Source organism: Pleurodeles waltl, chromosome 6 (genome assembly GCF_031143425.1).
Source record: "Pleurodeles waltl isolate 20211129_DDA chromosome 6, aPleWal1.hap1.20221129, whole genome shotgun sequence".
In the NCBI taxonomy this organism is placed as follows: domain Eukaryota; kingdom Metazoa; phylum Chordata; class Amphibia; order Caudata; family Salamandridae; genus Pleurodeles; species Pleurodeles waltl.
The window spans coordinates 1,392,184,718-1,392,473,075 of NC_090445.1; the positions used below are offsets into that span (position 1 = coordinate 1,392,184,718).

Genomic DNA, 288,358 nt, shown 5'->3' on the forward strand with positions numbered 1-288,358 from the left:
TTTGAAATGACCCACTTGCAAGGAAATGGAGTACTGACAGCACCTGCACTTGAGGGGGGATTCCTGTGGGATGGCGGATTGGTGATATCAGATCTGTCTCCAACTGGGTACACAGTTCCTGGATTGTGGCACGGTCAAACCTGTAGGTGATGATTAAATGTCGCTCCTCCATTGTCAACAGGTCCACCAGCGGTCGGTACACCGGAGGATTCCGCCATCTCCTCACATGTCCCAGCTGACGGTGCCTAGGAAGGACAACATCGACCACAAAGTCAAGCAACTCAGAGGTAAGTACCCACAGCTACACAGTACACGAAACATAATCCAAAAAGTTGTCTGTAGGTGTGTTGAGTCCAGGCCTAGGTATGTGTGAAGCAGTTGTAAATGAAGCCATGTGGGCCCCTGAAATGGCGGCTGCCTGACCTCTAAACTGGGACAATTGGATGTGAGGTAACTGCGCTGGCGTTGTACACCGTCGCGGTAGGCGGTCGAAGACCGTGGCGCAATGCTGCATTGGTTAACATTGGACCCTATGGGTCCCAGGAGCCAATGACGAAGTGCGCCGGCGGTGATGATACGCACCGCCGCGGACGTGACCGCCATTTTCTATCTGTTCAATCACTCGATACCTGATCTTCGACAGGAGAGGACCTACACTGCAAGTGCTGCTGTGACCTCGGTCTGGAAGAGACAATGGCACGTGCGTCTGGGGAAAGGACCCCTGCCTTCATTGCACAGGAGTTGGAGAAGCTTGTGGACGGGGTCCTCCCCCAGTACACGCTACTCTACGGTCCTCCAGACCAACAGGTGAGTACATAGGGTGTAAGTTGTATGGGCTATGCCTGGGTGGAGAGGGCTGGATGTAAGTAGGAAGGGGGCAGAGTTATGCGAGCATGAAGGAGTGTGAATGCATGCGCCACATGGCAAGGGCAGGGATGTGGGCCACTCACTTCGACGGTGCTGTTGCTAATGACTTCTCTTCTTCCCCTGTACATGTCATGTAGGTCAGCACCCACCAGAAGAAGGATATTTGGCGTGCCATCGCCAAGGAAGTCCGGACCCTGGGGATCCACCAGAGACGGAGCACCCACTGCCGTAAAAGATGGGAGGACATTCGCCGCTGGAGCAAGAAGACGGCGGAGGCTCAGCTGGGGATGGCCTCCCAACGTGGGAGGGGTGCCCGTCGCACCATGACCCCCCTGATGTTCAGGATCCTGGCGGTGGCCTACCCTGAGTTGGATGGGCGCTTGAGGGCATCACAGCAGACACAAGGGGCTGAGTACACTCACATTCTGATGACTTTGCGCACAGTGTAGGGGTCTGGGTGGGGGAGGAGGGCTGTGGGTTTCCCTAGGCCAGGGCGAGTTCCGTAGGCTAGGCCCCTCCATAATGCAGGCTATGTGCCACTCCACCCCACCTCTGTAGAGTGCCAAGTACAGATATACATGCCCCTGTGTCATCTATGTGGACAGATGACACTCATAGCCATGTAGGCCATATCCCAGGAACTGCATCTATAGAGGCCAAGAGCACGGCGTAGTGCAGGGGGCTGCTGTGTCTGTATTGTCCGCCAACGGTAGCGGTAAGCCATGCACTCAACCTGTCTTTCTTCTGTCCCCCCCCCCCTTTTTGTGCTCTCCCTGATCTTTTGTGCATCAGCATCATCAGGCGGAGGTACAGTGGCACCGGAGCACGAGGGAGCTGCATCCCACATGGCCATGGAGGGCCACACCACAGACTCCGAATACACCAGTGGGACGGAGGGTGAGGGGAGCTTCACGTCGGTCACCGGATCAGCAGACAGCGACACGGACTCGTCCTCCGATGGGAGCTCCCTTGTGGTGGCGGCACCATCTGTGCCCCCCACTTCAACAGGTACAGCCGCCACCCCCCCTACCAGCACCGCCCTCCCAGCAGCCCCTCAGCTTTCACTCCGTGCCCGCTTACCCAGGAGGGTGGGCATCACCTTTGCCCCAGGCACCTCAGCCCCTGCTCCTGTCACCCCTGCTGCCCTCAGTGAGGAGGCCATTGACCTCCTCAGGTCAATCACTGTTGGGCAGTCTACCATTGTGAATGCCATCCAGGGTGTAGAAAGGGAGTTGCAACACAGTAATGCATTCCTGGAGGGCATTCATTCTGGTCAGGCTGCCCTTCATCGAACCCTGCAATCTCTGGCCTCAGCACTGATGGCAGCCATTGTCCCTGTGTTTAGCCTCCCCCCTCCAATTTCCTCCACCCAGACACAATCCCCTGTACCCCAGCCTATCCCAAGCACACCATCAGACAAGCCTGCACACACCTCAACACACAAAAGTGGCTCTGGCAAACATAGGCACCACACATCCCACAGGCACTCACACAAACATCACCCACATACAGACACAGCAACATCCACTGCCTCCACTGTGTCCCCCTCCTCGTCATCTCCCTCCTCCCTCCCAGTGTCGTCTACACTCTCACCTGCATGCACTACATCTACAGCCACTAGGACTCGCACCAGAACACCCAGCACCACACCCCGCTCACCTGCACTCACCACCCCCACTACCATTTACACGTCCCCTGTGTCCTCTCCCAGTGTGTCTGTGACGCCCCCTCCCAAAGTACACAAACGCGGGCACCCACACACCCAACATCCATCCACCTCACGACAGCCTCCAGAACATGCACCTGCACCCAAATCATCTAAAGTTACACCTCCTACTACCACCACCTCTTCCTCCACTCCCAGACCCCCTCCAGCTACCCGTCCCAGTGTTCATCAGAAACTTTTCCTGAGCAACGTTGACCTCTTTCCCACCACCTCCCGCCCCCAATTCATAGGTCCCGTACTAGCACCTCAGCCAAAAAAAAGTCCGGTTCCAGTGGTGCGTGTTAGAGGTATATGGAGTGCACCGAGCACCAGGGCAGCCAGTGTGGCACGGAGCCAAAGCACTGCCAGTCCCCCCCCCCCCCCCCCCTGTAAAGCACCAGAAGTTGGACAGTGCCCGACAGGAGAGGTTGAAGACTCCTGCCGGCAAAGCAGCTCACAAGGGTCCCGGGGGGAGTGCCGGGTCAGCTGTGACTCCTCACAAGGTGGTGAAGGGGCAGAAGAGGTCTCCAAAGTCTGGGAAGAGCAGCACGGCGGAGAAGGCCGCCATCCTCCCCGCTGGCCAGGACGCCACCGCCAGCACTATCTTCACTGGTCCGGAGACCACCGCCAGAGTCAGTGCCCAGAAGGGCAGCACATCGTCACTGGTCAGGAGACCACCGCCAGAGTGAGTACCCAGGAGGGCAGCACAATCGTCACTGGTCAGGAGACCACCGCCAGAGTCAGTGCCCAGGAGGGCAGCACAATCGTCACTGGTCAGGAGACCACCGCCAGAGTCAGTGCCCAGGAGGGCAGCACAATTGTCACTGGTCAGGAGACCACCGCCAGCGTCAGTGCCCTGGAGTGCCCCGGCAGCCACAGCCCAGCTGGGCACTGAGGGACCGTCATGCCACACACCGCTGCACAGGTCAGAGACACCAAAGTCAAGCACCGCTAAACAGGGCAAAGACCGCCATGGCAAAGCACCGCTGAACAGGTCAGAGACAGCAAAGTCAAGCACCGCTGAACAGGGCAAAGACCGCCATGGCAAAGCACCGCTGAACAGGTCGGAAACTGCAAAGTCATGCACCGCTGAACAGGGCAAAGACCGCCATGGCAAAGCACCGCTGAACAGGTCAGGGACAGCAAAGTCAAGCACCGCTGAACAGGGCAAAGACAGCCATGGCAAAGCACCACTGAACAGGTCGGAAACTGCAAAGTCATGCACCGCTGAACAGGGCAAAGACCGCCATGGCAAAGCACCGCTGAACAGGTCGGAAACTGCTAAGTCATGCACCGCTGAACAGGGCAAAGACCGCCATGGCAAAGCACCGCTGAACAGGTCAGAGACAGCAAAGTCAAGCACCGCTGAACAGGGCAAAGACCGCCATGGCAAAGCACCGCTGAACACGTCGGAAACTGCAAAGTCATGCACCGCTGAACAGGGCAAAAACCGCCATGGCAAAGCACCGCTGAACAGGTCAGAGACAGCAAAGTCAAGCACCGCTGAACAGGGCAAAGACCGCCATGGCAAAGCACCGCTGAACAGGTCGGAAACTGCAAAGTCACGCACCGCTGAACAGGGCAAAGACCGCCATGGCAAAGCACCGCTGAACAGGTCAGAGACAGCAAAGTCAAGCACAGCTGAACAGGGCAAAGACCGCCATGGCAAAGCACCGCTGAACAGGGCAAAGACCGCCATGGCAAACATCGTTAGCCCATGTGCAGCTGGGACAGTGACAGAACTGGGACCGTCACGGGGAGCGTGATGCACTCTGGGCACCAGTCCCCCTCCAGAACTAGTGGAGAACTGCATCCACTACCTGAATCCTTCACAGGATGAAGCACTCTGGGCACCAGTCCCCCTCCAGAACCAGTGGAGACTGTTATCCACTTGAGAGACTGTGGCTTTGCACTCCCCAGGATGGTACAGTGGGCAAACCAACCACTGTAGAGACTTGAGAGACTGTGGCTTTGCACTCCCCAGGCTGGTACAGTGGGCAAACGAACCACTGTAGAGACTTGAGAGACTGTGGCTTTGCACTCCCCAGGATACATTAATGGGCATGGAGCGCCGTCGTGGATCTGGTGTGGTGCTGTCACCCGGCTGAGGTGCCCCCCTTCCCTTCCCCCTGAGGTGCCTGTTGTATTTCGATCTGATGCCCCTGCAGTGTTCTCTCCGTTTGTGGACAGGTATCTAGTGTGGGCCTCGCCCATGCATTGTGGACCCAGTGGTCCAGGGACACTGAAATGTGCATACCTGCACTACTAATCGTGATGTATATATTTTGAATGTGTATATATTTCTGTATATATGAGCTTACTGAATTTGGATACATTACAATGGTTCAAGTAATTTGGTTTTGTCTTTGCATTCTTCCGGGGGGGGGGGGGGGGTTGTGGGTTGTTCCTGTGATGTTTGGAAATGCATTGGTGTGTGTATTGTAGTGTGCGAGGGTCGGGTGGAGGGTGGGGGTGTTGCGTGTGTGTCCCCCTGACTTTTGCTTCGCCCCCCTCCCCTATGTCGTAGGTGCAGTACTCACCGTTGTCTTTGGCGCCGCCGTTGCTGGTGTCCGTAGAGGAGCAGGAACACAAGCGCAGGGAGTATTTGGAGTTCGGCTCCATGGTGGCCTCATTCCTCGTGGAGTGTGTTCAGGTGAGCGTTTTCCCATTGCAAAAGCTGTTTCCACCATGTTTTTATCCACGGTGAATCCGCCCCGGAAAAGGTGGCGGATTGGTGTGTTGTAATACTGTGGGCGGTACTTTGTCTTCTGCCTGTCTGCTGGCGGTGACCGCTGCGCTGCTTGTCTGTACCGCCGTGGCGGTCGGAGTGTTATAGTGGCTGTCTATATTGGCGGTTTCCGCCACGGTCATAATTCCCTTTTTTTTCCGCCAGCCTGTTTGCGGTATTACCGCAGCTTTAACACCGTCCGCCAGGGTTGTAATGACCCCCTAAGTCTCACTGACTGCTGGATTTGCCGGCACTTGTCTAGACACCCTGAGGACCCTATAGGCCTTTAAGAAGTACCAGTATCACCAGGCGAATATGAAAGAGGGGAAGTGTGTCTTGTACCCAATACCACTTGGGGATGTGACCAACGAGAATATCAGTGGTACTCTAGGTGTGCTTTGCTCCCTAATACCCAGGCAGAATACAAGCTTTCCCCGATTTCTGAAGAGAATGTCACACTTAAAATGTCTCCCATATGTTTTGGTACTTATTCTTACGGGCAAAACCCAGAGGCAAAATACATGGGGAAGGTCCCACCTGGGATCTTGAAGGAGAGGAGAAACTAGACAGAAATTGGACCTCATTAATTAATGGGACTCAGCAAAATTACATTGTAAATTACTGGAACCTGACGGTGGGAGGAGAGGAGGTTCATGTAGATCCAGAAGGATTGTTATATGATCCCTAAAGGGAACGAGATAGCAATGGGAAGAATTCACCTTTAATATTGTCACAAGTTTTTCTTGGCCCCCTCTGGACAGCTAGATGTTCTTATGTTGATCCCTGGGCAATTGTATCATTGCTAAATGAAATTTGGGCGGATTACAATTATTGTAATAGTTCTGAGCATGACACACCTGAGGGTGTGGGTTTACCCCGAGTAAAATACAGCATTATAAATTCACAAATCCAGGGAGGCATGTATTTTGTATGTGGAAGAACTGCATATAAAGTACTCCCTCTAAACTCGGAAGGGATATGCTCACTGGCATACTTAGCAACCAACATTACTGTGATATCAAATATATCATCTTCCCAGCCACTTAACATGGGGAGTTTTGCTCATGGGTACAAACGAGGGATGCTCATATTGGAGGAACTAAAGAACTGGGTATTTCAAGTACTACGTGTTCTTATTCCAGGATTTGGAATTTTCGACTTACAGCTGGCAATGATGAACATGTCTGCTGAATTAGCCATTACATTTAACGCCACCAGGGAGGCCATAGGAAGTGTACAGCTAGAAATAAATTCTGCAGCTCAATTGGCGATACAAAATCGGCTTGCTCTAGATTTGATTACGGTACAACAAGGAGAAGTATGTGTTTTAATCCAACATCAGTACCAGCAAAAATGCTGCTACTTTGTCAAGAAATCATCAGAGATAGAATTGGATACTGGGAAAATAAAAGTAGCAGTACAGGTATTTGAAAAGGGGGGGCAATATGAAGGAGGCAATTTGAGATTATTATGGCTATGGTCTTGGCTCGGCGGGTTATACTTTTTATAATAATAGCTATTATATTAAGCTGTCTGTTAGTAAGGTGCTTACCTGCTTTATGTTCCTGTTTAAAATTCTATAAACTTCCTCCAGTTAAAATACTAGAAACAAATCGAACTATGATGCAGAGAGAAGAGATCATTTCCCTAATGGCTACTGATCCCACTAATCTCACTAAAGATACTGGTTGCTCATACACATCGGTTGTTTATATCCCCATGAATGTCAATTCCAAGGACGTAGGAGTAAAATTCAACATATATCAGGAGATTTAGAACTCCTTTTCAAAAAAACGTTGGTTATGTTCAGGGAGAAAACTCAAAAAGGGCTGATTGTAAGAATCCATTTTGTATTGCTCCTGTTCCTTTAAGACATTTAGTTTGAGTTTTCTCTCTGAACTGCCTGTCGCATATGTTATCTTATATATATTTGTGTAAGTAAAATAAGCCTGGTTCCACACCACGGGCTCGCAGCTGGTTTCTTTCCCTAGCTGGGGCACGTTTCTCATTATATTCATGTGGTAAAAATAACTAGCCGACCTCGGGTGTTGTATTTTGGGGAGGGAAAGGCTGATATCTATACCTTTGAACCACACAATCCTTTGAAGGGTCTCAGAATGTGGGAAATCAGACAGCTGGAGAAGGGAGTCGAGGACAAAGCAGGGAATGGAACCGGTGTGTGGAAACTGATTCCCTCCTTAAAATTCTTGTATGACGTATATCATTATTTACTTACTTTATGTGTCCTTTGATGTACGAGTATAAATATCACTGTTGAATGCACCATGCTAGCACACTTTACTTCGGGCTGGGAATGCCAGATGTAAATCTGTCCTCTTTGCTGCAGCAAAAATAAATAGACCTTTGGTCATTGATTTTTCAGTCCGGCTCTCTGTGTCGGAACTCCTTTGTAAATGCATTTGTAAGTATCATTAAAAAGTGCTTTACACGTGCATGTGAGTGATCTAAAGTAATTCTCTGGCTGATATGACAAAAATGATCAAGCTCTAGAATTAGCATGACTGGAATTTTTGTCAGCATAAGGAAAAAGAGAAGCTCATGACAAGAAAAGAGTATGAAAATTTAAATTAGAATACAATGATAAAAAATATTTGATTTGAATTACCATTCAACCACCATGATCTTATACCAATGACTATTTAATTCATAGGTTTTTTTGACCTTTTAAGTGTGGGCGTCGGCCAATGGCAGACGCTCACACTCCCTCCCTGGTGCGGGTCACGACGGGGATTTTTTTTTCTTCCCCGTAGGAGATGCGGAACAACTTCCGCGTCTCCATCCCGCCCCCCTCCCGCCACTGTTTTTCCCCACCGGAGAAGAAGAGAATCAGGTAAGCATTCTCTTCTTCTCCGGTGGGGAAAAAAAAGCCAAAACGGCCTCCCCAGATGCCAGGGAGGCATCGATGGAAAGGGGAGGCTCTCCCCTTTCCATCGATGCCTCCCTGGCACCGTTTCCTGGCCATGGATCGCAGCGCGGCTGCGATCCATGGCCAGGAAACGCCCATAGGCACCAGGGATCTTCTTTGGGGGGGTCGGCCCCCTTGTAAAAGGGCCACCCCCTCCCCCCGGGGGCATTATTTATTAATCTCAACTGTTTTGGAGGGCGATCGCGCCCCCCACATTTAAAAAAAATAAATAAATGCAAAACAAAATGGCGGGGTTGGCCCTCAGAACACGGGCCGACCCCTGGGGGTAAAAAAAACCATCTAGTTTTACCTGGGGTAGTTATGTAAAATGAGTGTCTTGTTTTCTCTCTCTCTCTCTCTCTCTCTCTCTCTCTCTCTCTCTCTCTCTCTCTCTCTCTCTCTCTCTATATATTATTTTTCTTCAAGGTCGAGCATTGCAGCGCCCATGCGCTGCTTTTCTGACTTGGTGTGTATCTGTATTCTAACAACACCCACCTCACGCCCATTACTACCACTCGTTTGTGGGCTTGCCCTTCAAAAATTCTTTGATTACATTGGTAAATGGTTTACCTTTGTCCCTCCATGGAGAGGTTTTGTTACCGCCTTGGCCATCGCCCCTGGTACATGGCTAATTGCACTTTTGCTGTTACGTTTAACTGCGAGTGAACTTCTTTTCCTTTTGTGCATCTCTTCACCTGATGCTCATGGTGGCTGTGGCGCTGTGAATCGGCTCTCTTATGTGAAAGTGTTTAACTTTCAATTTTCAATTTATGTGGCAAGAAATGTTGGGTTAGGAGTTTGTAACGCTAATAGCTCTAACTCGAGCAGATGTGAGACCCATTGCATTGTAAATGCTTGTTTTTCTTTTGTGTGTTGTTTTCTGGGAGCCACAATTGGCCCCCCAGGGAAACCACACATATACATAAAAGTTATATATAATGGCGAACAATTTCACCGCACTCCACGAGGACCGTGATCAAGACTCCTTGGTGACTCGAAACGCGTTGGTGGTTATTGACTGCAATAAAATACACGTTTATTTGTACTTCGTGGAGTGCGGTGAAATTTTTCGGCATTACATAATTTCGAGATTGGTCTTCCCTGTCACTGGGCACCGGCAGTGGAGTGCGCCGCCCAGCAACCCTTCAACCACTTTGTTTCTAAACATATATGCCGGTGCTCAGTGATGGAGGAGAGCAACCTCGAAAATATTTTGTGAACAAGAATCTCACCGCACTCCACGAGGTTCAAATTGACATGTTTTATTGCAAGTATAAAAAATGAAAGAAAAGAGGGACTCATTTACTGTGATCAAGACTCCTTGAGAGTCGAAACGCGTACGTGGCTGTTGCTTGCAATAAAAGATGCCAATTTGAACCTCGTGGAGTGCGGTGAGATTCTTGTTCACAAAATATATATATATATGCATGCATGCATGTCTTTTCTGTAGTGGCAGTTGCCATAAAGTAGCGCAGATGGTTTATTGTCCTGCTGCAAAGGAGATACATTTATATGTATTTAGCTGAGTGGATTAGTAAAGGCAAGCGTTACCTGCGCTTTAAAACAAATGTTATGCCAGGGGGACTATGGAGATATGAGTGGCACTTTTGCTGGGTAGTACTGAGGGAATTAGAAGAGGAGGTAATGGGAGGCAAAGCACCAAAAATGACTGTTGCACTGGGTGTGTGGTAAGGTGAAGTCATACATTCTTTTTTTGTTTTTTTCAGTGTTTTCAGAGAATCTGCAGAATTGGAGAAGAAGCGAAGGTAAGGTGACGACATTTCCTATTGTACACAACAAACATACCCACAAGCAATTTTGTGACGATCTGCCTTCTATGTAGGCTAGTAATTTAGAGGAACATTTTAGCCAGTAGCAGATATGGCGTCTCGTTGGATGACTGCTGATCAAGCCCTAACTCGGGTTATGGAGGACAGTTCTGATGTAGGCTCAGAGACTGAAACAGCAGACACTGAGACAGCATCTGAGGGATAGGACAATGGGGCAGATTCTGGGAGTGATTTTTCAGTCGGCAGAGTCCCATCCGACGACACCTCTTCCAATGAGTCTGAAGGAGACAATGACGACATCCGTGCTGTCCCTTCGCAAGCACATTCTGGGCAGCGGGACCACATTGGGTTAGCCGAACCCAGAGAGCACGTGCTTGCGGCTGCAAGCACAGAGAGAGTGCTCTCTTGGCAGACCCCCTGTTTAGTTCAGCCCCAAATTCCACCTTTTACTGGTGACGCTGGATGTAAAGTCGATACAGCTAACTTTTTGCCAGTCGACTACATCTATCTATTTTTGGATGTTGACTTCCTTCAGAACATTGTGCAGCAAACAAATTTGCGTGCAGACCAATTTCTGAGGGAGCGAGGAGGCACTCTAGGGCCCCGTTCTAGGGCACGCCAGTGGACTCCCACTTCGCTGGCGGAGTTGAAGATATTTTTGGGCCTTACGCTCAAAATGGGGTTAGTGCAGAAACCCACCTTGCAGTCCTACTGGACGACTCACACGGTTTGGGTAACTCCCATCTTCGCACCATACATGAGCAAAGATCGTTTTTTGCTACTGCAGCGCATGCTGTATTTCAATGACAATTCTGCTGCATTGCCCCGGGACCATCCAGATCATGACAGGTTGTTCAAAATTCGGCCTGTCGTGGAACATTTGTCTGCCAGGTTTCCAGAGATCTATACTCCTGGAAAGAATATAGCAGTCGATGAGTCCTTGATCCTGTACAAAGGACGGCTGCTTTTCAGACAGTACATTGCGAGCAAAAGAGCTCGCTATGGCATAAAGCTGTACATGCTGTGTGAGAGCTCTTCTGGCTATGTGTACAGCTTGAGAGTGTATACAGGGAAGGATTCTACCCTAAACCCTGTAGGTTGCCCTCCCGCATTAGGGGTCACAGGTAAGATTGTATGGGAACTTGTCCAGCCACTTCTTCACAAAGGTTATAACCTTTATGTGGACAATTTCTATACAGGAGTAGAGCTGTTCAGTGAGCTCTACAAAGCTGGCACTGTGGCCTGCGGTACAGTTCGTTGTAACCACAAAGGATTCCCACAGGAGCTTGTTTGCAAGAAGCTCCAGAAATCCCAGAGTACTGCATTGCGTTTCTAACGAACTGCTTGCAGTCAAGTTCCTAGATAGGCGTGATGTATACGTGCTCACTACAATTCATGATGAGAGCACTTCTCCCATCACGGTTTGGGGTCAGATGGCCGAAGTCCACAAGCCCATCTGTGTACTTGATTACAATAAGTACATGGGCGGAGTGGACAAGAACGACCAAGTTCTTCAACCATACAATGCGTGTCGTAAAACTTGCACTTGGTACAAGAAACTGTTTACCCACCTGATTCAGATGGCAACATATAATGCATATGTTGTTTATCGTCAGACAACCACAGGAAGACTCATGACTTTCCTTGACTTCCAGTTGTCTGTAATTGAAAGCCTCACGGCTGTTACAGAAGAAGCAGCAGCCTCCACCTCATATGTTCTGGCGGATGTGGCAAGGCTGCAGGAGCGACACTTTGCTGATCGCATTCCTAAAACACCCAAAAAGGATCGTCCATGTCGTCGCTGTAAAGTGTGCTCGAAGCATGGAAAGCGGCAGGAGAGTCGGTATTACTGTCCCCAGTGCCCATCACAACCAGCCCTCTGTATCCCTACTTGCTTTACGTTGTATCATACTAAAGCAAAGTTCTGGGAAATCGACTGAGGTTGAGCTGCCGTTGGGTAATCCTTTCAGTGGCAGTGCATGGATACCGAACGTCCATGGGCCACTGCTTCGTTAGGCAAGGAGCCACAGAATTTTACTTCATCATGGACTTCCTTTTGGACTGCTTGAGAGCTAAATCCACCGTCAGAGCGTGGTCGGTGTTTTGTTCAATTAACATGCATTATATTCCCCCTACTGCATATACTAGTGGACAGAACATATGCCACATTGCCACGGAGTACCCTTTCTTCACCAGCATGTCTACCTTACTTTCAACTGTAGATATGCTCTCTCAGTTCGAGGAATCACTTTGTACGGCATACTTGGAAACCCCCAACTTGCATCCACAAACTAGTATAGGTTCACTTGGCAATTATACAGGATTAGCCAGGACTCTGATGAGAACAGAGACATGAATGGGTAAGGAAAGCTTATGGTAGGAGTGCCTTCACAGGGTTATTGCACAGGTAGAAGGCAGATAGTAAAGGTAATACAGATGTACATCATCTACACCTATGGATTCTAACCCACTTTTGCCATCCCAGCACTGAAGGAGAATGACTTGTATAGGTCAGTGTTTGACCTGCTTTTCATGTTCATCCTCCATCAGAACTTAGTAGATGTTCAGTTTGATGTATAAGTGCATTATAGTCACATCACTGCACATAATGTTGGCTGGGACATATGCTACGTTCTCATGGACTCCCCTATGTACCAAACACTACCCTTTTTCATAGCCCATGACCTTCTCTTTAGGGAACATCATGAGAAATCCCCAGCATGTCTCCCTTAGTTTCAAAGGTAGATATGCTCTCTCAGTTCGAGGAATCGCTTTGTACGGCATACTCGGACACCCCCAACTTGCATCCACAAACTGGAAGGAGTTGGATTTAGCACAGAGAGTGGGTTAAAGGCGCATGAAAAACATGTCTTCCTGAGCCTCAGGTGGCTGTCACAGGAATCATTAGTAAAGGTTCGTTACGCATGCATTTGGTAATGTTAAGGAAGAAGGAGGCAGTAACTTGACAGGTGGTACAATGTAGTCAAACTTATTCCGTTCTGTGGCGTGTGAATGTGATGGGCCCTTGTCTGGCAGTGGTAAGTTAATGTGAGTGCAGTGATTGGTTGGATTGGGCCCGTGGCTGGCGATATGAAAGGGTTGTTTGTTGTGCATGAATGGCGTGTGAATGGACCATAAAGAGGTTGGTGCCTGGACGCGGCTTTATGGCCCACCTTCAGAAGGCTTGGTTTCAATATTCAGATACTTTGATAAGTAATCATGCTTTGAAACCATAATTTCTGGAGGTGCTAAAACCAACCAGTGTGAGTGGTGGGTTAACTTTAACAAACTAGTACCAAGGGAGTCCAAGGGTGCAGGACTTGCGTGGCTCTCACCAGTTTTCCTTCACCCAGAATCCCCTTGAAATCACAAAATGTGCTTAAAAAACACACTTTCCCTCATTCCAATGAGCAGAAGTCCAGGGATCTGCAGGGACCCATTAAAATTACCTACCACAAAACAGCCTGGTTTTTTAAGACAGTCACCTAACTAAGTATTTGGTCCTGGGCTCGACAGCCATGTAGGGAAACCTACCAAACGCAGACATTTCTGAAAACTAGACACCCAAGGCAGCCCACGTAAATGTGGTGTGTTTGGATTTAACAAAGTTTTCTTACCCAGAATAGCCTGCAAAAGTGAAACGTTGATTAAAACCAAAAATGTTCCTTTCTTTTTTAATCACAGAAACTATAGGAATGTGCAGGGATTCTCAAAATTCCTATCACCCAGTGTTTCCCCACTTGTCCTGATAAAAACACAACTGTGCCTGCGCCTAGTGCCTGCTTCAGGAATGAATCACTCCAGGGTTAACAGTAGCCCTCATGCAAGGACTACCATTGAGCCTTGTGTGAGCTATTCCTGTCGCGGGCACTAGGCCTACCCACACAAGTGAGGTATCATTTTTAACGGGAGACTTGGGGGAACGCTGGGTGGAAGGAAATTTGTGGCTCCTCTCAGATTCCAGAACTTTCTGTCACCGAAATGTGAGGAAAACGTGTTTTTTAGCCACATTTTGAGGTTTGCAAAGGATTCTGGGTAACAGAACCTGGTCATAGCCCCACAAGTCACCCCATCTTGGATTCCCCTAGGTCTCTAGTTTTCAAAAATGCACAGGTTTGGTAGGTTTCCCTAGGTGCAGGCTGAGCTAGAGGCCAAAATCTACAGGCAGGCACTTTGCAAAAAACAGCTCTGTTTTCTGTCAAAAAATGTGATGTGTCCACGTTGTGTTTTGGGGCATTTGCTGTCGCGGGCGCTAGGCCTACCCACACAAGTGAGGTATCATTTTTATCGGGATAATTGGGGGAACGCTGGGTGGAAGGAAATTTGTGGCTCCTCTCAAATTCCAGAACTTTCTGTCACCGAAATGTGAGGAAAACTTGTTTTTTTAGCCACATTTTGAGGTTTGCAAAGGATTCTGGGTAACAAAACCTGGTCAGAGGCCCACAAGTTACCCCATCTTGGATTCCCCTAGGTCTCTAGTTTTCAAAAATGCACAGGTTTGTTAGGTTTCCCTAGGTGCCGGCTGAGCTAGAGGCCAAAATCTACAGGTATGCACTTTGCAAAAAACACCTCTGTTTTCTTTGGGAAAATGTGATGTGTCCACGTTGTGTTTTGGGGCATTTCCTGTCGCAGGCGCTATGCCTACCCACACAAGTGAGGCACCATTTTTATCGGGAGACTTGGGGGAACATAGAATAGCAAAACAAGTGTTATTGCCCCTTATCTTTCTCTACATTTTTTCCTTCCAAATATAAGAAAGTGTGTAAAAAAGACGTCTATTTGAGAAATGCCCTGCAATTCACATGCTAGTATGGGCACCCCGGAATTCAGAGATGTGCAAATAACCACTGCTCCTCAACACCTTATCTTGAGCCCATTTTGGAAATGCAAAGGTTTTCTTGATACCTATTTTTCACTCTTCATATTTCAGCAAATGAATTGCTGTATACCCAGTATAGAATGAAAACCAACTGCAGGGTTCAGCTCATTTATTGGCTCTGGGTACCTAGGGTTCTTGATGAACCTACAAGCCCTATATATCCCGCAACCAGAAGAGTCCAGCAGACATAACGGTATATTGCTTTAAAAAATCTGACATCGCAGGAAAAAGTTACAGAGTAAAACATAAAGAAAAATGGCTGTTGTTTTCAGCTCAATTTCAATATTTTTTTTATTTCAGCTGTTATTTTCTGTAGGAAAACCTTGTAGGATCTACACAAATGACCCCTTGCTGAATTCAGAATTTTGTCTACTTTTCAGAAATGTTTAGCTTTCCGGGATCCAGCATTGGTTTCACACCCATTCCTGTCACTAACTGGAGGGAGGCTGAAAGCACCAAAAATAGTAAAAATGGGGTATGTCCCAGTAAAATGCCAAATTTGTGTTGAAAAATGTGGTTTTCTGATTCAAGTCTGCCCGTTCCTGAAAGGTGGGAAGATGGTGATTTTAGCACCAGAAACCCTTTGTTGATGCCATTTTCAGGGAAAAAACCACAAGTCTTCTTCAGCAGCCCTTTTTTCCCATTTTTTTTTAAAAAAACTAAATTTTCACTGTATTTTGGCTAATTTCTTGGTCTCCTACAGGGGAAACCACAAACTCTGGGTACCATTGGCAGTTCCTCTAATTTGAAGACTATCAAGGAATCAGTAAAGGATACTTAAATATAGATTTAAAAAGTGAGAAATGAAATGTTGATTGTTGGATTATTATTTTTTTAAATGCCCAAAGAGATGACTGGCTAGTCTGGAAGGTGTCTAAGGTCAGGAGTAGCAACACCATGGGAAAGAGAAGCTGGAAAGTAACATTAATTAAGCCTAGGAACTATACAAATTTTGAAAATGTAGGTCACGGAAATGTTCCATATTTGATCCACCATTGTACTAAGATCCCCACTCCCCACGTGGTGTAATGCAAAATGAAGCGCCCCCTCCCATGTAAAGAGGAGCTTGAGTCTCCCATATCTCAGATATTCATTGGAATCTGGATGAATGGGGCCCTCCTGACGGGTTAGGAGGACCATAAAGAGCTGGTGCCCCCCCACTGTCAACCTCTGCCCCTCAATGTTGCAGGGGGTGCAAAACCCTGTGCTACAATCCTCTTCCCACAGGCACCTAATGACCTCTAATGAAATGGTTTTCTTTTTTTCAGACAATGTTTTGTGAGGCATTCTCGTACTTCTTTGTACAACCCACAAGGCAATGGTAGTGCGGAGAGAGACAACAGATTGGTTAAGGGAACTATTCAACTGGCTTTGAATAATCATTGTAATGTAAAAAGAAAATCTCTGAAATAGTTTGGGGTATATCATACCACAGTACATGGTTCCTTTAACAAGTGTCCCTTTCAGTTGATGAGGGGATGTTTTCCAGGTTCTAAGTTAGTTCCTTCCTGGCTTAGGGAGTGGATTGTGGCTGGTGGAGAGAAGGTAGTGGAACCTATAGTAGTCTCTAGGATAAGAGTGGGTGATTGGGTTAAAATAAAACATGGTAGAGTAAGAGGGATTTAAGTACTATGTGGTTGTGGAAGGTGGTGAGAGATGGAGTGTTAGAAATGTAGCTTTGTATCAGAGGGGAGGTGAGTGTGACAAGGAAGATAATGAGTGATGTTCTGGTGCAAGGTTGGTTGCTGATGAGGGGCACAAGGAGGTGATGCATTCTATAAGTTTGGGTGAACATGGGAGTCTTTTGGAGAGTGCTCGTGACATTCCTGGAGAGGGAATGAAGACTAACAGAAGTTCAAGAGTACATCGACCACCTGCCTATTTAAATGATTATGTTAGGTTCTGAGGCTTTATTTTGAGTATGATTTATTGGAAGTCAATCTTACAGGGGTTTTCAATTGTATTTTTTTTTTAGTTCAAGCTACTATTAGATTTTGGAAAATATCTATGTTTATTTTCACATAGTGAAGGGGAAAGGATGTGTTGTGTTTTGATTAAAAGAATGTGCATTTTAGAATGTGATCGGAGAGACATTCTGGAGAGCGAGAGCTGCTGTTCTCTCTCTGGAGTGGATTGACGCCAGGTCGTGTTTTGGTAATAAACTTGAGACTTAACCTTACTACGGTGTCATCTTACCTTCACAACAATCTGCTTGGCTTGCAAAAGTGGAGAAAGCAGCTGAAAAACCCTGCAGTTTGAATCCACCTATAGTGGATTAAACTGCCCTCCACTATTCATCCTAGCGACAGATTAATAGTAAAGGGAAGGTTACGTGAAAGGGACAGTAGGCTGGGTGATGGTGAGAGGGATTTGGGAGAGTTGACAGTTATAGAACGTATTGGTACCAGAGCATATCAAATTATCGGTTACCGGGTCATGTTACACTGTACTACTATGCTTTTGTTTTCTGCTATGATTTTTTATTAGTGGTGGGAATAATATTTTTTCTTTCTCTTATTTTGCCAAGTAAGTGTGACGCTATTAGTGTCTAGCTATTTGTATTTTGGCCTGCCTGAAAGGAAAATGGAAGCTTGATATCCGATGTAGGCATTAGAAAAACCTGAACTGTACATTTTATATGCATTAATTTTTTAAGCAATAAAAGTATTTTTGCAGATAATTTCTTTCAGGTGTGTATTTTACTATCAGCCGCATATGTATTAGAGTACCGCTTAGATAACAAGACACGAGGATAATCTTTTTGTTAGATCGTTTTTTATAAAGAGAAGACTGAATGTTGGGTCTTATGGTGTAACTAATTTTATCGAAATGAATTTCAATTTTAGTAATGAAATTACCATGCATATTGTGTCGTACTTTTTTTAAATTATTTTGACTGTACTTTTGATTTTTTTTCTGGTGCAAAATTTGTATTCATTTTTTCAGCAAAATATCAGACAAACAATTAAGGCGGAGCGGCATACCAGCCTGCGCAAACGCTAGGGAATAAGTGAATGAAGATGAAAGTGAATGATCAAATTAAGTGTTCCACACCTGGCACATACACCGGAATGAAATATGTTTTATTCAGAGCTTATGAACTACAAACTATATTAAAGGGAAAACTGAAAATAACGTATTATATTTAGCGGTTCCTACTGCCCCAGCTGTTTGCAAACGCTGTAAATAACAATAATTAGTATTACGTTGATAATTACCGTGCAGACAAATTTAAACCCAAAAACATTGTACCTGTGCGATTTGAAGAAAAACACAAGATATTTTTCCATACTGCCCATTACAGCGCAACGATAGTAATAACGCGCTGGGCAAATAGAAACGCAACAATGTTTGATCTCCGCGGGAATTATAATTCACAATAACCTATCCTAGCGTTAAACCCACCCCCTGGTTGGCAATCTATTCCGGAGGAGCCGGTGATCACTTCCGGCGTAGGTGGCGTTTGTTAAACCATTGTACTAGATGGTTGGGCTGTCTATTGTGGGCGGGTCGTTTCTTTGTAACCAATCGCAGGATTTTAAGGAGAACTCTAGCTATCAAGCTCCTCCCTGTAACTTCTCTTTTCCTACCCATCAGTTTAAAACCTTCTCTTTACGCTCACCCCCACGATCCCATCTTCCGTTATTGGAGTTGCAGGGAGTCGGGAATAAACAAGACGTGATGGGATTTTTTAGTATTCCGTGCCAGACAGGCCGAGGTAAGCCCCCTTCTGTCCGTTTCTGTAGTTTTGACTATGATTGGCAGTCTGTCTTGGTTTGTTTTTAGTTGCTTACCCGTATCAGCCCCAGAGGATTCCTAAACGTGTCATGATTCCCGTGGTATTTTTTGGGAGCTTCACCTATCCATAATATCTGTGTAATACTGTGCATAAAAAAACGACCTATTTTAATTCAATAAAGTGGCGTAGAAGAGAGTTAAAAAAAATCTTAGTTTTCATTAAGGCACTTGCTTAGATACATTTTGTGTGTCCCTACTTTGTGCTGAATGTCAATGAAAAATGGTAGGCTAAGCTGGCCACTCATACCTCGCTCTCAGTATGGCAGCCTAGAGGAGTTGAGTTTTTGTGTGTTTGGCAGTTCGACATTAATAATTTGTAAATACTTAATTCTCTCCATGGGCATTAGGTTATTGGTGCGGGTCATCTGGATCTAAGGTCTTATGCGTAGCACCAGTTAGGTCAGAAGCTGTGTGTACTATACACAATGCATGGATAAGCCAAAAACATGTTAATGCATTTACTGTGCAATCATGGCTCAAGTGCAATCTTTGCTGCACATCTTAATTATTTCTGTGTAAAATGCATGCTTTCATATGTAGTCGAGTCGATGACTTTGTAATAAAGACTCTTAAGCAATGTAGTTAGGTTCTTTATTAATTCTGTTCTTTAGTAATGCAGCCTCGGACATTGCACAGCAACCGCATCAGCTCTCAACTACTTTGCAACTGCCTCCACTAGAACCACCTTCAATCCATGTCCTTTTATCAAGGAACCATACACGCGCTCTTACTATTCACTGATCTCTAAAGAATGCTTTACACATCATAATATTGTGCATGGAAAATGCACTTGACGTTACACCACATTCCACCTTTGTATACAAAATTAAAAGTTTAAAATATAATCAGTAAATGCAGATAATACACTAGCAACATCTATGTTACACCTGTGGAAACAATATATCATATATGGTAATACTTATAAAAATATGAACATTAGTAACCTAAAAAATACATGAAATGGTAATACATATGAGAACAGGAAAATGAATAATCAAGAAAACAATGCCATACTTATCCGTTTATATTACACTGTACTAACACAAACAAAATCTTCAAAGTTCTTTGATTTGGTTATAATTCTACCAAATCTTTCAGTATTGCTTTGGTTGTTTTTATTTTCTTTACAATGTTCTGATAACTAGCACTAGATGTATCTGGCATGTCACACACTTATTCTGTAAGGGTTTCACCTTCCAGCACATCTAGCCCCTGTCAATATTTACACCCATGTCTATCCAATCATATTTATTGAATTTATCATCTTCAGCTTGGGAGAAAATTCCTGCATTTAGATAACCTGCCCATATGCCACACTTTCCCATTGCTCAGTTTCAAAGAGTTGCAAAACATTTCACGCACCTCAGGTGGTTCTCAAAATTAGCTTTCATCTTTCTGAACCTTTTTTACCTTTCTCACTGTGACCCAATCTCCACAACTCAAATTAGATTCCTTAGTGCCCACTTTGTTGTCATAACATGACTTACATGCTTGTTGAGCCATGGTAATTTTCATCCTCACTTGCTCTGACGACAACTCCACTATTTTGGCTGACTCCATCCAACCCATGTCCTTGCCAATTGGTACTTGTCCCCTTATCAGTGAACATGGACTTTCCTCAGTTATACTACTGTGAGTAATTCTATATGCCCAAACTAATTTTAAAGCTTAATTTTCCCAATTCAATCTCCTAATCCTGGCCAGTTGAATACTACCTTTTAATAACTCTGTTGAAGCTCTCAACTAAACCATTTCCCTCGGGATGGTATAACAAGATGGTTTTATTTGTGATATTATTTCCTTTCAGAAATTGTTGCAATTTTCTGCAGTAAATTGTGGTCTGTTATCTGCAAGAATACACTTAGGCAAACCTTCTCATTAAAAAACTCGGTCTAAAAACAAAATAATGCTTTCACATTCAGCTTTACATACTATCACTGTTTCTGGCCACTTACAGAAATGGCCAACTAAAACTAAGATATACTTGTAATCACCTTCATCACCCTCCACTATCTACTATATCTAGGTCTGTTCTTTCCCAAGACAAACTGGGTCATGCAATAGGTATTAAAGGGGCTTTGGTATTTTTCCAAATTATTACACTCACTACAGTCTCTTATCTTCATCTCAATTTATTTATATAGTCCAGGCCACCAATAATTACTTTTTACTCTTTGCTTTGTCTTAGACACCCCAAGATGTCCTTCATGACACAGATCCAGAACTTTGTTCCTAAGTAAAACTGGTGGTTTTACTCTTCCACCTCTGGAAAAAACCTATTATTTTCCATACACAGCTTGGTACTCACCTCCCAAAACACCCTTCATCCGAGTTTAAGTCTTTCTTGGCCAAGTGTTATTAATTTAACTTGTTATACTTTTTAAGCTGTCATCTTTTCCCCATTTTTCTCTCCATCCATACCTGTTAATGTCTTCCATTCCAGCATCCAATAGTCCAGCCACACAACCTTCTTCATCAACTTGTTTACCTTCTTTTTCCATCGGTAAAGGCACCCTGCTGAGAAAATCAGCTGCTTGCTTCCTGATACCTGGCCAATACTGAACATCATAGGTAAAATCCAACAATTATACAGACATTCTACTCAATCTTGGGGATACATTTTGTAACCCATCAGTTGTTAAAATCTTTGGGAAAAGTTCATGATCTGACCCCCCACACAAATTGACGAAAACGATTCAGTGCCCACATGCAAGCCAATGTCTTTCATGTGATCACTGAATATCTTTCCTCGGCTGGAGACAAAGAACATGATGCGAACACTACTACCCCACTCATTGCGTTCATTATCATGCTGTGACATCACTGCCCCCAACCCCTTATCACTTGCATCTGTTGTCTATATGATTTCACTTTTCGGATCAAACCTCTTTAGAAATGGTGCATTGCAAGTGTCATTTTCAAGTTTACAAAAGTTTCTTGGCACTCATTTGACAAAATAAATGTGGATTTGTTTTTAAACAATTGGCGTTTATGATACGTTTTCTCAGGGACATTTTTTATGAACTTAGAATAACATTCAATTAACTCTAAGAAACTCTTACATTAAACTTTCCCATAGGACTAGAGACCATTTTAATTTCTTCCACTAATTTTTGTTTCGATTTTGTGCCATTGTTGCAGATATGGTGCCCAAAGTATACAACTTTCTCCTGTGCGAATTTGTACCTAATAAATTCGACTGTTAGGCCTTCTTCTTTAAGTATTTATAAAACTTGTTTATGCCTGTTGTCAAGTTCCAATATGTTTTCGCCTTGACCAGGATATAATCCTGGAAAAACATCACCCCAGAGATTCCGCAAAATATGTTGCTCATAACCTTTGGAACATTGGCGCACCTGATGCCAGTCTAAATAGCACACTAGTAAATTGAAAACATCCAGAAGTTGTGAATTTCTTGGTATCCTGGTTAACAGCACTGGACGATAGGCTGATTTAAGATCTAAGGTTAAAATCCACTATGCATCCTTAGTTGCAGCAAGCACCTCAGTTATCCTTGGTAGGGTATACTGGTTGGCCAAAATGTTTTTATTCAGTTCCCTGAGGTCCAGGCACAACCTCGTTTTTCCACTGGGTCACTTTACTACCACTAAGGTAGAAACCCACTCCACTGACTCAACCTGCTCAATAATACCATCACCCACCAATTTCTTCATTTCTTGTTGTACTTCTTACTTCATTCTTAATAGATATCGGTATGTCTGAGCTTGTGAACACATTTCATGTACAAAATTGATCAGCAAACCTGTGTTAATTGTGAATACCTCAGGAAATAAAAATCATTCTATATTTACATCAAGATTTTCCCTAATCATCAATACAGGTTCTGAACTGTTGAGATTTAATATAATTCCCAGTTCTCCCTGATCAACCAACCCTAAAATTAAAGGTCCTTTCTTAGATACATATAATTTGCAATTTGCTTTCCTTTCCTTAAACTGAAATTCTAACTTACAAAAACCCCCTAAATTCAGTCCTGTCACTCAGAGTGAGTAGACGGTGCGCTCCTTTACTCAGGTGAACTTTAAACTGTCAAGTCTTCTTAGAAAGTTAGTTGTGTGCACAAGGATATTGCCCTCTGGCTGTCAATGTAACTCCAAGGCACAAAAATTCAGTGTCTTCTACATGGGGCAGCGTCCCCTCTGTGCACTGCTGAAGGCATCAAACTGAGGTTTATTAAAAGTTTCCAGCTAGTTTAATCCAAATTCTCCCAAGTTAATTATTGTGCTTCATCAATGTTAATTGATTAAGTGGAATTTATTATTCATCAAGAACAAATGTTTTATCTTGTGTATTCTTCCATCATCCTCCTGTGAAGATCATTCCACCTGGTAAAATCATCCATTTCGGGCTATTGCATTTCTTCAGGGGATCTATAGTCTTCTGTGTTTGTAAGCTTACTCCCTGCATTTCCCCAACGCTACTGGAGAAATGTAAGCTTACGAACACAGAGGACTATGCATCCCCTGAAAAAGGGAACTAGACTAAAATGCATAAGGATTATTGAACATGTCTGTGTACATATGGAATGATCTTCACAGGAGAATGATGAAAGAATACACAAGATGAAACGTTTGTTCTCGATGAATAATAAATTCTACTTAATTGATTAACATCAGTGAAGCACAATTATTAGGTTTTTTAATAAGCCACAGTCTGAGGCCTTCAGTAGTGCACAGAGGGGACTTTGCTCTTGTGTAAGAGACAACCCATTTTTGTATCTCTTTGCTATCACATCTGATTTGTAAAGGTGTGCTCCCAAGTTTTCCGTGAACTGACCCTTCCAAACCTCTTCATTCACTGTTGTAAAAGGTTAACCTAAGTCTATGATAACTTTAATCTTCCCACCTCCCATTAGCATTTCACACATTGGTTTCTTCCTTTGTACCTGAGCCACAACCAAGATGTCATAATCAATTCAAAACACCTAATTCACATTAGATTTTTCAGACTCCTCTGAATTTGACTCGCTATCTTCACTAATACATTTAACATTTGTTTTGTTATTACTATTTTTGCCTTCAAACCTTTGCATAGTGACCCACAATGCCACATTGCAAACACTTTTGATTTCTTGCAGGACATTTCTTGAAGAAAGCTAGACGATCTGCACTTGCATATCTGAAACATTTTTTGGAACCTGAACTCAAAGGTTTACTCTTACCCAAATCATCAGGTTTAAAATCCTTCGAATCCTGTAATCCTTTCTTAAATTCTTCCCCTTCTCTGTTTTTTGAACCAGCAATTTTGGTTTGTTCACTTAGTTAACTTCTTGTGCCTCCTCCATGATTACTTTAACACATCTTCTTGTAAGGTGTGTTTTTGTATTTTATTTTTTTATTTTATTTTACTAATGCAACCACCTCCTTCAACAGCGCTTCTCCATTTACCTACAATTTGTCCTATATAGAAGGATAACTTGCATGCATAATATTTGAAAATATGAGTTTGTTGTATAGTTTTTCAAAATGTCACGTTGACGCTAGAGCACATAGTTATCAACACTCTCTGTTTTCCTTGTTTTCTTTGAAAATACTTAAATCTAAACACTTTAGCACACAATTTAAGTGCACCGAGGACCTCCAATGCACAGCACCGCCCTCTCTTGTTTTATTTCAATTTGATTGTAAGTTTTAAGCCCTCCTGGACCTAGCAATATAATATTTATTTTGTTCTCTGGAGTAAATTACTCATCTGCAAATGTAACTATATAATTGCAAAACTACTCTTTACACTCTTTCTGTGGCATAGTATGTTTGCCCTTTTCTGGCAAAAACGCTTGTGGGGCTGTTAAATTCAATGAGTTCAAAGGACACATGACATACAGTATGTAAATACTAATGTTAAATAAAAACGACTTCCACAGTGCACACTGTCCTGAAAAAATGTGCTTACTAATACATGTATAACCAAGCAGGTGATTGATATTATGCAGTAAGCAATAACAAGCGGTTATATCGGGTGCATAAAGAAATCAGCAGCACACAAAATCAATCTCAAGAAGGTAAAACATCTTACGGTACTCCTGGAAATGCTGTATCCTGAAAGTTGCTAACAAATTAGCATGTGCATGAGTGAGGAGCTCAATGCCTATGTCTACCTCATGCACTGTCCTCCATGTTACCACATGAGTTCTGCATCACAGCATGGTGCTAAATACTGCTAGTGCCTGATGCTGTTTAGTCTGCCCAAAAAACTTCCAATATGGCACCACCAGGTTTCAAGGGTGACTTTGCATGTGCGCCGCGCCACTTCACACTGCTCCCATTCGTTGCGGCTGTCACTGAAACTTAAGGTTGCACAATTCAGTGAAACACTGTATGGCGATGGCTGCGTCAATGTCACCAGAGCTAGCCAGCTCTGGTAAGAGCCAACACTGCTTCTTCGAGTATCTCGCAGTTGTCGGGCTTCCAATCATCAGGCTTCGACTCAGTGCAACCAGATTCACTTTACAAGCGCTGCTTCCTAAATCTCGGCTCTCCTTTAAGCCCTCACCTCTACTAGTTTGCTCTCAACCATATCATCTGTCCACCTCCTGCACATCTGGGGCTGCGATCTCTCACTGCCACCTTTTGTAGTGAAGACTCCGAAGCAATGTACGTAGGTTCTTCCTTAATTATGCAGCCCCAGACATTGTACAGTGACCGTATCAACTCTCAACTACTTCCAACAGCCACACGTAGAAATACTTTCAATGCTCTATCATGGAACCATGTACACGCTCTTACTGTTCAGGGATCTTTTTAGAATACTATGTACATCATAATGTTGCGCATGGAAAATACACTTAACGTTACAACTCACTTAGGGCCTAATTTAGATTTCGGTTGTGGGGTTATTCCGTCACAACAGTGATGGATATCCTATCCACTGAAATCTAAATACCATAGGAAACAATAAGCATTTAGATTTTGGTGGACGGGATGTCCGTCACCGTTGTGACCAAGTAACCCACTCTGACAAAAAAAAAACTGAAATAAGGCCCTCATTTGTTAATTCAATGCACAGAATATTTAAGACTGTGTGTGATCTTACGATTGAGAAGTAACATACTCATTGATACTCATTCCATCTTTTCTGCCATACAATGAAATGTGAGCCCTAGAATCTGATCTGCGTTAATCAGATTCCTCCATTTAATACCATTCATTACGTGTCACATCAAATGCACTTTTCTGCAATACATATGGAAAATTATGAGTTGGGACAAGATTTGATTACAGGGACGTTTGTCTTTCTGTTATGTTTTTATTATTGCTATGGAGCAGTCTTCTATGGCTGTGCATTATGCGAAAACAAAAAATAAACCAAATGTTTTGAGTTGAAAATGATAATACTTTGGAATTAATGCTTTACTTTAAATGAAAGATGGCTTTCAATTTCTGCCACATAAGTGTCTTTCACTCCTCAGCAACCATGCTAATCTGGCTAGTTAGCACCTTCACACTTGTTTCTGAAATCAGCTGCTATTGGTAATATGCTGGGATTGACAGGGAGACACATGGAGCTGTTGAACTTCATTAGTCAGAGTACTTTGACCCAGTAGGGGTGGGGGACAGTGTGTCTGCGCTACAAGGCGCACTTACAGCTGGAGCATGGGTTGTACCCAGGCTCTGCTGAGAGAGATAGAACAGGCTGGGACGTAGTTTTGGGTGGGGAGGAAAGTGTTTTGGGTTTTTCAAACCGCTAAGAAATGTATTCTGTTGTAAATAGTTTGGTAGAAGTGATTTCGGTCAGGGATGGTGAGGTGTCTTGTTGGAGTTCATCCTGAATTTTTCCATACCCACACTGACAAAAAATCAATCAAAATATATATATATATATATATATATATATCTATCTCTCTCTTTTTCTCTCTCTCTCTCTCTCTCTCTCTCTACCTCTCTCTCTCTCTCTCACCCTATCTCTCTCTCTGTACCTCTAACAATTCACACTCCTCAGGGGTGTGGAATTTAATAAAATATTTACTTATTCATGGGACAGGTTGCTTATTAAAATCTACTTGTTCTATAAATAAGACTCTGCTTGTCTCTTGGGTATCATGTAGTTCGACAACAAATAAGCGCAGCAATTTTATTCTCTAAGAGCTCTGATAATAGCCTCTCTGATTATGCCAGGGCTACTATGATAGTAGGGCTTGAATACTGGCATTTTCAATCCCTCCTATAGCAATTTTCTTATTTTGCCACCTTTTTGCAGATCTACATTCTGTAGCTGGAGGAAGCAGTAAGCAATAGTTCCAGGTCTGAAATGCCTCTAAGTCTGCAAACCTACTAACTTGCATGTTTAAGGATTTTCATCAGCTCTTCTCTAATCTTTTCCCATACTGAGGAAGGTTGGAAATTTTCCAGTGGGGGGGTGGGGGGTGGGGGGTGGGGGGGGGACCTGGCAGCCTTGTGAGAGGGGCGGTTGCGGGCTCCAGGAACCTTGACCGCGTTTGAGTACGCTTTCTGCGATCTGCTGTGTGTTTATTCGGTATAACTTGAGTCGGCTTGCAGTTTTGTCTCACCTTTCATGAATGGCGGGACCGCAGTGGGAGATTGCTGGAGTTCGCGGTGTGGACGCGCTGCTTCCCGCGGTACCGGGTTATGGGCTGGAGTACCTTGGAATGTGGCACAGGGACGCCACTTCCTGATCCTTGGTTTCAGTGGGAAGGTCGGCGTTCTCAGCTGCGTGTCCTCAGCCCTTCTCTCTCTGTTGAGGTGGAGCTCCAGAGAGGGAACATCAGCAGAAGCTACAGCAGGGCACCTGGGCTTGGAAAAAACAATGACACACAGCTGAGCGCGCCATGGGAAGGTACTGCTTTCTTTGTAAAAAAAAAAAAAAAAAAGGTAAGGGGGGGGGGGGGGGGGGTAAGTACTAAACCCCAAACTACTCCTGGGGGCGGGGGGGGAGGACCGCTTGGAGAAATAGGAAAGTCATATACATTTGATTGCTCTGAAGCGGGAGGACCCTACTAAGGGTATTTTTAAGCAGTTAAATAAAAGAGGTAGTCTGGGCCCCCCAAAGGGAAAGGTCCCCCACACGGAGACGCCTTTATTTTCACTTTTTAATGTGGGGGTCAGAAATTTGGACATGGCACAAGTAGACAAGAATTACTCCGTAGAGGACAAGGAGACTGTTATTGAAAATGATGGAGAGGGGAGTATTGAAAGAACGTCTGGAACCTTTATAGACACTCCTTCCCCCCCCCCCTGAAGGGTTTAGAGATCCCATACAGACCCCCTTACCAAGATTGCTACCAAGTCCAGTACTTGTAGGTGCAAAAGCGCAGTTTAAGGACCCCGAAATACATAATATAACTGACTTCCTTACCACATTATCGGAAGGGATTAGAGGGAAATTTCAGCTCTTTGAGCAGACCCAAGCACAGATTAGAGCAACCTGTGAAACTATAGAGACCAAAATAAATACACTAACAGACAAAATGGCATTCCAGGGGGGACTGAGGGGCAGGGCACTAAAGCATTTGTAATAGCGTTATTCAAGTTTATTTTTTTTTCCATATCTGCAGCATGTAAATTTGGAGGAGGATATTCAATGAGTGCATCAAGATCCATATAGGAAAGATCCAAATAGGAAGAACCCCAGGAAAATCTTGATTAATTTCAGAACATATTCTATAAAGGAAGGAATTTTGACGGCAGCTTAAAAAAATAAAATAAGGTTTATTTAAGAGGACTCCTTCTTTTGTATCCGGTCCGATATTTCAAGGGCAACCCAAGATAGGCAATGGGAGCTGGGGAAATACATGCAGGAGCTTCGAGCAATGGGGGCCACTGTTCAGATGAGGTTTCCTTCAGCCATGAGAATTATGTGAAAGAACAAAATATACAATATGAGAGAGCCGGACGAAGTACGCTCCTTCTTAGAGCAGATGCAGGGGACCGAGTGATTCTTTATACTATATTGTAAGGTCGAGAGTTCCTGGAAGTCTAAATAGGAGTCTTTTACTCCAGTGGATGAAGGGAGGGTTCCTCAGGGTTGAGGGGGAAGGGGGGGTCCAGAGTAAATGAAGTAGCTCACCGGGTGTGGGAGCATTCGAGGGAGAAAATATGCAAAACAATTTTGTCCTCAGGAAATGGAGGTCCTTGATGGAAGGTTACCGTTTAGATTGCTTTGGGCAGTATGAACCCTCATTTTTCCAATGTCAAGTATTAATTCAGGATACTTGAGGGTTTTGTCGTGGAATGTCAATGGCCTCAGAGTAAACGGTCGTAGGTAGAAAATTCTTGGGCTGTTGGGGAGGATAGTTGAAGAAGTAATTATTTTGCAAGAGACTAATTTATTACAAGAAGAATGGAAGGGATTTCTTAGAGTTTAGATGGATAGATCATTGTGTGGTTACTAAACAAACAGCTGTGGTACCGGGCATAGCTATTTTAACAAAAAAAACAATTAAAGCAACCCTGGGGGAAGTGGTTATGGGTCCCAGAGACAGTTGACTGACAATAGAGATTAAGGTTGGTGGGGTTTGGTTCGTGGTTGCAGGCTATTATGGCCCAAATGCGGATGATCCAATACCTTTCCAAGCTCTCTATAACCAATTACTTCTTGCCAGATATCCAGTGGTTTGGGGTGGTGATTTTAATGTTCTGCTAGACCCAATCCTGGATAAATCCACCACTAGAGGCTTGGTGAATTCTCTAAGAACTAGGTGTCGGGTAAAGCAGGCTATGGAAGATCTGGGTTTGGTCGATATTTGTCACACCGAGCTAACGAGGGTCCAAGATTCACGTTTCACAATAAAAAATATGGCCACAGATCTAGGATTGATTTTATATTGATCCATAGTAGTCTTTGCAGGAAGGTGAAATATGTGGCTCATTCACCGAAACCGGACCATTTGGTGGTTAAAATTCATATGAGTTATGATATCCCAACTAGCCTTCCTAGGTGGACCCTAAATCGGGCCTTGTTGGTTGATGAAAATATTATTGAAAGACTAAAACAAGATTCAAAATCTTTTTTTTTTTTTTTTTTTTGCTACAAGTGTTGGGTCCGCCTCTCTGAAAGTAGTTTGGGATACATATAAGGCATTCATCAGAAGAAGATTTAGCATCTCTGCATATAAACTCAGAGAAGAGTCTGCTTCGATGTTCTGAGCCTGCGCTTCAGGAACTGCAAATTAGAAGTGAAACTGGACTGAATGCTCAGACTAGGAATATGAACTTGTCAGCTGAAAGAAGCTAGGGCAGGTCTGGAAAACCTTTTAGAGTGAAAAATCAGGAAATGATGGGAAACTAGCAGACTAGCACATTATGAGTATGGGGAGGGTTGTGGCAAGTTACTAGCTTGGAAAACCTAAGTAGATCAAGCTAGGAATAGAATCAGTGTAGTTCAAGTCTAACGTAATTCTAGTTGTATCGTGGATGACTTAGCAATAAAGCAGGCATTTGTTTCTTATTTTCAAAAACTATATACAGAGGGAACTGAGACCACGGAAGATCAGATTGGAGAATACTTGAGCAGGGTATCGCTGCCGGTTCTGGATGAGACAACAAGACTGGTTCTGGAGGCTAGAATAACTATGCAGGAACTCCAAGAAGCAATCAAATCCTTGAAAGGGGTAAAGCAGCGGGTCCTGATGGTATACCGAATGAGATATATAAGTTGGTTTTAAATGAGGCGGCCCATGTCATGCTAGAATTGATGAGTGAAGTCTTTTTTGGTATTTCTCCAGTGCCTTGGTCATGGAACGAGGCTACGATCACTTTGATTTTGAAGCCAAATAAGGACCCAACACAATGTGAGTCTTATAGACCTATCTCTTTGCTTAACTCCAACTATAAGGTCTATACCCATATTCTAATGAGAAGGTTGGCTGGGTTGGCCAATATATTAATACACCTGGACCAGAAGGGTTTTACAGAGGTAGGCAATTGTTTGAATTAGCACCCAAACTATTTGGTGCAATAGATCTTGCATGGATATCCCTTTGCGATTCTCACTATAGATGCTCCCAAAGCTTTTGATCGGGTTAATTTTTTATTTATTTTTTTGTTATGAAGAGTTATGGAAAAAAATGGGTTTGCCAGCCTTTTTATTAAGGCAATAGAGGCGCTATATAAGGATCCGGTATTGAGGGTCTTGGAGAATGGTAAACTATCAACTCAAGTTAAGATAGACAGAGGTACTCGTCAGGGTTACCCACTGTCTCCTCTTTTGTTCAATTTATACATTTAACCCTTGGTGAGGATGATTAGATCTAATCAAAATATAATTCAGTTTTGCCTGGGAGAGTGGTAGAAAAAGGTGGCATTATATGCAAACGATCTCATGATATATACTAGCGATTTGATAGGTTAATTACCAAGCAGTTGGGGTGTTTTGGAGGAGTTCGGTCGGGTGTATGGGTATTCGGTCAATCAACAGAAAACAGAGATAATGTGTTGGAATACCTGTTATAATTCCCCCCTTGTTAAAAAAGAGATCAGATATTTGGGAGTTCAAGTTTCTGTGGATTTGGGAGAGGTGGCTTGGAAAAACTTTAACAAACTATGGCTATCTGTAAAGAAGTTATTGAGGTCCTGGGCTGTGCTTCCACTCTCCTTGCTCTGTAGATTTAACATACTGAAGATGCTTGTGTTACCGAAATTTACCTTCTTGTTCAATGCTATTCCACTAGAATTTAAAGTATCCTGGTTGAGAAGGGTACGGGGGATTGGACTTCATTTGCGTGGGCATCATGGGGAGTTCGCATTGCGTGGGGGAGGCTGTCCAGGAAAAAGCATCAAGGGGGAATAGCTGCCCCGGATCTGTATAAGAATTACATGGCAGTTCATCGTAAAAATATAAGGAGGCTATTGAATGCATGTTCTAGATATGCCCCGTACCATAGAGTCATGATTGATATCCTGAAGGCTGGAGATCACTTTTTATACAAATATGGTCACCCCAAATACTATAAGAAGGTTAGACTGAAGTGTCTTAATGCAGCATGTAAGATATGGTTTTAGACGCGGTGGCTACTGGGTATACCATACTATACTGATCTTTCACCGATTATGGGACTCACCGGGCACTCCGGAATGCTTGCAAGACATCTTGTTGCTTCCACTACGGAGAAATGGTTTAGTTCACTGGGGACAAATTCTGGTTAAGCAGGAATTGATACCTTGGGACATGTTTGTGAAAAAATTGAGTAATGAATTCATTTCAATGGACATAGGTAAGCTTTGGCAAATTTTGTTTACTACTCTTTGGGAGACAGCCAAACCTGCTGCTCTGAAAAGGAATCATCTTTTTACCTTGTATAGAGTGGTTGGAAAGGGAAAGGAATGTTGTCCACGATATAATGAAGATAGTGCCAATGACATCCATATGTATGGAGGTGTCTGAAGCTTAGTCGATACTGGATGGAAATAGGGGAAATGATTCGAGGGGTGGTGAGCCCAGATATTAACATGACTTTTGTTAGTAATATTTGGAATTAGCCTGAGGTCGGACGATTTTCCAAATCTGGTTAAAGAACAGAGACACATGTTATTTGTGCTAATTATTTCTGCACAACAAGAGATTTCCCGAAAATGGATGCGTCTCCAGGCTCCGAATGTCCATGATTGGGTTGTGTCCGTCAACACAATGTATGATTTGGAAAAAAGTGGCCCCCAGAACAAGAGAAATAGATTTTGGACATCATGGTGGGAGAGGTAAATAGATTCAAGCTAAACATGGAAGGAGCGATTATAGTAAAACAGTCTGATTATACTTTTTGTCGCAGCCCCCCCCCCCCACCTCCACGGTTGCATAGCCTGTGGGGTAAAAGGATCCCCACGTCTCTTTGGAGCAGAGTCTCTTGGTAGAGCGGTTCCTTATTATAAGGCTGATAGACGAATGGATGAGGCCCATAAGTGCTGGTTTGCCCTTTTGGGTGCCGCAATTCAGATGTCTTGGTTGCCTAACCCGATTGGTTACGAAATTGTGAGGACTAAAAAAAAAAAAAAAGAAGAAGAAATTAACTAGTGACAATGGCAGAAGTAGACGTTCTTGCAGGGATGGGGAAAAAAAGGAGTTTGAGGGAAAGTGAACTTACAAATGCTCAATAGATATTCACATGAGCAAATCTACACATGCATATTTGCCTGTGCTAAAATATAACTCAAAAATATTTTCTAGGATTACGATTTCCTGGTCTACTTCTGTAAGTTCTTGTGAATTCATGAAAGCCACTAATTCAAAGACATACCGTGGGTGCACCACTGAGTTTCGTCAAGAATTGGGTCCCTAATTAGGTCTGGCTTTAACCAAGACATCTTGTTTTTATTAAACTTCTATTTCTCTCTCTATCTATGGGTTGGCTTTAATGTGAGTGATCACATTCTACTCTTCCACAAGGAGCATATTGGCACACAAAGTAGTTTTGTTCTCTGTCAGGAATTACTGTGCAATCAGTGGCATAATGAAAGTGGAGGGGCCGTCCCTGCAAAGAACATGGAGGGAGGCCCTCACTCAGGGCAGGTGCTGTGCAGGGGGGGCCCTGGAGGGGTCCACCCACTCCGAAGGTGCTGTGGGGCCTTTGTTACATTACTTGTGGAAATGTGTGCTTTTTGAGACCAAGAAACTTTTTTTGCTTTTTGCCAGTGTTCGTTAAAATGGTAAGGGCCTGGCAGCTCCCACAGTAATAAAGTGTTGCAAAAGCCATGTCATGTCAAAACAAGATACGCATTGACGAAACCAAAAGATTCACAACAAATTTTGGATCGGTTGGCTTTGCCAGTGCTTGCTTATTTTCATGCTTCCCATAATCTTGTTGAAAATGGTTACACTGATTTTACATCAGGAATATTTTTTGGAAATACTAGCATGAATCAACACATTTTTACTAAATGGTGCTTCAAAGAAATAGCACCTAAAATGTCATAGTAGCGAGAAAAGTTTTTTCCTATCTTACTCGCATTTTTTTTTCTGAACATTTTATTTTAAAAGCAAATAATCCTCACTCTTGCTCACAAGCTTCTGCAAACATTGGCATCTAATCAGAAAGCATTATACTTAGCCTCATGTTGGTAAACTTTTCAAACAAGTGTGTATGTACACTTTTTTTTTTTTTTTTAAACTGGAACTACTGTCAGTAGTGCAGTGTGACTTTAAAACGTTTATTTACAGCGTGCACACTAATAATAAAGGCTTTTCATTAATGAACCATAAATACAAGTTCGAACAGCATTAACATTAGAACACACACATTACCTCAACTGCAGACAGTTCCCTTCTCTGTAAACTGGCATCCAAAGGTATGTGCTGCAGGGGGTTGGGCCTACTTGTCCCCAGGACAAAATAAAAATGAAAACTTGTTGCCCCTGACCCCAAACAATATGTCCTGGGCGAGGGCTTTAGGAATTCCACATCCCTGCTCCTCTCTTGTTCCACTGCCTCTTAAACCCCCACTGGTGCCCTGGTTCTCATAATGTATTTTAACAAGAGATGCCAGTGTAATTGTTGGTAAATCTGAAGCTTACACCCCCATTCTTGCTGACCAAGCCACGCCCACGAGAGAGGTCAAAGCCTGAAGGAGACCAGCTGGGCCATCTCTCTGTTTTTTCCAGAAGAACGATGTGTAAGCGCAAGGCAACAGAAACTATGCAGAGAGATGTCAAAAACACCACCAACAATGACTTTTCAGCACAAGCGGTTGAGGTAATTTCAAAGGAAATAGAACTGGCCAATGGTGTCTTTCTATCAGCAGTGACCTGCCTGCTCCTTCTACACCCCATCTCTAGTAACGAGGCCCAAACCCATGGTTTTGCCGTTGACAACGAAAGTGAAATTGTTAATTCCTACACAATCTCTTGTTAAGTAACCTACTTTGTTGAGTTTCTGCACGGTGTTGAGTCCGTACCAAAGTGTAAGAGGAAAAATATAAAATCATTAAGAGTGACACAAAATGCAAAATCGTCTCTGAAGGAGTTGTATAGATTAAGTGATATCAGACCCAACTGATTTGCATGGCCTTGTAGATTGAATGTGTATGAAACTTAAACCACTTTTGGATGAATGTTGTAGCCTGATATGTACATGTAGGAGCAGTTGACCCGAATGGAGGATAGGAGGCGAGGGTTGGTATCCTCTCTCATCCAAAGGTGGTGCTGAAGGAATCGGTTCTGACAAGAGTATTCCATCAGTGCAGCCTGTAGCCTCAAACTTAGAGATGGGCAATGTCACCAGCGAGAGCTCAGTTACCCAACCGAGGGTCAGAGGAGTCATCTCAGCCCAGTGAGACCAGCAGCGTGTTGCCCAGTTTACAGGCCTGAAGCATTAACAGAAGAACAATCGCCCGTAACTTCCATGAACTTGCCACCTGTAGCTTGTCTGTTTGTGGTAGTGCTGGCCAAAGTCCCTGTATCAAAACGAATGTTGAGGAAACCACGACACAACTAAAAAAACATACAGTTACTTGCTAGTTATCTAACAGTTCAAGTTTTAGCCTTAGGAATTCTGATGTACTGATGCTGTGTAGGTCACCATGGTTTGGGCCCTTTGCTAAATTGTTTGAAGGGGGCTGTGTTAGAAATTTTAGATTCCCATTCTTGAAAGGAGGGATCTTGAATGATACCTACATATTGTTTAGCCAGATAAGGGTGTTACTGTTTTGTTGTGTTTTTTGTAAAAAAAAAAAATTAAAGACATCCAAGCCCAGATAAGAGATGACAAAAGCTTACACACACCCATCTGCGGAACCCCGATGTAGAGGTTACTACTTTTAACAGGTTTGCTGTACTCTGAGATCTGTGCTCTAATGACTGATATGGCAAGCTGAATATATGACCCTCATCATTGCGTTGCGAGGCAAAAAGGGGAGGAACAACAGTGAATGCTATTTGTCATACTCTCTTGAACTGTTGTGTATTTTCCTGAGCCCGCAAACCTTTCACCCTCTGGCAAGACAAAGCCCGGCTGATCTGTCGGTTTAGGACCACCCTTCTATGTTCATCTCTGCCTGCCAACTGCCTCCTTATTCAAGCGTTCCTTTTTAAATGGCCTTGTAGCTTTTATTTGGTGGTGATCATTTTTTTTTTTTTTAAATGCTGAGTTTATGTACAAATATAACTTAAAACGTTGCAGTCTCTTTGATTCTTATTGAAAAGTTACCAAGTTTATGTTCAGTTCAGGTAAGGGATTTTGACTATTGTGGGTGGTAATTTTAACAGTAGCTTGAGGGGGGGGGGGGGGGGCGCAGGCTATTGCACCGAATTGGCAATCTTTTACATGCACAGACTCAAAAGTTGATGTGATGTGTGTTCATTAGCCTTAGGGAGTTACGCTGCTTAATTAACTACTTGGAAATGATCTGTTTTTGAATACCGGGCCCTGAACCTCGCACGTTTGTAGGACATAGAGCTAGCACAGTTATAGATTACATCTTTACTGCAAAAGTCTTAGCTGCCATATCATAAAGACGAATGTAATTCCAAGCATTCATAGTGATCAAAATTTGATGACTATTTGAATGATTGTCGCGCAAGGCAAACCATACTGGGGAGATGGAGGTTGTATAAAGCAGGAAACAAAAGAAAAGTGTACTTTGAAATTTGTAATGATGCGCTTTGGTTGGTTTAAAAGTTAATGAGATGATAATTTTAATCAATAATGTAGTTCACCAACCCAGAGAGAACTCTGCAGTCCGACCTCCCCTTCTCCCAGCTCCTTTCACTGTGACTGATATAAAGAAAGCCGGAATGGGTGGTCAATCCCTCTCTTTCCTGATTCTCAATTATGGAACTTTTTGGCATTGAGACTAAAATCCATTGCCTCTCTTCACTTTTTAGTAAGGCTCTGAAGAAATTTCTGATCCGTTCAGCGGTTGCTGTTATGTCCGTGATTCCTAGCTACATAATGCCTTTAGTTTGAACATCACTCTTCACAAATATATTTCCATTCAATAGTAACTGCCATGTCTAGCATGGAGGATCTGCTTCTGTAAGCAGCAGTACCAGGAATATGCGATTTAACCCATGTACAGGGAGTGCAGAATTATTAGGCAAATGAGTATTTTGACCACAACATCCTCTTTATGCATGTTGTCTTACTCCAAGCTGTATAGGCTCGAAAGCCTACTACCAATTAAGCATATTAGGTGATGTGCATCTCTGTAATGAGAAGGGGTGTGGTCTAATGACATCAACACCCTATATCAGGTGTGCATAATTATTAGGCAACTTCCTTTCCTTTGGCAAAATGGGTCAAAAGAAGGACTTGACAGGCTCAGAAAAGTCAAAAATAGTGAGATATCTTGCAGAGGGATGCAGCACTCTTAAAATTGCAAAGCTTCTGAAGTGTGATCATCGAACAATCAAGCGTTTCATTCAAAATAGTCAACAGGGTCGCAAGAAGCGTGTGGAAAAACCAAGGCGCAAAATAACTGCCCATGAACTGAGAAAAGTCAAGCGTGCAGCTGCCACGATGCCACTTGCCACCAGTTTGGCCATATTTCAGAGCTGCAACATCACTGGAGTGCCCAAAAGCACAAGGTGTGCAATACTCAGAGACATGGCCAAGGTAAGAAAGGCTGAAAGACGACCACCACTGAACAAGACACACAAGCTGAAACGTCAAGACTGGGCCAAGAAATATCTCAAGACTGATTTTTCTAAGGTTTTATGGACTGATGAAATGAGAGTGAGTCTTGATGGGCCAGATGGATGGGCCCGTGGCTGGATTGGTAAAGGGCAGAGAGCTCCAGTCCGACTCAGACGCCAGCAAGGTGGAGGTGGAGTACTGGTTTGGGCTGGTATCATCAAAGATGAGCTTGTGGGGCCTTTTCGGGTTGAGGATGGAGTCAAGCTCAACTCCCAGTCCTACTGCCAGTTCCTGGAAGACACCTTCTTCAAGCAGTGGTACAGGAAGAAGTCTGCATCCTTCAAGAAAAACATGATTTTCATGCAGGACAATGCTCCATCACACGCGTCCAAGTACTCCACAGCGTGGCTGGCAAGAAAGGGTATAAAAGAAGGAAATCTAATGACATGGCCTCCTTGTTCACCTGATCTGAACCCCATTGAGAACCTGTGGTCCATCATCAAATGTGAGATTTACAAGGAGGGAAAACAGTACACCTCTCTGAACAGTGTCTGGGAGGGAGGCTGTGGTTGCTGCTGCACGCAATGTTGATGGTGAACAGATCAAAACACTGACAGAATCCATGGATGGCAGGCTTTTGAGTGTCCTTGCAAAGACAGGTTCCTTCTTTTATACCCTTTCTTGCCAGCCACGCTGTGGAGTACTTGGACGCGTGTGATGGAGCATTGTCCTGCATGAAAATCATGTTTTTCTTGAAGGATGCAGACTTCTTCCTGTACCACTGCTTGAAGAAGGTGTCTTCCAGGAACTGGCAGTAGGACTGGGAGTTGAGCTTGACTCCGTCCTCAACCCGAAAAGGCCCCACAAGCTCATCTTTGATGATACCAGCCCAAACCAGTACTCCACCTCCACCTTGCTGGCGTCTGAGTCGGACTGGAGCTCTCTGCCCTTTACCAATCCAGCCACGGGCCCATCCATCTGGCCCATCAAGACTCACTCTCATTTCATCAGTCCATAAAACCTTAGAAAAATCAGTCTTGAGATATTTCTTGGCCCAGTCTTGACGTTTCAGCTTGTGTGTCTTGTTCAGTGGTGGTCGTCTTTCAGCCTTTCTTACCTTGGCCATGCCGGAGTATTGCACACCTTGTGCTTTTGGGCACTCCAGTGATGTTACAGCTCTGAAATATGGCCAAACTGGTGGCAAGTGGCATTGTGGCTGCTGCACGCTTGACTTTTCTCAGTTCATGGGCAGTTATTTTGCGCCTTGGTTTTTCCACACGCTTCTTGCGACCCTGTTGACTATTTTGAATGAAACGCTTGATTGTTCGATGATCACGCTTCAGAAGCTTTGCAATTTTAAGAGTGCTGCATCCCTCTGCAAGATATCTCACTATTTTTGACTTTTCTGAGCCTGTCAAGTCCTTCTTTTGACCCATTTTGCCAAAGGAAAGGAACTTGCCTAATAATTATGCACACCTGATATAGGGTGTTGATGTCATTAGACCACACCCCTTCTCATTACAGAGATGCACATCACCTAATATGCTTAATTGGTAGTAGGCTTTCGAGCCTATACAGCTTGGAGTAAGACAACATGCATAAAGAGGATGATGTGGTCAAAATACTCATTTGCCTAATAATTCTGCACTCCCTGTATATAAATATTTCTTGTATAATTTACTGTGTAACTGAGTAATTCAGCTTCTTCCTAAAACACTCTGCTTTTAAAACCATTTTCTACCAGACGTGAATGTTTTCACTCCCGTGCTCATAATTTGTTGCATTTTAATTAGAATGCTACTGATGCAACATTTCTTTTTTTTAATTGCACCTGCTTCTCCCATCTGTTTTTTCACAGATGAAAAATCAAATCTCAATTTGCTTTCTCTGCAACATGGTAGAAAAAGTTGTGAACTACCAAAAATGTTAACTAACTCTGTCTTGTGTTTTGCTTAGATTCAGGGTACCAGACCCTGTTATCACATGTTTTTTCAAATAATGTGTTGATCATTTTGAAATAACTGTATACTGCAGAGGTCTCAACTTTATGCAGTGTAGACTCTCCTACTGTAGACCTGCCCATCCTTTCCATGTTATGCTGTAAGTAGCCGTCACTTCGAAATTCCTGTGCCCTCACTTCAAACTTCTTATGACTGTTCTGTTTACCCTTCCATGTACTGGAAGGAGATCAGGTCTAGTGGGTATGTCGCTGAAAGGGAAACCCAAAAGCATATTTAAACAATGGTATTCAGTGGTACACTATTTTCTAAACCATGGATTGCTATGATGCCTTGGAAGGTCTTCCCCATTAATATACATTACATACATATGTGGAAATTGCTTCACCTCCCCTTACCACAGTTGCCCTATGTACCAAAATGGTTGAAACTTGGAAACACACTATATATTGACATTTTTCAGTAAATAAATGGGTGTTTATGCAATCACTTCATGGAACAGAATTAAGTGTGAAAATAAGCCATTGCGAGAAATTTGTTGAATCCACAAACATTTGTGAATTTTATAGAGAAGATCTCAAAAGATATATTTTGCTAGGTGTAAACTTGTGGCCACCGATTGTGACTGGAATGAGAGACATGCATACTCCTTTCTGTAAGGTAATGTGCAGTGTATTAAAAGAATTGCCTATCAGACCCATATAAACAACCATTAGTAGTTTCACAAATAGATTAGATTCTTAAGACTATAGGATCAAGAGAAGTGAAACTAAGCCACTATTTTCTCCTTCATTAAGAGCGATTTTTGCTGCGCCAAAATATAATTGGGACAACTAATCCTGCACTATTGCCCAAAGCCACCAAAAAGGAGCAATCCTGGGCTGAATAGTTATCCTTTTTATGGCAAGCTCAGCAGTATCAGAGAAAATAATATGCCATAAAAAAGTTAAATGAGAAGTGTTTACACAAAAAAAAAAAAAACACCCCCTTGATCTGTACTGACCTCAAAGAGCTCAAATCTACCTACAAATTACAGTTACTTTATACTTCATGTCCGGTTTGGAACCGCTTACACATCCTTTACACACTTTCTTTCATGAAAGTGTTATAAATGGTACCTATTTTGTATTACAATGTACTTCTGAGGGTCAATAAAATCATTTTAAGGCTGCCTGTGGACAGGCAACCTATGGCTTATTGTTCTGACTCCCTACAAAAAGGGGATTTAAAAGGGAAAGGTGAATGGCGAAGCAGAACAAAATCCATTTAGAATTCTCCAGTGCTTTGCATTGCGTTCCATTTGATCAGTCAAAATTTAATTTGCATACAAAAAAATCTGACATTTAACATTATTCCTTGATATTTGGATTCATTCTGCTGTTATCAGTGCTTATGGAGTGTTTAATTCATAAAAAAAAAAACACTTGTATCCATCCTTTGGCTTATTGGGACATGCAACTTAGAATAATCCAGAGGATGTTTCTTTGCCTTGCATAAAAACTACTTTGGAAGACCAGTTGCATGTATTGCCCTAAGTGGTATGTGGCAACCAACAACAACATTTTTCCTGAGAGTTCTTTTTTCATGTATCGTCTTCTAGATTGCTCATGCACTGTTTGCAAGATGTATTGTCAGCTTAAGGGGGCTTAGAGCCCACCGATTGCTTACCATTGGTCAGCTTTATTGCACACTTATTTTCTTGCTTCTTATTCATTAGATTGTGTGGACTTCACTAGCTCTTTATGTGTTTGTTCTTACAATGAACCTGGATGCATTCCATTGCTCACTATTCAGTGCCACAGTTTTCTTTTTACATGTCCACAATAGTGCATGCATTTTCCAGTTGTCTCGGATCAGGTTATTTTGTTTGGTTTTGCTAAAGCAGTCTATGTCAAATGTTCTTTGTTGCTGTAATCATCACTAGAATATGTATCATATCTGTATGGAATAATGCACATCCCCCAGACCTGTGGCACTGGGAGGCTAAATATATAGAATTTCTCCAGGTAGAGGCACCTCCGGTTAAAATGAGAGGAAGAGCCACACTATAATTTTACATTGTTTGGGTCTTGGGAACCAATGGACACAACCTGAATAGGTGAAATGCACTGTGAAACTAGTGGAAGGATAAGAAAAGGGCTGTAGGAAGTAAAATGGTGAAGAGAGAGAACAGCACTAGATGTTGATGTTCGTAAAGGGAGTGAGGCTTAGAAAGGGCAAAGAGAGTATAGTGTAGAGGTTATATGTGAGTGAGGTAAGGGATGAAGAGTTGGAGAGGGGGAGAGTGATGTCATGAGACAAAGGCACAGGTGTGGTAGGGAGACTGCTTACAAGTCTTGCTCTTTCTTCTCCAGTAACCCTAACCACTTCTCTAGTCTCTGTTAAAGACAGATGAACATGAGTGGGATTAGGGAAGAGGCGAGATATAGTTGAGGAAATTTGAGCTGAGCGTATGAGGAGCAGAAAAGGAGGACAAAGTGACAGTGGGACTCAGGTGGGTGTTAGATAATTAGTAGTTGCCAGGAAAATTGCACTATTGAGTTTGAGGCTCTGACGGTCAAGATGGAGGAGTTATGAAGGAAGGAATGGGTATGGATGGTATGGATAGCTAAGGGTAGAGGTAAGGGTGAGTGAGAAATGGATAGTATGATCCATCTTTAAAGTGTGACAGCATGCAGGGCAACTTTGTTGAGATGTAGAGCTTTTGTCTAGTGAGGAACTTCATAGAACTGGACCAGGAACCAACAGGAAAATGTAGCACCAGCAGAAGTGGAAGATAATGGTCCAATCCACAGGAATCTCATGTTTAAAGCAGACAGTAATTTGAAGTCTTTGCATTGCCTCCTTGCGCTATTGTGACCCACAGGAAATTTAGGGACTGCCTGTATCATTTAGAATTGGTGTAGAAGTAACCCCCAGGAAGACAGATTCCAGAAATCAAAATGAATGAAATATTTGTAATTCAACCAGAAGCTCGACCAGTGAGGCCCTCCATGAGATGCAGCTTCCAAATCAGCCAAGAAAAACAGTATGACTTGAACACATTTTTGCAGTGTCGGCCATCCAGTTGGAATACTTTTTATATTGTCCAAAAGATATGCATGTATAGATAATAAATGTCAAACTTAAATAAATAAACAAAAAGAAATGTATGCACCTGGTAAAATTGCTTCACATAGCTGGTTTAGACCATATGATGATAATAAGGAAAGCTATAGTTTGTAGGAAGGCTATATCATATTTGTTCCTAAATATTGTATGTTCTTAAATATTGAACTTTATGAACTCATAGGAAGTTAAGGTGATAGAGAATGTTTGCTGATAAGCACACAAGGAACATGGGAAGTGGAAGGAAAAAAGGTGGTGGATAGAAAAGAGCGAATCACAGTGATTGTGGTGTCATTTGCAATTCATAATATATATTGTTCAAGACATTATTTCTACATGTTCTCAAATAAAAAAAAAAATATATATATATATATGTAAACACATCCTCTTTTATTTCAAAGCTTCTCAAACGAAGCTATGGAACATGTCCTTGTTCCATATTTTCAGAATAAATCTCTTTGCAATGTTTATTGCTTTCCATAGGCACTACTTATGAGGCTTCTTTGATAATCACAACCAAAGGTAATCATTGTTTTGAGACTGTTACTTGGATTTCCAAATTTTAGCATGATCCTCAAAGATTAGCCTCCAAAGTTGGTTTACATTTTAAAAAAAATATATTCATAGAACTTTATTTATTAGATAATTTCCAAGGCCATTACCTGCCAAAGTCCTGTTATTATCGAACAGCCCCAATCTGAAAAGATTCAGCGACATCAATTATTATTTTATTTTTTTATTTTTTTATTTTACTATATAAAGGTTAGATCAACTGAAGTTAAAATTGGCATTCAGCATCCTTGACCAGAAAGTATTGTTTTTTTTCTTTTTTTTTTTCGAGGCTGCAGTTAGATGAATGCTTTCAACTTGTGTTGCCTTGTTCGAAAGCTCCATTACTTTTGAAATGTACATGTTCTGTTGATAACTGTTCAAGCTGTAAAACCTTCTGAAATTAATAGTGCAGTACTAAACTAGTTTAACGGAAGAATGTATTCTTGACTGGCTTTTTCAGTAAGGAGGAATAAATCCCTCAGTCTCGCTCCTCTGATGGGACCTCATGGTCCCGAGTTGTTTTGCAGGTGTTAAACATTGCACAATAGCTGTAGAGTCAATGCTCACTTTTGTCGGACATGCTTCAAAATACCTTTGCTGGACCTCAAGGATCTTTGGTAGAATGTTTCTTTCCCACACAGTTTTTTTGGATGTGTAGCACATTGGCCTTGTAGTTTTCTGGTGTTCTTTCTTACTGTAAGGCCCGGTATTCTCCTAAACCCAGCAGAGCAACATTGAGGGACCACCTTCGTTTGGCATGGTTCGGGTCATCCATAGTTCCTCTTGAGTGAAATATTTCCCTTTCCACATTCTACGGATGAGCCCTGGCACATAACACAAGAAGATGCTTGCAACACTAATAACACTAATGTAGGGCCTAGCTGCAGTATCGGCGGTACCTTTCCCTAACCCCTCTTTGGGACTAATGAACACTGGGGTGCTTGAAGCTTGAGACGAATGCCCTATGTTAAAGGGACTAACAATTTTAAACTTGTGATATGGCACCTGCCGGAGTGACCTAACCAAGATACTAATCACAGAGACCCTTGGAAACCGTTGTGTATTTTAATATTTCTTTTGTTCCGTGTATGGTGACCAATGTTTGTGAGAAGACAGTGCTTGACGTAGTCAGCAACTCTACAACTCCTGGATGGCTCTTTTCTCAGAGTGCTTGATGCCAGTCTGGACCATCCAGGGGTCGCTTTCATACATTTATGAATAGATTTTGTACCCGTTTTGTCTCTTTAATCTCCTAGTGTCTCCCACAAGCATGGGCAAAGCTCTTGGACAGCTCTCTAGATCTGGGTAGCCCAATATAGGCACGCCATGGACTGATTTTCTCCGATTCTCACCTACACTTAATCTCTCATTCTCTCCAAAGAATAACTTCATCTTCACTGTTAACAAGTCAGAACTCCCAGAAACAAAGGCACATCATACTGCCTTCCCGTGCATTCTAATCTTCCCTTTCCTGTTGCTGTGGAGAACCTGGCCTACCATGCTTCCAGGAAGGCATCTTGGGAAACACAGGCTTTGTGATGCAGACTCTAGTAAGTGAAGCTCCTTCACTTCTGTGCTTCTATGCACACACGTACCTTCAGCTGCAAATAGGAGTATCCTATTTGCAGCTGAAGGTACGTGTGTGGCCTATATGGCCGTACTCAGACAGATACATATAACAGCTATTCTTATAACATGCACCCTCTACTGCTGTAAGGAAATACCTTATAAAGTGTTGTGAAATTGCCCACAAAGTTGTAAATACCCCCTTCTCAACCCTCCTTTGCTCGGCGAATTCCTACTTGTACCAGAGAAACTCCCAGAGTATAAATATATTCACTGGCTTATCTTGGCAGCATCTCGACTAATGGCAGGACATTTTGGCACAGCTTTACAGGCCATACCTTTTTAAACTTTGATCTAAGACACAACTACAAATGTTGCCTTCTCAAGAATTGTTTAGCAGCCTCTGAGGAACGAATCTGCTCCGTTCCAGGTAGACTGTTTGCTGAGGTAGGGCAGTATGAGCAAAGGTTGCAGTGCTGCTCTCAGTGTTGGAGTCAGTACTGTCTGTTTAATTTTATTTCTGGGCTATTGTTATTTCAGTGTCTAATTCCTGAAAATGGTTTCATATTTACTTGTGGATGAGATATTCTGAGATCTGCAGCTTATAGTGTTACTGCATTGACGCCCCTTTCATGGTGGTTATTTTTGAATGAAGGGGTAATATTATACCCTGTGAATACTGCTCCTAATGGTGTGGGTATTGAATAAGTGCATTATTGCTTTCCAAAATTCTTGGGCATTTTTTATATAAGGGTCTTATGTTTTATAAAAAAAATAATTAGAACATGTTCTTCGATGATCAGATTGAATGTATTTCATATTTCAATTTTGTTTTGATGGTCAAATTATCATTTTTCTTTTAACTTCTGGTTAAGGTATTTTACATTCCTGTTATCTCATCTTCATATAAACTTTTCAAATAGACCTAACATGTTAACGCTTTCTTATAAAGTCCTTTTAAATATTTGGTAAGGTGTACTTCATAGTTTTCTTTATTGCTCTTTCAGAAAGCACATCTGTGAAGACGATGTATACTTCTATGTATTTCTTCATTATGGGCATTGTACTTTGTGCTTCACACTTGCACCATTCACACTCTCCTGATAGCGAGGAGCACTATATGGATGGAGACCATAACACAAAGTATGACCGGGAAGCATTCCTGGGTGGAGAGGTAAGAGTTTTTTTTCCTCTTGTGGTTTTACTGGTCTTTAATGTGGTCATTGAATGCCTAAGAAGATATGGTTGAGGGCAAGATGCAGTGAAGCCAGAAGATCTAAAATCTAATCCAGAGGTACCGTTTCACCAAAATATATGATACTGAGTAAAATATGCATCTCTGTGTAAAATCATTGCAATATAGTTAAAAGAAAAATTAAGCAATAAAAAAAAAAAAAAAAAAAGGTTTTCTGCTGCCTTCCATGTTTTGATCTACTTATTTTGTCACACGGTAGGGGTCCATGGTCTACTCTAAAGGCGTGCTAGTAAGTGTAGTTAGTAGAAAGTACAGTTCACCCCCTACTCTACTGAAAACTATGGAAACATGTTTTTGCAATTCCTGACCCAAAAAGTGAAAAAATCCAAATTGAATAAATTTCTTCAAAAAAGTCGCAAAGTCCCACTCTGAATGGGGACTGATGTTCATTACCAGAATTAAAATAAACATTTAAACAGAAGAATGACCATCGTTTTAGGAGAATACTGCTTTGCCCATTCCCTAATTCCATGTTTAGGGTAGACTTCTTTGCACTGTGCACCAGCTCCACTTATTTTTTAAACCATCTTTATTGGCGTTTCAAGAAATATATTTAATAATCAATTTTGCTATTCATTTTTACCAAGTGTTTTTAGTGAGGTTTTGTCTTGAACAGTAGTAGAAGTATGAGCAGCCCATGCAACATACAGGTTTGCATCAAAACAGAAAGGTGACAGCAGATTAATGTAGGGCATAGGGTCATCCAAGGAGTGGGTGAATAGCATGAGCCGAGGAGCAGGTGAATAGCGTGAGAGGGGTGTTGAGGAGAGCAGTTTGGATTATGTGCCAAGACTAGAAGTAGTGGGGGCGTATTCATAAACAGAGAGAGAGAAAACCGGGAGGGGAGGGATCGGCCAAGGTTAGGACCAGGGTGCTATTAAGTAAAGTACAATGTGTGCAACTGGCAAACTGATGTGGCTGTGTCCAAGTTGTCATTAATTTAGAAGGTATCCCCTGGGGTGATGGGGTGCAGGGGAGGAAGTCAGTGAATATAATGTTCTCTGCAGTGAGTAGAGGGCAAGGAGGAATTAAAGGGACAGCATGGATGATAAGGGGTTCTACCGGTGCCGAGGCAGCAAGCTAGGGTTCGGGGGTTAGGTTCTCATCCCATTTTAATTGGAGAAATTGGTCGAAGAGGGTGTCCCATGCGGGGGGAAATGAGGCGCTTGCGAAGTTGATGGCCTTTCTCAAAGCGCAACCCCCTCTTCCCCCCCCCCCCCCCCCCAGCTCTTCCCCCAAACCCGTAGCACTCCATACCAGGTCTCAGGTGCAGGTGCCTGACTCGATCGCCAGTATAATGTGAGGGCTCGCTTGACGAGAAGGAAAGCGAGGCTGGCAAGCGTGCCCTCACTGCTATGCGCTTCCCATTCTTGAAAATGCCCAGGCTGGAGGCTTTGTAAGTATATATGTCTGGAAGTTATTTTCCTTCACAGAATGTTGTGTTGATCGTGCACCAATATGTGGAGAGGGCGGGACATGATCACAGCATGTTTTGAAGATCTGCTTACATTGTGTGGCAGCGCAGACAACCCAGATAAGCAGGAAAAAATAAGTTATTATGTTATTCAAATGTTAAATAGGCCCTGTGGAGGACCGTGAACTGGATGCCTTTGAAACAGGGACTGCGAAAGACTTGGTGTGGGTATAGGAGTGCCCTGTCCCCATTCGACGTCATGAAGTCCCCTTCGAAAGTCTGCTTTCCATTTGTCCCTGAGCGGGACCCTAATGCGCTTCTATTGGGTCCCCTGTTTGTAGAGTCTGCATAACTGAGTGTGTTACCAACCTTTTGACTTCTGTGGACCCCCACTTTATCAATACTGGAACTCGGGGGACTCCCCCCCCCCCCCCCCCCCCCCCCCCCTGCCGAATCATTATTGGAATGCGGGACCCTCCACTGAGTCATTACTCAAAGCTGGGGACCTAATCTTTTAAAATTATTACATTTTCTAAGCTGTCACGGACCCCCTGAAGAGGCTTTGCGGACCCCCAGGTGTCCCCGGACCACAAGTTGAGAACCACGGCTATAGGCCAAAGGTGTTCAATGTGTGTCGTAAATGGTGATCTATCAGGTATTGACCCCTGGCGAGGGCAAATTCATTTATTAGTTGGTCAACAGAGAGGAGGTGGGCATCTACATAAAGGTCACCAATGATAGATAGGGAGTAAGCGAGAAAAGGCACTGAGTCTGCTGAGGAATGAAACATGGGGATGTGGAAGGCTGTGGAGAGGAAATGCTGGAGGGACGTGGTGGGTATGACAAGTTACTCTCCTGAACACCTGCAAGCGATTGTGCCCTATAGTGACTGCGGAGTCAGAGGAGCTGTCCCAGTCAGGAGGAATTTCTGGAGTACTGAAGGAAGAAGGGGACCCAAGCCTGCACCTGTTTCGACTAAACTGCGTTATGTAAGCCACAGGGAGACCCATTGGAGCTGTGCTGCTAAATAGTAGGCCTCAAACTAGGGCGCACCAAGACCACCCCTGTCCACCTGTAACTGCAGTTTATGCAGTCCCGTGCGACGATGTTTAGTGTCCCAAATAAGATCTCAGAGCTTCGTGTCAAGGTTGTAAAAATAATTGTGGGGAGTGAGGGGCAGATAGGTTGGCAAAGTAATAAAGAATGTGGTGGATCATTTTGGATATGGCTATTTTGCTAGTTGTGGCCAGGGGGAGAACTTTCTAAAATTGTACCTGTGCTTTCAGGGCTGTAAAGGGCATCTTGAGTTTGTCCTTAAAAAATGTCGGTATGAGAATAGTAAAGGTGTACTCTGAGGTATTGGAGTGTCACTTCCCAAGTCTATTAACAGTCCTCCCATTCGCATCTCGACGGGGGGCAGGGTATCGCTCAGGGGAAATGCACACAATGTCACTCACAAGACAGTGATGTGCGCAAACGATTGCATTGTGGAATAGATGGGGGTGAGATCTGTGTGGCTATTGCAGCTGTAAAGGAGTTGGTCATCTGCGTGAAGGGAAACTGCATTGGTCAGGCCATCTAGAAGTATTTCCCCAGGCCGCTCACTCTTGTCGGAGTCTAGGGGCAGGGTGGATCCATTGCTAGAACACAATCAGTAAGGGAGAGAGAGGGAAGCCCTGTCTGGTGCCCCTTTTTACATGCAATGGTTAGGAGATTAGCTAGCCCAGACAAACTTTGGAGCAGGTGTCAGTGCAGAGCAGTTGGGTGTAGACTTGGAGACGTTCACTTATACTTATGGTGGACAACACCTGGAAGAGTTAGTCCCATTCCAGTGTATCAAATGCCTTTTCCACATCAAGAATGAGGCAAGCTGCATAGGGAAACCAATGAGGAGCTTGATCCATCAGATGAAACAGACAACGTATATTGTGTGAGATGCTTCGCTCAGGCACAAAGCCATTTAGGTCACTGTACTAAGGTCCGCAGGAGCTCTGCGTAATGCTCAGCCAGGATTTTCCCCAGGATCTTATAATCACAGCCTAATATGGCAGTAGGTCAGTGAGCTGCTAGGAGGGCATGCTTTCTGTCGGGCTTCAATATTAATATTAAAAGTAACTGACACAGAGATGATGGCACTCTCTTAAATTGTAGAGCCTCTCCATACAGCTCGTCTAGCTGAGGGACTAGAAGTGAACTAAAAGTGTTGTAGTGTTCAACTAGTAGGGTGAGGGTTTTATTCCTAGATTGGGTACGAATGGCATGTTTAATCTTGGGGATGGTGAGGGGCTCATCAAGGTCTTCCCTGCTCATAACCGTAACACACGGAAAAGGAATCCTTGATAGGAACGAACTGACCTCCTCTGCAGGCGGACAAGGGGTAGCTGCCTAGATATTGGAGTAGGTGAAGAAGGCATCAAGGATGTCATTTTGAGTGTAGAGGCTGGCACCAGTGGGTGAGGTAATCTCAAGGATTGACCTGGAGTGGTAATCCTGGTGGACCAGCTATTCGAGGAGTCAGCCGTATTTGTCCTCCTCTCTGTGTGGCCTTAGCTTATAGGTTCTAAAATTGAAACAGCACAGTTGCTCCAGGATGGTCACATAATGGGTTTTGGCCTCCGTGAGTGCAACTCTCCTGGAGCTGTCCAGAGCCACTGCTTTGTCTAGTCTGTTGTTCTGATTTGGCTATCTCCCGTTCGAGTGTGCTCATGGAGGAAGAGAGGGGCCCCAGGATTTGTATAACCGCAAGCCTGACAGTTTATGTTGAGGAGGGGTGCCCTCTCCTCGCCCCTTGCTGCCGATGCATATGCTGGTGTCCTCTGGGGTGGTGAGGATTGGCAGCCCGCCCGCCGTTGTTTCAATAAGCCATTGGGTGAGTCCACTACAGCCGCCTATGTCTGTGACATGGCTCGACTGTGCCTGCTTTTGTCTGCAGATGGCGGCTCCACTCCACTCCTGCCCTTCTTATTGGGATATGTGTAGAGAGTGATGGATGGTTGTACAAGAGTCAGCAGTCTTGTCTGGAGCCCCCATTGTTGTGTGGCTGACCGTCTCAGTGCTAGGCCAAGTAGAGTAGGCCATGCCAGGGAGCGCCATGAGTCAAGGATACCATGGGGCATCCGATGTCTACTGATGCCTGTCCTCACTCCAGTGGCTGCTGAGCAGGACTGTTGCCTGTAAGTCTGCAAGGGGGCCACCCTCCGTAAGGCCACGTGGTCCTAGGACCTATAAATGCGAGGCAGGCGCTAGGCCTCGACTGTCAGGCTAGCCGCCGCCACATTCAGTCTGCGACAGCCACCCCTGAATTCAGCAGGCCGGCGCTCCAAGGTCTGTGCTCCTCTTTCACCAGACAGCAGCTGGGTGAGAGGTGATAGTGGTCCCCGGGGAAAGATTTGGAGGATAAATGTGGCCAATGATGTAGAGCTCTAGGGGAGAGCGACCGCCATGTTGGCAAGCCAAGCCACCAATCAATTTTGCAATGATAATAAATATTTAAATGTACAGTAATGTATTTGAATTATCAATATTGACAGTTGTCATATGCGATTGTTTCGCTACTCATAGTTACAGTGAACAGCATAGGGTTCTTAGAAGATAGAGTTATATATAATTTCAATTTGTATTCAAAGTTGCAGAAGTTCCAGACCAGTCCTTCATGGAAGATAAGCTCATCTTTATTGAGCACTTGCAATACCCCCAAAATTACTTGTGTAAAACAGTCTTTTGTCGACAATTGCCTCCTTAACAGTCAGCACGTGGTAAGGAGGAAATTGTCAACAAATAAAGAAGAACTTATCTTCCATTCAGGACTGGTCTGGAACTGCTGCAACTTCGAATACGCATAATAAATACTTGTTGGGTCCAAGTTTGAGTGCTGTTGTTGATTTTGGTATTTGTATGCCATGTAGCCTGTTGAATACATGTTCATACTTTAGGGTAGTAAGGCATAAGGTCATTCAGCCCCATCATTCGATCAGCATCTATAGTGATTATACCACAAAATATAAAACTTTACTCATATTACTGTTGGACACAGATAGGAAGTGCAGTTAATTTACCATTACTACACGTTTTTGTTATTTAAAATTTCAATTTGCGATAAAACAACATGCTGAATAGCCGTAAACTTTGGGTGTAAACCATTAATCGAGCAGGCTGGGGAAGGGGGGCAGATAGCATATTTGTTTGTGCTATGGAAGAGGAGCAGACTAGGTTTCATTATATGGTGTTCGCAGTGGTGCATTGATTATAATGACCTTTTTAGTTAAAGAAAGAAAAAGGGGATCCGTTTTAAAAAGTGGCATGGATATAGCAGGGTTGCAGTGACTGGGCGAGTGCTTCCTAGTTGTTTTGAGACCTGCAGTGTGCAGGCCTTCATGCAGGCTAGGTTCAGGGAGAACAATAAGCTTGCATGTCTCTATTAAACGCCACGTCATTCCAGTAGACAGCTAGCAGACATTTTCTCTGGCTTCTGGTTTCCTCTCTGTGCAAAGCTTTACTCTCTGCCTCAACCTACTTTAAGTTGGTATGTTAGGTGCCCATATCCCTCCACTTAATTGTTACACTCTTTAAGCAAGGAAGATTTAGGAAGTGAGCACCTTTTTGTTCTTACGCCATCTATTAGACCCACAACAAAGACCTCCCAGTATTTCATATTGACTAGGCAAATGCGTTCATAAGTTAATTTGAGAGGGTGGGCAGTGGCTGGGAAGCAGGGGCAGCTTCTGCTGCATGGTCACACTGTGAAGATGACGTAGCCATATCTGGATATGTCCACCAAGAAAACCAGTATCTTAGGCAGGCAGCTCTGGGTAGGAGAGTTCTCCCTCTTAGTCATCAGATGGCATGTTGCCATAATTGGTGTAGTAGTTGCAAACTGTATTCGCCCCTATCCCTTTCAGGGTTTGCAGGTATTCTAAGGGGATTATGAGAACCCTAGTAACAATGGGGGACGTGTGGGGTTGTGACATTACCCCAAGTCAGTAAGGCCTGGGCACTGGAGCATGGGGTGGCAGAAATCAGCAGCAAATTGGCAATGATTGCGATTGTTGTCAGAAGAACAAAGTAAGCAAAGGCTCTTTCAGTCAGCAAGTCACTTGCAGCCAGAGTACAACACTAATAGTCAGTAAGGTCACCATTACTCAGCAGCACTTGTACATAGAGGGCACCCCCAGTCATAGAATATGTGTACTCATGGCACTTTCATTGAGGAGTAAGAGGACAATGAGAGCCCCTGAGTCAGCAGTGTACATGCAGTGAGGGCATCTCCATTTAGAGAATATGCGCATTGATGGTACCTCCAGTTAGCAGTAAATGGGCAGCCACAGAACCACAAGTCCGCAGGATATGTGCACTAATGGCACCAGTGAACAAGACATGACTACAAGTCAGAAGAATATGGGCATGAGAACACCTAAAGCCGTAATGCACAGCTGGTGAGGCTGCCTCGAATGCTGCATGGTCCTTAGGACACAGATAATGAGATCTCTGGTCAACGGGTCATGGACAGCGAGAGCACCCTGAGTCAAAAAGATATAACTATTATGAAACCTCTAGACAGCAGCACATCTTTAGTCAGAAATGCACAGGCGGTGAAGGTACACCCAGTGCCACTGGATCCCTAGGATGCAGAAATAGACGTCTCCAGGTAGCAACACATAGGCGGGTGGTGGTCTTTTCTGTGAGCAGTGCAAATCTAATCAGACAACGTTCTTTTGCTAGAACATGGGTGGTAAGGATATGTCAAGGTGGCATGACCAATTATTGATGGAAAGGCTATTGCAGTGCTTAGGACGTCAGCAGGGCACAGATAATGGTGCTCTGAATAATTGCATAGTCTGACCTGTTGCCCCCATAATATCATAGTCGTCAGAAACAGGCACGTACTTGTCAGAAACAGGCACGTACTTGTCAGAAACAGGCACGTACTTGTCAGAAACAGGCACGTAGTAGTTTCTTGTTTGTTCTTAGAGTCACACAACATGTTCTGGAGACATTGGGTGAATGTTGGCCTTATTGAGTTACAGCACCCTTAGAGGATGTCATCGTGTTTGTCTCTGCTCGAGACAGCTCCTGATCACTCGAAGAGAGCCTTAATGCCACTGCTGCACATCTGCCACAAGGTGTGCTCTTTCGTCAGCTGCCTGCTTTCTAGAGTGGCCTGCTTGCTAATGCTTATTCATTTGTTTATTTTGGTTTCTGTGATGTTGTCCATTGTTGGTCTGAAGGCATACAACTAAAATGTTTCTATCCAATTCTCCTATCCTCAGCCCATTTCCAAACCTCATCTGGCGCTGTACAAAAATTAATCACATGCTTTTTTCTACCATCCTGACTTTCACAGGGTATATCAGACCACTTTTAAGGCCTAGTTGTCGTAGTGGTTTTTTAACAGTCAGAAAATTACTGCAAAGTTGCAGCACTGTATGCTTATAGTTTGGAAAAATGTGAGTTTTTTTTCTCACTTCGGTCTCCCATTGGCCATGTCTTTTGGCCATCTGCAAGACAATATCTCACTGTCAAAATTTAAAAGTTTCATCACAATCTAGCTGGAAGGCATACCAGGTCTTGATGGATTGTGCTTGTACCCGATTTATAAATTCCATAGTGAGTGAAATGCTTCCTGGAATTACTGTTTCTGTCAGCCCTAGTTCCAAAAATAAATCAATTTAGGAGCCTATAATGTTCTTGTGTACCCCTGCTATACATATGTTATTCCTCCTTAAGCGCCCCTTGATATCTTCTGCTCTGTTGTGCAATATGCATCCAGCTTCAGAGATATCTTTAATTCTCTTTTGCATGTCTGACATTGGCAGATGCAGAGTGGCCAACAAAGATTCTGTTTCCTCAACCTTGTCTGCCAGTTTTTCATAGGCATCTCTCAACAGACTCACATCTATTTAAATTGAATCAAGTTTTGTTTCTAAAGCCATTCTTATCCAAAATGGTTTGTATTATCTGCTCAAATGTATCCTCGTATACGTGTTGCAGGACATTGGACTACAGTGAATGGGCACGATTGGGTTCCACCTTTCCCTTTTGTGAAGTGTTTAATCCTTTCACAGATTTCTGCTTTCCAGGATAAGGCAGTTGTGCAGACTTTACATTTAAAACTGTCAGAGCTGCAGTATGCAATGGCAGGGGTGCTACTTTAGTGAGGTAGCACTACCTCTACAGCCTCACCAGGTGCACCACAGGTCCACTGACCAGTAGCAGCACAGTCGGCTCCTCAACCTCTCTCGCGATACTCTGTAGGCCAAGGGCCAGTGTACAACTCAGTAGCCTTCCCAGTGCCATGTGGAGCATGAACATGCCCAGTGGGAAACATCGATAGAGCATATTATTTTAAGTTAAAATGGTATTGGAGAGGTATAATCAGCCTTGCACAAAGATAATTTTACAATGCTGTCCCCAACTCACAAGGTCAATTTCTCTAGGGATGCAGCACTGCCCAACACTAACTGTTGTTCCTCTCCTATCCAAGAAAAACACGGGGATTACTGAAGGAGGGGGGGGGGGGGGAGTAGGGATGGTTGTTGACCATTCTCCTCTTAGAACACAGCTCATATCTCTAGGCCACAGCGCGCCTCCAAACTGGACAAGCGCAGTGCTCATACATAGTCTGCCAGCGTAATTTTGGTTGCTAACCGTTGCTTCCATAGAGGTCCAATCCGAAAACATCCAACATCCATCAGTGTGCATCTGGGGACTTCATCTAGTCATTCACCTCCACTGCCATTGCTGGTGCACAAACAGGCCAATTATCATAGCATAAATTATTTGGCCGGCTGGCGGCAGGGGGAGCCTTTCCATTAAATTTCTGCTCCATTCTGTGGCTCCAAATGTATTCTCAGTCTGTACTTTTGTGTTCAATGATATAAAAAGTAATGTGGTACAGCACTCCCTTTAGTTTAATTGTCAGAAATTTGTATTTTGAGCATGTGTATTGCTTTGAAAATGTGAGTTTTTGCAATGTTACAACATTTATATGTTACTTTTCAAAAGGAAGATGCAGAGGAATTCACAAAACTTAATCCAGATGAACAGATAAGAAGACTTAAAGGTGTCATCAAAAAAATCGACTTAGATGGAGATGGATTTCTGACTGAAGGTATGATTCTAATGTTCATATATTGTAATTAATAGCGAAGTGCACTGTATTGTTTTGAGGATAATGGCAGGCTTGGGAACTGTCTACGGCTAGTCAGCTCTGCGGTAACACAGTTTCATTGCAGATGCACTCCTTCAAATACTGACATATTTTCAGGTTCTGGTGGAAGGAAAACCCTGAAGGTTACAAGTGGCCAGTAGTACAATGTATAGTCCCTAAAGTGCAAATAGAAATCGGAGGTCTCCAATGACTTTTCTTGTGCCCCTGAAGCAGGCAGTGGATACCGGGCAGCATTCCATCTAGGCACTATTGTTTATCACTGATGTCCAAGGGTCTCAGCACTCATCCACTCCAATTGGATAGCCAGGTTACTCCAGTCTATAGGCATTTCAGTCTCAGGGTCATCCAGGGAACAGACGAGACTTTATCCAGGAGGTGGAAATGGTTAGAAACTCTGATTCAGTGTATAACACTTGACCGCATCAGTGTCCAGGCTGTGCTGTACCTTAGAAAACAAAAAGATAATATGGGGTTCGTAAATCAAACAATTGAACCGAAGATGTACACAAAAAACAGAAGGTGCTATACATTTTGAAGCCAAGATTCAACCCCTGGCTTGGACAAACTGGTGTGTTTTTTGTCTTGTAAATTTCAAGCATATTCCTCAAAAATAATAAGCGCTGGCAAACCCAATAGGTCTTGCCTATGCAAGAGCTATTGGCTTTGCCAATGTGGTTTAGCCATGTAGTACACCAACATGGCTGCTGTTCAGCATGGCTAAAAGGTAGTGGCCTGGAGACGGCCTGGAGTGTCGTAGAGTAGAATGGCGAAATGTGGAGTAGAGCGTGTTTGAGTGGAGTGGCAGAGAGTATTGTGCATTGGAGTGGCATTATGTGGAGTTGAGTAGAATGGCATATACTGAAGTGCTGTATACTGTACTGGTGTAGAGTGGACTGGCTTAGAGTGTTACAGAGTATAGTGGTGTAGAGTGCAGTGGCATTACATTCAGTGGCATTAAATTCAGTGGTGTACAATGCAGCGTCGCAGAGTAGAGTGGCACAGATTAGAATAGATTAGAGTGACATAGAGAGCGATGGCGAAGAGTAGAGTGGCATAGATTGCAGTGGTGTAGAATGGTGCAGAATAAAGTATAGTGCCATTCAGTGAAGTGGCTAGGGTGCAGTAGAGAAGAGTGGTGTAAAGAGCAGTGGAATATTCTGCAGTGATGACGAGGAGGGTGGTACACCTTCCCAAAGCTATGCAGAGGGCTTTGATGCCAACAAGGAGGACCTTTTGAAATAGGTTGCTTGAACTATTGGCAAGTTTCAGTTCAGTGGAAATTACTCCTGCTGTTAGCTCTAAGGGGTTTGTTGGGGAGGAATTATCTTTGTAGGTCGATGTTTGTATATTTTGTTTGTATGCATCATTGTTTTGTTTTCTGGTTGTGTTTTTTATGTTTAATACCTTAAGTGGCTAACGTAACTTGGCCTTGCCTTGAAGTTCACACTTTGCAGATCATAAACAGATAAGCCATACCAGTTCAGTGTCATACTATTGAGCCCGTAGTCTGCCCCTAGAACCTTCTACAAGTGCTTAGCAGGATTAGATACTCCTTTCAGGAATAAATACTGTTTCTTTATCGATACTTGGATTGCTAACCACTAAGCTAAATTACCTTTGCTGAGCTGTGTGTAAAATGTCAAAAATGACCACAGAATTACCCAAAAGATTTCATTTCCAGGAGTCATACAAGACTCTGAAATGCTTTGGAGGAGAGAGTTTATTCATCCTTCAGGTAAAACATCTCTTCAGTGATTTGCTTCAGACAGCAGGAACAATGCAGTCAATAGGTAACACCATGGTTTCTTGAATCCGGAAGATGCCAAGCTCAACAGAAGATTGTTCCACAAATACCTTGATGATCAGTGTCATCAAAGCTATGACTGGAAAGGCATCATTATAATCGCACAAAATCCAAGAATCCTTAAGGTGGAGGAAACAGCATACAATTGAAGTGAAACAAGAAAACCTATGTGGCATTTCAATAGTAATTAACAGAACATAAAGAAAATTTCTACCTATGTATCTCTCCATTTCAGTTTGTCTAAGTTTCAAATGACCCGTACTCCAAGTGTAGAAAGGAACTACATTTTATTTATCTAAATATCCGTCTTAAAAATTGGTTGTCTGGTGCTTTTTCTTTACAGTGGAAGAGTGCCAATGTTTCATCCTCCTTTGAGGGCTTTGTCAAATTATAAAACCACACCTTCTGTTCATTACTTTTAAAAAGCCTACTCACCAAGTTAGTGAAGAGTTGGGGTGTTTGTAGTTAAGTTAATATGAAGAACAATCATTAGCTACAATGTCTTCAAAATAAGGCTTTTTCAGGTATCAAGCTTAAAATTAATTTCTGCATCTCAGGCCAATGAAGCTTATTGGGGCAAAACTACCAGACAGTGATCTTGGTCTCCGGAGAGGAATGTATTCTGATCCACTTTCACTTGAAGTGAAGTCAGTGGCTCCCTATAGTACTTCTGCCTGTAGCCAAATCTGCCGGCAAACATTAATCATTTTCTATAGCAATATTCTTTAACACACCTAGCGTCATAGATTCCTATGAATATTATGTCTCCTTTCTAGAGGTAGATAATTTCAAGCACAAATTCCAAATCCAACGGTTCCTACTAAATTAAAAAAGTGTTGAACAAATCGAGCAGGGACTTTTAAATAAGCTGTGAAGATTCCTAAGATGATTTATAGAGGCATAAAAGTGCTAGTGCATTTAAAGCTAATGATACATATTGTCAATCCACTTAGCTACAGATGACCAAAACCTAGCTTTCCACCCCTTACCCTGGTACAGAATCATTTCCCTCTTGTGGACTGCCAAGAATTGAGACCTCCATTCCATTAAAGCGGGTGGAAATGGGTTTAACCAGCCGGAGGCAATACACAATCGTGCAACAGCCATAGCGACAAATAACAAACGTGCGTCGTTTCCCAAAGGGCCGCTACTCTCCATATTTCCCTTAACACCTAATAGCATCATTACAGGAGAAATCTGAAACTGTTCACCTATGATTGAGCGCATAAAATTCTCGATCTCACAGATGAGTGTTTAATGCAAAGTATGAAACGAACATATGCACAATCTCCGCCTGCTCGGCTCAGCACCCAATGCACTTTTCATCAGGTCTCTTGTCCCATTTCTATAGCCTAGATGGGGTGTAGTACAGATTGAATAATGTTTTAAAGAGCAGACTCCTAACCCAGTCATTAGGAGAACCTTAACCCCCAATGTCTGGTGACTCCTGAAGCAAAAATGTCTCTGCACTGAGCTATTTGCTGTTCATCATCCGAAATCGTTTTAATCCGCAAGTTTAACAAAAACTCCGATCGTAGCCCTCTTTAGACTAGCCTCTATAGAAAGGGATTTGGCTGAACGAAAACTGACTCTTGACCAATGCACATACAAAATCTTTTATCTGTAGAAATGTGAAAAAGTCCCCAACTGACACCATAAATCTCCCGAAGTTCGGAAAAAGAGTACAACTGCTCTTCCTCATAAAGATCCCCTATTACCGTTGTGCCCTTCCATGCCCACCTCCTACCGATTCCATCATGAAATATGGATGGAAGGGCCAGAGGGCTCCACAGAGGTGTTAAACCATTGAATCTAGTAGTAGTTATTGCCCTTGCAATCCCTCACCATACACTGAATGCTCCTTTTTATAGTCTTGAATTTAGTCTTCTTATAATAACTAGGTACTTCAAGAAACAGACCTTGGCATCTGTCCCTAACATTAACTCGTAAATTGGGGGCGCTTTAGCAGTGTTTAATCCATCTGTGCTACCAGTAATAAGAATCGCCATAAGTTGAAGCATGCAAGACCAGTGGTAGAATGTGAGGTTGCCCCATCCCCCTCGATCTTTGAGGATGACCATGACTTTGCCACCCTTCTGGCCTTTTTACATTCCCACAGAAAGCTAAAACATACTCTTTCGAGTCTGGCCAGCCAGAGCCTATTAATCTCCAACGGAACAACCCTAAACAGATATAGCACTTTTGGTAATATTGACATTACACCTCCCCGCCAATGAAAGGTGCAAATGGTTGATCCTCGTAAGTTCCCACCTAATGTTACTTAACAGTGGTGCTAGATCTGCTTCAAATAAGTGGTCCATTTCAATAATTCTAATGCCAAGGTGTACACTGCCTTTTCCACCACGCGCTGTTCCAGAAACCCCATTCCTTTAGAACAAACTAACTGTGTCTTCTCCTTATTAAGCTTGTTCCCGGAAAACATCCCATAGTGCTTGCTGTAACTACCACTATATCATATGCAAATACTTCATATTTTACCTGCTATACTACTGCAGGCCTTATCAGTTTTAATGTTAAAAAGGGTCAATATAAGTGCAAACAATAAGGGTGAGCAAGCACAACCCTGCCTAGTACCCCTAGTAATCACTATAGGATCAGATTCCACCCCCATTATTCGCACACATGCTGTAGGAAGTTGATACAGCTCTCTGACTAATTTAATGAATCCTGGGCCAAAGCCTTTTTGGCACTGAGTAACACTAAGCTTGTGACTTCTGTGATATTAAACAAGGAAATTACCCTTCTAACATGATCCATTGTGCCGCATCCAGGGATAAAGCCATGTTTTTGTCACGGTGAGATGAAGGTGAAGATAACTCTGCCTAACCTTTTTGCCAACACTTTTGCGTAGACTTTAGCATCAGCGTTTATTAATGAGATGAGCCTGTAGGACCCAGGGGTAAGAGGAGACGTGCATTGTTTCTTAAATAGAACAATATTAGTTGCTTTCCATGAGGGAGGGATTACCCCCGACGCCTCCTTTGAAAACACAGAAAGTAGGTCTTTAGAAAGTATGCTATAAAATACTTTAAAGAACTCCAAAGGGAGACTGTCCGGTCCTGTAGCTTTACCTGTCACCAATGAATTGATTGCCCCCACTATTTCATCAGAAGAAGGAGGCAGTTCCAATTCTGTATGAACCCCTCCACTCCGTCTTTAACTTCATTTGAGGCACCCAATATGGCCTCATATCCGTTCACAGGAGAATTAATATCTTCAGTATACAAATTCTCATGTTACTCTCTAAAGACCCTAAAGCTGTCTGCATAGCGGACAATTTTACATCCCTTAGTGTCAAGAATGGCATCTATATCTCTTTGTGTCTGCTCTTGTCAAATGCGTAGCACCAGATACCGACCAGTGCTCTTTTCATATTCATAGCATTCCAATCAATGATTATGAAATTTCAGAGAAACCTCTTTTCTAAAACATTTATTGATCTTAGCCGTCAGAGCAGCAATTTTCCGATTTCCCTATAAGCTGTCTAGCTTTGCGATAATTAGCTTGAACTGGCACTCCTCCAGTAAAGAAAACTCTATATATAGTGCCTGGATCTCAACCCGCCTCTGTTTTTGTTGAGACAAACTGAAGCCTAAAGTGTCACCCTTGATGCAAGTTTTTAGCGGAGCCCACAAAATATCAGATAGAGTGACCCTGTTGAAGCCAAGAAATTCATTGATCCACTTGCACAAATGATCTATATAATTTTGAGCCAACAGTAGCTGCTTATTGAACTACTACCCCTCCACGGGGTTTCTCAAGCCCAACACACAACATTTCCAAAAGCAGCAGGTTATTGTCTGATAATACTCTAGGGCAGTGGTCTCCAAACTTTTTCATGCCGCACCCCCCCCCCCCCCCAGTTGAAAAATAAAAATCATTGGGCCCCCCTCAGAATTTTTCACAAATATTTTCATAAAGATGCCAATGTTAAAATATGTCTAGATGTATTTAAACATTGCAGTTAAGGACTGTTACCTTTTTAAAAATGCAATGTTTGCTTAAAACAAAACACTGTTATCTGTGTAATGCTTCTTTTGGCCAGAGCCTGACGTGGTTTCCTGCCAGAGTAAGATTCGGAGCAGGGCAGAACCCTCTTAAGTCTAAATTAACATTAAAATCTCCACAAAGAAATATGGGGGTAGGCCAAGAGGCGAGCTCAATATTCAAATAATCAAAAACTACTTCCTCATCTAGTTTTAATCCATAGACCGTGCAAAAGGTGAACCTCCCTTCCTCCACACCATAATCAGTCATAATCCATCTGCCAAGTTTATCAGCTGCACATCATGTCGCGGAACGCCTAGCTTTATTAGTCAGGACTGCAACTCCCCCTAGAGGCCTTGGATTGACACACGCAGCCAAAAAGAGGTAGCCCAAGATCTGCAAAATATCACTTCTTACCCCATGGGATATGGGTCTCCTGTACACACATGCACAACGTCAGGTCTCGTTAACCTCAAATCAAGTGCCATCCTGTTCCTCTTGCCTCTATCATTGAGACTGCAGATATTAATCGTACAAACGTGCAATCTCTGTTCGATCATTCCCCAGCTAAGTTAAGGTTGCCACAGAAAAGCCACGCACCGCCGCCCTGGTAACATACCACCCATTTAAACTCATAATATAAGATATATACGGAGAAAAACCTGAAAAGATACTCGCAGTGAAACATTTGAATATGACCATATTTGTCTGCCATAAAGTACTCTGGTGTCCTCCCCCTCTGTTTACTCACAAACCCAGCTCACCAGTCACTCCCTCCCTTCTACCCTCCCCCCCGCAGCTGAACCCCCTCCCCCTCACCAGGTACTGAAGACAATTAGTCCATCCAGGTCTGTAGATGGTGATGTACCTTCCTCTTAGGCCTGTCCCCTGCAAAGACAAAAGAGAAAAAAAGAAAAGCTTCCAAACTCAGCTCAACCCTTCTGCCATCCTTCCCCAATAATAAATAATCTATAGGCTGTGCCCTCTTAAAAGGGGGTCATGAACAGCACCAGAAGAATAATCATGAATTCCCTCTGTATACTATACAGACCAACCACGACTAACCTAGCTCAACCCAAGATCCAAACTTTCCAGCATTTCTTTTGCTTTAATTTCAGAAGTAAAGAAGAAAGGCCTATACCTTATAACCACTTAATTTAGCTGGGTTCATGAAATACACAGGGGCCCCCTTGTTCTGGAATGGTTGCATCAGCTGTCTCAAACACCACCTCTATTCCACAATGGCATGACAAAAATCAGGCCGAACAAAAAAATTAGCAGCCTTCAACCGTCCGTTGCTTGTCTGGGTGGGCGGGTTCCAGAACTGCCTGTCTGAGCAGAAAGTTCCTGAAAAAGACCAAGATTGGCCTTGGTTTTTAGAACCTCTCCTCCTGAGCCTGCCGAGGATTCTGTCCAAGTGAGAACCTATGGGCTTGTTGAATCTTAATATCCCAATTCCAGTTAGGAAGGTCAGGTAAAGTCACTTTAAATTGCTCACCAATGTATTTTTTTGTGTCTGTTCCTTCTAGGCCTTCTGTGACACCCAGCATCCTGAGATTATTACATGTGGATCTATTTTCAAGCTATTCTAGCTTCCAGTTGGTGTCAGTCACATGAGTTTCTGTTGCGTCACACATTGTCTTTTGAACCATAACTTCACTCTGAAACCCGGCTACTCTGTTCTCCACTTCAGTCATCTTTTCTGAGAATTCGGTGCATGTTTTGATCAGTTTACGAATCGTCCCCTGTAATTTCCGACTTGGCAGTCTGGGCTCTACGACTGTCAGCCTGAGTCTCCTTGAAGTGTGCCATGATAGTTTGATATATTGCTTCCAGAGTGGCAGTATCAGGATGACCCAGTCCATCTTTTTTGCTACCTGCAGCATGTCCACTGAGCAGAGGCTAAGCTGTAAAATCCCACTTCAGGTCTTGCCCTGAACTAGGCGCTCCATTAGTCAATTGAGGTGACGACTTCTTCTTAACCATCAAATGAAGATCATTTAAGGCCTCATCGTACAACAGGGCATCAATTGCCTCGGCTGTGCTACTTTGGTTGCTAATAATACAAATTTGCAACATTCTTCTATGAGGTCCCTACATCCCCATCCCCCAGATCTTCCTCTTCCTCTTCAGACCACTCTGACTGATCAGCCATAAAGGAGTGCTCCCCTGCCTCAGGTTCCACTCGAACTCCACTTATAACATGGCTCTCCTTTTTATACACAGGGGATATAGGATTTTCCACAGAAATAGACACTGACACACAATCAGAGGAGTTCTCCCCCACCAACTACCTCATCCAGCCTCTTTCGTGCCCCTTCTGCCACCACTACCTTCTCCATAGTTACTGCCACCCCAGAACTAAGCATTTGGCCCCATCAGGTAGTGAACCATTCCTTTTGGCCTAACAGGCCAAGATTTGTCAGATAATCCATTTGGCCCTGCATCCGATTTGCCCACAAAAAGAGCAAGTTTGACATTATGTTTCAAGCCAGAACACAGTTATGTTGGTGATCTCTGTTGCATCTCTGCCAGAGCTGGCCTCATTCAAACAGGATCCTGCGGGAGAGGAATGCTGCGTTGACTGATCACTCTCGGGTGCACCAAGCCAAGGCAGGCTGCAGTCGAGCAGGTTTAAAATAAAAATAAAAAAAAGCTCACCATCGTTACTACAAGGCCCGCTCTTGCTCCTGTACCTGCTCCAGCAAGGCACCCGCTAACACCTATATCGCAACTGACCTCCTCCTTGCCTTCTTCATGGGGGCTGTGCTGCTTCTTTGTGTCCTGGTCTCACTTTTGAGACCGCCCTCCCTGCACTGAACCACCGCCGCAAGGCTTTGGAGCGCATGTTAGTTTGGGAGCCATCCAGGCTGTAGCAAGGGGCCGGCTTTCCCCACATTTCTACAACCCTGTTGTCCTGAACACACCGAGAGCAGCCTGCTGCACCAGCACCTTGGAGACTCTACCAACTTCTGCCAAAATCACCCGTCCTGCCAGGCTGCAGACAGTCCTCCCGATCGAGCCGCTTCCACATCTGCATTCACGACCGGCAATGGGAAGGATCGCCTGCCTTGTAAAAACTAGGGTGTCATTTTGACATTGCTACTCGGACGCAATCTTGCCATTTCCCATGTGCAGAAAATTGCATTATGTATTATACTTTGTGTTACATTTTATGGCATGAAGCTCAACAAACTTTTTTTTTTTTTTTTTAGATTTTCTGAAAGCGTTCTTCGTGAGGATTATAGGATATACTACAACTCTATTAGACAAAATTAGTTGTGTGCCAATTTTCAGGGAGACATCTTGGAAGTCAGGCCTTGACTTCCTATGTTCCAATAACCCGATAGGCCTCTTGGTGGGTCAGCCTCTTGGTGAAATAGTTCCTGCTCGTTGGTTCTGTATCTACAGTAACCTACCTCCCAACTGAGTTATTTGAGAGTTTCCTTAGTGTGATAATATTTTATTATTAACCATAATTTTGTGTTCAACACATTTTCAAAAAATGAACTGCTGAGGTTTAGAATCCAAATTCCTGGATGGAACAGAGCTAGTACCTTTCAAAACAACTATGTGTTTGTTCATTACAGGACACTGTTTGAAATCTTTCTAAAGAAAAGGTAAATGCTTATTGAATCCCTTGGCTGCTAAGCCTTTTCCCCTTAGAAAACTAAGCCCTTTTTGGCTATTTGGGTTAGTTTGCTCTTAGGCCTCAATAACATTTTCCATATAAGGTAGCCACAACAAAGTTGTGTCCAATAATCCTCCCCCCCCCAACCAACCTGGGAATTCTAAAGGTACCATCAGTTTGTAGATTCCTCTAGCAGTGACTGAGAAAGTAGTCAAAAAATTATCTAAATGTAGTTTTTTGGGGGGGAGACAGGAAAAGGTGCTCTGCAAAAGGCTGTGCTAAAGTCAACATCTTCCCAGCTTTCAGTCACATGCAGATCTGAATCCAAAAACAGTTTGTACCAGAGTTTTGGCCCATTGTCATAGTGGGTAATTTTTAAAAGCAATATATCATTACATCTCCTAGACCCTTATAGTCACAGGGATATAGATAGTTTCGAGGTACCCGTAGCTACCAATTGGGTTGCGTCTTCCAATGGCTGGTCATTCTGTCCAACTAAGCAGCAATTCATATGGTAAAATATAAAGATTAAAAAATGGCTATAAAGGGAACCTGTGTATTTCTGAAATATACCCCAGAAACGAAGTTTAGGAGCAGTGCTCATTTGTACATCTCTGAGTTTGTGTGTATCCATATTAGCAGGTGGTTCAGAGGAAATGTTTCAAAATGTTGTCTTTCTTGTACACTGGCTTACATTTAGAAGGCACAAATGCAAAAATATTCAGTTGGTAAGAACATATTTTCTACTATTCTGTCTCCCAGCAAGAATTGTGCCTCTCTTGTGTGGGTAGGGTAATGCCCTCAACCGAAAAGGGCCCAAAATGCAACCTGGACATCGCATTTTCCACTGAAAACAAACCCTTTTTTTAGCAGTGTGGGATGCTGTGGATTTTTGCCCTTTGCTTTGCCGGCACATATGGAAACCTAGCAAACCTGTACATTTTGGAAAACTAGATAAACTGGGAAATTCATTATGGCACAACCTGTATGGCTTTCACCAGGTTTTCTTACCCAGGAGCTCTTGCTAACTTCAAACTTTGACAAAAAAATGCATTTTCCTCACATTTCTGTGATGGAAGTTTCTAGAATCCTAGTGGAACCACAAATTTCCTTCCACCTAACATTCTGCCAAATCTTCAGATAAAAATGGTACATCCCTTGTGTGGGAAGACCTAGTGCCACTGACAGGAAAGGGCCCAAAATTCAATGTGGAGACATCCGCATTTCCTATCACTTAAATTATCTGATTTGGCAATGGGGATAGCTACGGTTTTTGGGCCAGAACTCAACAGCCACCCAGGGAAAGCTACCAAACCCAGACATTTCTGAATAATAGACACTCGGGGGAGGCCAGGGTGGTGTGCCTCACATTGATCCCACAAAGGTGTCTTACCCACAATGCCTTAGATACCTCAAACTTCACCCAAAAATAACATTTTCCTTTCATTTCTGTGATGTAAAGTTCTGGAATCATCAGGAATCCACAACATTCCACCGCCATGTAGTCCCTCAGTGTTCCCTTTTACGAGGATCCATGGACCTTAGTTTAGTTAGTTTAATCCATTCCTATCGTTGGCACTAGGCCCAGCCACACAAGTGGGGTAACATTTTTATCAGGACAAGTGAGGGATACTGTCAGCCTCCAGTCTATTCACACCACCAGCCAGATGGAAGCCACACACCACCAGCCAGACGCCAGACCACACACACTGCCATTCAAATGTTGGTCCACACACACTGCCAGCCAAACTCCAGATCCCCACACACTGACAGACAAATTCCATTCCCCACACACTGTAAGCCAGATGCCTTTAAGACATCACCAAGAGTTTCCACGTCACTTTCGTTTCTAAGACACTCTCTTAATACACAGTGCACAGACAGGAAAATACATCCAACTAAAAACACCACATTTCCAAATAGAATGAACCAACTACTGGTTGGAGATGAGGTGCCAAGTCTAATCGCATACACAACAGGTGTAACTAAGCACATCAAATTACTGCCAACTGGGTATCTAACAAAAATGGTATAGCAATGCAGACCACAGTCAGTCTCCTATTACTTTAATGGTTGCTCCCAATACTGGAGTTGTGTATGGTACAATTTAAAACATGTGGGCAAACCCAATGCAGGATTAAAAGGACACTTGGGCAGTACATATGACTTCGCTTTCGCACTCCTCTTCAACACAGACTCTACATCTCAGACAAGGGAAGTCTTTTTTTGGGTGGAATGTTTTAAGGAAAGTGGGAATCTTTCCTTCTAGCCACATCATCCTCCACTCTGATTCTAGGAACACTTGCCTGCCTGACTGCAACAAGGCTGGCTGTGACAGACTGCTGAAACTATACAAATGTCATCTTGAATGTAGAGAACAATCTTTGAAAACAACATATGCATTAAAGGATGCCAAGTGAACAGCTAACATCTTGTACCAGCTGAATGACTTTCAAGCAGAATTGTAAAGTGGCAACCTTTGATCTATGGTATCTATACCTCACATGTGCTTGTAATCTAAAATGCACACAAGTTTGCACCCTTCTGCTACCTGATCCCAAACAGACAGTGGTAAAGTGCTTTCATTGTGAATAGTTGGGAGCATATGACCATCTCTTCTGTCTGAAAAATTCAAAGCAAGAAGTTCATTACTACATAAAGTACTTCTCTGCCCCCTTTCAAGTGTTTTTTTTACACACAAGCTCTTTGGGGTAACGTTTACGATTAGAGTAGATTGTGCTACTTGCCACAGTGCCTACTTTGAATAATTCCCTAATTAATTGCACACGTGTAGAAATTGTCCACCCATAAATGGTGGCCTTAATTAAAAAGTCTTCCTGTTATTTCCCTCACAGTTTTTCACTGACTCCAAAAGTGGAAGAGCAACCAAGGGGGTCAAATGGAGAATCCATACCAGTGTACAAACTGAAATTATAGGCATATCTAATGGCACTCTCACACAGCATATACAGCTAAATACCATAATGTGCTCTCTTTCTGGGGATGTATTGCCAGAAAACCAAACTGCCCTTGAACAGGACCAGCGACTCATTCACAGATATCTCACTTCCTAGAACAATGATCTCTTAGAAGTTATCTAGTAAATGGTTAAGGACATGCTGAATCTTAAAGAGATGGTCACAATCAGGGTGATCTTGTGGCAATGCTGTAGCATTATGAAGGAAATGCAGCATCCCCAGCAGAAGCAAATACAGATTTCGACTCATGGATGCCAGATATATAGTTGTTGCCTAGGAGACCAATATATGGACTGTGATGGCTTCCTTATCAATCCCATCAGCAAAGTTAAAACCCAGAACTGCTTAATCTTGTGGAGATTTGTGGTAATCCACTGAGTAGCTATAGAGTGGGACTGAAGTACAGCACTTTTTGGTGTCAAAAACTGCTCTGCATACAAATTAGTCTGCTTAACAATATTGTTCAAAAATACATCATCATTAAACAGTTTGAAGAAATTGATAGGCAAAAAATTCTCTGAATTGATTATTCACCCTGCAACACCACCATTAAAGGCAGACAAAATAGGCTGCACCATGTTAGAGGCAACTTATGGTTCCGAACTTCCAATAGAAATCTTTCAGTCACTGGCGGCAATCTATCTTGGTCTTGCTGTGCTATTGGAATCTCATTGACCTCCTCTAAAAGAGGAGAACTAAAAGTGGAGAAAATTCACTGCCAGAATCATTAACTGGTTCCTCTGCTTCAGATGCGGAGTTGGGTTTAGAGCCAAGTTCAGAGGCAGATTCAAAAATCAAAGTTATAATCTGCTGGGAGGTGAGTCTGCAGGCAGCCCTAATGCTCACTAATGAAACTAACACATTAAACAAAACGGTGTCAAATTATAACTCAACAAACTGTGGCTGTATCAAAAGGTACATTTTGACATACAATGATCTGGAAAAAACTATCCGCTGCACCTACTTTGCACAGGCACAGCAAGCACCAAAGATATCCCACTACAAAGGAAAAAAACAATTAGACATCACAACACAGTTTAGAACTTGCACAGATACATATTATTATTATTATTTTGAAAGACAAAGAAACGAAAGTCAAATATGCTAAAATTATGACAATAAGAAAACATTCAAGCAGTGCAACCATACACATTTGAAGTAAACATTACAAAAAGATTTGCTTATCAAACGCATGCATCTGCACAAACTGCAGATCTGACAATGCCGAAACAGCAGGCAGGATTTGCTTCCAAAAGAAATTAAAGATTTGCACTACAATAAAAAGTAAAATCATAAATTGACACATACAGCTGATAAGAAATAAAACAGTTGTCATTACAAAATAGTGAAGTCTGCTGCGGGGGACAGATCGGAATCGAAGGACACTGATCTGCTCCCAAGGGGATCACAAAATCCTTGGTGTCTACTTGGTTTCCATTCAACGGGATAGTTGGGGAGTGGGACAGGCAGCTAAGTATATTAAACATACACTCCATGGTGTCCAGTGGCTTTCCACTCCCCCGGAGAGGCAGATCGGCTTAAAAAAGGCCAATCTGTCCATAGGATGGTGCGAGAAAATAAAACTAAAAAAATGCCCCAAAAGGCTTCCTCCCCCACCACAACCCCTATGGAGAGCAACCCTTGCCCAAGGGGCCCACTCCCTCAACAACAAAAAAATCACAAGTGGCCTATTTGTGGTATTCCTGCTGCTCGATCTACCTGCAACCTTGCAGCAGAAATACACTAAAGAGAGACACCGGTGGAAAGGAGAAACTTTCCTTACCCTTGTTGTCTCTTTGCCAACCTGGAACAAAAACTTACTTCAAGAAGTCATTCTTCCTGGACACCCTAGAAGCAAATGGCTACCAGCATGTCCACCTAGTCTCTTGATAACGTCCGCAAGCCATTGGCATGCTAACTTCATCAGATCACCACGGCGAGGGTCTTGAGTGGCAGCAGAATGAGTTGGCTACCACCCCCAGAGGGGGCATGTAGCTGAGGGGTCCCACAGGTGGAGCGCCAGCGCTTCTCCTGGGGTGGGTGTGGGGATGTGCTGGAGCCATCTAAAGCACTTGTGCTGTGTACGGCTCCAGCATATCCTTAGCACCCTAGAGTTCAAAGCTTCCAGTACATGGCTGTTTACTTTTGTGCCTTTCATAGAGTGTGGCACTTAGAATCAGTGGGCCAATTGGTGAAAGGTTGGTGCTCAGAGACTGGGTCCTTTTGACTTAAAAGGAGTCCCAAAAGTTGTATTGTTGACTTCACTTTGGGTAGTTGCTCCTTCAGCCTTCCTTCTTAGTCAGGTAGTCACCCCATTTCTGTTGACCTGTGTCCCAGAAGGACAGCATATGTACACACAGGGCTCATATACTATGGCTGCCATGTTGATGGCTATTGGATAGCAGGTGTTTGATTGACAGTGACTTCAACTTCTGTGTCCTTAGAATGCCACAGCATTAGCCAGCAAGCCATGCATCCTCCCTTGGTATAACTCAAGTGCATCACATTTCATGTCCAGCTCCTGCCAATCTGGTATGGTAATCCAGGGCATCCATCCGGGTCTCCATTGCCTGAATACCAGATGGACTTCTAGAACCCCCCCCAGTCTGCTCCACCTCTGGTGCAAGGACGGAGTGTTGCTCCATCCTCAAGTGTGCATGACTCCACAAAATGACTGGCACCCCATCCGAACCATGCAACCTTCCCAGTAACCCCTTGAAACTCCTGCAATACCTGTGCTGTGACACAGAGAGATGTTTAACTGTTTCTTCTTATAAAATCTCTCACGTGTAAAAAACAAAAAAAGCAGGGGAGAGATGATTGGTAATTTGTTTTAAATGTGGTTAAGCAGTTTCTGAGGTTTAGTATTTTTTGGTGTGCCACCGATTCCTGATTCAACCCTATTATATGAGACATTTTTTGCCAAATTAAGTTGAACCAACTGCACTAGATTATGAAACATTTTCCATTTGTATGAAAAAATTTTGATCATTGAAATGTTTATGTTAAAGACTCGAAAACTGATTGTGAGATGCCTAACACACTTTTCAGCGGAAATCAGTTACTGGATCCAAAAGTCTTTCAAGCATTATAAAGATGAAGATGCAAAACAGCAGTTTATCGAATATAATCGAGATGGTGATGGAGTGGTGACTTGGGAAGAGTACAATATTCAAATGTATGATCGCTTTATAGACTTTGATGAAAACATAGCACTGGATGATTACGAAGAAGAATCATTTAGACAGGTAAGGATAAATATATTGGAAATGTTAGTGTACACTGTAGTGTCCACATGGTTTGGAACCTTCTTGCCTACAAAGAGGTTGCTCCTAGATATTCTTCCTCTACAATTTTAAATTGTGCTGCCCTTGAAGTCAATGAAGCTCAACAGCTTTGTCATTAATCCCTAATTTTTCAAAGGATTTAAAAGTTTGTTTTGATTTCCAGTGCTATCATTGTATTACCCATCCCTTTTGTTGTGATTTACTGAACTCCTAGTCAGTGCCGAAAATAATGAAAGCTTGCATACTTATGTGCTCTCCATTATTATTTTGTTATCCCTCAGATTCCTAGCCTATTCAGTGTCATGACAATTCTTGGGATTTGGGAACCATGAGTTTCTCTATAAATGAATCTTTGCAGAGGCAGGCTTTTTTTTTTTGCATGGGAAATGTTTTAAATTGATGTTAGTTTCTAACGGGCCGTAGTACCCTTATTTTGAAAGAAATACTGTATAAGTGGTATACCAGAATTTCATTTTACCGTGTGGTAATGTCCTGGTTGAAAGTGATGCTAGAGATTGGTCAGTCAGGATTGAAAATTGGCTAAGAAGATTGCTGTGCAACCTGTTCCACTGAGCATCGGTGAATGGGTGTGATGTGCCCTTTTCACCCCCATTGGGAGAGGGGCATCATAGGCACTCTCTGCACGGAAGGGTGACCTTGCCTGAGACTCCCTTGCCTCACTATGTTGAAGGTCCTGTGCACACTACCTAGATCTGAACCTGCAAAGTGCACCCTTCGACTGCACCTGTTCAGGTTTATGGCTCACAAAGGAACAGGAATGGCCTAATATGCCTGAAATAATCCTCTAAATGTGGCCCCACCTACTCAGTAGTGATATCTGTAATAGTCCCTGCTAATCTTATTTGTCCAGAGGTAACCCGGCCTAGCCCCAGTAGAAGTTTGCCCATCTGGTGGGGACAGGATAGAGGAAGATGGAGAGCAAGAAACAGAGAAATCTCATTAGCATGTGAATAGATCTGGTCAAAGTTCACAAGAGGTGGTTTAATATCGCACATTTGGTACCTTCGACTTCTCCTGGAGGGTAATTTAGCCAACATGTAAAAGAGCTACTAAATACTATAAAAAAAAAAAAAGTGAAATAAATGCAACAGTAGCCACCCCGACTCTGACTCTTTAGTTCTTTAAATTCCTTTTAATGTTCACTTTATTTGGAAATTAATAGACTTTAAAAACAATGTTTTCTTTAAAGATTCACTTGAAGGACAAGAAGCGTTTTGAACATGCTGATAGAGATGGGGTGCCTGGGCTGAATGTAACGGAATTCACAGATTTTGAACACCCTGAAGAGACTGAGCACATGACGGTAAGGTTTGTTCCTTCTTCAGACCTGCACGTTGCTTGCGCTGTCTCTGTGGGAATAACTATTCTCACATTCAGTTCTGGATGACATGAAGGTATAATAGATATTCTTTTATTTACATTTTATAATTTAAATTATATATTTCCAAAAGGCCCTGCATCATTTGTACAGATGATGAAATTGCTTTCTGAGGTTGAATTGTGAAAGTGTGTCATGTTGTGCAAAAATATCAAAGATCTTAGATTTTCTTTAGCACTTTTCACTGTTGTATAACAGATACTATTTTATTTCAGTTCTGATGGCAGGAGATGTATGCAGAACAATGGAATTTGTGATTGTGAATCATTATCAATCTTAATTTTCCATAAAATAAATTGCATTTTAAAAGTAATTAATTCATTTAAGAATGGTATATGCCAAATATCTAATCGCTATGTATGTATTTTTAATTAACTTTCTACCCCTGAAATTCATAGAAAATGAAGATGGTTATGTCTTTTCAAAAGTCCAGAGATAACACAATGCTTCTGTTAACCCTTTGGCTGCTAATCCCCCCCCCCCCCCCATGCTAAGCCTTTTTTTAGGCTATTTGGGAAAGTTTGCGCTCAGGCCCCTGTAACATTTTGTCCACATAAGCTACCTACACCATATTTCAATGTTTTTTCCAACATCCTCGTGCTTCTAAAGGTACCCAGAGTTTGTGGATTCATCCAGCGATGACTGAGAAATTAGCCTAAATTTAGCTTTTTGGGGCGGGGGGGGATGGGAGTGCTGCAGAAAAAAGGGCCTGTTTTTTTCTCTGAAAATGCCATCAACAAAGGGTTTGTGGTGCTAAAATCACCTTCTTCCCAGCTTTTAGGTACATGCAGACTTGAGTCAGAAACCCATTTTTTTTTTTTTTTCTCAACACAGTTTTGCGATTTTACTGGGGCACAGCCCATTTTTCTGATTTTTGTGCTGTCAACCTCCTTCCAGTTAATGGTAGAAATGGGAGTGAACCCAAAGGTGGATCCCGAACTCTATACATTTCTGAATTCAGCAAGGGGTCATTTATGTAAATCCTTCAAGGTTTTCCTATAGAAAAATATTGAAATTGATTTGGAAAAAAAAACAGCCATATGAGTCTATGATTTCATCTGTAACAACTTTTAATTATGGCAGATTTTTTAAAACAATATAACGTTTAGTCCGCTGGACCCTTCTGCTGCGGAGGTATATAGGGCTTGAGGGTTCACCAAGTACTGTATGTTCCCAGAACCAATAACTGAGCCGCAAATTGCAATGATTATCATTGTGTGCCAGTTATACAGTAATTCATTTGGTAAAATATAAAGAGTGAAAAATAGTTATAAAGAAAACATATGTGTTTTCGAAATGGGCACAACATATAGAGTTAAGAAGCAATGGTTATTTACACATTTCTGAATTTGGGGATACCCATACCAACATGTGAATTAGAGGGCATTTCTCAAAAGGACTTCTTTCTTACACACTGTTTTACATTTGGAAGGCACAAATGCAGAGAAAGACAATTGGTAATAATGCTTGTTCTACTATTCCGTATTTCCCCAAGTCTCCACATACAAATGGTACCTCACTTGAGTGGGTAGGCATAGTGCCTGTGACAGGAAATGGGCCAAAACGCGACATTGACACATAACAATATTCCACCCAAAACCGGGCCCAAGCTCAGCCGATACCTAGGGAAATCTCGCAAGTCTGTACATTTTTTTAAACTAGACACCCAGAGGAATCCAGGAGCGGGTGACTCGCGTGGCTCTCATCAGATTCTGGTAATCAAAGCAGGTTTAAAATGGCAGGTTTTTTTTTTTAATGAGTTTTTAGGCTAACTCTGCTTTGGGCACCCACACAAGTGGGATAGAGTTTTTATTTGTTCAGATGGGCCAATGCTGGGTGGTAGGAATTTTGTGGGTTCCAGAGGTTTCCATCATAGAAATGTAGGGAAAATGCATGAGTTCAGGCAAAGTTGGAGGTTTGTAGGGCATTGTGGGTAAGAAAATGGTGTGGGGTGCCTGTGAAGCACACCACCCTGGACTCCCCCAGATGCTTATCTTTCATAAGTGTCTGAGTCTGGTAGATATTTCCACTTGGCAGCGTACCCAAGTCCAGAAAGTGAAATCGCTCTCTGTTGCAAGTGGGGTGATATTGGGACTTAGCCGAGATCTCCTGGTTCAAATGCAAAGTCAACACTTAAAGGAGTCAAATGTCCTCTTTCTTGCCATTGGGAAGAGCTGTTCTAGTCCGCAGAGGTGGCAGAAAGACTGTCGCCCTCTTCAGTTGGGGTGGGGCCATAACTATGCCCATGGTGGTGGGCAGCCCTCACCCCCCCCTATTTGTTTTATTTTCCCCTGGAGTCTACCGGGATATCTCTGATCTGGGGTAATTGCCCCCATCTGACGCACAGGGGGACAGAAATACTGTGTCCCCATTTATTTGGGGTGGGGGAACGGCTATGTCCATGATGGGCAGCCCCTAACCCTCTTTTATTTATATAAAAAATAATCCTGGTGACTAGTGGGCTTTCTGCCTCCCCTGGGGGTGGGGGGCAGATTGGGGGTAATAAGCCCCATCCGGCCCCAGGAGGGCATAAAGACTGTTCCTATATTTGGGGGGTGAGTGGGGGCATTGCCTTGCCCATTCTGGGTCCCCCCCACTCTTTCCTAAATTAAAAAAAAAGTCCCTGATGGGTAGTGGGTTTTCTGGGCTATTGTATCATTTAAAAGAATTGAGGGGGTAGCAAAAGCGCCTGCCAAAGAGGCCGCTCCCCCCTCTGTGGTGGCTTAGTGGAGTGCAGCCCTGCTTGGACATCGCCCTTCTGAGCAGAGATCCACTAGGAAAAGGTACTTTAGGAAAGGGGAGATTCTTTTGTTTCCAAAGGTACCTCTCCTGTTGAAATCGGTGATCAGGGGGTTGAGATTTGCCTCTGAGCACAAAAGAAAATGAAAGCAAATGAGCCAATCATCTCATTTTACTTTCATTTTCTCTGTAATGACGTCAGCAAGCACAGTGCGCAGATCGTCCTTTCTTTGTGGGGATATTTTTAGCCTTGGTTGCTGGGAAAGCCCTTCCCCACCAAGCAAAAAATATCCAAAAGAAATTCCTCTGGTGCCGCCCAAGAGGGATTTTCTGTACCAGGGGTCCAAAGCCCCAAATGTTTAAGAAGAATGTTTTTATTTACCAAAGCGGCACTATGTAGTCTTCCACCATATCTCATCAACTGTGTTTTCTTGTTTGTAACTTTCAGTTCTTTGATATTGTCACATAGGGTCTGATTTATAGTGCAGAGTATGGTTCGTACTCCGTCAGGGTGATAAAGTGAAATACTGTGTCGCTTTGATGAAGTACCTGCCCTCTGCATTTAGAGATGTCTAAATCCTTCACAGCTTCTGCCAAAGTGTTAAAAGCTTTATGGGTGGTACTATCAAATTGACTGATGTCTAACATGTGTTTTCAAAACTAATCACCACCACCACCATGGGAGTTGTCTCACTGGCCCTTAACTCCGGTTTTACCCAGCAGTGATGGACAGTGAAAAGTGGTAATTGAACAACATCCTATAACTTGGGCAAGTGGTAACATCGCCAAAACTCCGACAACTCCTACTCTGTCTGGGCCATCTGAACTCTATCTCTGTGATAAAACCTGAGTAGACTCTGTAGTGGAGATACTAAGGGTTCACCCGCCTATAAATCAGATGGCAGGCCGAGCGTTTGGCAGAGAGTCCTCCATCGCTGTTGCAACAGAGTACCCTCTCTGGCAAACACTAAATAAGTCCTATAGTTTTCCCCCACCAAGACTTTAAGCCTTCAAGACTCAACACCCCTGTACAATAACAATTAAATAATCAAATGACATCCTCAACATAACCTCAAACACAACTTTCAAAAAGTATGCTAAGAACAGGTGAGACTAATGAAGGCAGTTGGAGTGGATTTTCTGGAGTATAGGAGTGCTCTAGTACAAGTCCTAAAAATGTGGTTAGTTTGTATTGATTTCCTCTTTCCAAGCTGTTTCCTCCAAACTGTTGGTATGATATCCAAGAGTCTAAGTACTTCTTTTAACAGGAGCAAACGATCTGCGCTGTCAGAATGGCTCATTTATACGGTTTTCTGTGTAACTGCTGTTTTTTGTGTTTCCAGTACCGGTTCCCTGAGTGTGCATGGAATTGGATCGGTTGGAGGGCTCTACTGATCAGAATTGGCATTTTAGAATCAGCTGTAGCTCTAATGCTTTCCTGGATATATATTATAGGCGAAGATCTCCCAAGCATTAGGAGTGGGGCGAATTAAATGTGTGGGAAGGCATTATAGTGTATCTGAGGTTTTGTTTTCTCAATGTTTGAAAGTGTGGATGTTAAACTATAATTTCACTTTGGAGAGTGAGATAGGTTTGTTGCTGGTGGAAGTCTAAGATACCATTTTGAGGTTTAACTAGGCTGGGCTGCTCTGACCTGCAGAGCTGTCCATTGCTAGTTGTCTTGACTGTGGGAAGGACCAGAGAATAATAGTGAGAGAATGAAGGTGCAATAGTTAATCTTTAGTGTCTAAACATGATCCCTGGATGGCTCAGGCCCCAAACACCCATCAGAAAAGCTAACATTTGCAGAGCTGCTCCCTAGAGACAGCATGAAACATAAGATGGCTTGTCACTTGTAATAAGTGGGAAATGTGGATCAAACACCACAGAGCTTAAACACCCTGAAAAATCCAGGGCTCTGGGACTTGCTAAGGTCACATAGGCAGGTGTTGGGGCACTATGGGGCTATGGCTAATCACTCCCTGATTTAGTTCATTCAGCATAAGAACCTTCCCACATGTGTGTATCTATCTGTCCTGCACAGCGGCTGTGGATGGTACTGTCCATATTGCAGATGGGATGCACATTGGAGTTTGTAGTATTTTGACCAGACTTTTGTCCATTCAGTGTCCTCTGCCTGGAGGTCGCAGCGGTGTGGAATTCCTACTGCACGACGTACAGGACATATTGTTTGGGGTCATGGACAACAAGTTTTCATGGTTATTTTGTCCTTGGGACAGGCCCATCCCCCAGCTCCAAAAACCCCTGGGCTGCTAGTTTTACAGTGTCAGGGAATGGCACTGTCTGCAGTTTAAAGAGTTTTTGTGTCCAAGTATAAATGTTGTTCCAACTTGTCTTTATGGTTCATATTTTATTATTAGGGTGAGCGCTAAAAGAAATGTTGTAAGCTCAGACTTCACTACCAACAGAGGTTCCAGTGTAAAACTGTGTACACACGTTTACAAAGTTTACCTCTATGAGGCTACATATAATGGCTCTCTGTGAAGATGCCATTAGTTAGACACTTGAAAGCAAGATTGATGGTTCTTTGCTTCCAAAATAAAATGTTTACAAAAAAATACAACCTGGGGAAAACCTGAGGAAATAAGCATTTTTCTAAACAAACTCCTGTCTCCTAATACTATTTATAATGGAATATCCTTTTCAACAAGATTAGGTGAAACATGAAAATAAAAAAGCATTGGCAAAGCCAGTAAGTCTGATCTTGGTGGTCAACCTTTTGGTTTTGTCAATGCAAGTCTTGTTTTGACCTATTTTTGTAAAACTTTATTGTTATAGTAGCTGTTGAGTCCTTACAATTATAACAAACATTGTCAAAAGCAAAAATATTTTTTAGTCTCAAAAAGCCCTGAACAAAACTACTTTGTGTGCTGATATGCTCCTTGTGAAAGAGTAGAATGCTGTCACTCACAGTGAAGCCAGCCGACAGATAGATAGAGGGACAAAATTAAATAAAAACAAAAGGTCTTGGTTAAAACCAGACCTAATTAGGGACCCAGTTCTTAAAGACCGTCACAAAAGTGCACCTATGGTATATGTCTTTGAATTAGCGCAGATTGACAGCTTTCATTAATTCATAAGAATTTACAGAAGTAGGCCAGTAAACCATGCTTCTAGAAAATATTTGGGATCTGGGTTTTGGTATGAGCAAATATGCATACATTGGATTACTTGTGCGTAAATCTATTGTGCATTTACAAGTTCACTTTCCCTCCAACCATTTCCCCCACTAACCCTGAAAGAGGTTTTACTTCTGCCCTTTTCAGGAGTAAGTTTCCAACCTTTCTCAGTATGGGAAAAGATTAGTGAAGAACTAGTGAAAACCCCTATAACATGCAAGTTTGTAGGTTTGTACAGACTCAAAAGGGCATTCCAACCCTAGAGCTAGTGCTTACCACTCCTTCCAGTCCCAGTATGTAGATCTGCAGAAAGGTGGAAAAAAAGGGGCGTATTTATAAAAGAGTTGTCACCCCTGTACCTTTTCAAATCTATCCTGCATCGTAAAGCACTGCCTGTAACCCTTGTAGGCCCCACTCGCTTCAAAATGTGACATGTCAACTGACTGGGTGACAGCGACAACATATGCTCTGATGCACATAAAAATTAATTTGCCTTTTTCCGCAAAGCCCAGTGACAGAATCTAAATAACTTGCCTTATGCCAGTGTCTGATAGTTCGTTTTCTGGCTTCACATAATATCATAATGTTATTCTCTGATGGACTGAGATAACCATAGGCTAGTGCCTCAAGTGTTGAAGATCAGTTACTGAGGGCCACTCATAAGGCTTTACTACCCCTGCAGAGATCAGCAGCATTTGAAGAATGTCTGTAAGGAAATGCCTCCTTGGCATGGTTACCACCTGACTTTTTGCCTTTGCTGATGCCAAGTTATGATTTGAAAGTGTGCTGAGGCCTGCTAACCAGGCCCCAGCACCAGTGTTCTTTCCCTAACCTGTACCTTTGTTTCCACAATTGGCACACCCTGGCATCCAGGTAAGTCCCTTGTAACTGGTACCCCTGGTACCAAGGGCCCTGATGCCAGGGAAGGTCTCTAAGGGCTGCAGCATGTCTTATGCCACCCTGGGGACCCCTCACTCAGCACAGACACACTGCTTGCCAGCTTGTGTGTGCTAGTGGGAATAAAAAGACTAAGTCGACATGGCACTCCCCTCAGGGTGCCATGCCAACCTCACACTGCCTATAGGTAAAGATAAGTCACCCCTCTAGCAGGCCTTACAGCCCTAATGCAGGGTGCACTATACCATAGGTGAGGGCATAATTGCATGAGCACTATGCCCCTACAGTGTCTAAGCAAAACCATAGACATTGTAAGTGCAGGGTAGCCATAAGAGTATATGGTCTGGGAGTCTGTCATGCACGAACTCCCCAGCACCCTAATGGCTACACTGAAAACTGTGAAGTTTGGTATCAAACGTCTCAGCACAATAAATGCACCCTGATGCCAGTGTACATTTTATTGTAACATACACCCCAGAGGGTGCCCCCTGAAACCTTAACCGACTACCAGTGTGGGCTGACTAATTTTAGCAGCCTGCCACACACCAGACATGTTGCTGGCCACATGGGGAGAGTGCCTTTGTCACTCTGTGGCTAGTAACAAAGCCTGTACTGGGTGGAAGTGCTTCTCACCTCCCCCTGCAGGAACTGTAACACCTGGCGGTGAGCCTCAAAGGCTCACCCCCTTTGTTACAGCACCCCAGGGCACTCCAGCTAGTGGAGTTGCCCGCCCCCTCCGGCCACGGCCCCACTTTTGGCGGCAAGGCCGGAGGAGATAATGAGAAAAGAAGGAGGAGTCACTGGCCAGTCAGGACAGCCCCTAAGGTGTCCTGAGCTGAGGTGACTCTGACTTTTAGAAATACTCCATCTTGCAGATGGAGGATTCCCCCAATAGGATTAGGGATGTGCCCCCCTCCCCTCAGGGAGGAGGCACAAAGAGGGTGTAGCCACCCTCAGGGCTAGTAGCCATTGGCTACTGACCCCCCAGACCTAAACACACCCCTAAATCGAGTATTTAGGGGCTCACAGAACACAGCAAGAGAGATTTCTGCAACCTAAGAAGAAGAAGGACTGCTGAGCTGAAAACCTGCAGAGAAGACGGAGACACCAACTGCTTTGGCCCCAGCTCTACCGGCCTGTCTCCCCACTTCTAAAGACACTGCTCCAGCGACGTGTTCCACAGGGTCCAGCGACCTCTGAAGCCTCAGAGGACTACCCTGAATCTTGCAGGACAAAGAACTCCCGAGGACAGCGGCTCTGTTTCACAAAGACTGCAACTTTGCAACAAAGAAGCAACTTTGAAACAACACACGTTTCCTGCCGGAAGCGTGAGACTTTGCACTCTGCACCCGACGCCCCCGGCTCGACTTGTGGAGAACAAACACCACAGGGAGGATTACCCGGCGACTACGAGACCGTGAGTAGCCAGAGTTGATCCCCCTGAGCCCCCACAGCGACGCCTGCAGAGGGAATCCAGAGGCCCCCCCCCTTGACCGCGTCTACCTGCTTCAAAGACCCGACGCCTGGTAAAGACACTGCACCCGCAGCCCCCAGGACCTGAAGGATCCGACCTCCAGTGCAGGAGCGACCCCCAGGTGGCCCTCTCCCTTGCCCAGGTGGTGGCTACCCCGAGGAGCCCCCCTTGCCTGCCTGCATCGCTGAAGAGACCCCTTGGTCTCACATTGGATTACATTGCGAACCCGACGCCTGTTTGCACACTGCACCCGGCCGCCCCCGTGCCGCTGAGGGTGTACTTTTTGTGCTGACTTGTTTCCCCCCCGGTGCCCTACAAAACCCCCCTGGTCTGCCCTCCGATGACGCGGGTACTTACCTGCTGGCAGACTGGAACCGGGGCACCCCCTTCTCCATTGAAGCCTATGCGTTTTGGGCACCACTTTGACCTCTGCACCTGACCGGCCCTGAGCTGCTGGTGTGGTAACTTTGGTGTTGCCCTGAACCCCCAACGGTGGGCTACCTTGGACCCAACTTTGAACCCCGTAGGTGGTTTACTTACCTGAAAAACTAACAAACACTTACCTCCCCCAGGAACTGTTGAAAATTGCACTGTCTAGTTTTAAAACAGCTATATGTCATTTGTGTGAAAACTGTATATGCTATTTTGCTAATTCAAAGTTCCTAAATTTCCTAAGTGAAATACCTTTCATTTAAAGTATTGTTTGTAAATCTTGAACCTGTGGTTCTTAAAATAAACTAAGAAAATATATTTTTCTATACAAAAACCTATTGGCCTGGAATTGTCTGAGTGTGTGTTCCTCATTTATTGCCTGCGTGTGTACAACAAATGCTTAACACTACCCTCTGATAAGTCTACTGCTTGACCACACTACCACAAAATAGAGCATTGGAATTATCTCTTTTTGCCACTATTTTACCTCTAAGGGGAACCCCTGGACTCTGTGCATGCTATTTCTTACTTTGAAATAGTACATACAGAGCCAACTTCCTACATTGGTGGATCAGCGGTGGGGTACAAGACTTTGCATTTGCTGGACTACTCAGACAATACCTGATCACACAACTAAATCCCTAAAACTGTCATTAGAAACTGATTTTAGAAATTTTAGCTATTTTACTAAATTTTTAAAAGTCCTGCTAGGGCCTTGTGTTAGTCCCTGTTAGCATTTCTTTTAGAGTTTAAAAGTTTTGTAAGTTTGAATTAAGTTCTAGAGATAGTTTTAGATTCTTAAAAAGTATTCCAACTTTTAGAAACATAATGTCTAATGCAGAAGAGAATGTGATGGAACTCGAAGTCACCCCTTACCTGAATTTTAGGATGTCAGAGTTAAGGTCTCTCTGCAAAATAAAAAAAGATTAGAACTGGTTCAAACCCTACCAAAGTGCAGCTCCAGGAGCTTTTGGCAGAGTTTGCCAAGAACAACCCCTCTGAGGATGAGGAGAGGGGGAAGCTAGTGATGTGGAGGAAGTCTCCCCTCCAGTCCTAGTTAGGGAGGCCAGGGCTCCTCAAACCCTGACTCCAAATGTGATAGTCAGAGATGCTGCTTCTCTCACAGGAGAGTCCAGCACCTCTGGAATCACTGAGGATAGCCTCAGTGAAGATGACCTACTGTTAGCCAGGATGGTCAAAAGATTGGGTTTAGAGAGACAGCTCCTAGCCATAGAAAGGGAAAGACAAGAGATGGGTTTTGGTCCCATCCATGGTGGCAGCAACATAAATCGGGTCAGAGATTCTCTTGACATGTTGAAAATCCCAAAAGGGATTGTAACTAAATATGAAGATGGTGTTGACATCACCAAATGGTTCACAGCTTTTGAGAGGGCTTGTGCAACCAGAAAAGTAAACAGATCTCACTGGGGTGCTCTCCTTTGGGAAATGTTCACTGGAAAGTGTAGGGATAGACTCCTCACACTGTCTGGAAAAGATGCAGAATCCTATAACCTCATGAAGGCTACCCTGATTGAGGGCTTTGGATTCTCCACTGAGGAGTATAGTATTCGGTTCAGGGGAGCTCAAAAATCCTCGAGCCAGACCTGGGTTGATTTTGTTGACTACTCAGTGAAAACACTGGATGGTTGGATTCAAGGCAGTGGTGTAAATGATTATGATGGGCTGTACAATTTATTTGTGAAAGAACACCTGCTAAGTAATTGTTTCATTGATAAACTGCATCAGCATCTGGTAGACCTAGGACCAATTTCTCCCCAAGAATTGGGAAAGCAGGCGGACCATTGGGTCAAGACTGGGGTGACCAAGACTTCCACAGGGGGTGACCAAAAGAAAGGGGTCACAAAGACTCCCCAGGGGAAGAGTGTTGAGACATCCAAAGGGAAAAATAGTAAAGAGTCTTCTATAGGGCCCCAAAAACCTGCTCAGGAGGAAGGGCCCAGAGCCTCTTCACAATCCAATTTTGGGTACAAGGGTAAAAACTTTGATCCCAAAAAGGCCTGGTGTCGTAGCTGTAATCCGCCAGGACACCAAACTGGAGACAAGGCCTGTCCCAAGAAAGGTTCCACTTCTAATGCTACTCCAGCTAACACTGGAATGGCCAGCCTCCAAGTGGGATCAACAGTGTGCCCAGAGCAAATCAGGGTTCACACTGAAGCTACATTAGTCTCTGAGGGTGGGGTGGATTTAGCCACACTGGCTGCCTGGCCCCCTAACATGCAAAAATACAGACAGCAGCTCTTAATTAATGGGACAAGTGTAGAAGGCTGAGGGATACAGGTGCCAGTGTCACCATGGTGACAGAGAAACTGGTTTCCCCTGGTCAATACCTGGCTGGACAAACTTATCCAGTCACCAACGCTGACAATCAGACTAAAGTACATCCCATGGCTATGGTAACTTTAGAGTGGGGGGGGTCAATGGCCTGAAACATGTGGTGGTCTCCTCAAATATCCCTGTAGACTGTTTGCTTGGAAATGATCTGGAGTCCTCAGCATGGGCTGAGGTAGAACTAAAAACCCATGCAGCCATGCTGGGTATCCCTGAACTGGTGTGTGTCAAGACAAGGGCACAGTGCAAGGCTCAGGGTGAAAAAGTGGTGTTGGAGCCTGGAAAAAGGGCCCAACCCTCCAAGAGAAAAGGAAAGAAAACTGGGGAACCAGTTTCCACACAACAAGAAAAAGAGAACCTCTCTTCTCAGGAAGAAGTTCTGCCCTCTGAGGGAACTGAGCCCCTGGAGTTAGAACCTTATCAGGTTGAGCTCCTAGGCCCATGGGGACCCTCAAGGGAACAGTTGTGTAAGGGGCAAGAAACCTGTCCCTCTCTTGAAGGCCTTAGGCAGCAAGCTGCTGAAGAGTCCAATGGAAAAATAACAGGAACACATAGGGTCTATTGGGAAGATGGACTCCTTTACACTGAGGCAAGAGATCCCAAACCTGGTGCCACTAGGAGAGTGGTAGTGCCTCAGGAGTTTAGGGAGTTCATTCTGACCTTAGCTCATGATATTCCTCTTGCTGGGCATTTGGGACAGGCCAAGACGTGGAAGAGATTAGTCAACCACTTCTATTGGCCCAACATGTCCCAGAAGGTCAAGGAGTTTTTTGTCTCCTGTGCCACCTGTCAAGCCAGTGGTAAGACAGGTGGGCACCCAAAGGCCCCCCTCATTCCACTTCCAGTGGTGGGGGTCCCCTTTGAAAGAGTGGGTGTGGACATAGTGGGTCCACTTGAACCTCCCACAGCCTCAGGGAACCAATACATACTAGTAGTAGTGGATCATGCTACTAGATACCCTGAAGCAATTCCCCTTAGGTCGACTACTGCCCCTGCAGTAGCCAAAGCACTCATCGGTATTTTTACCAGAGTGGGATTTCCTAAGGATGTGGTGTCTGACAGAGGTACCAACTTTATGTCAGCATACCTGAAACACATGTGGAATGAGTGTGGGGTGACTTACAAATTCACCACACCATACCATCCACAAACCAATGGTCTTGTAGAAAGGTTTAACAAGACATTGAAAGGCATGATCATGGGGCTCCCTGAAAAACTCAAAAGGAGATGGGATGTCCTCTTGCCATGCCTGCTTTTCGCCTACAGAGAGGTGCCTCAGAAGGGAGTAGGGTTTTCCCCCTTTGAACTTCTGTTTGGCCATCCTGTAAGGGGACAACTAGCTCTTGTAAAAGAAGGCTGGGAGAGACCTCTTCATGAGCCTAAACAAGATATAGTGGACTATGTACTAGGCCTACGTTCAAGGATGGCAGAGTATATGGAAAAGGCAAGCAAAAACCTTGAGGCCAGCCAACAACTCCAGAAGTTTTGGTATGACAAAAAGGCTGCTATGGTTGAGTTTCAGCCAGGGCAGAAAGCCTGGGTTCTGGAGCCTGTGGCTCCCAGAGGCACTTCAGGACAGATGGAGTGGCCCTTACCCAGTGCTAGAGAAGAAGATTCAGGTCACCTACCTGGTAGACCTAGGCACTAGCAGGACCCCCAAAAGGGTGATCCATGTGAACCGCCTCAAACTCTTCCATGACAGGGCAGATGTGAATCTGTTGATTGTAACAGATGAGGACCAGGAAGCTGAGAGTGAACCTCTCCCTGATCTCCTCTCCACAGACCCAAAAGATGGCTCAGTTGATGGAGTGATCTATTCAGACACCCTCTCTGGCCAACAGCAATCTGACTGTAGGAAGGTCCTGCAACAGTTTGCTGAGCTCTTTTCCCTAACCCCTGGGTCAGACACACCTGTGTACCCATGATGTGGACACAGGAGACAGCATGCCTATCAAAAACTAAATTTTCAGACAGTCTGACCAACTTAAGGAAGGCATCAAAGTGGAAGTCCACAAGATACTGGAATTGGGAGTCATTGAGCACTCGGACAGCCCCTGGGCTAGCCCAGTGGTCTTAGTCCCCAAACCTCACACCAAAGATGGAAAGAGAGAGATGAGGTTTTGTGTGGACTACAGAGGACTTAGGGCCATATGTACGAACACATTTTCCCATTGACACAGAATGGGAAAAATCCTTTGCTACATCTGGCCCTTAATTCTGTCACCAAGACAGATGCCCATCCCATTCCAAGGGCAGATGAATTGATAGACAAACTAGGTGCTGCCAAATACTTAAGTACCTTTGACTTGACAGCAGGGTACTGGCAATTCAAAATGGCACCAGGAGCAAAAGAAAAGACAGCATTCTCCACACCTGATGGGCATTATCAGTTTACTGTTATGCCCGTTGGTTTAAAGAATGCCCCTGCCACCTTCCAAAGGTTGGTGAATCAAGTCCTTGCTGGCTTGGAGTCCTTTAGTGCAGCTTATCTTGACGATATTGCTGTCTTTAGCTCCAGCTGGCAGGATCACCTGGTCCACCTGAAGAAGGTTTTGAAGGCCCTGCAATCATCAGGCCTCTCTATCAAGGCATCCAAATGCCAGATAGGGCAGGGAACTGTGGTGTACTTGGGACACCTTGTAGGTGGAGGCCAAGTTCAGCCACTCCAGCCTAAGATCCAGACTATTCTGGACTGGGCAGCTCCAAAAACCCAGACTCAAGTCAGGGCATTCCTAGGCTTGACTGGGTACTACAGGAGGTTTGTGAAGGGATATGGATCCATAGTGACACCCCTCACAGAACTTACCTCTAAGAAAATGCCCAAGAAGGTAAACTGGACTGTAGAATGGCAACAGGCATTTGACACCCTGAAACAAGCAATGTGCACAGCACCAGTTCTCAAAGTTCCAGATTACTCCAAGCAGTTCATTGTGCAGACTGATGCCTCTGAACATGGGATAGGGGCAGTTTTGTCCCAAACAAATGATGATGGCCTTGACCAGCCTGTTTCTTTCATTAGCAGGAGGTTACTCCCCAGGGAGCAGCGTTGGGGTGCCATTGAGAGGGAGGCCTTTGCTGTGGTTTGGTCCCTGAAGAAGCTGAGACCATACCTCTTTGGTACTCACTTTGTAGTTCAGACTGACCACAGACCTCTCAGATGGCTAATGCAAATGAAAGGAGAAAATCCAAAACTGTTGAGGTGGTCCATCTCCCTACAGGGAATGGACTTTATAGTGGAACACAGACCTGGGACTGCCCATGCCAATACAGATGGCCTTTCCAGGTTCTTCCACTTAGAAAATGAAGACTATCTTGGGAAAGGTTAGTCTCATCCTCTTTCGTTTGGGTTTGTGTAAGGAAATGCCTCCTTGGCATGGTTACCCCCTGACGTTTTGCCTTTGCTGATGCCAAGTTATGATTTGAAAGTGTGCTGAGGCCTGCTAACCAGGCCCCAGCACCAGTGTTCTTTCCCTAACCTGTACCTTTGTTTCCACAATTGGCACACCCTGGCACCCAGGTTAGTCCCTTGTAACTGGTACCCCTGGTACTAAGGGCCCTGATGCCAGGGAAGGTCTCTAAGGGCTGCAGCATGTCTTATGCCACCCTGGGGACCCCTCACTCAGCACAGACACACTGCTTGCCAGCTTGTGTGTGCTAGTGGTAATAAAAAGACGAAGTCGACATGGCATTCCCCTCAGGGTGCCATGCCAACCTCACACTGCCTATAGGTACAGATAAGTCACCCATCTAGCAGGCCTTACAGCCCTAAGGCAGGGTGCACTATACCATAGGTGAGGGCATAAGTGCATGAGCACTATGCCCCTACAGTGTCTAAGCAAAACCTTAGACATTGTAAGTGCAGGGTAGCCATAAGAGTATATGGTCTGGGAGTCTGTCATGCACGAACTCCACAGCACCATAATAGCTACACTGAAAACTGGGAAGTTCGGTATCAAACTTCTCAGCACAATAAATGCACACTGATGCCAGTTTACATTTTATTGTAACATACACCCCAGAGGGCACCTTAGAGATGCCCCCTGAAACCTTAACCGACTACCAGTGTGGGCTGACTAGTTTTAGCAGCCTGCCACACACCAGACATGTTGCTGGCCACATGGGGAGAGTGCCTTTGTCACTCTGTGGCTAGTAACAAAGCCTGTACTGGGTGGAGGTGCTTCTCACCTCCCCCTGCAGGAACTGTAACACCTGGCGGTGAGCCTCAAAGGCTCATCCCCCTTTGTTGCAGCACCCCAGGGCACTCCAGCTAGTGGAGTTGCCCGCCCCCTCCGGCCACGGCCCCACTTATGGCGGCAAGGCCGGAGGAGATAATGAGAAAAACATGGAGTCACTGGCCAGTCAGGACAGCCCCTAAGGTGTCCTGAGCTGAGGTGACTCTGACTTTTAGAAATCCTCCATCTTGCAGATGGAGGATTCCCCCAATAGGATTAGGGATGTGCCCCCCTCCCCTCAGGGAGGAGGCACAAAGAGGGTGTAGCCACCCTCAGGGCTAGTAGCCATTGACTACTAACCCCCCAGACCTAAACACACCCCTAAATCGAGTATTTAGGGGCTCCCAGAACACAGCAAGAGAGATTCCTGCAACCTAAGAAGAAGGACTGCTGAGCTGAAAACCTGCAGAGAAGACGGAGACACCAACTGCTTTGGCCCCAGCTCTACCGGCCTGTCTCCCCACTTCTAAAGACACTGCTGCAGCGACGCGTTCCACAGGGTCCAGCGACCTCTGAAGCCTCAGAGGACTACCCTGCATCTAGAAGGACCAAGAACTCCCGAAGACAGCGGCTCTGTTCCACAAAGACTGCAACTTTGCTACAAAGAAGCAACTTTGAAACAACACACGTTTCCCGCCGGAAGCGTGAGACTTTGCACTCTGCATCCGACGCCCCTGGCTCGACTTGTGGAGAACAAACACCACAGGGAGGACTCCCCGGTGACTACGAGACCGTGAGTAGCCAGAGTTTACCCCCCTGAACCCCCACAGCGACGCCTGCAGAGGGAATCCCGAGGCTCCCCTTGACCGCGACTGCCTGCTTCAAAGACCCGACGCCTGGTAAAGACACTGCACCCGCAGCCCCCAGGACCTGAAGGATTCGACCTCCAGTGCAGGAGCGACCCCCCAGGTGGCCCTCTCCCTTGCCCAGGTGGTGGCTACCCCGAGGAGCCCCACCTTGCCTGCCTGCATCGCTGAAGAGACCCCTTGGTCTCCCATTGGATTACATTGCGAACCCAACGCCTGTTTGCACACTGCACCCGGCCGCCCCCGTGCCGCTGAGGGTGTACTTTTTGCGCTCACTTGTGTCCCCCCCCCCCCAGTGCCCTACAAAACCCCCCTGGTCTGCCCTCCGAAGACGCGGGTACTTACCTGCTTGCAGACTGGAACCGGGGCACCCCCATCTCCATTGAAGCCTATGCGTTTTGGGCACCACTTTGACCTCTGCACCTGACCGGCCCTGAGCTGCTGGTGTGGTAACTTTGGGGTTGCCCTGAACCCCCAACGGTGGGCTACCTTGGACCCAACTTTGAACCCCTTAGGTGGTTTACTTACCTGCAAAACTAACAAACACTTACCTCCCCCAGGAACTGTTGAAAATTGCACTGTCTAGTTTTAAAATAGCTATATGTCATTTGTGTGAAAACTGTATATGCTATTTTGCTAATTCAAAGTTCCTAAGTTAAATACCTTTCATTTAAAGTATTGTTTGTAAATCTTGAACCTGTGGTTCTTAAAATAAACTAAGAAAATATATGTTCGGTGGCATGTGTAGCTGCAGATACACATGCTGTGCATAGTCCGCCGTCTGGTGTTGGGTCGGAGTGTTACAAGTTGTTTTTCTTCGAAGAAGTCTTTTCGAGTCACGAGACCGAGGGACTCCTCCTACTTTGGTTCCATTGCGCATGGGCGTCGACTCCATGTTAGATTGTTTTTTTTCCGCCATCGGGTTCGGACGTGTTCCTTTTCGCTCCGTGTTTCGGGTCGGAAAGTTAGTCAGAATCAACGGAAAATTCGTCGGTATTGTTTAGTTCGGTATCGGGTTAGATTAGAATCGACACCGAATCTTGAAGAGCTCCGGTAGCCCTTCGGGGTAATTTCGATCCGCAGTCGGGGCCTGGTCGGCCCGACCGCGTGCAAGATCGAGACTGATGGAACGGACCCCGTTCCGATTCTGTCCTAAATGCCACAGTAAATATCCCTATACAGACCAGCATTTGGTCTGTAACTTGTGCCTGTCACCCGAGCACAAAGAAGAAACGTGTGAGGCCTGTCGAGAGAGTGAGTAAGACGTCGAAACAAGCATCACACAGAAAAACAGACAAAGCCCAGGGGATGCCACTGCCGACAGGCCATGGCTCAACCCATAAAGTAGGTGACCGTCCATCGGCACCGAAAAAGGGCGAACTGGTGCCGAGATCGTCCGACTCAGGTCGAGACACAGGCACGCAGCAATCTCGGGACCGAGAAACTGCCGCAGAAAAGGGTCGACACCGAGGCAGCGGCACTGAAGCTGCTCGGCACAGAGATAGCTGCACCGAAGATGGTCGACGCCAAGAAGGTACGACACCGAAAAAAAGGAAAGTCTCTTCGGAGCCGAAAACAACAAAAGACACGGTTTTCGGTGCCAAAACGCCCAGCAACCGAACCGAAAGCCAGTTCCTACTCAGAGGAACACTCACTGTCCTCCCAACTTCAAAAACACAGATTTGAGGAGGAATTACAAACAACAGCTGTAGATCACACGCAAAAGCGGATCTTTATACAAAGTGGTACAGGGAAGATCAGCACCCTTCCCCCAATCAGAAGAAAAAGGAAACTAGATTTCCAACAACAAGAAAAAACACCACAAGCAAAAGTGGTGAAGAAGGTAACTCCACCACCCTCTCCACCACCGGCAACTCATATATCACCGGCACAAACTCCGTCACAATCACCAGCTCATACCACCATGAGCCAAGATGACCAGGACGCATGGGATCTTTATGACGCCCCAGTATCGGACAATAGCCCTGAGTCGTACCCCACTAAGCCCTCACCACCTGAGGACAGTACAGCGTATGCTCAGGTGGTAGCTAGGGCAGCAGAGTTTCATAACGTATCGCTACATTCAGAGCCTATCGAGGATGACTTCCTTTTTAACACCCTGTCCTCCACCCATAGCAATTATCAAAGCCTTCCTATGCTCCCTGGAATGCTAAGGCACGCTAAACAAATCTTTAAGGAGCCAGTTAAAAGCAGAGCGATAACCCCAAGGGTGGAGAAGAAATACAAGGCACCACCCACAGACCCTGCTTTTATTAGATCACAACTGACCCCAGATTCAGTTGTCGTAGGAGCAGCTCGTAAAAGAGCCAACTCGCACACATCAGGCGACGCACCACCTCCTGACAAGGAGAGCCGAAAGTTTGATGCAGCCGGGAAAAGGGTTGCAGTACAAGCTGCAAATCAGTGGCGCATCGCCAACTCGCAGGCACTCCTAGCGCGATATGACAGAGCCCATTGGGACGAGATGCAGCATCTCATCGAGCACCTCCCCAAAGAATTCCAACAACGGGCAAAACAAGTGGTTGAAGAGGGACAAAACATATCCAACAACCAAATCCGTTCTTCTATGGATGCAGCAGATACAGCTGCAAGAACTATAACTACTGCTGTAACGATAAGGAGGCACGCATGGCTGCGCACATCCGGTTTCAAACCTGAGATACAACAGGCAGTGCTCAATATGCCGTTCAATGAACAACAATTGTATGGACCAGAAGTGGACACTGCAATTGAAAAATTAAAGAAAGACACTGACACAGCTAAAGCCATGGGCGCACTCTATTCCCCGCAGGGCAGAGGCACATTTCGCAAAACTACTTTCAGAGGAGGGTTTCGAGGTCAAGCCACACAAGCCAGCACCTCACAAACAACACCGTCTACCTACCAGGGACAGTATCAAAGGGGAGGCTTTCGGGGCCAATACAGAGGGGGCCAATTCCCAAAAAAACGGGGAAAATTTCAAGGACCCAAAACCCCTCAAAACAAGCAGTGACTCACAAGTCACTCAACCCCTTCACACAACACCAGTGGGGGGAAGACTAAGCCAGTTCTACAATTCTTGGGAGGAGATAACAACAGACACTTGGGTCTTAGCAATTATCCAACATGGTTATTGCATAGAATTTCTCCAACTCCCTCCAAACGTCCCACCGAAAACACACAAGATGTCCAAACAGCATATAGACCTTCTAGGACTAGAAGTTCAAGCATTACTGCAAAAAGACGCAATAGAATTAGTACCAACAACACAAAAGAACACAGGAGTTTACTCACTGTACTTTCTAATGCCGAAAAAGGACAAAAGTCTGAGACCAATATTGGATCTCAGAACACTAAACACCTACATCAAATCAGACCACTTTCACATAGTCACAGCAAGACTACATGACAACGTTATATCTAAAAGACGCGTATTTCCATATACCGATACATCCCACGCACAGGAAATACCTAAGGTTCGTATTCGAAGGAATACATTACCAATTCAAAGTGTTGCCATTCGGAATAACGACAGCACCAAGAGTCTTTACAAAATGTCTAGCAGTAGTAGCTGCACATATCAGGAGGCAGCAAATACACGTGTTCCCGTACCTAGACGATTGGTTAATCAAAACCAACTCGCTAACAAAGTGTTTACACCACACAGATTATGTTATACAAACCCTTTACAAACTGGGTTTCTCCATCAACTATGCAAAGTCACACCTTTTGCCGTGTCAAACACAGCAATACTTAGGAGCGACAATCTACACAACAAAAGGGATAGCCACTCCAAGTCCACAAAGGGTTAAAAATTTTCACAAGGTGATACAAGCTATGTATCCAACACAAAAGATACACGCAAATATGGTCTTAAAACTTCTAGGCATGATGTCCTCATGCATAGCCATTGTCCCAAACGCAAGATTGCACATGCAGCCCTTACAACAGTGCCTAGCATCACAATGGTCACATGCACAGGGTCACCTTCTAGATCTGGTGTTGATAGACCGCCAAACATACATCTCGCTTCTATGGTGGAACAGTACAAATTTAAACAAAGGGCGGCCTTTCCAAGACCCAGTGCCACAATATGTGATAACAGATGCTTCCATTACAGGGTGGGGAGCACACCTCAATCAACACAGCATCCAAGGACAATGGGACGTACATCAAAGAAACTTTCATATAAATCACCTAGAATTGTTAGCAGTATTTCTAGCGTTGAAAGCATTCCAACCAATGATAACCCACAAATACATTCTTGTCAAAACAGACAACATGACGACAATGTATTATTTAAACAAACAGGGGGGAACACAGTTGTGTCTCCTCACACAAAAAATATGGCATTGGGCAATTCACAACCATATTCGCCTAATAGCACAGTTTATTCCAGGGATCCAGAACCAGCTAGCAGACAATCTCTCCCGGGATCACCAACAGGTCCACGAATGGGAAATTCACCCCCAAATCCTGAACAATTACTTCCAAATGTGGGGAACACCTCAAATAGATCTATTTGCAACAAAAGAAAACGCAAAATGCCAAAACTTCGCATCCAGGTACCCACACCAGCAATCTCAAGGCAATGCTCTATGGATGAATTGGTCAGGGATATTTGCATACGCTTTTCCCCCTCTCCCTCTCCTTCCATATCTAGTAAACAGATTGAGTCAAAACAAACTCAAACTCATTCTAATAGCACCAACGTGGGCAAGACAACCTTGGTATACAACACTACTAGACCTGTCAGTAGTACCTCATGTCAAACTACCCAACAGGCCAGATCTGTTAACACAACACAAGCAACAAATCAGGCATCCAAACCCAGCATCGCTGAATCTAGCAATTTGGCTCCTGAAATCCTAGAATTTGGACACTTAAACCTCACACAGGAATGTATGGAGGTCATAAAACAAGCTAGAAGGCCATCTACTAGACACTGCTATGCAAGTAAATGGAAAAGAGTTGTTTGCTACTGCCATAATAATCAAGTTCAACCATTGCATGCATCTCCAAAAGATGTTGTAGGGTATTTACTACATTTGCAAAAGTCAAATCTAGCTTTCTCTTCCATAAAGATACATCTCGCAGCAATATCTGCATACCTGCAAATTACTCATTCAACTTCCCTATTTAGAATACCTGTCATTAAAGCATTTATGGAAGGCCTAAAAAGAATTATACCACCAAGGACACCACCTGTTCCTTCATGGAACCTCAATATTGTCTTAACAAGACTCATGGGTCCACCTTTCGAACCCATGCATTCTTGCGAAATGCAATATCTAACGTGGAAAGTTGCATTTCTCATTGCCATTACATCTCTAAGAAGAGTAAGTGAAATTCAGGCATTTACTATACAAGAACCATTTATTCAAATACACAAAAATAAGGTAGTTCTAAGAACCAACCCAAAATTCTTACCAAAGGTCATCTCACCGTTCCACTTAAATCAAACAGTAGAATTGCCAGTGTTCTTTTCACAGCCAGACTCAATAGCTGAAAGAGCACTACATACATTAGACATCAAAAGAGCACTAATGTACTACATTGACAGAACAAAACTAATTAGAAAAACAAAACAACTATTTATTGCATTTCAAAAACCTCATACAGGAAATCCAATATCAAAACAAGGTATAGCTAGATGGATAGTTAGGTGCATCCAAACCTGCTATCTTAAAGCAAAGAGACAGCTGCCTATTACACCAAAGGCACACTCAGCCAGAAAGAAAGGTGCTACCATGGCCTTTCTAGGAAATATTCCAATGAACGAAATATGTAAGGCAGCAACATGGTCTACGCCTCACACATTTACTAAGCACTACTGTGTAGGCGTGCTATCTGCACAACAAGCCACAGTAGGCCAAGCTGTACTAAGAACTTTATTTCAAACTACTTCCACTCCTACAGGCTGAACCACCGCTTTTGGGGAGATAACTGCTTACTAGTCTATGCACAGCATGTGTATCTGCAGCTACACATGCCACCGAACGGAAAATGTCACTTACCCAGTGTACATCTGTTCGTGGCATTAGTCGCTGCAGATTCACATGCGCCCACCCGCCTCCCCGGGAGCCTGTAGCCGTTTGGAAGTAATCTTCAACATTTGTACATTTGTAAATATATTACTTTAACCTTAATTTTGTACATACTTATTCATTCCATTGCATGGGCACTATTACTAACATACACAACTCCTACCTCACCCTCTGCGGGGAAAACAATCTAACATGGAGTCGACGCCCATGCGCAATGGAACCAAAGTAGGAGGAGTCCCTCGGTCTCGTGACTCGAAAAGACTTCTTCGAAGAAAAACAACTTGTAACACTCCGACCCAACACCAGACGGCGGACTATGCACAGCATGTGAATCTGCAGCGACTAATGCCACGAACAGATGTACACTGGGTAAGTGACATTTTCCTTTTCTATTCAAAAACCTATTGGCCTGGAATTGTCTCTGAGTGTGTGTTCCTCATTTATTGCCTGTGTGTGTACATCAAATGCTTAACACTACCCTCTGATAAGCCTACTGCTCGACCACACTACCACAAAATAGAGCATTAGAATTATCTCTTTTTGCCACTATTTTACCTCTAAGGGGAACCCCTGGACTCTGTGCATGGTATTTCTTACTTTGAAATAGTACATACAGAGCCAACTTCCTACAATGTCTAATGCAGGGATGTCAGAAACCAAAGGATGTTCATCCACCTGGGATCCAAAAGATTAATCTAGCACTCTTTGCACTGCTGAAATTTGTGGATCGGTTTGTGGGTCAAGAAAAAATTGGGAGACCATCCAGAACTATTCATGATAGTCCCTGTGAGGAAACATTTCAGGAAACTAATAGAGAGTGCCTATTTCCCTCCCCCCGGGCATCTTTGTCACTTTGCCTCAGATTCAGGCTGGTAAGCTTGAGCTCTGTCATACATACCTGGCTGCTGCCCTCACTTACAGGATTCATTGGGCCATAATGGGACACACCTTTTTTGACAATGTTGGATCAGAATGGGAGCATGAAAACCGAACATTAGGCGTTCAGCCAAGCTTCCCAGGTACACTCTTCAGTCACTTTGTGTAATTGTGTCAATTCTTCAAATCTGTTCTCAGATATATACCTTTATCAGGAAATTGATCTCTCAATATTTCAAACAAGACCACTTACTTGTTCGGCTCATTATTTAGGCAATCATCATAAGGCAATGGCTCTCGTATATACCATTGTTGAACATTTTGTCACTTGGTAGCCTAACATTGTAAGAAAAACAGCCTGAGCTAATCTTATCAGAAAGACTTTGTTTTCTTGTAATCAAAGTTGAGTATCTATTCCTGTCAGATATCTTTATCTTTCTAAGTACAGCAGAGTAATGTTGCTTTCTTTAAGCAAGTGTTTATATACAATATCTGTAGCAAAGCCATATTGATTACCTGCCAAGAAAATTGCTCAGATTACCTCTTTAACACTTCCTCTAGTCATTACACTTCTTTTGGCCACCGTTTATTGCATAGATTTAATTTGTGAATACTAGCTACACATTTGCTGCTGCCTCTTCACATTGTCTTTCTCTCCAATATGCTACAACAAATTGTGAAGGTGAACAGCAGGATAAAAACTAAAACAAAGTGAGGTCCATGTTTGTTGAGTTAATTTTATGTCTTACTTATCCTGTCTATGTTTCACCCAATCATTTATGCTGATTTATGCTGCTGTCTGTCAAGATGGAGTTAAAACTAGTGAAACAATTGAAAGCAGTAGTGATGTAGCGAGGCAAGGAAGGAGGAGCTATTGCATCAGCAACCACAAGCCCTTTCGCACTCTTGGAATTTTATTGAAGCATCCTTTTAAAAGGGTACTTTCTACCGGATTTCCTACTGAGCTGTAGTTTCCAAACACTTTGTGAAGTTCACAGAGCATTGACTCACAAGGTTAATGAAACCCTCATCTGTGAACAATTCCTCAAAACAAAGGTTGGAAGGTACTTAAACTCTGTTGCTCCTGTGAGGCCTAATAGCCCAGTGTCGGCTAGATATATATATATATCTGTAACAGGACCTCGGTCATTTCTATATCATGTTTAAGTGACCACTGTTTCTGTCTCTAACATAGCTTCTTATTGACAGCAGTTGTGGTCATGAGTGGAAAGACATTCTGGTGGGTAAGTGAAAGATATCATTGATATACATGAAACAGTCAATTCAAATTCTTTACTTGTCAAATAGGCTGACTGTGAAAGCAGATCTGTTGTGCATACAAAGAAATATGATTTTGACATTCACCTTTAAATTTGATGTTCTTGTCTATTTTCTATATCTTTTCTTGGTTTGCTTACAGTGCAAACTAAACCCTACAAGAAGAATGACAGATTACTTAATAAGAAGATAGTGGTTGATACAGTATTGTTAACCCATGTTATACCGACTATAGTATATCGTGCCAGTTGATTTGCTTGGCTAAAATACAGCGATTACATCAGAGGCTCAGCTAAAATGTAAATTAATCAGATTTACAGAGAAGCAATTGGTCACTGACCTATATATTTATGGAATAAAATATACTTTTAAACCATGTTTTAATGATAGGAAAAAAATAAGCAAGTTTGGTCTGTGGGGTGGGGCATTCCCGACTTTGTAGTATTTCCAAAGAGTTTGTTTGAGAGTGTTTAGTTTTTCTCTACTCCATCCTTTCACCTCACTCTGAGAGGTTGCCTGATTAGTAAACCAGATGATACATCATGTTTTTATTAATTTGTTTTTTTTATTTTAAACATTTTCAGTGGGGTCTCCAAGAGAAAAGTGATATTAGGAATATTTATAACATTCTATATTTATGAATCTTCTTACAGGATTTTGTCATTGATGGAGCATTAGAAGAACATGATAAAGACGGTGATGGATTTGTAAGTTTAGAAGAATTCCTTGGTGATTACAGGAGAGACCCAGGTAAAGAGTCAAATTCAAATAACTTTTGCTGTGGTGCTATATGAAATGAATCCTACTTGTGTAAACCAGAACATTTTTGGTTTGAATCACAACAAAAACATACCATCACAATCGATTATTTTTTTTCAGCGCTGGGGTGGAAGTCCTAAAAATCCCTAGCCGCTTAAGGACATCAAGTAAAATCCAATCCTTATGCCTCACCCTGAGCGTGCAGTTATTCCCTGAGGGACAATCAATGAGGTGAACTACAAATGCACCTTAATGTTTTGTCTTCACATGAAAAGTATTTTCCATGTAGAGAAAAAGCTTTTTCTTAACAGATGATTATTTTTACCTTTTACTCAGAATTTATTTTTAACCCCTGTAATTTTCACTACTGACGTGCTAGACAAATTACATGTGAAAAACCATTTGCTCTTCCCCAGGAACACCCTTGAGCTCTCACCCCAAACTTAACCTCAAGACCGTGAAACATTTGCTAAATCGCTCTATTTATCACCTTCGTAGGTGTGACTTAGGTTCAGAATATTCTTAAAACTTCTGAATTTTAGGATATGGGAACTGTTGAAACTGACTCAGTGCTTTAACAAATTAAACCTTTTGTATTCACTGAAGAGGAAGGTTTAGTGATTCCATGACTAAGGGTCTCATTTAGGGTTTGGAGGGAGCTGGCAATCCTCCAGTAGCTGAAGGAAACCCTAAATTTGAAATAGCATCCTTCTGCTAAATTTCTTCTACAATAACATCCCTATGGTGGAGGAATATTTAGAATTTCGTCCAGAAATTGGAGGAGTTCAAGTTCACTCCAAACTCTAAATGAGGACTGTAGTCACAAATGTTCAAAACTGTCAGTATGATTCATGTACTTTTTCTGCTTGTGCTTTGATTTGCTGTGGGAAACCAGTCAAAATAGAGCAGCAGTTTAATATGGCTTCTGCAGAAGGTCTTGTGCCACCTGTGGATCACAGGTTTTAATCAGAATAGATCCTTTCATCTTTTGGTGGTTGATAAAATAAACCACTGTATGGGGATCACCCTCACATATTTTATCAGCACTTTCAGACTTTCTAGTACAAGCTTAACCATTCTCTGAAATATGTTTTTAAGCCATCACAACTTTCAACCCTATCTCAATATTCACAGATTAGAACTCTCCTGTAGAGAAGGATCTTTAACTTTGCTCCTCATTAGAGGAAGGAGCGGGCGCACTATAGTCCTTAGTAAAATACTGTTTCAAACTAGAATAGAAAATGTGCAGTCAAGCACTTGTTTATGGAAAGAACAAGTTGCTACCAGAAACTGTATTTTCAACCACTAGGGGATCCAACATTGACCCAAAGGCCAGAAATCTTTTCTGTGTTTGATTTGAATATGAATAAGAAAGTACAAATGCCAAAGTCTAAAGAGGGCAAGAATTGCTCTTTGCATACTAGCAGATATATGTCGAGCTGGATCTAGAATTCCTATCCTTAGGGGTTCCCAGTGAACAAAAGACTATCACACGCTGTGTCAAAATCAGTATACCAGGGCTTTCCTGTGCTCTGTAATAAGGCTCACTCGATCATGTTTGTTCTATGCACTGCACCCTCAACATCACCCCGTGCAGTAAAAGTTTTTGAAGATAGATTATGAATGTATATATGTAAATGGAGTCTGATGACTACTTTCCAATGTACTATGTCTTTTGCACAATAATATTAAAACAAGCCCACACATAAAGGCATATCCGGTGGAATGGTTCCTTGAGAACCACTATTCATTTATTTAAGTATAGCAATGTTCCCGTTACACCTAACGGTTAGTCAGCTGCAGTTATTGTTATCAGTCTAGAGCTGCACAAAACAAGATCATGTTCTAACCACTGAACAGTGCAGGAGAAGGTACCCATGGATTCCAGTCCCAAAAATGAAGTTGTTGGCTGAAAGGTGCATTTTTTATGATACTTCTTTATCTTGCAGGCCGGGTCAACAAGCTAAATCTGAGCACAACTCCGAGGCTTGGGCACAACTTGTGAGAGCTCATATCGAAATAACATAGTTCATTATTTAAATCTTTCTTAATATTAAGGGATTTGATTTCAAGCCACTTATTGGCAAAAATCTCAGTTTTGACATTCAAGATTCAGTTACGAATTAATCGACAGGTTCAGGCCAAGCAGTATTCGAAATGAACCTTGGATACAGCTTGTGTGAGCACATGTTGTAAAGACATAATGCACCATTAAAATCTTTCTTGATTTTGAGGGCTTTGATTTTGCGAACAATCTCAACATTCAAAACTGAGTTATGAAGAAACTTGGTTTCAAAAGAGGTGTCAGTACATCAAGCAGACACAGATCATATCAAGGAACCTCCAGAACAAGTTTTTGTATTTTCTGCAGGCAGTGGGATAATGGGTACTAGTGCCATTGGAGAATCAAGCTTATCCTCTATGGCCTAGTTCTAGAAGAAGGCTCTGCTCTAGAACTAGTGACGGAAAACAATGTTGGAATGGTAATCTAAGGGAAAAGAGTTCCCAACCATCAAGGCCACATAGGGATCACATACCTTACAAAAATGACATTGTGCAATCAGTAGAATCCCATATTCTACTGTAGTCGCATGATCCGTTCCAGCTAACATTTTTGATTTTAGGGAGGGGGGAGTTTTGTATGAGAATGCTTTAATTGGTTGGAACCACTGGAACCTACTTTGAGGAGATGGAAATTGAAAAGCATATTTTTTTACCTTGTGTTGGTCATTGCAGAAAGGTGGGAGGACATGCAAAATCATCAGTCTTTATCTTGCTGCAGTATTCTAGAGCTCAGGACTGGCCTTACATCACAGCTAATGTATTATTTTCAGCAAACGGAGGAGGAACAAGTTCCAGACCCTCTTGAAGAAAGCACAAATAATCTGATATTAGATTCTGACACTGGAACCTACTTTGAGGAGATGGAGATTGAAAAGCATATGTTTTCACCTTGTGTTGGTCATTACAGAAGGGAGAGAGGACATGCAAAATCAGTCTTTATCTTGCTGCAGTATTCTAAAGCTCAGGACTGGCCTTACATCACAGCAAATGTATTATTTTCAGCAAACTGAGGAGGAACAAGTTTCAGACCCTCTTGAAGAAAGCACAAATAATCTGATATTAGATTCTGATCTAGTCCTGCAGATCACAGCAGCCCATGTTCTGGAATATGTGAAACAGGTACCTTAAATATATATCTTGATAAAAAACATAAAGAACCCATCATTGATTAAGTTCTCGCACACATCTTTGATCAGTGCTAGACCACACACATTGTCTTCTCCATCATACCATAGAACACATTATACTAGGACTTTGAATTCAGGTATCATAAACCGTTTCCACAGGAGATGTCTTTTTGATCAATGAAACTGGCTTTTTACTCTATGCCTTCCACAAGTTTCTTTATTGCACAGAGGTATTCTCAATCTGTGATCATGGAAAACAAATGGTAATTCTCATCAATCTGGCATTGCATTTGAATGGTGGGCGAATGGGATCTTGTTTCCCGGCAGAGATGATTTATGATATTACTGCGCAGACCAGGTTGCCTTTCTGCAATCAAGGGTAGGATCCCAAACTAACGTTGGCCATCACTGAGCACAATTGCTTGGCTTTCGAGCATCTTCGCATAGAAATTTAATTTTGTATAATAACTGTGTAAACACTCTGAAAGTAACCAAATATCCGACCAGAAGTTATGCCTTTAAGTGGGATTCAGGTTGCATGTAGTGTATAAGCAAGGGAATTTATTCTTAAGCATGGCAATAAAAAAATGCAATTCCTTCTCTCCTGAACCTGACAAGGTTCACTGAATGCCTAAAATGCTTAGAGTAAATGCCCTTCTGAGACTTCCATTTTCATCATTCAGGATCTTTGAGGGAATGTAGTTTCTTTGTTCCCACCATGCTGGTCAGAACGAATAGTGAGAGACATTCACATGACATGATTGACATTATAAAATATTTTATAAGGGTAAAGTTTCTAAGATTTTTTCCTGATACTTAACTTTCAAAAAGAACTGAGGGTTAGCTTCCTTTGTAGTACTTTGGGAGACAATTGGGGCGACATCCTGAGATAATGTCTAATATATCTCTGAGACTTCAAACCTTCCTTGTGTTTCTTCTCTTTTTTCTTCCTTTATGGGGGAGTGAAATAAGAATAAAACTGCCCTATTGTCTCCTTTAACTCACAATTCATTCTAATTGTTGTTTTCATGCAAAGAAAAGTAATTGCATGTGGGACACATTCTCAAAAATTGCTGTCTTTATTTGGGCAGTCATCTTTATAAAAATGCTTTGCAGATAGATTGTGGTAGTAATGAATGAGGGAATGAATAATACATATGATTGGTGCTAGGGTTTCCTGTGAGTAACCACAGAGGTATATTATGTATACAAATAATAACAAGTTACCATCAGTGTGGTTCTTTTCATTCCATTTGCATCCCCAATGCTGGTGTTACTTTAGTCAGACTGATCAAAACTTAGATCAGTCTGATATCTTGCCTCATGGCCCCTTTCCCACCAAGCTGGTTTCCATCATAATTTTCAAACCCAGCACTGTATATGAAGGTGAAGAGAGTGACAGTTGCTACTGGACTATTTCATGTTGCAATAACCCTATACTCCACATCTTACTAGTGTCTGGAATATTTTTCTCATGCTTGGACACTGGTGACAAGAGAGCAGACAGCGACCACACCCTAACATATCGGTAGAGTATAGCCTGGGTTAGTTATGATTTTATTTCCTGCTGATAGCAATTTAGGATTCGCAAAGTGTTTCATAACATAAATCTGAGGGTGCACATAAGTAGAGTGGTGACAGGAAATAAGAAGGCACTCTATGAATGGTATCCCGTGAGAGCAGGTGAAGGCACATTGGGCAATTATCATTGAGAAAAGCAGCAAGTAATCTATGGCTGCAGTGGAACTCACTCTATCTCATGCGTTCCAATGGACCAAAGAGTGAATGAGGAGCAGCCTGTCATTATATTTTGCAGGATGAACACACATTGATATTGCTTGCCTGCTAAGCAAAGCAGCCGTTGGTGACTCATGTAAGGAAGCTGCACCACATTGGAAGGTGATGCTACTCGCAAGGGGGCCGATGACAGTATTGCATGTTGAGATCAATGTATTTCCAAGATTAAGATGGAAGGCAGAGTTTTAAATTTGGGCTGTACCTTTAGGCATGGGATACTATCAGCAGTGACAGGCACACTTAAGAATAATAAGACTTGCTAGTGCGCCAGGTCCTTAATAGGTAAACTTACAAGGGGACGTGTATAGGCCGATGAACCTTTTGGATCGCATGGGGTATCCTAGCTATGTAGTAATCGATGAACATCAATTATCAATGTAATCAATCAATAACCACTAAGAGAATCATTAAACATGAGACAATATATCAACGTTTCATGAATAACCACAACTCAATTATACATTTTATCAATTTTATTTCCCTATTAGTTGCAATACTAAGTCATAACGTTAATTTAAACTTTATGCAATCAGCTCAGAATTAGTTCATTAATGACCACCAATAACATCATCTAATCAGAACTTGAAAAAAAACATATGCTCGAATGCTTCAGCATAAGCCAACAAAGATGAATATAACAGCATTAATAGCAGAGTTCAGCAATCGGTTCGTCAATCATTTGTCACTGTCAGCGTCACCCAAAGAATACCTTACCTAACCCAAATTAGCATTAGCATGTGGGACTTCATGCGAAAACAATTTAGAAACATGATTTTAGAGAACATCTAGCTAAAAGAATAACTTACTCAATCAGTGCAGTTGGTACCCAGAAAGAAAGGCACAAAAAGTTAACAGTCACATTGTCATAGCTACCTATCCACAGAATGGATCAGCAACAAAGTCAGTCTTCGTCTTCAGGTCATCAGTCGATCAGCAAAGCATCAGGCTCTCAAGAGCAATGAGCCCAATGACAGAATCTCGAATCGCATCTAATATCTGCATCAATTCTCCCCTTGTATCTGATCATCGCAACTGAAGTTTTTGACCCTTGTCACGACTTTTTATGAAGGTTTTCCAGTCCATCCCCCAAATTCCTAATTGGTCAGTCAATCACCAGTTATTACTCTGTCCAGTAATATAATTTTTGCAAATCTATGAATTCTAATAATTCACTGTTCTCTGTTCATTGATTGATTGGTTCACTGTATGATGTCCTCATCATCCAGCTCATCTGGTATCGAAAATGTTTCATCTTCTTCTCCAGTCAGTGCTTCTATTGTTCAAGTCCTGGGAAAGTACAACAAGTCTGTCCTACACCAAAATTGTTACATTCTCTAGTCCCTCATCTCCTGTTCGTCTGTACATTGCAGAAAATTCTAGCTAGGCAGATTTTCTTAACATATGCAGCTCATGGTCAGTTCAACGCACCAGCTTCTCTGTAGTGCGCTAGCGATTCAGCTTCTGCATGAGGTCTGGCAACAAGGCCACAACTTGAGCTAAGTTAACTCTACAATATAATGCAAAACAGAGGCTATACATCTTAATATGACATACTACTACATTATTTTTGCACATTTTCATTATTTCAAACATTTTTAATAATTTTAGTACCAGTTCGTATAAACTGGCTGTCACACTCCGTGGGCACATTTTCAAACATGCACATTAATTTCTTTATGTTTAATTTTTTTATCAACGTGTTGTTAATCAAAACACATAAACATTCATTAATAATTTCTAATTAGCATATCTGCTTCAACAGACTGAATGCCTGCAACATATAAACAGCAGTGACAAACACACTTTAACCCCTTCGCTGCCAGGCCTTTTCCCACTCCTCTGCCGAGCCTTTTTTGGGCTGTTTCAGGTTGTTTGCGCTTAGGCCCTCAAAGTTTTGTTCACACAAGCTACCCACGCCAAATTCACGTCTGTTTTTCCAACATCCTAGGGATCCTAAAGGTACCCAGAGTGTGTGGATTCCCCTGGAGGAGACCAAGCAATTAGCCAAAAGACAGCTAAACTCTCTTTTTTTTTTTTTTTTTTTTTTCAGACAAATTGCTGCAGAACAAAGCATGTGTTTTTTTCCCTGTAAGTGGCATCAACAAAGGGTTTGCAGTGCTAAAATCACCATGTTCCCAGCTTTCAGGAACAGGCAAACTTGAATCAGAAAAACACATTTTTCAACACAATTTTGGCATGCTACTGGGATATACCCAGACATACCGACTTTTATTATTTTTTTGTGCTTTCAGTCTCCTTCCAGTTAGTGACAGAAATGGGTGTGAAACCAGTGGTGGATCCCGGACAGCTAAACATTTCTGAAAAGTAGACAAAATTCTGAATTCAGCAAGGGTCCATTTAGGTAGACCCTGCAAGGTTATCCTGCAGAAAGTAACAGCTGAAATAAAAAAAGAAATTGAAATTTCTGTCAACGTTTTCTTCTGTAACTTGTTCCTGCTATGGCAGATTTTTGAGAGCAATATACCGTTACGTCTGCTGGATTCTTCTGGTTGCGGGGATATATAGGGCTTGTATGTTCATAAAGAAACCGTAGGTACCCAGAGGCCAATAAATAAGATGCACCTTGCAATAGGTTATCATTGTAAACCGGGTATACAGCAATTCATTTGGTAAAATGTAAAGAGTGAAAAATAGGTATCACGGAAACCTTTGTATTTCCAAATTGGGCACAAGATAAGGTGTTGAGAAGCAGTGGTTATTTTGCACATCTCTGAATTTGGGGGTCCCCATACTAGCATGTGAATTACACTGCATTTCTCAAATACACTTCTTTCTTACACACTGCCTTACATTTGGGGAAAAAAAGTAGAGAAAGACAAGGGGCAATAACACTTGTTCTTCTATTCTGTGTGTGTGTGTGTCCCCCTCCAAGTCTCCCGTTTAAAAATGGTACCTCACTTGTGTGGGTAGGCCTAGTGCCCGGGACAGGGAATAGTCCAAAACATGGCATGGATACATAACATTTTTCTTATGAAAACTGACCTGTTTTTTTGCAGAGTGCCTAGCTGTGGATTATGGCCTCTAGCTCGTTCGGCACCTAGGGAGACCTAGCATACCTGGGTATTTCTGAAAACTAGGAACCCAGGATGGGGTAACTTGTGTCACTCTCGCCAGGTTCTGTTACCCAGAATCCTTTGCAAACCTCAACATTTGGCAAACAAACACTTTTTCCTCACATTTCAGTGCTGCAAAGTTCTGGAATCTGAGGGGAGCCACAAACTTCCTTCTATTCAGCATTCCCCCACATCTCCCGATAAAATGGTACCTCACTTGTATGGGTAGGTCTAGTGCCCGCGACAGGAAATACCTCAAAACACTACGTGGACACATCAAAATTATCAATGACAAAAAAACTACCTGTTTTTGCGAGGGTTGGGAGGGCTGCGTTTTTGGTCCTGAGCTCAGTAGCCATCTAGGGAAACCTACCAAACCCAGACATTTCTGAAAACTAGACACCTGCGGGAGTCCAGGGAGGTGTGATGTGCATGGATCTCCCAGTGTTTTCTGACCCAGAATCCTCAGCAAACCTCAAATTTAGCTAAAAAATCACATTTCCCCACATTTCTGTGTGGGATCACCGCACCAACACAAATGTCCTACCACCCAATGCTCCCCTCAGTCTCACTAGTGTATGTAGGCCAAGTGCCTGTGACAGGGAAGAGCCAAAAACATGTCAAAATTTAGAAGGAACTAAAGCAGGTCCAAAAGTGCGGTTTTGAAAAAAAATACATTTTTAGGCTAACAAGTAGGGCAGAACTTTTATTGGTATTGATGCAACAATGCTGGGTGGTAGGAATGTTGTGGATTCCTGCATATTCTGGAAGGTTCCATCACAAAAATTTGTGATTTCAAGCAAAGTTGGAGGTTTGCAGGGCATTGCGGGTAAGAAAATGGTGCAGTTGCAGAAATGGCCTAAACAAACTTGCCCCTATGGGGGAACGGCCCCTGCCCAAGGGGCCACTCCCCTTACATAAAATAGTAAAGAAAACAAATCCTTGGTGTCTAGTGGTTTCTGCCCGCTTGGGGCAGAAACCAATAAAAGTAGCCTGATCTGCCCCCAAGTGGGCCAGAAATGGCATAAAATAAAATTGCCCCCCCCAGGTGAGCGACCCTTGCCTAAGGGGTCGCTCCCCTTGCGTGAAATTGGCCCAAAAAAAATGCATGGTGTCTAGTGGTTTCTGCCCCTCTTGGGGGAAGATTAGCCTAATAAAAATAGGCCGATTTGCCCCCAGGGTTAACAGAAATGGCCTGAAATAAAATTGCCCCCCACAGCAACCTCCTTTGCCTAAGGAGGTGCTCCCCATCTGTTAAAAAAAGAAAAATCCCTGGTGCCTAGTGGTTCCTGCCCACCATGGGGGCAGATCAGATCTAAATAAAACAGGCCGAGCCTTTAAAAAAATGACCCCCTCCTGGGAGCGACTCCTGGTGTTTAGTGGTTTCTGCCCCTTTGGGGGTAGATTGGCCTAATAAAAATAGGCCGATCTGCCCCCAAAAGGGGCTGAAATGGTCTAAAAAAAAATCAGAGGACGAGACCGGCTCGTCCACAGCACCGAAAGGGTTAATGATTTGTGTGACGGGAATCCTGACTGCTGTAAACTACTTGGATAGTAGTTTTTGCCTGTATTTCCACATCAAAGGGTGACTAGCACAACATTCAAGGTTTTCAAATCTTCTGACGTTACTTTTAGGTCATTTCATAATAGATTTTCAGCTCTGTGGTATCTTTATTAGGGCTTTTTCAACCCAAACGTGGCCAAAAGGCAGTGTTGGACCCAGACCCTCTATCACCATTGAGGCATTCTTGAGAGATGCGATGGAGATGGGCCCCTAAGGACAAGGCCCTGGAGAGGCTGCCGCTGAAAGAGACTAGGGGAAAGATACTATGAACCAAAAAGAGCACAGCAATGGTAATGGCCTTGAGCAGACGTCCGTATCTGATGGTGGAAAGAAAACAATCTAACAATAGAGTCGATGCCCATGCACGTTGTCACAGGAGGAGAAGTCACTCTACCTCATGACTTGAAAGACTTCTTCGAAAAAAAACTTTCCCACATCCCCCTCAGTCTTTTCCAAATTTTCTGTGTGCAAGGGATGTCCCCTCCCGAAACAGGGTTTAAGCCTTGTAGTCTCCGTTGCCAACAGATGGCTGTGACAGATCCCCACATAATACTGTATGCCTGTGGTGCTTGGGATCCAAACATTATTGCAGGACCTGTGATGAAGGCGCCCAGGTGAACCTGACAGCCATACAGGACTGCAAGACAAAACTTAAATGAATCATACCAGCAGCCTATACCACTGTACCACAGGTAAACGCTCCACTTAGGACATACTCTATACAATACCACAAAAGAGTATTCACTGTTATTATTCCTCCTATTCTCTAAGGATACTAACTCTTGCACTCTGATTGTAGATAATAACCCATGCACTCCGATTGTAGATAATAACCAATGAGTATACCTCCTCAGCTGTTCATGCTTACTAGCCACATCTTGTACTTTATCATTGAACCTTTAGGAGTCGCGCAGTTCACACACACTACTTATCATCCCCTTGGTAGATAACGCCACAGTATCACACATACATGTCACAGGCCATGTGACTATACCTGCCTTTAATACTGTATTCTTTGCGCACAGTACTCCATGTCCTTGATGTCCACCCAGCACTCAGGCCCTCCATGCAATCTCACCCAATATGTAGTCTCCTTTATTTAACTTACTATTTCCAATTCCATTGTGCCTATAGTAACCTCACACACTTTTTTAGCTCTCAAGGTTATTCTCAGTCCTGATGAGACCCTCATATCCTAAACAGGGTCGAAACGCAGTCTACACTATCTAAAGACAGATCTCGCATTGAACCATACACAAGGTACTACCTCTATTGTGGCTAACAGTATTCAGTGCCATTGGCTGTCTTTTGCTTCATACTAGAATATGTTTTATGTTCACACATTTGTCACCTCACCTACTTTGTCTGGTTATGGTTTTTCTAACCTGGTTTCCTATTGAGTAACTCTTTCACTACTCACTCAATTGTATTATTTGTATCTGTTTTGTACATTTCTATTTGATCCTTGGAAATAAACTCCAATTTGGACAAGTTAAATATGATAAATACTGGTTCACTTTAGAATTTTTAGTTTAGATGAATTTGCAACACAATGCTTCTGTCTCACTGAGAACTCTCCTCTCTTGCCTTGACTGAGTCAATACAGGAATCTCCTGTTATATTATACTGTTTTTTAAATGAGTTCCATATGAATGCTTGTTCCAAGTTTACAGTTGATACCCAAGTTCAGATGGGCATTTGGCTTGCTCTTGTTCCCTTAAACTATGGTTAGGATCTTCAGCACTTTATCAATTTCCTCTGGCAAGTCTTCAGGCTTCAAGAAACAGCGGAGGCCTCCACTCAGACTTCTGCCAGTAATCTGCCCTTAATGCCATTTGGCTCTGTTGCTCACTTCAGTCCCTGCACTACTCCCTACACCTGTTGCTTTCCCATCGATGCCTGTGCCACCGGCACTGTTGGAGGAGGCTCAACCCATTGTGTTATCTGATGAGCAAAACTCTTCCACACCTTCACCGAGGTTGTGTAGCAATACTGCTTTGGCCTTGCCATCCGGCTATCCATCTTATTCACATCACATGCCTTTACCTCACAACAGAGCCTAGGAATTGCAAGATATCGGACTCAGACAGTGACAATTTTGAAGACTTTGCCTCCCCCACCCCCTCCACCTTTATAATGAGGACAATCGGTATGAGGAGTTACAGGATACCAGTGGCCTAGACACTTAACTAGATCCTGCAATACCACGAAAGTGCATTCTTTACTGAAGCGATATGCAGGGTGGCAGAAGTACTTGATTTACAGCTACATACCATGGAGTTAAAACTAATGTCCTCACAGCGGTCCTACAACTGGGCCAAACGCCTTCCCCTTCCCATGAAGCTCTCACAGATACCCATTTGGGTGCCTCGGCAAAACCGTGTTCTGGACCTCCAGTGAACAGACAAACCGATCGTCAACATAGTCCAGCACCGATGACCCTAGCTTTCATATAGAGCATCCTGTGCCTGAGAGCTTAGAGACCTCCACATGTAAGATGAATGCTAATGCCATTGTCACCACCCCACTTGGTTGTGATTTAAAGCGCATTGAAGCTTTTGGAAAAGGTATCTTTTTGTGCATGAGCCTTGCTCTTAGAACTTTCAAAGCCAGTTTCCTCTTAGGTTGCTATTCACATGCCCTAGAGGACACGTGGGTCAAATTTAGCCTTTTGTCCCAGACGGCTTTCAGGTGTCCCTCACTCAGGCTGTGCAGGATGAATGTGACTCAACAAAGTTTGTCATCTATTGTGGCTTGGACACAACCGACTGTTAAAGTCGGCCAATGGGAAAAGAGTGTCACTTTGGTGCCACACCTCGATGAGGTCTGGAGGCTCATCAGGGAATGTCCAAGCATCTTTACTTCACATGCCCTTCATTGACTATCTCCTTTTTGGTGAGAGAGTGCACTCAGCACTGGAATTGTTTAAGGGAAGTAGAGCCACTGCATGTTGCTTGGGTCTGTCTGCCCACTTCAGGCAATACCACCAGCAGTTTTGCCTCTCCGTGTCTATGGCAACGGTATTCAGTGTTGGCTAAGCCAAAAACCACTGGCAGTCCAGTAAGCCTCCCAGCCTTTTCAAGGCCACGGTCATGATGCGCAGAGCCAATGCCCAGAGCATCATGGACAGTGTCCAACTCATTCCATCTTCCCTTACAGCAACAACAGACACAAAGCCCTTTAAGTGTGTACTTTTCTTGGCACCACAACCCTACTGCAGGATTAGCATTTCATTCAGGGGTGGCATGCGTTCAGACAAATGGATTCTCCAAGTGTTCAACTGGGGCTATGCCTTCCCATTTCTTTCTACCTCACCACAACTTCCACCAATTCTTTCTACCCCCCACCCTTACACCACCATCAGGGCAGCTGACCATGAACTACCTGTTTGCATTGCAGCTACATATGCAGCTCCTGTTGGCCAAAGGCGCTATATAGAGGGTTCCGGTTTGGAAAGTGAGAGCTGGGTGTTATTTCTGCTACTTCCTGGTGCTGAGGAGGGACAGAGGACTTTGTCCTATTTTAGATCTCAGGCTCAATGCCTTCCTGCGGAAGGACACAAGATGCTCACACTAGCCCAGACCCTGCAGACTAGATGGTAGCATTGGACCTGCAGGACACCTACTTTCTTATCCCTGTCCTGCAGGCTCCCAGGTGCTAACTGTGGTTTGCATTGTGCCAGGAGCTTTTTCAGTTTTCCATACATCCTTTTGGCCTCATTTGTGCCTCTTGGTGGGCACAGCACACACTCAGTTGGGAGTACCTGTCTCCTCCCACCTTGGCCACTGGCCTTTGAAGGTAGGCTTGTCCCAGGCAGTAGTCAACCACATCAAAATATTGGCAAACCTCTTAACATTTTGGGGTTCACTATCAACATGCCAAAGTCACACCTGACTCCACCGCAAACATTCCTGTTCCTTTGAGCTATTCTGGATTTAGTACTGTTTTGTGCCTTTCCACCAGAGCGGTATTTCAGGTCTCCTGAACAGTGCTGTTGAAACATCTCAGATGGCAAATGCTCTCTTGCAGTGTGACCTAAAATCCCAGTGGACACAGCTCCAGAGGGACCTGTCGAATTGTATTCAGATTTTGGAGGAGACTGAAAAAAACCTGCAGTGGTGGCTGCTGGCCCATGATTGAGTCAGTGGCAGCCCCATCACCTTAGCCCATCCATATTTGACAGTAGCGGACATGTATTGATTCTGGATTGGGGAGGCCATCTGGGAGAGCAGGAGAACAGAGGCCTCTGTTTACTGACAGAAGATTGACTTCACATCAGTTTGTTGGAGTAGAGGGCGATTTGCTTTGCGTTAAAGGCTTTCCTGCCCACCATCAGAGGAAGGCTGTTGCAGCACTCTGCCATGCTTTCCAGCAACAAACTGTGTGGGGTCTCGAGTCCTGTGCCAGGAGGCTCTGCGCTGTGAAAGTGGCTGGACTCCCAGGGAATTTTTCTGGTGGTAAATCACGAGCGAGATCTCTAAAAGCCAGATCAAACAAATTCAGCTGCTCACACTTTGCCACCTATGAGTGGCAGAGGTGATGCAGGGCATCTTCCGTAAGTAGAAAGAATCCTTGCTTGATCTTTTTACCACTACCAAGAACATGTATTGTCCGCAGTTTTGGTTCTTGGTGTTCCCAAAAAGGCTCGTTCTCGGAGATGCATTCTGCCAGAGAAGAGCTTGAGACTCCTGTAGGCCTTCCCTCTGCTCCCACTCCTGACCAAGTTCTGAAGAAGATCAGGAACGACTGGGCCCAAGTCATACTGGTGACACCAAAATGGGCCAGGAGAGTGTGGCACCTGTAACTCTTGGGCATAAGCATCTGTCCTCCAAACAAGCTGCACATTAGAGAGGCTCTTCTGTGTCAATAGGAGGGCAGAGTGCTGCACCTATGCCTGTGCAGTCTGCATCTCCATGCTTGGAGACTGAGCGGCGCAGTTGACCTTATTCGACCTTCCTTCTGAGGTAATTGATTTCATCTTGGAATCCTGCTACAAAATCGGTGTAAGCCACTTGTAGGGACACATTTGTTGCTTGGTGGGGCAATCGCCACATTGACCCACTGCAGACCTAGTTGTCTGAAGTTCTATTGTTTCTTTTGTCCCTCCATTAGCAAGGGCTTGCTTTGAGCACTGTGAAAGGTTACTTGTCAGCTCTGTGGGCTTTTTTTATAGCTGCTGAATCAACCTTCACTGATTAAATCACCCTTTGTGATAAGATTTGCAACATTTGTTTTCACCAAAGCCCTTTGGCTTTGTGATGCCACAGTGGGATTTAAAATTGGTTCTCACATTTTTAATGTTTACTCACTTTAAGCCGATATACAGTTGCCCATTGCATCTCCTGACCCGCAAAGCTTTCTTCCTCATTTGTGTTTTTATTTCTATTTGCATTTATTTATAAAGCACATTCCGGCCGTAGCATCGAAGCGCTACCAGAGAAATAAGCAGACGAGTGCAGAAAGAATAAAAAGACAGCTACACATCAAAAGATGGGGCAGATTATAGGGCAAAAAGCCGTGTTTTAGGCTGTTTCCAGAAATGCAGGAAGGCTTCTAGTTTCCTGATATGTAGCAGAAGAGAATTCCACAACTTAGCAGCCGCCACTGAAAAGGCCTTGTCACCCCATTCATTCTTCCTGCAGCAGGGGACCACAGCCAGGTGTAGGCCGGCTGATCGTAAACAGCACCTAGGTGTATACCACGTTAAAGTGGCGCTAAGATATTTGAAGCCCTGGGAATGTAAAACCTTATAAGTGAGACATAGAGCGTTAAAGCCAATACGCTTCCCTGTGGGCAGCCAGTGCAGCTGCCTAAGGCTCTCTCACCTGCAGATGCCTCCAAAGAAGATTCAGCACAAGACGAGCTGCAGTGTTCTGAATGAGTTGCAGCTTATGAAGGGTGCCTTGATTAACATTCAGCAGTAAGGCATTACAGTAGTCAAGTTTGGACATAACCAGGGGAAGTACAACAGGGGCCCCAAAGTGCTTGGGAGAAAGGAAATAATTTTCTGGAGTGTTTTAATCATCCAGAAACTGATTTTAATGGTTTGATTGACCTGCAAGTCAAAAGGCAGGGAGCTGTCAAACAGAATCCCTACATTTTTTAGAACAGGTAATGGGGATTGCAGGTCCCCGCAGAATTGAGGCTGCCACGGCGTACTTCATAATGAGCTGCTTGAGCCAAAAATATAATCTCAGTTTTCTCCCCGTTCATTTTCAGCCAATTATGGCTCATCCACTCATTTACATCATTCATGCTATTATGAAACCCATCAGCAACCTCTTCCCAGTTTTTATTATTTGGAATAATAAGCTGGGTATCGTCTACGTATGGGGAGACCTGGAAGCCAAAGGATCAGACCAGTTTTGCCAGTGGTTCCATATACAGGTTAATGGGGAGGCTCTGAAGTCACCACAGGCAGTAACAAAATTGGGTGAAGGTTTTTTTAGATCATTAGGGGCGCCCCCGGGTTTCTTTTTAAGTGGGATCACAATTGCCCCTTTCCAGGAGTGGGGGGAAACCCTTAGAGTCTAACACATCTCAATATGCCATTTCCAGTGCCTGAGAAATAAGGCCTGGCGCCGACCTTAACACTTTAGGGGGACAGGGATAATCTGGGGACCCTGACCTCACCCATGACAAAAGTGATTATTTTTTGTTGGCTGATAGTGGGGAGAAACAAGTGAGTGAAACTCCGCTGTGTCTCTCTGCCCTGGCCACTGGCTCAAAAGCCAGGTCAGAAGAATCCAGAATAAAATTTGTAAGACCTTGCTTTTGAAAAAATCAGCTACTTTGTGGCAGAAAGCATGGGAGTTCTCCAAGTCGGGTGAGGTGACTGGTGAGGCAAGAGAGCAAACCACCTTAAACAGTTCCCTGAGTACATTGACTGCTCCCTTAATCTTGAGGGCATAGTAGTCAGATTTGGCTTTTCTAATTACCTGCTTATAATCTCCAAGCAGTGTCCTGAGTTTAGCTCTCTTCGAAGCCCTGATCTAATTTCCATCTGTGCTCCTGTCATCTGTATACTCTTTTCTTATTGTACCATGGGGTCAAGCCTCTTTTCCTGGACATCAGACTAGCCTTCTTCAAGGGGGCAGAGAGATCCAATGCTGCCCTTATCCCCCGTTCATACCTCTCAACCATGGAGCTATACTGTCCCCCTTCCTGTCCCCTTATTGCCATAATGTCCGCTTGGCATGTGAGCTGTCTTCCTCCCAGACGAGCTGGATCTAAGGACCAGAGTTTCTTTCTACCAAAGGTGGTAACACCATTTCAAGTCAGGTGGGCTATCACCCTTCAGACGTTCTTTGCTCTCCCTCATCCCTCAACAAGAAAATGAGACTCCATTGTTTGGACCATTCAGTTTTTACATTGATTGCTTCAAAGCACATCAGGTACCCAATCAGCTTTTTGTGGGATTTGCTAGTGCAAAGAAGGGCAAAGCAGTGTAGAAGCGGATCATCTCTCAATGGACTGTGCTCTGCATCACTACACACTGGCCAAACAATAGCCTCCAGAAAGCCTGTGCAGCTAAAGTTGCTGCTACTGTGTTGGCACCCAGAGTGCCTCTTTTGTAGATTTGTCAGTCTCTATGTGGACATCAGTACACACGTTTCTGAAGCACTAATGCCTGAACACGTCTGTCAAGATACATGTTTTACCTGCCCAGTTCTGCAAGACTTTTTGGAATGACCCAGTCCATGAACCCACCACCCGAAGAGGTACTGCTATTCACAAGATGAGGAATCTGTGTTTAGAAGTATTCATCTGAAGAACTAACCTTTAATAATGCTCTTATTTTTTTCTTCCATCTAAAAAGGTCCCAATCTACAGATATGCAAACAATCGTGCAAATTTCCCGATTAGCTCTGCGACTGAGGGCGTGGAGAGCCTAAGAAAGCAACTGACGTCAGTGGGCATGGATAGCGCTTATTTGCATCGTCACTTCTCTCATCCAGTTCATAATGACGTTGATGCGGAGCTGCACAACAGCACTCTGCTGGCACCCATATATACTGCTTGAAGTTTCCAGATCCAGTCTGATGCCTGGGGAATATTCACAAAAGGCAAAATCTGTAATTAGATAGAGTAACCATCATAATGAGCATTACTGAAGTCAAGTAACTTGTTCTTCTAATATAACCCACACTCTGTAGCCAATCAACTGGATTCCTTACTTCAATGTGTGGTTAAATCTTTCTACCATGCCCTTGGTTTCCTTGTGGCACACTGCCCTCTTTTTGTGGACTGTGCCACACTTTCTGAAATAATCTTCAATCCCTCTCCATCAAAAATGTACACATTGTCATTTAGGATTTCCTTCACAAATGCTCTCTTAGAAAGATCTCTTTTAGGAATTTCTCCACACTTCTTGAAATAATATCACTCACCCAACATCTCTCTAGCCAACTTGAGAGCAAATCAACAAGCACCAAACCCTTGTGTAAGATACCTTGCAGTGAATGGGCCTACCACAAGGATATTTCTCCCATGGAACAATTAGTAACTTCCTGCAAAGCACAGGTGGTGAGAACCTTCTCTCTCTTGCAGCATTCTCTCACCATCAGCTCAGTCTGTGTGTAGAACAGGCAACCAAATTCAAGCTCCATTTACTCCTTGCTCTTGACCACCTCAAGTGTCCCTCATGACCCTATTCCATAATATGTTTCCTCTGGGTTTTAGGTGTTATCAATTGTGCACCTCTGAAAAACAAATCATCCTTCTCACCAGGGATACCCTTCACCCACCTATAACTTGTCATAAACTGCACCCATACAAGAATGATGCTTCCACCCCTCTTTTTGTATGCTGACCACTGGCTTCAAAATTCTACAGAATTTGAGTTAGTTATTTTAAATTCTCCATTACAGTCATAGAGAGTTCCATGGGGAGGAGCCTGGGCTTTAACAAATTGGCCAAAGTAAATCTTGTATCTCAGTATCAGGGACATCAGTACGACTGACTGGCATATCTGAAGCTTCTGGTCCAATGGTAAGCAGCAGACAATTTTACATGATGGTTGGTATGGCAGTCATGTAGCTCTTTATGCATTAGGAAAGGTTTTTTTAATATTATTCTTTTACAAGAAGTAAGTAGATGGATTTCTGGAATGGTTTGATGTGATTGTCATTTCCACCCAATTAACAGGCACGCTGCATCATTCTAGATTATATGAAGTGCTGCTAGATATATGCTGAGGAGACCACTGTATAGACCATTGCAATAATCCAAACGGGACATGAGCAGAGCAAGCATTAACCCCTTTGCTGCTCATTTGTGTAGATCCCACAAGGTTTTCCTACAGAAAATAATAGCTGAAATTAAAAAAAAAAAGGGCTTTTCTCAAATAGATGCCTTTTTTACACACTGTCTTACATTTGGAAGGAGCACCCTAGGGAATCCTACCAAACCTGTGCATTTTTGAAAACTAGATACCTAGGGGAATCCAAGATGGGGTGACTTGTGGGGCTCTCACCAAGTTATGTTACCCAGAATCCTTTGCAAACCTCAAACTTTGGCCAAAAAAAACACTTTCCTCACATTTCGATGACAGAAAGTTCTGGAATCTGAGAGGAGCCACAAATTTCCTACCACCCAACGTTCCCCTCAGTCTCCCGGTAAAAATGATACCTCACTTGTGTAGGTGGGCCAAGTGCCTGTGACAGGGAAAAGCCAAAAACATGTAGAAATTGAGGGGGAACCCAAGCGGATCTAAGTTTGAAAAAAAAAAGTGGGGCAGAATTTTTATCGGTATAGATGCAACAATGCTGGGTGGTAGGAATTTTGTGGATTCCTACAGATTCCGGAAGGTTCCATCACTAAAATGTGGGGAAAATGTGTGATTTTCAGCAAAATACGACGTTTGCAGGGCATTGTGGGTAAGTAAATGGTGCGGAGTGCATGTGAAGCACACCACCCTGGCTCACTCAGATGTTTAGTTTTCATATGTGTCTAGGTCTTGTGGCTGTTTCTACATGGAAGCGTCCCAAAGTCCAAAAAGTGCAGCCCTCACCATTCCAAGAGGGATGATTTTGAGAGTTAGCAAAGCTCTCATGGGCCAATTGTAAAACCAAACCTAAAATATTCAAATGTTCAACATGTTTTAGTGTGCAGGGGAGAGCTGTAAGACTGTTTCCCCCTTCAGTTGGCGTTGGGGGGCATAACCATGCCCATACTGGTTGGTAGCCACAGCCCACTATTTTTTTTTTTAATTCGCTGGCATTTAGTAGACTTACTGCCCCCGCGGTGTGGATCCGGGGTAATTGTCCCATCTGCCCACTAGTGGCAGAACAACTTTGGCCCCATTTATTTGGGGTGGGGGTACCCTCTGGGGGGCAGATGAGCCTTACAAAAATAGTCGATCTGCCCCAGCCTTTCCTTTCTTTCGATGTCTCTGCCTGCCCCCTGCTCCCGAGCGGAAGAGAAATGCTCAGCATTTCTCTTCCGCATTCCGCTGGAAGTATGCTTCCAGCACAATGGGAGGTGACCTCTGATGAGGTCAACACGTGATCAGACGTCACGGGAGGGATCAGGGGTTGTGGGTGGGAGGCCCACGGGGGGAGCACTAGCGCTCCCCCCCTGTGCTGGGTGCAGGACGAGCTGGGCTCGCCTCGGCACACAGCAACCGTGACCAAGGGCGAGCCCAGCTCGTCTCAGGCACCTAAGCAGTTAAATAGATGGTCTGAGGACAGTAGAAGCAAGTTATTTAATTCTGTAACCAATCTATGAAATTGCTCATCACTGGAAAAGAAAACCATAGTTAAATCTACAATTAGCACAATCTGTTTTTGTCAGTTCCATGTACCTTCAATAACAGAAAAAAAATATTTTAAAAAGTTTTGATAGGAGGATGTGTGTGAGAAAATCTTTAAACAGAGGATACCAGCTTCCATTTTCTTCTTTTCAGAAGTACGTGCATTGTCAAAAGACGCTGTTGCTGTTTTTTGTTTGGTATTATTTGAGAGAGAATGTTCAAACAAGGATTGCTGAAAAGTGTGCACCTGCATAATTTTGTGTAGCATGCACTTAAATGACCTGCTGCACCATTCATATTCATGAATTGGAAGGACCATGTAATATGATAATGTATTTTAAGCAGAGTCTTTTCAGCATCATTGATAGCCTTATGGAATATAAGACCAGGCTTTCAACACCAATTTGTATTAATCATGGCTGTGCAGAGTAAGCTGACAAGCGGTTCATCAAAATTTGAAGATAACAGGCTTTCTTTGTAACACAACCACCATCATAGACACAGACTTTGTGAGGGAGGAAGATGTCAACAGTGAGTTAGCTCTGTAAGAGCGTTCTGACTGTCATTCTTTACCTGACCTACTGTTGGATTGATTTGGATTATCCAGTCCTTTGCCCCATTATACTTTGCTGTTTTTGTGGTTGATTTTGTTTGAGGCATGAGCCATCTGATGTGATGTGGATTGTGATGTAGTGAAATGTTTTGCATAGCAAGCTTTTTTGACCAACCTGTTCCTCACTCCGTGTTGGGATTCGGAGCGGAGAACAGGCTTCCACAGCTTCCATGGTTTCTGCCATTGCCTGCTACCCTGTTGATCTTGGTGATCACTTTGCTGTTGGGTCCTGACAGCTTCTGTTAGTTGCGGCCTCCTCTTTCCTCCCTACCCCTAAGGCCATGACAGTCATCATTGTGCCACCCTGTCGGTACATGGGAAAACTCCAGCATGAAGAATGTGCCTCTCAGCTTCACCTGTATTTATTATGTTGGAAGAGGCAAGGACACAAATTAAAACAGGTGCTGCAGGTTCTGTGCCTTCCGGACATAGTTCCTGTGGGTGATTTTTCTTCCTGACGTTCTGCTTACAAAGTATGATTTAATTTCCCTTCAGCATTTGTGCAAATGATAGCTCTGTTCTCTAAGTTGCACTCTCAAAGGAGTACTGTTACATAGTACCTTAAAAGCCAATGATATACATTCGCTTTTTGTTTGTTTTTTGAGTGTCCTGCTTTTTCCTAATTTTGGAAGGCACTCTGTAAGATAATCAGTGATGTGACTGGTCATGCGGTTCTACCTAATATAACTACTGTCATCTTTAGTATCCTATATTATTCAGTGTCAACACACTGAAACTATTTTTCTCACTGGGGTTATTAACCCGAGTTCAGCTATGTGTGAAATGTGCTCAGGAAATTCCACACCCCAGTTGGAGACTGGATTTTGTGTGCAAATACATGAAGGCAGATGGATTGTGGTGGTGGTAGTATCCCACAAATAGCTAAATGGTCACCTTTAGATGACATTGGAAATTATTTTTTTATTTACATACTTATTTAAGGGTTGGGTTGACCATGCAATAATTGCCCTTCATATTCAGTGATTAATCCACCTTCTTTGGATTCCAATACAGTACGTTACCTTGGGCAGTTGGTAACATTTTCTTAGAGAGGTTTGAATCGCAGCAAGGTTGGGACAATTTTTCATATTTTTTTTAAATTAAAGAATGCTTTGGTGCGGAAACGAGAGCTTACAGTTTTGATTTTTTTTTTTTTTTCTTATTCCAAGTTAAGTTTTTTTACATCATCATTTGTCAGTGTGTTCCTGCAACAGTTTTTCTGAGGTTCAGTGGATTGAGACATTCTTTTGCTTTTCACATTACATTTACTTCTGACTGTCATATTCTCAAACTTTGGGCACTGCTGCAACCATTGGAGATTACATATTTTGTGCTCTTGCCTTTATTTCAAATTCTTGTTTACATTTTCATAAAGCTGCCTTAAGTATGTACACCACAAGAAACCAGTTTGAAGCCTTTTTTGGTAGCCCGTTTTCTCTAGCTGACCCGCAATAAGACTGTATCACCTCCCTAAATGACAGCTATTACAAGTCAGTTAGTGTTTGATTTATGACAGAATTGCTTCTGCTTCACAGTCCCCTTCACTAAATGTGTAGCAAAAAGAAATAATGGGTCCTGTAAGACTTGAACCAAAAAAGGCCTTGAGGGATTCAGTTTTGAGCGTGGATAGTGTTTGTAAAAACGTTCTTGTTAGAAGAAAGGGTGTATCCCGTTCAAAGGTATTCATAAATTCCCAAGTCCTATTAAGAGCAGTATTTAGCAGTAAAATAAATTTGATGAAAGATTCTCTAATACAAGATGACCTATTCACTCCAGATTCCTTCGATTCCCTTTGTGGAGGGAGTTCACGGGAGAGCACCTGCTCAGAGCCACTATGGTTTTGATCAGGCATTTGATAAATGTAGAAGCAGAGCATAATTTGGAAGGCAGTATAGTCTTGGGATGCGAAGTCCCTTCAGTTATGATAAGTCTTCGTGGGGCCCATATCCACATTGTCTCTAATGACACAAGCATTTTACTTTGAGTGTTTGTCTTAAAATCCAGCAATAAGGTACTTAATTCAGGCTCATCTTTTGTCTTCCCCTTATATTTGTAGACACCAGTTGAGTACTATGTTGAATTGGCTTGAATGATGATTTAGGGCCAATGTTTGGATTGCCTTGACTCCAACCTGTGCATCCCAAAGCCTCAGAATGGAACACAGTGCATGATTCGCTGGCCATTCTCTTCAATTTGAAATTATTTGTGCTTCTAGAGTTTCTTTGTGAATTCACAGAGAAACTTCAGTAATTCCAGCTCTTATTAAAAAAAGGTGAAGCTATTTGCCTGTTGTACGTTTCTTGACTGATCTACTGGTTTTGGAATTTCGGGATTCATTTTTGAATGTATGTACAGCTTCAAAGAAGTGGATCGAGTGTGCAATTGTGGAAATTTTTATAATTTTTCTTAAATCACTGTTTCCTAATTTTTAAAACTGAACTTCTCTTATAAATGGGTACTTGAAAACTAACTCCACTTTTCTTCAGCAAAAACATTTTCCCAGTTTTTTAACTTTATCTGGGCTGTATTCCGTTTTTTCCTTTGTAACTTGTTCACAAATATAGCTGTGTGTTGCACAGCGGGAGAAACCATGCATTGGGGCGTGCACTTCGACTGCGAACGTACACGCCATTGTGTGGCTTGTTGCACTTTGCCTGTTTTTTAGGTTCCAGTTTCAAGAATGTAGTTTTGTCAACTGTTTTTAGACATTTTGCTTTTTTGACTTTTTTCTTTACCTATCATCTGTCTTCTAAGACATCTAATATTTATTTTTCCCTTTTATGATTGTTGTTCTGTCGCAGTTTACAATTGTTTAACCAAATCCATTTCACATTGTAACAGGGCAGTTTCTCCATTAGGGCTCTGGGCTGTGCTCACCTGAGATTCCTACATGTTTAAAATATTAAATAGATCGATTAATTCAAGGATCCGATCTTAGCGCTAAATAAATCAATGTATTTAAGTCTGGGCTGTCTGTCCCCGGTTGCCTGCCCTGTGTCGCTTTGAAGCAGGAGTCGGAAGCCAGGCAGTAAATCAACTGTCTGCAGTGTGACGCATGACATAGGGCTCCCCTTTCTAAAGCCCTTCATTGCCATCGTAGTCTATGGTGGTATCCACTGTATACCAGAGTCTCTGTCAGTGTCATTGTTTCCTGCGTCGTAGTCCTCATCCCTGTGTGAGGCCAAACGTCTGTCATTCACAGGCCTAGATCCTATCCATCGTCACACGGTAGGACTGGATGCAAGCACCTGTGATTTGTCGACTTGTCCTCGGTAATAGTAAGTCTTATAATGCTAATCTTGTATTATGCTTACTGTGCAGAGACCCCCGCCCCCCCACCGGTCATGGTAACCTCCCCCACTGTGACATCTCAGTCCCTGGCTGCAGGTCGCTGGCCACTTTAGAGGTGGAGCTGCTGTATTTGCTCCCCTGCAAAATTGATCCAAAAGACGAGCAGGGTTTTTGTTACCTTGCAAAGTTGATCCAAATATCCAAGTCAAATACAAAGGTATTAGAATGCGCTTAAAGTAAAGACAGTCACATGTAGTATGACATTAAAAAAGGGCCTGTCTTCATGCTTTTAACATTTATGCCAGCAATATTGATTTACGAACAATGAATGTTAAAAACGTTAAGGTAATGCATGTCAGTAATTTAGTTACTCTTTTTTTAATTCATGTTTTACTTAATATTGCATTCTCCAGGAGTGTTAGCTATTTCATCATGATGTATTCCTCTATTTTTTGTGCATCTTATTATCTTATAGTGCATGCTTTAAGTCGTGCCAGGTGTTTAAGAGAAAGTTTGATTGAGATCTCTGGTGCTCAGGATGAAGCAAAGTGAGGGCCTGTCAGTTGGTTGGCCTCTCTGCAGAGCACACATAACCATGGTCATGTGTTCCTGTTGCAACTAAAAATCTTTGGAAATGTGTGTGTGTGAAAGGTGTTCACAAATGTCAAGATGTTTACAAAGCAAAAGAAAATAAAGTGGTTGTATGTGAGTTATTGCGTGTATATTGGAGATGCTGGGAAGTGCATTCGGGAGAGAGTGAAAAGGAAAGGGATGAGGCTGAAGATGTGCAGAATGACATGATGTGCAGAGAAAAAGGACATACCTAACTTAACTGAATGCCAATAACTCCACAGGCCTCCATAATATTTAATTCACAGACTCTCAATTTCAGAATTGAAACATTTTTAATATTAATTATTTATAACAAATCATTATTGTTACTCATTTATCTAAATGGCTAACAGCATAAACAGCTAAAAACCCTTGACAAAGTCAACAGTATTCCCAGGTTTTAGGTGTATGTCAGTTGTTGTGTAATGAATCTGGATGCAATAACATCTCTGAGAGAAATCCAAAGTACTGGTCAGAAGGGACAGTGTGGGAATCACAGAAATGTTATTGTTTCCTTTTAGAGAGCCCCCACTTTTTAAATCCTACATAAAGATCTGTCTTCACATTTTTTCCTATGACTGATTGCAATCAGCAGCTGTGGGCGCTTCCTGAAGCCTAGTTAGAGCATTTTCTTCCAAAGTCTATGCCACATGCAGTGGAAGACACTGGGCAAGGGCACACTTTTAAAGGGCCTGATTTGTCATGCTGTACAGTTTTCACATTACTGTTGAACATATTAATGCTGTAAGATATGAAGCAATTTTTAATGTGTTTAATTTTTCAAGGCTATAATTTCCCACTGCTTTATAATTCTTGCATTCTCACCAAATTAATTTGCTTTAAAATGCTCTGTTTGGCAATCTTTTTTCAATTTTTTCTCAGAAAGAGTATTTCCCCCCCCACCAACCCGACCTCAGGTTTGCCCATTAAGCTTGCTTGCGTCCATCGCTTCAAATGTCTTACCCACCCTTTACCCAACGTCTACGCCCCACTGCATTGCATTCAAATTTCACCAGTAAATGTCACCAGCCGCCACTGCATTGTGACATATTTCTACCCATTTTGATACTAAATTCTGCAATTCCAAAAGTGTTAATACAACACGACTTGATTGCACATGTAAAATGCTTTATTTAAAAGGGTACACAAGCTTTCGCAATTACCAAAAATTGGTTTTGATCCCGTTCATTGTTTTTTTTTATTCAAAGGATCTTGTGTGAGTAAATCTACTCTTGGCGGCATGCAGCAGGTGGTTTAGGCTGTGAATGCCTTGAGAGTTTGTTACCACCCACAAGCCTAGAGGATTACAGATATTGTCCTACTCATTTCTTGGATCCCTTCCATCTCTGAGAATGGGTTAAGGTTTTACTCCTGATAGGGATGGGAAGAAATATATAATCCCCACAAAAATATAGCTCTAAATGGCAAATTTGCTTTTGTGCAATTATGTGTAATTCTTCATAATTTTCCTGAAATTTCACATAACTATGTGAAAGCAAATTAGACAAATTTTGCACTACCCAAGTGACCTAGTAATAGAGTTTTCAGTATCCTCCTCATTACTTAATCTTCGTGCTGTGTAGGTACTTTATGCCCAACCTTCAACTGACAATGTGGAGCTATATTATGTCTCATGCTAGAAATACATAATTTTTCAGAATGGAAGAAGAAATCTGTCAGAGGTTTATTTCATGTTCTTTAATTTCATTGTATTCTTTAAAGTACTTATTCGTAACTGATTTACTGTGCAAAATGACAGGAATACAAGTGAATAATACATGAATTAATTTATGCTTTGGACAAACTAAGCACTGATTGAGGTAGCCTCCTGGAGAAAATGAATTTAAGAGGGTTTTGAAATATGCAAAGAGAAGGAAGGCCATGCAGGCGAGGAGAGGGAGTTCCATGTCCAGGGAGCAAGTAGGGTTAAGAGGTGCCAAGAGACTGGGTGAGGTTGACCTGAACTGCAAAGCATAGTATAGGGAGGAAGGAAATGTAGCACTCCACAAGAGTGGAATAATATGGAAAGGCCATACTAAGGACAAGTTTGGAGACATTGAATAGGAAACAGAACTGAAGACCCATAGAGAATGGTAGCTAGTAAAGCGATATAAGGATGAAGTGAAAGGAGAACTCTAGGGAATACCTTAGATTGAAGATGATTGCAAAATTAAAGATCGGTTTTAGACAGGCAGGAAAACAGCCAACAAAAGCGATCTGCATAGTGGGTCAGTTGTAGAAACTGGACAAAATAAGAGTTCCGAGCAAGGGTTTTAGTGGCCTGAATGTCAGAAAGGGAAGATCTTGTGAAGATTGTCGGATTAAAACCAAAGATAGAGGAAGTGTTGCAAATGTGTAGGGCAGAATAGAAACTAAAGTCAAAAATTTTGCCCACATGATTCCTGGAAAAACAAGAAGCGGAAAGAAAATGGAGGACGTTTTACAGGTGGAATAAGGTGAAAGTGGGGAAGAAGAGTTTCAGTTTTCAGGCTTATTTAAGTCGGGTGCTAGTTATAACTTTCAGATTTAGTAGCCAAAAGACAAGAGGAAACATGTCGCAAGTGGAACTCTGATTCCACTGAGGAAAGGGGTATTCGCAAAAGGAATAGGTTATTCTGGATCAAAAGTCCCTGGTTATTTATCCTTCTTATTTCAGTCACTGTAAGCAGCTTGAATATATACAGGACTGGGGTTGTACTGTGAATCTCAGGATATGTTAATTTCCATTACCTGCCCTATGAGAGAGTCCAAGAATCTCATAATTAGGGTCAAACAGTAAAAATGGCCATGTTTCACAAAGCACATGAATTTCTAAGACCGAAGTTAATAGTTGGAAGGACCCAGGAGGCAAAATCATTTGAGTTCTGAAAGGCAAATGTTACTGTGGTCACAAGGCAGATAATGAGAAGGTCAGTGAGATAAAGAGGCATAATGGCAAGAAATAAATAGCTGGAAAGGCAGTGAAGTTGGTAGCAGTAAAAATATGAAAGTGACAAGGAGCACAGGATGGGCAAGACCTTTGTGTCTTAAGTGTTAAGGGAACTGCATTTGGATCATATGATTGCTATTTGGAAGCCCCAGTGTGATGCCCCCTATGATTTGAATAATGATCTACTAAGCCAGGCTGCAAAAGCAGACGTGGGTACTGATCCACTAACCCAGGATATCTGTGCAATGCGTAAGTGGACACTTGCCCCTGTAATGATCCCCGGAATGGTGTATAGTGGAGGAAAGCTGCTTTCAGTGAAGACCCTTGGGGTGGTGTCAAATCGGGAAAGTGGCCACCCTAAATAGCAAATAGAGAGGTGAGGGCAAGGATCTAAGTGGCAGTTATGGTGGGACCAAAAGAACAATAAGGAATGCAGATGAAACGTGTCTTCCAATGGTGACTTTTGGAAGGAGTCCTGAAGGCAGCCCACCCTTGCATGAGTACTTTAGTTGCATTAGTGGAATTACCGGTGGTGAAGTGCAGGTGTCTGGTTTTAAATGAAGAGGCAGGTGTGGCGGAACTAGGGACTGGAAACCCAGTGATCAGATGAAACACTCAATCCAGATGTGGCACCAGAAAGATGGACCATCAGGCTCAAGTCTAAGATGGTAGTTAAATGTTTTTCTTAATTGAAAGAGGTTTATGTATCAGCTGGCTTAATGGGCACTGTCTGGTTAATGTAAGGAATATTAAGATGTTAATTTAAGAAATGTTAATAAACTTTTATTACAAAATCAAACGTGTCATTCTTTTGTCACCCACATTCGTGTCATTACAATAGTGAATTCTCTGCTAACCATTTTTAAACACTATCTTTCCTGGAAGCCCCTACCCTAATAACCTAAACTCCAACCAACAGGGCTGTCCAGACTTGCCTCATCTTCTCCAGTTTCCGTATCTTTTATGTTTTCTGTGGCCATTTCACTTTTTCTTTAACTCTGACTGTGTAGCAAATCCCAGACTATGTTTTTTGGGGTCACAGCCCACCCCTTAGCAGAGTAACTGGAAATAATTCCCACTTAGATTAATTGTATGAACATGTGTCTAAGAAAGACACCCTGATCATCTGCCATGGATCCTGCCCTCCCTGACTTAAGTTATGTACAGGTAACTGTTGTCCTTAAATGTATTTTTTGGTTTTGCAGGTCATCCTGATTGAGTGATCTCCACCACTGATTTATTATAAGTGTTTTGGAGTTCTGTTGTAATTGTTTTGTAATGTCTCAAAACTCTGACGCTGTGGGTGATTCCATATTACTTTAAAGGAAGAAGAAGGGGGGTCCAAAAAACCACAAGACTCCCTGTATACAAATGCCCCTTAATATTATAATACGTGGGAACTTCACCGGAGGACATTGGGCCCTAGTCCTCCATGGAAAAACATGATTCAGAAAAATAGTGAGGTCCCACTTTATGAATGCAGTTATTATTTCTCAATATCCGAATATCTGAAGATGTCGCGTTCATCAACAAGGCTAGAGAAAATGTCAATATTGCTCCAAATCCAATTTTATTTTAGAAATCATTTGATTCGTAGTGAAAATGTGAACACGCTGAGATCCAAGAGTGTGTATGAATTTAGGCCAGCCAACACGTGTTTCGCCCCGCGGGCACGTAAGCCAGGGCTTTTTTTCAAGGCATTTCAAGTCCTTATTTGTTCAGATAGCCAAATGATCAATCGATAATATAAGTAATAATACAGCAGTTGTCCCGTTTTCTTTAAATATGTAGTCAGCCGCATTCGTCGCCTGAAGAAACATTAAAAATACAGGCCTTTTTGTGTGTCAGAATTTAGGACCTTGGGGTCTTGCTGCGGGCACTTGTTTGAATGCCAGATGTACTTGGTTCTTCCATTATAGTATCTGGTGGTTTTGTTCGTATGTCTTTTAGAGTTCCTAATCGATAGCGCCTTGCCTCCTCGGAAAAATGTACTAGAGGTCTAGTTGATGAGCATCTTTCAGTGTCATCAGAGTATTCAAGGTCTGGGGACGGTAAGGTGTCAGGGCAGCTCTGTGTTTCCAGAGAGGGATTTGAATCTTGGATGTTGTCATATTTCTTGCTAAAGGTGTAAACTCTCCCTTGTTGGTAATCATGACGGTCCCTTCTAAATTTGCGATTTTTTTCTTTGGATAATATCCTCCTCATAACGATCAATGATATTGTTAAGGATGGCATAATTCTTGATGGTGATATCGCCCCAGTTGGCTTCCTCTATGCTTTGGGTTAATTTATCCACATCTGTTTGATGTTTTTCATATTCATCTTGGGATATTTCGATCAATTGTTTGATCATATTGGTAGATGCCAATTTTAAATTTGCTTCCCATTTTTGTAGGTGTTCCTGTGAGGTGGTGTCAATTGGTGGGAAGATCAGAACTCTGAGTCCACGAGGAATTCGATCATTCTCGAGATATTTTTTGAGAGAAGCTACCTCCCACCATTTGGAAGTTTCCTTTTTGAGGGATTTCTCCAGTGCAAGAAAGGTGCTTTTGGCTGATAAGTTAGTAGTTACAGAGCTCGGGATACCAGTGGCTGAAGAGTTGAATACTTGATCTACTTTGGAAATACATGATTCCCTTCTGTTTGTATGAAGTGACATCCTGGTAGTCGTTGAAAAATTCTGGGCTTGACTCCGGGAGTCGGATTATTGTGGTTTTACAAGCGTTACTCCAAAAGAAGAAGAAGTATTTTGAATGTTTTTTCAGGCGACAAATGCGGCTGACTACATATTTAAAGAAAACGGGACAACTGCTGTATTATTACTTATATTATCGATTGATCATTTGGCTATCTGAACAAATAATGACTTGAAATGCCTTGAGAAAGCCCTGGCTTACGCGCCCGCGGGGTGAAACACGTGTTGGCTGGCCTAAATTCATACACCTTCTTGGATCTCAGCGTGTTCACATTTTCACTACGAATCAAATGATTTCTAAAATAAAATTGGATTTGGAGCAATATTTACATTTTCTCTAGCCTTGTTGATGAACGCGACACATCTTCAGATATTCGGATATTGAGAAATAATAACTGCATTCATAAAGTGGGACCTCACTATTTTTCTGATCCATATTACTTTACCCTGTACTTCTTTAGGCTCAAGAAATATGCATTGTGGTGATATTTCAGCTAAATCATTCATACATCTGCAATCAAATGGAATATTTTAGCAGCATTAACTTTTTGAAGGGTAAAACAAAAAGCATGCCAGGTTGTCAGAAATAAAAAAATATTTCTCTTGAGCGGACGTGGAGAAGTTACAAAAATTAAAAACTGTTTTTGGGCTTGAGTTATTAGACATGAAACCACAGAAAATAAATTGACTTTAGTTATGCGAGCTATTCATATCTATAAGTAGAAGGAATAGAAATAATTTTCTCTTTACAACATTTAATCTGTCCTTACTTTTCTGTTTTAGAAGCAAAGGAAGATCCAGAATGGATCCTCGTTGAAAAGGATCGATTTGTAAATGATTATGACAAAGATGGTGATGGCCAACTCAACCCTGAAGAACTACTTTCCTGGATAGTTCCCAATAACGAGGGTATCGCACAAGAAGAGGTACTGTATGAGAGAAAGGAAAGAAGACTGCTTAACCATTAAAACAAGCACTTTATCTGAAATTATGGCATCCTACTAAATTTGTTATCTATAAAAGCCAACAAGATTGTTGGATCAGAAGTATTGGAGTCTTCATTGTGCAATGTGAATTCTGTGTACTCAGATGGCTGGTGTTCGGGGAAGAATAGTAACAGATGCCGGCCAGCCAGGAAGATAAGCTGAAATGATTAAGAATTTCGTTTTTCTCCCCTATGGTTGGATTGTCATTGTGAGAAACTTGGGTGTTGTTTGAGTGGGGTGTTAACCGTGCTCAAGCAGCCGCCACATTCCCTCTCAGGGTAACCCACTAAAGACACTAAATTAATGTGCGCTTTACCCCCTGGTAGCTTGGCACAAAAGCAGTGAGGCTTAACTGAGTAGCAATTTGTAAAGTATTTGTACAGCACACAAACAGTAATATAGTAAAAAAATACATCACAAGAAAAATCTCATCAATTTAGAAAAATAGAGTAAATTGTAATAAATTGTTTGACATCAAAACAACAAAAATCTAATCGCTAGAACCAGAGTTATGAATTTTTAAAGTTTAAGGTAAAAACTAGCTCCTAAGGTATCAAAGCTCCACTGCGAACATCTAGTTGCGTGAGATCGGGTCCAAAAATATGGCTAACCATGATTTAGCGCAAGTCGGATGCAAAAGATGGCTTGGGCCCAGTCAGCACTTACCTTCAGACTTAGTAGAAATTTTGACACAAAGTCTCTGAGTTGGACAACGTTCAGTGGTGCAAGACTGCTGGCGCCATCATCAGGGAGCCACCGGACGAAGTCAAAGTGAAGATTTCTACATTCAAACTTAGTCTCTTTTTTTAGAAGTCATAAATCTCCAGCGGGACAAAGCTGGACATTGTAACCGACAAGAGTTTCACGAGACCGGATACCCCTTTGATGAAGGACAGCTGAACAGATTTTGCTGCTGCTGGAAAAACACAGTGGGAGCTTCTGCTTAGTCAGACCGACTGGCGAGTCACCTTGGGCAGATAGACGAGCAGGTTGGTTCCAGTCTCCTCTTGATTCACAGAGGCATTTTTAGCAAAAACTGGAGAAGCACCACTCAGTGGGTTAGGCCCCCTTCAGACTGGTTGCATATGTGGTTTCAAGATTCTGTACCTGAGGCTCTGATCAGGAGGCCGGCTAGCTGGCCCTCTGAGTCACTCTGGTAGTCCTGGTTTCAAGTTATGAAACAGGCCCCAAGCAGCAGGCCAGACCTTGGAGGGTTCAAGGCCGGCTCGATGCATCAAAACAGTCCTTCCATGTGCAGGAAAGCAGTCTTGTGCGATACAAAGCAGGCCACAGCATCAAGCGGTCATACAAAAGTACTTCCACATGTCCAGAAAGTGAACTGAACAGTGGGTGTGAGAGTCCTATTTTTATACCAGGTGCCTTCTTTGAAGAGACATTTCTAGAGAATAGCATTTGAAGTGCTTGACGTTTCTTCCTTTCCCTGCCTGGGTGGTGGTCGTCTGCATGAACAGTGCAGGTGTGACAAGTCCTCTGTGTGAAGGCAGGGTGGATACTATTCAGTTGTAGGGGGGCTGTGCTTTTCTCTGCCCCCACTCTCCTACCTGTTGATAATCCATCCAGGCACACCTAATCCCTCTATGGTGTGGCTATCTGGTAGGAATAAACAAAGTCCATCTGTCAACTACATCCAGTCATGTGACCTAGGACAGGCTGCAGGCACAAAAATAGGGCAGGGAAATCCCAACTTTCTAAAAGTGGGATTTTTAAAAATTGTAGCACAAAATTTGACTTCACCATTAAAGAGGATTTTTAATTACAATTTTGCAGATACCAAACATGAAATGCTTGCCCCTTTCCAATCAAAGGTTAGCACTTATTAAACGTATTAAATGTAATAAAGCAACCTAATGCTATACTAAGAGAAAGGTCGGCCTCACATTAGTGAGAAATTAATTGTCATTTTTGACTACCAAAATATGCAGAACCTAAACGTTCATGTCCATGCTTTTAATTACAATGCACCCTTCCCTATTGGCCACATAGGGCATACTTCAGGGGTGACCTATATGCAATAAAATGGGGAATTGAAGGATTGCCAAGGGGGTTATAATGCCAGGTTGATTTGGAAATTTAAAACTGCATTTGTGCTGGAATGGAAGGCCTGGGGCGTGTTTTAAGGGGTTACTAAAGTGGGTGGCACAGTAAGTACAGCAGGCCTACTAGTAGCATTTAATTTACAGGTCTTGAGTATATGGTATACTACTCTACAAGAGACTTATAAGTAAATTAAATATGCCAATCGGGGTAAGCCAATTTTTCCATGTTTTAGGGAGTAAGCACAAGCACTTTAGCACTGGTTATCAGTGGTAAAGTGCACAGAGTCCTAAGGCCAACAATAAATGGTTTTCAGCAAACTGTGAGGGGTACAGGCATAAGGTGTAGTGGAAGATCACACTAGGGCTAACAGGTCTAACAGTCAACATTATCAGACTAGTTTTTTTCAGGTAATTATCCATAAGAGAGCACAGTAAATATTAAGCATTACCAAATGAACACAAACCTGGAAGTTGAAAAAGTAAATATATTTGATTGTGGTTAATCAAAGTAATAAGTTAAAGAAACCTAAAGGTTGTACAAAATCTATTTAAAAAAACTAAACATTTATGTTAATAAAATGCCATAGGAAAGTTAAACCGATGTGTAATTCCAGGTTGTACAAAAAAGGCAGGTCTCTCTATTCAAGCACACAATATTTATCACCAAGGAGATAGGAGGAGATTCTATATAAGCTTAGGACCGTGTGTTATCCTCAAATATTGACTAATCATATAATAAAATGGTAAGTGAAGCTAAGCAACTTAAACTATTTAGTGTAACACTGCTTGAACAAAAGACCAACTTGTTAGATGCAACTTTCCCAACTCGATCTATGTTCTCTTTCCAAAATACCGACTGAAATACTCAAACAGAGTAAGGTTCTTTTTTTACTTACTTTGTGCTTGCCAATGTCTACAGGGACCAAGGTATTTAAAGATGAGCAAGTGCCAAAAACCTCTCAAAACTAAGGAGGCTGGTATACTATTTGAAGAAAATATCACTTTTACCCCTTGGGTTATGTAGTGACAAATGTCAGCTATGTCTCACAAAAATCTCTCCTCTTTTTCACACTGACCACCGAATTGAGCTGACATAAGCTATTTTCCTGGCTTTCCTTGACCACTGTATTATCATTTAGTCTGACATCTCCAATAACCACATTGCCAGGCTTCAAAGACTTTGGAACGAAGCAGCCACAATAAACCTTAAGCTTCATAAGCGGGACCACAACTGGCCTGCCCTTTAAGCTCCCCATTGGCGCCCAGTGATTGCCAGGATTAACATTGAGGTCAAGTGCACTGTCGACAACGCGTACTGTTGTAAAGTCCTATTACACCTGCAGCAACTCGCACCTTTCGGTGCAGCAGCAGGAACATTCCACTCAAGGTCCGACCATGTGATTAATCATAAGTTTTGTAAACGAATGATACATGCAGGCAGATCTCTGTGCGTACACGGACCAAGAATTGAATACTTTTAGCGTACACTTGAAATCTGAATCCAGTGACATGTGACTCACGGAAATGTCTGAAAACTGAGCTATTCAAAGTGGCCTTTAATTGAACTTGGCAATGAACATGGGTTGAAAATCGGACGTTTCTATTAGAGCATCCGGTCTGACTCCGGCCTTCCCTTCATCACCTTGCTGTATTTTCTTCTAATTCTGAAATGACCAGAAAGTCACATGCAGCAAGCACATACTTAAATTAACAAATACAAGTCACAAAATCTTAATTTACAAACAGAGATGTACCTGAACGGTTTGTATTTCCAACTTCAAATTAAGCAGCTTTACTTTTAAAAATAATCTGTTGGGTGAGACCTTCTCATTCAATGTACTTTTATTTAACATTTAAATTATTTATATATTTGAATCCAAGGAGATCGGTTACAGAGAATGGAAAGGGGGAAATCAGCTGACATAATGATTGCATTATGGAGCTTGTGTGGGAGTTCAGGCCAAAAGGCTGACAGAAGAGATGCATGATCAGGCACCCTCTGAACTTTAAAAACGTGTCTTGTGCAGAGGGGAAAGTGCGTGACTTTCAGAGGGGCAACTTTGAAACATGAAATGACCTTATTCTGAAACATCTACATTTCACTGGATGTAAGAAGAGTTGGTTTTGGGTGCCTAAACTGAAATGATAATACCTGAGTTAGGGTAAGGGCCTTATGCACAAAACTCTTGGTTGTAAAATGTGTCCTTGTTTTGGATTCATTCAAGAGACACCATTGCAGGACTGTGTTTTCTGTGCCATCTGGCCAACGATTAGTCAAACTACATTGTTTTGCATGCTTTCAGTTTTGGTCTTGGTCCCGGCAGGGAGACCACCATATAATCCTTTACAATAGTTCCATCATTTGTCATTCTTCTGATGATTTCCAAAACTATTACACACTGTGCTAGGGAATTATGTCCCCTCTGAAAACTGCAGTCTTCAAATCTTGCCAAGACTGCAAGAAGCAGATGTCATTGACGGGACCCGCACAAGGTTTCTCTTTAGAGCTTGGGCCCCCGTCACAAGCCTTCCGTCATGTGACTTGTGTGCCCTAATGCATCCAATGATGGCCCAGGACTGTTATTGAACACAAGAAGAAGCGCAGGTGTCACTCACCCCTCAGGTTGTGGGTCAGGTCTAGGTTACAAGGCCATCCCATGAACCATCCACTGTCAAAGTCCAAGCCAAATCACAAAATGGCAGACCCGGACTCAACCCTATCTCACCACTCCAAAATTGCACTCCTTCGACATCCCGAGCTTCAGAACGGATTCATAAGCAGGTCCTGACAAGCTAACATTTTTCTGTAACATTGTTGAACCCGCAGAATATAGAAGCTTTCAAGGAGGCCATGCTGTGTATCTTTAATATGATTATGACTACCTCTGAGGTGCCTTTGAGCCCTAGAGACCTGCATAAGGACCTCTAGTCAGATTACCTCCGATGGCTCCTCCCCGACATTGTATTTTCCCTTGAGACCCATTACCAGGTCCACAACAACTCCAAAGATCCACGCCAGTTCCTGTAATACTGATGACAATACCAACTCGACCGGCACCAGTGAAAGTCCCTGTGACGATGCCTATTTCGTACCCTGAGCCAAAGTTTGCCTCGATCGACCGATGTTGTACTACATGATCACAAAAACTCAACTGGTTATCTTGTATCCTGACTCTAACCTAGTGACTATGTCATAGCACAACTATTAGCGGATGTTCCATTCCCTTTTCTGCTGACTCTGACCTTACACAAGAAACACATAGGGTGCCTCAGAGCAAATTTGATGGTGATAGATTACTCCCCTCTTATTATAATAATGAAGCACTATGCTTACAGTTCCAAATATCCAGTGGACTATAGACCTCACCTGTAACAGAGCTTGACTTGCCACATGGGTCACCAACAAAAGAAAGTGCCTATTTTGCAGCAGTTGTCCGAAAGGCAGCTGAGGTGCTAGATCTGCCCTTGCTCTCCATTGAGACACAAACAGATGTTGGCGGAGCCCTTGCTACGATTTAATGCTGTCCTCATTGATGCCTTCATAGCTTCATGGTCCTAGCCTTGTTCTTGCCCACCTGTCAGCTTTTGGTTTAAGAATGAGGGAGGCAAAATAAGGAGTTCTTATAATCAAACCTCAAAAATAATAGTGCATTCCCTGATACACTAACAAACCAAAAAGCTTAGAAGGACAACATTTGAGGTCCAGAGACAGGGTTTGAGTATGGTGATGGCAACTTCTATAAGATTTCTTTCTTTAACATGATTGATGAAACATAGTGTAAGAAACAACAAAGAAATAGGTCTGTTTCTAAACATTCATGATGTTTTTATTTTTCAAATGGACAGGAATAGGGGACAATTTTTGAAATAAAGAAAAAGGAACAGCTTCCTTGTTGCCAACCACTTGTCATGGTGCTTGAATGGCAGAGTGGATGAAGTGAGTATGTGGCACCCGGCTGTTCATAAATGGTGTGTCTATCCCAAGGTAGTGCAAGGTGTCTTCGAACACAGGGGTAGAGGCCTGTCTAGATATACTTGCCACCACCAGGAACAAGTAGTGTCAGCAAGTTTCCCCCAAGGCACTCCTAAGAAGACGCGTTCCACCTAGAATGGAGCAAGGTGCACCTTTCTACTGATATCTCTCTTGCCTCAGGTTCTAGACAACATCAGAAAATACCAGGCTTGATTGCTTCAGTGTGGCCCAGAAGAGTGAAGTACCCAGAGCTTCTGAAATATAGTGGTGAAAGACAGTTGTTAGTCTGCATATCAAATGTCTACACTCTAATCTAGCAGAAGGGAGAAAAGAAGAACCTGCATTAATATTAAACTAACAAAACAATGAATATCATGCCATGTTACATTAATCATTCAACCATAACTATTCTATGTCTTAGAGATAACGGCTTGGGTAGAAAACCCATACAATCCAATCTCCCATTTGCCTCAATTTTATTCAGACAATTAGTTAATTATTCTGATAATCCTAAATGCCCCTGAGAGTTCGCACATCATTGTTTCGGTACCTAGGGTTATTTTCGGTCTCCTTCATCAGGACCATTTCATTTTTATGGCATCTCAAATGATAAATATACACCTGTTTCCATGTCTAATACAACACAATGATAAAAAGATGCATATTGAAGAGCACTCTGAACTATTCCTTTATAGGCATCTTAATAAGTGAATCAGACATTTCTTCCATATTTAAGCACCTCAATTAGTGAATCATACATTTCACCCCTACAGCATTTCACAACACTACTCGGACCACATTCTCAGTGGACAGTATAATAATTCAATATAAGTGTTTGTTTACAGCAGATTTCTTTAGGCAGGAATTGCTTAAGAAACCCAGAGGGCACTCCATAGATCGGTCTTCACTCTTCTGAACATATAGGGATTAGCAAAACATTGCAACAATCCCTAGCATATAGCATTTCCATGTATAGCTCACTATTATAGTTCATAGCATAGCTCATAGTATTATCCAACTTTGTACTGCTATCAGTAACCATAAAATACAATTCTAAGGAACACAGCCAGCTGGGTAATTCAGTTGTGTATAATTGTTTCTCACCCTAACAATTACTAAAGAAAACATGAAATATTACCTGCTATGTAATAAGAAATAGACCAGCATTTTTCCATCAGGAGAAAACAATCCAACTCTCTCACATTGCTTTTCTTGTCAAGCGCTCCAGATACCCTTTTATATTTCGGGTCTAGCAGAAAATTGTTTGTTTCAGAGTTTCACTCTGTCGAGGACATTGATCACATTTTTCTTCCATCTAAGCAAGGATTTCACCTGTTTAATGATCAAAGGAATGAGGCATGAGTAAGCAAGTTCACATTGGTAATCTTGACGTTTTTGAACCAGGACACAACAGGTTCAATGGTGAAGCTTTATCCTTGGAGTGTTGAGCTACACCAAGATGTAATTTATTTTAAAAGGTGTGTTCTGACCAAGCAAAGGAAGACTAGCATGTTGAGGTATGTGATATAGGAGAAAACGAGTGAGAGGCTATGACATCCTTTTCAGGAGGAAGTGGTGAGCATTTGTGAGAGATGAAGCTCATCTGTGCCATTCTTCACTTGTTTGCCTGTTGGACAGCATAACAGGAGTGAAAGACAATGTGATCAGCTGCCAATTTTACTTCATGATTCAATTTTTATATAGCTTCACATTTAGAGCTACAAACTCCACATAATTCATCAATGTCTTTGCACTACATAGTTCCAGGCCATTTTCCACCTATTCTTGCTATCCCCACAGAGGGCTTGTAAAGCTGGAGTATGAACCATAGGAACCATGCTGTGGAAGGAGATAATTATTTACCCTTCTTCCAGAAGAGTTAAGTTTCTTAAATGGGGACTTCAGTTAATCTCATGAGAATTTCAGTACCCTACAGGTAATGTTTACCTATGTTCCATTATTCCACAAAGAAAGAGATTTGGGAGCCCTCTACTGGCTTGAATTATTAAGAAGCTTTGCTGTAGTATGTTAAAGATGTTTTTATATAATGCTGTCTTGATTTAAAAAATCTTGTGACATCATCAGTCAGTCACTAAAATGTATTTAAATGGTTAAGTAAAAAGGTTTCTAAAACTTTGCAATGGTTAAGATGCGGGAACAGAGAGGTAGAACAAAGTTTGCTGGGAAGTTACAGTGTATTTTATTAGAATAGGCTTGTCAAAATTTCTCTTCTTGCGTTTTCATTTGCGTAAGTGGTATCCAGAGAGGGGGTTCAGTTTCCAGAGCTTCCTTCTTGTTAAGTCTATATTTAATCATTGAGCTATAGAGGGACATTTGGTATCTCATTTAATAAGTGCTTGGTTTTCAGAAAGAGTAGCAGAAGACATTACATCTACCACTGTGATGGACTACAGTTTGCCAGATCTGGAGAGCACTCTTGGCTCAGTGGTGATCTCTCTGCCTTCAGGGAATCCACTGTCACAGGTGGAATGGCTGCCATCTCTTAGGCAGCGGTTCATCAAACCCTTTTGTTTTTCAAAAACAAATGCCAAAAGCGGGGGATTTTGTTTCTGAAGAATTAAAGAAACTATCAGCCACACACCCTGGGAGTTCTCTCCCAATGCGTAGGGGGTCATTATTTTTTTTTCTCCATGGTTATCATGTTTTTCCTGACTGACAGGCTAAAATATATAGAGCAGATGATCTTATTCCAAGGGACACCACCCTGTAAGGCCATCGGAGTATGTTTTCTGATGGGGGAACACCCAGAATAGAGCAAGTGGACCAAAGTTTTGTCTGCCAGGATGCCCTGACCACCAAACTCCAAGTAGACCCTAAGTCTGGAGCTCTGGTGTGTGGCCATCGAGGACCCCACTGTAAGGGTCGAGGAAGGAGGATGGGTTGTTTTCAGTTGTCATTTAGGAGCTCAACAGTACACACTGGGTATTCTCCACATTAAAAGTACAACATGCGGTGCTCTTGGAGAGCGGAGAAATCACCCTAAACTCTGATCCAAGGATTGATTAATCATACAAACTCAAGTCCAAGGCACACTACCAAAGTAATATGCAGTAATTGAACAATTAAAAATGTTTTCTCTGTGATTTATTCCCAGACACATTTCATCTTCTTTGATGATTCACAGTCCCCGCCAAATCTCTGCCGACACATGTTTTGTCATTTGTATCTCCATGACTTCGTCAGGGCTGAAAATAACAGAAAGCAGCAACCATTGTAATCATAAATACTAAATGAATACTTTAATGAAATTAAGACTTTCCGTCATAAATTACTAGGAAAATCTACATTTTATATCCAGACCGGAGGCTCTATTATGCAAGTTTAAAGCATGTCAATAACCAAGGAAGTTGCAGTTCTAACAGGTCTACAGTAAAAAGTCCTAAAAACAGAATCGTTAGACCAATCGGCCGACCTGAGAATGTCCTCCAAGCTGGAACCCAGTGAGAAGGCCTTGGAAGCCATGGCTCCCCTAGTGGAATGGGCTCCGAAAGTGGAAACATCAATACCCACTAGGGACATAACCCATATAACCCAACGGGCCAAGGTGGTTGAAGAAACTGGTTTATGGGGCTTACGAAAGGAGATTAACAATTGGTTGGATGAGGACATTCTCAGGTAATAGGTTCTTTTTTCATACTCCTTTAAACAAAGACCCACACAGAGTTTTGGTTTGTCAGGGAAAAAAGGATAGAAAACAGAATGAAGATTGGTTTTAGTATGTTTGGAAATATGAAATAGCACACCTGTAGGCATGAACTGGTGGGAAGACACGTCCGGAAACTCGTTTTATGGAAATCAAGCACAACAACATAGTGAGTTTGGCAGAAAGCATTTTTAGAGAAAGGACTGAATTGTCCGACCAGTTAAGGAACAAATTCAACACCAAAGAAACATCCCAAGTATGGGAATACTTGGAGGACGGAGGTTTGGACAATTTGACTCCCTTTAAGAGTTGACAGATTAAAGGATGTTCCCCAACCGGTCTACCGTCGAAATAACACTGGTGCATAGAAATGGCAGATCTATAGAGGTTTATGGTTCGGTAAGACTTACCTGCACTAGCTTGCGTGGCTAAAAAAATTAATAATTTGATTTAGATCCGCTGAAAAGGGATCGGCACATTTTCCCACACACCAGCCTGACCAAAGAGCCCATGCTGATCCATAGGCACGTCTTGTGCCAGGAACCCAGGCATTGCAAATGAGTTCTGAAGCCTCTGCCGAAATAGGGGAGATAAGTAGGGGCAACCGGAGATCTTCCAAGCTGAAAGGGTTAATGAATCGCTGAGGACTAGATTGTGGGGAGATCCGAATGGGTCTAGAAGGAGAGAGGGGAACACCGGGAGGAGAATGGGTAAGTCCATAGTTAGTTCGAGGAGGGGAGGAAACCAGACCTGAGATTGCCAGAAAGGGACTACAAGGACCAGAAAAGCCTTTTGACGTCTGACCTGGGCGAGCACCCTATTGATTAAGATGAAAGGAGGGAAGGCGTAATTGAGAGATTGGGACCAATCTTGGAGGAAATCGTCCGTAGCGGTGGCCAAGGGATCGGGGCGCCAGCTGAAGAATAGTGGAAGTTGCGAATTGAGCCATGACGCAAAGAGATCGATGTGAAAGGAACCCCATTTGTCCACAAGCTGTTGGAAAACTGACGGATGCAGCTTCCAATCGCTTGTATCCTTGAGATTACGGGAATGCCAATCTGCTGTGGAATTCAAGGCGCCTGGGAGGTATTCGGCCAGAAGAGAGAATTTGTGGGACAGACAAAATTCCCAAAGGCTCTTGGCTAGAAGAGTAAGGGGTCTGGATCTGGTGCCCCCCAGATGGTTGATGTATCCTACTGCTGATATGTTGTCCTTGTGGAGAAGGATGGAGCACCAGGCCCTGTTTTTTGTAAAACGTTTGATTGCAAAGGAGCCTGCAAGAAGCTCTAAACAGTTTATATGCAATTTTGACTCCTCTATGGACCATATACCGCCAGTCGAGATCGAACCACAACGGGTGCCCCAGCCCGTGAGACTTGCATCTGATTCTAATCCAAGATCGGGCACAGAGGGGAAGATGCCCCTCCCGTTCCAGGCTTCTAAATGGGATATCCACCACTGAATTTCCATCCGAGATTCGTCGTCTGTTGACACGAGGTCGGAAAATGCCAAACCTCTACGAAGGTGCAGGATTTTTAGTCGTTGTAGAGCGCGTTAATGGAGCGGGCCTTGAAAATGGCCTGAATTGAAGAGGAGAGAAGACCTACGCCCCTTGCTAAAGACTTGAGAGAGATTCGGTCTTTTTGAAGCGTGAGAGAAAGTTCTCTTCTGATTGCGGAAACCTTGGCAGGAGGAAGGAGAAGGGTGGCTGAGACCGAGTCTATTTGGAACCCAAGAAATTCTATTTGTTGGGAAGGTACGACCATTGATTTTTCTTGGTTTATAAGGAAACCTAGGTCGGGGAAGAGGGAAGTCGTTGTTTGGAGGTGAGAGAGAAGGGTAGACACATTCTGATGCATAATAAGAATGTCGTCAAGATAAATTGGAGGTCGGATACCTAGGGACCTGAGATACGCAACAACGGGTTTCAATAGTTTCGTGAAACACCAAGGTGCTGAAGAAAGGCCAAATGGAAGAGAGGGAAACTGAAAAGTTTTTGACCTCCATTGGAACTTCAAGAATTTCCTGTGAGCAGGATGAATAGGGATGGTGAGGTAAGCGTCCTGAAGATCTAATCTGACCAGCCAGTCGTATTGAAGAAGAATATCCCTGAGATGGAGAATAGTTTCCATCTTAAAGTGCCGGTACACCAGCACTTTGATTTGATTTGAGATTGATAACCGGTCTGAGTTTTTTGTTCTTCTTGTGAACGAGAAAGAGTGAACTGATGAAACCTGAGGAATCGGGAAGACAAGGCTGAATCGCGTTTTTGTCCAAGAGAAATTGAATCTCTGAAGAAATGAGAGAGGACATTGCAAGAGAGAATCTTGGAGGAGGGGGAAGAAGGGACTGAAAAGGAGGGGAGAAGAGTTTGATGTAATAACCTTGCACTGTGATTAAAACCCACAGGTCTGATGAAATTGGCCTCCATTTTGGAAGGAAATAACGTAGCCGGCAGCCTACGGGAAGGCCAGAAATTAGGCGTACCTTGTGTATTGGCTGGTTTGACGTAACGTTATCCACGGTTACGGAAGCCTCTTGATCGTTGCGGTTAGAACTGTGGCTTAAGCTCCTGTGCATAATAATTGTAGGAATTGAAGGAGCCTATTGCGCCCTGGTTTTGGTACACATGGCCGGTAAAGCGGCTCCTGCCTCTACCGGCCCGTGCAAAAAACACACTGGTTAAAAACCTTTTTTATGGAGTGTTGGGCCTTATCTAAAGATGAAAAGGTGGATACATATCGGCTGAGATCTTCGATAAAAGTATCACTAAATAGCTTGCCGTCCGCCTGGATGCCAGGATCTAAAGTGGCCATATTAGCCAGTTTGGGATCCATTTTCAACAGAAGACCCTTACGTCTCTCGTGGATAATCGCTGAATTGGCGTTACCTTATGGGCAAAAAGCTCTTTGGGTCCAAAGAGAGAGATCCGACTGGTCAATAGGAGTATCCTCCAGTCTAGCTGTTTCCGCTAAATCAAAAATGCGAGCCAGGGGACCCACCACGTCCAGGAGTTTGTCCTGGCAAGTCGTCCAGGCTTTATCGACCCCCTTGCGTGGGTCCTTGGCATATTTTGTAAAAAAGGTAATGAGGGACTGATCGATAGTAGGAGTGGCGGTTATGTTGGATTCCAAGGAGGGCCTAGGGCATTCTGATTTCAATTTTGCACGTGTTTGTTTGTCCAGAGGGAGACGCAGCCGGGATGCAATGTAATCTCCTACGTGGTCAGAGGGAAGCCACTCAGCAGAGTTAGGATGTTGTATCAGAGCGGGGTCAAACATGGGGACGCCCTCTGAATCAACTATGTTGGGCAAAGAATTACTCAGAGAAAGTTTAGGGCGTTTAGAGGGAGGCGAGGATGGAGGAAAAATGTCATCAGGATTATCAGATTGGGACAAATCGTCCAAATCCTAATCATCAGTGTCCAAATATTTTGAAACCATAATCTTTTTTGGCTCATCAATATGTTTTGATTTAAATTTGCGTTTTAACTGCGAAGACGAAAACATTTTTGTAATATTCCCCTCCTTCACAGGAGGCCTGGGAAGAATCAAGTCCTCAGTCTGGTGTGAGGCAACCTCACTGTCCAATTGAGCGCCTTTGGCAGGTTTGACCGAAGCCTGCTTATGTTTTCTGCCTTCCCCCGCAGAATGGGCCAGAGAATTGGACACCACAGATTTTACTGTGTTTTCTATGTTTTTAGACATTTTTTCCATGGATGCCTGTAAGGCATGTTTCACTGAGGATTGGATGAATACATTTAAATCCTGTTTGAAAACTTCCTCATCATCGTTAATATCTGGCATGACTGGGGAATTGTCAGAATCCATTGAAAAAATAAAAGCACTTTTAAAAGTCAATAAGCGTGTAACAGAGTGTTATAATTCCCTGAGAACAAAGCTGTAAAACTCTCAAACAAAAAAACCTGGGTTGGAAAGGGTTAAAGCCTGAAATGCCGTTTCTCCGATGAAAAAGACGCTCCCCGAGGGCAGAGCAGAAGCAGGAAGTGGAGCAGTAGCGAGCCGCGCCCTCAGTTTGAGCTCGGACCACAGTGGAAACCACGCGCCGAGCAGCTGAGTGGAGGCGGCAATGATGGGCTTCGCCTACTGCGAGGGTTGCGCGTTGACAGGCCGGAAGAGTAGCATCGGCTGGAAAGAAAAACTGACCTCCTGCGAAGTCAGACGCGCGATAAAGGGAAGTGTGCTGACTAGAAAGAACGCAACAGCCAAAATTCGAAACGCGCGGCGGTTACCGAACAGTAAGGATGTGCGAGGCGACCTGAAAGGGAGGGGGGGGTCAAGAAAAACAATGAAATGTTGCAAAACTGAGAAATATTAAACTATTAACTTAAAACAATAAAAATTAAACAGCAAAGCAATGAATTAATATATCCATTAACATAGAAACGTAGAGACCATGACAGAGTACTTATCTTGACTGCGAGCAGCAAGAAAAGAGGGCTGCTTGCAGTCAAGGGTAGACCGGTAGACTCTATGGTTCATGGTGTTCCCTTATTGGTCCTATGTTTGACTCCTTTTAACTCCCATTGGCTAGCCTGTTGCTAGTCCACCTGGGAGCTGTAGTTCTTGACTGCTGCTGTTCAAATAATGTAAGAAAAGAATGCATAATAGAGCCTCCGGTCTTGACATAAAATTAACAATCAAAATTACCTATTTCGATCTGAATTGCCAATTACTTTTCAAGTCAAAACTGCCACAATAGCTTGTGCTGCAAATGTAATCTGTGAGTCCATTTGTGAAAGTCTATTGCTCCACCAAATTTCTCACCAGATGACCGAATCAGCCCTCACTCATATCAAAAAGATAAATCCTATTAAAAAATTGTTCGCAATATTAACATATTATTTGATTACAAATACAACATCACATAATCGGGAACAATCAATCATGTAGAAAGTAGTCAGTTTACCTTCCATATGAGTAACTTGAAAAGAAATGGACCAAAAGCAGGGCACAGTAACAAATTGTAGGTATGAAAGATTCCATTACAATAAGATTAATCAACATTGACCAATTCTCAGAATTGTAATTCATCCTAATCGCCCAAAAAGTATTCCAATTCCTGATCGGTGTTAAGACCCTCTTCCACCGCCCAGAGGTACATTATTCATATTGAATCTCTTCTTCTTAAATGTAACTCTCTATTACCCCCTCGGGTCTCTAATAACTTGTTCAATTCCATAAAATTTGAAGTCTTTGTTCAGCCCCTGTGCTACACAGTCCCTCATGTGTGCCGTCACCGGGTATCCTATGTCTTCCTTTCTAAGGGCCCTTATATTTTCACTGATCCTTGCTTTCAGTGCCCTATATAGAGTAGATGATCTTATTCCAAGGGACACTACCTTGTAAATCCATCCGAGAACGTTTTCTGATGGAGGAGCCTGCAGGTGCATACCCAGAATAGAGCAAGTGGGACGAAGTTTTTGCCGCTAGGGTGCCCTGACCGCCGATCTCTAAATAGGCCCTAAGTCTGGAGTGGAGGCCATCCAGGACCCCACTGTAAGGGTCTTGTTCCTTCACAAGTACTTCTCAGTATTATCTTGATAGGCAAAAGTAAAAGAGAGAAACACAATATTTGAGGGATTCACTTTTATTTCTCATTTCTTGTTTACCTTCTTTTAATGCCGGTCCGTCTTTTAAACCAACAGGTTTGGAATGCCCTCTAAATTCTGGCTTTAAAATCAGAGTTTTCTGACTATCTCACCTATAATGGCAGCTTACTGAATGAGATCCAGGCCATCTCCGTTAGCCCCGTCCTCACTATTGCATGCCATCCTGTTTGCAACTGGAAAGAGTGTCTACCAGACCGCACTTTAGGGAGGTCAAATGGATTTCAATATGCAAGTAACAGCTTCTAGATCTTGTGAGAATGCTGTGTGAAACTGCACAGAACCAAGCGAGACTGAGCTGCGCAGGACCACTACTGGAAATCTTCCACTTTGGCACTGGACTGTGGCAGGCCTGCATAGTGGTTTCACTTTTTTTTCACCTCTGTGGAGCCGATCTCCCAAAATCGGTAATGACAGGCGAAGTTGCACCACGATTACCAAGTGACTGTATACCGATGTATTCTGATTGCAGTACTCCTTGACTGACCCCTTGTAGGCGTAATCTAACAATTCAGTTGGAAGACTAAGTACACCTGGATGACATGGCAGACTCCATGGTGCTTGGAAGGAAGGAAAGAAGTAACTGAATGCACAAAGGGAGAAAGACCACCTTCTTAAGTAAGGCATGTAAACAAAGTCTTAGCGAGAATCCAACTCTTTCCTTACTGACTAGTAGCAAACAACCATACTAGAAGTTTGGTGTGCTAAATACTCTCAGCTCTGATCTGCGCATGAGTACAGGTGGACATCTGAGCGGAATACCTACCCATCTGTTAAGATGCTACATGAATCTCTAAAAAGACCAAAACATTGTGCCTAAAGACAATAACATTTAAAATATTCATATTCAGCCACTTGGCATATTGGTGTACCGTGATCACATTATCATAAAAAATCTGGCACTTCCTGCTCTTCTGCCCGGAGGCAACACCTTAGACCCACACTAGGTTACCATGAAATGCAAACCAAATCTCCAGCGCTCTTATTTATGCTTCATGACGGTCGGACAGAAAGATGATATACAACAGAGCAACATTTTTCATGGGTATACTGCACATCCAAAGGACTCAAAATATGTTGGACACACAGAGGAAAAACCTCAATTAGGACAGTTGCAAGGGAAAACCAGATGGGTGCAAACAGAAGTGAGCACTAGAAAACTGGGTGGAAATGGTGCAGTTAAGAATTAATATACACCCCAATCATTCATAACGCTAAACAAGCAGTTACGGAATAGGCTGGCAACACCATATGGTTCAATGTGAAAACAAATGGAGGAAAAAGATTCCAAATAGAAATATAGACTGTGATACTAACCACTTATAAAAACCTTCTTAAAAATATATATTTCTTCCATTCAGTCAGATTTGATTTCTCATGCAATATTGATCTAGGCTGTTTTACTTTCTAGCTCAAACCCTGATTAAGTTGACCAGCAACTGTTTGAGAGTGGGTGCAGATGAGTGTCTAAATTTTGTAAAGAAATTTGTTGTATACGACTTCGATGGGTAGCTATTAACGTGAATAAGTGGATTGGAATCCAGTATTTCCCTACGCTGATGCCTCAACAGGGGTTAATCAGTGTCATCATCCTTATCACTGATCGCAACAATAACCCCTTTGGCGATGATGAAACAGCCTTTCAAACTGCACCCGTATATAAAGTGCCAAAGTGCAGCAATGGTGCCATTGACAACACATTTTGTCTTTCTACCTTCATTGGAGGCTTAACTGGCCTGTTTTATTCACTACTAAAGGTTTCAGCTCGTTTGCTAGTGCAGCTTCTGGATTCTGAGTTAGAGGTTTCACTTACAGCCTTTAACTCCACATAGTTGGAAGTGCGTTGCTTTCTGGAGTATGAGGAACATGATTATGAGGAGGAGTTCCAGAGTTTCATTCACAAGGTTATGAGAAGTGTGATATCTAAGATCTTCCAACAGAAGACCACAAAAGAGGTTATGGATTTCACATGTCTAGACATCCATATGGTGAGCCCTTTGTAATGCAAGTGCTGGTTCCTTTCATGACCATACTACAGAACATGGTGAAGCCTTTCAAAGACTTGTTCCTCAGCTGCAACTGTAATACCTTCTGCAGGGGCCTCCAGCAGAACCACTGCTACACGGGGTTCAACTGTACCACAGCCACAGAACCCTGTGTTGCAGATATCCGGCACGCCAACAGCACTTTGGCCACTACCTTGAACACTAAGAGATATGAGGGATAAAGGCTTCCCTGAGAGGACCAGGACTGGTATCTACACAAAGAGAAAAGGGATTTGAAGGAAAGAGAGCAGGAGGATGATGACGACTGCAAGGATGAGGGCGAATGGAGGGCTTTTAACCTTCTTAGAAAAGGAGAAAAATAAAACACCCTCCTTGTCCACCACCACCGCCCTCACTCTCCACTGGATGCCATGTCCCTGTTTCATGCTTTCATTTTGGTCTTCCTATGTCTTCAATGGAGCAACAGTGCTTTTTGTGCAACTTCAAAGAATAGCTCAGAAAGGTGACAAAATCCATCTCTATCTGGGAGGAAAGGGTTGAAGCTCATTCAAGTATCAGCCATGGTAGTACCATGGGTTCTCCTTCATGGAAAAGAAATACAGAGCACTTGATACCTCACCAGCATGGTTACCCAGCCAGCCAAAGCTGGACTTGAGCATTGCAACTCAGAGGCATTTGAGGAATCCGATCACACCTTGTTGTGCCCTCCTGCCAGAAAAGGATGGGAGGCATATTGGTTCATAAAATGTCACCCCTGATTGACCTGGTCCCTGAGGTTATTAGAAAGAAGGCATAGCCCTTGGGAAGGAAGGGACATATTCCTCAGCTGCTATCATCAGTGCAGCGATGGACATCTCTAATGCAGGTTTTGGTCAGATTACAGAAGCGCATGGGTCTGGTGGCTTAGTGGACTAATGCATCCACTGTAGGGGCCTGTGTTTGACCTCATGGTCACAGGTTCAAATCCCAGGGGGGTCCACTCAGCCTTCCATCCAAGTTCTGTGGTCGATAAAATGAGTACCATTGAGTTGGGTAACAATAAACCTCTGTTATTCAGCGCCAAGAGGCCTACAGGTGAACGTGAGCTTTACAAATACACGTTATGTTATGTTATGTTTTATGTCATGGCTCATGAGATAGTGTTGGCTTAGGTCTGCTTCTTTCCATCCAGAAGTGCACTCAAAAATACTCAACATGCTGTTCGTCGGGCATACCTTGTCGGGCAAGCATGTCGACGAAGCCTTTTAAAGTATGAAAACTGATACTGCTTGTTCACTAGGGGCCCTTATATCCAGACTAAGTCCTTACACTTGATTTTGTGGCTCTAGACGTTTCCAAGTTTGCAGGAAGGTAACAGCCACAACAGCAGACAAGACCTCCAATGTTTTCCTTCCAGAAAATACAGTTATTATCAAGACTATGGCCCTCATTCTGACCCTGGCGGTCGGTGATAAAGCGGCGGCCAACCCGCCAACAGGCCGGCGGTCCAAAATATGCAATTCTGACCCTGGCGGGAACCGCCAACACAGCCCGCCGCATTAACACTCCGCCCGCCACGGCGGAACAAACAAACAGCGCGGCGGTCCCCGCCAACAGCCAGGCGGCAGACAATGTACCGCCCACCCTATCACGACCCACCAATCCGCCACCTTTTCCGGGGCGGGAGCACCGCCGATAAAAACACGGCGGAAACAGACTACGAACGGGAAAACGCTCACCTCCACATACTCCACGCGAGATTCCGGCAGTATGGAACCCGAGTTGCAGGTCATCCCCGCACTCCTATACCTGCTCCTGTACCAGGAGCACGCCCGGCGGCGCGGAAGACATCGGTGAGTACTGCACCTACGACACAGGGGAGGGAAAAGATTACCGGCACACACCCACCCACCCACACCCACTACAACACACACATCAATGCATTCCCACAGATAACTGTCACAACCCACAAACCCCCCCTCCGAAATAATGCAAAGACCAAAAGAAGAGATCTTAAACGGGCAGATATATTGAAATATGGACAGCAGTAATCCCAATAAATAAATAAACTATGTACAAAATATATACAGCTACTAAATGTAGTCCAACCACTGTCCGTGGACCACAGGGGTCCTGAGCAAAGGGGCAAGGCCCAGTCCCACGACAAGAACTCCACGGAGAGAACACTGCAGGGGCATCAGAAAGAAAAAAGGACAGGCACCTCAGGAGGAAGGGAAGGGGGGGCACCTCAGCCACTTGAGTACACGACGCCAGATCCACGAGGGGACTCCATGACCACTGGGCCATCCTGGGGAGAGCAAAGCCACAGTCCATACAGTCCATACAGTGGGTGGCCTGCCCACTGGGCCATCCTGGGGAGAGCAAAGCCACAGTCCATACAGTCCATACAGTGGGTGGCCTGCCCACTGGGCCATCCTGGGGAGAGCAAAGCCACAGTCCATACAGTCCATACAGTGGGTGGCCTGCCCACTGGGCCATCCTGGGGAGAGCAAAGCCACAGTCCATACAGTCCATAACAGACTCCACTGCCACTGGAGGAGGCATGTTGGCCAGAGGACATCCTGCAGCCCTGCCCGAGACAGATCCTGCCCTGCCACGTCTGCCAAAGGGCCAGCGGTTCCTGCCTGGAAGGGACCAGTTCAGCGGTCCTTGCCTTGAAGGGCCCAGTTCAGCGGTTCTTGCCTTGAAGGGCCCAGTTCAGCGGTTCTTGCCTTGAAGGGCCCAGTTCAGCGGTTCTTGAGACGGCGGTCCCCAGCGGAGCGGTGCTGGAGACGGCGGGGCCCAGTTCAGCGGTCCTTGCCTTGAAGGGCCCAGTTCAGCGGTTCTTGCCTTGAAGGGCCCAGTTCAGCGGTTCTTGAGACAGCGGTCCCCAGCGGAGCGGTGCTGGAGACTGCGGGGCCCAGTTCAGCGGTTCTTGCCTTGAAGGGCCCAGTTCAGCGGTTCTTGCCTTGAAGGGCCCAGTTCAGCGGTTCTTGAGACGGCGGTCCCCAGCGGAGCGGTGCTGGAGACGGCGGGGCCCAGTTCAGCGGTTCTTGCCTTGAAGGGCCCAGTTCAGCGGTTCTTGAGACGGCGGTCCCCAGCGGAGCGGTGCTGGAGACGGCGGGGCCCAGTTCAGCGGTTCTTGCCCTGAAGGGCCCAGTTCAGCGGTTCTTGTGACGGCGGTCCCCAGCGGAGCGGTGCTGGAGACGGCGGGGCCCAGTTCAGCGGTTCTTGCCTTGAAGGGCCCAGTTCAGCGGTTCTTGAGACGGCGGTCCCCAGCGGAGCGGTGCTGGAGACGGCGGGGCCCAGTTCAGCGGTTCTTGCCTTGAAGGGCCCAGTTCAGCGGTTCTTGAGACGGCGGTCCCCAGCGGAGCGGTGCTGGAGACGGCGGGGCCCAGTTCAGCGGTTCTTGCCTTGAAGGGCCCAGTTCAGCGGTTCTTGAGACGGTGGTCCCCAGCGGAGCGGTGCTGGAGACGGCGGGGCCCAGTTCAGCGGTTCTTGCCTTGAAGGGCCCAGTTCAGCGGTTCTTGAGACGGCGGTCCCCAGCGGAGCGGTGCTGGAGACGGCGGGGCCCAGTTCAGCGGTTCTTGCCTTGAAGGGCCCAGTTCAGCGGTTCTTGAGACGGCGGTCCCCAGCGGAGCGGTGCTGGAGACGGCGGGGCCCAGTTCAGCGGTTCTTGCCTTGAAGGGCCCAGTTCAGCGGTTCTTGAGACGGCGGTCCCCAGCGGAGCGGTGCTGGAGACGGCGGGGCCCAGTTCAGCGGTTCTTGAGACGGCGGTCCCCAGCGGAGCGGTGCTGGAAACGGCGGACATTCTATGGCCAACTGCTCATTGCCTGGTGGTGCCCTCCTGGGCAGCGGGGATGGTGCTCCTTCAATGCCCACCTGGGCTGTGGGTGGTGGGGCCCTCCTGGCCAGCTGGGCTGGGTCCTCCCTGGGCAGCGGCTATGGGGGTGGTGGGCTCTCCCGGGGCAGCTGTGCCGGTTCCTCCCGGGGCAGCGGCTATGGGGGTTGCGGGCTCCTCCTGGGCAGCTGTGACGGGTCCTCCATGGGCAGCAGGCCTGCTGCCTGACTTCTCCGCCTTGCTGCCCTTGCCCTCCTTAGTCGGGAGTCTGTGGCCCTTTCCTCCCTTTGGAGCTGTGGCTGTTGACGGTGGCTGGCTAGTGTCCTGGGGGGATATCGAATCCGGGCTCCGGCGGCGGCCCTTCCGCCTTCTGCTCCTCTTCCCAGGGGGTGGGCTGGCTGTCCCCTTGCTGCTGGGCGAAGATCCAGACCTGCGGGCTGGTGGGCTCCAATACCCCTGCACCCTTGTCAAGGGGGCTGCAGGGCTGGTGGTGGCTGAGGTGCTCTTTTTACCCCGACGAGAAGGAGGGGGGGGCTCGGGGTCAGGAAAGAAGGTAGCAGTAGAGAGATAGATTTTCTTGGGACAATGGATAGTGGTAGGTACAGTGGGTATGGGAGTGGAGGGAGAGGATGTGGTTGTAGGCGAGACAAGTTTGCTGTCTTTGGGTGCAGGTGCAGGAGCGGGAGGCTGTCGTGAGGTGGATGGCTGTTGGGTGGGTGGGTGGCTGCGTTTGTGTGGTGTGGAAGAGGGGGTGACAGACACAGTGGGAGAGGACACAGGGGACGTGTAAATGGCAGTGGGGGTGGTGACTGCACGTGTGCGGACTGTACTGGAGGGTGTGCTGGTGATGGAAACACTGGCTGATGGTGAGGTGAATGAAGGTGTGAGTGTAGATGTCACAGGGAGGGAGGAGGGAGACGAGGAGGTGGGGGTCACAGAGGTGGAAGTGACTGTTGGCATGTCTGCATCAGAATGTTGCTTGTGTGAATGTCTGCGTGATCTGTGGTGCTTGTGTTTGGATGAGCTGCTCTTGGGTGTTGAGGTGTGTGCAGGCTGGTCTGATGGTGTGGGTGGGACAGGCAGAGGAACAGGAGACTGGGAGGAGGGAGTTAGTAGAGGGAGGCAGGAGACAGGGACAATGGCTGCCGTCAGTGCTGAGGCCAGAGCCTGGAACGATCGCTGATGGGCAGCCTGACCCGAATGAATGCCCTCCAGGTACGCATTGCTGCGATGAACCTCCCTCTCCACCCCCTGGATGGCATTCAAAAGGGTAGTCTGCCCAACAATGAGCGTTCGGAGGAGGTCAATGACCTCCTCACTGAGGGCAGCGGGGTTAACAGGGGCAGGGCCTGAGGTGCCTGGGGCGAAGGAGATGCCCGGCTTCCTGGCAGAGCGGGCACGGGGCGAACGCTGAGGGGCTGCTGGGAGGGCGGAGATGGTGCGCTGGGTGGCGGCTGTACCTGTAATGGCGGGGGGCACGGATGGTGCCACCCCCGCAAGGGAGCTCCCTTCCGAGGACGTGTCCGTGTCGCTGCAGGCTCCAGTCGTCCCCGTTGTGGAGCTCCCCTCGCCCTCCGTCTCACTGGTCCAGTCAGACTCTGTGGCATGGCCCTCCTGGGCCATGTGAGATGCAGCTCCCTCCTGCCCCGATGCCACTTCTCCTCCGCCTGATGATGCTGATGCACACAAGCACAGAAAGACAAACAAAAAGGGGGGGGGAGAGAGAAATAAAGAGATTTTGAGTACATGGATCACCGGTACAGTTAGCGGACATGACAGACACAGATGCCCCCTGCACTAAGTTGCGCACTTGGGGTCCGCTACGCATTCCGTGGAACATGCCCTACACGCCTAGAGTTGACAACTGCACCCATGGATGACACGGCCCAGGGATGGCTGTACTGACACACTACTGAGGGTGGTGGCTGGGGACACAGGGGCTTACGGGGGTGCCCAGCCTACAGATATCGCCCTGGCCTAGGGGGACCCACAGCCCTCCTCCCCCACCCAGACACCTCCACTGCGCGACAACAGAGTAGATAATGCTTGTACTCACCCCCTTGTGTCTGCTGTGCTGTCCTCACGCGCCCATCCAAATCAGGGTAGGCCACCGCCAGGATCCGGAACATCAGGGGGGTCAGTTGACGGCAGGCACCCCGCCTACGTTGGGAGGCCATCCCCAGCAGAGACTCAGCGGTCTTCTTGGTCCCGCGGCGGATGTCCTCCCACCTCTTGCGGCAGTGGGTGCCCCGTCGATGGTGGACCCCCAGGGTCCGGACTTCCTTGGCGATGGCACGCCAAATCCCGATCTTCTCATGGGCGCGGACCTATGTGACACGTACAGGGAGGGAGAAATACCACGTTCAAGTTTGTCTGCATTTTCGTTGCCAGTGGCCCAACGCCCACCATCCCCGCCAGGCCCAACATGCCCCCCATCCCCGCCAGGCCCCCCGCCAGGCCCAACATGCCCCCCATCCCCGCCAGGCCCCCGCCATGCCCCCCGCCAGGCCCAACATGCCCCCCATCCCCGCCAGGCCCCCCGCCATGCCCCCCGCCAGGCCCAACATGCCCCCCTCCCCGCCAGGCCCCCCGCCAGGCCCCCCGCCAGGCCCAACATGCCCCCCATCCCCGCCAGGCCCCCCGCCAGGCCCAACATGCCCCCCATCCCCGCCAGGCCCCCCGCCATGCCCCCGCCAGGCCCAACATGCCCCCCATCCCCGCCAGGCCCCCCGCCATGCCCCCGCCAGGCCCAACATGCCCCCCATCCCCGCCAGGCCCCCCGCCATGCCCCCCGCCAGGCCCAACATTCCCCCCATCCCCGCCAGGCCCCCCGCCATGCCCCCCGCCAGGCCCAACATGCCCCCCATCCCCGCCAGGCCCCCCGCCAGGCCCAACATGCCCCCCATCCCCGCCAGGCCCCCGCCATGCCCAACATGCCCCCCATCCCCGCCAGGCCCCCCGCCATGCCCCCCGCCAGGCCCCCCGCCAGGCCCAACATGCCCCCCATCCCCGCCAGGCCCCCCGCCAGGCCCAACATGCCCCCCATCCCCGCCAGGCCCCCCGCCAGGCCCAACATGCCCCCCATCCCCGCCAGGCCCCCCGCCAGGCCCCCGCCAGGCCCAACATGCCCCCATCCCCGCCAGGCCCCCCGCCATGCCCCCCGCCAGGCCCAACATGCCCCCCATCCCCGCCAGGCCCCCCGCCATGCCCCCCGCCAGGCCCAACATGCCCCCCATCCCCGCCAGGCCCCCCGCCATGCCCCCAAGCCAGCCAGTGGCCCCAAATCCATATTGAATTAAACTCACTTGTTGGTCTGGAGGACCGTAGAGTAGCGCATACTGGGGGAGGACCCCATCCACAAGTTTCTCCAACTCCTCTCCAGTGAAGGCAGGGGCCCTTTCCCCAGTCGCAGCAGCCATTGTCCCTTCCAGACCGAGGTCACAGCAACACTTGCAGTATAGGTCCTCTCCTGTGAAAGTTCAAGTCGCAAGTGGATAAGTAGATAGAAAATGGCGGTCACGCCCGCGGCGGTGCGTACCGCGGCGGTGCGTACCGCCACCGCCGGCGCCCTTCGCCATTGGCTCCTGAAACCCATAGGCTTCAATGTTAACCAATGCGGCTTCGCGCCGCGGTCTTCGACCGCCGACCGCCGCGGTGTGCCACGCCAGCACATTGACCTCACATCCCATTGTCACACTTCACAGGTCAGGCAGCCGCCATTTCGAGGGTCCACATGGCTCAATTTCAACTGCGTCACACAGGCCTAGGCCTTGCATAGCCACTCAGACAGGCCATTCACTGCATAGAGAATCGTTTACTGTGCAAGCTGTGAGTACGTACCTGTGGGTTGCTTGACTGTGTGCTCCATGTTGTCCTTCCTAGGCACCGTCCGCTGGGTTTGGCGAGGAGACAGATGAATCCTCGCGTGTACCGACCGCTGGTGGACCTGTCGACAATGGAAGAACGCCACATTATCCTGACCTACCGGCTTGACCGTGCCACTATTCATGAACTGTGTGCCCAGCTGGAGCCCGACCTGATGTCCCCCATCCGCCAACCCACAGGGATTCCCCCTCTGGTGCAGGTCCTGTCAGTACTCCATTTCTTGGCAAGTGGGTCATTTCAGACAACAGTGGGAATTGCTTCTGGGATGTCTCAGCCCATGTTTTCGAAGGTGTTATCCAGAGTGTTGTCTGCCCTGATGAAATACGTGAGGAGCTACATCATTTTCCCTGAGGTGGGCGAATTGGCTACAGTGAAGGGTGATTTCTACGCCCTTGGACATATTCCCAACGTCATTGGTGCCATTGATGGGACCCATGTGGCTTTGGTTCCCCCAAGAGACAGGGAGCAGGTGTACAGGAACAGAAAAAGTTACCATTCCATGAACATCCAGGTGGTGTGTTTGGCTGACCAGTACATCTCGCATGTAAATGCCAAGTTCCCTGGGTCAGTGCATGACGCCTACATCCTGAGGAATAGCAGCATCCCTTACGTGATGGAACAGCTAGAGAGACACCGTGTATGGCTATTGGGGGACTCTGGGTACCCCAACCTGTTGTGGCTACTGACCCCAGTAAGGAATCCCCGGACCAGGGCAGAGGAACAGTACAATGAGGCCCATGGGCGTACTAGGAGGGTGATCAAACGCACCTTTGGCCTCCTAAAGGCCAGGTTTAGGTGCCTGCATATGACAGGTGGATCCCTAATGTACTCACCTAAGAAGGTGTCACATCATCGTGGCCTGCTGCATGCTTCACAACCTGGCTTTGCGCCGCCAGGTGCCTTTCCTGCAGGAGGATGGTCGAGACGGTGGTGTAGTGGCAGCTGTGGAACCTGTGGAGAGTGACGAGGAGGAAGACGACGGGGCTGAAACAGACAACAGGGACAGAATCATTGAACAGTACTTCCAATAGGACACAGGTAACAATTCAAACATAATTTAGTAAATGTGAACTACTCTCCTGCATCTCTGCTGCCTGTCTATTTGCCCCAGTGTATGATGACTGAGTTGTTGCTTTTCCCTCCCTATTTCAGATCTGGGGTCCCCACTACGAGTCCTGTGCTTCGTTTCCCCATGGACTACAGCTTTGTGGCAGCTGTTTGTTGACTTCACTATGTACAAGGACATATTTGCACTGTCATGTCAATTACAATATTTTGAAATCACAGCCAGACTCCAGATAGTTTTGTGCAAAATGGGTGTTTATTTCAGTGCTCAAAATGGGATGGGTGGTTTCAAGTGGGTGGGGGCTATGGTGAAGGAATGTCCATGGCCGAGTCCAGAGTAACAGTCACACAGGTGCATTGTCCAGAGGCCTGTGGAGAGATGGAGCATGGGCAGTTCAAGGATGGACAGGGTGACAATGTGGGACAGTGGGATGACATCAGGTGGTATCCTTTGCTGGCGGGGGTCTTGACATCCTACTCTGTCTTCTTGCGAGATCTCAGGGCCCTCTTGCGGGGTGGTTCTTCTCCTGCAGGAGGTGGGGGTCTGGTGGGCTGCTTTTGTGCGGGGGCCTCCTGTCCACTAGCGCCGGCGGAGGTGGTTGGCTGTTCTTGGTCCAGGCTAGTGGCAGGGGCCCTTTGTTGTTGTTGAGTGTCCGTCCTGGTGTTGATGAGGTCCTGCAGCAGCCCTACCATGGTAACCAGGGTGGAGGTGAGGGCTCTGATGTCCTCCCTGTACCCCCGATAGTGTTCCTCCTGCAGTACCTGGATCTCCTGGAACCGGGCCAGTACCGTCGCCATCGTCTCCTGGGAGCGGTTGTATGCTCCCATGATGGTGGTGAGGGCCTCGTGGAGAGTGGGTTCCCTGGGCCCGTCCCCCCCCTGTCGCACAGCTGCCCTCCGAGTTGCCCTGTTTCCCTGGGCCTCTGCCCCCTGGCCGGTGTGCCCACTACCACTGCCCCCAGGTCCCTGTTGTTGTTGGGGTGGTGGGTTATCCTGGGTGCCCTGTAGTGGTAGACACACCGCAGATTGACGCGCCCTGGAGACAGAGGCATGGGCCCGCTGGGTGGGAGCTGTGCTGGTGTTCCCAGAGGGGTTTGGGTCTGTAGTGGCCTGTGCCTGTGTGAGGGGAACCGACTGTCCAGAGGTCCCCGATGGTCCGGGCTGGTCATCAGTGTCCAGGTCGACAGAGCTGCTGTCATCGCTGACGGCCTCTTGGGTGGGGGGTGTGGAGAATTCTGGGCCCTCCGTGGCGGTGTGTTGACGGTCGGGTCCTGCAGGGGTATAGAGGTATGGTTATAGTTTCAATGTGTGGCATATGGGTGTATCTGTGGGTTCCTGTGTCCCCAAGTGCTGGCATTCATGTGTGGGGGCTTTGGTGAGGGTGGCTTGTGGGGGGGATGTGTATATGCATTGGGCATGCTTTGGTGATGGGTGTCCATGCTTAGTGGACGCATGCAGGCCTAGGTTTTGGGATGTGTGGGTTGTGATGGTGAGACATTGGCAGGGAATAGGTGTGCTGGGGGTGGGGGTGAGGATGGTGGTGGGGGTGAGGATGGTGGTGGGGGTGAGGGTGGGGGTGAGGATGGGGGTGGGGGTGAGGGTGGGGTTCGAGGATGGGGGTGAGGGTTGGGGTATGATTTGGCATGCAGGTGGGGGGGAAGCAGTAGTGAAGCTTCAACTTACCAGTATCCATTCCTCCGCCGACTCCTGCGAGGCCGTCAGGATGCAGGATGTTCAAGACTTCCTCCTCCCATGTTGTAAATTGTGGGGGTTGAGGTGGGGGTCCTCCGCCAGTCTTCTGCACGGCGATGTTGTGCCTGGATACCATGGAACGCACCTTCCCCCGTAGGTCGTTCCATCGCTTCCTGATGTCTTCCCGATTTCTGGGGTGCTGTCCCACAGCGTTGACCCTGTCGACAATCCTCTGCCATAGCTCCGTCCTCCGGGCAATGCTGGTGTATTGGACCTGTGTGCCGAATAGCTGGGGCTCTACCCGAACGATTTCCTCCACCATGACCCTGAGTTCTTCGTCTGAGAAGCGGGGGTGTCTTTGGGGTGCCATGGAGTGGTGTGTATGATGTGTGGGGTGGAGTATGTGTAGTTAAGTGTGTTGAGTGTGGTGGTGTGTGTTGTTTTGTGTGTGGATATTGTGTGGGTGATGGTGTAGTGTGCCTCTGTGTGATGGTATTCTGTGATCGCTGCTGTGTCTCTCAGTGCTTCTTTCAGAATTTTTGGTCGTAGGGGTTTGTGGGTGATGTGGGTGTGTGTTTTATATTGTATTGTGTGTGTGGGAGTGGTGTGTGTATGTGTATCAGGTGTGTGGAATTCAAATCGGCCAATGTGGCTGAGTTTTGTTCGTTTGTGTGTATTCTGACCGCGGCGGTGTGTACCGCCAATGGAAAACCGCGTTTGAAAGACCGCCGCGTGGATTCGTGGGTCGTAATGGCATGGGCGTATTTCTGTTGGCGTGACGGTGGAGGTTTGGTCACCTCCACTTTTCCGCCGACCGCTGGTCTGGCGGTCTGTTGTGGCTGTCGGATTTTCGGAGGTTTGGCTGCTGCGGGTCAGAATGACTGTGGCGAGTTACCGCGACCGCGGCGGAATTATGGAGGATTTCTGACCGGCGGTAGGCGCCTTTTACCGCCGAGGTCAGAATGACCACCTATGTGTCAGTCACAGGCCATAGCTGTTGAGGTTACTATAAATCGTCAAACAAGAAAACAATTGTGCCTTTCAATCCACTCCCAAGTTTCCACAGAACGAGCCTAATTTGTCAGTGCCATGCACCCCCACCCCAAGCTAACCCCATGCTGGGCTTAGGCAAGAGTTTTCTGTTTTGTTGCTGCATGAGCCCAGATTACTACCAGTTGCTAGGCACTTCACGTCTTGCAGTTTGGGCAAAGGAGTGATGGTGAATATACTGAAGTCCAAAGAGATCTGGGCTTCGATTCCAGGTTCTACTTGGTGAGGAAGAAAACCAAAAAGTAGAGGCCTTTTCTGGATCACTGAGAATCAACACGTTTCTGAAGAAGCAATCCTTTCACATGATCACCTTACAGCAAGTAATTTTATTGCTTCAGGCAGTGAAGAAACTATTGTATGCCTTCTTCCAAGTCGCTTTTCATTGACCCACAAACAACGCAGGTGCTGTCTACAAAAGGTCTCTGGTCAGACAAATACAAGTTACTCTATATAAACATCTTAGAACTACCAGCTGTCTGCTTTTGTCTACAAACATTCCTGCAATGACTGATGGGCCAAGCCATCTTGATAAAGACATACAGCATGTCCTTGATGTTTACTATATTGCCAAACAGGCAGGCACAAGGTTGTTCTTTATTGGAGGAGTCGCAGATATTATGGGACTGGGCCATAGTGAAAATTGTAGACATTTCTGTTGAACAACTACCAGGGATCCAAAACAACCAGAATCCCTTTCAGACTGCCACAAGTGGATCTTCCACCAGGATCAGGTGCAGCGTGTCTTCATACATTGTGGTCATCTGATTTTACAACTGTTTGCCACCATGCAGATCAAGGAAAGCTTGTATTATGCAAGCAGGTACTGGCACCCAAGTTCCAAGTGCATTGTCTTTTTGATGACATGGTGAAACGTCTTGACATCTACATTTCAAATGTTTCCCCCATTACCATTGCGCTGAGGAAGTATAAGGAGCCTATGTTTCTGATGGATACAACTACCTGTGGATTCCTCACCTGATGAATACTCCCATGGCGCCAGCATTTGACGGAAATCTTCTTACTAGTCTCTGCACGTCGACGAGGACGTCACTCTAGCCCACGCGACGCCGTCTGACGTCATACAGGCAATAAGAAGTCCTCGCCGACGTGCCGATGACAGTTCCCTTTTTTCCGTGCATTCGAAACGGTTATCTTCGAGGGAGTTACTGTTACCTTCGTGGTTACAGTGTATTGTCTGCTGCGTAGTCTTCTCTGCGGTAACAATGTCTCAGAGGAAGTCGGGTTTCAAGCCCTGTCGAGAGTGTGGGGGCAAGATGTCAGTTACAGATCCTCACTCCGACTGTCTATGGTGTTTGAGCTCCGACCACGACGTCTCGACTTGCGATTCATGTCAACACATGAATCCGAAGGCCCTCAAAGAGCGCGAGGCCAAGTTATTCATGGCAAAGTCAAAGAAGAAGGAGAAACATCATAAGAAGTCTTCTTCGCCAAGGTCTCACCGGCGTCATCGAGACTCCCGGCGCCGTAGAGACTCACGACGTCACTCCAGCAAGGAGTCTCGTTCGAGGTCACCTTCGGCTCGGCGTCGGAGGACTTGGGAGGTCAGCCCCACGGTCACGCCGCATCCATCGACGCCGTTGCCCTCTCCGGCGTCACCGACTTCACCTGGTCAGGCGTCAGTGATTGAGGTGGTGCAGCCTCTTGTGTTTTCTCCGGCGTCGCAGACGTCGAGGCCGGCGTCGGGGTCGCCCTCGATCCAGGCACCCCAGTATCCGGCTTTTCCCACTCCTGGAGCCGATAGTACCGCGTTTCTTAATGCGATGTATACCATCTTTCAGCAGATGGCTCCAGGAGCTGCTCCGGCTGGTCCTTCGGGGCCCTTGGCCTTTTCGTTGGGTGATCCTGCGCCTCTTCAGCCGGCACCCTTTATGCCCTTTCTCCCTTTTGGGAATGTGGGCTCGGCGCCGGTGCCGGCGTCGGTGGCCGCTCCGGTGGCTTCGGATGTTTCGGCCCCGGAGGTTGCCCCTCCGTCGAAGTCAGGATTTTGCCCTGTGACTCCGGTTGGTCCATCGGCTCCAAGACCTCGTCCTCCGGCTCCTGCCTCGGCGCCGAAGCTGCCTGTGGCGCCGGACGCGGCGTCAGATGCTTCTGGAGATCGGCGCCGTTCTTCGACGTCGGCGGAGGCCATGTCGACTCCGCGTATCGAGGAGAGACTTCATTCGAGGAGGCGTGCTCTCCGTCTTTTAGAAGAGCAAGAGTACCAGCGAGTCCTAGAGGAGGGAGAGATTGAGGACTCTGGAGACGGACTGCATGGTCTGGATACAGCCAGTGGGCTGGACACTTCCCCTGAGTGGGACCTTTCATCTCCAGGGGAATATACGGAGGAGGCTGCTTCCTTTCATGCTGTGGTGAGGAAGGCAGCGAGCTTTTTGGACCTGCCTTTGCCGGTGGCAGAGGCAAAGCAGAATTTGCTGACAGAGGTATTGCATCCGGCCTCTGCTGCAGCTGAGCCTCTCTTGCCATTTAATGAGGCTTTGCTGGATCCGGTGTTGGAGGTGTGGAAGAAGCCGGTGTCTTCCTCGGCCGTTCATAGGGCTGTGGCCAGGAGGTATCGAGCTGCACCATCTGACCCTGGCTTTCTCTCTAGACACCCTACGCCGGAGAGCTTGGTGGTGCAAGCCTCCTGTTCCTCAAAGTCAGCGCCTGGTTCCTTCCCGACGGTGCCTGGAGACAGAGACTCCAAGAAACTGGATGCGCAGTCCAAGAAAATATTTTCGTCATGCAGTTTGGCGTTGAAGGCCACCAACGCCACGTGCATTCTGGGGAGGTACATCCATGCGCTGATGGATGATATTTCGTCTTCATTCACGGAGCTTCCCCAGGGTCTTTTGGATGTGGTCTCGGACGCCCAGGCTGCCGCGACCCAGATTATCCAGTCTGGGCTGGACACGACCGACTCGGTGGCCAGGGCGATGGGCACGGCTGTGGTGGCAAGAAGACAGGCCTGGCTCCGAAACTCAGGGTTCTCTGCGGATGTGCAGTCGACCCTGCTGGACCTCCCGTTTGATGGGGACAGACTGTTTGGAGCCAAGGCAGATTCAGCCTTGGAACGATTTAAGGAGAGCAGAGCCACAGCCAAATCGTTAGGACTGCAAGCTCCTTCTTCCTCTGCCTCTTCTAGAATTTTCAGGAGGTTTCGGGGATTTGGGCGTGGCTCTTATTCCTCTTCCTTTCGGGGGAGGTTCCAGCAACCCGCCTCTTCCCTCCCCTATAGGTCATTTAGAGGGAGGGGGAGGGGTGGGGTCCGTACCAGAGGAGCCTCTCAACAGCACTCTGCCTCTTCCTCGTCCTCTGGAGGGGTGCAGCAGGGGAAGCAGCCTTAGGCTTCCACCGTTTCCCACTCACTCCTCTCCTGTAGGGGGAAGATTACAGCGTTTTCTCCACAAGTGGAAGTCTATCACAACGGACACTTGGGTTCTCGGCATTGTGGGAAAAGGCTACGCCCTTCCCTTTCGGGAGTTCCCGCCCCTCATCCCGCCCCGCCCATCTTATTGTTCAGAAGAACACCTCCTGTTGCTAGAACAGGAGGTTCAAGTCCTCCTTTCAAAGGGCGCGGTAGAGTTGGTCCCAGAGCAGGAAAAGGGTCGAGGTTGTTACTCAAGATACTTCCTGATTCCCAAAAAGGATGGTCAGTTGAGACCAATCCTGGATCTGAGGATCTTGAATTGGTTCCTCAAACAGGAAAAGTTCAAGATGCTGACCCTAGCACAGGTGCTTTTGGCGTTGAACAAGGAAGATTGGATGGTGTCTGTCGACTTGCAGGATGCTTACTTTCATGTCCCGATACTCAAGTCGCACAGGAAGTAGGTTTGTGGTAGGGTCGCAGCACTATCAGTTTGCGGTCCTCCCGTTTGGTCTTACCTCAGCACCTCGAGTCTTCACAAAGGTGATGTCAGTGGTTGCGGCGGAGCTCAGAAGGAAGGGGATAGCAGTATTCCCTTACTTGGACGACTGGTTGATCAAAGCCAAGTCCCCGGAGCTTGTGTCGCATCATCTGCAGTCAACAACCCAGTTGTTGTTCGACCTGGGCTTTTCGGTGAACGTGCCCAAATCTCACCTGGAGCCCTCTCAGCGCCTCCTGTTCATAGGGGCAGTACTGGATACAACATTGAGTCGAGCCTTTCCTCCGCCTCAGCGGATTCAAGATATTCAGGAATTGGTTCCAATGTTTCGAAATGGAGCGGTAGTTCCAGTCCTCAAGGTCCTTCGTCTGCTCGGTCTGTTCGCCTCCTGCATTCTGTTGGTCACGCATGCTCGCTGGCACATGAGGGCTCTTCAGTGGTGCCTCCGAAGGCAGTGGTCTCAACACAAGGGAGATTTAGAAGGTACTGTCAAGATCTCCAGAGATGCTGCTGTGGAATTGAAGTGGTGGATTGCGGGCAACAATCTTTCACAGGGGAAGCCGTTCGCGCAGTCGCCACCAGTGGCCACGGTAATAACGGATGCCTCCACCCTAGGATGGGGAGCTCATCTGGGGGATCTGGAGATCAAAGGGCTTTGGTCTCCAGAGGAACAGGTGTTTCATATCAATCTGTTGGAGTTACGGGCTGTACGTTTGGCTCTCAAGGCCTTCCTCCCATCCCTTCGTGGTCAGTCGGTACAGGTCCTGACGGACAATACTACCACGATGTGGTACATAAACAAACAGGGAGGAGTAGGGTCGTACCTTCTCTGCAGAGAAGCTCTTCGGCTATGGTCCTGGGCAAAGGACCATCAGATTTGCTTGGTGGCAAATCATCTGGCCGGGGTCTTGAATGTACGTGCGGACAGTCTCAGTCGCCAATTCTCGGCAGACCACGAGTGGCGTCTCCATCCAGATCAAGTCTGTTTAATCTTCCAGATGTGGGGGTTTCCTCGGATAGATCTGTTTGCCACTCGGGAGAACGCGCATTGCCCGTTATTCTGCAGCCTCCAGTATCCGATGCAGGGAGCGTTGGGGGACGCGTTTCAGATAACCTGGTGCGACCAGTTGCTTTACGCGTTTCCCCCCATACCCTTGATTCCTCGAGTGTTGAGGAAAATTCGCCAAGACCGGGCCCAAGTCATCTTAATAGCTCCGGATTGGCCAAGGAGGGTATGGTACTCCGACCTTCTCCAACTCTCACTGTGCCCTCCGCTCCGTCTCCCTCTCAGGGCAGACCTCCTCTCGCAGTCGCAGGGGCAGGTTTTACACCCCAACCTCCAGAGTCTGCACCTACATGCTTGGAGATTGAACGGGGCAACCTGAGTTCCTTCTCTCTCCCGCCTGATGTAGTGGATGTTATCTTAGCGGCCAGGCGACACTCCACTAAATCTATCTACGCTAATAGGTGGTCTAAATTTGTTATGTGGTGTGGAGAGAGACAGATTGATCCCTTACATGCTCATCTGTCACATGTTTTGTCTTTTGCACTGTCTCTAGCGCAGAAAGGTTGTGCAGTAGCTACCATTAAGGGTTATTTGTCGGCCTTGTCAGCCTTCATTTGTCTTCCAGACCAACCATCGTTATTTAAATCCCCTATTGTTCTCAGATTCTTGAAAGGTCTTCTGAATCAATATCCTCCAAAACCATTCGTTATGCCTCAATGGGATTTGTCCTTGGTCCTGACTTTCCTTATGGGGTCCCCTTTTGAGCCTATGCATTCTTGCCCCTTAAGATATTTGGTTATTAAAACAGTATTCCTGGTAGCTATAACATCTGCAAGGAGAGTGAGTGAGTTGCAGGCCTTATCGGTTAAACCCCCTTATATAACGTTTTATGGGGATAAGGTGGTGTTGAGGACCAAGGCTGCTTTCCTTCCGAAGGTTGTTTCACCCTTCCATTTGGCTCAGACAATCACTTTGTCCACGTTTTATCCTCCGCCTCATCCTTCAAAGGAGGAAGAAAGACTACATCGCCTGGACCCAAAAAGGGCGTTGAGCTTCTATATCGACAGAATGAAGGATATCAGGCTGGAGGATCAGCTGTTTGTCGGATACGTGGGCAAGAGGAGAGGAAAGGCAGTCCACAAGAGAACACTCTCCAGGTGGGTTGTTCTTTGCATTAAAATCAGTTATTCTTTGGCAAAGAAGGATCCGCCTGAGGGCATTAGAGCTCACTCCACCAGAGCTAAGTCGGCCTCTTCGGCCTTGGCCAGGGGTGTTCCTGTGGTTGACATCTGCAAGGCCGCAACTTGGTCGTCCCTTCACACTTTTGTGAAACATTACTGTTTGGACTCTGAGGTCAGAAGGGACGGTCATTTTGCACGGTCAGTGCTGCAGGATTTCTTGGTTTGACCATTTAGGCACCCACCGCCGGGCGTGGTACTGCTTTGGGACTCTATTCATCAGGTGAGGAATCCACAGGTAGTTGTATCCATCAGAAGAACGAGTTACTTACCTTCGGTAACGACTTTTCTGGTGGATACATTAGCTACCTGTGGATTCCTCACGGTCCCACCCGCCTCCCCGTTGCCTTTTTGGTCTCTCCAAGCAATCCTTGAGTGTGCTCCTTTTGGTCTTCAAAGTTGCAATACATTTTGCATGTATGATATTTGTATATATGTGTATATTTATATATAAATCTATATATATATTGGGTATATACATGATTCGTATGTATAAATATATTTATTTGTTTAAAAAAAAAAAAAAAAAAAGGTTATATTAAATCTACAGCTATTTTATTGCAATGTTGTGTGATTTACAATATTAAGAGATGTTGCTTTGCTCTTTCATTGCATTGGGTTATTATTATTATTCTCATGCACGTAAAAAATGTTGGTACTGTCATCGGCACGTCGGCGAGGACTTCTTATTGCCTGTATGACGTCAGACGGCGTCGCGTGGGCTAGAGTGACGTCCTCGTCGACGTGCAGAGACTAGTAAGAAGATTTCCGTCAAATGCTGGCGCCATGGGAGTATTCATCAGGTGAGGAATCCACAGGTAGCTAATGTATCCACCAGAAAAGTCGTTACCGAAGGTAAGTAACTCGTTCTTTACTGCCACTATTTGCCCCAGAGTGGCTGTTTCAGTTTTCTTATAGTGACCTACTGTGACTGTCATGATACCAACTGAAGAAATTCAAGAACCATCTCAGATTCCTCTGGAGACACAATGTTTGGGTCCTCAACCACACACCTGAAATCACTTAATCTGGCAACCTGTTTTGTGACTTCTGATTCGGCCATCTCAATATCCCTGCAGACTGCAAAGAAATCCTAGTTCAAGCATGATCATTTGTCATGATGAGAACTTAAATTCATGAAAAGCCCCTTTCAGGCTTTCTTGATCATAAGATGCCCTCTGTCTCCATGGGAAATGAATGCAGTACTTGGACAACTGATGCTGCTGCCTTTTCAGCAGACACGGAGGATGCATCCCAAGTACCTCTCTTGGAAAACTGCATTACTCCTGTCTCCCACTTCATACAGGAGAGCTGGAGAACTGCAGGTGTTCAAAACAAGACGAAGAGAAAAAAGCACCTTGCATGCCAACCCTAGGTTAATTACCAAGATCCCCTCAGCCTTTTATTTAAGGAAGCCTGTCATCCTCCCCAACGTATTCCTGAAATTCATCCACGTTGGCAGGAAGATCGTCCATTTGTTGGATGTACACAGATGCATAGGGTTTAATATGAACTTCAGACCAACTTTTTGTTTTGTCTCTTGGATGGGACCCACTCCGGTCACAAGAGGGCATTGCCCATTGGCTGGCAGTCTTCATCACATTTTACCACAGCAAAGCTAAGCCTCTGCTGTCAGCCAGTGAGTGGGCACATTCCACAGAAAGCATGATAATGAGAGCTGCGCTGTACACAGGAGTGTATATCTGGATAGCTGCTGCACAGCCACACAAGTAAGCTCTACTAGCTGGATGCCTATGCAGCTGCTGATACGTCAAACTATTCTACACCCCCTGTTTTAGTAAAGGTGGCGCTGCTTCCTGTTTTTTCTCTAATGTATTGTTCTGCTTCTTATTCAAACAAGTGAATCTGTGAAAGATTCCGTGCTCTTGAAGAAACCTGTTACCAGTACTTCCAGTTCTCCAGACTTGGTATCTTTCATATCATTCCTAGTCAAAGGTTCACTACGTAACCTGTGTATCCTTCATACTGGTGTTATGAAATCTGAGTTATGGTAGTCTTTGTGGGGAGTAGCAGGCTTTGCTCTTCCACCTCATTAGCTGAAGATTGGGTTGTTCCTAAAGAGATGGATGCGCTAATATACAAACTGTTGTTAGACCTGTGGCCATTTTAACACTATTTACTGGGATTTAAAGTTACCAGGAATTCCTAGCTTGACAACGGGGAATGAATCGAACATATGAATCTATGACACATACCTACGTTGTCAAACTGTGGTTACAGGTAAATAGTAAATTTATGTCTCTGCTAGGGTATGACTGTTTTCTGAGACAGCTAGGTTGTCAGTCCACTACATTTGGATGTTTTTATATATTTCAGTCTTGTTTCCAGGTGGGAATATCAGCATAGAGCTTTCCTTCCATCCTGGTCTAAGGTTGGGGAAAGTTGCCACCAAAGTCTGTATGTCTGGAACTACAGGCGTTCCAAAGACAATATGTGGTAAGTATTTAATATAACAGACCGTAAAATGTCAGCTTGCTATATCTCCAGTGAGGCAGACCTCTCTCAGTTGCTAGTCTTTGAGGATGCTATGCTCTTTAAATGGGTGATCTTCTACAATCATGTCAGTTCTTCAATCCTTCAGTTAGAATCTTGAGTCAGGGTCCAGAAATCACAGCACTCATAATGCCTTAAATGTCTTTAATTAATGCATAAAGTGCTCCACTTTTCAGACTTGCAGTTTGAAATGAATTGTTTTGATTTAGGCATTTATTCCTGTTTTAAAATCCTGGCAGTTGCCATCACTTTGCAGTTGGCTTTTCAGTTTAACAAGGACACATTCTTTGCTGATAATGTTCAGGGCTACATCCTAAGCACAATTGAATTCAATTCCAAGACATTACTGTGCAAACAATTTACCTATGGCTAATACCAAATTTAGAGAGACTTCTCTGCAAGTATAATCATTTTCAGATCTTTGCAGCTTCCCAGATCCAAAGCTGACACTGCATTGGGAGTGAATTAAGAGTGAAAACTTGCATATTCAATGTGATGAGAGTATACAAATGATCTGTAACTATGGACACCAAGCAAGGCATCCCACTACGACTTTCCTGCCTTCCTGGGACAGCTTCGAAATATCTTCTCTAACTTGCAGTGGCTATTATTTTTTTCCATTGAAAGAAACATTGTGATCTGTCTTAAAATACTTTGAACAATGGACAGGGAATTGGTACTTATTACAGTACCTATAGACAATAAATCATTGTATTACCTTTTTATGATGGAGAGACAGACAGTAACATATACAACATATACAATACTGGAACCCAAATTTGTGAGTAAGTAATTGGTCATTTCCATCTTAGAAAATTATAGACAATTATCCAACTTAATGGTACATGTAAATATGGTTATGTACGGTTTCTTTATATGAGCATTTCTAAATTTTTCAAAGGTTCACAGTGGTGTAAAATGTCACAATATATAAAATAAGCATTTCTTAACTGTTTAACTGCTATTTCTGATTCTCTTGTAATACTTTTAATAATTAATATTCCTTAAAACGTTTTAAGTGGGAAGTTTTCTGGTTGATGCAAGTGAACAATTATGCTTTATATGTCAGTGCGACCTATTTGTATTTTATTTTTCCTAAGTTCAATGAAACAAAAAAAGAAACTTTTATTTATTTAGATTTGTTTAATGCCATGTAAAGCCATTTGGAAGGCGGCTGAGTTCTCTTGAGCTAAAATTGCATGCAAAACCTTTCTAATGAGTTGGAACAGTAAAGATGCTGCATACACTCATCCTTACAAGTTTCTTTTTCATTTTAAAGGCTGTTCACGTAATTGAAGAGATAGACATGGATGAAGATAACCGGCTGACCGAAGCAGAAATTATTGAAAATCTGGATCTCTTTCTTACAAGTGAAGCAACAGATTTTGGCAGGCAGCTGCATGATGAACATTTTTACCATGATGAACTTTAACAGAGGCTTAATGAGTTTTTCTCAAATCCTCTTACCTTACTAATATTTTTACTGCATTTGCAGTACTTCCAAACCTTTTTATAGGTTCTGTAGCTATTTAAAAGTACTATTGTTATGGTTAATTTAAATTATTGAATTTGATGCTTTAACCCATTTGTGTCAAATTTATTTAGGGTTCGCTCTAATTTTTAGACTTTTTTAAAATAATTGACTACATTCTAAAATAATGCTCTCAACAGCCTCGTAAACCTTTCCCAAATTGTTGGCCCTCAACTTACGTTGGGAGTATTGCAAGTATTTTAAAATGTAAATGCATTGCAAGGTAAACAAAATACATTGAAATTGGTAGGTGGTAAGCTTTTGTCCTTAGAACCTTTTTCATTTGCTAGTTTTCTGTATGGGTCTATGTGGCTATGCTAATGAAAGCAGTCTGCTAATTGTAATCCTCTTCTTCATTCTGGAGTATTTTATTTCATCTTACACTGTAGGATTGCCTTAAGAATTGGACCTACCACCAATACCATTGGTTGCCCCTTGTCTGAGATTTAGTGTCCACGACATGCAGTGTTACCATTGTGGTAGAACCCAGTTATGCAAAGACTTTTATGTAAGAAAAACAATCAGTTTAGTTTCAAGTGAAAAGTCCATCCCATTACCAAAATTTCATATGTGTAAAATGTCTACTTCACACTAATATTTTTACCAAAGAGATTTTCTTGTCTGTTTAGCCCAGAACAATATTCCATTTGTTCTCTTTTTATGAAATGTGTACTCATATTAAGGTTCTGTTACACGTTCTTAATTATTTGAAGAATATCATATGAATTCTTCTTGTTTGTTTTTGTGTTTTCTCTATTTTTGTTTAAAAAAAGGTTCTATCAAAATAGGTGTTACATGTACTCCAAGTAGGAAATAAATGAAGATCGATCTGAGCTTAGTGAAGTAATTGAAGAAGACTACCAAAAGTGTTAGATTTCCAGACAGTTTAGAGCTCTTTCTCTGTATAAATGTGAATTCTTCATTGTGTTTATGGAATACAATGGAGTGATATATTGTGATGTTGAGATCTGATTCAATTCTGCTTCACATTTTGTAGTAACTACTCTATATGTGAATGTCATTCCCCATGGTGTATATGCATTCATAGTACATGTTTTAACTAATTAAACAAATGAACCCCCACCACCACTCTACAGTTGTACTTTCAAACATCTCCGTGTACAGGTTTTGAATATTTATGTTTTCAAAATATATTCACACTTTCTATATACCTGGTTCCTAAAATTATTACAGGTCGTCAAACACACCGAAAAAGACAGTTATGAAAAGAAACAAGTTACTTACTTGTAACCACAGTTCTCTAGGATCAATATGATTTATTTATTTTCTGACATCAGACTGTGAACCCTCCGTAAGCAATGTTAACCTAGCAGAGAGTTTATCTTTCAACAACATTAAATTCAGTTACAGACCACAAGTATACTATCCACTTAGTTTTACGACTCAAATTTTGTCACTCTTACTTTACTCCCAAATATCAATAGTGAAGAACTGTAGTTAGAGATAAAAAGCCTTTTTTCTTCTTCAGCGATGGGGCTTTCACAAATTCATGTGCTTGAATTATGACTATGAAAGTAATGTACAACAAAAGAGGATGGTAGGAAGAGGCTTGCTTAAATAAAAGTGACTGCATTGCCGCCTGTCCAATGGCGGTCTCTGATCTGGACTGCCCAACTCAGCAGCACAGCAGTGCTTGGTATAAATTTACATATATCTGTAATTAGCATGCCAGCAAATAGCCCCACAGTGACTTCCACTTTGTGTAGTAGTTGCCTGTCAGTCTTTGAATGGTAGATAGGATCCATGAAAACAACTCTTGAACAGATAACTTTTTTAGAAATAGTGACATCGCTATTCTCGTTGGTAAACGATACGAAAGTTAGCCTATATAAAAATTCAAGCATTGCTTACACCCACGGTATCCAGTGGAAGGTTTGATGAAAAATATCGGCAACTGGATAATCTTATTCAAGTGGAATGATACTTCTGGAATAAAGTGTGGATAAGTGGCTGATATAACTTTGTCCTTAAACTATAATTTGTACTTAAAAGAATGGAAATTCTTGAAGAATAGGGGTGGTTTAGATAGAGATCGTAAATATCTGGCTATGGATGCCAAATAAACTCTTATTAAAGACCAAGAACTACTTGATTTGGCAGGAAATGCTGAGGACCCATCTGGAGCGGATTTAAATTGCAAATATTTACCCAAATGCAAAATCCCTTCCCAATCAAAAGGTAGGTTTTATTAGCAGAATCAGCCCTTGCTGCTTGGAAGATCTTGAGACAATTCTCTGAGGTATATTTAAAGATCACAACTCAGAGTAGCTAAGTGGATAAAGGCTTGCTTGTGATGCAACACCTCACAGTGGTCCTTCGTCCAGATATATGGATTGATTGTTAATTGGATCGACTTCTCCATCAGTAGGTCCATAGATCTCCCTGTGACAACTGTCTGGCTCACACTGAAATAATCAGGATGATGCGGACATTTGTTTGTCTCAGAAATCACGAGAGCCAATTGACTTGGTAGAAAGATGTAGTTAAACATTTCTGGTCATGAGATTATAAGGGTTTCTCCAAGAGCAGGTACTTTGGATTCTCTAGAGTTGGAAAGAGATCTGAGTGTAGCGGTCCGTATTTCTGGGATGTGTAAATCTCATTTGAGAGAAAAACCCTTTCATAGAATACCATTACTGAGAACAATTTCAACAAAACTGTTTAATGGAAATTGTCTAAAAAAAGACTTTTACAATTTCATAGAAATGGGCGCAGGGTACAATCAGAGGCTATAACTAAAATATCACGAGTTTTGTCATCAGTGATGTCACTAGCAATTTAATAAGTGAGGTCATCTTTAGCAGTGCATGATGGTGCTGAAAGTTGCAGTTAGTTCATTTAATTATAACTGCGATACAGCAATGTCTTTTTTTTGTTTGTTTTGTTTTGTGTTAGCTCATGTCTCATTCCATCACCTAACGTGTGTGTCTACACACACACACACACTCATTGAAAAACAAAGTTTTAATGGAGTTACATGTGAGGAAGATAGTAAGATTTTACGTCAACTTACAAAAAAAAGTTGGAAATCCCCTGAAAAGGAAAGCAATACCGTTACAAAAATACATGGAAATTCAACAGTTACACTTGCCCGACATAAGTATACATTGCACCGCCATAGATATCAGATGTCATCATTGAAGTGAGGTGATAAACAGTGCATCACAGCAATGCAAGATATACTTTTGTCAATTGTCTAACTTGAATTACCCTGTGTTTTTGTTTTTTAAACTGCAGTGCTTTTTCAATGAACTTCTAATGTCTTTGTAAGACAAGTTAAACCTTACTACCTTCCTCACGTATAACTCTGCTTTAACCTTTGTGTTAAGAAACACAGAAATTCACTGAAAAAACAAAGCAATATTGTATTATGATGCGGTGTGGCCAATCCCTTGCTGCACACAATCTGGTGTGTGCGGCAAGGCGACATAGTTGGCTGCAGGGCCTCGCCACAGTCCATTGGCATGTCCAGCCATTGACCTTGCCCAACAAGAGGAGGTGGCCTTTGGCCTTGCGCAGCAGGGGGATGTGGTTGGCCTCCGGGCCTGAACTACAGCCAAGCCCATCAGCAAGCATGGCCTTCAGCCATACACAGGGTAGGAATAAGGGTGTTCCGCACAAGGCCTGGCCTGTGTCCAAGCCCTATGCCCACCTCCACATATATCTGTCTGTCAATGTCTATCTTATCTATCTATATACACCCTGAAAATAAAAAGTTAAAGTAATGGTTTAGTTAGGTGAATTTCTCACTGACAATGTTAATGTTTTGAACTATAAAAAAAAAAAAAAAAAAAAAAAAAAAAAAACAGACATTCAGCAGCTATAGTTAGCAGCACTAACAATAGCGTACCCTAACGCCATGCACTGCTTATGTATGACCTCACATATGGAATCGCCCAGGACATATTCTAGGACATCATTTATGACATCACTGTTGACATCTCAAATTACATAATCGATGACATCAGTAATGACCTCATCCAACAAGTGTGTTAGTTTGTTTTTTAGTTTACATAGTGGTTGGTAACTACCATAATACTTTTCTACCTACTTTTGTACAGCCTTTGTCCTGCTACCTGGTATAAATGTTTACAAAACGCACGTGCTACTGTTGCCTCACAGATGTGTGGAAGTATTAAACACGTTAAACAGCATTGTATTAAACCTGGACCTGGAACATCGGAACACATCAAAAGGTACTTCACCTAATCCTGCAAGTGATTAGTGGTGGAGGTTACGACCACATTGTAAGGGGTGGGTGCTGAGCTACATGACTTATTGGGTGCTTACATAGCCCTCTAAGCACGTCCCCCAAACACAAAAGTTGTGTCCAAAGTTGAACAGTTGATAACTGTGTTTATTACGTGCATTACAGTGCCATTGGCCGGTCGCCTGCTGGAGCAACAGCCTGGAATGGGGATTTTGTTGCTGTACCTTGAGTGTAGCATGTGGGTTGTTCTTGTTACTAAAAGTATTTTTGTGTACCATGTACTCAAATGGATATGTGACCGATGGGGAACTGACAGGAGAAGGGCTTGGGGCGGGCAATGGCTCCATGCAGTACTAGTGATAAATCTGGTGTTAATTGTGGTTGTACTGTTCAAATATGCAAAGGACTCAATATTCTTTTTTGGCCTGGAACATCAGGGGGTTGACGGGGTTTGTTAAGAGGTACCGGGTGCACCAATTTTGACGTAGATGTAAAATCCATGTGATGTTGCTTCAGGAGAACCACTTTACCGCTCCAGACCTGGAGAAGGTACACAGACGCTGGCAGGTCACATTAGTGGGGACCACATACTCCAGATACACTAGGGGGGTTGTTATATGGGTGGCTCCAGGGGTGCAGTTGGTAACACACACCTAGACTGACCCTGAAGGGAGATATGCAGTGCTAGAGGGTAATTTAGATGGTGCCCCAAACTCAATAATCTCCCTTTACCCCTCAATCCAACCAGGCTACGTTTATGCAAACACTCACCCCAGCACTCTTGCGCAATATATTTGCACCTTGCTGCTGGGAGAGGACTTCAATTGTGTCCCAGATCTAGAACAAGATCACTCATGCCCACTGATAACTGGGGCCTTATCCACAGTCCGCACGCAACACCTGCGACGATGGGCGAGACACGCTCAGCATTCAGAAGCTTGGCGGAGCCTACACCCCAATATCCATAAATATTCGTTTTCAACTGGGCTGCATGACCTACACACAAGAATAGACATCTTCTGCTGTACCTCTGAGGCCCTAACAAAGGTTGGCAATGCGGAATACCTTGGTCTCACCATGTCAGACCACTCCCTCTTGCAACTCTGGATGACGTGGGGCTGCAGGCTCTCGTGTATACCCACGTGGAGACTTCCTACGCCAGCTCTACAAGATCAGGCATTCCGAGACTCCATTCGGGACCATATTATAACATATTTTGAGACAAACGCTGGTTCTCCCGCTGATGCAGGGATTGAATGGGATGCATTTAGGATAGCCCTTAGGACCCATGCGATTGAGTCAGCTGATGGCACCTGGTTAACGTTACACAGAGAGCTTCAATTATTGGAGTCTGAAATGAGACGATATGATCAGCTCTTACTTACAGACAGGACGGTGGCCGCCCCACTATCAAAAGTCTGTATAGATAATAAAGTGGCTCTTGACCGGCCTGCTAACTTAGACTACAAGGAATGCCAAGCGAGGAAACACATGGAGGGAGATAAACTCGGCAAGCTTTTAGCTTGGCTCCTGAGAGCTGACTCTTCGCGAGTCCCAATCACCACTATTTGAGACGGGCTGGACAGTTGCTCAAGACACAGGAGTCTACCATTTCCACCTTTCCGCCTTGTATTATTCCAAATTATACTCTGCCCCGGGAAAATGCTGAGAGAGATCATATTGGGACATTCTTGGATAACATTACCATCCCACGTTTGCAATCATCAGCGCGTGATACCCTGGAGGCTCCTTTGCAAGCCTCGGAAATAGAAGAGGCAATTAAAAACATGGGGCAAGGTCAAATGCCTGGAGCAGATGGGTGTCCGATTGAATTTTATGCCACGTACCAAACACTACTTGGCCCCCAATTGATAACCGCATATAATACAGCGTACCTTAGAGGGGATGCTACCTGTGTCCCTGCGTGAAGCAACACTGGTGGTGATACCTAAACCTAATGATGGGGTCTTACCGCCCTCTCTCCCTGCTCAATGCAGACTATAAAAAAACTCTGCAGGGTACTGGCAAACATATTGACACCTATAATTAAGATTATGATTAATTCTGACCAAAATGGGTTTATTCCGGGTAGGAACATGTTTATGAACCTTAGACGCCTATTCATGCTCATCAGCTGGGCGAGAAGTAAGAAGGATACCACTTGGGTTACTTTACTCGATATGGAGACAGCGTTTGACACCCTGGGCTGGGAGTACCTGATTTCGGCATTAAAGAAAATGGGCATTGGCCTCTGCTTCCTTAAATGAAACGGGTGAAGACAGGTACCCTGATATCAGACTCTTTTGCTAAAGGATGAAGGACCCGCCAGGGATGCCCTCTGTCACCACTGATTTCTCCACTGGCGATGGAGCCCCTGGCTTGCACCCTTTGGGTGCATGTGCCTGAATGGGGTATTTGTGTCAGGGATAGATGGCATAATTGTGTTTGTTTCTCCTTACATCTCTCTCGGAGGAGCAGCGACAACTACTCCCAACTATTCCTCTGACATGGGCCCTCAACACCGTTAAGTACTTGGGTGTTACAATTTACCATTCAGCGAGGGATCTTATAGATGCAAATATTGGCAGAGCCTTAACGGACATGCGGTCCTCCCTCCAGTTTTGGATGTCACTCCCCCTTTTCCCAATGGGCAGAGTCACCATCTCCAAAATGCTAGTACTTCTTAGGCTATCATCCTTTTTTGTAGCTATCCCAGCCCTGCAACTGCACAAAATGTTCACCAACATGTGTTCTATGCTGATAGCTTTGATATGGGGAAGGGTTAGAAAACAGGTGGAACTGGACAAATTATATGCACCAATGGAAAGAGGGAACTAAGCGCACCAAATTATGAGCATTATTACGTCGATATCCAACTTCAATGACCTATACACTGGCTTGCCTCACACAACCAGAACAAACTGGTGGATGGGTTCAGGGATTGCTCCCCCAACCAGATGTTGAGGAAGATGCTGAGAACTGGCCCGGAATTACCAGGAGAGGACATTAATATTTTAATGAGTCACCAAGAAATGCTAGTATACTTATACACCACAGAAACACTCCTGTCACCCATATGCACTGGGGCTGTCCTAGTCGGTAGTGCCGGGATGTACAGACATGCACACTCGTCCAGATGCAGCCGCCTGGCACAGGATCGGCATCAGGGAATGGAGGGGGGTCGGGGGGGGGGCTCTTTTCAGACCACATATTGGCCACATTTTATAGCCTGGTGGACTATTAAGGCATATCGGGCACCTTTCTGATACGCTGCACTTATGAGCAATTTGAAGCAGTGCTGGGATAAAACACATGGGGAACTGGCAACATTTGCATTGTTACAGGTGCTGTTGACTCTGGGAGGCACACGACGAACTGTTACTAACAGAGCACAACCCCTTCTCGCACTCAGAACTTACTGGGACTCTGCCCTCCATATAACACTAACAGATAAACAATGGTCTCAGTGCTGAAAATCATATCTATTAATGCCAGACTTAAATACTCACAATTCAATTACCTGCACCATGCCTACCTCACTCTCAAAAGACTGGTGAGTAAATATCTGGGGGAAGTGGACACATGTCTGAAGTGCCAGTCCAGTGAAGCTGATTTCATACGCATAGTCTAGACATGCCCTCACATCATCCGCTACTGGGAGACCATTAACGGAATCCTTACTACGATAGTGGGAGATCAACTACACATGGAAGGATTACATTATATATTGGGGGTTACATCCCACACAGCACAACATAAACCTTTTAACAAATTCATTGACCTGGCATTGATCCCGGCAAAACACCGACTGGCAATGTGCTGGAAATTTGCCACAGCTCTGCCCATCACTACTGTATGGTTATCTGACTTGGGCGCAGGGATACTCGCAGAGCAACAGGCAGCGCATACAGCCAGAACTTGTGGCAGCCCCCCAACCAGGCCACCAGACTGGCAGAGATTCTTGGAAGGGGTCGAAACACACTCTGCTTCACAGGTAAAGTGAGTAGGGTCGCTGTACCGAAAGCTGTATGGGTTCATATAGACGAGGTGCATCTCATACTTACCATTTGGTAGTCCGTCCCCCCGACCCAACAACAACATGTAGTGTAAACTGAACTACTGAAGCCCCGCCCATCCTCACGTCTACCGGGGCGCATGCAGGTACCGGGGCTCAGAATAACAGGACGCAATACTCTTCTCTACACCCTCGCACCGCATCATAACCTACAATCTATCACACACAAGCCCTGACGCTCACACTTCATAGTTCAATGTTGTAATTGTTTAATGTGAAAGCTGGGTAATATATCTCAAACCAAGGCCCTTTCAGGGTTAGAGTGACGCATAAATTATGCAAAAAACAAAGGAGAACTCTGGGAAGTTCCCAATTTTAGGTGGAGAGCCGCTCTAGTAAGGAGCACCCTGCAACACCAGCGACACTCTAGATTTGCTCACCTCAAATGTCTGCTTATCTAGCAAAGATTTAAGCATAGGATCAGCACAGTGCTATCCTCGCCGAGCTAGATAGTGACAAAGTCTTTTGCCATTTGTACAGCAAAATCTTTAAGCATAGGATTGACACAGTGTCATCCTCGCCGAGCTGTAAAATGACAAAAGCCATTTATATATATATATATATATATACGCACACACATTAGAGTGTAGGATATAGTTCCTTTAGAAATGTCATAACTCTGAGAATATACAACATATGTGCCTAAAAAGAGATGTGTAACATCATCCTACGGATTAGCAGCAACGGAAATGTAAATCAGACTGAATTGTTTGTACTTATATCTGCAGCAAGTATTATGTACTGTATTGTTTACTCCTCTTTTTTCTTAACTCAGTAAAAATAGTTTTGAATTTTTTTTATCTTTGTATTGAAAAGTAACTCAGTGTCAGGGGCGTGGCCAAATGCGCAACAAAGATGGTGGCTCGTCTTTGAGCTCCGGGGCGATATCAGGCTGGAGGTTTCCTACGTTCCTGTAATGCATCAAAATAGGGGAGGCTACTACTGATCCACCTCTGAGAGGGCCCCCAACTACTCATCACACTTCTTTGTACACCCCACCACATTCAAAAGCTGCATGGCCACAAACCATGCCTGTCTCTAAGATGGGAGAGACTTTCTAATCTAAAGGCCTACATCTGTGGTGCTAGGGGAGAAAGCAACACACCCTGAACCAGTCTGGGAGGCCCTAAAGGTGAGGTTCCACTGAGCGCACAAAGGCAGTAAGAGGACTGCAGCCACTCACTCTGCATCTATCCCCGCAAACATTACCAGCAAGGCCCAGCCGTGGTCAACAGACTAAGGTCATATATCCATGGCCGACAACACCTGCCTCACTTCTCAGTACACTCATGGCCCCTTTATCCGGAGACCTTCAACTATCTCAGACTTCACATCACGATCGCTGGTGAAATTACATAGGCCTGATATCAACAGGCTGCTGCATCTCCTTTCCTTCCATTCAACCAACAGATGAGCAGGTGGGGCAGCCCTAATCCAGTGACTTGACAGACCCTCAACTCGTTAGACAGAAGAAGCGCATTTCCATTCCCCTAGTGCTGTAACAGCAATGACTCTTATACATGCTGTCTTTTATCCCCATCAGTACCGCTTCGACTGAGATCTTCAACACCCCCCACAGTTCTGATCATTCAGCCAGCGAACACCAGGCACATAGGCTGAATGTGAGATTTGAGTCAAATTTGCTGCCAGAGGTGAGCTTATGTTGTCAGTACTGGTGATTGCTCATTACATTATTCCCTGGCCGTGGGTTAAATAGGAGAACACAATCACATCCATAGATCTTTTTTATCTGTTGCTGCTTAAACAGAGTCCATTTCCTTTAGGGGTCCCTCCTGTTGGGATCCTTACAATCACTACGAGCATGATTCCCCTTGATGGTAGTGACAAATTCTGTATCTCTCTGATCTATTCTTGGACATAATGACTGTCCACAGTGTCCTTCCTCTTCTTTACCTACGGCCTTACTTTTCTCTCGAGTCTGATAGTGAAGCGAATATGTCAGAAACTAAACAGTCAGTCATGAAAGAGAGAGAATGTAAAGGCAACTCAAAACGCTCAAAAGACTTTCCTTGTATTCTGACACCCTGTTAAAAAAAAAAAAAAAAAATGTGATTCTGCCTTGACTTGGATACATCCTATACAGGTTAACCACGGTGCACGACATTGCACAAACCACCAAAACAAATACTGACTTACTTCAAGTCGAAACTGCAGGAATACGCAAATATATCAAGGACTTAACAATAAGGGTAACCAATGATGAGGCAAGGATCAGCTTGATTGAAGACTACAATAACGTTCAATCAAAACGACTGCTTGGTATGGAATGGTCTATCTCTATTATAAAACCACTAACATAGCAAGAGGACTGAAACCGTAGAAGCAATTTCCGCATTTTTGGTCTTCCAGAAATATTGAAAGCACATAGAGTACTGTTGCTGAATTTCGAATTGTCTAGTTCCCAGAAGCAGCAACAAAAACTTTGAAATCAAACAGGCCCATAGGGTCCCGACCTTCAAAACAAGGAACTCAACCACACCAAGACCACTGATTTTTAAACTGGTATGTCATCAACACATTAAACAAATTCTAGCCCGTATAAGGAAAATCAGAGTGGTCATGTGGTAGATCTTCATGCTGTCCTTAAAACTCACAACCAAAGCGAATATTAGGAAAATCATAGAACTATCCTCATCCTTAGAATTATATCAAGACACCAGACAGGGATGTCTCCTCTCCCTACTCCTTTTCTAGCTTCCCATCAACCCACTACTTACTCTAATAAATGCCTCCCCAGGTATTAAAGGGTTCAAGTTTGGCTCAAAAACATATAAAGCTGCTGGAAATGTGATGACATTCTCATATTTACTGAGGATGCTGTCTCCTCACCATCATAAATGACTTTTCCAGAGTTTCCAGTTATACTATAAACAAAGATAAAACTGAGGTATTCATGCTAAACCCATTATGCTTGGGGTACACCTCGGTAACTGGGTTTAAATGGCAACTGAGACAGCTTAAATATCTGGGGATTTGGTTTTCCAAGGATCTAACTGAAACAATTCAACTTAATGAATCCAAAACCATTAGTAGGTCAAACATCCGCTCACCTCTTGGGCACCTAAACACATTTCATGGTGGGGCAGACTCCAAATATTAAAGATGATGATTATCCCCATCCTAAATTTTACTTTTTCCATGCTCCTGATAAGATGCTCTCCTTCCTTTTTCCATAGAATACATTAAATGACAGACTTCCTGTGGAATGGTTAGAAGGTTAGAATCTCCTACAGATTTCTGAGACTCAGGGGCCTTCTGGTTATTACCAGACCCAGCGGTCCCCCCCCCCCCACTCTGTTGTCTTGAGATTGAACACACCCTCTGCTCCCCCTTCACTATTACCTCCTACATCACTATGTCAAAATTCAAACAATCGCATTCTCAACTAATCCCCTTGGACATCTTGAATGCATTAAAACTCCTTTATAAGCACATGCTGATTCCTATACATAATGCCACATTGGTATCATTATGGCATAACTCCAAAACTAAATTGTACATCTCGGAGACACTGGCCCAATCATGGGCCTCTAAAGGCATCAATTTGATCTCTGACATGTAAGATAGCAATAAGGATCCATGTCCCTTTGCAGATCTTCCAACCTCCCTGACCTTGACTTTTATAGTTTTCTAAAAACCAAAGTGAAATTATCTAAGCTTTCCTACACCAAAGAAGCATCTATCCCCACACACTTGAAGTTGTGGGTCTCTTCTGGACACTTGGCCTCAAATATTTACAATACCATAGCCTACCTAAAAAATTATGTCTAAATTAACTCGGTTAAATGGAGGAAACACCTAAATTCTGCTCACATTACCTGCCTATCAGAGGAAGACTGGCAAAAATGTCCTCCAAAACAAAATCACTCCTTCCCTAACTCAATCACAATTTTTCCCATAAAATTTCCTACACTGGACTACCTTCAGATCACACAAGATAAATCTAAGTGATAATGATACTTACTGGAACTGTTATATGCACCTGATATTTTAATGCTTTTGTGGTAAATCCATTTTAGTTCTTATTGGCACTCAGGAGTTTAGCTTAGCCTTTGGCTTACAGGTCTGTGCTCTTGTCACCTAGTGTCTTTTTACCTACTAAGCTTGCTCTGTTTTATTTCATTTATTTGATTATTTCTTCTAAGATGGCTGTCATTGTTTATATTTAATAAAAATGTTTTGATTTGCTTTGTCAGTTCCACTCTGAGAAGGTGTCATTATCAGCGTCATGATCAGTGATGTATGTAGGTACTGTGATCATGTCCCTTTCTCATCAGTCTGCCTCCTCATCAGTTGTTTTGGAACATACCTGCATCAGAAATCCTACATGATCTGTATAAATACATCTCACACGGACAAGATCAATAGAGGGGTTCCTTCCTGATGCCATCTACGATGCACATCACCTTGCTGCAGGACTCAAACTTTGTGTCACCAAGGAGTATGACCTAGAGACCTCATTCCAAGATAACAAGGGTTGGGGGGCACTTCTCATGGACATGGTAGTGGCAGATTAGGTTTATTATACCTAATAGAGGTTAATTCTCTTTGCAAGGGATTTTACATCTCATGTTAATTGTAAGATGGTGAGAGTTTTTATATTCACAACTCTCATCTTCACAGTTTTGTTTTTATCCTAATCATTGCAGCACATGCAGTCTTGATGCTAACGTAAGAAAAGGATAACTTCCGTTCCACCACAACTTCTCTTGAGAGCTCACATAAAGACCATGCATAAGGTTGCCAGAACTTACCTTTGCTGTCTAAGTTTTGGTGAGGTACTGCTTGTAAGTCAGGAGGGTTGGGCTGACAGTTGCGACTCGTTGTAGGAGTGACTCAGTCACCTACAAACAAAAGTGCTGTCACCCTTAAACCAGCAGTCTCGCCTAGGAGCGAGAGTCCAACTACGACATGGCACCACCAACGATTGTGTTTTGGCACTAATTTACAGGTATCCCGAGTATCTCTGTCTAACACACAGTACGTACCCTAAGCACCATTATACGGAAACATCCCTGGTCTTAAGGGTAATCCTCAGCTGAATAAAAAGCGCCTAACTAGGATGTAGGCTGTTCAAGCTTGAACTCTCTAAAATGATTTCCCCCCATTTGTTGTTGCTTCTCTGCACCCATTTATTCAACATGGCTAAAGCCATAGACATTTCAGAAAATGTCAGACACACATTAAAACAACATTACTGCAGCGGTACAAAGCTTACTGGTATTTAGAGATACCGCTTTCCTATCAATAACATCAAAATGAGTTCAGTGGCACCCTACCACGTGTAATCCCTTAAGCAATGACTGGCTGATGTTGTCCATGTTTGCCACATACACATCACATTCTGCTGTACAGGCAATAGCTGATGTATGTACGCTTGTAAAACTTCACAGATGTTTGTACAATTTGCTATGTGGATTTTGAATACTGCCCCAGCACCAACTGGTCACTAATTGGCTGTTACTGGGATTAACCCACCAACAGTACATTCCTTCATGGGCAAAACTGCAACAGAACGTGGGAAGATTCCATTCTAGATAGCACAAAAACTAACCAGCTGGAAGCAGTGCCTCCCCATCGGAGAGCCTAAGATAAACAGAGAATTCTCACACTGTGCTTTCCATTCGGAATGGTTTCTCAGTGGACGACTGCACCGCATGGGGTACATTCTTCACTGCAATTTGTACTTCCACGCATGATACCCCGACACTTCCCAACTTACTGGAACACAGTCTCCTCAATAATACCAAGTAACATTAAAAGGAAGGCAGTAGCGTTGGCTATACGCCAGGAGCTCCAGGAGATTCCACAGTTGGAACAGGAGTGTCAGCTACTGAAAATTATTTCCGAAACCTATACCAGTATAGGACGGGATAGTTTGGGAGTCAACCCGAAGAAGCCTGAAATTCAGAGTACTACCTCAAAGGACAGTACTAAACAAGCACAAGGAGGTTCTAAAAAACGCTGGGATAAACAAAATAAAGACAGGAGTTAGAGAGCAGACTCTTCACATCCAGAGAGCTCCGAATGGAGAGATAATCTCAGAAGTAGAGAAACTTTATAGACTCCTGCCAGATATACTGATTCACGTCCCTCGTGTTCCATTCAGGACACCCTGGATAGACAGAGTGAGAGAGTGTGCCGGTGTTGGACCTGGCTTTTTGACGGGGACATCCCCAAACCTTTTGCCTCCTTCCTCCTATTTTTTCTGACCTGTTGTTGTTGGCTTTTGACCTCTGGGCACTTTACCACTGCTAACCAGTGCTAAAGTGCATATGCTCTCTGGGTAAATTGTACTACTGATTGGTTTATCCATGATTGACTATTTAATTTACTTGTAAGTCCCTGGTAGAGTGCACTACATGTGCCTAGGGCAGGTAGATTAAATGCTACTAGTGGGCCTGCAGCACTGGTTGTGCCACCCACCTCAGTAGCCCCTTAAACCTGTCTCAGGCCTGCCATTGCAAGGCCTGTGTGTGCAGTTTCACTGCCACTTCGACTTGGCATTTAAAAGTACTTGCCAAGCCTAGAACTCCCCTTTTACTACATATAAGTCATCCCTAATGTGTGCCCTAGGTAACCCCTAGAGCAGGGTGCTGTGTAGGTAAAAGGCAGGACATGTACCTGTGTAGTTAAATGTCCTGGTAGTGTGAAACTCCTAAATTCGTTTTTACACTACTGTGAGGCCTGCTCCTTTCATAGGCTAACATTGGGGCTGCCCTCATACACTGTTGAAGTGGCAGCTGCTGATCTGAAAGGAGCAGGAAGGTCATATTTAGTATGGCCAGAATGGTAATACAAAATCCTGCTGACTGGCGAAGTCGGATTTAATATTACTATTCTAGAAATGCCACTTTTAGAAAGTGAGCATTTCTTTGCACTAAAAACTTGTTGTGCCCTTCAATCCACGTCTGGCTAGGTTTAGTTGACAGCTCCTTGTGCATTCACTCAGACACACCCCAAACACAGGGTACTCAGCCTCACTTGCATACATCTGCATTTTGAATGGGTCTTCCTGGGCTGGGAGGGTGGAGGGCCTGCCCTCACACAAAGGACTGCCACACCCCCTACTGGGACTCTGGCAGACAGGATTGAGCTGAAAGGGAACTTGGTGCATTTCTTAGAGACTCTTTGAAGTCAACCCCACTTCAAAGGCCCAACTTAGTATAAAACAGGGCCTCTGCCCTACCTCATCAGACACTTGCTGGAGAAGAAACCTGAACCAGAAACTATATCCTGCCAAGAAGAACTGCCTGGCTGCTCAAAGGACTCACCTGTCTGCTTTTCTACAAAGGACTGCTGCCTTGCTGTTGGCCTGCTGCCCTGCTGAACTCTTGCCTGGCTGTAAAAGTGCTCTCCAAGGGCTTGGATAGAGCTTGCCTCCTGTTCCCTGAAGTCTCAGGACCAAAAAGACTTCACTCTTCCTCTTGGACGCTCCGTGCGCCGAACTTTTCGACGCACAGCTTGTTCCGCGGCAAGAAAAACGCCGCACACCGATGCTGATCAACACGATGCCTTCGGGACGACCGAAACTTCGACGCACGGCCTCGCAAGGACAACGCCGCCCGACTTCCCGGGAGAAATCGACGCGACGCCTACCGTGAGATCAAAACTTTGATGCACGGCCTCGCAAGGACAACGCCGCCCGACTCCGCAGGAGAAATCGACGCAACGCCTGCCGTGAGATCAAAACTTTGACGCACGGCCTCGCAAGGACAACGCCGCCCGACTCCGCAGGAGAAATCGACGCGACGCCTGCTGTGAGATCGAAACTTCGACGTGCAGCCCCGCAGAACGACGCGCAGCCGGAAAACAAGCAGGAAAATCCACGCACAGACCCGGGACATCTGGTAATCCCCGCGACCCACAGAAAGAGACTGTCCGCGCGCCGGAAAACGACGCCCGACTTCCCCGCGTGGAAAATAACGACGCAAGTCCGTGTGTGCTGGGGAGAAATCGACGCACACACCCTTTTTCCACGCACCTCTTCCTTTGTGGCCCTCTGAGGAGATTTTCCACCAGAAACCAGGTACTTTGTGTTTTGAAAGAGACTCTGTTTACTTTCTAAAGACTTAAGACACTTTATATCACTTTTCAGTGATATCTTTACAAACTCATATTGCAACTTTGATCGTTTTGACCTGAAGATACCCAGATAAATATTATATATTTTTCTAAATACTGTGTGGTGTATTTTTGTGGTGTTATGCTATGGTGTTGTATGATTTATTGCACAAATGCTTTACACATTGCCTTCTAAGTTAAGCCTGACTGCTCGTGCCAAGCTACCGGAGGGTGAGCACAGGCTGATTTTGGATTGTGTGTGACTTACCCTGACTAGAGTGAGGGTTCTTGCTTGGACAGAGGGCAACCTAACTACCAACCAAAAACCCCATTTCTAACAGCCGGTCAGACCAATGTCTTCAGACAAGAAAGAAGACATATTCCAACAACAAAAGCCACAATTTAAAAAGAAAAAGGTGCCAGCAATTTCAATAAAACATGCCAGCAAAATTGAGAACATTGCTGAGAAACAAGACTTGGGCAGTGACCCTACTGGACAGCGCAGCAGAAGTCACAATATGTCGACAGGGTCTGCAAGAACATCTGGATGTGACAGCAACTAACGACTTTCTCGTAATTGATACTGCGGATGGGTGCGTTCTTCCACCCGGCAGTGTTTGCAATTTAAATATTCAAATTGAGGGAGACATAGAGCGCACTATTAGTATTATTTTTTGGGAAGAACTTATTTGTGATATCCTATTGGCAAAACGAGACTGGCCACCTGATTATGTCCGCAAGCTCCCACATGGGATAGATGTTATTTTACCTTCTTTCTCAGATCTTGTTCTGGATGTGGGAAAAGAAGCCTATGCTGTTGGCTGGGCTTTGATGCAGGCACCTGTGCTATATCGCAATCATGTATGGTGGGATAAGGATCCCCTCTGCCATATAAAACCCATCAGGTCTACACCCCCTACCTCAGCCCCAGTATCCTGTTAAACATGAGGCTAAAGCTCCAGTGCAAGAGATTCTCACAACTTGAGTACCAGGGAGTACTAGAGCCCTGTCTCTCTGCAATGAATAACCCATGATTCCCTGTTGCAACACCAGACCATTTAAATGGAAAAGTCTTAGATTTCAGATACTTAAACAATTACACAAACACATTCGCAATACAAAATGCAGACAGCACCGCACTAATTAACAACATAGTGCATACAAAATATAAAACAACCTTGGATATTTCCAACGTTTTTTTTCTGCCAAAACTTTGCACATGAAAGTCGGGACCTGAGTGCATTCTCATTTGGCTCACAAAAACACTTATGTCGTTTGACCCATGACAATAAAAACAGCCCAGGGCTGTTTTCAGCCCGTGTAACATCAATATTGATTGAAATTGATCCTCAGGTGTTGTCCTATGTAGATGACATGTATCTCACACACTTTAACATTCCTCTTGCCAGGGTCGATGGGATAGTTCTAGGATTCTCAGATCTTGGCTACAAATTCAGTTTTAAGAAAACCAAAATGGCCTTTCTCAGTGTATTGTTCCTGGGATACGAGCTTTTGGAGGAGTGTAAGAGCCTAGCCCTGCACTTTTTAGGAAAATATGGTCAACTTCAACCACCAAACAATTAAGAAACTGCATTCTTTACTTGTTTATTTTTATTTATTTTGGCAGATTTTACATTCCAGATTAAATACAATGCATAAAACCACTCTATGATTTAAGTCGCCCACGCATCCTTAGAGGGTTGCGGCAAGATATGCTAGACGTGAAACACTAACACACATGACAACAAAACTAATTTGGTCATCAGAATAATTGCTGGTGCCATCAGGTTCACTTATGTCACCTGTAATGAGGGCGACACGGTGCCCATAGCATACAGATCACATTTATACTCGAACACAGAACGCTTTGCACCCAAAGAAAAACATCTGACTGCTGTACAGATGTTCTGTCATTAAGGAGAGGCCACATAACTAAAGGAAACTCATTATTGTTGTTACTCTGGTGCCAGCCTTAGATGCTCTCACCAAAGTAGGCGTTCTTAACGCTAAAGCATCCACGTTGGAGTCAATGGGCACCCTCCCTGACTGCCACTGATGTTGACTACATTTTTTACTCAAAACTTCAAACACAAGAATTTCTCCAATATGACAGGAGTACCCCCGCACATACTAACATCTTGCTACTTGATAGATATCAAACTGTCATTTACACTGACTGTTCAGAACAACCAGCTGTAGGTTCAAAACATCAATACTCAGCTGCTTTCACACCTGTGAGTGGAATGATGAAGGATGGTGTATTCTACTTCAACATACCTACATGCAGACCCTGGGGGACCGCTCAGTTGGCTAAACTTAAACCTTTTATCTTGGCACTGGAACATAGGATCCAGAACAGCTCACATTGATTGAGTGTCATTCATACTACTGTGTTCAGTCCTACAATGATTAGCTCAATCATTGGTGGTTGAACGGGTTCAGAGCTTCAAAGGGGAACACCAGAAAATACAGAACTCTGTGGTGGAGGGTGGCTGATCTTCAGGATAAGCTACCAGATGCTCATGTAGTACATACATGGGCCACCAACGTGTAGTAGTACACGTTATTGGAAATATGTTAGCTGATGAAGCAGCCAAATACGCAGTAGCTACAGTTTCCTTTGCTGCACTGACTTGTTCTCATACAAGATTGGATAATGAAATTCAGGCTGTTGTGAAAGGTTTGGATGATGGCAAGCCTCTTCCAAGAGCACACCCTACAAAATATTGCTACCATATCAGTGCACAGAATGTTGCCTTTGGGACAATTCCCGGGGTGAGAGATTGAGTGATCCCCAACCAAGGCCAGAGATTAGATCTCATTAAAGCAGTGCATGAGGGTGTCACATTTGCTCATGCTGGTGTCGCAGCCACAATATTACTTCTACAGAAAGGCTTCTGGTGGCCGGGTCTATACAAACAGCCCAAGCACTATGTCCTCTGCTGTGACATTTGCCAGCAAATAATGGGCTCCAACATCAAATGCCTACCACAGACATCTCTCTTAGTGTCCAATAGGCCACTACAGTGTGTGTACATGGACCATTGTGGTCCCTTACAACCTGATGGTGAATACAAGTACATCTTAGCAACTGTTGATTATTGTTCTAGATTCCTATGGTCATGGCCACAGCCTTTGGCTGACGCACGAATTGTTAAACACTTGCTGGTCTTTATCAGTACATATGTGGTTGCATCATTCCACTCAGACCAGGCTCTGCTTTTACCCATAGGGCATTCAGGGACACCATGAGGATGATGGGTGTTGAACTCCATTACTCTTCCCCATATCATCCAGAGGACAATTATGTCGTGGAGATGAGGAATCATGTCATAAAGCAGTCCTTAACAGCTAGAGTATTAGATTCAGGCCGCAGTTGGCTTCATCACCTATATGAAGTCCAGAGAGCACTGAATAATCTGCCAAGACAGTCCTTGGGGGGGGGGACGCACTCCTTATGATACCTATGTGTGTCCCAGATTTAAATGGCCCTGGTATGGTGGTGGCACACCTTTTGACCTAAATGAATGTCTCACTGTCTTAGAGGAGCTTCAACAATTTTGTGATGATAATTCATCCGACAATGCTGCCACCGTAGGAATAAGGGATTTGCCAACTACTTCCACAGGCTGGATTCCTAAAGTATGGGATCTGGTTTGTGAGAAGATTGCTGTGAAGAAGGAATTCGACCCTCTTACAGAGCACCGGTTCCAGTCCTGGGAATTCAAGGCACCAAAACAACCACCACTGGCAGGTTCCAGACGAAACAGATTTGTCTTCATTGACAACATAAAGTTGCACGATTTGGACGATCCTGCACAGTAGACCCCAAGGCCCCTTGAGTAGATCCCGGCCACCTCTCACTTCCCAACAGGACATACCTCGTCAAAGAAGAAACACTTTTGAATATGCCAGTATGTACAACAATGCTACAAATGCCTCCTCGAGAATGGGGTGGGTAGAGAATGAGCTTCTTCTGATTCCTCTTACCACTTCACTGACAAGAACTGTCAAAGATGTGGCTGGTTTTTACTTCAAACAACACAAACTGACAACATTATCTACTATGAACCTCCATGTGAAGTGGATCCAACCACCAACTTATCACCGGCTCCTGTGTTTGCACAGACTGCTTCTGGTTACTTCGTTGATTAAGATGACTTTTCTGCAACTTTATCTACATCTGGAACTGAAATTGTTTCAAAGACATGTAAGCTGTACATATTGCTCAGAAATAACTATTTGGTTTATCCTTGGCTGGCCTGGCTTGTAGTGGGTACCAAGGGGTACTTACACTGTACCAGGTCCAGTTATCCCTTATTAGTGTAGAAGAGGTGTTTCTAGCAGCTTAAGCTGATAGAAGGTAGCGATAGCAGAGCAGCTTAGGCTGAACTAGGAGACATGCAAAGCTCCTACTATACCACTGGTGTCATATGCACAATATCATAAGAAAACACAATACACAGATATACTACAAATAAAGGGACTTTATTTTTTATGACAATATGCCAAAAGTATCTCAGTGAGTACCCTCAGTATGAGGATGCCAAATATACACAAGATATATGTACACAATACCAAAAATATGCAGTAATAGCAAAAGGAAGTAATGCAAGCAATGTAAAGTTACAGTAGATTGCAATAGGAGCACATAGGTGTAGGGGCAACACAAACCATATACTCCAAACCTATGTGAGCTTGTAGAGGGTCGCTGGGACTGTAAGAAAACAGTGAGGGTTAGAAAAATAGCCCACCCCAAGACCCTGAAAGGTAGGTGTAAAGTGCACCTACAACCCCCAGAGAGCACAGAAGTCGTGATAGGGGGATTCTGCAAGAAAGACCAACACCAGCAAAGCAACAACAGTGGATTTCCGGACCTGAGTACCTGTAAGATAAGGGGACCAAGTCCAAGAGTCGCGACAGTGTCGAGAGTGGGCAGATGCCCAGGAAATGCCAGCTGAGGATGCAAGGAAGCTGCCACCGGGTGGAAGAAGCTTGGTGTTCTGCAAGAACGAAGAGGACTAGGAACTTTCCCTTTGGAGGATGGATGTCCCACGTCGTGAAGAAGCTTGCAGAGGTGTTCCCACGCAGAAAGACCGCAAACAAGCCTTGCTAGCTGCAAGGGTCGCAGTTAGGGTTTTTGGATGCTGCTGTGGCCCAGGAGGGCCCAGGATGTCGCCGCTTGGATGAGGAGACAGAGGGGGTGCCCAGCAAGTCAGGGAGCCCTCACAGAAGCAGGCAGCACCCGCAGAAGTACCAGAACAGGCACTTAGAAGAGGAGTGAACCGGAGTCCACCCAAAGTCAGAAAAGGGAGTCCCACGACGCCGGAGGACAACTCAGAAGGTTGTGCACTGCAGGTTAGAGTGTCGGGGACCCAGGCTTGGCTGTGCATGAAGGAAATCCTGGAAGAGTGCACAGGAGCCGGAGCAGCTGCAAATCACGTGGTACCCAGCAATGCAGTCTAGCGTGGGGAGGCAAGGACTTACCTCCACCAAACTTGGACTGAAGAGTCACTGGACTGTGGGAGTCACTTGGACAGAGTTGCTGAGTTCCACGGACCACGCTCGTCGTGCTGATTGGGGACCCAGAGGACTGGTGATGCAGTCTTTTGTTGCCTGCGGTTGCAGGTGGAAGATTCCGTCGACCCACAGGAGATTTCTTCAGAGCTCCTGGTGCAAGAAGGAGGCAGGCTACCCCCAGAGCATGCACCACCAGGAAACAGGCGAGAAATCCGGCAGGATGAAGCAATACAAAGTTGCAGTAGTCGTCTTTGCTGCTTTGTTGCGGTTTTGCAGGCGTCCTGAGCAGTCAGCGGTCGATCCTTTGGCAGAAGGTGAAGAGAGAAATGCAGAGGAACTCTGGTGAGCTCTTGCATTCGGTATCTGAAGAATTCCCCAAAGCAGAGACCCTAAATAGCCAGAAAAGGAGGTTTGGCTACCTAGGAAGGAGGATAGGCTAGTAAGAAAGGTAAGAGCCTATCAGAAGGACTCTCTGACGTCACCTGATGGCACTGGCCACTCAGAGCAGTCCAATGTGCCAGCAACACCTCTGTTTCCAAGATGGCAGAGGTCTGGGGCACACTGGAGGAGCTCTGGGCGCCTCCCCTAGGAGGTGCAGGTCAGGGGAGTGGTCACTCCCCTTTCCTTTGTCCAGTTTCGCGCCAGAGCAGGGCTGGGGGATCCCTGAACCGGTGTAGGCTGGCTTATGCAGAGATGGGTAGCATCTGTGCCCATCAAAGCATTTCCAGAGGCTGGGGGAGGCTACTCCTCCCTAGTCTTCACACCTACTTCCAAAGGGATAGGGTGTCACACCCTCTCTCAGAGGAAATCCTTTGTTCTGCCTTCCTGGGCCAGGGCTGTCTGGACCCCAGGGGGCAGAAACCTGTCTGAGGGGTTGGCAGCAGCTGCAGTGCAAACCCTAAAAAGGCAGTTTGGCAGTACCCGGGTTCTGTGCTAGAGACCCGGGGGATCATGGAATTGTCTCCCCAATGCCAGAATGGCATTGGGGTGACAATTCCATGATCTTAGTCATGTTACATGGCCATGTTCGGAGTTACCATTGTGACGCTATACATAGGTAGTGACCTATGTATAGTGCACGCGTGTAATGGTGTCCCCGCACTCACAAAGTCCGGGGAATTTGCCCTGAACAATGTGGGGGCACCTTGGCTAGTTCCAGGGTGCCCACACACTAAGTAACTTTGCACCAAACCTTCACCAGGTGAAGGTTAGACATATAGGTGACTTATAAGTTACTTAAGTGCAGTGGTAAATGGCTGTGAAATAACGTGGACGTTATTTCACTCAGGCTGCACTGGCAGGCCTGTTTAATAATTGTCAGATCTCCCTATGGGTGGCAGAAGAAATGCTGCAGCCCATAGGGATCTCCTGGAACCCCAATACCCTGGGTACCTCAGTACCATATACTAGGGAATTATATGGGTGTACCAGTATGCCAATTTGAATTGGTGAAATTGGTCACTAGCCTGTTAGTGACAATTTGGAAAGCAGGAAGAGCATAACCACTGAGGTTCTGGTTTGCAGAGCCTCAGTGAGACAGTTAGGCATCACACAGGGAACACATACATATAGGCCACAAACTTATGAGCACTGGGGTCCTGGCTAGCAGGATACCAGTGACACATAACAACCACACTTACAACATAGGGTTTTCACTATGAGCACTGGGCCCTGGCTAGCAGGATCCCAGTGAGACAGTGAAAACACCCTGACATACACTCACAAACAGGCCAAAAGTAGGGGTAACAAGGCTAGAAAGAGGCTACTTTCTCACACCTTGGTATTATCTGTGAATGCTACTGACATTGCCTGCCTTTCTGGTATGGATTGGTTTTGTGACTGATTTCTTTCTCTTGATAGATGGCCATTATCTTCCTGAAAGCTCTTCTGTCGAGCCAGTGGATGTAGTTCTAACACCATATCTTTCCTCACATAAGGTCTGAAGAGATTTGCCCCTTGTGAACATTTTAGCAGTGCCAATTTTGGATGGGATTGTTTGGGATAAAGTACCATATGATATATATGGGCCTTCTGAGGTTATCCAAATTCCATATGTATTTAAAATTTCAATGATCGATGTAATTACACCTGGTGTTGTTTCTGATGATTGGGATGTTAAAATAGTTGATTGTATGCTGTCTGAATTGCAGGATTACACTGTATTTAAAAGTGAAGATGTGTGTATGAACACAGCGAATTATGAGGAAATCTTCTGTTATAATCGTTGGAGACATTACCTTCTGCAGCAATTAGACATAGAGGAATATTCAATTACACACAATGGGAACATTGTTCAACTCCACCTGGATATATCTAGCTACATTTGCAGATTGCTCTGGGCATGACACTACAAATGCACAGTCATACTATTTCAACGTACCACCTTCTAGAACGCTGAAGATTTTGCTAACCAACACCAAATTAATCCATTTAGATTCCTTTGTTTCCCGGCTTGCCATTAAAGGTTATGAAGATTGACAAATCCAGGTTGGGGAAGCTTTGTTTAGAGCATGCCTTATTCCTGTTCAAATGATGTTTTAAAATGACACAGTTCAACAAACATCCTGCCTAGGGTTAGCAAAAAATAAAGACATGAATATGCACAGTATCCCCACACCAGCCAAATACACCAATTGGCAAACATTCTTAAATGTCACAGAGCAAGAATTAAATGCTTGGGTTCAGAATGGTGCTTTTAAATCCACACTTTCAAGTACCAGCAGTTGGTTTTTGTGGCCAATATACACAAATGGGTGTCAGGCACGTTTTGTTAATTCCTTATGGGGTTTCAAGATTAGCCGTCCAGACCATTGCTATGTCTCCGGCCAACACTCTGGTATCTTTATTACATACAGTGTGGGTAAACTGTGCCACAATGGTTACGCACTAACACCTTAGCAGCAGGTAAAGAACATATAAGTCTCCTATCAGAGGAAGTAGACTTTCAGGATTTCTTGCTCGGTCCAAGAAAGCCCCGCTCTAAACTATTCCTATATGCCCTACACAATGAGATATGGAATCTTTCTCAAATGAATACTTTGTCCAGCAGAATATACACACTTAAAACTATTGTGTCTACTGCAATTGAACGTCCCTTGGCAATACATCAACAGTAGTGCTGCATTTAATTTGTCCAGGGAGCAACAGATAATAGCTACAAAGGAAGCAAGTTACACAATGCTTAACAGAAAAGTTAGAAAAGCTGCCTTTGACGGTAGCAGAAACACCATCAACAGTATGGTTAGTACATGGTTTTATAAATCTGTCAATTTCTAATTTTTGTTTCGCAAAATATTTGAAACATTTTGAGGTGGGCAGATATGAGCGGCTAAGAGATACCTGAATAAAAGAAGAGTGAACGTTGCCTTTGGAGTTCAAATGCCTGAACAGTAAAACAGAGCTCTTTCTGAGCGGAAGCGAATGTGAGACTACTGTTTGTCATGCAATGATCTTCAAACAGGTTTTACTTCACGGTCTCTGCAATGCAGGGGTAGCGCACTTGGCATGCTTTCTGAAGGGTACTCCCGTCCCTTTGATTCGTCCAGCATTTCATATACTTTCAAATGGAAGTTATGTGGTCCTGAACAATCAGAGCTCCTAGACCAGGAAATGCCTACACATTTCGGTTTCACAAATTGTAACTTGTTGTGGACATGTTTTATTCCCCCTACCCAAGCGATAAGAGTAGCAGAAATGTGGCCTGACATTGATAATACTAGTGTACATTTTGACAAGCTGAGCAGACTAAAGGCGATACTGTTCCAAAAACAAGTGACGTTGACATCAGCCAAGGAGAAATATGCTCTCCAGATAGTGAGATCATCAGCCAAGATACAATCCTTATACCAACTTCCTCAAGCACTTTGAAGAGCTGACCTGCATAATTTTCAATGTCTTGAATGCTGCAGGGATTGTACGTTTCTTTAAGGCGGTTGGATTTGGATTTGTTTCTACCTTCCAGGCCGTCTTCAGAGTCATTTCTTCAACTATCCATTCACTTTTATTTAGTGTATTTGGTGGATTTCCCATCACTTTGGTGGTAGAATATTGTTGCTGCTATCCCTAATAAGCAGTGGTTGTGCTTTCTCAGCTACGTGGATTGATCGAGCTACTACCAGCCCAGCTGTGTCGTGATTGCATGGTACAATTCTTTGGTGCTCCGTTGCTGGAAGAACTGGAGCATTTCTGTCACCCAAAGTCTGACCTACAGACTTTATACCAAGGTAACAAGGGTGGGGGGTGCTTCTCATGGACATAATACTGGAAGATTAGCTTTATAAACCTAGCTCTCGTTAGGGTAGAGATTAGGTTCTCTTTTCTAGGGATTTTACATCTCATGTTTATTGTAAAATGGTGGGGGTTTATAATCACAACTCTCATCTTCACAATTTTGCTTTTATTCCTGTTTAGTATCCTAATCACTGCAGCACATGCATTTTATCAGAGATTGCAGTCTTTTCAATAATTATATTGAAAACTCTCCTGCCTCTCCTTCATTGCCTGTGAGTGACTGAGACTTGTTACTAATGTGAGCAAAGGATAACTTCCGCTCCACCATGACTTCCCTGAGAGGTCTAATCTAGAGTCCGTGTGTGAGGCTTCCCAAAAGCACCTTTGGTGTCTGAGCGTTGGTGAGATACTGCTTGTGAGCCAGGAGGGTTAGGCTGACGGTTGTGACGTGTGGGAGTGACTCAGTTACCTACAAACAAAAGTGCTGTCACCCCTAAACTTATGACACTATCTTCTAGAGACATACTGGACCTCAATTTAGAAACAGCTGATATCTATATTTGGTATTTCAATCACCCTAAATGTCCCACTCATGACACTTGGCCCCTGGTCCACACAAGGCATGTTGAATCTCTCATACATACACATGACGCTGCTAGACCCCCTCTTAACAATTGCAGTTAAGGTCATTCTTGCTGAATGGAAGCCTTCAACCATATCTCATACCATACATGGTGGGTCTCTTATCTCAGGGGAGTGCCCATCCTTCACAATACAAACCCACTCACTCCTAAGATATATAACAAACTATAGTGATTGCTACATCTATTCATAGCATGAAATGGAGTAGGCTTAACCTGAAGACTCCTGAAGATTACCCAGCCTTTCTATCTCCCCAGCTGTTACACCTCCCACTGCCCCTACCCCAGATCCCCTCTCCTCCACACCCTCCATCATCAGGTTTGCATTAATCTGTGATATATCCAGACACCTCTACAAGGCTTACTCACTTCCACACATTGCAGATCATAAGTGTACAGGGTCACCATCATTACAGTCCATTATACGCTTCCTTAGCCTCACTTATTAGTAGGTCAACATGTTACTCGTTCTCTCACTGTCTATATTGCGGACCTACAGCTCATCTATGTATGGCAGATGTGGTCTGCATCTACCTTTGCTATTTGTACCTTTTTCCTTGTTTTTAAAATCCAATAAAATACTCTGAACAAAAAAGTAACTCTGTGTGCAGATGACAGTTGACTTGGGTTCATTATGTTCCACACAAGTGTTTTGGTACTGCAGAAAGTTTCTGGCAGGACAAAGGTTCTATGTACTACATATTAAATATTGCAGGGAGCCTTGAGTTATTAGACAGAATCGACCCAGCATGACAATTATTATTCATCATTGAAGACTGTGTGCATCAGATACTAACCCATGTACACCGGCTTGTTTTGCTTCAGAAGATGGGCTATCTTTATAAAAACTGCAGGTATGATGATCTTTAGCACCTTCAGACCTTGGTTATTTTAAGTGAATAGTTGCTCTTTAGACAGGTTTTGCATAGAGTGTACACTGTGATTAATAGATACTTTTTAATACTCTGTGGGGATTTTATCACAAGAGTTTCACCGTCTGCAAACAGTGTGGTACAGAGTAAAATCACTCCATAGAGTAAACACTGTTAACGGTACCCACATTTCTACTCATATCCACTTAATTTCTCTCTGTAGATTCAGTGACTGCCAGAGGTTTGATAGAGATAACGAGTGCTCATAGTAGTGCATTAGTTATGTAACAAGGCTTGAGTATATGGAGGAACTTGGTTTTCCATGAACAGCTGTATACAGATTGACCTCTGTGTGCAGGATAGGTTACCCTTTCATTTGTGGTTCATAATCCACATGAACTTAACAACCTATCAAGTGTATGGTATAGGGTAAGTTTTGCAAGTAAGAAAATCTTGCTTTACCTATGGGGGTTGTATGTACGATAGCAGAAAAGGCGCTTCATATTTTTCTGATCTATTTTGCACTTATTTTCATAGCTCTAATGGTATACCCATTTAAAGAGGAATGTGTACAAAAGAAGTTTGGATGTTGCCATAAGTGATGTCATAGAACATGTCATATGTGAGGTCATAAGCAGTGCATTTTTTTTTTTAACGTTGTCAGTGAGAAATTCACCTAACTATAAAGTTAATTTGATCTTTGTTTTGTTTTAGTGAATTTCGAAAGTTTTTTTTTTTAAACTAAAATATTTTTATCACACCAGCTATAACATTACCTAACCTAATGTATTATTTAAAGCTAATCGATTTTAGAGTAGTGAATAAAAAATTGTTGGATATTTATTAGTTTCTTTTATAAAGTGATTGGTCTTGCGAGACGCTTGGGGTCCTGGATGCACAATCCCCTGCGTGGATTCTGAGGGGGCTGTTCTTACTATTCGGCTCTCACAAACCACTCGCAAGATCGTACAGTTAGAATTACAATTAGAATTAAATTAAATATAGAGTTTTACTGTCAGTTTGAACAAAATAGAACAGTACACATTGTTTAAGGTAGAGCAATGAATTGTGTACTGTTCTATAAATATATAAAGGAAATGAGAGAGGGGACTGCACTTTTCTCTCAGACCTCTCTCTGAGATGACGTTTGTACATAGTAGTGAGTGGAGATAAACTGCCCTTGGTTATAGGAGGTTGGCCCTGTGGACAATCCTCGCCAAAGGCAATGCATGGCACAGGGTTGGTGAATTATAGGATGTTGCCACTAGGTAGTTATAGTCCCCACAAACCCTTCAGATTTTGTGCTGAGATCTGGTTGGCTGCCAACACTTCAACAAGGAAGTGTTGGGAGCCATCTTGAAAAAAAAGATTAAAAGAAAGAAAAGGGGCCAGGGTAGGGTCATCCCGAAACCTTAGTTCTAGTGCTGGGGTCACAGAGGGACCCCCTCAGAGCAAAAAAGCTTTTTTTGAAAGAGTTGTGTTATATCCGCAGATCGGGCAAAAAAGAAAAAAAAAGTGCGGGCTCCTGCGCTTGTTTAAATCAAGCCCCTGGGTGGGTCTGGTCCCGGGAACATGTTAAAAATAAGGAAGGGGGTGCATAGGGCCCCCTCCTAGGCTTACTGGAGCCTCAGGGACCACCACCTTCCTGGGGCAAAATGAGGACCCCATTGCCCTGAGGAATGCCACCTCTCTGATGGAAACATACAACAAAAAAATGTGGGGTTGGGCCCAGCCTCCCCCCCCCACCACAGCCCAGTGACCGCCACCTCCCCGGCGGAAACATAGAATTAAATAGCCTCCCCCACAGCCTCGGGGACCGGCACCTCCCCAAGATAAACATGCAAAGAAATGTGACCCCAGCCCCCACAGACTTGCTAACCACCACCTCCCCGGGGCCTCACAATGAAATAACTATTCAATTCAATTAAATGCAGGGGACTGTCACTTGCCTTGGGCCATACATAGATTTAAATATTCAATTAAAAGCTCAAGTTATAGTTACCTTAGGGCATGAGTTATATTTACTTGAGATAACTCTAACTATAACAGCAGGTGAATGTCTATGGTTTTGATGTTGGCTGGCAATCTTGGCGGTGCGCATTCTGTCGCTCTCATGGGCACGTGGAACTGCTGGGCCCCTTACAAAAACAGAGTTGTGGGGGTGATCTTCTTGCAGCGGTCAGCTGACTGCGGTTGCCCGCCACAGTACACATTCAGCAAAGCAACAGACAAGTGCTCATTTAATGGATTAAAAAACAATACAGCTGACACATATTGGCCCAATGGATACACCTGCAAAACACACTATAAAACATACCCATTCCCAGCCCATGATCCTTTGCCTCTCCACTGCAAGAAACCAGAGCCTACATCCTTGACAGATAAGACACCCTTTTTTCACCATCCCATTCAACACCTTTCACACACTTTTGTCCATTCACTCCCTATATCACTCTTTTTTTAATTCCCTGCCACCCACTCCATTGTACTCCCATGTCACATTCTAAAAGTCCCCCTTTTTCCTGAGGATGAGTTGAGAGTCATGGTGGATGAAATCATAAGAGTAGAGCCACAATTGTTTGGAGCCCAAGTCCAGCATAATCCTCTCAAAAAGAAAATGGAAATATGTCAAAGGATAGGCGACAGAGTGAATGTTGTGGGCACCACCTTGCGCACAAAGGAGGTCATTAGGAAGAGGTGTAATGACCTGAGGGGGAGAGGTGCATTTCCGGCTTCCAGGCAACACATGGAGGCCTATAAGACTGGAGGTGGTCCTCCTAGTGCCCCATTACAACCCTTTCCTTGGGAGGAGAAGGTCATGGCCACCCTGAATACTGAGGGCTTGACAGGAATAGTTTGGGGGGTGGAGTCTGATAAGTTACAAGACAAAAACTGTCACAAATCTTCAGTGTTCTGCATGCTCACATTTCACGTTTTACTACTGTGTTGATCTACTTTCCCAACATGCAATACCCAGAGTGGCAGAGATGTAAGCTTGTCAGTGTGCATTATCGTACATAACATCACATGTATCAATCCCCATCACATGCATTTGTTGGAATGGGGCCTGTAAGTATTCCAATATCAAAAGATTATTCCAGGACCCATAGTTGGTGTCAACATGTAAATGTATGGGCCAACCTAACTGCAGCGTGGCAACAGATATGTAAGACTAAACATTTGTCAAGTGTTGGGAAGTACAGACAGTGACATGACTATAACTACCAGGAGTCGCAGTTTGTGTACCTCTAAGCAACTGCCCTTCCTGCACTTGTCCAAATATATCTGTGTGCCATCTCTCAAATGATGTACCCTCCCCTGGGATTTACCAATCTTCATATCATGCTCAACTCAGAGACATGTCTGTCTACCTAGCTTGCTCTTGTCCTAGTATCCCAAAATGAAACTAATGAGGACAGGAGTGACACCTTTCTAAGTGTGTACAGCAAGTATTCCTAAGGCATTAAGCAGGTTCATCAGATTGGTAGTGGCAGTTAACACATTGAAGCAGCACTGCTCATTTTATGGCTACAGCCTGAAATACCACAAAGCTGTGTGTTCGCCTGTATCTCGTACAACTAGGCCTTGGAATGGTCAAATACACGTCTCCTCTCCACTGTGTTGGTTTAACTGTTTCTAAAATGTCATGTTCATTCCCTCATCTAAAGTGCAACTGATCACCACATCTAATGAGCTGCTTGAGTCTAATAGTTTCTGCAAGCTACACACGTCATGTAAAAAACTTCAGTACCATGGTAACATAGCACACTCATCAAACCTACTCCTTAAGAGATCTCTACTTAAAGTCACACTCTTGGATGTAGTTTCCACACTTCAACCAATAACATTCTACTCTACTTCTCAACACGTTGAGCTGGCACAGCACCTGGAAAGACATTGTCCACCAACCAGGCTCCCAAACCACCTCTGGATGAAGCCCTGAATGTTGACAACACTCCTGGACATGTGGACAGACTGAGGGCACTAGTACCACTCAGGACCAGGATACCATCTGCCAAGTCTTGAGGGTCCATCATGAGTACCAAGGCATGATGAGCCAGGTACTCAAACTCTGGGAAATCAAGCAGCTGTTTAGGGACATGAACCAACATGTGGAGGCCCATAACGCCAACATGGGCACCCTAACAGGGGGGCTGAGGGAGATCCATACAACCCTGAGTAGGGCTTTTCCACCAACATCTACCCCTTCCTGTAGGCCAAGTACATCTGCGGCAGACACAGGAAGGGAGGCCCTGCCAGAGGACCAACACCCTCAGACACCCCTGCCTCTGCAACAGCTGACACCCCCCCCTTGTCCCCGCAAGTGGGGATGTTCATATAAAAATCCAGGAGGTGCAGATGGCAAGAGACCCTCTTTAGGTCCTCCTTTGTGTGTCACACATTCACGCTGTGGACTGATCCTGAACCCCATCCCATATCTGATGAAAGGAGTACTCCGGACTTCTGATGGCGTGGCATCTACTCCTATAATTTCATTAACTATGACTGACTCCTTCACGTTTCATTTACGTTGCTTTTTGCCACAAGTTTGTTTTCATAAAGTCACAACCTCATTGTCTGCTGTCTTAAATTTCACACTTAGCAATTTAGATATGTAAGAACATGTGAACCATACTTTGAAAAAACAAGCTACTTGTGGAAGCAGAGATAAGTTGCATGCACACAGTGTGATTACAACCATTCCACACAAACACATGCATACACGTTCCTTTCAAAGAGGAACTTTTATTACATTGTTCAGCTAATAGGCTGTCAATATGCCTGAAACTTAGCAAATCATACGTAATTGTATCATATTGGATAAATGGTCAAATTTACAGGTACAGACCTCCAGACTGCAGAAGGAAGGGATATAGCAGACGTTGTCCTGTAGCATAGACAAACATGAAATTGGTTGAGGTCATCAGTTGGAGCAACATCACCTACCTCTCAAAAGGAATCCAACATCATATAATGCAAGACTCAGACAGATGGCAGTACAACAGTTTCTGATCACAGGGTCATTACAATCCAGTGCTTCGGCATCTGGTGGTATGACACAAGCAAATGTCAGTGATGTACCACAGACACTTTGGCTTATACTGATGAAACACATAAACAGCTACACACAGTTCATACAAAAATAGTGTTTAGCCAATGTGAAGGGAAATGAACATGAATTCGGTCTAGGGCTACATATTTTAATACCACATGATTACACACATGATACATAAGGGCCACCACACAATAAGAAACAAGTCCAATAGAGTCTTCCAAACTTCCATCCTTTCACTGTGCAAGCTGTCTTGGCATAGGTCTTGAACATCCAAAGTCTGTGACCTACATTCCCAGGAGCAATCCACGTCCACTTCGTATGTCTGAAGAGCATCAGATACCTACCAAGGTCACAACTTGGAAATGTCCCAGTGAAGAGGTCATGGTGAAGGTACCTCAACAAATGCAAAAACAAGCAGCATAATAAACCATACAGATGACACAATTCATATAGCTAACATCTGGAGAATACAGTCCATTTTACAAATCTCATGCAAACGAAGCAACTATCTAAATGTTACTGTGTTAAAGAGCTTCCTCATCAGACAGACTTTGCCAGTATTTGCCAGAGCTTCAGCTTCCGAACTGTTAAAAAATATATACTTCTCACATTATCACAACAAAAGTTAATTGTACAAAGTCATGAGATCTCATGACATACACTGGTGAGAAGAAGCTGTTGTTGAGATCTCATCACATCAGCTCCTTCCTCTTCACCACTATCATATTTATTTGGTATTTCCATATTCTCACCCAATGGCACCGCAGGCTCCCCCTCCTCTGGGATATAAAGGATGTTTCTTCACAGGGCGATGTTATGGAGCATGCAGCACACCACAGTAATTTGACACACCTTCCCGGGTAAGTAGAGTAGGGCAGCCCACTTTTGTCCAGACAGCAAAATCTGGCCTTCAGGAGCCCAAAGGGTCTTTTAACTGGCCGTTGTGTTCTCCCATGGGCTGCATTGAAGCAGACTTCCCCTGGTGTAGTTGGATTCCTAGGCGGTGTTAACAACCAAGGACAGTTAGGATATGCTGAGTCTCCTGTTTTGTAATGAGACATAAGTGACACACTTCCTCATTGGAGCACACAAGATCACGACAGATGTAACTTACAAACATGCCAGTCCCTTTCTGGTTGCAGTTGTGGCATCAGCCGGGGTATGGTGCTGTTTCACATTACAAAAGAATCATGGGCTGAACCTGGGAACCTTCACATTGGCTAAATCCTCACGCCTGGGAAACCTGATATAGCTGTCAATGTGTTTCATCACTGCTGACAGCACATCAGGTGCCACGCTCGCTCTGAACATACTGTGGTATGAGACCCATGTAAACCTCACTGAGCCTTTCAGAGTGCCACACAACCCTGAACTCAAATATAGGAAGGCCACAGGATGTACTGTCATGCATGAAAGGGATGGTAATGTGCTGTTCACGTAGGTTCTGTATGCTCAGCCTGCAGTATGGGACATAGGCCAGGCTGGTGCACAGTAACTGTGGCTATGCAACTGAGGCACAGGGCCCACTCCCTTCTGATCCCTGGATGTGGCCAAAATTAGTCTTCTGAAGCAAGATCTGGCCTGAATGCTTTTATATTGACTACATTAGGAATGGGTACTGAGGTAACCACCTTACCTGGTATTTATTTCCATTGACACTCATTGTCAATTTGTGTCATTTCCTAATGACAGACCCCCTACTCCCACACATCTGTTGACATATTTCCCCAAAGTCATGTTTGTACAGTACAGGCTTTTTGCACATGTAAAAATCCAACAGTGCAGATAGTTGGTTGATGCAGGGGAGATCCTGGCATGTGAATCACTAGCTTTGTTACATAGAGCCAATCAGACCAAAGATACCTTGGTATGTTGAATGTCATCTCTGTAGGAATGCCACATATGGGAAGAGGTGTTTCTTGTGATATCAGTACATATCATGCAAGCCCACTCAGAACTCGGATGAGATTCCATTATGTAGACCACATTCCCACACATCCACAGAGAAGACACTTATAGTGACATCCATACTACCCTTTCATTGTCACCTAAGTCTTATGGTGTAGTATGTACCATGGTAGTTGCCTGTGTGGACTGTATGCAGCGAGTCAAGGTGCCTGGATGTAAATGGTTCAGTACAGTCATGCGCAAGTAGTTGACCCTTCACCAGGTCAGAATGTTGTGTTGTGTTTCCTAGTGGCTCACATCACAGTATATATTGCTTGGCCCTGGGCTACATTATGTTAGTGGGCTTGCTTTGTCAGTGTAGGCCATAACCAAGTTTGTGGATAGTCAGAAGATGACACCAAAAGTGTGCATTTATGTCCCTGTACTTATCACCATGTGTATTTTACACATGTTGTGTGTTGACAGTTACAAACTGTTCATGCAAGGTGTTTCAAGAATGTGTGTTACACAACCAGTTACCCTAAAAAGTGCAACTTTGAGCTTTTAATTTGTCTCTTGCATCCATGCAGGTCAACGCCCATCAGAAGGAAAGGATTTGGAGAGCCATCGCCTAGAAGGTGCGGGCCCTGGGGCTCTATCACCAGTGGACCGTCTAACTGTTGAAAAAGGTGGGAGGACCTGAGACCCTGGGCCTGAAAGATTATGGAAGTTCAGCTGGGGCTGTCCTCCCAACATGGGAGGGGGGCATGGCGGATGCTGACCCACCTGATGGCCCACATACTGGCAGTGGCTTACCCAGAGCTTGATGGGCATTTGAGGGGAGCCCACAGTTACTACGGGGTGAGTCCTGAGTAGTTTAATACCTGTTACATTGCCAGGTTGATGTGTTAGAGGCAGCCATTTTCCATGAATATTGGAGATGGCCAATGTGCAATACACATGATGAGTTATTGTTTGTGTGGGTATGGTAGTTGGTGCATGGTGATGTGCCTTCACTCTTGTCCTAGTGAGCAGGGAAACAACTGAGTACAGTCCACTAACAATATACTCTCTTGAGCAGACACATGATGGAGTGCAGTGGTCAATCATCTCATGTTGTTTCATGTTGTCATTGTCCCCTGTACCCAACAGTCCATTTGTCTTCATTGTGTCAGCCCCAACATCAAAGAACATGAGGTAATGGATCACTCTACTCAGGCATGTGTCGGATCAAGGGAGTATATTGGCATCTATACCCAACAGGCCACTTGTCTTCAGTGTTTTGAGTGCTGGTACCTCAGTACTGTCTCTCATGTGGTGGTGGCCATCATACATGTGACATAGCATACATTGCCCTTTGTGTACAGTCACTGAGCAATACGTTCCCCTGGTAAGTAGGGAATGTAAAGTTAAAGGGTTTGTGTTACATCACTGTTGGCATCAGCGATTGTGCCTACATGTTAGCATGTGTACCTTGCACATTTGTTTGTATCATTTCCACTACTGTTTCATACATGATCTACCTGTCTTCATGAGATGATGTCTGATTCCATCACATATGTGTGTGTGCCAAAATCTCTTGTTAAATAGTTTCATATGATGGGTATACAGCTCATGTGGTACCAAATACAGGAGTGTGTCTACATTGTTTTTTGGGTCACACATACCCTAACCCATTACTCCACGTCATTTATCATGAACAATTGCAGAAGCAATAAAAGACATGATAGGTAGACCTACCCTCCTTACTTGGTTACAATGTGCATTTCCATGCCATTGATGTTGAATTATTTGGCTAAGTGCTTTGCACATGTCAATTGTTAAAGGTTCATTACTTAATTGCTGACATGCATCAGGGAGAGACATGCAGAAATGTTGGAATCATATGTGTGTGTGTGCACTAATTAATCCAATGGAATCTGTGTTTGCATGACCTAAAGGTACAGAGATGTGCCTTCCCATTAAAATATGTTAAAGGCCATCTTCAGATTTTGGAGATTCCATGAGTCAATGCAACATTCAATAGACTATTGCCTTTTAGTAATGCAATATTAGAAAGGTGTTCTCAGCAGTACCAAATTAATCCGGTGATTTCCCTATGCTTAGCTGATTCATTGTGCTGTGGATATTTGTGGACAAATCTCCCAGACATTTTGACCAGATTGTCTCCAGTGTACTTTTCTGTGCAAGATGTTTTATCTAGCAAAGCACCATTAGTACAACTTCCATTACACTATTTTGACAATGTACAGATTGTGAAATTACCATTGGTGACTTCTTACAATGTGACATTGGTGTTTCCATTTCACCTTCTTTGGGCTACTGTACTTCTTACTGCAACATGGCTGGATTATTTGCCCATCATTTCATCCTGATATGACATTGTGTATATGAACCTTTGCTGACTGCAGGACCTTGTGTGGAATCTGTGAGAATGTCCTTGGTATTGCCAGTATATTTGATGTCAACAGGTTAGTGAAGGGTGCTACAAGAGTCAAACCATTCAAGGCGACATTGTCCCCTACTTGATCCATGGTTATTGCTTGGACAACTTCACTAATGCAACTGAAGTTGTCTGTGATTTTGATTTTCCTATGTGCAAATGTTTACAGTTCATGTAGCATGCATGCGTGTAGTTTTGCAAATATTGGAGGCACTCTGGAGGACCTTGTGGATGTGGGCTACTGTATATTATGGTAATGGTTTGTAATCAAAGCTGTTGTTCAAGTGTGTTCCAGCACATGGACTGACCCTATTTGTCCTTGTCATTTCAGCACCATCACGGGCAAGCAGAGGAGACAGGGCCAACAATAGTGGCGAAGCAGCTGGCCATGGTTCCTCCAGTCATGAGACATCTGACACGGAGGGACCCAGTGACCCAGAGTGAGAGGGGAGTGCCACGGAGGAAACCGGCTCCACATCTTTCTCTGAGTCGACCTCCAGTAGACACTCCCTAGTAGTGGCTGAACGCTCAGGACTTTCACCTGCTCCATTCTTGTCCATCAACCCCAGTTCCATCCCCACCCTCCCTGGGTCTCTCCACCTTGTTGGCCAGGCCTGCTCCCCCAAGATGGTAGCCATCTTCTTCACGCCAGGCACCTCACCCCTGTTACCCCTGCTGCCCTAAATGAGGAGGCTATTGCTCTCCTGAGGAGCATCTCTGTGGGTCAGATTGCCATTCTGAATGCCATCCAGGTGCAGGGCACCCAGCTCCAAAAGATAGTTGGGTACCTGGAAGGCATTCACAGTGCCGTGTCTGCTCTACAGAGATATTTTAAGGCTGTGGCCTCCTCCCTCACAGCTTCATTCCACCACCCCACCATCCTCATCCAATTTCTATATTCCCATACCTGCCCAGAGTACACTCACACATATGCACGCACACATCTCAACAGCCACAAGCAGCACACATAAACACAAGCACCACAAGACACACAAGCACACAAGCACTCAAGTCACTCAATCCCTCACAACCACTACCACATCTACCATACCCCCAGACACCACCCCTACACCCACAGACACTACCACCACATCCACCATACCCCCACACACCAGCCACCACATCCACCATTCCTCCAGACACCACCTCCACCCACACAGACACATCCATCACTCCAACCATACCCATCACGTCCAAATCATAGCCGACCAAGAGACGCAAAAACCCACACTCACACATGCAACAGACACCAACTAAACACAAACATACTTCAGACACACACACACCAGCAGCACTTTCAACACCCAAAGCTACATCTGACACAGGCACTTTGTCAGCCTCCCAGCCCCAATCCTTCCTGTTCACCTAACCCATTTTCCCCAAAAAAGTTTTATGTTTGCCATTGCCCTAACCCCTGCGGAACGCACCCCCTCCCAGAGAAAAAAGGACCCCAATCAACCCCTACCTATCCCTTCCACATACAAGTCCTTCCCTGTAGCATCTGCTCCCCTGCCGAATCCCGCAATAACCCACCCAAACCCAAGAAGAAACCGACCCCACCCAAAGTGAAGCCCACCCCTCCCAAGACTGAACCCACCCACCCAAAACCCATCTCACCCCACCCAAGGGTGATCATTGAGGTCCCCGGAATGCCTACTAAATGTCTCTTCCTGTGGAGGTTTCTGTGGCAGTGATCTGTGAGGCACATTGTGGGGCACAGCAGTGTGCTCAGCACACCTTTTACCAAGGATAGGCAATTGTCTTCTTCTCCATTTTTAGAGGCTTGCAAATGACGTTCAGTTATTTGCTTTGCTGTACATTGGTCCTGCCATTACTTTTCTACCTTGTTGATGTTCATGAATAATATGTGAGGTATGACTACAGTTGTGTTTGTTTCATCCTGATTGATGATCCGTTTGCTGGGGTTGGTAAAATCTGACTTTGAAACCAGTGCTAGAATCACCCAGGACAAGATGAAATGTTCTATGGATGGATATGTGGGATGTGATACAATGGGGTTGGCATTGCATTTGGTGTTGTTTCATATTGGAAGTATTTTTTATTGGCTTGCCCACTGTCAACATCTATTGGGTTACAATTACCCACCTGAAGTAGATTGGACATTTGTTTAATGTGTGCAAGCTAGAGGTTTATTTGCCCACACATGGAGTGTGTTCATTTGTGCTACCTTCCTATACAATTGAATGGACATGTGTCCATTTTAATGTGTGTACCTTACACCTACTTTATCTAAATGTGTGACCTATACTGTTACTGTTGTATTTGCTTTCTAGACTTGAACTTATCCATTTGCCATATGGTTATGCCACTGGGTTATGCTATTGGTTGGCTCTGATATTCATCAGGCCACAGTTCCTGTACAAATAGTGTTTTTGAGGCATGTGCAAAGTGAAAAGTGTCCTAGGGCAGCAGCCTTCCTGGGGCCCCACTGATGCCACCATACTTATTCTGCACGGACTTTTTACATTGTGTGCTTTGGATGTTTGTCACACAAATTATTCCGCATCCCATTTACCTTACATTCTCTTGCAAAGTGGGTGATATGTGTGAGTCCATTACAAGGATTTTGCAGGGAAGGTGTGTTTGGGTTCCACTGTTTTAAGTATTCATTTCTACAGTTGATTGTTCCTTTAGCATAAAACAACAATCTCTGTTAGGCATGGCAGATCATCTCTTACCCATCATATCTTACGTTCTGGTGAAGGTTAAGGCCCACGGTTTACTTGAAAGTTGCTCTTGACATTCCTGGGTGTGTGCCATTGTGGGACCACAGCTGCAGCCTTTCTGGATGGTGTTGCAAAATGAATTTGGATAGGCTGGACTTTTTTATCTGCCCCTGGCTTAGCAATGTAAGCTTACTTGGTTGGCTCTGGGCAGGCAATCAGCAGAGGTAGATGTAGTCTCCAGGAGTAAAGAGAGGTTATTTGGAACCATTTTCATAATATTTTCCAGACTGGGAGTGTGGATTCAATGTATCCAAGCTTCAGAACTGGTTCGGGTTAGTTCTCTTTCAGCTGTGGTGCTCTCCAGACACACCATTTGTGTACATCTGTGCTTCTCAGAGCAGGTACTGCTGGGGGTGGATCCCAGTAAGAACACATTCAACCCCTTACCTTGAACAACAGAAATTGCAGTCCCACCTCTCACCTCTACAACTTCCAAATAGCAATGTTCAGTAAGAACTAATTAATAGCCCCTTCCTGAGGGGCAGTCAACCACCAGCAGGAATGGAACACCTACTACTGGCAGTAACACTAATGCTGCCTTGATTTTACCTGCTGGCCTATGATTCAGCTTTCAAGTAGGCTAGAAGTAGGCCTGAACCTCTTTTTTTCTGAGCAATCCTGACCAATAGAGCAAAGAGGGCAACCTGTCCTGGTACTTTTTTATGCTGAGATATCTTGCTGATGGCACTTCATGGGTCAGTGACAATAGAAAGTTCCTCTGCACTATGGAAACAACTATCCTCTTGCAAGCCCCTTTTCAGGATTCACAGGCTCACTGTAAAATAGCCCGTGCTAGCCTTCATCATAATATCTTCCAGCTACTTTTTTGTCCACGTTTTCCTGAGCCTGAGCTTTCTTCTAAGTACCACAAGTGTTCGGCACCCAACTTATGTCTAGCGGAGTTCCTCTTAGTTCCATCCTCCAGCAGCTAACCAACTTTGTATCTCTGGCTGTTACCCATAGTTCAACACCTGGTCTGTTTCAGGTGTCCTTTCCTTCTTTCCCTCTGTAGCAAGGTTGATGGATAGCACTGCTAGTGCCTTCTTAGAGTCCCCGATCAGGTAACTAATTTTCTCTGTTCCTTGAAAATGTGGGGTGGTCCCAGTCTCTTCCTGCAACTGACATAGTGCCTGTGCTATAGTCAATACAGCTCATGTGATCCAAGCCCTGTAGGATTTTGATCCTGGTACTTAACCTACGGGAAATCAAATCAGTGCCCAAGAGACATCCAACACTTTGCATCCCTCTCACCTGTGCCTGTACCTTGACCATGCTCATTGTATATTTGTACCTCTACTCAGGCAATTAGGTACTTCATATTAAGTTCATAGTATTGTTACCAACACCAATGAGTTTGCTGCTTCTGAATAGTGCCTAAAGAAAGAGCGATGTCAGCTTTAATGGCTAATAGAGCCTCATCTATATTTCTCTCAAAAAGGCCTATCCAAGACCTTGCAATGCACATCAAAGTTAGCTGAATTTCTTTGTAGCCATCCATACCGCCTTAGAAGTGCCCCAGTTGACATATGATAGAAGGCAATGTTAAGTGGATTTAACAATGCATTGAGGAGGGCTGAGTATACAAGCAATTCCTCCTTCAGAGCAGCCAGTAGCCATCTGATGAAATTCCAAAAAGTAGATATTTTGTGGCAGAAATATTTACCATTGTGTTCTAAAATGGCCGAGGTGTTGACAGTCTTTAATGAGGTTCTTCATAAATCATCCAGAGTCTTGCCCATCATATCCAGATGCTGACAGTCCTAACCAGGAGGTGCAGTATAAGGAGCTGAAGGATGGTCAAAAGCTCTGCCTCCTGCCATGGCGATGTCAATGATATGTTTCTTCTGGCCCAGAATTGTCATCATGAGTAAATTATCTATCCAGGTCCTGACAAGTGCTTGTTAAGCTCAAGTCCATTGGCTCTGATTGTCATCAGAGGAGACATGCACCAGTTCTTCCTGCAATTTAGCTTCATCATTCAGCTTCTCATCACTGTAATGGTCATCAACAAGTAGTTTTTCTGGCAGCTCTGGTGTAGCTTGAATCTGTGACATAACTGTTTTTAAAGAAATGGTCAACATCAATGGGTTAATGGACACCAGCGTAATAAGAGTAGTCATCAGTGCCAATGCGGTCATCTTTCCGAAGTCTAATCTATGAACATGTTATTGACGTGGCTGTTCTTATCAGTGACTATACAATCATTGAGGTCTTCTTCGTTGTTGATAGGGTATTAGTCATCATTGACGTGGTGCTGATGGTGGCTTAATTGAAAAAAAATGTATTTTTCTGCTCATCAACAGGATTGTTATAGAAGATGTTGTCACTGAAGAAAGTTTGTAACACTTTTTCAGAGTAGGTGTGGAAGATCCATTGCTGATTTTGCATATCTGGGCCATGACAAAAAACTTGCCACCTGCTGCAAAAGACTGATGGTTAGTGACAAAAACAGAGAGCGCTTTACTGCTGGAGGACAAAGGTGCAACAAGATCTTCAATGGTGGTAGGATCCAATTTTCCCTTGGAATTTGATGCAGCTTCTTGGGAGTGCTTTTTGACAGACTTCAGACCCGAAGAAGATGACTTCAGTGCAAAGAATACCTAGCCCTCTCCATTTTGAAGGGTCCTGGACCTGAAGTTATTACATATGAAACTCTTCTTTACAGAATGTCTGTCTTTGTGATGATAGAATAAACACTTTGTATAGGTTTCAACCACATATACTTTCCTAGCCCACATAGGAATTACAAATATTAGATACATTTATCTCTTTTTGGGAGTCTCTAGAACCGGGAGAAAATTGAAACATATCAGACAAAATTTGAATTCAGCTGTAGAAGAATAGAGAGGGTTACTATCCATTCACAAAATGGAAAGCAGCTCTGTGACTCTCTACCTGATTGGCCTAAGTATGGGTTATAAGATGAGGTGGAGAGCCTACATGTAGCCTATGGGTGTTTTCAATATTGAGTGTATATGTAAATTGATATTTTAACATTGATGACTGGGCCAGTCGTCAGGGACTGTCTGTCTGTCTGGAAGAACTCATATCTGCAGTTTTTCAAAAATGGCTCTGAAACTCAGGGAGCATGGGCTTTGAGGAAGCCCCTGTCAGTCCGTGGCTTTCACATATTTTGATGATTTGTCATAGTTTTCAAAGTTAGTCCTGTGATTTGATTTTGTTTTCTTTTTGTCAGCACAAAAATACCCCCAAATGCAAAGGGGTATTGGATTACTGCCTTAGAACAGTACAAGATTAGTAGGTAAATATTTTGGTTTTAATATGTTTTCAAAAGGATATGAGCTAGTTAGAGATGTGATTATAAGCAGGAAGGGATTTTCAGAATTTGGCTGCTAGATAAGAGATTGATTGCCCACCTTTGCAGATTCTCTGATTTTGAGTTTGACCAGAAAAAAGGCAGCTGTAGAACCGAGCACATGAGTGGAACAGTATAAGGCAAAAAGGGATTTGATAAACTCCAGACTTTGCCCACAGAGCACACCGTGGCATAAGTAGAGCGATTTAAAAAGAGAGCTCTCAGGGACTAAATGCTATATCTGATGGTGATGGTGGAGTGCAAGGGTAGCATGGTGGGGAAGGTCACGAAGTAGCTGAGCTGCCATATTTTGAAACAGCTAAATGTGATGGATTGGAAGTTTTGGAAGACCCAAGTAGTATTTCCATAGTACAGACAGGATCCAATTAGGACTTGAATGACACAGAAGTGATGGTGATGCTAAGGATGTAGAAAAGGAAGAATTTTCCTCAATTGTGTGCAGCCTTACAAACAGTTAGAGAGGATTTCGAAAAATTGGGCTGAGCAGTTCTGGGTTTCAATAAAGATGAAACTTCGAAGGATTTTGAGGAACTGGAGTTGGATAGAAACCTAGTTCAGAGAACCAACAAAAATTAGCCCAAATGAAGTTGGAGCTACCCACAATCATGACCTCCATTTTGTTTGTGTTTAATTTTGTGGAGGAGCTGCTCATCCTCGTGGCAAACACCGACTTGCAGGTTTGAAAGCTATTTTTTGTTGTGGCTGAATTGTCATCATTATGCAGGAGCCTGTAGACCCTAATAGGTGCTGTGCTGGGCTACACTCTTGACAAAGGTGTGACACTGAGTGTAACCTCTTATTTGCTTCCTATGGAGTCTCTAGGAACCCCTTTAATTTATAGCTGTGCATTGTATGCGTGGATTTCACTGACCACTTATAATATAGATGATCAAACTTTGCAGGACTCCAATGCTTCTGATGAAACCTGGATGACCTGATAGGCTGTACTTTAACCAGCTGAAACATGTTGACCTGGAGGCGTGAAAGACAGTAAGCTTTCCAGATACACCAAGCTCCTGATTTTATTGGTAACACGGGTGCTGTCGCTGATTTTAATTTAAAAAAAGACTAGCACTGCATAGCACTTTTAATGTTCCATGTCTCCTACAACTAAAATTACTGGTAATATCCTAGTGCTCCCCCCCACAAGAGGGCAAGAGGTGTTGAGCCCTCCCTGTGCCGTAAAAAGGTATTAGGACTGAATGATGCAACAAGCCACATAGAAATGTGTGAGTGAGGGTTCGCAGATAAAAGACAGGAAACCTGCCCCTACAATAATAAAAATAATAAAAATTGGGTTCTGTTAAATGAAGATTACCTCTCCTTTTGTTTCTTGGGGTGGGTGGGGGTGCTGATGTATCTCTCTCCCTTCCTCTGTCCTGTTAGTTAGTTCCTGAATTGCCCTCAAGCCTGATCGTAATTTAAGTGTTATCAACAAAGGCTTTAAACTCCAGTTTGTAGGAGGTCATACATTTTGCAAGCTAGGCCGTATATAGGTTGAACTTTCTGGGCTCAGGGAGGAGTCTTGCTAAATGGCACATATAAGGGGTGTGAACAAGAATTGATAAGTACTCATGGTGACCGCCTGAGAACTGGATTCTAGGAAGGAAGTCTACCAAACTAATGCTCTATATTTGATACTCGCCTCTTACAATCTAAATAAGAGAACTCCATGGGGCACAGGATCTAAAGCCACGATCCGGTCAAGCAAGATGAGAGCGGCGCTGCCGTTGGCATGTTGGATCTATCTTAGCTGATTCAGATTCATAAGCAATGATATCGTCATCTCTGTTCCATGGTAGGTGCGAAACCTTGCTTGGTAAGAATACAGTTCTTATTAATGTTGTTGTTTATTTGATGGTTTGCTATACTATGCAGAACCTCAGCCTTATCAATGAAGGGGAAAACTAGGCCTGTAATTGGTGAAAGGAGTAGGATTGTTGGATGCCGCCTTTAGAAAGGCAACTACTATGACTTGTTTCCAGGCTAGTGAAATAGTGGCAGAACGGAAAGATTTGTTAATAGCCTCATGGAACCTAGAAGCATAAGTATCTAAAGCTAAATGGAAAAAACAAGTGGGACAAAGGTCAGAAGAGGAGGCAGACTTAGTAGCTAGAATGGTTAGAGGAGAAGAAGGGGGCCTCAATAATCTGAATTTTGGAGGTGAAAGAATCCACAAGAGATTCACAGAATTCTGGATATATAAATACAGTGTTGTCACACGAATAATGTTCAGAGAATTATTCGACAATCCTAAATAAATAATGAGTAAACTTTAAAGACAGAGAAATGCAAGATGAATAATAAGTCATATATGCAGAAATTAGCTCTTTTTTTGTAAGTCTTATCCATTCAAATCATGCAATGCTGAGGATGGTTATAGTTTCCCATTTGTATCCTCATTTGGTTTAGTAATGGGGCAACAACTACTCCTTTTTTAGACAGAAGAAGCGAATCAGTGTATAGCTTGTGATATATTTACTTTGCATAAATTGCTGATTATGGCATTTTTGTTTAGAAAATGTTTGCTGTTGGTATGCACGTAAGCTTTCTTTAAGATTCAATAAAGTGCAGAGCACCTCCATTAAGTCTCCTAATAAAATTAAAAGAATGCCAGCATGTAACACCCTTAAATATGCCTCCATGAGTGTCCAAAATATACTCTAAATTGCCATGGAGCTATATATTACCTGACAAATGTACCTTTTGCCTGATTTACTTGTCTTGAGAGAAAGTGTTTTTTGAACACTTAAAAAGCTGCCATCTTAGTAGTTTTGAATACAACATGGAAGTTCCAGTCTTCCTTTGAATTCCTATTTACTACCGAGGGTCTAGTTGGGAGTGTAATTTTGCTTTTGAATGTAAGTTTAATGTGCTCTGGATGTAGACTTTCCTGGCTACTTGGTCAACCGAAATTTTCAATCTTCCTACTAAGGCATATAAATGTAATATGGGATACTTCTTCACTGTTCTGAATAATTGTATATGATTATAAGGGTATTGTTGTTTGCTGAAGGTTGTTGACTGGAAGTCTATTCAAGGATCCACCTATCGCTCATTCCTTTCATTTGAAGTGATGTTTCTCATGTGGAACTTGATATCTTAAAATCCTTCATCACCATTTCCAATGTGTGTCATTGCTTTCCCGCTTGGTTTGGCAACATAAAAGTATATCCCTGCCGGCATTACTACTAACAACCCAGTAAAACAAGTTTTTTTGGCTTGTTTTACTTTCACCGCATCAGTGCTCTGGGGCATGATTCAGCCTTTAAATACTAAGGCCCATATTTATACTTTTTTAGCACTGCATTTGCCGCCTTTTTAAAAGCAAAAGCAGCGCAAACTTACAAAATACAATTGTATTTTGTAAGTTTGCTCCGCCTTTGTGTAAAGAAATGACGCAAATACGGCACTAAAAAAGCATAAATATGGGCCTTACTGAGTTGAAGAAGGTATCCTTAGAAATAAGAAAATCCCTGTTCCATTGATTTCTTTACACAGTGGATCCCTGCTTGGATTTGCCACCAAAGAGTAAACCCAAGCAGTGATCCAACCACTATACAACAGGAATTTGTGACAGGGGGAGCAGCTCCTTTGGCAAAGGCTTTTGCTCCTTCAGCCTCTCCCAAAGTTTTATCTTTCTGCCCCTCCAGCGGGTGGATGAGGATGGTTGCACTCAATCTGCCCTCTGCAGGGACAGAAAGCCCATTAGACTACAGTTTTTATCAGAAGATGTGGAAACACAGGATTTGTTATTACCAATTGGACTTCTCTAAATCTGTGGCTTCGAAATTAAAGCCAGGTTGCAAGAAGAAAGACATTTTGCAAAATGCCCTCTGAATCGTGTGATAGTATGGGTCTTCCCAAATTCAGTGGTGTACAAACAACCAATGTTCCTAAACTCAGTATCTTGTGTACATTTCAGAAATATATAGGTTTCCTTTATACCTATTTTTCATTTTTTTATATTTTACCATATGAATTGTTGAATAGCATATATAGAGTAACAAATTAAATTTAAGGTCCAGCTCAGTTGTTGGTTCCAGGTATCGTGTGATGTTTTTGAAATCCACAAACCCTTTATAGTGGAGAGGTCTAAACAGAAAGGTCTGTCAGATGTAATGATGTATTGCTTATGTAATTTGGCCATTGTGACAAGAAGTTACAGATGAAAAGGTTCTCACAAATGACAATTATTTTCCTATTAATTTTCAATATTTATTTCAACGATTTGTGTCTTTGGGAAAGCTTTGTGAAGTCTACACAAATGTACCCTATGTATAATCAGAATGTTGTCTACTTTTCAGATATGTATAGCTTCCTGAAATCACCCAAGAGTTTCACACCTGTTTCCACCACAAACTGGAAGTAGGTTGATAGCAGAAACATTAGGAAAAATGGGCTGCCTCGTGGGGAAATGTCAAAACTGTGATTTTTTTTTGTTCATATCTGCTCATTTCTGAAAGCTGGAAAAATTGTGATTTTAGCAGACCAAGCCTTTGTTGATGACATATTTTTGGTAAAGAAACACTTTCCTGTGTAGCATTGTTGTCCTGTTCTCCCACCTCCCCAAAAAAAACAAATGCATCTATATTTTGGCTATTTTCTCAGTCCCCTCAAAGAAAACCCTCAAACACTGGGTACCCATTTGAATCCCCACAATGTTGGGGGTAAGAAAGGACTCAAATGTGGTGTGGGTACCTACGCAGAAATACAACTTTGGAGGCTTAAGTGCGAGTAGCCAAAGAAAGCTCAACACTGGGGTGGAAAAGCCTCAGCAGTTAAAGGGTTAATATGTAAAGTGACATTAAACAAATGAATACAAAACAGTTCGAAAATAATTTATAATAAATAATTACATTTAATTAAACGTAAGTCTACTTTCTAAAATATATATGTATGTATATAAGTATTTATATATTACCTAGTGGTGGTCGCCACAAGGTATAGTTATGTCTGCTATTCCATAGGAAAAGCTTCTTTGTGTAGCTAATAACTTTGTCACGTTTGAGGAATCTCCACTAAACTTTCTAAAAAGGTGCTTCTTTTTTACTAGTCTTTGCATGGAAGGTTTTGGGGTAATCTGTCAAGTGAGGGCTGAGACAAAAGGAGGAGTTCCAAAATGCAAAATCCCCATGCATTTTACACAGATTTATTTAAGATGGGTTACAGCAAAAACCGTGTAACGGAATTACACAAAATTCAGAAGAAAGCTAGATCTTGGTCCGCAGATTGTGCTTTTTGTGATTTGATGTAAGTCCATTTAGTAGTTTTTTGAGAAAATAAGGTTGAAAAATAATTATATAACTGAACGGTTGGGTCTGGGAGAGTCTAGAGATAATCTCTCGGGAGCTGCAATTTTGAAATAGAGCATTCTGATTGGCCCAGGGAGGTTTATCTTCCTTATGCCATCTCGCTCCTGCTGAAGACAGACTCCCGCAAGTGCTCTGATTGGCTGCTAGCAACATGACAAAAATGTTGGTGCCAGCTGTTACAGGACTCAAGAACTTGGAGGGTCATTACGAGGCTGGTGGTCTGGAGACCAGCCCCGCAGTGATGGTCAGACTTCTGCAGTCCAGACGGTCCGATCGCCACATTACAACACTGGCGGTTGGACCGCCAGGGTACCTCTGTCCCCGCCGGGAACAAGGTTCCCAATGGGCTGACGGCAGTCGGACTCGTAGTCAACAACAGCGGAGCTGAACTCAGAGCACTGTGCTGATCACGACTCCTGTTTCTGTCAGCCTTTGAAATGGCTCCCAGAGACAGTGCTGGGGGCATGGGTGCACAGGAGGCATGGGCAGTGCAGGGCTCACCTTCCCAGGACCCTCAGAATGCCCACTATGTATTTTCAGACAATGTGCATTCTGAGGGTGCTGGAGTCCTAAAATATTGGCCTTGGCTCCCTAAAGGGAGCAGAGACAAATATCGTAGCACTGTTCTCGTCAGTCAGTCTGGCAGGAAATCGTAATACAATGTTCCCACGGGTCAGCCCTGTGGAAACATTGTAATACGACGGGGGGACGCTGCCGGCATGACAGCAGCATCCTCCCCACAGCTTTGGCAGTCCTGTAATCGGATTGCCAAAGTTATAATGAGACCCTTAGTAAATATCTATCTATCTATCTATCTATCTATCTATCTATCTATCTATCTATCTATCTATCTATCTATCTATCTATCTATCTATCTATCTATCTATCTATCTATAATGTGTATGACTAACTCATGAATACTAGTTACCATCCCCTGAATAATGAGTAAACTGATAAAACTAATTGAAACACTACCAAAAACAGCTAGTAAAATTAAACTTTAAACAAGGTGACCAATAGAATGAGTTTGCTTCTCATTCCATTACCACTATAAAAAGGGCACAAGATGGGCTTTATTTTACGGCAAAAAATGCCAACACTTCACAAAACCAACAGTCTGCCAGATTCAAGAAAGAAAAAGTGAACAATGTCAGTGCAACAAGAATGCATTGAACTTTACAAGTAATTTAAACAAACTTGTTAGCAAGTAAATAATCAACTCTCTAACGTAGGAAACAACATAAAAGCAAAAGTAAATATGATTAGGTATTGAACAGCCCAAAATACATAAATGTTAAAAACCAAACTTATATAAATGTGATCCTAAAGCTAAACAAACCTTTTTTTTAACCTTTAATTATAAAGAATGTTTTACTTTGAACTGGCAAAAATCTATCAGCCGTCCCTCACCTGTGCAAAAAATACAGAAACCTGACATAACAATTAATGTTCTTGACTACACTACTGGACAACTGCCAGATATCCCAAATGCAATAGGTCTTATAGCATGCACCAGAAAGACTAAAACTGAAAATCCTCCTGCTCCTAAAAATTCCATGACATAAATATTCCACATATTCTAACGACTAAACATAGTGAACAATCCTTCCTCATGAGTGATAGCACTAACAAGGACAGTAGAATAATAATATAGGCTTATAGCCTGCCATAGCGGGCTATACAGGCCATTGAAGACCGCTGTGAAAGACACACATTGGAATGTTGCAGCTCCAGGCTTCTACCAGCCATTAGAAGCCCAGAGCACTCCATTGGCGTTAATGGAGCACTCAACATTCCAATGTTCTAATATAGCCTTAGAACCCGCTGCAGTGGGCTCTACCGGTCATTAAAGGCCCGCTCCCACGTTAAAGGCCCGAGCCGAAGGCCTTTTACAAGGAAGGGCCTTTAATGGCTGGTAAAGCCCACTCCGGTGGGTTCTAAGGCTATTAGAACATTCTGCCACTAGAGGGCAGAATGCTATATCAAATAAAACAAATTCCTCACAAAGCCCGAGAGGATTAAAATCCCCTCAGGCTCTGTGAGGCTTTGTTCACAGCTTATGCTGTGAACAAAGGGAACATTGGAATGTTAGTATTTGTAGGTTATTTTCTGTAATATGAATTAGAACATTGGAACGTTGGCAGCTCCATTGAAAACAATGGAGTGCTGCGGACTTTTACTGGCCGGTAAAAGCCTGCAGCGCCAACATTCCAATGCTCGCTTTGTTCACAGCAACAGCAGTGAACAAAGCCTCATGGAGCCCGAGGGGATTTTAATCCCCTCGGGCTCCGTGAGGAATTTGTTTTATTTAATAGAACCTTCTGCCCTGAGTGGCAGAATGTTCTAATAGTCTTAGAACCCGTCGTAGCGGGCTCTACCAGCTATTAAAGGCCCTCTTCCTTGTTAAAGGCCCGAGCCGAGGCCTTTAATATACGGTAGAGCCTACAAATACTAACATAAAGCCAAACGTAGATGATGGTTGGCGCATTTAAATTGTGACCAACATAATTTTCACAGATTTATACCATACATGATGAATCAACAATACCTTTAGTATATACACTTCTTTATAATGAGTAAAGTGGTACAGGATATAAACTACTAACTCTAATCAAATCCCAAACTAATAACTGCTACCCCCAAAATATTATTATTGATTTCAAACAAGCAAAAATAAGAACAGAATTAAAACTCTCCCCACACAGAGCCATACAAGGCTGTTACTACCCTTTTAACCAGAATGTTTGGGCACACCATCAAACATTTTCACTACATATTCAGCAAATGGATGGTTTTCCTATATAATAAAAATATAATAGCCCTAACATATGTGCCAGTTACAGATGTAGCTCAACACTATAACATTCTCATAGACTTCCCCTACTACTGAATACAAGAAGACAAAGGACGCCCCCTAATGGATTATTTTGAAGATGCTTGGTTTGGCAGAATGCTAAGCTCTGGCCACAAATGAAAGCCCAAATATCAAATACCATGCTGGCACATATATGACAGCACCATGGCGCAAAAAGTCAAAACAAACAACACATTGCTTGCCACAATAGGCCAAAGCCTATGTTGTCAATTCTTAGAAATCCTAAAAAACAAATAGCAAAGCTACCATCAACTTAGAATAGAACAACTTAGGCTAGAGGAGCCTATTACCCAAGTAAGACCTAAAATATCCAAACAAAAGAAATGTACAAAATTCTACAAAGCAAAGTACAAATGTTCTCTAGCTGGAATTCATCGCTAGAACACTACTTTAAAAAATCCTACTATTTCAACTACAACTAAAATCAACTTGAATAGAAATATATGTCAAACACATTTACTTATAAATATAATTTCAATTATTTTTACTATTCAGTCTGACTTATATATATTATTATGAACAAAATACATTGAGACTGATAAAAATAATTTGAAATTACATTAATAAATGTATTATTAAAAAACAAAATATGGTATCACATAAAAAGCACCTACTAGTAGTTCCAAATAAATATACAAAATATGTAACAGCTATTTAATCCCCAGGGGGCCTGGGGCGAGCTGGCCTCGTCCAGGCAGACGGTTCTCGTGTGCCTGGGACGAGACCATCTCGTCCTGCACCCAGCCCACGGGGGGAGCGCTAGCGCTCCCCACGTCGGCCTCCCTCCCACACACCCCAGTCGGGAATGGAAGGGGAATCGCTTCCCCTTCCAACCCAACCCCCCCCCCCTCGGCAATCTGATGATGTTGCCGCACTGCCGAGGACTCGCTGGAAGCTATTTGCTTCCAGTGCGTCAACAAGAGAGGACTTCAATTGGTAATTCCCTCTCTTTTTGGGGGTTTTGGGGGGGACAACAGACACAGGGGGAAAGGAAAGAGTTTTTCCTTTCCCCCTGTGCCTGTTTTCAGTGGATTCCTGCTCCATGATTGTGGGCGGGGCCCGCGATCCTGGAGCAGGAATCCCTACTAGGCACCAGGGATTTCTTTTCAATGTTATTTAGGGGAGCGACCCCTTGGGCAATGGTCGCTCCCCTGGGGGGCAATTATAAATCCTGTTTCGGCCCTCCCTGGGGGGAGATCACCCATTTTTTGGGCCGATCTGCCCCTGGGGGGGGGGGGGGGGGAAGGTTGAAACCGTCTAGATAACCAGGGATTTATTTTGTTGAAGTATTTGGGCAGTGACCCCTTAGGCAAGGGTCACTGTCCCGGGGCAATATTTTTGAATATGTTTCAACCCCCCTGGGGCTAGTTCAGCCATGTTTTTGCCCGTTCTCGCCCCGAGGGGGGTCGAAACCCACTAGGCCCCAGGGATTGTGTGGTGTGTGTGTTTTGTGTGTTTGGGGGCACCCAAAGGGGCGGAAATTAGTTTTGGCCATTTCTGCCCCCCTTGGGGGCAGATGGGCCTATTTATTTTAGGGGGGCAGAAACCACCAATATGCCAGGGATTTATTTTTTTGTTCCCCTTTTTTTGTTTTGTGCTGGGGGTGCCCTCTTTTGCCCCCTTTGGCAAGGGTGCCCCCCCTAAAAGGGACACAGAGCTGTTGGCCATTTCTGCCCCCCTTGGGGTCAGATCGGCTTTTTTTTTTTTATGCCCATCTGCTTCCATGCGGGACAGAATCTACTTAGGCACCAGTGATCCTGTGTGTGTGTGTGTTTTGTGTGGGGGGTGGCACCTTTGGCAAGGGTCGCCCCCCAAAGGGGGCACGTTACTGATGGCCCCAAGGGGGGCAGGTGGCACCGAGATGTCAGAGATTTGTTTTTTGGTTCTCTTTACTTTTTGTGTGCTGGGGGCGCCCCCTTTGACAAGGGTCGCTCCTTGAACGGGGCACAGAGCTGTTGCCCATTTCTGCCCCCCTTGGGGGCAGATTGGCCTATTTGTTTTAGGCCCATCCACTTAGGCACCAGGGATCCTGTATGTGTGTATGTGTGTGTATTCCCAAAGGGGGGCACATTACTGATGGCCATATCTGCTCTCCTTGGGGACTGATCGGTCTATTTTTTTAGGCTTATCTGCCCCGAAGGGGGCAGATGCCACCAAGACGTGAGGGAATTTCTTTTTTTTTTTGTTCCCCTTAGTTTTTTGGTGCTGGGGGTGCCCCCTTTCGCCCCCTTTGGCAAGGATTGCCCCCCAAACAGGGTACAGAGCTGTTGGCCATTTCCACCCCCTTTGGGGGCAGATCGGCCTATTTTTTCTTTAGGCCCATCTGCCCCCAAGTGGGGCAGAAGCCACCTAGGCACCAGGGACAATTTTTAAGTTCTTGGTGGCGGGGTGTTTGTCAACTGGCGAAGTATTTGTATTTGTGATTATAACAGTTTATTTCTTCTTTTTGTTCTGGTTCAAAGCTTTTGCTTCCTTTGCTGTGGATCCTTGCGGTTTTGGCAGTAGTTGTCCTGCGGTTTGCATAGTTGCATGTTTTAGGTAAGTAAAAGCAATTTACTCCAAAGGAGTATTGTTGACATGCATGAATGACATGTTTGTAGGTGATGTACTAAATGCAGGATTGTGTGTGAAATTGTCCTTAGATTTGAGCACAATGATATTTGTGTCGTCATATCTCTAATTTGCCTTTTTCTTTTTTCTTTTTAGTGAGATATCGTTGTTGATTACTGTGTCTGTGCAGAGTAGTTTCTGGTGAGTAGCTTTTTCAGGCAAGTGAGTGGTATAGGTTTTTAGTACATAACTCTTTGTGATAAAGCTGCACTTTGTTTATTACTTATTTTAGTGCTGGTTGTTGTTGGCAATCCATTTGTTGTTTGAAAAGATCGTGGCTAGCCGCAGAGTGACCGCTCAGCAGGTTGTTGGCATGCTTTTTGAGTCGTCTTCTGACCATGATTATGAGACTGGCTCTGCATCTGAGGCAGAGGAGGAAGTGAGAGATTCTGGCAGTGAGTTTTCTGTCTGAGAGGATTCTTCTGATGAGGAAGCCACACTCAGTGCAGATGAAGGGCCTGTTTTAGAGGAGGACATTGATGTGCCAAGAGTGCAGCAGCCTGTGGCTAAAGGGTTTCCCATTAGAAGACCTGACACCTGGATTGCCCCAAACATGGAGCAACCACAGTTACCTGCATTTACTGGTCTCACAGGGTGTAGAGTCAATACTGAAAACTTTTTGCCTGTCAATTTCTTTCACTTGTTTATGGACAATGTATTTTTGGAAGAGATTGTGAAGCAGACTAATTTGTATGCAGAGCAATATTTGAGAGACAACGCTGCCAGACTTAGGCCTCAGTCTAGAGCTACTCAGTGGGTTCCCACATATCTGGAAGAGGTGAAAAAGTTTTTAGGTTTGACTTTTTTTGATGGGGTTGATAAGGAAGCAGTCACTGGCTTCTTATTGGTCTACTAGTCCCTTGATGGCAATGGCCATATTTCCTGCAACTATGACTCGGAATCGCTATTTGCTTCTTCTTCGTATGCTGCATTTTGTAGACAATGCTTTAGCCTTGCCACGAGATCACCCTGATTGTGACCGTCTTTTTAAGATTAGGCCTGTCCCTGATCATTTTGTAGATTGGTTTTCAGAGGTCTATGTTCCAGGCAAAGAGATAAGTGTGGACAAGTCTTTGGTCCTTTTCAAGGGGTGTTTAGTTTTTAAGCAGTACATTCCTAGTAAGAGGGCACGGTATCGAATTAAATTGTATATGCTGTCAGAAAGTAGTACAGGATACGTGTATAATTTCCGGGTCTTCACTGGTAGGGATTCCAGTATTGACCCTCCTGGTTGTCCGCCTACTTTTGGCATTAGCGAGAAAATTTGTGCGGGAACTTGGTAGACGACTGTTTAACAAAGGTCACCATTTGTACGTAGATAATTTCTACACTGGAGTGCCGTTGTTCAAGGAGTTGTTTAGACTGGGCATTGTTGCTTGTGGCACAATCCATTCTAACCGGAAAGGCTATTCAAATGAGCTTGTCACAGTGCAGTGCCTTGCGGAATAATGAGCTGCTAGCTCTGAAATTTTCAGACAAGAGGGATGTGTACATGCTATCTACCATCCATGATGAGAGTACTTCCCCTGTGACTGTTTGGGGTCAGGTTGCCGAAGTGCACAAACCTGCGTGCATTTTGGACTACAATAGGCACATGGGTGGTGTTGATACAGTAGATCAGAGGTTGGAACGTTACACTGCTCTTCGTAAGTCTTACGTGTGGTATGAAAAGTTGGCCCTACATTTCCTGAGTCAAGGATGAAATTTGTTAAATTTCAGGAGTCAGTGATAGAGAGCCTTATTGTGGTGGAACAGGCAAGAGTTCCTAGAGTAGCAGTGGTGGAGGATGTGGCTAGATTGAAAGATCGCCACTTTCCAGATCACATTCCTCCCACTCCCAAAAAAGACTTGCCCACTAAGAAATGTTGATTATGTGCCCGAAGAGGTATCCGGAGGGAGAGCCGGATGTACTGTCCCGATTGCCCTTCAAAGCCTGGGCTGTGTGTGGCTAGCTGTTTCAGGAGTTACCACACAAAACATTTTTTGGGGCAAATACCGTGAGCGTAAACTGCCTATTTGATATTTTCATATGTTCAGTTTCACGGTTGGCATTACTGTCATGTATTTGGTTAGAGCTTTTGTGTTTGTAGTTTTGTACTTATTTTATAATTAGTTAGTGGTTTCTTTGTTGCTTATAAACAAAAAAAGTGCTGGCGGTGTGCGTGGGGTGGCGCTTGGCTGGCAGTGTGCGTGGGGTGGCGCTTGGCTGGCGGTGCCAGCCAAACATCAGTCCACACACTCCCATCAGATAGTGTGATTGCTGTATCAGGCATGTGGGAGTATGTAAGTGATGGGCCCTTGAGTGGCGCTGTCTGCTGATGCAAGTGTTGTTATGTGCTGGGCCCATGGCTGGCGGCGTGAATGGTCTTGTGCATGTCATGTATGAAAGGTGTGTGAATGGACTGTAAAACGGTTGGTGCCTTGATGCGGCGTTACAGCTCGCGAGCTGTGAGTCATTGGCTCAGTTTTTTGGCCTTTCAGTTATTAACAGTGCATTTCACTTTTGTGAAATCTCTTGTTAATAAAATTTGATCTACTGAACCATCACTCACCCTTGTGCCAAATCCACCCAGTATGTGTGATAAAAATGACAAAACTTGCCCTGCTGTAATCAGGCGTTGCAGCACACTTGTGACATGCTAGGTGTCTCAGGTGGGACCCCGACGATGAAGCATGCCACCAACTTGGTTGGTGGGTGAGGGGTCTTTTTCACATAACCTAAGTGCGTTTCGTTTCACAATTTTAGTGTTTGGCACATCACAGACGTATGTGGACACATCAAAATTATATATTACAAAACTACCTGTGTTTGGGGGGAGGGGGCACCTATGTTTTTGGTCCTGGGTGCGGCCTTCATCTAGGAAAACCTACGAAACCCAGACATTTTTTAAAACTAGACACCCCAAGGAGTCCAGGGAGGTGTGGCTTGCGTGGATCCCCCAACATTTTCTTACCCAGACTCCTCTGCAAACCTCAAAATCTGCTTAAAAAAGCATATTTTCCTGACTTTTCTTTGTAGGATCACCACTCCGGCACAAAATTACTCCCCAGCGTTCCCCTCAGTCTCCTAAGTAAAATGACACTTGTGTGGGTCCCCAAAGCAGAGTTAGCCTAAAGATGTATAAAATAAAAATATGTGCTTATCAACTCGCTGTGCTATCCCCTCAATCTCTACAGGTTTTTGGACTTTTTCTGTTGCAGGCACCTGGCCCACCCACACAAGTGAGGTATCGTTTTTATTGGCGACTTGGGGGAACACTGGGTGGGAGGAAATTTGTGGCTTCTCTCAGATTCCAGAACTTTCTGCCACCGAAATGTGAGGAAAATGTGTTTTTTTAGCCTAATTTTGAGGTTTGCAAAGGATTCTGGGTAACAGAACCTGGTGAGAGCCCCACAAGTCACCCCATCTTGGATTCCGCTACGTCTCTAGTTTTAAAAAATGCACGGGTTTTGGTAGGTTTCCCTAGGTGCCGGCTGAGCTAGAGGCCAAAATCCACAAGTAGGCACTTTGCAAAAAACACCTCTGTTTTCTGTGGAAAAATGTGTTGTGTCCACGTTTTGCTTTGGGGCATTTCCTGTCACGGGCACTGGGCCTACCCACACAAGTGAGGTATCATTTTTTCGGGAGACTTGGGGGAATGCTTGGTGGAAGGAAATTTGTGGTTCCTCTCAGATTCCAGAACTTTCTGTTACTGAAATGTGAGGAAAATGTGTTTTTTTAGCCTAAATTTGAGGTTTGCAAAGGATTCTGGGTAACAGAACCTGGTGAGAGCCCCACAAGTCACCCCATCTTGGATTCCGCTACGTCTCTAGTTTTAAAAAATGCACAGGTTTTGGTAGGTTTCCCTAGGTGCCGGCTGAGCTAGAGGCCAAAATCCACAAGTAGGCACTTTGCAAAAAACACCTCTGTTTTCTGTGGAAAAATGTGTTGTGTCCACGTTTTGTTTCACATGATCGCGCTGGAAGCTGAGCTTCCAGTGCAATGGGGGAGGATCTGTGACAATCAGTAGGCTTACTTCAAAGGAAGGTCTCTCTAGTTTGTGATATCCTGCCTTGCCCAGGCCAGGCCCCAGACACACACCAGAGGGTTGGAGACTGCATTGTGTGAGGGCAGGCACAGCCCTTTCAGGTGTGAGTGACCACTCCTCCCCTCCCTCCTAGCACAGATGACTCATCAGGAAATGCAGACTACACCCCAGCTCCCTTTGTGTCACTGTCTAGTGAGAGGTGCAACCAGCCTAACTAACAAACTGACCCAGACAAGGAATCCACAAACAGGCAGAGTCACAGAAATGGTTTAAGCAAGAAAATGCTCACTTTCTAAAAGTGGCATTTTCAAACACACAATCTTAAAAATCAACTTTACTAAAATATGTATCATTAGATTGTGAGCTCAGAGACTCCAAACTCCACATGTCTATCCGCTCCCAAAGGGAATCTACACTTTAATCATATTTAAAGGTAGCCCCCATGGTAACCTTTGAGAGGGACAGGCCTTGCAACAGTGAAAAACGAATTTAGCAGGATTCCACTGTCAGGACATACACAACACATTACTATATGTCCTACCTTAATCATACACTGCACCCTGCCCTTGTGGCTACCTAGGGCCTACCTTAGGGGTGCCTTACATGTAAGATAGGGAAGGTTTAGGCCTGGTGTAGGAAGTTGGCTCTGTATGTGCTATTTCAAAGTAAGGAATAGCATGCACAGAGTCCAAGGGTTCCCCTTAGAGGTAAAATAGTGGTAAAAAGAGATAATACTAATGCTCTATTTTGTGGTAGTGTGGTCGAGCAGTAGGCTTATCCAAGGAGTAGTGTTAAGCATTTGTTGTACATACACATAGACAATAAATGAGGTACACACACTCAGAGACAAATCCAGCCAATAGGTTTTTATATAGAAAAATATCTTTTCTTAGTTTATTTTAAGAACCACAGGTTCAAATTCTACATGTAATAGCTCATTCGAAAGGTATTGCAGGTAAGTACTTTAGGAACTTCAAATCATCAAAATTGCATGTATACTTTTCAAGTTATTGACAAATAGCTGTTTTAAAAGTGGACACTTAGTGCAATTTTCACAGTTCCTAGGGGAGGTAAGTTTTGATTAGTTTTTCCAGGTAAGTAAGACACTTACAGGGTTCAGTTCTTGGTCCAAGGTAGCCCACCGTTGGGGGTTCAGAGCAACCCCAAAGTCACCACACCAGCAGCTCAGGGCCGGTCAGGTGCAGAGTTCAAAGTGGTGCCCAAAACACATAGGCTAGAATGGAGAGAAGGGGGTGCCCCGGTTCCGGTCTGCTTGCAGGTAAGTACCCGCGTCTTCGGAGGGCAGACCAGGGGGGTTTTGTAGGGCACCGGGGGGGACACAAGTCCACACAGAAATTTCACCCTCAGCGGCGCGGGGGCGGCCGGGTGCAGTGTAGAAACAAGCGTCGGGTTTGTAATGGAAGTCAATGGGAGATCTAGGGATCTCTTCAGCGCTGCAGGCAGGCAAGGGGGGGGTTCCTCGGGGAAACCTCCACTTGGTCAAGGGAGAGGGACTCCTGGGGGTCACTCCTCCAGTGAAAGTCCGGTCCTTCAGGTCCTGGGGGCTGCGGGTGCAGGGTCTCTCCCAGGTGTCGGGACTTTGGATTCAAGGAGTCGCGGTCAGGGGAAGCCTCGGGATTCCCTCTGCAGGCGGCGCTGTGGGGGCTCAGGGGGGACAGGTTTTGGTACTCACAGTATCAGAGTAGTCCTGGGGTCCCTCCTGAGGCGTCGGATCTCCACCAGCCGAGTCGGGGTCGTCGGGTGCAGTGTTGCAAGTCTCACGCTTCTTGCGGGGAGCTTGCAGGGATCTTTAAAGTTGCTGGAAACAAAGTTGCAGCTTTTCTTGGAGCAGGTCCGCTGTCCTCGGGAGTTTCTTGTCTTTTCGAAGCAGGGGCAGTCCTCAGAGGATGTCGAGGTCGCTGGTCCCTTCGGAAGGCGTCGCTGGAGCAGGATCTTTGGAAGGCAGGAGACAGGCCGGTGAGTTTCTGGAGCCAAGGCAGTTGTCGTCTTCTGGTCTTCCGCTGCAGGGGTTTTCAGCTGGGCAGTCCTTCTTCTTGTTGCAGGAATCTAATTTTCTAGGGTTCAGGGTAGCCCTTAAATACTAAATTTAAGGGCGTGTTTAGGTCTGGGGGGTTAGTAGCCAATGGCTACTAGCCCTGAGGGTGGGTACACCCTCTTTGTGCCTCCTCCCAAGGGGAGGGGGTCACAATCCTAACCCTATTGGGGGAATCCTCCATCTGCAAGATGGAGGATTTCTAAAAGTCAGAGTCACCTCAGCTCAGGACACCTTAGGGGCTGTCCTGACTGGCCAGTGACTCCTCCTTGTTGCTTGCTTTGTTCCCTCCAGCCTTGCCGCCAAAAGTGGGGGCCGTGGCCGGAGGGGGCGGGCAACTCCACTAAGCTGGAGTGCCCTGCTGGGCTGTGACAAAGGGGTGAGCCTTTGAGGCTCACCGCCAGGTGTCACAGCTCCTGCCTGGGGGAGGTGTTAGCATCTCCACCCAGTGCAGGCTTTGTTACTGGCCTCAGAGTGACAAAGGCACTCTCCCCATGGGGCCAGCAACATGTCTCTGGTGTGGCAGGCTGCTGGAACTAGTCAGCCTACACAGACAGTCGGTTAAGTTTCAGGGGGCACCTCTAAGGTGCCCTCTGTGGTGTATTTTACAATAAAATGTACACTGGCATCAGTGTGCATTTATTGTGCTGAGAAGTTTGATACCAAACTTCCCAGTTTTCAGTGTAGCCATTATGGTGCTGTGGAGTTCGTGTAAAACAGACTCCCAGACCATATACTCTTATGGCTACCCTGCACTTACAATGTCTAAGGTTTTGCTTAGACACTGTAGGGGCACAGTGCTCATGCACTGGTACCCTCACCTATGGTATAGTGCACCCTGCCTTAGGGCTGTAAGGCCTGCTAGAGGGGTGTCTTACCTATACTGCATAGGCAGTGAGAGGCTGGCATGGCACCCTGAGGGGAGTGCCATGTCGACTTGCTCGTTTTGTTCTCACTAGCACACACAGGCTTGTAAGCAGTGTGTCTGTGCTGAGTGAGGGGTCTCTAGGGTGGCATAATACATGCTACAGCCCTTAGAGACCTTCCCTGGCATCAGGGCCCTTGGTACCAGAGGTACCAGTTACCAGGGACTTATCTGGATGCCAGGGTGTGCCAATTGTGGAAACAATGGTACATTTTAGGTGAAAGAACACTGGTGCTGGGGCCTGGTTAGCAGGGTCCCAGCACACTTCTCAGTCAAGTCAGCATCAGTATCAGGCAAAAAGTGGGGGGTAACTGCAACAGGGAGCCATTTCTTTACACAAGCCCCCCCCAGCCCACAGGCCAGGAGACTCAGCCAACGCTGGAAGAGTCTTCCTAGTCTGTCAGGCGAGGAAGAGTAGAGGAAATGGCTGGTTTGTTGCAGGGCCTACTCTGCCTTACATCCTCCTGTTCAGGTCATTCCCTCTGGGGAACTGACCCACTTCCACAGTGATAGGACCTAGTCTGAACTGCCTCTTGTCTGTGCTTTTTATGTCTTCACCCATTCTCTCTATTTTGAGGTCAGAGGTATCCACCTCTGCTAATCTTATCTTAGCCAGGGTCACCCCTAGCTTACCCAAAGAGGTTACCCAGAGCTGGAGTAACCCCACCATGACCAACAGGGTCAGGGGGCCTAACTTGTTATTTGGCATGGGGTCAGACCACCATGCCAAGGATAGTGCAGCCATAAAGGCTAACACCCAGCAGAGGCCACTGACAGCTGTCAGTGCCCAGAACCACACCTTTAGCTCTTCACCTACAAGGGAAGGGGCTAAGTTACAGGCTTCTTTGGGTTCAGGGTGCCTGTCTGCTGTATTAGAGTGGGGGGTTACCACATCTTGTAGTAAACACCCTTCTTCCACTCTTTCTTCTGTTAGCTGAGGAGCCACCCACTCAGGCTTAACAGTTGCCTGACTAGCCAGGACTTCTTGTGGGTCAGGTTGGACTTTATCAGAGCCATTTTTGGAGTTCTCCCCTACTGGAGCAGAATCTCCTTGGCTTGCTGGAACCTTGGCTAAAGGTTGTCCACCTTTCCTACTCGGTTTCCTTTTCTTTTTCCTCTGGGGCCTACTTGCATTTACTGCAGAGGCAGGCACTCCAGAATCCTTGGGAGAGGACTGGCCCTGGACCAGTTCTTCTCTTGAGCTCTGACTAACCTCTGGGTAGTCATTTCCAAGGAGACAATCAAGGGGGAGGTCTGTACTGACTACTACCCTTCTCCAGCTAAGAGTGCCACCCACTTCTATGGGCACTAAAGCCACAGGCCTCTTAGTGACCCTGTCTAGGCTAACTCTTACCCTGGCAGTCTCACCTGGGATGTACTGGTTTGAGAGCACCAGCCTGTCATGCACAATAGTGTGACTGGCACAAGTGTCTCTCAGGGCAGTGGTTGGGATTCCATTCACCAGTAGGTGGTGGAAGTGTCTACTTCCCTCTGGAATCTCCAACTCACCTGTTGGGCCCTGTTTCCAGTTGAAGGCTAGGAAGACCTCCTCATCTGAGGAGTCATCTCCCATGGCTACACTGGTTACCCCAGGAATTTTGTTCTGGGGTTTGTTTTTGGGACAAGAAGTGTCCTTGGTGTGGTGCCCAGACTGTTTACAGTTGTGGCACCATGCCTTAGTGGCATCCCAGTTCTTACCCTGGTACCCACCTTTGTTTTGGGTTGTGTCTTGGGGCCCACCCACCTGTTCTGGTTTTTGGGGGCCTACAGAGGACTCTTTTTCTTTGTTTCTAGTGTCACCCACTTTCTCCTGGGGAGTTTTTGTAACCCCTTTCTTTTGGTCACCCCCAGTGGAAGTTTTGGTTACCCTAGTCTTGACCCAGTGGTCTGCCTTCTTTCCCAATTCTTGGGGAGAAATTGGACCTAGGTCTACCAGATACTGATGCAACTTTTCATTGAAGCAGTTACTTAAAATGTGTTCTTTCATAAACAAATTATAAAGCCCAACATAGTCACACACTTCATTTCCAGTTAACCAACCATCTAGTGTTTTTACTGAGTAGTCTACAAAATCAACCCAGGTCTGACTCGAGGATTTTTGAGCCCCCCTGAATCTAATTCTATACTCCTCAGTGGAGAATCCAAAGCCCTCAATCAGGGTACCCTTCATGAGGTCATAAGATTCTGCATCTTTTCCAGAGAGTGTGAGGAGTCTATCCCTACACTTTCCAGTGAACATTTCCCAAAGGAGAGCACCCCAGTGAGATCTGTTTACTTTTCTGGTTACACAAGCCCTCTCAAAAGCTGTGAACCATTTGGTGATGTCATCACCATCTTCATATTTTGTTACAATCCCTTTGGGGATTTTTAGGATGTCAGGAGAATCTCTGACCCTATTTAAGTTGCTGCCACCATCGATGGGACCTAGGCCCATCTCTTTTCTTTCCCTTTCTATGGCTAGGAGCTGCTTTTCCAAAGCCAATCTTTTGACCATCCTGGCTAACAGGGGGTCATCTTCACTGGAGTTATCCTCCGTGATTTCAGAGGTGTTGGTCTCTCCTGTGAGGGAACCAGCATCTCTGACTATTATTTTTGGAGTCAGGGTTTGAGGGACCCTGTTCTCCCTAGATAGGACTGGTAGGGGGGAATTTTCCTCCTGGTCACTATCCTCTTCCTCTGAGTTGCCACCCTCAGAGGGGTTGGCCTTTTCAAACTCTGCCAAAAGCTCCTGGAGCTGTATTTTGGTAGGTTTGGGGCCCATTGTTATTTTCTTTATTTTACAGAGTGACCTTAGCTCCCTCATCTTAAGATGGAGGTAAGGTGTGGTGTCGAGTTCCACCACAGTCACATCTGTGCTAGACATTTTGCTTCTAAAAGTTGGAATACTTTTTAAGAATCTACAACTGGTTCTAGAATCTAATTCAAACTTTTACAAACTTTTAAACTCTAAAAGAAATGCTAAACAGGATCTAACACAAGGCCCTAGCAGGTCTTTTAAGAATTTAGAAAACTTTTCAAATTGCAAAAATCAATTTCTAATGACAATTTTGGAATTTGTCGTGTGATCAGGTATTGGCTGAGTAGTCCAGCAAATGCAAAGTCTTGTACCCCACCGCTGATCCACCAATGTAGGAAGTTGGCTCTGTATGTGCTATTTCAAAGTAAGGAATAGCATGCACAGAGTCCAAGGGTTCCCCTTAGAGGTAAAATAGTGGTAAAAAGAGATAATACTAATGCTCTATTTTGTGGTAGTGTGGTCGAGCAGTAGGCTTATCCAAGGAGTAGTGTTAAGCATTTGTTGTACATACACATAGACAATAAATGAGGTACACACACTCAGAGACAAATCCAGCCAATAGGTTTTTATATAGAAAAATATCTTTTCTTAGTTTATTTTAAGAACCACAGGTTCAAATTCTACATGTAATAGCTCATTCGAAAGGTATTGCAGGTAAGTACTTTAGGAACTTCAAATCATCAAAATTGCATGTATACTTTTCAAGTTATTGACAAATAGCTGTTTTAAAAGTGGACACTTAGTGCAATTTTCACAGTTCCTAGGGGAGGTAAGTTTTGATTAGTTTTTCCAGGTAAGTAAGACACTTACAGGGTTCAGTTCTTGGTCCAAGGTAGCCCACCGTTGGGGGTTCAGAGCAACCCCAAAGTCACCACACCAGCAGCTCAGGGCCGGTCAGGTGCAGAGTTCAAAGTGGTGCCCAAAACACATAGGCTAGAATGGAGAGAAGGGGGTGCCCCGGTTCCGGTCTGCTTGCAGGTAAGTACCCGCGTCTTCGGAGGGCAGACCAGGGGGGTTTTGTAGGGCACCGGGGGGGACACAAGTCCACACAGAAATTTCACCCTCAGCGGCGCGGGGGCGGCCGGGTGCAGTGTAGAAACAAGCGTCGGGTTTGTAATGGAAGTCAATGGGAGATCTAGGGATCTCTTCAGCGCTGCAGGCAGGCAAGGGGGGGGTTCCTCGGGGAAACCTCCACTTGGTCAAGGGAGAGGGACTCCTGGGGGTCACTCCTCCAGTGAAAGTCCGGTCCTTCAGGTCCTGGGGGCTGCGGGTGCAGGGTCTCTCCCAGGTGTCGGGACTTTGGATTCAAGGAGTCGCGGTCAGGGGAAGCCTCGGGATTCCCTCTGCAGGCGGCGCTGTGGGGGCTCAGGGGGGACAGGTTTTGGTACTCACAGTATCAGAGTAGTCCTGGGGTCCCTCCTGAGGCGTCGGATCTCCACCAGCCGAGTCGGGGTCGTCGGGTGCAGTGTTGCAAGTCTCACGCTTCTTGCGGGGAGCTTGCAGGGATCTTTAAAGTTGCTGGAAACAAAGTTGCAGCTTTTCTTGGAGCAGGTCCGCTGTCCTCGGGAGTTTCTTGTCTTTTCGAAGCAGGGGCAGTCCTCAGAGGATGTCGAGGTCGCTGGTCCCTTCGGAAGGCGTCGCTGGAGCAGGATCTTTGGAAGGCAGGAGACAGGCCGGTGAGTTTCTGGAGCCAAGGCAGTTGTCGTCTTCTGGTCTTCCGCTGCAGGGGTTTTCAGCTGGGCAGTCCTTCTTCTTGTTGCAGGAATCTAATTTTCTAGGGTTCAGGGTAGCCCTTAAATACTAAATTTAAGGGCGTGTTTAGGTCTGGGGGGTTAGTAGCCAATGGCTACTAGCCCTGAGGGTGGGTACACCCTCTTTGTGCCTCCTCCCAAGGGGAGGGGGTCACAATCCTAACCCTATTGGGGGAATCCTCCATCTGCAAGATGGAGGATTTCTAAAAGTCAGAGTCACCTCAGCTCAGGACACCTTAGGGGCTGTCCTGACTGGCCAGTGACTCCTCCTTGTTGCTTGCTTTGTTCCCTCCAGCCTTGCCGCCAAAAGTGGGGGCCGTGGCCGGAGGGGGCGGGCAACTCCACTAAGCTGGAGTGCCCTGCTGGGCTGTGACAAAGGGGTGAGCCTTTGAGGCTCACCGCCAGGTGTCACAGCTCCTGCCTGGGGGAGGTGTTAGCATCTCCACCCAGTGCAGGCTTTGTTACTGGCCTCAGAGTGACAAAGGCACTCTCCCCATGGGGCCAGCAACATGTCTCTGGTGTGGCAGGCTGCTGGAACTAGTCAGCCTACACAGACAGTCGGTTAAGTTTCAGGGGGCACCTCTAAGGTGCCCTCTGTGGTGTATTTTACAATAAAATGTACACTGGCATCAGTGTGCATTTATTGTGCTGAGAAGTTTGATACCAAACTTCCCAGTTTTCAGTGTAGCCATTATGGTGCTGTGGAGTTCGTGTAAAACAGACTCCCAGACCATATACTCTTATGGCTACCCTGCACTTACAATGTCTAAGGTTTTGCTTAGACACTGTAGGGGCACAGTGCTCATGCACTGGTACCCTCACCTATGGTATAGTGCACCCTGCCTTAGGGCTGTAAGGCCTGCTAGAGGGGTGTCTTACCTATACTGCATAGGCAGTGAGAGGCTGGCATGGCACCCTGAGGGGAGTGCCATGTCGACTTGCTCGTTTTGTTCTCACTAGCACACACAGGCTTGTAAGCAGTGTGTCTGTGCTGAGTGAGGGGTCTCTAGGGTGGCATAATACATGCTACAGCCCTTAGAGACCTTCCCTGGCATCAGGGCCCTTGGTACCAGAGGTACCAGTTACCAGGGACTTATCTGGATGCCAGGGTGTGCCAATTGTGGAAACAATGGTACATTTTAGGTGAAAGAACACTGGTGCTGGGGCCTGGTTAGCAGGGTCCCAGCACACTTCTCAGTCAAGTCAGCATCAGTATCAGGCAAAAAGTGGGGGGTAACTGCAACAGGGAGCCATTTCTTTACACCTGGCAAGTGGGTACACTTGCCAAGCCAAATTTACAGTTCAAAACAGCACACACAGGCACTGCAGTGGCAGGTCTGAGCCATGTTTACAGAGCTACTAATGTGGGTGGCACAACCAGTGCTGCAGGCCTACTAGTAGCCTTTGATTTACAGGACCTGGGGACTTCTAGTGCACTTTACTAGGGACTTACTAGTAAATCAATTATGCCAATCATGGATGAACCAATTACATTCACATTTTGGATAGGAACACTTGCACATTAGCACTGGTTAGCAGTGGTAAAGTGCCCAGAGTAACAAAAACAGCAAAAACAGAGTCCAGCACACATCAACAACCTGGGAAACAGAGGTAAAAAGTTAAGGGAGACCACACCAAGGATGAAAAGTCTAACAACTCTTCAAAACAAGACTGAACATGGGCTGTGACATCCCTGCTGCCAAGCCCACTGTATTCTGAAAGGAGCCTGTGGCAAGAAAGTGTAGCACTGACAGGACGTGGACTGTGGGAGGGATGGCATAAGGATTACGTATGGCAGGAAATATTTATGGCTCAAACTGGGTACAAAGATCCATGATGGTGTGACGATTCAGAAGATAGGTCTGGATGATATGCTTCTCCTCCAGGGTTGCAAGGTCGACTAGTGGACGGTACACTGGTGCATGTCTCCAAGGAGCATATCTGTCATGCCAGATCATTCTTAACTATAACCATGCAGGGGCATTTCTCCTTCTTGGACTTATTCAATTCTAGAATAAACTGCAGTATTGCCCCCTCTATGTGAGTCCTCATTGTATCCCAGATAACTTTAGGTGAATCTGAGGTGGAATTCAGCTTTATAAATTTCCTCCGCAGGCTGGTCACAGAGGTGCTATAATGAGCGTTAGAGGGGATTTTTTAAACACATTTTATTTATTTTGCATGGCATACATCGGAAATGAGGCCGCATGGACCAAAACATAATCAAACAATGATCAATGACATCATATGGAAAAAGAAGGTAAGAACCTGCACGTAAACACCCTGTACCACCACACCCTCCATCGTCAATACTGATACACAGCAAATTCCTGACATAAACCAACTGCACACCGCCCCCTCCAGCCCACTCCTATCCTTAAAAGTCTGGATTTCATCCTGGACGAAATCCAGACTTCAGGTCTGGGGAGCTCCAAACACTATACCACTCTAGTCTTCCCACCTCTGCCACACTTTATGGTGTTTCTGAGGGCAACACCTAGCCTTGTATAACGCTATCCCCAATCCCATACAATGATCCACTCCCTTCTTCCAAACTGCCAGGGATGGGGAGTCCGCAGACCGCCACTCTTGTGCAATTGTAACACTTGGCCAAAGTTAGGCCACAAAATAGTAAAGATTGTCAATACTTGTTACGCCCAGTCGGTCAGTGAGAAGAAGAAGCATCAATTTAGGGTCCTTTGGGATTGACCAGGAGAGAACTTCACCTAGGTAGGCTGTTACTCCGTGCCAGAATCCCCACAACTCGGGACTGTTACACACTGTTTGAATAAAGGTGCCCTCATCCACACCACATCAGAGACAGGTCTGGGAGGCAATCAGCTCCATATGCCAGATCCTGTGATGGGTAAAATAAACTCTATGGAGGTACTTAAATTGGATCAACCTGAGTCGGACTGCAGTAGCAGCTGCTCATGGTGTCGCTAGCGCCTCAGTCCAATCTTCATTCTCCATAGTCTGCACGTCTGCCTCTCATGCTATTCAAGGGTTAAGAATGTGTCTGGCTGGTTTGAAAGAAGTTTTTGGGAGATCTTAGTGACATTATGATCTCCCAGATCACCCATAAGATATTTGTCCTCCAAGGAATAAAACTCAAGGAGGTCGGTCAAGGCGGTAGTGTACGGGGTCAGAGCATGGCAAAGCTAAAGGTATATATTATATTGGCTGTGGTGTAGCTGATACTCCACCTGCAGGGCCTGGAATGATTTCAATACTGTATTCTGCATAACATCTCCCAGGGTAGAGATCCTGATCAGATCCCATTTATGAAAGCCCTCCAATGCCACCACTTTGGTGAGTATGTGGCCCTTCTACAACGCTGTCCACTCTGTCAATCTGCCCCACCTCCCCATCTGCCACAGAGAGGAATGGCAGAGAGGGACTATGACCTTTGTTGCCAGGGGGAGAGAACCTCAATCACTGTCTCCACAGAGAGAGGGGAGAACCGGGCGGCCCCCCATTGCCCACAAATCCAACACGTAAGTGGGGCCATCCTGGAGACCATACCCCAGCCAGAGATGAGCAGTGCAGTAATATGATTTAATATCCATAGCAGCCATTCCTCCACAGTATGTGGACTGAAAGCATTTGCTGAGAGCTATACGAGGAGTTCCCACACAACAAAGAAATGTGGTGAGGATGAAGTTCAGTTTGCGGATCCACAGACGAGCGACCTTGTACGGAAAATTCTGTAGCTGATAAAGGAGCTGAGGCACAGATACCATTTTAAAGATGGCAGACCGTCCGGTCAGAGACAGTGGCAGGACTGATCAGACTTTGATATCCTCCTGTATGTGAGTTAGGACAGGATCTAGATTGTGAGACCATGCCAAGTTTGCATCTGGAGTTACAAACATGCCCAGATACTTGAATCCAGACGAACCTAGCTGCAGGCCCGTAGCGGAGATCATGTGGACTGGCACTGGCCCCAAAGACAGTAGACTTGGATATGTTGACACAGAGGCCTAAGGTCTCTCTGAAAATATACAGGATTTGCCACACCCAAGGTTCATATTCATTAAGGGAGGTGAGGGAAAAAAGAACGTCATCCACGTAATTTGGGCGGTAAGAAGTGTGTTTGTCTGCTGGCCGACCGGGCTTGGGGAAGACTAGAAATTTCAGCCTGGCGCCAATCGGGAGGCAGGGAGGAGGCACTGATCGTCTCATGAACCACCCCTAACTTATCGTCTCTACGTTTGGGCATGAATACCTTATAAAACTCAGACTGAAGCCCATTAGGGCCTGGAATCCCAGCGTTTAATCCCCCGGTGCTGATGACAGTTCCTTCTTGGTGTGGGCTGGTGCGGGCCTCATCCAGGGACTAATGCTTGGTTTCAGTGAGCTTCTTAAGGTGCACTGCCTGCACAAAGTCGACAATCTGCTCCTAGGATAAAGCTTTGCTCCTCAGATAAAACTTCTGAACATGGGCTGCGAAGCTGCTGGCAATTTCCTGTGGATCCATAAATAGTGTACCACTGGGGCCCCAAACCAATGGGGGCGGGGAGGAGTAGAAGCCACCCTGACACAGCCTAGGGAGCATTTTACTTGATTTGTCCCCCCCCATTCATAAATGCAACTCTGAGTCACCCACCAGTTGGAGAGGATTGATTGGGGAAATGTTAAACAACAACTCTTAGTATGAGGTATCTGCATTGACAACAATACAAAGTTATAGCTTGAAATGATCTTGGAAAACACCTCCATATTAGCTTATTGACTCAGTCTCTGTCCGATAAGAACCATATCAATTCCAGAGTATTGTTGATGTGGGGAGGAAAAAAGGTATATACAGGACTCTTAAGATTCAAGGTCCTTCAAACATCAACTAGACCATGCATCTGAGCCATCTCAGAAATGGATGCCCTTGTTTTGAACATACGGGGGTGGGTGGCTCGTTTGGTAGTATCAATTTTATAATTCATAATGCAGTTAAACTCACTCACAAGTAATAGGTCCCCTGACCACTCCAAAAGGTCAAAATTCAACCAATCAAATAAACCTGTGTCATCTGCATTCGGACCGTACATCGTGTAGATTGTTAATTTCTAACTGAGGACCGTAATCTTAGTAGCCCCCCCGCCCTTAGAGTCAGAGGCAGTTTTCAGCACTTTATAGTCAAAGTGTCATATGCGAGTCGATTGGCTGGTACTAACAGTGCTGGCATTCCCAAGCTGTATTAACAGTGACCGTTCCTTATACACAAGATACGTCTCTGTTAAACACAGGATCTGTAGCTTATATACAGATATTTCCTCATTGACCAAAACAGCGTTTTAAAGGGTGGTTAAGGCCAACGATCTTCCAACACATCAACTTAAGCTGAAATATAGTATACATGTCTTGGAAGTAAGGATCACCTATGCAACATTCTGATAAGGTTCACTGACAGAGCTAAGACCACTAACCAAAAGAATATGTGATCATACCAATTCATTTTTTCTTGCTCCCTTCCGAGACCCCAAAGATCCCACCCGAGTGCAAAATACAGGAGAAATACTACCCAGATCACATGACAAACCCCCCCCCCCCCAACTAGAACTGCACTCCAACCAATGGGGAGAAAAAACATCCCATCCTGTTAGCTGTCAGAACTTAAAGACAGCCCTTAGTGCACCTCTTTCCTCATGCCCCGTCCCTGTTGCCCATAAAATAGAAATATTTGGAAATATTAGTAGCCCTGAGCATCTGAAGAACAGGGAAGCCTAAAGAAATAATCTGGTTCCTCCCATCTTCAAACAAGTGATAATACAAAAAAAAGAAAACTAACTGTAGGAAAGTACCATCTTGCCTGGCATGTTACCCCCATTTTTCACTGTATATATGTTGTTTTAGTTGTATGTGTCACTGGGACCCTGCTAGTCAGGGCCCCAGTGCTCATAAATGTGCCTGAATGTGTTACCTGTGTTATGACTAACTGTCTCACTGAGGCTCTGCTAATCAGAACCTCAGTGGTCTCTCATTTCTTTCAAATTGTCACTAACAGGCTAGTGACCAATTTTACCAATTTACATTGGCTTACTGGAACAGCCTTATAATTCCCTAGTATATGGTACTGTGTTACCCAGGGTATTGGGGTTCCAGGAGATCCCTATGGGCTGCAGCATTTCTTTTGCCACCCATAGGGAGCTCTGACAATTCTTACACAGGCCTGCCACTGCAGCCTGAGTGAAATAACGTCCACATTATTTCACAGCCATTTTACACTGCACTTAAGTAACTTATAAGTCACCTATATGTCTAACCTTTACCTGGTAAAGGTTGGGTGCTAAGTTACTTAGTGTGAGGGCACCCTGGCACTAGCCAAGGTGTCCCCACATTGTTCAGGGCCAATTCCCCGGACTTTGTGAGTGCGGGGACACCATTACACGTGTGCACTACATATAGGTCACTACCTATATGTAGCTTCACAATGGTAACTCCGAATATGGCCATGTAACATGTCTATGATCATGGAATTGCCCCCTCTATACCATCCTGGCATAGTTGGCACAATCCCATGATCCCAGTGGTCTGTAGCACAGACCCTGGTACTGCCAAACTGCCTTTCCCGGGGTTTCACTGCAGCTGCTGCTGCTGCTAACCCCTCAGACAGGCTTCTGCCCTCCTGGGGTCCAGCTAGGCCTGGCCCAGGATGGCAGAACAAAGGACTTCCTCTGAGAGAGGGTGTTACACCCTCTCCCTTTGGAAAATGGTGTGAAGGCAGGGGAGGAGTAGCCTCCCCCAGCCTCTGGAAATGCTTTCATGGGCACAGATGATGCCCATTTCTGCATAAGCCAGTCTACACCGGTTCAGGGACCCCTTATCCCTGCTCTGGCGCGAAACTGGACAAAGGGAAGGGGAGTGACCACTCCCCTGACCTGTACCTCCCCTGGGAGGTGCCCAGAGCTCCTCCAGTGTGCTCCAGACCTCTGCCATCTTGGAAACAGAGGTGCTGCTGGCACACTGGACTGCTCTGAGTGGCCAGTGCCATCAGGTGACGTCAGAGACTCCTTCTGATAGGCTCCTTCAGGTGTTGCTAGCCTATCCTCTCTCCTAGGTAGCCAAACCCTCTTTTCTGGCTATTTAGGGTCTCTGTCTCTTGGGATTCCTTAGATAACGAATGCAAGAGCTCATCCGAGTTCCTCTGCATCTCTCTCTTCACTTTCTGCCAAGGAATCGACTGCTGACCGCGCTGGAAGCCTGCAAAACTGCAACAAAGTAGCGAAGACGACTACTGCAACTCTGTAACGCTGATCCTGCCGCCTTCTCGACTGTTTTCCTGGTGGTGCATGCTGTGGGGGTAGTCTGCCTCCTCTCTGCACTAGAAGCTCCGAAGAAATCTCCTGTGGGTCGACGGAATCGTCTCCCTGCAACCGCATGCACCAAAGAACTGCATCACCAGTACCCTGGGTCTCCTCTCAGCACAACGAGCGAGGTCCCTTGAATCCAGCAACTCTGTCCAAGTGACTCACACAGTCCAGTGACTCTTCAGTCTAAGTTTGGTGGAGGTAAGTCCTTGCCTCCCCACTCCAGACTGCATTGCTGGGAACCGCGACTTTTGCACCTACTCCGGCCTCCGTGCACTTCCGGCAGAAATCCTTTGTGCACAGTCCAGCCTGGGTCCACGGCACTCTAACCTGCATTGCACGACCTCCTAAGTTGTTCTCCGGCGACGTGGGACTCCTTTGTGCGACTTTGGGTGAGCACCGTTTCACACATCATTGTAGTGCCTGTTTCTGGCACTTCTGCGGGTGCTGCCTGCTGCTGAGAGGGCTCCTTTTCTTGCTCGACGCCCCCTCTGTTCCCAGACGCAATTGGCGACATCCTGGTCCTTCCTGGGCCACAGCAGCATCCAAAAACACTTACCGCACGATTTGCAGCTAGCAAGGCTTGTTGGCGGTCTTTTGGCGGGAAAACACTTCTGCACGACTCTCCACAGCGTGTGGGATCCATCCTCCAAAGGAGAAGTCTCTAGCCCTTGTTGTTCTTGCAGAAACCTAAGCTTCTACTGTCCAGTAGCAGCTTCTTTGCACCCACAGCTGGCATTTCCTGGGCATCTGCCCATCTCCGACTTGCTTGTGACTTTTGGACTTGGTCCCCTTGTTCCACAGGTACCCTCGACTGGAAATCCATTGTTGTTGCATTGTTGGTTTGTGTCTTTCCTGCAGAATTCCCCTATCACGACTTCTATGTCCTTTGGTGAACTTTAGTGCACTTTGCACTCACTTTTCAGGGTCTTGGGGTGGGCTATTTTTCTAACCCTTACTATTTTCTAATAGTCCCAGCGACCCTCTACAAGGTCACATGGGTTTGGGGTCCATTCGTGGTTCGCATTCCACTTTTGGAGTATATGGTTTGTGTTGCCCCTATCCCTATGTGTCCCCATTGCATCCTATTGTAACTATACATTGTTGCACTGTTTTCTAATACTATTACTGCATATTTTGGTATTGTGTACATATATCTTGTGTATATTTGCTATCCTCATACTGAGGGTACTCACTGAGATACTTTTGGCATATTGTCATAAAAATAAAGTACCTTTATTTTTAGTATATCTGTGTATTGTGTTTTCTTATGATATTGTGCATATGACACTAGTGGTACTGTAGGAGCTTCACTCGTCTCCTAGTTCAGCCTGCTAAGCTACCATTATCTATCAGCCTATGCTGCTAGACGCCCTATACACTAATAAGGGATAACTGGGCCTGGTGCAAGGTGTAAGTACCCCAAGGTACTCACTACAAGCCAGTCCAGCCTCCTACATTGGTTGTGCAGCGGTGGGATAAGTGCTTTGAGACTACTTACCACTTTTGTCATTGTACTTTTCATAAGAGAAAAATATACAAAACAAGTTCAGTGTATGTACACCTAACCAAAAAGTTTTGCATTTCTTTTCTCACCTCTTTTCTAAAGTGCTGAAAAGTACCTCTAAACTTTCAAAAAGTTCTTAAAAAGTTTTTAAAGTTTTTTTTCTGTCTTTTCTAAAGAGTTCTGACAAACTTTTTATCCTTTTTCTATCACTTTAACTCTTTCTAAAATGTCTGGCACAGGCCAAAATGTTGATCTGTCCAAACTTGCATATGATCACCTTAGCTGGAAAGGAGCAAGGAGTCTCTGCATAGAAAGAGGTTTGAGTGTAGGGAAGAATCCTTCTTTGGAATTATTGCTTAACATGCTTAGAGAACAAGATAAGGCCAGAAGGGCCCCATCTGTTGAAAAAGTAGCCAATGGTTCCCAATCTGATCCAGGGACTCCCCTAGGAAAAGATTCAGGAAAGAAACTTCCTAGCCTGCCCATAACTAGACAGTCTAGCATAGTTGGTAGTGATGTAGAGGTACACCATACAAATAGTGTTATCTCACATAATAGCAAGAGTATTGTTTCTCACCACAGTAGAAGTGATGTTTCTGTTAACCAAGCTGTTAGGGTGCCTTCTGTAAGGGATAGGTCTCCTTCTGTCCATTCTCACCACACTTCTGTTTCAAGGAATGTCCCTCCCACCCACCCTGATGACAGATTGTTAGAAAGGGAGCTCAATAGATTGAGAGTGGAACAAACCAGACTGAAGCTCAAGAAGCAACAGCTGGATTTGGATAGACAGTCTTTAAAAGTAGAGAAGGAAAGACAGAAACTGGGTTTAGAAACCCATGGTGGCAGCAGCAGTATTCCCAATAGTCATCCTGCAAAAGAGCATGATTCTAGGAATCTGTACAAGATAGTTCCCCCTTATAAGGAGGGGGATGACATTAACAAGTGGTTTGCTGCACTTGAGAGGGCCTGTGTTGTACAGGATGTCCCTCAAATGCAGTGGGCTGCTATCCTATGGCTATCATTTAGTGGAAAGGGTAGGGATAGGCTCCTTACTGTGAAAGAAAGTGATGCCAATGATTTTACAGTTCTTAAGAATGCACTCCTGGATGGTTATGGCTTAACCACTGAACAGTACAGGATAAAGTTCAGAGAGACCAAAAAGGAGTCTTCACAAGACTGGGTTAATTTCATTGACCATTCAGTGAAGGCCTTGGAGGGGTGGTTACATGGCAGTAAAGTTACTGATTATGACAGCCTGTATAACTTGATCCTGAGTGTGCATATTCTTAATAATTGTGTGTCTGATTTGTTGCACCAGTACTTGGTGGACTCTGATCTGACCTCTCCCCAAGAATTGGGAAAGAAGGCAGACAAATGGGTCAGAACAAGGGTGAACAGAAAAGTTCATACAGGGGGTGACAAAGATGGCAACAAGAAGAAGGATGGTAAGTCTTCTGACAAGGGTGGGGACAAATCTAAAAATGAGTCTTCATCAGGCCAACAAAAACACTCTGGTGGGGGTGGTGGGCCCAAATACTCTTCTAATCAAAACAAAGAAAAGAAACCATGGTGCTATTTATGTAAAATAAAAGGCCATTGGACAACAGATCCCAGTTGTCCAAAGAAAAGCACCAAGCCTCCTACCACTACAACCCCTACTGCTACACCTAGTGTCCCTACTAATAGCAGTGGTGGTGGGAGCAAACCTACTAATAGCCAATCCAAGGGAGTAGCTGGGTTCACTTTTGGTAACTTAGTTGGGGTTGGTCTGATTAGGGAGACCACAGAGGCTGTATTAGTCTCTGAGGGGGCTATTGATTTAGCCACCTTGGTTGCTTGTCCCCTTAACATGGATAAGTACAAGCAACTACCCCTAATAAATGGTGTTGAGGTTCAGGCCTACAGGGACACTGGTGCCAGTGTGACTATGGTCATAGAGAAACTGGTCCACCCTGAACAACACCTACTTGGTCACCAGTACCAAGTAACCGATGCTCACAACAACACACTTAGCCACCCCATGGCTGTTGTAAATCTCAACTGGGGGGGGGGGTTACTGGTCCAAAGAAAGTTGTGGTAGCCTCAGATTTACCTGTAGACTGTCTACTAGGAAATGATTTGGAGACATCAGCTTGGTCAGATGTGGAGTTGGAGGCCCATGCAGCAATGCTGGGCATCCCAGGGCATATTATTGCTTTAACCAGGGCTCAGGCCAAAAAGCAAAAAGGACAGGGTGACTCGGATCCTGGAACAATGGACCAAGTGCTCCCTAAAGCTAGGGCTAGTAGAAGTAAAGCACTTCCTACTATCCCTCCCTCTACAGTGGATTCTACTTCTGAGGAAGAAGAATTTCCACCCTGTGCAGAACCTAGACCAGAGGAGCTGGAAGCAGACACTGCTGAGCTTTTGGGTGAAGGGGGGCCTGCCAGGGAGGAGCTGAGTGTGGCACAGCATACCTGTCCCACACTAGAGGGTCTAAGACAGCAAGCTGTCAAACAAGCTAATGGGGATGTCAGTGACTCTCACAGAGTTTACTGGGAGGACAACCTCTTGTACACTGAAGCAAGGGATCCTAAGCCTGGAACTGCCAGGAGGTTAGTGATTCCTCAGGAGTACAGAAAGTTCCTCCTAACTCTAGCCCACGACATTCCCCTAGCTGGACATCTGGGACAAATGAAAACTTGGGACAGGCTTATTCCCTTGTTTCATTGGCCTAGAATGTCTGAGGACACAAAAGAATTTTGTAAGTCCTGTGAAACCTGTCAAGCCAGTGGCATGACAGGTGGCACCCCAAAGGCACCCCTTATTCCACTGCCTGTGGTTGGGGTTCCCTTTGAAAGGGTAGGGGTTGACATAGTTGGCCCCCTTGACCCTCCTACTGCTTCAGGCAATAGGTTTATCTTGGTGGTAGTGGACCATGCCACAAGATATCCTGAAGCAATTCCTTTAAGGACCACTACAGCACCTGCAGTGGCAAAGGCCCTCCTGGGAATATTTTCCAGGGTGGGCTTCCCAAAGGAAGTAGTATCAGACAGGGGAAGCAATTTCATGTCTGCTTACTTAAAGGCCATGTGGAAGGAGTGTGGTGTGACTTACAAGTTCACTACACCCTATCATCCACAAACAAATGGACTGGTGGAGAGATTTAACAAAACTCTCAAAGGCATGATTATGGGACTCCCTGAAAAACTCCGCTGGAGATGGAATATCCTATTACCATGCCTCCTTTTTGCCTACAGGGAGGTACCCCAGAAAGGAGTGGGCTTCAGCCCCTTTGAACTCCTCTTTGGACACCCTGTTAGGGGTCCACTAACACTTGTCAAGGAGGGTTGGGAACAACCTTTAAAAGCTCCAAAGCAAGATATTGTGGATTATGTACTTGGCCTCAGATCAAGGATGGCTGAGTATATGAAAAAGGCCAGTAAAAACCTTCAGGCCAGCCAAGAGCTCCAAAAGCAATGGCATGACTAGAAGGCTGTTTTGGTTCAGTACCAACCAGGGCAGAAAGTGTGGGTCTTGGAGCCTGTGGCCCCAAGAGCACTCCAAGATAAATGGAGTGGACCACACATAATTGTTGAAAAGAAGGGTGAAGTCACCTACTTAGTTGACTTAGGCACTGCCAGGAGTCCCCTTAGGGTGCTCCATGTCAATCGCCTGAAACCCTACTATGACAGGGCTGATCTCACCATGCTCATGGCAACTGATGAGGGACAGGAAGAAGACAGTGATCCTCTACCTGATCTCTTCTCTTCCACAGAACAAGATGCTCTGGTGGAAGGTGTAGTTTTGGCTGATTGTCTTACTGCTGAGCAGAAAGACCATTGCATAAATCTCCTGGGTCAGTTTTCTGAACTCTTCTCTACTGTGCCAGGTACCACTTCTTGGTGTGAGCACACGATAGATACTGGAGACAGCTTGCCTGTCAAAAGTAAGATCTATAGGCAGCCTGACCATGTCAGAGACTGCATAAAGCAAGAGGTGCAGAAAATGTTAGAACTAGGAGTGGTTGAGCACTCTGAAAGTCCATGGGCTTCTCCTGTGGTACTTGTACCAAAACCTCATTCCAAGGATGGAAAGAAGGAAATGCGGTTTTGTGTAGACTACAGAGGTCTCAACCAGGTAACCAAAACTGATGCTCACCCTATACCCAGGGCAGATGAGCTCATAGATACACTGGCATCTGCCAAGTATCTAAGCACTTTTGACTTGACTGCAGGGTATTGGCAGATCAAATTATCAGAAGATGCTAAACCTAAAACTGCATTTTCAACCATTGGAGGCCATTACCAATTCACAGTAATGCCTTTTGGATTGAAAAATGCACCTGCCACTTTTCAAAGGTTGGTGAACACAGTCCTGCAAGGGCTGGAAGCGTTTAGTGCAGCATATCTGGACGATATAGCTGTCTTTAGCTCCAGTTGGGATGATCACCTGGTCCACCTATGGAAAGTTTTAGAGGCCCTGCAAAAGGCAGGCCTCACTATCAAGGCTTCAAAGTGCCAGATAGGGCAGGGGAAGGTGGTTTATCTGGGACACCTTGTTGGTGGGGAACAGATTGCACCACTTCAGGGGAAAATCCAAACTATTATAGATTGGGTTCCCCCTACTACTCAGACTCAGGTGAGAGCCTTCCTAGGCCTCACTGGGTATTACAGGAGGTTCATTAAGAACTATGGCTCCATTGCAGCCCCTCTTAATGACCTCACATCCAAAAAGATGCCTAAAAAGGTATTATGGACAGCAAACTGTCAGAAAGCTTTTGAGGAGCTGAAGCAGGCCATGTGCTCTGCACCTGTCCTGAAAAGCCCTTGTTACTCTAAAAAATTCTATGTCCAAACTGATGCATCTGAATTAGGAGTAGGGGCAGTCCTATCACAACTTAATTCTGAGGGCCAGGATCAACCTGTTGCTTTTATTAGTAGGAGGTTGACCCCTAGAGAAAAGCGTTGGTCTGCCATTGAGAGGGAGGCCTTTGCTGTGGTCTGGGCACTGAAGAAGTTGAGGCCATACTTGTTTGGCACTCACTTCATTGTTCAGACAGACCACAAACCTCTACTTTGGCTAAAACAAATGAAAGGTGAAAATCCTAAATTGTTGAGGTGGTCCATATCCCTACAGGGAATGGACTATACAGTGGAACATAGACCTGGGAGTAGCCACTCCAATGCAGATGGACTCTCCAGATATTTCCACTTAGACAATGAAGACTCATCAGGTCATGGCTAGTCTTATTGTCCTTCGTTTGGGGGGGGGGGTTGTGTAGGAAAGTACCATCTTGCCTGGCATGTTACCCCCATTTTTCACTGTATATATGTTGTTTTAGTTGTATGTGTCACTGGGACCCTGCTAGTCAGGGCCCCAGTGCTCATAAGTGTGTCTGAATGTGTTACCTGTGTTATGACTAACTGTCTCACTGAGGCTCTGCTAATCAGAACCTCAGTGGTTATGCTCTCTCATTTCTTTCAAATTGTCACTAACAGGCTAGTGACCAGTTTTACCAATTTACATTGGCTTACTGGAACACCCTTATAATTCCCTAGTATATGGTACTGTGGTACCCAGGGTATTGGGGTTCCAGGAGATCCCTATGGGCTGCAGCATTTCTTTTGCCACCCATAGGGAGCTCTGACAATTCTTACACAGGCCTGCCACTGCAGCCTGAGTGAAATAACGTCCATGTTATTTCACAGCCATTTTACACTGCACTTAAGTAACTTATAAGTCACCTATATGTCTAACCTTTATCTGGTAAAGGTTGGGTGCTAAGTTACTTAGTGTGAGGGCACCCTGGCACTAGCCAAGGTGCCCCCACATTGTTCAGGGCCAATTCCCCGGACTTTGTGAGTGCGGGGACACCATTACACGTGTGCACAACATATAGGTGACTACCTATATGTAGCTTCTCAATGGTAACTCCAAATATGGCCATGTAACATGTCTATGATCATGGAATTGCCCCCTCTATACCATCCTGGCATAGTTGGCACAATCCCATGATCCCAGTGGTCTGTAGCACAGACCCTGGTACTGCCAAACTGCCTTTCCCGGGGTTTCACTGCAGCTGCTGCTGCTGCCAACCCCTCAGATAGGCTTCTGCCCTCCTGGGGTCCAGCCAGGCCTGGCCCAGGATGGCAGAACAAAGGACTTCCTCTGAGAGAGGGTGTTACACCCTCTCCCTTTGGAAAATGGTGTGAAGGCAGGGGAGGAGTAGCCTCCCCCAGCCTCTGGAAATGCTTTCATGGGCACAGATGGTGCCCATTTCTGCATAAGCCAGTCTACACCAGTTCAGGGACCCCTTAGCCCTGCTCTGGCGCGAAACTGGACAAAGGGAAGGGGAGTGACCACTCCCCTGACCTGTACCTCCCCTGGGAGGTGCCCAGAGCTCCTCCAGTGTGCTCCAGACCTCTGCCATCTTGGAAACAGAGGTGCTGCTGGCACACTGGACTGCTCTGAGTGGCCAGTGCCATCAGGTGATGTCAGAGACTCCTTCTGATAGGCTCCTTCAGGTGTTGCTAGCCTATCCTCTCTCCTAGGTAGCCAAACCCTCTTTTCTGGCTATTTAGGGTCTCTGTCTCTTGGGATACCTTAGATAACGAATGCAAGAGCTCATCCGAGTTCCTCTGCATCTCTCTCTTCACCTTCTGCCAAGGAATCGACTGCTGACCGCGCTGGAAGCCTGCAAAACTGCAACAAAGTAGCGAAGACGACTACTGCAACTCTGTAACGCTGATCCTGCCGCCTTCTCGACTGTTTTCCTGGTGGTGCATGCTGTGGGGGTAGTCTGCCTCCTCTCTGCACTAGAAGCTCCGAAGAAATCTCCCGTGGGTCGACGGAATCGTCCCCCTGCAACCGTAGGCACCAAAGAACTGCATCACCGGTACCCTGGGTCTCCTCTCAGCACGACGAGAGAGGTCCCTTGAATCCAGCAACTCTGTCCAAGTGACTCCCACAGTCCAGTGACTCTTCAGTCCAAGTTTGGTGGAGGTAAGTCCTTGCCTTCCCACGCCAGACTGCATTGCTGGGAACCGTGACTTTTGCAGCTACTCCGGCCTCCGTGCACTTCCGGCGGAAATCCTTTGTGCACAGTCCAGCCTGGTTCCACGGCACTCTAACCTGCATTGCACGACCTCCTAAGTTGTTCTCCGGCGATGTGGGACTCCTTTGTGCAACTTCGGGTGAGCACCATTTCACGCATCCTTGTATTGCCTGTTTCTGGCACTTCTGCGGGTGCTGCCTGCTGCTAAGAGGGCTCCTTGTCTTGCTCGACGCCCCCTCTGTCCCCAGACGCAATTGGCGACATCCTGGTCCCTCCTGGGCCACAGCAGCATCCAAAAACACTAACTGCACAATTTGCAGCTAGCAAGGCTTGTTGGCGGTCTTTCAGCGGGAAAACACTTCTGCACGACTCTCCACGGCGTGTGGGATCCATCCTCCAAAGACAAAGTCTCTAGCCCTTGTTGTTCCTGCAGAAACCTAAGCTTCTACTGTCCAGTAGCAGCTTCTTTGCACCCACAGCTGGCATTTCCTGGGCATCTGCCCATCTCCGACTTGCTTGTGACTTTTGGACTTGGTCCCCTTGTTCCACAGGTACCCTCGACTGGAAATCCATCATTGTTGCATTGTTGGTTTGTGTCTTTCCTGCAGAATTCCCCTATCACGACTTCTATGTCCTTTGGGGAACTTTAGTGCACTTTGCACTCACTTTTCAGGGTCTTGGGGTGGGCTATTTTTCCAACCCTTACTATTTTCTAATAGTCCCAGCGACCCTCTACAAGGTCACATAGGTTTGGGGTCCATTCGTGGTTCGCATTCCACTTTTGGAGTATATGGTTTGTGTTGCCCCTATCCCTATGTGTCCCCATTGCATCCTATTGTAACTATACATTGTTGCACTGTTTTCTAATACTATTACTGCATATTTTGGTATTGTGTACATATATCTTGTGTATATTTGCTATCCTCATACTGAGGGTACTCACTGAGATACTTTTGGCATATTGTCATAAAAATAAAGTACCTTTATTTTTAGTATATCTGTGTATTGTGTTTTCTTATGATATTGTGCATATGACACTGGTGGTACTGTAGGAGCTTCACTCGTCTCCTAGTTCAGCCTAAGCTGCTCTGCTAAGCTACCATTATCTATCAGCCTATGCTGCTAGACATCCTATACACTAATAAGGGATAACTGGGCCTGGTGCAAGGTGTAAGTACCCCTAGGTACTCACTACAAGCCAGTCCAGCCTCCTACACTAACTTAGCAGACATGATTATGCATCACTGAGGCTAAACTCTAGTCTTGCCTCTGCCTAAGAACCCTAGCAGTATCATTTTCAGTATAGCAGATCTGGGTTTGACTGTCTCTAACATTTTCAACCAAGCAGATTCCTGCCGAAAGACTTGAGCTCTCACTGCTGTCAATGGATCGATCATTTGCCGTAGCTTCAATTTCTCTCCATAGTTAACTTACAAAAGTCCGATTGTGCAGAGAGACATTAAATTGGCTGAAACTGGTGCTAATGGCCGAGCCTTCAGACAGATATATTGCCTGTCCCAATAGGAAATTACCAACATATATCAGAATGGGCCTGGGACTGGTTCTATTAGCTTTAGATGTATTACAATAGTGCAGAAGCCAGTGTGCCTGTTGAATTTGACAGTCCAAATCCCAGTCCAATAGATAGGGAAATGCTCTCTAAAACAATTGTGTGATATGTTTTCATGGATCATCCCCTTCCTTTCCGTCAGGGACCTGGAAGACCCTGAGATGATTGAGGCATTGGCAAGTTTCCAAGTCTGTAATCTTGGATTGTGCAAGAAGTTGACCCTTATGCTCTCTGTCTTTGTGGAATCCACTCCCAATCAAAGATGTAAATGCTCAGACCTTCCCTGTTATCTCAGATAGTTAATGGTGCATCTGATTATTATCTAATCTAACCTGGGCATAGTGTTGGAGTGCCGAACCTGCAAGAGTTAGATGATGGTTGCCATTGAAGGTTCAGAGGTAGCAATGTCAAGATTCAGAGCAATCAATTCCCCTACTATGATGATGTTAGTCTGAAAGAGTTACAGGGTATTTTTTAGCTCTTTAGCAGCCGACAACCCAGTACCATTGTAGTAAATGGGTGTCATGACCCCTAGGTTTTAGTGAATTGGGATAATACCCTAAAAACATGAGAGTTGAACTATGTGCGCAATGGCCCCGTTCTAAAGCACTTTAATGCACACAGCCATACTGTTCACATGCTTGGCTATGCACAAGAGACTATCCGTTTATTCTTTGCAATGAAGACCAGGTTATCACGCCAATGTACAAGAGATTATTACAAGCTGTATTACAACTATGTCAAATATGAACGTAAGGCATGAGTTCCAATAACCGGGTTATGATATACAAGATGCTCTCCTGTTCAAGGGCTTGCAAGGATACCCACATCCTCACCACTATCTTTTTTGTTGCTGCTATATAAACAGCCATGCCCAAATGCTGAAAGTGGATTATTGAGAGCCAGAGATCTGGAGCGCAGCTCCAGCGTCCAGTTCTGAGGACAGTTTGAGTCGGCCTCGGAGAACTAATATTGAGGACTTGGTGTGAACCCATGTGCCATGTCGTGATGAAGACTTGTGCAACAATCCAAATGTAGTTGAACCTGTTTTGTAAAGGTGCATTTAGAGTTAATTAAACTCTCTTTGGTGCAAGTAGATAAGAGAGTACTATTGAAGCGCATTGTGACAGTGCTTATTTATGGACATAATACAGTGGCACTGTTCAGTGGAAAACAGAACATATTGCAAGTGAATTGAGACAGTGTTTTATTCTGGGCATATAACGGAACATTGATGATATGTTGTGATCGCATTGTGACCAGTGACTAAGGGCCCGATGTATGAAAAAGGCCTTTTGCGATTCGGAAATAGCGATTTTTAAGAAATCGCTATTTCTGATTCGCAAAATGCAATGTATCATATTTGCGATTCGGTAATATTGATTTCTTAAAAATCGCGAATGCTATTACTGAATCGCAAATTGCGATACAGCCCCCATTCGCATCTATGGGCCTGTCGGCCAATATTTGTGAATATTTAGCATGTCCCAAATTGTGAATTCCTAACTGGAATTCGCAATTTTGGGAAATGCAAAGTCCAGGGTGATGGGGGCCTAAGGCCCCCTCTGCTGCACCCCAAAACATTTTTTAACAACATGTAAGGTGCACACATGCCAATAGGGCATGTGTGCTTTACATGTAAATTTTTAAAATGCATTTTAAATGCATTTTTAAAATTTGCACTTGGTTACCACCAAGTTCAGCTTGGTGGTAATAGCGATTCCTTAATGCCCAATTCACATTAAGGAATTGCTTCAGACATGTACTTTAGAAATCGCAAATAAGGATTCTTATTTGCGATTTCTTCTTTAGAAAGTCGCAATTTGCGACTCTCTAAACAGGGTCGCAATTTTAAGGAATCGCTATTTTAGCGATTCCTTAAAATTGCATTCAGAATGCCTTTGATACATTCTGAAAGGTCTTTTTGCATTCGCACCGTTTGCGAATGCAAAAAGCTTTGATACATCTGGCCCTAAACTTATAAACAATTTGAACATTGATGGTATATTGTGTGAGATTATAGAGATCAGAGATAAAACTGATAAACATTGCGATTTGTGGAGAACCTTCCTAAGTACCAGAAACCAGTGTGCTTTCACAAGAAACCCATAGTATAAATTGTACACAGGTTAGATGCCTAGAAGTCATTGATGATCCAAGACCATAGAAGAATAGTATCTTCCTTTCACAGGTAAAAACAGCATATAAAGTATTGCATGTTATGCTATTGAGTTTATGTATGCAGATAATGATTCACAGATCTCTATAGTAACTGCTTCCTTTCACAGGTAAAAACAGCATATAAAGTATTGCTCCTGATGAACCAGCTAAGCCTGTCACCGGGATATCTAAGCTATTAGTTTGTGAGTCAAGAGTAGTGCTGAGTGAAGTCGAGTTACTGCTGTGAGAAACATCCTGATTCCTCTTTAAACTGTCACAGATACCCGTCTGCAGAGCATGCCGACCACTTCCCCAGCTGCCAATATCACATGTGAGGCAGCAGCTTTCTTCCTTTTTCTGAGGTGGCCCGCTGCCACATTGGGCTGCCTGTGGGTTGGGCTGCAAGGGGCTCATTAGATTTGTCACTCTCCTGCCTGCGCTGGCCATCAAACTCGCTAAGCACAGAGTTATTCGGTTTTCCGTCCGCTGCACCTGTGAGCTCATTGCAGTAATCCTCCATAGGCCCTTAGCTCGTATCAGCTATTCCCGTCCAGTTTATCTGCTTTATGACTACACAAGGGGCAACAAATTGCAATTCTTTTTCAATATCAGCGTGGTTAAAATTGGGGGCCGCGGCTCTAATTGGTGAATCCAGGAAGGGAGAGGCAGCTGTCATCAATACAATACTCTCAGTTCCCTCCAAGTTAAAAGCCTAATTTTTCTGAGGTACATAGCTACTGGCAGGAGCAGTGGCAGGAAAGTAATCAAAAGCAGAAACAATGTTACCTTGTGCAGCACTTGTTGAAGTATCAGACACTGATACACTGTAGTTCAACTGGGCATTACTTACTAATTTATTGAGGCTGACTCATTGCCTTTAACCGCCTCTAGCTGTGTCTCAGCAAACGGCAAAATCATGCCTCAGCAATCATCAAAATCAGAATGAGGAAGATCCGAGCCCCGGACCATCCTAAGAAAGTAAACGGGCTCCAGCATCCATGGACAACAATTAAATTATTGGCCGCCCAATCTGAAAGAAGTGGCGCCTCTCTACCTTCATCCAGGAGCTGGGACCACCTTCGAGAAGCCCTGGCCGTTACAAGACACGCTCCTTGTCCTCCTCGGGACGCATTTGGTTTCGTCAGAGCCATGTCTGCCCATCGAGTGAGCCGGGGAGACCAATCCTTTTGAGGCTGATAAAACAACAGATGAAAGATCATAGACAAGGCAGCCTCATTGGCCAACAAAACTGCTGCACACCCTCCTAGTGCAACAGGAGGCACACAAGAAAATGATGCACAACAGCCAGCAGCAAGGCACATTGGAAGGACGCAGTCATGACGGGATCAGAGCTCTGCCATCTTTTGGATTGTCTCAGCTGCTACTTACCTTGGAGTTAAGATTTGAACCACATCCTCAATTGAAACACGAGCCTCTCCTACAGTTAGCCAAGATGCGGTTGTGGAATCGTCTTCCAATATCTATAATAGGATGGTGTAATATTGTTAAAATGAATATTCAGGCAAAGTTACTTTACCTTTTTCATGCAATCCCACTTCGTGTTCCTGATTAGTTCTTTAAATGACTGGAGGGGCTATTAATAGCTTTATCTAGAGATATAGGAGAGCCAGGTGAGATATATGCTTTATGAAACTTTTCTACAATCGGGGTAGATTCCAACTTCCAGAATTTAAACTTTTATTTCTGGGCTGCCTTCAGTACCCACATTAGGACCTTGCTAACTGATCAAAATCCAAACTCACTTGCATTGGGATATCAAATGGTCATGGGGCCTGATTTCAGGTTTCCTCTTTGTAGATGCTCAGATCCCAACTATATTAAACAAGTCCAGTTCAAGATTATCAATGTTATCACTCAGATGTGGGGGGGGGGGAGATGTGTGCCAAATATTCAGAATGCTTCTACTCACTTATATACACCGCTATGGGGGTAATCCCAATGTTGCATCTTTTTTTCATGATTCAGCGGCTAAGTCATGGTATAATTGGGTTTAAAAACTGTTGGCCAGATTTCGATATAAATGGGCTTTGTACTTTTTCCACTGAATAATACTATGTGATCTCTCTCAACAGTCTTTTTTCCAAATATTTACAGATTCATGTTTTTCATAATTCCCTACATAACACTGCCGTGAAGGACTCCGATATATTGACTTATCACTATATTACTGCGGACAAGCTAGCAGTACTATACAAGATTATGTGTGCCTCTAGAGGTGATGACCGGCCTATGTTAGTTGCTAAATGGAGTGATAGGCTCGAACACGTCACTCTTCCAGAAGAGGTTACTGAAGTTTTTGATAATATCAATCCATTGGTTCTCTCAGCCAGTCTTAAGCTTCAGAGATTGAAAACTATTCTCATGCTATATAACACACCCCAGAAAGAATCTGTAAATGGTCCACAAACAATGTCAATAATAAGACCTGTTGTCCAAAGTGCCTTCGTGCTGCAGACATTGTCCATATATTTGCAGGATACTCTCGACTGAAAGCTTTCTGGTCAGTTCCACTCTTTCCGTCTGGGTTATGATCTCCGGTTACCTGTGAAAAACATTATTCCGACATAAAAAATGTAACATTAGTTCCAGACTATCTGCAGTGATTTCAATTGCAAACATTACTACCCATCTCAGCATCGCTAGATCTTGGACTAATCCTACTCCCCCATGGTATCCCAATGGTGGGCACACTTTTGCCAGATTTTTCACCTCAATTCAGCTGTTCTCAGAGCTGAAGGCATTAAGAGCGATACACGTCTTAAATACATCTGGGCTATAATGTTTGATTGGTGAAATTAGGCAGATTTTATTTTCTTCTGCACACATAACTTGTATCACCTGTAATGTTTTCTTTGATGCCTCTTTTTATTCTTCTTTTGTTATGCTTTTCCAATCAAATGTGTTTTGATAAGTACCATTGTATAATTTTATAGTGATTTCTGTGATTATATTCAATTCAAATAAGAAATTATATAAAAAAGAAAAAGTTTACTTTAAGATCACATACACTGGGTGCACCAGAGAAGAGGCAGCATCATGAGAACTACTGGTGGTGCCAATGATAGTCTGTGATTGTAATATGTTTTTTTTTACAAACTCTGACCACTAACCATTAGGCACAGAATAAATGTGATAGTAAAATATTTTGTTTTACTCATTTGGTCCCAAACAGGCTGCATTTCAAGATAATTGAGGGAATTGGGCGATGCATAAACAGGGCAGACCAAGAATCTGGTCCTTGAAGGGGTGGTAACTCAATCATAGTGAAGAAGAAGAATTTGTAAGAGATGTGGCGTATGTAACCCAGGTTTTGTCCTTTATACAAATGGCCTAGAATAATACTAGTCTTCCTTTCCTTCACTCCGGCAAGTCTTCATCCTCCTCTTCCCCCGATTGACCATCTCCTTGTCATTCTCCTCCTGGTTCTCTTTCTCAGTCTAATGGCTAGTCCTCGCTGTCTTCCCCTTAGTGATTCTTCTAGTCATAATCTTCACTCACCTGGTCTTCCTTCTTTTACTTCTCCTCAGCTTCCTTCCTCTCCTCTTACGCTTCCTCCACATACTGTTCCTCCTGGCTGAGGTTCTCCTCTTCTTTCTCATCCTTCGCTTATGCCTTTTGGTCCTTCTTCTCTAAGCCCTGGTCCTCAGCCCACTGGTACTCCTTCTTTTGGCCCTTATACTGGTTCTCCTCCTCGTTCTGGCCCAAACAGGCCATTGTGATCTTGTTGCTCCTCCCCTTTTGTTCATTCCTCTTCTCATCATCATCCTACTACTCTTCCTGGTCCTTCTCCTCCTTGTTCTTTCCTCCTCTCCCTCCCAGTCCTCCTCCTTCTGACATTGATCATACTTTTCAGCAACCTGGTCTTCCATCTCTCTTATTGATCATCCTCTTAGCATGCCTCAGTCTATCTCCTGGTCCTCCTCCTCCTCCTACGTTTGGTTCTCTTCCTAGTTGCAGTCCTATTCCTCAGTCTCCTAGTCTCCCTTCTCCTGATTCTCCTTTGGTTATGGATATCAAACTGGGCCTCATGCTGCTCCTCTCGGTTTTCCTCCTGGTGCTCCTCTGAACCCTGGTCCTTACCCCTGATCCTTATCTTCCTCCTCCTGTACCACCTTCTCATCCTCATGACCTGCCTGCTAGTCATTGTCGTCTTCCTTTTGGTTCTCCTGCTCCTTGTCCTGTTCCTCAGCCTTCACGTTTCAAAAGGTCCTTCTGTTCTCCTGATCCATCAAGTACCTCTTGATCCTGGTCCTTTGATTTTTGGTCTTGGTCCTATTAGTCTTTTTGGTCCTGTTCCTTTTGATCCTGGTCTTCACCCAGGCCCTGAGCCTTTCTGTGTTCCTGATACTTCTCATCCAGGCCCTCCTGGTGCTTGTCCTTAAGGACATGGTCCCCATTCTCCTGTTACTACTCAACCCGTTCTTTAGATCATCTTGTCTGTCTGGTCTTTGCCCTCGGGGACCTGGAGATTTTTGACCTGGGCCCCAGTCTTCCTGCTCCCTCTGGGTTAGGCCCTCCGTTTCGTTCTTCAGGTCTACTACTTGGTGCCGCTTGACCTTGTGGTCCTCATCTTGGGTATACGCCTCCTGGTCCTAGTACTATTCGTCAGTCTTCTGGTCCTCCACTAGTCTTGGTACTCCTCCATCACCTGAGCCTTCTACTCATTATTTTGATTTTTTTTGCTTCCTCCCGGTCCTTCACCAGTTCTCTCTCCACAGCCTTGTGGTTGTCCTCCTACTTCACCTTTAGAGCTGCTTTTTATGGCGCAGGACCTCCTGCTGAATGTCCTGGGCTGCTTCCTTGTGCTGCTTCTCAACCCACTGGTCTTCCTCCACCTAGCCCTTGAGTGCTTCTATTCAGGTCCATAGAATGTAAAACATCACTTCAGTAGATATGTCTCTAGTTACCAAATATGCACATCAAACACACAAAAAGATAATGGAAGGAATCATTGAAATTTGTCTAACCATGCTCAATGGCTTGGGGTAGCATTCCGACCCATTGTTCCTTTGCCCACTTTGCCTCCGCAATTTTGGCTCAGCCAAATGCAAATCAGCGTTGACCCTGCTAAAAAAAGCAGTCCAGCTTGAACTATCAGGCCAGGTTCTTCCTCGAAACAGAACCAACCAATCGAAGACCGGTTTCACGCTGTTTATGGCTCATAAATCTGGTGTTGCTTTTTCCAGTGGCACAGTGAGCATGGGACCCATGTCTGTGCAGACCCTTGCCGCTTAGGGCACCATATCCAACACTGAAGGTGCTTGCAATTTGTCTAACCACTGGCAAACGCTAGAGGTGACATTCCAAACTATTGTTCTTTTGCCTGCCATGCACTTCAGCTCGAACCAGCATGTGCAAATCAGTTTTAACCCTGTTCTAATAGGAACAGTCCAGCCTGAACTGTAAGGCAAGATTGTCATTGAATCAGAACACAAGCAACCAAAGACCAGTTTTGCCCTGACTGAAGTTCATCACTTGGGTATAACATGGTTCCAGTGGTACAGTGAGCATGGGACGAATGACTCGAGATTTCCTTGCTACTTAAGGAAACACATCAATGCACAAAAGGCCTAGCTGTTCAGGCTGAACTGTTCCTATTGGAGCAGGGTCAGGACTGATTTGCATATGGCTAGGTTTAAATTGAGGTGACATGGTGAGCTAATGAATGATGTATTGGAATGCTACCACAAGCGATTAATAGTGGTTAGACCAAGTATTCCTGCAATCACCTTTGGTGTGTTTGATACTAAATATGCACACCTGGCATATTACTCTACACAAACTGAACTCCAATATCATATTCAAAGAAATTAACATAACCCTGCCCAATCCCTCACTACTTGGTCCTAATGTTTACCCACCCCATTTTCAATCTAGTATAGTTTTTAGTATATTAAAAAATAATATTTCCCCTATGTACTTGCCTCCACACTTGCTAGATTCCTAACCCATAGTGTCTTTTTTGGGAAGTGGTTTTAAGCTGCTTCAGTCTGCACAAATATTCAGGGCTTCACCTATTGCCTTAAAAATCCAATTAAAGGTAAGGTTGGTAGAGTACTGGGGCTGGGGCCAATTAACAGTTGTGATATATTATTATGGCAAAGGTGACATTGAGGCCCATATTTATACTTTTTGACGCAAAACTGTGCCGGCGCAGTTTTGCATCAAAAATATTACCGCCGGCTAACTCCATTTCGGTGCGCCGTACGGGCGTCAAATTTATACTTTGACGCACGGCGGTGCAAACCACAGGTGTAAGTCATTTCTTTTACGCACACCGCAGCGTCAAGTCCTAAAGCAAAACTACGTTAACGTGGCGGAAATGACTGTGGGTCGATTTACGACACCGCAAACCGGATAAGCTGCGTTTTTTGACGCAATAGCATCAAAACTCCCCGCAAACACAGCCATTTCAGCAGAGGAGAGCCAAAATGGATCCCAAATGCTTGTACAGACCCCAGGAAGATGCCAACAGACCAGGAACCAGCCAGGAGGACCCACACAAGAACCAGGACAGTTTGAAGAAGAAAAGAAAGTGTCGCTTCAGTGCAGAGGAACAGGAAATTCTGGTCACCTCAAAGTTGCCAAGCAGTAGGAGAGAGGCAATATGGCAGCAAATTGTTGACAAGATTAACAGTGTGGCAGAAGTACGCAGAACAGTCATTGAGTGCAAGAAATGCTGGTATGACTGCAAGCGCAGGACCAAGGAAAAGATGTCCAGGAACAGGAAGGCAGCACTGCAGGCTGGAGGTGGGAGTCCAGCACCACAGGTGGCCCTGGACCACATGGAGGAGATGGTCACAGGCGTCATCCCTGAGGAGATCGTCACATATATTCAAGGACAGGACAGCACAGACTACCAGGAGACAACACACATGCAGGGTAAGTCGCATGGGGAATTCAAATGCACTAATGTCAACTACAACTGGGGGGGGGTACCGACCACAAAATGCATGGAGGTCATGATATACATGGAGTGGCATGGGTAAAGGGGTATGGCATGGGGGCATAGCCTGTACAGATAGAAGCTTGAGCACACCATAACACAACACCAATAACTGTTCCATGGGGGTATGCTGCCATGCCAACGATGTAGCAAAGGTAAAGCCACGCCAGGAGGGAAGGGCACAACGTCAAACTGACATCCCATCACACGTCAGCCACTATACCCCGTACATTAACTAGGGCCCAATTAACAACCTCTGGCCATACCGACAACTGGAATGTAACAATGACAACAGTTGCCACTACCACCTCCGCTGTGTGTGCAGCTCAAGTAGCCAATGGCAGTAACGTCCCCATGGATCACACACACCTAAATTAGTGGGTTGAGGATGACAACTTTAACAATCCCCTGAAACAAGACAAATGTTCCAGTTCTGTCAATTGTGAATGCCCATTGTTGCCGCAAACATCAGCCAATGTCATCAACAGTAGGAGCTACACAGCACTAAGGTCACACCCATGCTGCATATGCCAGGGTCCATCCTGTGCCTGGGTCACAATGCAACATCCCAAATGTCATACTGCTCAGGCAATAGCATTGAGGGGGGGGGGGGGCACATGTAACTGGTCACTGAAATACACCTGCACAGTCAGAGGAGGAAATAGGACACTGCTACGACTATCAGGGCAATCCAATCTCCACACTTTCCCCAACATCAGCTGTACACATTACCAATGCTAACATCCATATCGTGCCATAACAATGCAATGCATAGGATACGCTACATTTCAACTACATATAAGTGGATGTGAAAGATCAGAGACTGGGGCAGGTCCAGATTGTTAAGTGTGCTGCTAGTGCCATCAGAGCACCCACAGCCAGTGAAAGGTCTCACCATGAGAATGGATGTAGACGGAGGGTTGAGTAGGACAAGAAGGTGGAAAATCACTATTTGGCCTAAAACAACACTAGAGGAGATGATGCTGACAAGTCTAATAACTTACCGCAATACATGTAACATGCAGGTGGGGAATAGGCCTGGGAGAATGCCCATCTGAAAGACTGGATCATTGAACAGGAAACAAGATCACAATGTGAAATCATCACAAGGCAGGCATGTCACATCACCAATGCCACAGCACAGATACACTAATTTGACCCTATTTCATTGCAGAGGACGATGGATCTCCTGCGGATATGCCTGTCCAGGACTACTCTGATGACATGGATGACGAGCTGACAACATCAGCCACCAGACCCTCCAAGATGTCCTTGGAACCCTCCAGACCCCACCTTCTGTAACAAGGAGGGGGTCAGAACAAGCAGCCATCACAGAGGACCCATCCACAACCCCAATTGTAAGACCTGCCAGCTACGATACAGCTGAGGACTCAGATGACACAGGCACCAGCTTTGAGAGAACTGTAGTCGGAGTACAGCGGGGGCTGGCTAAGGAGGTGCGGGTGGGGATGTAAACTTTGGCAGCCAGCCTAGAGGGGGTGCTTTCGTGCATGATGTCAACTGAAGAACAGGCAGCAGCTATGCAAGGGCGAACAACTATCTTGCAGGAACTTGAAAAAAGGCTGAAGGAAATCAGCACAGCTGTAATACAGTTGACCCAACACCTACAACAGCAATCCTGTCAACGTGTGCACGAATGCAACATTGAACCCCTCAGGACTGACCTGGCTGTCTACCATCGTGATGTGGCTGCTATTCTCAACAACCAGCAGATCCTCCTTGCAGCAGTACTGCCCTTAAGACCTTTACAGGTAGCAGCAACTGGGATGTCTGACTCCACATCTTCTAACACTGAGGTGTGTGTTGCACCCTTCACAACAACCACCACCAAGGACAGAGGAGGCAACACACACATCAGCAGAAGAAGACATGGAACAGATCACCTTCACAGGTAAAAGTACCCGGAAGCACTAGTCCCTGCCACATGGCCAACTATTACCAAGGTCCAGCTTTTAGTAACATGCCAGTCTTGCAACAACTGTACTCAATGACTGTTCTGCAAACCACTGTATATCTTGTCAGCCTGCCCAGTGCTTGTCTCTCACTTACTCATTGGCAAATCCTGTCCCTCTGCACTGTCTGACACATCACCCCAGCATGTCAAATGCATTTTCCTTTAGCACTTGTGTAGGATCACAATGTAAGATGTCACTATAATGGACTCACAATCATGGACAATGTACATATAGCACTACAGCAATTTTCAATAAATAGCACTTCCACAACCACTTTGTCTCTGTGTAATGTGATACATCAACTGTGCAGTAGACCACTGAAATGTGCCTCCTGTCAAATTAAATAGCTTGTCAATACAACTGTCCTGAAATAATGTAGTCTGCTAACTATGCACAGTGGCCTGGAGTGCACCATACTCTGCCCTTCCTGAGGGTAATATCTGATGAAAAGAGAAACCATAATGCTAGTTGGACAGAATAATGCTTCCTCAAGGGATATCTAAGCCATTAAATAGTGTCAGCAAAATGTTGCCACCATGCAATACTAACACATATAACATTGCCCACAAATCTAAGCAAACAGTCAACAAACTGCATGAATGAAGGTGTCTGAGTTTACATCCAAATAAGTAATCATGCTGAACAGTGTCACAAGTGATATATGTGAGTCATGAACACGATTCTACAGGAGTGCTTACTACCACTCAGCTAATAAGGGTTTCCTTGAACATCACACTGCCGTCAGACATAACACAGTGTCCCCAATCATAAATCTGGAAGCACTGTATGTGACATTGAAAACATACTTAATGAAATAAACACGCTGGGATCCATAGTAACTGTGATTGGTGGTTGCAATGAATGGTCTAATCTTTGCAAGGTAGCTCTGGGATAGCTGCCAATGTTACAGCTCATTTGGGATTTGTTCGTAGCATAGGACACAAATGTAATACAACAGAATTCATGTACACTTATGCCAAGGCCCTGATCTACAAGCATTTCACACATACTGTAAAGGGTTCACTACATATTTATTAAACGGTAATAACAGAAGAGAAAACCCGGGGAAAAGCCTTACCTACCCTAATCTACCCTAACTACTCATTACCCACAACTGTCCCTAACTAACCTAAGCTAAACTTACTTATCACATGTAACGAAACGTTCTAAACATCAACCCCAGACCCCCCTCATGAGACGGGACACATGGAGGACAACACATACTAACCTAAACACATACTATCCTATACTAAACAAATATATATTTTTTTGTAATTTGTTTTATTTTTATTATTTTATTTTTTCAAAACACACAAGAACCACAACATAGCCCCACACCCACCCACCCACACACTCAAAAAGAAAAATTTGAAATAATCAGGACCCCCACCCACCACCCACTAACACTAACTAAATTAACAGCCTATACTAACCTAACACTAAGCCCCCTAAACCCACAAAGTTAAGAATAAGGAAAGAGGAGGGAGGGGAGGGAATCATGTCCATCAAAAATGTCCAGAGGTTGGCCGTCCGGAGGGTCCGCTTAATGGACCGCACCCGCCGGTTGATATAGTGAACATCCTGCTGCAGGCGACTCATTTTCCTGAGGACACGGTCCATTTTGCACTGCATGTCCACAAAAGCAGCAGGGTCAATTGTTGCAGCTGGGGTGGTCTATGTGCCAGCTGAGGAAGTGTCGGGTCATGTATGGTCAATGCCTGTAGGCTGCCCTGAAGGTGGTCCAGTGCTAGGGCCTGGAGCACTTCCTGATGTTGTTGGCACAACGGTCCCAGCTGTTGGTAGTGCCACCTGGGTGGTAGTGACGGTGGTGCTGGTGGTGGCTGTGGTGGGCAAAGAAGGGCCACCCTGTGGGAATGGCCTTCAGGCTCCAGAGGTCCGTTCGGTCATGTATCTTCGGGCCATCCTTCTGTACCCCGACTCTACCTGCAGTATATGCTGGAACCTCATTGCCCGCCTCTGGAATTCACGCACTTGGATGGGTGTCAAATTAGCAGATGTGAAGACTAATGAAAAAAAATACATTAGGAACTGCATTGTGTGAAAAGGCACAAGAAGTAAATCAGACAGTGCATCTACTGTACTTGTAACAGCTCATATCATCATACAGATTACTGAATCTCCCTGAGGAAGTACATGGCCGGCCAGCCTACAAAGGTCGTATCACACATAGCACATCAAAACCCTACAAGATGGGTAACAACTGGCATGATTTTGGCATCAGAGTTCTGCCAGTTGTCAGCTAACAATCATGCTGCACATCCTCCGCCAATGCCAAGGCTACAAATGTCAGTGTACGGGATGGAAATCTAGGGCCACATGATCTGCAAGTTGTAAATGGACTTGCTAGTATAGTACTCATGTGCTAAACCTGAGTGTGTATACTAGGTTCAGAACAAAGATTCACTAATTTACATGTCTGTGTAACAAAATTGTATCATCAGTCCTAGGTACACTATTCACAAACCCCAGCCTATGTTTGAGGGTGGGGGGGTGGAGAAACAACTACCAATTTCAAACAAAATGGACACCCAGGAAGCTTACAAAAGCTGGACATGTGTTTGGCTCAACACACACACCACAGGTAAGTTGTATCTACAAATAGGAGACAGCAAACCCTTGAGCAATCCCAGCGCCACCCATGTATGGCAATGCAGACATTTGTCCACATCATATACTTCCAGTAAGCCATGACTTACAACTAACACAGAGATGCAAGAACACCCCTGGCCATGATTTGCATGCACACCTAGGCCATTGCACTCAAGTGTCACATACTCGTAGCACTACATGTGCAGCTACATGCTGCTAGGAAGTTCAACCGACAGTTTAATCGGTACATTAGTGAATAGGGAAGCAGAAGTCTATGGGTAAGCATTTTTCAGCCCCATTCTGGGAGAATGTGGGTCTGAGAGGCTGACTAAATCACAGATTAGGTCCAGTGCGACTCTTGCTGATACAAGTGTTATCCACATGACTCATCCCTATTCACATTGCGGGGCCTACAGGACTGACCTAGAATCCCTAAATAAGACAATAGGATAAGGATTGGCCAACTCTAAAATAGTGAGAAAATGAAATCCCACTCATGGAACAAGACAAATGATGGGCCAGCGCATCACAACTTGCTATTTGTTCAACACACAGGAGCCCATCACACATCACCAGCGAGCACAACACATAACAGACATATCAACACTTACTGGAGTTGTCAGGGTCCTCGAATGAAGCCACCTCACCCACAGTGTAGGGTGAGGGTCCAGCTGTAAGGCATGGAAGGGAGAAATGTGCTCAAATTCTGTGTACTGACCAACAACTCCAAAGACAAATACTATGTGTAAGATTACATAAGTAAGTAAATCCACTCAGACATGATGATACTGCATCCGATATATCACGGCTAACTTTTACATACCATGGGTCTCCAGTGAAATTTACACACATATCTGCACACATGCAGTGGCCCTAACTATCATGTGGTGGCAAACATGCTCCTTCATTAGTGAGCAGACATAATAATGGAGTGTATTTGTCTCATCATGTGTATCCAAGAGAGACATCCAAAGCCAGTTTCCTTGAGGAGTGCATTACCAGTCAAACAGCCATTGTGGCCATGACAAATGTATGACACATAGGTACAATGTACAGAGGGGCATGGACATTTGTAAGCCCTCATGTTGTTACAGTTTCTTCATTTGATGTGGCCCAGCTATGATGAGTTGTACCAACCATAGAGATATGAACCCATGTGCATACCTTTGGCCTGCCATCCCTAAACGAAAGGTGGAACAACAAACACCAAATATCAGTGTAAGATGTTAGCTGAGGGCACCTTGCACTTTTTCCCTATGTCTCCAAATCCAGATCTGACATGTATCTGAAATGATGAAGGACCACAATAATCCCTAACATTTATAGAACTTCCGTGATCATTTTCCTTACACACTCACCAGACACACATGAGACATATGTCTGGGCCACACTGCTATCAACAATTGACGTGAAGCCTGCACTCATTTTCTGCATCATTTAGTGTTTAGAAAGTCAGTCTAGCTGTTGCGTCAACAAAGGTCGGTAATGTTTTGGAAAATCTATACCTCACTGGAAAATGTGACCTAGATATACATAATTGGCTCCTGATTTGTGTTGCTGTCTGACACAAAGGTGGCACCAACTTACATTAAGCAAAAGTATTCAGCAAGTTTGCAGAGCACTTGCTTCCTGACAGCTAGCAATTGTGGTCCTTAACATAGTCCATCAATGACCCTGTATGTTTCCAAAGCATTCCACACACTCAACAACATAGCCGGCAGATATTGTACAAATCATCTGATGTCACTACAGAGCTTTCAATCGTGCACCTTTACATGATTTGTACTCACCAACAGGGCCACCAATCACAATTCCCAGGTGGTCCAGCATATCTTGCTCCCTGGAGATGAGGTCAGCCCAGCGGTGCTTCAGCTGGTGGTCATTCCTCTGGCTCCGATACACACGTTGCAAGTGATGCAGAACCTTTCCCCACCGGATTCTCCGTGCCTCAGTGTGATACCCCTGTATCACCCCCCACCTGCTTCAATCATAAGGGGGAGGAAATGGCACACCAGCCATATGAACCCCCCAAGCTCCACCTCACCCATCTTGCCAAGACGTGGCCTACCCAACATCTTAGCACAGGAAAAGGGGAATAGGGGATAAAGAAGAACAAAGGAGAATAGGCGGAAAGTAGAATAAGAAAAAAGTAAACTAAACAACTAAAAGAGCCCAAATATCCCTAAACTATCACTACCCACAACAGACTCCCACAAACAACAAAGACCATACAATACTGGACAATACTACACAATAAACACTCAGACAGGCTACAACAACAATATTTAATTCACAAACTAACAAGTAATGGACCACACAGGAGACAAAAGCACAATTTGACTGGACAAAACTCAGAACACAGCCACACAGTCTAGAAGAATCACAGACTGCAAAGTGAAAGTGAAAGTGCACCCACTGTACCTAATCTGTAAACAGGATATCTCATTACATCACTTCCTGCATAAAATGGCCACCGTTTTTATCATTATGCGTAAAAAATAATTGACGATACAGTGTGTGTCATTTTTTTTGACGCGCAGGATAAAAATTCTGCTGCATCCATATATTTGGAAATAGTCTAACACTTAACCAATTTTAAGGGCATAATGCGTCATTTTTCGGTCATAACCGTAATTTTTTGCCGCTTGTGCTTCATTTTTTGATGCGTTTGTGTCAAAATTTAAGGCCATTAACTGGGTTTGGGCCATTTTAGTGTAATGTTACATTTGTGACACAACTGAGATAGGCTGATTGCACCCAGTTTGGTCTTGACGGTGTATGGTCACATGCAAGACATCATACTGCTGCGGACCATGATCCGCTACTTCCATAACAGGATTTTCATTCTTGGCTGACACACTAGATGGCCATATGTGTGGCCTACATATATGTATTGCAGAAATGGGCATGTTTGGCATCAGGAGAGGGTAGCAAGGTGACGCACATAAGTACAATACCTCAATGCCTATAGCTCAATGTGTGTGCATTGGCTACTAATGTAGTTGTTGACCCAGTGTGTGTGCATCACAAGATGCATTATTGAAAATATGCTTGTATGAATGTGAAGTCAATGTGTCCAAACCTTAGATGCAAGTCAGTGTGGAAATGAGAGAGGACATGTGTTAGTCATACATGTAGCAACATCTGTTGTGTGCACTTCCAAGATTTTGGGTAACGTAGACACCACAAATGACAAAACATGCACCGGATAGATGGCAGACGCTTGTTCGTGTCAATGGTCCAAAAGTTGCCCATTCCATGTCCTGGAAATTTGGTAACTGCTTCCTGGGCACTTGTTGGTGAACCCACCGTGAGTCAGGCACATGCACAGACTAAGTGGGTACCATGTTATTGGCACAGACAGACAAAGGTGAACCACAACTGTAATATCACGCCACAGTTGTGGTCATAAGACTGAGCCACAACTCTCCTGTGGCAGTGGTGGACCAGCAGACGAGGCAGCACGTGGCCACATATTTCCGGTGATCAATTGAACAGAGGTGTCTGGTTCATGTGTGTGGTCGAATGTTGATCCTGTATATTTTTAGGGGTCTATGTTGTCACAGTTACGTCCAGGTCTCATCATGAGTCAGTGGCAGCTATTCCTGTATCTACTGAGTATCCTTCTGAGATCAATGGAAGTAAAGTCGATGAGGACATGAGAACCTACATGGGGATGGTCCCACCCTGTCACTGCAGACGTGTTATGAGACTGTCAACAGGGCAACCTTGGTGTGCTGAGTGAGATCACATCTCAGGAGTCATGTTCCGGCAGGTGTCATTACAACATTTGTACACAGGTTGGCCTGTAAAGTTCCCACTGCATCTGGGAACATCATAGCCTCTGTGTTGACTGATCTTGCAGCTATTCAGCACGCACAGCCCATCAATATGTTGTGAGCAATGTGATTCAGCATGTGAACTGTCAGGGTCCTAACATATGTGGACTTTTCATGCACATTATCAGAGGTAGCTGGTTCTGCTGGAGGCACCGTACCCAATCCCTGCATACGGCCCTGGTACACAGTCACAGTTTGTCGTTCCTGCATACATGAGACCCAGACAAGGGTTAGGCCATGATTTTGGTATTCAAAGACAATTTTACAAATATGGTACAATTAAAAAGCAGATGATGCTATACAATGTATTTTGGTATGCACTGAGGAAGCACCTGACAAAATACTCCCTGAGGAACATGAGGTTTGGTAAAGCAAGTGTGGTACATATGTAGCCACAAGGAACCTTTAGGGTAACGGACAGACAGGTGCCAGTCAGGCTGACAGGATGCAGGGTCAATCAGGATCCAGAAATTTCACAAGGTACATACTCAGTGGTCTGATTTACACTGGTCGGAGGAAGAACAAGACAGTTGACATGGGAAACTGTGTTTGTCCTGTGTTTTGGAAGGTGACACATAAACCCAAGGGCTGTGTTACACGGCTTAATTACTAGCAATGCATAACAGTGTATTTGACAGAATGGCAACTTCTATGTTGTTTCAAGCATCTGGAGGGCCAGTGCATGTCTGAAATGGGTGGTGTGCGTGGAGGTGATCACAGGTGTGTGCTGCATCAGTTTATCACAAGTCCTGTAGGTGAGATTCCAGTTCAAATGGCCAATAGTACCTTTCACACGGGAAGCAAACTACAGGTGATAACAGGGCTTAGAAACTACAAGCCAGTGTATTAATTGACCTGACGTCCATACAGTCAGATGTACTATTACAATGGCATACCATAGGAAAGGGTGTAGCACACTGGATTACTATTGTGAGTCTGTGTGTGTAGAGGAGGGAATATCGGGGTACACATATTACCATTCCAGGTACCTCTTCAGACAGGTGGGTTGAGACCAGGACCATGGATGTGTCAGGAGTTAGGGAATGGGCTGACATGTACATTGAATGCAATGTGCGCAATGCTTATCATAGGTGTGACACTTGTGCTGTCTATGTCCTGCTTCTATGGAACTCTAGTCACAGATAGTCCTTGCAAAGATAGGTGCTGTACGACTTACTGCTGTCAAGGGTCTGGTCATACATTCCTGTTACCAATGCAATAGCACATCCACTGCCTCATGTATGAGGCATTTTTTTCCCTTATAGACTGATGGTGTCTTAGTTGTGTGCCATATGCTGCGATAACCATGTTGCCAACATGTATGTGTGAAATAGGTGTGGTCCTCTGCTATTGCCCTTCAAAGGTGAAATGCCCAGGATATATGTCATTTACAGTGTGTGTGTATGTGACTGTTGTATAATACGCATCACAATTGCTTTGGAAATTTCTCTGTCCTGATCGGTATATCAGCAATGCTCCATGAGGCTACACTCTTATTCTGATAGTTAGAGCTCAAGGTGAGCAAAAATGATTACCCAGACCAAGATGATTATTATCGGTGTTTATTTACATTTGTTAATACAGTGGTGATGGTGAGTTGTTTTAAAAGAAATTGTTCACAATATGTTCGCGCCTAAGCAATCCAGCAGCTGTGTTTTGTTGTTCCCCCTCATGTTGCAGGCTAGCATCCTCCTCTTCAGGCATTTGTGGCTCTGGTTCTAAGAGGGGAATGTTCCTTTGTATGCAAATGTTGTGCAGGATGGCACATGTTAAAATGATCTTACAGACCATTTCTGGTGAATATAGGAGGCTGCCACCAGTGATGTCGAGGCACCTGAATCTCGACTTGAGTATGCCGAAGGTCCTCTCGTGATCCTATGTGCTTCATTGTAGGCATGCTCTGCTGCAGTGCTTGGGTTGCAAAATGGTGTCATAATCCATGGCTGGATCCCATACCCCTGATCAGCTGAAAAATAAATTGAATGGGATTATGTTGATGTAGCTTGCCCCATTAATATCACCTTGCATGGCAGTAGTTGTCTTGTGTTGTCTGTGACTCCTTTGTGTTATTGTGTTCCTTCCTAGGCTTGTAGGATGTACCATGTGCATTGAGTTGTTTCCTTGGCTGAACGAGTGTTTGCCTGCTGACCGGTTGTCAGCAGTATGTTTGGGCATTTGCAGTACAGTGTGCACTCCCTAGCATTGTGACTTGTGATACAGGTGTCCCTGTGTCTTTACTGGGGGTGAGATGATAGTTCCGTACACAGATTCAAATTGACAGTGGTGGTAACATGTTAGCATCTATGTACCCTGGACATCCCATACCTTTAGACTTATGCAATGGATTAATTTAAACATCAGTGAGATGCTTATATTTAGCAAGGTGACAATTAGCCAAACCTCTCCATATGTTTTGATCATTGACGTCTTAACATTTGACTGTACACTAATTTCAGATGTGTGACAGGTTCACTGCAGACCTAGCAAACATGGCTAGCGATGTCACGACCTCAGTGTGTTCCTGTCCACATGTTGCTGTCGTGGTGTATGTGTTGTGTGTCCTAGAGGGTTGCTGTGCAGTGTGTATATAAGTAGGTTTTTGTACTTGCCAACAAGTAGTCCATTGCCACATCGTCCATCCTGGAAGTGTTGATTGATGGTAGAGTGAGGGAAGATGAATGAGTCATTGACACTCCCAGGATACTTTGCCACGATGTTGGTGAACAATCCTTGGTGATCCACAATGGCCTGCACATTAATGGAGTGTGTGTGGTTCCTGTTGCGGTAGAGGTGTTCAGTTGCAGTAGGTGGAACAAGGCGTACATGTGTGCAGTCGATGGCACCAAGGACGTGTGGGAATCCATTAATGAGGTAAAACCTCTGTTTTGTCTCCTGCTGCTTCTGCAGTGTGTTTGGGAAGCAGATGTGGCGGGGTGTGAGTCCAATGATGGCATCCAGTACTTTGGGCAAGAAGGAAGAGAATGATGGCTGTGATATTCTGGCAACCAGGGTACCAGTGCTTTGAAAGGAGCCACTTGCCTACATGTGAAGTACAGCTAGCAGCTTGGTTTCTGTTGGGATGGAGCGCGGTGTCAGCAAGGTGGGTGCCAACTGTGGCTCTATGTTGCGCAGCAGCTGCTGAATGGCCTGCCAGTTCAACCTGTACCTCTGGATGATGTCAGGTTCCCAGAGGCCATGAAGGGTTGTTCTGGTGCGGAATATCCTCTCCTGCCTTCTGCGCTGCCTTTGCGTTCCCTGATGGTGTTGTGGTAGCTGCTGTTGTTGATGCTGGGCTCTGCGTCTGCGTGCACGCTGGATGAGAAGCACCTCCATGTCTCCCTTTTGCTGCTCTGCTGTTGCTTCTGTGTGTTCTGATTAAATACATAAATACGACGCACAGCCGTTTAAGTCATTTTTTGGACGGGAACGCCTACCTTGCATATGATTAACGCAAGGTGGTTTCCCGCATCCAGAAAATGACGCACGCAGTGGGATTTTGACGTCCGCAGGCTTGGGCGTCAAAGTTTAAATATGGGGCAAGTTTTGCGCTGAATGTGCGTCAAAATGTTTGACGCATATTCAGCACAGACGGAGTATAGATATGCCCCTGAATGTTTATAGTTGATACCCAGTCCTGGAATTGGAAAAAACGACTCTTGGTACCCATAAATTAGGACTCAAGGTGTGACAGAAAAAAATCTGTAGAGTTGCGAGGGGGAGAGTCATGAAAAGCAGAGACTGACAGCGGATTTAAACATTTAGGGCCAGATGTAGGTAGGCTTTTGCACCTCGCAAACGGCGAAAAACGCCGTTTGCGAGGTGCAAAAGCCCTCAAGCGATGCAGAAACACATTTTGCGAGTCGGAACCGACTCGCAAAATGTGTTTCCGACTCGCAAATAGGAAGGGGTTTTCCCTTCCTATTTGCGACTCGCACCGCGATTTAAGTTGATTTGTGACCGCGTAAGCGGTCGCAAATCAACTCGCAGTTACCATCCACTTGAAGTGGATGGTAACTCATTCGTAAAGGGGAAGGGGTCCCCACGGGACCCCTTCCCCTTTGTGAATGCTCACAAAATTATTTTTTCAGAGCAGGCAGTGGTCCTATGGACCACTGCCTACTCTGAAAAAAACCGAAACAAAAGGTTTCGGTATTTTTTTCTATTTGCAGCTCGTTTTCCTTTAAGGAAAACGGGCTGCAAAGAGAAAAAAAAAAACTGCTTTATTTAAAAGCAGTCACGGAGATGGTGGTCTGCTGTCTCCAGCAGGCCACCATCCCGTGAGTGCCTAGACTCGCTATGGGGTCGCAAACTGCGACCCACCTCATAAATATTTATGAGGTGGGTCTTTGCGACCCCATAGCGAGTTGCAGAAGGTGTCTGAGACACCTTTCTGCATTCCAAATTGCGACTTGCAATTTGCGAGTCGCAGGGACTCGCAAATTGCAAATCGCAATTTGGAATCTTTCTACATCTGGCCCATATTTCTTAAAAATCTGCTATAAAGAATTTGGCAGCAAGGACAAATGTGACAGTACATATTTTCAGGCTGCAATTTGACATTATCTTATTGTGCTAAGACACGTGCTGCAGAGCCCTTTGTGCTCCCAGCAATTTCTAGGGGATTATAATTATGGTAAGATAACTCTAGTATCTAATGCAGTCTTGGGAAAGTTCCGTGTTTCATCCAGTCACAGTTTTGACTCGTAAAGTAGCACAGGTGGTTAGTGTGGCTTCTATAAAACACATAGTTTATGTAGATAGATATGTGTTTCACTGCACACATAGTTTTATGTAGATAGATATGTGGGTCACTGCTTTTATTTTGGGGATCATTGTGTCCCATCCAGTTTTTAAATTGCAATCCTTCTAACTTAGCAGAGTGAGCTATGAACCGGTATCAAGAAACTGCATGCAAACTGCTGGTCATAGTTTAGATCCTTATTGTTTTTTTCACAATCTGTTGTTATTCTAAGTCTAAAAGAATGGTTCTGTATTGTTAGTACAGACAACCCCAGTCACTACATTACATTTTAAATTCTGACTGCTATTCCAACCATACGTTCTTGAGATAATGTCTGCAAGTGTGGACACTTAGGTCCTGGCTATGAACTTGGCGGATGGGATACTCCGTCACAAATGTGACAGATATCCACCCGCCGTTTTACAAGCTCCATAGGATATAAGGGAACTTGTTATACGGTGGATAGGAAATCCGTCCCATTTGTGACGGAGTATTCCATCCACCAAGATTATATTCAGGCCCTCGTTGTCTTATCTAACGTTTCCTGTTAATGATTTACACACTTGTATGATGTATCTTACACTTTATTTACACACTTCTATCTCCCTGTGTGTGATGTAAAGCTCTCTGACACTCTACATTGGGATGAGTAGCACTACAAGAGTTAAAATAAATAAATTAGTAAGTGCTATTTAAATCGTTATTTGTGTTATTACTTGAACACATAGATAATTCTGGCATTCTTACAGTGCCAGCTCATCTCTTACACAGAGGGGCCAAACCAAGTCAAAAAGCTGCCTCCAAATCATAGGTTCTCCAAAGTACTTGTGAAATGATAAGCTGTACATCTTTGTTTCCTTCCATTACATTGGCATCCAGGTGTTAGACTGCATATTGCTCCTAGCCAGGTTAATGGTTAACTAAACAAAGGGCTGTTGGCCCTTGAATTCAGGCATTTGTTTTGGACCCAGCTGTAGGTGAAAATAAGGAAGCCTCCTGCAGGTTACTGGTCCGAAAAGAAAGGAGACAAGGAAGTGGTGCTGAAATGTGTCCCGTGTCAGAAAATTACACCGTTCCAAAAGTAGCATATTTCACTGGGTCAGATCCAGCTCATAAAGAGCTTCCGAAACTGTCAGGTTCTCCCTCATTTCCTGCACTGGTAATACCTCAAAAGTTACTAAAGGGGCGAGGAGGTCCTGAATTCTCTCTGCGATCACCAGGTATGGTTCTCTCATCGCTCTAAGGTCACTGTATGTCCTAACATACGTTCCTTTGAGTGAATATCCTCTGTTTTAAAGCAGGGGAAGGTTTTGCTGTCATTCAGTTCATTAGTTTCCATCTACTCATACAGGTATTCGCTATACCAGTATGCCTTTTTTATGAGATTGAAGGCGACTTTCACATTTCTCAGACTCGAATATTATGTGCAAGGATATACTTACCAAATGGTCTATTATAGAAAGTAATTATGCCTAGTGGCCGTCAGAGGGCAGCAAAGGTACGTACATTAAATTCACAGCAGTAGCGTCATTTATTTACGCTTCATTCGAAAGCAGATACTGCCCTTCCAAGTGTAGCTCCAAGCCAAGAAATAGACTACAAAATGCTTTGATGTCCTGTTAGAACGGAGAGCAATACATAAGAAAGTTAAGATATGGTTAAAAGGTATATCTGTCGTTGACATTATATGGGCACGCGTTTCATTTGATGGGCAATGGGACAAAGCGTTTTTTGCCGTTTATAGGTCGAAGGACATTAGAGCGCTTTACATGAGCACCAGGCTATTTTACACAAGTTCAGATTCACTACATGGACAAACACATTGCGCAGGCACAAACTCAAGTGCACACCTACATACACAACAATTATGCCAAGTACACACATGCGAGAGTCTCAAATGCCCTTACTGGTGTGTGTTGTCTGATGTCCACATCTAGGTGTGTTTTGACCTGCTTTTGCAGTGCCACGAAAGTAAAAAGACTATATAATTTTCTCTTGGATGCCAACGTGTCCCTTAATTTAAAATTATATTCAATATTAGGCACCCACATGTGTCTCTTTACTGTGCAGCTAACTTGCGGTAAGTGCCAGTCCAGTTAGAAGTGAGATGGGCGGGGGTATGCAGAGCCTTACGGCTCATGTGGCAAAATTTATTACCAGATTTAAAGCAAGCCTAGCCCATTTATTTAAGAAAGCTAACATGGACAATATCACTAGATTGCACCAGATGCTGGATCTGCAGATGCAGAGTTATCAAGAATTAGTGCCTCTACAAACAGACGCGAACCCGTGATGTGGCAGTGTGTTAGACCTGACATCTTGCGTGGTTTAGCATGACCCTTTGACTTCAGACTTCCCGTTTTGCTGACCTCGTTTTAGCTTTCTTTAGGACTGTGGGCACTTTATCAATGCTAACTAGTGCTAAAGTGCATGTGCTCTCTGCTTAAAACATGGCAACATTGGCTTATTCAGAATTGGCATAACTAATTTACTTACATGTCCCTAGTAAAGTGCACTGGGCCTGTAAGTGAAATGTTTCAAGTGTGCCTGTGCACCTATTGTGACACCCACTTCAGTAGCACTTCAAACATGTCTCAGGACTGTCACTGCAGAGCTTGTGTGTGCAGTTTTAAAGTGACATATCGACCTGACAAATCAACCTTCCTCTTTAATACATGTAGGTCACCCCTAAGATAGGTCCTTGACAGCTCAAGGGCAAGGTGCAGTGTATTTAAAACGTAGGACATTTACTTTTATGTTTTACAAGTCCATGTCCTAGTCATGTCTTAGATAGGCCATGCGGGGTGTCACCCAATTTGGGCGTAAGGAATTATAATGCTATTACTCTTGAGCACATCGTGAGGGCTATTAATGAGCTTGCCCACAGGATATTGTGAGGGCTATTAATAAGCTTGCCCAGGGGAAGGACCTATGGATCCATAAAATTCCAGGGGACCTTTTTCACTCAGCTCTGGAAGTTTGGGGGTCCATATTTAGGTGTTGTTTTCAATGCTATTATGGAGGGGATGCCAATTCCCCCATACTTAGGCGGGGCAGAGATCATCCCCATTTACAAGAAAGGCTCTTGTTCGCTACCTAGAAAATTCAGGCCTATAAGCCTGGTAGATGTTATGCAAAAAATATTTTCTAGTGATCTTAGAAAGGCTCCAGGTTTGGATGGAGGACAGGAAGGTTCTTAGACCCTACCAAGCAGGATTTTGTCAGTGTACTTCAAACATTGACCAAGTATTTAGACTTCAGCTTTTATATTTGGAAATCTGTGGTTTTAGAGAGTGGTAGTATCTATTTGATTTTTGTTGATTCATGTTTTGCGTTTGACTTGGTCCCCAGAGATATTTTCCGGCAGATTTTGGCAGATAGGGGTTAGGCAAGGTTGTGTTCTGGCACCAACATTATTTACTTTGTACATCAATGTTCTGGTTGATCTGCTGTCCAATATAAATAATGATGCCCATAGGGTGGTGCCTGTTAAAGTGCAGACTATTGTTTGCCAATGATACCTTCCTTCTTTCGAAGTCCCCTATGGGAATCCAAATTATTTTGGCTAGTTTTCATTCCTTTTGTATGGAGAGGGGTTTAGAAATAAATTAGATTAAAACCAAATACATCATACATAATCCTTGGAGTACAACTTGCCCTAATCCCACTTTGAATGGGATATAGCACTAGAGGGGTTGCAAGATTTGATTATTTAGGGATCACTCTTAGTGAACATATGGATTGACTCTCCCACATGGGTAGGCAAAGTTTTATCAGTCAATCAATCAATTTTTGTAGATCGTGGCTACTCACCCTTGAGGGTCTTAAGGCTCTGGTGGGCTTTGTATGTGTGGGTGAGTAGCTTGAAGGTGATTTGTTTTTCTATCAGGAGCCAGTGGAGGGTACCTCAGGTGCTGGGAGATATGTTCTTGGCATGGAAGGTTAAGGACAAGTCTGATGGTGGCGTTCTGGATGAGTTGCAGCTTTTTGATGTTTCTCATCATGATGCTGGTGTAGAGAGCTCAGGCTGGGCCAGTATGCGGATGGGCTCTCTAAGGTGTATAGGGAGTCCTTTTTTAAGCCAGTCACCCCCACTATTGAGAGCTATAAAATGCAAGCAGTGGGGCGGCCATGTATGAGGCCAAGCTATGGAGTCACAAGCCGTTATCAGAGTTCATGCATATTGAAAATAGTTTCATAAGAAAGCTGCTGAACCTTCCATCTAGCACCCCTTTGAAGGGATTTGGGTATGTGGCCCATATCAGAGGATATTGGCCTTAGGCCTCTACTCTATTGGGGTAGAATTTTGGCTACAGCCGAATTGATCTACACATCTGCCCTAGAGGAGGTATTAGGGATATTAGGGGCAGGTAGATTCCCCTGGCTTCGATATGTTACGGATACTTTGAAAAGTATTGGCAAATCTAGCCTGTGGGATAACCCTGTAAAGGCCTGTGAGATCACTTCCAGGGTTGAACTTATTAAGTGCTTTAGGGGTCACAAATTATCATCTTTACTAATGGATTCCACATAAATTGACCTGAATTAAGGGTTGTAGGCTTCAAGGATTTTTATAGCTTGGAGTGCTTCCATGATGAAATTCAACTGCCCCTAGCTAGGAAGCTATACATACAGTTTAGACATGGTTCCCTCCCTTTGCACTCATTTACTAGTAAGTGGGGTAATGGGGGCCAGATACCAGCCAAGGCTTGTGCCTCGTGTGGCCAAGCCGATGAAATAGAGGCTCCAGTCCTTTTTATCTGTCCTGTTTACAGGAAGCGCAGATCAGTATGGATAGTCCAAGTTTGCCGAAATACTGTCTCAATACGTTGTGTTGAATCATTAAGAATTTTGATGACAACACTTGACAGCCTATAGTTCTTGCTGTATCTAGATACTTTTTCTGGATCTGGTGCTGGCGGATATGGGTTATGTGATTATTTGCTCCAGACATCCCCTATGTTTGTGATGGTTATAAACATTTGCTTTCTATTTTTTATGTTTTTAACTGGTTGGCGGAAGTAAAACAATTTTTAGAGATTTAAAACCTGACTTGGTATAATAAATGTGCAACAGTATACAAACTATGAAAGTGTTTATATTGTTTTTATTTTGTTCTTTTATGGCCATGTGTGTCGCAATAAAGTTTTATCGTATTGTAGTGTATCATTTTACACGTCCTATTAGTGAAAAACTCTTAAATTTGTTTTTCACTACTGCAAGGCCTATCTCTCCCATAGGATAATATTGAGATTATCTTATTACATTTTATAAGTGTAATTTCCAATTGGGAAAAGATGGGACCCCCAAGTTTGGTGTCTCCGGAATCACAATTTAAAATCACAACTTATGGTTAAGTTGTATTTTAAATTCGAATTCTGAAAATGCTACACTTTTATAAAGTTGGCATTTTCTTAATGTAGCCATTTAGTGCCTTCTGTCTGTCTTTGAATCCATGCCTTGGGTGGGTGACAGCTGGGCTTTGTGCATTTGATCTAGAGAGCAGCACATACAAAAAGGGAGCTTAGGTGTGTCTGAGGGGCCAACTACATTCTGACGGGCCATCCTGGGCAGGATGGGACAGAGGAGCTGACACACCTGAATAGGCTGTGTCCTGTCTCTGCACCCACATGCCCCCTTGTAGTGATTCTGTTGCCAGGGTAGGAAGGGCAGGGACTTTGTCCACTTCAAATACATCTCTCCCACCTCAAAGGTGCAACTGGATATAAGTATTGGACCGCAGACACCACCAACTCAGTACAAGGGCTGCAACTCTGCTGGACTCCCACTCTTCTGGACTCCTGCTGTGCGTGCTGACCTGCTGTGAGCTGCCTTTCTTTCTTGGGAGTGAGAAGGACTGGAGCTGCATCTCTCCAACTCAGAACCAAAGTGACTCCAAGGGCTTGCTAACTTGCTTCCTGTTTTCTCAAGTCTTAGGGACATATAGGACCTCCAACTCACCTGCTACAGCACCTGGACTCTGCCAACTATAGGTCTTGCCCTGAAACATTGTGCCAATCCAATCCTGGGCCCTTGAAAGTGTTGCTGCAGTCAAAATTAAGGTATCGCCCCTGTTGCTTGGATCAAAGCCAGCAGTTTGGCCCCCATTGTGTGGATTGGAGTTGTTGCATCACATTTCCAGCACGAATTGACCTCGCCACATCACCTTTGGAACTGCTGTATTTCGAACCTGATGCATCTCCGCTGCTGCTGCATGGAGAAAATTGATGCATGTTCCTACTGCATGGGAAGGATCGACATATCTCCTCCTCTGTTGGGATCAACTTGACTCACCGCTTAAGTCTGCTCCTCGCATCTTTGACGTTGATGCAACCAGAATTAAGGTACTTTTTTTCAGCAGGGCCCAAAGGGCTCTATGTAGCCACCCCATGCTCCATCGCAGTCTGCATGAGCGTTTTACTTTGTACTGGTCTGCCTCGACCAGATATCGCAGGTTGGTCCTTCTTCAAAAACTTCATATCACAACTTCTACTTATTGGATTTTTGTTGTTTTGTTCTTGTATTATTTATTGAATTAAGCTTTATTTTCCTAATTAGTTGCAGTTTCTTTTTGTTCGGTGTTTTCACTGTTCTACTGTTTGAAGTGTTGCACAAATACTTAACACATTGCCTTTTAGGTTAAGCCTGACTACTCTGTGCCAAGCTACTGGGGGGAGGGGGGCCACAGGTTAATTCAGGGTGTGTTACTGACTTACCCTGTCTAGGATTGTGGTTAATTCTGGACAGGGTGCATACCCCTGCGAACCAGAAACTCAATTTCTAACAGGTCGTTACTTTCCAATGCCTTTAAAGTAGTGCAAATATCACTTTGTGCTGCTTTGTGCTACTTTGCATTGGGGGGAGCGTTCCATGGGAGGTTCTTGGACATCCAAACACTACCATTGATAGTTTTTTTTATACAAAACCAGATCTACAAAGATTGTCATACCTGACTTTACGTAAACAAATCCTTGTTGAAGTAGGTGCAGAGTAGTGGTAGAGTCCCCTTAACTATAAAAACTATGCTGGACAGCAGCACTCATCTTTGGACTGTGGTGCAGAAGTTTGCCTCTGGTGATAGGCAGCCATAGTGAGCACCAGGGCAAAGGCAGAAAGCAGCACAAATTCATATTTAGTAAATAAGAAAAGGAGTTCTTTTTTGTTTGTTGGTTTTGAAAATAAGGGGAGCATATTAAGAAATCATGATGCTTCAAAATGTCCGTGCTAGGTACAAAGGCTGGCAACATTAATTTTTAATTTCAGATTGGATGTCTGTAGCATAATGTATGCAAACATTGATTTTTATAGGTGTCACTAAATGGCATACTTTAATTAAAATCCTTCAATTTGTGTATCTGAGTAAATGTTTGTGATCGTGTACATCAAGTTGATCTTTAAATCTATTATTCTTTTGGATGGTTTGCGTTTGATTTTGGAACAGTTGTGGCTAATAACTCATGATAAATTTTACTTTGTTTAGAATCAATGCAAGAGTAATAGTATATCGTTATTAAAGTATTGCCAAAGTACCGTGTACATTTGTTTAATGAGTGGAGGAAAGTTTTAAATGTCCCATCCATTAACCAATCGGAGCTTCTCTTAAAGTGAGAAGATTATTCATTTTTCATTATTTAAATTATCAACAAAATGAAAATATAGCCTTATTTGGTTTATCGTAGGATGCGGTGGGATTTTGAAGTCAGCAAAGGTTTTGAGAGTGTATGTGGCTTGGCTCTCGCTCTGGTTTTTCAAACTACTGTTCGTTTCAAGTTTTGAACTCGTGGTAATTGCACCATTATTGTGAGGATACTATTGGACATTCCTTAATAATGTTCCAGTGGGATCTGTAGAGCTGGGCGAGGCTTCTTTTGGGCCTTGTACTGTATTTTATATTTCTGTTTCTGCCGTGGAGGGCTGAGGTTATAATCTCTAACATATCTTATTGCATTGTTCATAGGAGACACTCTCCATTAGCACTTAGTAGAAAAACGAATGGTGCTCCCATTTTCTTGTTACTTTCAGTATATCCCATTTACGTTAAAAAGACGGTTCTCTTTTTGAGTGATAGTGAAAGTAGATCATGCAGATGTTGTGGAATCCATCTATGACATTCATTTAAAGAGAAATATATTAATTGCTACGTTTTTTTAATTAGTAGATGTTTTTACTTAATTGTAATGCTTTGTATAAGGTAAGACTGTTACTTATACTGGTTGTAACATTTCTTCAGTTTTGAATCTCCTAACTACTTAGTTATAGTTGTTATAGTTCTTCTTTTATCGCTGAAGTTGGCAGAAGTTTTTTAAGTAGTGTATTTGCAATGGTAATATGGGAAGTGAATTCACTAACTCACCAACACTTTCTGCTTCACTTTCCTCTAGGCCACCTCTCTCTTTATCCAAATTCCCAACTAACACCACCATACATTAGCTGTTTCACAACTCCCCTCTTTCACTCTACATTACCATTCTCCCTGTCTTACTCTTTCCTCTTTACCACTCTTTGTCTGCTACTACATCTTTTTATCTTTACCGTCTCTCTCATCCCACTGTGCTCCGCATTTTCTAGTTCAAGTCACCCTCACTACCACTCTTTACCTCTCTCATGTTATACATTTCTCTACCTCACCTTTCCATCTCTACCTCTCTGTAGCTCAGCTTTTCACTCTACTTTGTGTACCAACAGCATCCTGATTTCTCCACTCGTCTCTTTATTCAGTTTTCCCCTCTGCCTCAATATTCTCTTTACCTGATCTTTGTCAATTCTTCTTAGTTGTCATTTCTCTTTACATCTCTCATTACCTCGCCTCTCAAACATCTCTACCTCTCTCTGTCTCCCACTCTCTCTAAAGCATGTCTGTTTCTACTTTCTCTCGCTCTTCTTTATCCCCCTCCATGATCCCCCCACCACTTTCTTTCACTACATTTCTGTTCTGCCTGTCTCAAGCTTTCTGTAGGGCACTCTGAATCTGTACATACAGCTCTTCTTCTCCGTCTCCACCTACCTGTTCTTCTTTCTTCCTCTCTATGCCATTCTTTCTGGCTACTTCAGCTTTCATTCTTTAACGGATGCTTCTCGCTAAAGCAACTCTCTCGCTATCTCAGCCCTCCCATATCCCTCTCCTTTATCTCTCTCACAATGTTGTTTTCTTTACTTATCTTCCCTGCACCTGCCCTCTGCACCTCAGTTTCTTACACCGCAGAATTGGTGGTCACTGCCTAACCAGAGAAGTGTACATAGAGGAAGAGGAGGGACAAAGCATGGGAAGTAAATGGTGAACTCATTGGTGCAGTGTTTTGATTTTCACTGTTGCTGCGAGAATGTCAACTTTGTTGAGGGGTGTATTGTAATTATCTGGCCTGTTCAGCTACAATTTCAAGAGGTGTAGGCCTATGTCTTATTTTAATATTGTGTACTGGTCCACTGGTTCCCAAATGTTTGACTCCTGAGGACCCCCACTGAATAACTGCTGGAAGCCCCAAGTAAATCGTACAATTTAAATTGCAAACATTAAAACAGTAATTTGCAAAAAATACCCAAACAAGGACACGCTTAACAAATACTCGAATTAGTAAAGATTTTATTCTTTTATATTGAAAAAATATGCCAATGTCAAAACATTTTAATGGGAAGGTTGCATCTCCGCGACTAACTTTCCAATGTTTGGTTTTATTTAGGAAGTTGAATACTCAGGTCAGATTCTCCATTTCCCAAGAGATTTCTTTATTTGCTTTTTATATACCTTGGATCTGAGAAAACGTTTTCAAATAAATATGTGGGGAGGAAGCAAAACCTTAAGTTCCTCTCATTACTCCATAGTCTCTCTGTCACATGTATTTCATTTGTTGTATAGCACCTCTCATATTAGTGTAGGGTGTTGGAGCAGTTTACATCACAAACATACAGAGACAATCATACATGTGAAATCAGGGTATGGAAAATGTTTCATAATGCAAAGGGGACTGCAAGGTGTAGGATTCACGTCGTCCTTACTGATACGCATTTTCTAAGAGTGCTTTGTCTGGAGAAGCAAAAATTCAGGATTCATAACATAACACAGTGGTTAGAATTTACTTCAATAATAAGACTTTATTTCTATGCAAACAAACCTTTTTTAGCAGCATCAGGATCATGAAAGACTGAGAAAAAAACATAACTTTCTAACATGTAGCATGCAGTTTGCATGCAGCTCTCTGATGGCCGTTCATAAGTCCCTGTGCTAGATTATGATTGTGACTTATGAACTGCACAGTGATAAAAGAAATCTATGTGACAAAAGCAGTAACCCATTGTGTTATGCACACAAAATATTGTTCTTCGATATGCATGATACCCGTTCTAGGAAGCAGGCAGATTAACCACCTGACCTACCTTAGGGGAGTCAGAACTGCCACTAGGCAAAACTCCTATTTCTCTCCAACAGGTACATTAATCAAAAGAGTTATCTTGACACTTTAATTTTTTCCTGAAAACTGCTGGATATTCAAGGAACTTTGCAGTGCTTTTAAAACTGATGCACAAATGAAGTAACAAGTGTAAAAACACTGATGTGATTCTCTCGAGAGGCCGCAGCTGGAGAAGTGCTTTCCTGCCAGCCCAGGTCTTGAAATGCCTGCTGAACTCTTGGGAGTGTGTCACGATTCCCTGAGGATCCGTGACTCACAGGTTGGGAACCACTGTACTAATCCACTAAACAGTGCCCTCTCCAACTTACTGTTCCTTTCATCTGATGAGAGGACATGCTCCTTAAGCACTTAATTCATGGTATAATAGTGTTGCTGCAAAACAAACAAAGATCTTCATTCAAGTGCAACAAGAAATGGCTTCATAAATGTTAGCTCATGCTTTTCATTTGGTACTATTTGGCTAGTGGTCATCAAGCAGCTGGAGCTTTTGACTTTTTTTGAATGCCCTCATTTCTGAAATTTTAAAGTATAATTCAATATCATTTGGCATCACAAAGGTTTGAATGAGCTGAAAATAGATAACAAATTGAAAGTTATTAAACAAGGGCCCGATATTCTTAAAAGGGCACTAAGCATAATAACACAAAATTGAAGAGTCATCACAAATTGATGAATAACTATGAAGAGTTTTCAGTTCACAATGGAAGTATAAAGAGTCAACGTGGGAATGTAAAGTTTGCATTTCTCAAGAGACCACCATAAACACACTATATACCTTCACCAGTTAGACCCAGCTCTGAATATGCAGTGGTCTTCACTTATGTGAGTATAAGGCTCCCACGAGTAGCAAAAGTGTATGCTGACTGTAGTGAGCTGGGCTCTGGTTGTAGTAGTCCCAACTTTTATTGCCTGGTGTCAGTGTGTTTTGGAGTGTAGTGCACTGGGATCCTGTTAACCAGGGCCCCAGTGCTCTCTCCCTCTAAGTTAGTTTGTTTGGTAACTTTTTTACACCCACAATTGGCATACTAGTACACCTACGTAAGTCCCTAGTACATGGTACTTAGGTACCCAGGGCATTGGTACACCAGTGGTCCGCCATGGGCTGCAGCAAGTATGTACCACCCATGAGGGCCCATGCAGACTCTGTCTGCAGGTCTGCCATGGCAGCCTGCGTGAAATGATGCATGCACCCTTTCACCAAAGACATAATGCTTGCCTTATATCCTGGTCACTGCACTTAGACACTGTAAGTCACCCCTCTAGTAGGCCCTACAGCCCAAGGGCAGGGTTCATGCCCCTAAGTATGACGGTATCCTTGCATAAACAGGGTGCCCCTACATACCCCAGGTTCCATTTCCTGGATTCTGTAAGTGCGGGGAAGCCATCTTAATGTATGTAGTGGACACTGGTCAACACAAGTGGTCCAGCTATATAATGGCTTCTCAGGACCTAGGCATGTTTGATATCAAACATGTTGGAATCATGCAACAGCAGCGATTCCTGTGCTAGTTGCATGATACCATGTACTCTGTGGGTTCCTTAGACTATCCCCCAGTTTTGCCTGTGCAGCCTTACGGAGTCTAGCTGCCAGCCCACGCTACTGCTGACCACAGATGCTGTTCTGCCCTGAGCCTGGCTCAAGCCAGAGAGGCAGACTAAGGGATTTACTGCAAGGGAAGGGCGAGACCACCTACCCCTGTGTATTAGGTGTCTAAGGGCTGGGATGGGGTATGGTGGGGTGGCCTCTGAGCACCTCCAGACTACTTTAAAGGGCACATTTGGTGCCCTCCTTGCATAATCTGGTTTGCACCAGTTCAGGAACCTTGGTTCCCTCTCTGGTGTGAATCTGCAAAAGGACAGGGGAGTGACCACAGATGTGGCCACATGATTCTGCAATCTTGGAAAGAAGATAGGCATAGGCCCCTGGGAGCATCTGACCTCCTCTGATAAGTGGGTCACTTCAGAAAGTGACCAACCCCCTTTTAGGGTTACTTACGGGCTACCCGTGGGTCCTCAGATTTGTCAAGCAAGACTCTCCAAGGAACTCTCTGCAAGACATCTTCTGCTCCTGGCCTCTGGAACTGCTGCTGGTCTGCTTTGGAACTGAAACACGCCTGCTTCTGGTGGGAAGGCTCTCATTACAACATTGTTTCTCTGGATCCTGCAAGAATTCTGCAACAGCCAAGGCTGTGCATCCTCCAGGGTCACAAGGACTCTTATTGCACCTGGAAGCATGAAGGAATCTCCCTGGGAGGGACGGAGCCACACTCCTGCAAGAACCTCAAGACAACATCGTCCGTCTGTTGGGGTCTACTGTGCCATGGACATTGAAAGGCCCTGCTTCACAGGAGGTGAGAATATGGCTACCCCTGGGTCCTGCTTGTTTGTAACCAACTTGGGATACTGTGGGCCCCTGCTCCTGAGACTGGCCCCGAACACCTGTGCAGTGGAACAGCTGCACTTGCCAAAGCTTGTTGACTCTCTCCAGGAGATCTTCAGGTGCCAGGAAGCACTCTGCAGCTTGAAGACCAGACCCTGTCTTGCAACTCCTGAGATGTGAGACTTCCTTGTGGCTCCATGTGTCCATCACCTGTGGGTCCTTCATGGGGGCTCTAATGACTTCTGCTGGCCTTCCTGTGTGCTAAGGGCCAGCCCTGACTCCCCTACAAGGGTAGAGTCTTCTGGAACTTGCTGGTCCCCAAATCTCTGCAAATATCTCTTGAGCTCCTGCTTGCATTTGCCAGTGCTTGTTGGTTCTCTGGCTGGTCACTGACCCTCCTGCAATCCAGTGACCGTTGAGGGACAGCTCAAAGTGACCCTGGGATCTTCTGCAGCTCCTGGGCCCACAGCTGGACTTCTTCCTCCACTGACTTGCAGGAACTTCACCTCTAGGAGGGTAGGCATTGCCACCTTTGCCAGCTGGGCACCTCCAAGGATGCTGGACTCTGTCCACTTCCTTTTCAGGGTCCTCCACATCCAGAATCCATCCCTGGGTTCCACCAGCCTGGTCCACAGGTCGTGACAGCAGCTGGCCACTCCGATGCATCCACTGACTTCCGAGAGAGTCCCTTCTTCCCTCCGCATGCAGGTCCGCTTGTGTAGGTACTCCGTCTTCTGGGTATCCTCAGGTGTGGGCACTCTCCAACCTTCTTCTTGTCAGTTGGTTTCCTTGGGGTTCACTGGGAAGGGTCCTGAGTCACACGAACTCCAACCACTACTCTCTGTGTTAGCCTATGGGACGATTGGATGGGTAACTACCTTTCACCTGGTTGCTGGGGATATGTACTGTGCTCAACTCTGGTGTTTTCATCTAACCCCAGCCCCTAGCTAATTACCACACTTAACTTGGTTGGGTTCAGTATTTCACATTCCACTTTCTTAGTATATGAGTGGACCCCCACATAGGGCCTTGTGTATTTTATGCTGTTTCTGTTAGTTATTTTGTGTGCATATTGTGTGTAGATATTTCCAAAAGGAGATATACCAATACTAGTTTAGTAGTAGTGCTGTAATAAAGAATCTTTTAGTTTTGCAACATTTGTGTGGTTCTTTCTTTTGAGTTACTGGCTACTGTGGTATTGCAAGTGCTTTATATTCCTCCTGGGTAAGCTTCAGCTGCTCGCCTCAGCTACTGCTAGAGAGGTTTTGCAATCTGGACACCTTTTCACTATCACTAAGGGTTGCCTGGACTCAGTATAGGGTGCCACACCACAGGTGCGCACCATAAACTGTGCCAGCCTCCTACACTGACCTCTTAAAGTGGCTCAAACTGTGACAGTCCTCCATCCATAAGGGGTTTCAAACCACACCTTTAGAAAATGTATGAAGATAAGAATTGCTAGCAGTGCTTGGAATGGAAATATAAAAGTAAAAGTGCTTGATGTCCCTGAGTAGTTGTTTTATATTTTGTTTAAGAGAGGAACCCTGGTGCCCTTCCATTGTAAGTATTGCAACACTTCCGAGCTGTGTCAGTACTCTCCCATTATAACAATTGCAACCCTGCTGAGCTGTGCTGGCATGCTCCTATGATAGGTATAGTGCCCTGCTGAGACATGCAGGTACTCTTTCCAAACTAAAGAAGTGCAGGAAATCAGTGCCTGACAAAACCTACATATCAAAGCTATCAAATGTTTTTGTGAAGCACTGGTCAGAAATGTAATGTGCAGCCCAATTAGCAGTTGTTCAGCTTTTTTCCAAGTGGCTGGATCACTTGTTTGCATGTTTAAAAAGATGATAGTAGCTCCAAAATTTGGTGCCATCTTGTGGGTTAGTCATATTTTTGTGACTTTATCAATAATAACAACTGTGTCTTGTTTTACAATCTATAAATTAATTTTGCATTAGGAGTGTGGGCCACCCTCTTTTGCCTGTCCTGTTTTCCATTCAAAGCCCTGATTGTGAGCATAAGGCAGACATCAGCTCAACTGGAAAAATTGAACATAATCTTCTGCATGAGAGTAAACACATTTAGAATCGCTGCCCCATGGCGTGCTCTCCAATGCATACAGAACAAAGGCAATTTAAGCGCAGTGCCATAATTCGGGTAAATTACTGCTCCTTATTGTGCAATTTTTGTGAGATTAGCTAACACAGAGTATTTATACATAGAAATGTACTGTTGCCTTTTTCGTGTTTTGTTCGCAACAGCAAACTATGAGTACTTCAGTCAATACCATTTTGGCTGTTACATGGCCACTTTATTTTTAGGTCTGGCATTGATTAGACCTTTTGATATGAATAAAATTACATATATAATACACTTAGGGCCATATTTATACTTTTTGACACAACTGCGTCAACGCAGTTGTGCATCAAAAATGTTACCGCCGGCTAACGCCATTCCAACGCACCATGCGGGCGCCTTATTTATGGAATTACGT

The 288,358-nt window shown here is 44.5% G+C and overlaps 1 protein-coding gene across 1 annotated transcript; it reads left to right on the forward strand.

The window, feature by feature from the left end:
* The first annotated feature begins 18,455 nt into the window (after window positions 1-18,455).
* On the forward strand, window positions 18,456-168,967 carry RCN2 (reticulocalbin 2). Its single transcript, XM_069240734.1, has 8 exons — window positions 18,456-18,613; window positions 45,422-45,588; window positions 55,085-55,190; window positions 70,723-70,919; window positions 72,169-72,282; window positions 97,281-97,377; window positions 128,689-128,831; window positions 167,633-168,967. The coding sequence occupies exons 1-8, from the start codon at window positions 18,577-18,579 to the stop codon at window positions 167,783-167,785; spliced, it is 1,014 nt and encodes a 337-aa protein (XP_069096835.1). The 5' UTR covers window positions 18,456-18,576; the 3' UTR covers window positions 167,786-168,967.
* The last annotated feature ends 119,391 nt before the right edge of the window (window positions 168,968-288,358 follow it).

Coding starts and splice junctions, on each gene's coding strand:
- RCN2 (XM_069240734.1), top strand. CDS start 18,577: ATGGGATTTTTTAGTATTCCGTGCCAGACAGGCCGAG. Junction 72,283..97,280: donor AAGAGACTGAGCACATGACG/GTAAGGTTTGTT, acceptor ATCTTCTTACAG/GATTTTGTCATTGATGGAGC. Junction 128,832..167,632: donor AGGGTATCGCACAAGAAGAG/GTACTGTATGAG, acceptor TTCATTTTAAAG/GCTGTTCACGTAATTGAAGA.